This window comes from Furipterus horrens, unplaced genomic scaffold, assembly GCF_987537825.1.
Source record: "Furipterus horrens unplaced genomic scaffold, mFurHor1.1.pri manual_scaffold_11, whole genome shotgun sequence".
Classification (NCBI taxonomy): Eukaryota; Metazoa; Chordata; class Mammalia; order Chiroptera; family Furipteridae; genus Furipterus; species Furipterus horrens.
Genome location: NW_028327181.1, coordinates 82778369 through 83062030, shown reverse-complemented (window position 1 = coordinate 83062030; position 283662 = coordinate 82778369). Strand labels below are relative to the sequence as shown.

The 283662-nt window shown below is 38.3% G+C and overlaps 4 protein-coding genes, 1 non-coding gene and 2 pseudogenes across 5 annotated transcripts; 3 read left to right on the top strand and 4 right to left on the bottom strand.

Annotated features, from left to right (window-relative positions):
• Positions 1-31556: 31556 nt before the first annotated feature.
• LOC149998640 (ribosomal protein eL22-like 1 pseudogene) lies at positions 31557-38061 on the bottom strand (annotated as a pseudogene).
• Positions 38062-40867: 2806 nt separating this feature from the next.
• LOC149998639 (large ribosomal subunit protein eL38 pseudogene) lies at positions 40868-41078 on the bottom strand (annotated as a pseudogene).
• Positions 41079-52389: 11311 nt separating this feature from the next.
• DHX40 (DEAH-box helicase 40) lies at positions 52390-90883 on the top strand. Its single transcript, XM_090292213.1, has 18 exons — positions 52390-52548; positions 53366-53533; positions 55039-55184; positions 57419-57538; positions 57996-58223; positions 58431-58497; positions 59433-59564; positions 69525-69624; positions 71223-71309; positions 71431-71613; positions 75605-75685; positions 76302-76459; positions 83048-83162; positions 83675-83783; positions 84469-84563; positions 88109-88178; positions 88425-88650; positions 89643-90883. Exons 1-18 carry the CDS (start codon positions 52437-52439, stop codon positions 89780-89782), a joined length of 2337 nt encoding a protein of 778 aa, XP_090148339.1. The 5' UTR covers positions 52390-52436; the 3' UTR covers positions 89783-90883.
• A 7912-nt stretch (positions 90884-98795) lies between these two features.
• On the top strand, positions 98796-167641 carry CLTC (clathrin heavy chain). Its single transcript, XM_090292705.1, has 33 exons — positions 98796-99080; positions 121850-122057; positions 125378-125646; positions 126183-126344; positions 129455-129568; positions 129982-130155; positions 133935-134132; positions 135293-135493; positions 138127-138279; positions 138781-138903; positions 141725-141862; positions 142107-142271; positions 142422-142602; positions 143903-144066; positions 149300-149425; positions 150044-150186; positions 151897-152131; positions 154291-154413; positions 155365-155510; positions 155742-155925; positions 156126-156318; positions 156408-156565; positions 156781-156945; positions 157065-157172; positions 157252-157419; positions 157556-157705; positions 157800-157931; positions 158046-158156; positions 159110-159280; positions 159614-159835; positions 161066-161086; positions 164724-164799; positions 166606-167641. Exons 1-33 carry the CDS (start codon positions 99039-99041, stop codon positions 166728-166730), a joined length of 5049 nt encoding a protein of 1682 aa, XP_090148831.1. The 5' UTR covers positions 98796-99038; the 3' UTR covers positions 166731-167641.
• LOC149998637 (small nucleolar RNA SNORA42/SNORA80 family) lies at positions 148003-148137 on the bottom strand. The gene has a single exon (XR_016507323.1). It is a non-coding gene; the product is annotated as a small nucleolar RNA SNORA42/SNORA80 family (small nucleolar RNA).
• A 4493-nt stretch (positions 167642-172134) lies between the features above and the next one.
• Positions 172135-173097, bottom strand: LOC149998635 (peptidyl-tRNA hydrolase 2, mitochondrial). Its single transcript, XM_090292704.1, has one exon. It carries the CDS (start codon positions 172787-172789, stop codon positions 172220-172222), a length of 570 nt encoding a protein of 189 aa, XP_090148830.1. The 5' UTR covers positions 172790-173097; the 3' UTR covers positions 172135-172219.
• Positions 173098-178520: 5423 nt separating this feature from the next.
• LOC149998634 (vacuole membrane protein 1-like) lies at positions 178521-263490 on the top strand. Its single transcript, XM_090257569.1, has 9 exons — positions 178521-178779; positions 188578-188679; positions 190932-191067; positions 192072-192162; positions 193342-193452; positions 223372-223539; positions 231109-231240; positions 262858-262938; positions 263377-263490. Exons 1-9 carry the CDS (start codon positions 178599-178601, stop codon positions 263488-263490), a joined length of 1116 nt encoding a protein of 371 aa, XP_090113695.1. The 5' UTR covers positions 178521-178598.
• Positions 263491-283662: the final 20172 nt, after the last annotated feature.

Sequence of the window (283662 nt, the reverse complement as noted above, 5' to 3'; positions counted from 1 at the left end):
AGCCCTCGGTGTCCAGGTTCCTTTCCGGGGCTTGATCACATACTGCCTGCGCCCAAAGCCCCTGCCCTAAGTCACAGAGTTAGACTGTCCAATGACCGAAGCTCCTAGGCCAACAAGAACACTCCTATCAGGACATTCCAGGTGCCTAGAGATCCCCTCTCCATAGCTGCGGGCAAAAGCCAGACTGCTCTTGGGTCACGTTAGTTCTTCATTACATTTCTCCTGCTTGGCTGTATTCCTGGTCCTCTCTCTCCTGGCCAGTCCAGGGTTGTCACTATCCACAAGTCCACTGCAGTTTGGAAAGAGGCTAAGAAGATACTTGATACAATCATACACTCTATGGTGAGCTTAGCAGATCTTGCTCATTGCAGAGTCAGTCCTGCACGCACCGTTCCTACCATGGTGCTAGGAGATTCCATGTTTGTATCCCCTTGCTGGGAAGGGAATCTGCTTTACAGAAAACTCTCCTTCGTGGCCCTGGAAGAAGAACCCACATTCTCCTTCTTAACACCCTTGTACAAAACAACAGCTGTCACGTGGGGAATCGTGGTGGCCCCATTCGGTCATTCAGGGTGAGCTTGTTCCCTGTTCTACCTTTTCGCTATCACCTACCACATTATACGTCTGCTTCCTCCTCTAGTCTTGGACCTCTCAAAGGCCGGAGATGAGTCTTATTTATCTTATACTTCCAGTGTCTACCATGTGCTGCTGGTCACTCACAGGCATTCCGTAAGTGAAATTCTCTAGTTCACCTGCTCAGGAACACCAATTCGTTTAGTTTCTTTAGGTAAGAGTTCACAGAGATGCCTCCAACTGTAAGTTCTGCCCTGGCCGGGGTGGCTCAGCTGGTTGGAGTGCTGTCCCATACGTGGAAAGGTTGGGAGTTTGATTCCTGGTCAAGGCACATACCTAGGTGGCTGGTTCAATCCCTGGATAGGACATGTACAAAAGGCAACCAATCAATGTTTCTCTCTCTTCTCTCTTTCTCCCTCCCCCTCTCACTCTCTCCCTCCCTCCCTCCCTCCCTCCCTTCCTCTCTAAAAGCAATGAAAAAATGTCCTCAGTTGAGGATTAAAAAACAAAAAAAGAGTAAGTCCTTTCTGAATATTATATATAGGAACAGTACATTTTTGTATATATTATAAATATTCCTCGAGAAACATATTATAATGTGATAGAAGATATCCATAATCATCTTTCACAAATAAATATAGTTTGACATTTAAGATTAACTGATAGCCACAATCAAAACACAAGAAAATGAGTGGAGGAGCTAGGGTACGGAAGCCTACTATTTCAACCATTTTAACTGCTGTCTTCTTTTTTTTTAAAAATAATTTGTTTATTTATTTATTTATTTTTAGAGAGAGGGGAAAGGAGAAAGAGAGGGAGAGAAACATCACTGTGTGGTTGTCTCTCACATGCGCCCCCAACTGGGGACCTGACATGCAACCTAGTTATGTGCCCTGACTGGGAATCGAACCAGCGACATTAACTGCTGTCTTGACTGATGAAACAGGCATCACTTAGGTTAGCAAAACTATGCCAAACATCACTGTTGTAGGGGAAAATAAAAGACATTTTGATTTAAAAAAAAAAGAGTAACTCATATTTATTTGGAAGACTTGCCTTCTTTACAAACATTCTGTCTTTTACCAACCTCATGAATTATGAAGATATTGAGGCAAAGAGAGTAACTTTCCCAAGTCGTGGAACCCCCAGGTGACCCAGCAGGAACGTAATGGGATCTTTTGGATTCCAGAGCTCCAAGCCCTTAGCTGCTATTCCATAGTGGATTGAGCGGTCCAGTGAGATCAATGCAATTGACAGGCCATTTCCAGAGGAGGAAGTAGCTTGATATCAGGTTTAAAGTTAGGAGTGAGATAAAATAAAGCAACTCTAAATAAATAATCTGCAGAGGACTGAAGTGGAAGCTAGTGATTATGATTGAAAGAATGTAGTAGCAGTAGAGAAAAATATATCGCTCCTGTTTTTGTTTTTGTTTCTAAAGCAGAGAAAGCTACTGCAAATGGGCGAAAGAGATCATTGTTAAAGCTAAAGCTGCAGGTACAACATAGGCGGAAACATTTCTGTGTGTTGTTTCTCTGACTTTAAACTTCAATCTTTTTTCTATATTTTTCATATTGCATGGACAATCCATTACTTTATTTTTAGGTTAATTTCTATCTTTATACATGTAATACATGTATTAATAGTATGAAAAGGTAACATTGTCTAAGGATTTCTAACAGCAACAACAAAATCAAGTTTCCTACCGGATCCCTATGTCCCTCCCAGTTTGACTTCTCAGAGGCAATCACTTAAACTCTTTCAGCTCTTTCTGCTAGTATTTATCACCATTTTCTAAATAAAATGCTCTTATTTAACTTTTTGATTGGTTAATTTTAGAGATAATGTACTGACTTCCATCATGGGAGATGAGGGTTTCACATATTTTTAAACTACTTGTTCCATTTCCCCTTCTCCCAGGTTCCCTGCGTAAGCATACCAACACTTTTTTGTTTTATCAAAAGTCAGTGTTTACGATGTTATGGGCAAGCAAATGTTGTTGACAGACAAGCCAAGCAGTAACCTCAACCACAGCTCCTTTCTTAAACAATCTCTGTTTTTCCTGTGTTAAAAAAAAAATGCCACTTTTTTCCCCCATTTGTCTATTTGTCCATAAAACCATCCAGTTTTTTTCCCAAGCATTTCAATACCCTACCATCTACACACCAACAATGTCTCTCAAATATTCATACATGCCAAGAACTCCCCCAGAATCTCCCTTTCTGCTCCTGTCTAAGCGAATGTTCTCTGGGGCTGCCCACAGCTGTCAATCTGGAAATTCCTGGCCTTTTATTTCTGTGTGTCATTAAAATGTAAAAAAGAAAGCAGAAAATCACTAATGCTTATACACTATACCTCCTAAAGTTTATTTTTTCTTGCCTAATAATTCCTACTTGAATTTAAAAAAGTGACTACTAACTCATTATTTTAAAAACTGAAAAATAAAGGGCATGCACCAAGCATGTGTTCTGCAGTTCTCCTTTGCCTATTCAAACTGCACCCTTGGGGAACCAAATGATGGATAAAGAAAAATTTCTCTCTATGGAACTCTTCCAGATACTGGGTTGAAAAAAGAATGAAACAGAATACCATTATTTTCTAATTCTTAACAAACAAATGAATCTAGGCCCTGAGCATCAATGAATGTTGATATCAAAATAAAGAGAGACAACCAGATACCATGTGCCTTCTGACGTGAGAACTCAATACCATTTGAATGAGATTAGGCATCAATATCAAACTACTAATATATAAGAAATATAAATTTTTAAAAAGTGTGCTATAGGGGTACAGTTAGCAAAATCCAGATTATGGAAAATTTTATAGGACAAATAACCCAGTTTATACAACTAGTAAATTTCCAGGAAAAGAAAAATATCCAGCTTGCCCAGCATGCATTGCTAGCCATGTGACTCAGCCACCCTGGCTGTCTGGCCAGTCGTACCCTAAGTGCAGCCTCATGAGAGATTCCCAGATAAAACTGCTCACCAGAGCTCTCCTTCATTCCTGACTCAAAATCACAAGCAAAAGAAAACAGTGGTTAGTTTTTTTTACATCACTAAGTTTGGGGGTAATTTATTATGCAGCAGTAGTCACTGAAACACTGATCAAGTATAAGGACCAAAATTAAGAATATACAAAATACTGAAATTGCTTTTCACTTTCTCAAAACATGAGGATTGTGTCTCAAAAAGTCATTAATCCCCTTTAATATCCATATTTTCCTTTATGAATCGAGATACAGAAACGGACTTAGGTCCCCTCTGAGAATCCTTCTAGTGCTAGCTTTTTCTAATCGCTGACAACAAATAGGAAAATATTTATATCATTTGTCAGTGTTTCATTTATGTGCAAATTACCTTTTATTTAAACAGCATCATGTATTAATTCTTTCAATAAATATTTGACTCAAGCACTGTTGCTAGGTGCTGGGCACTGATCTTATATCATCTGAGAGAACTTGTTGATTCAAATTTAGACATAACATAAGCAGAGCAGACAGTCCTGTACCCCTACTGCCCCCTCTCCCACCCCCTTCACACTTCTGTAGATTTACTGGACTAAGCACTGGAACACTATTCAGTAATTACCATATACAGTACTGCACTCTGTTCATTTGGGTACATAAATATCAAGGAGACTGAGTGGGCACATAAATATTGAGGAGACTGGCATTAAACTCCAGGTTGTTGCATGGCAAAACCACTACAAAAATAAATAAAATTATTATTTTATGTAACACTGGTACTCTAAGGGTACATTTCTAGTCTGACCTTTGGAGTTTGGGCTTTGTTCTCTCAGGCTGGAAATGCATAGAGCTAGATGAAATTCAAAAATTCATGTTTTCTTTGCTTTGGCAAAAGGATAGAAGTTTGGGCCTAAGAGAAATTATATTAAAATTTGAATTAAAAAAAAAAAATGCTCCAGGTAGACCTGGCTTCAGTTAGAAAATTGTTTGCTTATTGTGGTTTCATTAAAAAACACACACACACTCCAATTTTATAATGTTTATCTTGTGTGTGTGTATATGCAAATATATATAAAATGTTTTTCTTTCCTCCATACAAAACACATCTCTAATACTCGACCCATCAATCAGACTTCCCACGCACCTCTCCTTGGGTTCAATAATTTGCTAGAATGGCTCATAGGCTTTGAGGAAACACTTTGTTTTCTTTACTGGTTTATTATAAAGAATATTTTAAAAGATGTGAACGAACAGCCTGGTGCGGAGATACACAGGGCAACGTTCAGAAGAGTCCCAAGCACAGGAGCTTCTATAGAGGGAATGGGTGTGCTACCCTCCCGGCTGGTGATGTGTTCACCCACCCAGAAGCTCTCTGAACCCCGTGTTATTGGGATTTTTACAGTCTTCTTCACATAGGCATGATCAATCGTTAACTCCATTTCCAGCACCCCATCCCTTCTCTGGAGAATTGAAAGGGAAAGCTGAAGCTTCCAAGGTTCTAACCGTGGTTTTGTCTTTCTGGTGACCAGCCTTCCTCCAGGACCGCACCACGAGTCACCTCATTAAAACAAAAGACATTCCAGGCACCCAGGAAATTCCAAAAGATTTAGGAGACCAGTGTCAGACCTTCTCAGGAAATTACAACGATCTGTGTCAGGGTCAAAGACCACATGCTAGAACAAAAGATTCCTTTAAGTACCATTATTTACGTACAAGGGTTTTAGGAGCCTTGTGCCAGGAGCTGGGAGTAGAAACCAAATAATAAGACATACGAGTATATATGAAACACATCTTATTATTTCTTTAAGTTGGTATCTCACTTAAATTTTTTTAAAAATTCAATTTATTTTAACTTAAACAAAAGTTCACCCGTTTCTACCATCCCCCACCCCCACTTCTTGCAACCTCCAATTTATTCTCTGATCTGTGAGCTTGCTTTTTGTTATTTTGTTGTTTTTGCATATAAGTGAGATCATAAGGTATTTGTCTTTCTCTTTCTGACTTACTTCACATAATATCCTCAATGTCCATCCAGCCATGCTGTTGGAAATGGCAAGGTTTCCTGATATTTTTATGGCTGAATAATATTCAAACATACATATTTGAATACATATACAGTAGTCCCTCTCTATATCATAGTTCACTTATCGTGGCCTCACTGTGTCGCGGGATTTTAAAAAATATTATATTTAATTATTTATTGGGGATTTTTTTGCTATATCGTGGGATTTTGTGGTACTGTATATGTATGTTGTTAAAATTACATAGGTTTAAGAGTGAAGAATATGTTTAAGAACATAAGTCGTCGTCGGCAGCCGTCCGTCTCGAGAGACGATGGTGTAGCTTCTTAAGAGTCCATCTGCACCGCCGAGAATGGCTGTGCAGTCCGACTCGGGAGTGACACGGTATCTGTCTCCTCCCGTGTTGAATCGATATCTTGCGATGACGCTGAAGCTACAGAGCCTGGGCAGGGTGATATGGAGGGTCTGCTGTTGCCCATGCAGCAGACCCCCCCTCTCTTCGCAGCTGAAGGGTCCAAGGGAAAGACGGAGTCGATACAGCTTGGGTTCAGAACATAAGTAGTGTTTATAAAAGTGTGGTAAACGTTAATAAGGGAGTGGGAAAGGTTAATAAGGGACCGGAACAGTTTATAAGTGTGTGGGAAGGGTTTATAAAACCTTAAAATATATAAATACTAAAATAAATGTAAGGTTCCTACTTCGCGGATTTTCACCTATCACGGGGCGGGGGGCGGGGGGGAGGGTCTAGAATGTAATACCCGCAATAAGTGAGGGAATGCTGTATCTAAATTAGTGCATATATATTTTCAAATTAGTGTTTTTGTTTTCTTCAGATAAATACCAAAAAGTAGAATTGCTAGCTCATATGGTAGTTCTATTTTTAATTTTTTGAAGAAGATATTTTTTTCCATAGTATTTGCACCAATTTATATTCCCACCAGCATGCACAGTGCTTCCCTTTTCTTCAAATCCTCACCAACACTTGTTATTTCTTGTCTTTTTGATCATAGCCACTCTAACAGGTGTGAGGTGATATCTCATTGTGGTTTGTTAATGTACCTGTTGGCCATCTGTACGTCTTCTTTGGAAAAAATGAGCAGAGGGTCTGAATAGACGTTTAAATCAGATTTTGTATTCTTTTTTTTTGGTTTTGGTTTTGGGGTTTGTTTTTTCCTTTTCTGTTGAGTCGTATGAGTTCTTTGTAGATTTTGGATATTCTCCCCTTATCAGAGATGTGATTTACAAATATTTTCTCCCTTTCAGTAAGCTGCCCTTTCATTTTCGTTTTTTGGTGGCTGCCTTTGACGTGCAGAAGCTCTTTTGTCTGACATAGTTCCACTTGTTTGTTGGTGCTTTTGCTGCTTCTGCTTTTGACATCTGAGCCCAAAAATCGTCACCAAGATCTATGTCCAGGAGCTTACTGCCTGCGTATTCTTTTAGGAGTTTTAGATATCTTACTTTTAACACCATGATTCAGCCTCCAAGATTTTCATTAAAAATAACAGCATTGAATGGTAATAGTTAACATTTATGGCGTGCCGGGCACTGTGTTGAAAGTTTCCTATGCCTCATCTCGTTGAATGCTCACACAGCCTTATGAGGTTAATATTATTATTGGCCCTGTTTCGCACATAAGAAAACTATGGCCTTATTATCAAGTCCATGGAAAGTTCAGGACTCCCACCCAAGTCCAAAGCCTGTGCTTTTAACCTCTAAGCTATCTTTCCTCTGTAATTAAGAAATGAAGTCTGAGCAAGATCATTTATTTATTTATAACATTGCCTTATTCCAGAGAGGATTTCAGGCATTTGGTTAAGTAACTTGGCCAAGATCACCCAGACGCTAAGTGGCAGAGTCAGGAATCAAAGTTCTGTCTCTCACAAATATTATAAACTGAAATAGCACAGATGTAGACCCACATTGTCTATTTCCTCGTAAACACGAGGAAAGGAAATGGGGACATTTTCTTTGGCTGGTTTTCATTTTCATTCTTTTCAAATATGTTCTCAGCATTAAGAGTTCCTTGCTCTGCCTTTTGAGAAGGGAAGAAGGGACCAGGAGAGATTCCGGAATAACAGGACTGGACGGTAGGTACAAGGACTGCCTGTGAGGAGAAGGTGAAAGGAAAAGGCTTGAGACTATCAGATACCAAGCACATATACCCCTGTGCTTGGTATATGGCCAGCAACCTGTAAACACTGCTTAGTGATAAACAGTCTTCAGGAGGCCATGTAAGAAAGAACAAGGAAAGGGTAAAATGAGGAGACAAAGAAAGAACTGGGAGCTCATGTATTAGGAGAAGTGGAGGGAAGGTAAGGGTGGATGGAGACTCTAATATCTGTTCAAGAGGGAGAATAAAAGAGTTTAATTTGGTCGTACAAGGTTTCAGGGCAGAAAAGTGTGGAAGGTAAATAACCAAAATAGCCACTTAAAAACTGCATATACAGCCCTGGCTCATGTGGCTTGGTAGATTGAGTGCAGGCCAGCGAATCAAAAGGTCTGGTTCAATTCCTGGTCAGGGCACACGCCTGGGTTGGGCCAGGTCCCCAGTTGCGGGTGTGTGAGATGCAACTGATCAAGATGTTTCTCCCACACATTGATGTTTCTCTCCCTCTCTTTCTCCTTCCCTTCCCCTAACTCTAAAAATAAATAAATAAAATCTAAAAAAAAACCCAAAACACCGACAACAACCACACATAGCCTACAGTATTTCCAGTTAAGGACAGTCCCTTCAAGTCTGAGCAATTAGCAGTTCTGTTAGCCCCTCTCAGTTGTCTCTCCTTGGGTCTGTGGCATCATTCTTCCTAAGACAAATACTTCAGCCATCTTTGTACTTCTAAGACTCAATCCAAACAGGGTTATGTAAAGAACTGTCTTCTTGGCAATAGGCTGACAAATAAATAGAATGAAATCTATACTCATTTTTTCCATCTGCCTAAAAAGTGGAACATTCATTTGCCTTCAGTTTGAATTATTATAAAAACATTGCAGAACTTGTTCTTAACCCTTTTATTTATTTATTTATTTATTTATTTATTTATTTATTTATTTATTTATTTATTTAATGGAGGAGCCTGTCTCAATTTAGTATCCTTAACCAAACATTCCTCAGTCTCCAGGCAAGAACTGGCTGCAAAGAAAATACAGCTCTTTTAGTAGCAGCTCTTTAGCCCTGGCGGCTCCCTGAAAGCTAATGATCAAGGCAAGATGCATTGGAAACCCTTCTCATTAGGAACCACGATGTTTTACTTAGGCTGGACTTGGCCGCGCTGGATAATGCAGAACAGAAGTCGCTTATTGAGAGTCAGGGATGGGAAGAGGAAATGGCTGACCTGTAACTAGAGTTCCCCAAAGGTGATGGGTACATTTATTAATCTCCTGGGACCTATATTTAGTTAGCAACTTGAGATGACTAGCACGTGTGTTGAGTAATGTTTAAATCGTTAGAGTGCACATGCACGAATTTAAAACACCACAGGAATTTATTTCCTTCCCCATCCCACCTTTGTAGGTATTTCCTTTTTTTTTTTTTTAACCTAAACTACACGAACAACTTTAAAAAAAAAGCAACTTAATTCAGGCTCATTGGATAGAATCCCATGGAATGTTGATATTAGAACATCCCTTTCGCCAGCAGAACTGGACACAGCTCTCTGTTGTAAATAATCTAGGGCAAAGAAATTTCCACATCTTCTGGAGTTTAGTTTGGAATCATTTCTTCTTTCTCTAAAGGTGGCATAATGTATGCACCTATTTTTAAATATGTGTAGTATGGTTTTTAAATGTAAGCAGTGTAATCTTTTTAAAGGATTATAAAAACCTCTCTGAGATAATTGAAGGAGTAGCAAATTCTACAAAGTAAACAGCAATACCATAATGTTCTGCAAATATATAGAAACATGCACAGAGTAGAAAATGTATCATTCTGATAACCAGTGGCTAAAAGCCTGACCTAAATTAAATTTAATCCCTCGTAGACTTCTTTATAAAAACTCAGATCCAAAGCAAACCACAGCCCTGACGCAAATGCAACAGAGGCACAGATGTATTAGACTTAAATGCCCAATAAAATAATCTGAGGCCTAGAAGATCTGTGCCCTGATACTATTTTTAAAAATTATGACTGAGAAGATGTTCTCGGCTCTGAGAAAGTCTGAAAAAAAAAAAATGACTCATTCCATAAAGGCATTTTTATAAGGGAAGTGGATTTAGAATTTAATGGTGACATTTAGTCATTATAAAGCAGATAATTTCATGAAGAGTAATTAGATATTTATAACAGCATCATTGTCGATTAAATTTGTAAAGAGTAAAAGTGAATCAAAGGTCCTTGAGCAAGACAAAGTGGGAGCTCTGTAAGAGGGTAGTTAGCTATTAGGAGAAAGAAGAAAAACAGAGGGGAAGATGTCCTTGTCATAGCTGTTCTTGTTTTTTTAATTCCACTGATCTTTAGATCTGCACGTAACAGAATGAAAGGCCCTTAGTATTAGCTAAATGTATTTAAGTTCAGATTTCTTGGTGACCAAAATCTTCTTGTGAATTTCATTGTCTCCTTTATTATTTTTTTTCCCTTTGGATTACTCATCTAACGTACTAGTTTCTCTTCTGCTTTCTTAAGATTTTGTGTTTTTTCAATTTTTGGTTGGTGACCCATCCTTTTTTAAAAGGCAGTTGTTTATTACATTCTAGAAAAGCCACAGACAAGGAGTGTCTCCATTGTTCCTTGGATACACATTCTAATCTATTCAAACTGTGCACGGGTTTGTTTTTCTGTTGTTTGTAGTATGCAGCCTCGTGTACTCTGTATTACCTTCTGAGGACAATGCAGGGTTTGTAAAGGTCAGAAACATATGTAAGTAATCAGACTCTATTGTGTAACATATTGTGCCAAGAATGTATTTTTCACACATGGTGTGTTAGTGAAGAAATAAAACCTTGAAGCTAAAGTGTTTTTTATTAGGCCACTTAATACAGAAATGGTAAGTGCTTCAGGGCAAAAATTAATTGATGCTTAGGCATAATGTATTGACTTTTAATTGAAACCTTGCTTATTTTACAAGTGTAAATCTATTAGCTAAATCACATTTTGAGTCTCAGGATTTATGACTGGAATGATTTTAATCCTGAATTAGCTCTTATAAAATATGCTTTCTTAGAATAATAACATTTGCTCCAATATGTAAGTTCTTTGGCTGCTTTATTGCAACCAAGACAAAATTATTGAAATTTGGCAATAGCATAAAACATTTTCCTAAATTAATAATAGCACATATTTTAGAATAAAGTATGCTTAATAATTGTTTTTTAAGATCCCAGCATCTGGAAATGCATTCACAACAACACCTGACCAGCAAACAAATATTTCATTGTTAGGACTGAAAGATGAAGCTCTAACCCTTAATTATTAAAGCTATGTTTTACAGAAACTAGATTATATTGTTAGGTTTATTTTCTTTGTGAATGGCTAATTTGAATTTTTATTTAGTCCTTGGAGTTTGAGTCTGGGTAAGATATAAATGGCAAATATATTTATCTAAATACTAAGAAAATTTTTTTTCTCATGACTCTTTTAATTCACCAGTTGGAATTTTGGAAGATCAAAAGGAAAGTGAGCAATAAGTGCTAATTATTTAAAGGATAAAATAACAATGCCTGGCTTATTTACTTCTAATTAAATCCTGCATGAAACCATAAAAATGAAAATGTGTTTATGTAACCCATTTATTTATTTAAATTTATTTTTAGAGAAAGGGGGAAGAGAGGGAGAGAAACATCCATATGTGAGAGAGAAGCATCAATCACCTGCCTTTCCTGCGCCCCCAACTGGGGACCTGGCCAGCAACCCAGGCATGTGCCCTGACCGGGAATCGAACAGTGTGACCGTTCAGTTCTCAGGCCTGCGCTCAATCCACTGAACCACACCAGCCAGGGCTCTGTAACCCATTTAAAATCTAACCAATCCAAAGAAAACATTACCTCTCCCTGGGTGTGTCAGTACACAGTTTTATAATATAAGAAAAAAGAAAAGTGACCAAAAATAAGATCCAGTGGTAATTCTTTTTACAGAACAGTTTTCCCATACCAAATAAAGCTAAGAATCCTTTGCAGAAGCACTCAAATGAACTAAGTTAACATCTGCAAAGGGTGGTTGCCTCCAGGTATGAGGGCAAAACAATGATGAACACTGTGCAGGGGCATTCACTCACCCCCAAAGAGTTAAGTTATTCGGTATCCAGTATGTGCCAAGAACTGTGCCTGGTCTACCCAAGTGCCAAATGCCTAATAACATAGGGTGAATTATTAGATCTTTTTGCAGTGAAATTATAAGTGTATCTGTAGGTTGCCTTTTATTTTCAATCCATTGTTTCGTTGAAATTCATATTCTTTCATTGAGGGCTAAATATGATTTTTTAGGAAAAGGTTAGTTTTAGCTCTTCTACCATATAGATTCAGTTTGAAAAGGTTCTCGTTCACATTGCCCCAAATGAATTACCCCACATTTTCAGGTCTGAGTTCTGAAGCTGTCAGGTCTCTGTCAAAACCCTGTTTAAGCCACTGTCTGTTGAAAGCATCATATCTGTGAGTGTTAAGAGCATATGGGTCAGTGTACTGCTTTAATCAGAGATTTTTGCCCAACCGAGAGGACTGAATTAGACATCTTTTCAAAATCATAGATAATCTGGTGACAATATACATTCTTCTTTCTCGGATATTTGTCTATGTACCTGTCAATGCTAATTTCTCTTTTTGGTCTAAAAATTTAGATTTCTTGGCATTTTTATTTGCATAACTATTCCTATGCTATCCCTTCCCCCCACCAATAGTCTGTTTGTTGGTGTTCAGATTAGACTTTCTAGATGTGTTTCTTTCTTTTTTATTTTTAAGTTTAGAATCAGACCCTCCTTTTAGCTCCTCAGTTTGAATTCTCCAACTCTGGTGAAATAGAACTCCCCAGTATTAAATCAGGGTGTCTCCCGAGTAGTAGAGCAGAGAAGTGGTAGGATACACTAAATAAAGGCTGTGAGCCATTTCAGATATGGGGAAAGCAACCAGGAATAATCCAAGGCACTACAGAATTCCAAAGACGGGTACTCTTTGAATGAAGATAGCCACGTGAATCCTAAACCGACTCTCCTGTCTTGCTCAAATACTAAATTTTCTGCATGCTCTACCTGTATTTGATGCAGGTGCCAGAAAATCCAACCCAAATTGACCTACAGAAAAAATAAAAGTAAAAATAAATTATTGCTTGAGGTAAGCCAAAAAGCCCAGCAATGGATCTTCAGGCACAACTTGATTCAGACATTCAACTAGAAAACACCCTCCCCTCTCCTTTCTCAGTTAGTTTTGTCCTGTAGTTGCCCTGGGCCCCCGGTGGCTTTAGGTTATCAACATCACAACAACCAGTTACAGAAGGAAGACCCGCTTTTCCTCTAATGGCTCCAATAAAAGTCCCAGGATTGAATCTTATGGGTTTTGATGGGCCTGTTTTGAATCATGTGCCCTCCTCCCGACCAATAGAAAGGTACTGTCATTGACTTAGTCTAGGTCCCATGGTCCACCGTAGGGCAGGAGTGAAGTCAGCTTCATCTGAAGCGTTCAGATAGAGAGCAGAGGAAGATTCCCTGTTGTCAGGAAGGGCTGTTCAATGCTGGGAAGTAAAAACACTGAACGTTTACTACACCAGTCCCTCAGAGAGACAGCTCTATTTCACAGGAACTTGACTGTTCACTCCCACCACACACACACCTCAGGTTTGGGGGAGATGACCAAACATGGCTTTTGAAAAGAGATTTGAGATTCCTGAATTAAAATGAGTTTCTCAGCCTGAAAGAGGCTATTCTGAGAACATTTTACTCTTCAAAGCAGGTCAAAAACATTCTTATTCGAATCAAGAAAGAGCAGAAGTTAAAGAAAGTGGTTTACATCCCCCAAACTGAAATTTATGAAACAGTTGATGAGCAGTTTAATAGAACTGTCTTTCTTGAGTAAGACAATAAACCATTTTGTGTGTGTGTTATTGTTTTCTTATAAAAACTGGGTAATTATTTGGGCCTTTTGACCCTCTTTGAATGTGTGTGATTTCTGAACCATGACCATAGCCAGTTTCTAAATAAATAAGTACTCCACAAGGGAAAGACTGAAAGGAGGTATTTTTTCTGGGGCAGGTTCTGCTCTGTTATTCCATGGCTGGCCTCAGTTAGCTTTCTGCCGCCACCACAGATTAGTGAAAATGGCCACGGGCGTACGGAACATGCCCATAGGTCCATGGAAGACTTCCATTTCCTCCTCATTTCTGGCCTCACTGAACACTTGAGTCCGGCACACATAAGCAGTTCAAGTGCACGAATAAAGCTCTACTATATATAGTGTGAGCGAATTCCAGGATGCAAACTATATATAGTTGAGCTAAATAACAAGTTCTGTCTCGTGTCATTCAGCTTGGCAATGTTTAAAACACTGAACAGTTCTTTCCAGTGACTCCGTGCTGAACGCTGGTCCTTACCGCTGCCTCCTTGGTGTGCCCTTCCTTTCACTTGGGCTGTTTTCATGTCTCTTTTGGGGACTTTGGTTTCTGTCTGTTTTGTTTTTGGCTCTTTCTGTCTGACGTCCATGTACAGAGATGGGGCTTGCATTTCTAGGCAGGAAGGGCTCAGAGCAGCAATCTGGTTGGGGAATTGCCTGGAATGTTTTGGGGGGTGTTCCTTGGGGGTGCTGATGGACACTACAGAGGAGAGAGGGCTAAAGCACTCACCCTAGGCCATTGTTTGGTGTGGCCACTACCCACACATACTTTTTTTTAAAAAGAAATAATTTATTTATTTTTATTTATTTGTTTGTTTATTTTATTTTTAGAGAGAGGGGAAAGGAGAAAGAGAGGGAGAGAAACATCACTGTGTGGTTGCCTCTCACTCGCACCCCCTACAGGGGACCTGACATGCAACCTGGTAATGTGTCCTGACTGGGAATCGAACCAGCGACACTTGGCTCGCAGGCCACCCACACATACCTTTTTATTTTCTTGTAAGAGCTCCTCATTCTGGCAGGCACGTGCCCCACCAGTTAAGCCAAGCTCACCCCACAGAAAGCCTTTAATTTTTCTCTGAACTGCCTATTTCCATCGGCAGGATATGAAGGGATCAGACCGACATTGATTGGGACATCGGGGATGCCACACGAACAGCGTCGTTGTCCCCATGCGGTTCATGGTCAAAAGTGGAGTGGGGGCAAAGGGACTCACAAACACAAAAACGAAGTATGTGCAATGACTGGTACTTGAACAGTGCTTCGTAAAAGTAGCCGTGTGGGCACCAGGGAAGGTTCCCACTCAGCTCTGCTTTCCCTATTCATATCCCTCTCTCTAGGCTAGATCCACTGACGCTTCGTGTTTCCCACTTTCAGCTCATTGAACAACCATTTATTGAGGGTTGATTCTGTGTGAAGTCTGAGCCCGCAGGTGTTGGACTTTCACTCCAGTTTGGGAGTCAGATAACAAGCAAGTGTATAAGGTATAAGTTGGTGATAAAACAGGCTAAGGGGTAGACAGGGGCACAGAAGGGCAAAGGTTGCAAAACAGGCACAGAGATCAGAACGCATGTGTGGGGACATGGCCTTTGAGCTGAAACCTGACGGGTAAGATGGAACTAGCCATGGGGAGGTCTGGGGGAAGAGCACTGCTGGCAGGGAGAACTGGGAGGGCAAAGACTGGGAAATGGGAAAAAGTTTACGGTGTTTCAGAAATGAAAAGGTGGCCAATGTGATGAGAGCGAAGGGGGAGAGTGGCAGGAGTTGACATCAGAGAGATCCTCAGGGCCCAGATCGTGAGGGCAGGGAATTTGATTTTCAGTGTAATTTGGAAAAAGAATATACTTTTTTCAGTTATCAGGTATGCATGTTTTTTTCTTATTTTATTTTATTTTTCAATTACAGTTTTACATCCAATATTATTTTGGACTACTTTTAGGTGCAGATACACATGTTTCCTATCCAATGTACTTTCTTCAGCATAGAAAGGAAACAGAATTAGTAACTAAGACATTGGCTGCTTGGTGAGCACAGAATTAGAGCGAAGACGAGTTGAAAGGTCTGGAGAAATATTTTACATATCCTACGGCCGGGTCCACACCACAGGTCTTCCCTTTGGAATGTCTGGATACTTGTGAGCGCCAGATACACTACACTCCCGTGAACAAAATTTCATTGCCCAGGTCTCTATTCTTTATCACCTCATCACCTTTCCTCACTTCCACAACTTTCACTACATCAAGGATCCTCAGTTTAGAGATGATATTTAATCACTTCAAGAACCTGATCCACACTGGCTGGTGTGGCTCAGTGGGTTGAGCACCAGCCTGCAAACCATAAGGTCATCAGTTCGATATGCAGTCAGGGCACATGCCTGGGTTGCGGGCCAGGTCCCCAGTTGGAAGCATATGAGAGGCAACTGATCAATGTATCTCTCGCACATCGATGTCTCTCTCCCTCTCTCTTTCCCTCCCTTCCCTTCTAAAAAATAAAATCTTTAAAAAAATAAATAAATAAATAACCTGATCCAAAGTCTACTATTACAATGAACTCTCATGGGAAATGTGTAGTCATATAATATCCCTTCCATGGCTCATGAATAATCATCAGCAACAACCCCAGAGAGAGAGATTTCCTGACTTAGTCCTTTGGTTTGGAGTGAGTCTTCTTTTCAGACTTGCTACCCCATAATAACTCTCCACAAGATGAATATAATTTTGATGTAAAATAGAATCTTTACCCAAAGGATGTGTTTACCTAGCAACTTCAGAACCCATGTAAAATAAGTAGACTAGTGATTTTTCTTTGGAGACTTCACTTCCTCATTCATTCATGTTCATGGAGCCCCAGGCGCAATGAATAAAACAGATTCATGATGTACTCCTAGCCCCCAAGTCTTATAAGGCTTTCATGTTTATCTCTGGTCTTAAAATCAACACACTGTTCAGTTAAAAAAACTGTGTACTTATAAGTGCCCTGGATTTACAGGGTGTGTTCTCCGTGCAGCCTGCAAATATCTAGCTTTAATTATCTTCCGAAGACTAACAGCCACCACGGCTCTGGTTCCTCCTCCCTCTTCTTTCTACCTCCACAGCTCGTCCTGCTGTTGCCATGACAACTGGGATAAAAAGCCTTGGAACCTTATCTCTTACTATGGGTGCATGTCTCCCCATAAGGACATTAGTGTACATCAGCCAAACTGGACTCCGGGGCTGTTCTTTAAATATACCATTAAGTCATGTGGAAATCGGAATTCTAGAGGCAAGGTTATGATGGCATTTAGTCAGGGACCTAGCAATTCTCAAACCTTGCTTTCAACTAGCCATCTCTTTCTTTGGGGCCTACAAAACAACCACAACAAAAAAAAATGTGTTCTAATGACAAAGCAAGGTACAGGAAAGCCTTTTACTAACTGGGGCTTCACAGGTAAACCCCAGATAGAATTCCAGTGAGTATATGCAAGCCTGGGGGATATTCCTTTCTGCCTAAGCTAGTTTGGCCTGAGAAACCTGCTTGACCACTAATTGACAGGAAGAAAGATCCCCCAGCTCGAATCTGTCCCCTGAGCCCCAGGCTCTGATAGCCATTTGCCTGCTTGACATTTTTCCCTTGGATGACTCAGAGACACCTTCAGCTCATTACACGTTCCATCCCTGTTTTTCCTCTAGCTTTCCTCCTTTCCCATAAAAAGCTCCACCGTCCAGCCAGTGGCCCAAGCCAGGCACCTGGGAGTCATCCTTGGGAATCAGTCCCTTTCCCCTGCCTCCCCCATACCCAGTCCCTTATGGAGTCCTGTCAGCTCTCCCTCCAACATTTCTCTTTATCTCCACTCCCAAAACATGGTCATTTTCTGCCTAGATTATTTTAATAGCATTCCAACTCTTCTGCCTGATTCCACTTGGTTTTCTCTGAAGCCCTTCTCCAGAGAGCAACTAGACTGAGCTTTGGAGAAGATAGCACAAATTATATCACTTTGCTCTTTAAAATTCTTCATGGCTTTCCATTATCGTTGGAATAAAATCCATGTTCTTCTCCCTGACCGGTGTAGCTCAGTTGGTTTGGTGGAGGTGAAGGACCCCCAATTCAATTCCCAGTCGGGGCACAGAACTGAATTGCAGGATGTTGAGATACTAAAGACCAGTGAGAGCAGGGAGCAGTTATATCCCCATGCTGAGGGCCAGGAGGAGCCAATGGGATTCCCAGAGCCCAGTAACAGCTGGAGCTTTGGGGGAGGGGCTACCTAGCTACAGATGTAGCCTGGGAAGGACACAGCCATTGTCAGATGAAGTAATAGCCCATCCTCTCTTTCCTCTTACTTTCCCATCTCTGATCAATGCCAATCCTTGGCTGAAGGCACCTGAACACCAGCCAGCAATGGAATCCAAGTGAATGAATCTGTTCATACGAGGCCATCCTTCCAAGAGCACAGGGCAGGGGATAAATGGAGAATAATCAGCACAGATGTTGACTCCTGACAGCTGGAGCTCAGGCTCCAGTGACTCAGGTCCATCAGATTTGGATTTATGCTTGGACGTTACCATTCTGCCTAAAGAAAAACCATTTGGATTTCTAAGCAACCAACGTGCTTCCTACCCCACACTGTGCAGAAAAAGGGGCAACAAACTTGGGAACACAAGTTGCTAGGGCTGGAGTGAATGAGAGGGTGAGGTGTTTTTATTCCTGATAATCCCAGCATGGCTTACTCTAGAAAAGGAAAACTCCCATGATCTTATTTAGCCACCTCATGAATTGAATTATGCAGCATTTTGATGACATACATAATATTCTCACAAAATATATGAAACCAGTATTTGGAAAATTAGATGACTAGATTTAGTCAGACCAGTTACAGAGAAAACAGAACTAGGATTTTTTGTTTGTTTGTTTTTCTCACTGAGTCAAAGATGCTTCCAGTCTTTGAGTTCAGTATTCAGCCTGCTCTGAACAGTTGCGGAGTGAGAAAGTCCATTTCTGACTCATTTTACTCTACAAACGCAGAATTGCACCCAGTTGATTTCAGGGGTATTGTATTGGTCATCTTGGAGTTTTTGTGAGGTTTTACAGGCATAGGCTGAGGGAAAAATGAGAAGTGAAATACAAGTCTTCCTAGAAGCTGATGCTGAAGCTTGGGGACAAAAGTCATTTCATCTTTGTAACTGGAGCAGGAGGGGGTGGAGCTGTGGTGCATGGCTGGGGAGATAACAGTGTCAATATCCGACTCCTCTGTAAAAACCTCTATTTTAGAATACGCCTTGAATGCTCAGACAACTATATTGAGTATCTCAATGGGAGCAGAGGGGGCTTAAGACAGAGAGGCAGCTGCCCAGCTTATTGTATCTTCGCTAATTAAGTGCTAGATTTGTGAATGGAGCTCCGTTGTAGCAAACAGCAACCTCATTTCCAATTCATCTTTCTCTGTGCTTCAAAGGTTCTAACTATTGGAAACAAGAACTACCAATATTTAATTAGAATGTCCCGTCTTTGTCTACTCTCTGAATTGTGTAATAAGGAAGCATACAATATGTTTATTGTGTTTATTGGTTTATTTATGCTTAGAGAACAATAGAATGACCATTTAAAAGAGAAGCTGGATTTTTAGCCTCCCACTGTGCAGAAAAAGAGGCAAATTGCTCTAAGGCCTCAAGTGTTTGAAACACAGAGGCTTGGAAGGAAAATTCAAACCTGCTTCTGATTTCCCTGTGTTCTGAGATGTCAGACAAAAACTCTCTCCGAAAAGAACTGCATCCCACCTGGCACATATTCCAAGAGAAGCAAAGCAGGTGGATGGTAAAGTGAACTGTAAGCGCAGTGGAAAAATATTTGGAAAGCTCCTTTGTAACAAGAAGGATCTTAATTAAATCACCCAGGACCTTATTCCATAATGATGTGCACCAGGTGTTTCTGCTTTCATTTGATCAGCTTAACGTTACTCCCCTTTTAGAAATGACACATAGCGTTGGGGTGTTACTCAGCGGAAATACACGTCAACGTAACGTGCAATGCGTTTTAAATGGGAGGGGGAGAGGTCAGTGTATATATTTAAATGGCCTCATTTCTTTCACTATCCGTTGACTGACCTTAAAGGGTCGCCCAGGATTAAGGATGAAGTAGAAATAGGCAGTTTCATATTTAGAGACACAAAGTCATAATAGCTGTAGTTTTATAGAAACTGAGATTAGAAAATGCAAAGCCTTTACTGGTTTCTCAGAAACCACTCAGAGTGGGGAGAAATATGTGTGAGATTTGGGCTTTCCTTTATCCAGATATGAGGAATCCGTCTGCTAGAGTCAACCAACAGTGGATAGAAAGGATTAGAGCAGATCCTAGTTGGCAGGCCTCTCAAAAACCCATATGCTCTCTGACATTGATTATAATTATTTTTCCGTCATTCCCAGGTTGCATTCTTAGCAGGAATGTGAGCCAACTCTCTCCCTAGGAAGGTCCCTGCTGTGAAACCGTCTTTGGCAATGAATCTTTAACAAAAGATCAGGAACTTGCCATTTATTTTTAAGCATGAGAAGAAAATGTGTGCAATGTTGAGAGCGAACAAAGGGATAGGAAGAGCTTCTAAACAGTTGCAGAGAGGAGCGATGGACCAGGAAGAAATGTTACATGACATGCCCGTGGCTTTACTTCTGTGAAGTAGCAGCTAATGAGTAGGTATGGGATTTGTAGACTACACAACGTTATGCTTTAATGTCTCTTTAAAGTAGCAGGGTGGGGGCAATGTGTTTAATTATTATTTTGAACCAAGGGTGTCTTATGATTTTATAGTCAACCAATCATCAAGGAACTTATTGAGACAGTGGCTGAAACAGAAAGTTAGGACGTTATTCTAAGAAACAGAAAAGGCCATCATTTTAGTTCTAATTGACAGACAGGCAGAGATTTTTTTAAATAAAGTATTTTTTCCAGAAAAAAACATGTGCATTCAAATTTGTGAATTCATTCATCTGAATTGGGAGGTGAGTTCCTGGTGGAAAAGTTAAATAAAGTCCTCTGGGTGTTTTCATGGGGTGAGAATTGCTCTTCTTCACACTGTCCACTTACAGTAAGGAAGTGTCTTCAAAATTAATTTAAAAAGTTACAAATGCAGAAATGGCACAACTGTCAGAAAATTACCAAATTAAACATAAAAGGATGTCAGCGTCTCTCCTAAACGCTAGTTATTTCAATCTCACAGTTTTGTGCACTGTAATGATTGGTTTCTTCATTAAAATCAAATGCAGAATATAATTAAGTAAATCCTCCAGATTACATGTCTTTTACAATTCCACATGCTGAAGGACTCACCAGAGGAAGTAGTAAGTACTTTAATAAATGTCTTGTACCATAAGTTGAGTTCAGATATGACTTCAGCACAAACCTCATCATAGACTTTTGATAGCCACTGGGCTGCCTTTTTTTTTTTTTTTTTTTTCTGAGTTAGACTCTTCTAACCCTTTGGATAAAGTTCCTAATGGTATTCCACTTTTTTTTTTTCTTTTTTTAAATAAGAGAAAATTAGAAAGTCACAGAGGTAGAAGTGAGCTGTATAAGAAATGGGCTCAGGAAACAAGTTACTGAGGCAAAAGAAGGGCCCTTGGAGCTTAGGAGAAAGAGAGGCGGGGGAAATGCGTCTGGGGGACGGGGTTGGGGCAGAGGCTCAGGCTGCGCCATAGAGAGCTGCACTGGGTCTTCTGTCTTGCAGGTCCCAGGGGAGGATTCCAATCACATATTCATCAGCTTTCCAGGTGTGCCCTTTCAAGGTGTGGTCTCTACTGATTGGCCAGTGCCAGGGCAGGGTCTTGAGCCATGGCAGCTGGTCCTGAGGTCTGCCGCTGGGTCCCTTGTCTGGTTTTGCTGCTTTTCGGGGCCTGGAGCTGAAACACAACTGAGGCTGTTCTGGAGTCTGGGAAGTTCAAGGTGAAGGCACAGACCAGTTCTGTGCCTGGTGAGAGCCTGCTTCCTGGGTCTTAGAAGGCTGTCGTCCTGCTGCGTGCTCACATGGTGGGGGTGGGGGGAGCGCGTTGTATTCCTCTTTCTACTTTTGTGAAAACATCAGCCCAGATAGATGTGTCCATGTTTATGCAGGAGAATGAGATCAAATGAAAAGGTTTGATTTAAAAAGGAAAGCACAAATTATTGAGAACTGAAATGTACCACAGTAATGGACCCGTGAATGCTACCTCGAAATTCATTACAGGAGGATAAATTACTCACCCTTGCAATATTGCAATAGGGTTTTAGATAAGAAAAATGTTTACTGTTTTCCGTGCTTTAACATGTAGATTTACATTCGGTTTCAAAAATCACAATTCAATTTCCATTTCAAATTTTGATTGTAATTATTATATCAATTAAAAATAAATCACCTTTCTAGAAACCATTACTTGTCGTCGTCGTCGGCAGCCGTCCGTCTCGAGAGACGATGGTGTAGCTTCTTAAGAGTCTATCTGCACCGCCGAGAATGGCTGTGCAGTCCGACTCGGGAGTGACACGGTATCTGTCTCCTTCCGTGTTGAATCGACATCTTGTGATGACGCTGGAGTGTCCTCTCCAGTGAAGCTGAAGCTACAGAGCCTGGGCAGGGTGATATGGAGGGTCTGCTGTTGCCCATGCAGCAGACCCCCCCTCTCTTCGCAGCTGAAGGGTCCAAGGGAAAGACGGAGTCAATACAGCTTGGCTTCAGGTGCGCCGCAGGAGTTGCCGGTGTTGACTACAACGTCAAACCGCCTTAGGGACTCCGGCTCCGGATTTTCTGTCGGGGTTTACTCCCTTAGCCTTTCCCCTGAAGAGGTATGCCGCAAGGCAGCGGAGGTTTTTTGGAGTCAGAGTTTTCCTTCTCTGATATGCCCTGACTGGAAGATCGAACCAGCGACACTTAACTCGCAGGCCGACGCTCAATCCACTGAGCCAAACCAGCCAGGGGCAACATTAGGAAGTATATATAATAATAACTGCAATGGACTGAAATACCTCAAATATGTTTAAATTCACACATTTGTTTATAATGATATTAAAATCAAAAACAACCAAACAAACCTCATGGTCACCTCTGTGTAGTATTAGTAAACAACTTGTTATTTTGAAAATTGGTAAAAAAGAGAAATAATCAATAACCTATCTAACATTTTCTCTAGGCACTATTTCTCAGAGAAATCAAAGCGTTGGTAAAAGAGGAACTGTTACATTTTAAAACCCTTGATGAAATAATGGATCTAAGCAATAATTCTGAATGGCTGTTTACCCCACAAATAGAGATAAGATATCATATATGTCCTCATGAAAGTACCCAATGCCGTTTCCAAAATGGTCATTATAAAAATCAAACTACAATCTGACCAAACATGTGGACCTAACTACCAACTGATAGAAAATAAAGAGTCAGAGTAACATGCCAAACAATACCAGCAAAATCAAGACTGTGATGCTCTACAGGACAAATGATCTGCTTTTATCAACAAAAAATTGCAAGGAAAATAATGAAAACGGAAGGGTAAACTACAGATTAAAAGAGATTTAAAAGACTTCTCAACTGGAGGCAATGTTGTAGCTTTTTAAAAATTTTTTTAAAAGATTTTATTTCTTTTTAGAGAAAGGGGAAGGGAGCAAGAAAGAGAGGGAGCGAAACATTAATGTGCAACAGAAACACTGATCCTCAGGTTGCCTCTCCCATGCCCCTAACCAGGGACCTGGCCCACGACCCAGGCACGTGCCCTGACTTAGGATCAAACCCACCCAACACACTGAGCCACACCAATCAGGGCCAATGTCTGAAACTTACATACCAATTTAAACTATAAATACACAAAAGAAATGAAGAAATATAAAAACTGAGAGGATATTTGAAGAACTCATAATACAGGGTATGGCAAAAGTAGGTTTACAGTTGTGCATATGAGAAACACAGAGCTTATTCTTGTGTTATTATTTATTAATTATTGCCCTATTGTCCACAGAACAACTGTAAACCTACTTTTGCCTCACCCTGTACTGAAGGGATTGTTATTTTTCTGCAGAGGTGTAGATCATGTTTAAAGAGTGGGGTTTTCATTTTTTTAGAGATACAAGCCTGCAGATTAAAAAAGCAATTACTAACGTGCACTGATGTAAGAGTGGGTGGCATAATGAAACGAATCTGTATTATATAAAAAGAAGAATTACAAATACAAAAAGACCATGTCAAGCACGAGTGTATCACAGAACTCAGATCAGGTTAATTGTATGTTCAAAGTCACTCTACTTTCAGGAAGGGAGAAAAGCACAGTTTTCAACTTGAAATATTAAGCATTTAACAATAATATATCAGCGAAGGAAATAATTTTTAGTTCTAAAATCTTATGGAAACAAGGCAGACTGTTAAATGTTTTTGATCTGATATTAAAGAAATTAAGAGTATAGCAACTTGGTGGACAATAGCTATGACATGTATTTTTCCACATGGAATTGAAACTAAATATGAAAATAAAAGCCATTTCTCATGCTCTTGGTAGCCTAAGCTTCTCATAGTTCCCTAGGCATACAAGTTCCTTCAATAATTCCCTACACTTGCTATTCTGATTAAATTATTTTTGCATAACAAACTCCTACTCATTCTTCAAGACCTAACTCAAAAGTAATGTCTGTAGTGAAGCTTTCTTAACCATCCCACCATTTCATTAACCGGCCGCTATGCTCACTTATACTGCACTTTATTTGTTTGGGGTTTTCTGAATCTGCTTCCTTAGGGGCTGAGAAAGACCTTCATATTTCTAGCTCCTCATACATGCATCCTCCTAGAGGGTGCTCCATAAATGCTTGCAAAATTAAATTGAACTTATTACTATGGAGTATCTAAAAATGGCTCTAGGAAGGCTTGTTGAGTCTGTATTATTCAGAAAAAGCTTATAAAGAAAAGGTGTATCATCAAATTTGTAATATTGATCCTCCTAGCAAGATGGGAAAACTTTGCTGTGTATTTCTTGTTCTTGCCATTTTGTTTCTTGAAATACTCTAAACACTTCATATAAAGTAGCTGTTCTTTTTTTCTTAATCCTTACTTGATGATATGTTTATTGATTTTAGAGAGGGAGGTGGGGGAGGAGTAAGAGTGGGAAAGGGGGGAGGTAAATAAGTCAGACAAAGAAAGGCAAATACCAGATGATTTCACTGATATGTGGAATCTAAAAAACAAAATAAACAAACAAGCAGAACAGAAATAGACTCATATAGACAGAGAACATTTATAGGGGTGCCAGAAGGGAAGGTCATAGGGGATAGGTAAAAGGGTGAAGGGATTTGGAAGTACCAATTGGTACAGAATAGTCATGGGGATGTAAAGTACAGCAAAGGGGATATAGTCAGTAATATTGTAATAACTATGTATTGTGTCACATGGGTACTAGGTTTTATTAGGTTAATCACTTCGTAAGTTATATAAATGGCTTATCACAGGGTTGTACACTTCAAACTAATATAATCTTGTACGTCAATCGTAATTTTAAAATAAAAAATATTAAAAATAAAATAAAATGAATTAAACTCTCCAATCCCCCCGTGCCTCCCCCCCAAAAGATACACTAATGACTCCTGCAAATTACTCTGTTAGAACATGGAAAACAATATGAATCACATCTGGTACTAACATATGTCAGATGCTAGGACAGAAAAACAAAACAAAGAAACAAAAATACTAATACTGAAACCCGTTCCCCAAACACCTGCCATTACACAATGAAGCTCTTTTATATAAACTTCTTCTTAGCTTAGGTGCCACGGAATCTACGTAACATAACATTACTTGTACTTGGCGTCTATTTCTACCTTCTTGGTTTGGCATAATCAATGCTTCTTTTTTCATTGCAGATGAAGATGTTAGTGGCAATGGGAAGAAAATAATAACGTTTCTCCACTGCTAGGCAAATGAATATATCCACCAGGATGTAAAAAAAGCTGAAGAATTTCCGTTTGTAGCCTACCTTATCTGTTTCATTAGCATAACAGCTAACATTTACCAAATGTGCAAGGGTGTCTGCTAAAAATTTTACATGCAGTCCCTCATGTAATTCTCATAAAAATCTTAACTCTTTTATATACTTTCTAACAACCCAATGACGGGGGCGATAATATCCTCATTTTGTACCGAGAAAACTGAAGCTAAGAGAGTTGAAGTTACTTGTCCAAAGTCACACGGGGAGGAAGTCATCTTTTCTAACCACCTGTGTCAGCTTGTGTCTTCCAGGAAGCAGCACAGAGATGGAGTTAAGGATGCGAGGAGTTGATTTGGGCAAAATACCTGTGCAAGGAAAAGGGGAGCGGAAGCGGGGCTGATCAGAGGCAGCGTGTGGACCGCGGTGAGGCTCCGAGGCTCTGACACCCGCAAAGGCAAGTGGGGAGGAAGGAGGACTGCACAAGGAGGGACTCAGAACACAACGCAGAGCTGACAAAGTTTTGGCAACTCAGTGGAAAGGTCTGGAGCAAAGCTTGCCAATTAGAGATCCGTGTTGGGCAGAAATAGCCTGGCCCTGGTTAAATAACCATGTTCAGTTATTGTCCGGGGGCTATTCAGGAAGTGAGCGGCCTCAGCTCAGACACTGAGGTATGTTCTGAAGGCGCTGCAGCTGGAGGCTGTCAGCTAACTGCTTTCATTGCAGCTGGATGGAAGTTCTTTCTTTTTTCTAGAAAATTTGTATTTATTGATTTGAGAGAGAGAGAGAGAGAGAGAGAGAGAGAGAGAGAAACATCAATTTGTTGTTCCATTTATTTATGCATTCATTGGTTGTTCTTGTATGTGCCCTGACTGGGGATCAAACCTGCAATCTTGGTTTATGAGCTACCCTGCCAGGGCCTATTCCTGGACTTCTTAGTTACAAAAGCCAATGCATTCCTTTTCCTTCTTTGAGGTCATTTGTGCTGGGTTTTTATTTTTTTTTCTTTAATTTATTTTTAGAGAGAGGGGAAGGGAGAGAGAAGGAGAGGGAAAGAAACATCAATGTGTGGCTGCCTCTCGTGTGCCCTCAACTGGGGACCTGGCCTGCAACCCAGGCATGTGTCCTGACTGGAAATCGAACCAGTGACCCTTTGGTTTGCAGGTCGGTGCTCAATCCAATGAGCCACACCCCAGCCAGAGCTGTGCTGGGTTTTCTATCTCTTGAAAATAACTTACTCCTGATAGTCATTCATTCAGTCCAGGCTGAGTACCTTCAGTGTGCCAGACGTTGTTCCAATGCAGGAATACGGCAGTGAGCAAAACAGGCAACTCCCTGTCAGCCTAGAACTTACATCCAGAACTTACATTCTTACGGAAAGAAAAGAAGGAAAGAGTAAACATGTAGACATATACCCATTAATGATAAGTTTTAGGGGGCAGGGGATAAAGCTGGGGGAGGGGGAGGAAAGTTATGGGCTACGCAGGGAGGGCCTCACGGATGCGTGACTTTGAGCAGAGCCCTAAGATATGTTGAGGGAGTGAGCCATGAGGGTTCTGGGAAGAGTAAGCACCAGCCTCCATGGCCCTGAGGTGCACGCAGACTTGCAGAGGAATGAGAGTGAAGTGCTGGGCATGTGGGGAGCCAGGAGGCGGGGTAGAAGAGGAGCTGAGAAAGTAGCAGGTTCAAACCATTCAAGCCCCTGGCAGCCATCAGAGCTTTATGGTTTTCCTTCCTGCTGGATGGGAGCGCCTCGCAGGGTTTTACAGAAAGAAATGGCCTGGGCTAAGGTAAAAGAATTAATCTGGTTGTTGAATGGGAGGGGTGAGGACAGAAGCTGGGGATGCAGATGAAGTCATCAATGAGTTGCAGTAATCCGGATGGAAGGCCATCGAGGCAAGGGCCGGGCGGTAGTAGCGGAAATGGAGAGACGCGCACAGACATGGGATATATTCTGAAGGAAGGGCACACAGAAGTTGCTCATGAATTGGATGTGGGGGTGGGAGAAAGAAAGAAGGCCAGGATGACTCTGAGGATTGTGACATGAGCCATCGGGAGTTTGAGATAAAATTGGTCCTTTTAAAAATTAAATCTGAGATGCCTATTAGATGTCCAAGATCTGACACTAAGACATTCAGGGGAGAGGCCTAGGATAGAGGTGTATGTATTTGTGAGTCATCGGTGCACAGGTGATATTAAAGCTGTGAGAGTGAATGAAACCTGAGTCTAGACAGAGAGAGAAGGGGAGAGCTGAGTCCTGGGAGACAGCCATGTTTAGAGGTCAGAGAGATGAGGAGGAGCCAGTAAAGAAGAGGAAGAAGGCACAGCTAATGAGGTAACTGTTTTTGCATATGGCTGAGAAAATACTTCAAGGAAGACGTGATCAGCTGTGGAAAAGGTGCAAAACATGCTGATTGCTGGGGCAAGAAAAATAAGGGCGGGAATTTATTACTGAATTGAGCAATGTGGACCTTTTAGCACTGTTATCTTACAAAGTATTAATTGGCATTTGTTTATCTTCTGTTTCCTTCCATTTAGATGTAAGCTCTGCAAATTTCTATTTTGTTCATCACTGCATCCCTAGTGCCTAGGATAGTATCTGGTATACGGTAAGTGCTTAATAAATATGAAAAATTGTTCCATTTCAAGGAAGAAAAGTTATTTCTCAATTCCTCTTTGTGCAAAGATACCTTGCAGTTTATATTTTGGTAGGGGAAGGACTAGACTTTGAAATATGTTGAAGATTTGGTAAGGGATCTAACCTCACTAAGCTTTTGTTTCCTTATCTACAAAAGGAGATAGATAATAATGAGATGTCTGAGACTATACCCAGAACCATGTCCAGCACATAGTGGGTACTCAATAAATGCTTTGTAAATCTGAAGGGGTCATATGGACCAGACCACTCAGTGACATGCAAGGTTATTCCAGATAAATAAGTCATTTGACATGGGAAGTTTCATTTACTTGATGAGTCAGAAAAAAAGGAAATGTTGCTAGTAGATAGCATTTCCAACAAAAAGCATTTGAGTGTGTCTCAAGATGGGTTAAGGACCATAATGCATTGAGATTAGGGTGGCTAGTATGGTTGCTTTCTATTAAGATGGAATAGCTCTGAGGCTTTTTAAAAAGGGTGTTGTGTCTTATTATAGATTTTATAGTCCAAGTATCATTATATGGGCAGACTGGTGAGACCACACCCCCTAGACCCACACCTACCCCTGGGTTGCCCGGACCTGCATCTTATAGGCGCAAAGTTGGGTGGAGAAGATACCCGGGCTTAAAAAAATTTGCAAATTCATCGTGATCCAAGTATTAACCTCAAAAGGTTAACTAGGATGTTCCTAAACGATCTTGTAGGTTTAAAGTAGGTAAAGATTATAGTTTAAAGGAGATCATCCTTTAGCTGGGGAAAAATGTGCTGAGAGAGGAGGGGATGGGATAAGCAGTGGGAGTTGAGAGTTATTCTGGATTACCACTAAAGTAGTCTGGGCATACAACCAAATCTCTGGGGTTAATATTTTTTTTCCTTTGTTGTCTAGGATTAGGCAACAACATAACCTTATGTCATTTTGCATTTCTTTGTCTATTAAGCAAAGTTAACAGGCCCTGGCTGGGTGGCTGTTTGGTTGGAGCATCATCTATGCACCAAAATGTGGGTTCGATCCCTGGTTGGAGCACATACAGGAGGCAACCAATAGATGTTTCTCTCTTACATTGATAGATGCCTCTCTCTGTGTGTGTATGCTTCTTCCTCTCTCTCTAAAAAATCAATAACTATATCCCTGAGTAAGGATTAAAAAAGATAAATAAAAGTAAATAAAGTCAACAGGTGATAACCTGAAGTTTCTCTGGAGCCAGACTATTTTGCCATCATCTCACACTTGGTAGAAGGCATTTTGGTACTGATGTATTGATACCAGGCTTCTCGGGGTGAGGGGATAACTGAGCTTCTGGCCCTTTGGAAATCAGTGCTCACGGGCAGGTACTAAACATTGCAAGGTGGTAAGAATTTGAAATCCAAATATTTAGAGAAAACCTCCAAGGACAAATTCCCAAATTGGGGAAAAAAACATGAATTAGCATGCCAATTCTTCTCTTTCTCTTAATAAAACTTTGCCATGAAATGTAGGCTGTTACAGTGATAGGGGAAGGAAGGCTGATTTGGAAAGGATGTTGAAATGTGGCAACAGGAGAAAGGATTTTTAAAGTGTGCCCTTCAAGGAAATGACTGAACACATCACATCATGAATTCCTTTTTTGTACTTTGGCTTCACAAGGGCAATGACATCTCTCAAATTATTAAGTCTGACTGGTCTTTGTCATTGTTATTACCTCATTTATTAGCACTTCCTAATATTAGACATTGTGCTAAGTGTTTTGTATATATTATTGCATTTACTTCTCACACAGAAACCTATGAGATAGACACTGTTAACATTTTCACTTTGTACGGAGAACACTGAGGCTTAATTCCAGCCTCAGTAAGACCTTGGTGCTGTGTAGCATCTGGGTAATGGGAAGTGAGTGACCAGCTGAGGCACTAAGAAGGAAGAAGAAACATAATTAAGGCAACCCATCAAAGCTAAAGTGTAGTAACAGTGGAATAAAAAAATGAAGAAGTCAGAAAAGAAAAAGAAAAAAAAAAAAAAAAAAAAAAGAACTCAGAAAAGTACTTTCCCAGTGTTTCCAGGACTCTTACAGTAAGAAACATACACATTAGACTTTTCACTCATTCATATTTTGCTTCCTTCCATGAATTGGGCACTATGCTGGGGCAGGGAATGCAATAATGAACACATGCAACTTGCAGGCTATTGGAAGACAGGTAATTCAAATACTGGTAACATGAGGAGTGCTATAACATAGAGCAGTGTTTCCTAAACTTTTCTGAAACTGGGAATCTCCTGGGTGACTTGTTAAGTATGCAGATTACCAACCTCCTCCCATGGAAATTCTGAGATCTTGGAATATGCTTGTTTTTTGTTTTTTAATTAATTTTTAAAAAATTGTTGTTCTTTTACAGTTGTCCTAATTATTCCCTCATGGAATATGCTTATTAACAAACAACATAGTTGAGTCTTATATTCAGGTAAGTTGGGGTGTGTATCCAAGTGTCTGCCCAGCCTGGGGAGTTAATATTGATTTCACAGAGGCAGTGACAACTGAAGAGGATTTATGGGGACGAGAGGTATTCCATCCCCCAGCAAGCGGATCCTCGTGTTCCAAAATGGGGAAGTGTGAGCAGCACTGACCTATTCAGGATACTGAGCGCAATCAGACACTGTTGGGGCACAAAAAGGACAAAGAGGAACAGAAAAGGATAAGACTGGAGAGAAAGTTGGGGGCCAGATTATGAAGATCCCGGAATGTCAGGAAATTTAGATTTTAGGAGATGTTTTTAGACTGCCTAGGCCTCTATATGATCTATATATTTATATTATATATAGTATTTATATGTTATTTATATAATACTTGCATGGTATTTATATATGCATATATTAGCATTAAATATCATTAATATACTTATATATCATTATACTATAATATATAATTATATATATACCATTTCTATTTCCTGAAATTAATTCATTAGAACTTTTTTTTTTTTTAACTAGACTTGGGGGTATATTACAGAGGAATAAGAGACTTATGTGTTTGGGCCTCTGTAGAAGTGCGTTGTCCAGGCTGCTGGGAGCCGATGTGGTTGTGTTAGTGAAGGGAGTCCCAGTGAGAGAACCTAGGTATGCAGGCGGGCCTCACAGAGGACGGGCTGGCAGAGATGGGAACAGCCGTCTCCTCCTTCTTGAAAACTTCTCTGTTCAAACCCAAAGAGGATTTAGCTTCTCCTTTGTTTTTATAAGGCTAAATGTAAGTGGCATCATACACTATTTGTCCTGGCCTTGCTCACTTAGCACAGTGCTTTCAAGCTTCACCTAGGTTGTAGCATCAGCAGTTTTGTGTTTTAACGTACAGAGTGCTGTGGTTTTTATTCACTGATAAACTAGAAGTCCATTATTAGATGTTTCCCTTGTATGCTTCATTGTTTACTAGTAAACAAAGCCCTGGTAAAGGTGGGCTCACCTAGTCCTCCGACTGAGATCCATCTTCATCTCGACTAATTTGGAAGTGACGACGTTCCTAAGTCTCCTTGTCAGATGCAACGATGTGAAGCCGAGCACGAAGACTGTTCTCCATAAGGTATTTCTTGGCAAGATATTCCAAATATCTTTTAGAGAATTGTTTCTCAGGAACGACTGCGATTTTATTCTTAAAGCATTCAGTGTGAACAATGTTCCCAAGATTTCCAGTTTTTCCATTGACTTTAGCCTTCTCCCGTGGAAACAGTTCAAAATTTGCGGAACCAAAAATTCCATCTTCTACTGGATGAGGAAGGTCCAAACCCAAGTTCCAGGTTGTCTTCTTAGGCTTCTTGACTTCCGGCACCACCTTGCACGTAGTCCGTGAGCATCAGCAATTTTGAAAGCGCTCCAGTGACTGCAACGTGTAGGCAGAGCTGACACCCACTCATCTTGTTCACCCCCCTCTTTACCCCAGATGAGAATATGGGGGTTCAGAGAGAGGAAGTGACGTTCATTTATCCGCCATTCATGGAGCATGTATTTGCCAGCCACCTACCCTGTTCCAGGGCCCGTGCTGGGTACAGCAAGGTTTGGTCAAGGCCCCATGTATCGGAACTCCGAACTTGTATTTGAACTCCCTGGGAAGCTTCACAGGTTCCCCTGTTACAATACACCCTGTACCTTGTGTTTGAAAAAGTTCAAATTTCAATAGCAGTAAAATAAGATTTTCCATTCTGGGGTGATTTGGAGAACCAATTTTTAATATGCTTTTATTTAGACTTCTATTTAGAATCATTTTATTTTCTCTAATTATAATCAAAGTTGAATATAGTAAACAAGAATCAAGCCAAACTATTAATTTAGTTGGGAATAGCTGATTTACAATAACTTTAATTTACCCTCTATACCAAAAACTACCTGGTAAATTAAAAAAAATTAAAAATGTCAGAAAGTCCTTAAAATGCTATTTCTTTACAAGATGCATGGAAAAATTTCAGCCTTCAATTTCATTTCATCTGGTCATGGGACAAATTCACAAAATTAATGCCTGAGGCCATGAAATTGTAACCTTATTTTAAAGTATATAATAGCAATCTCCCTTACATGTATTCAGTGCGTAATAAAAAGCAGCCAATAAAGTCCAAAAAACATTTTTAAAAAGCAAATAAAAGAAACACTTCATATTTCTTTGAAGATAAAATAATGAATCCATTTCACTGGGTTTTTTTGTGGTAAAATTTTTTATCATGGTAAAGGATACATGACATAAAATTTGCTGTTTTAATGATTTTAAAATATGCAATTCAATAGTATTAAGTACATTCACAATGTTGTGTTCACCATCACCACTATCTATTTTCAGAACTTTTTCATCATTCCAGACAGAAATTTTATGCTGATTAAACAACAACTTCTTATTTCTCCTTCCCTGCAGTTCCTGGTAATCTCTTTTATATTTTCTGTCTTTATGAATTTGTCTTTTCTGAGTACCTCCTATAAATGGAATCATACAATGTATGTCCTTTGTATCTGTCTTACATCACTTAGCATAATGTTCTCAAGGTTCATGCATATTGTAGCATGTGTCCTTATTAAGACTAAATAATATTCTTTTGTATGTATATACCACATTCTGTTTATTCATTTATTTGTGGATGGACATTGTGAGGATATTTCTATTTTTTGGCTATTGTGAATAATGCTGCTATGAATGTGGGTATAGAAATATTATATCTATTTGAATCCCTGCTTTTGATTCTTTTGGGTATATACCTAAATGTGAAATTACTGCATCATATGGTAATTCTATGTTACTTTTTTTTTTTTTTGAGGAACTGCCCTAGTGTTTTCCACAGCAACTGCACCATTTTACATTCCCATCATCAATGCACAAGAGTTCCATTTTTTAACGTCCTCCCCAACTTAAGTAAAATTTTAACCTTTATTTATATAACCCTTGATCTTAAATGTTTTTCTAACCCCCTCATCTTTAAATATTTTGCATTTCTAGGTTGCATGGTCCTTTCTCAGTTCAACATAAATGTTTTAATTTTTATTCTACGTTAAGCATAAACCTCCTTTGCCCTGATTGGTGTGGCTCAGTTGGTTGGGTGTTGTTCTGCAAAGCTAAAGGTCACCACTTTGATTCCTGGTCAGGGCAGATGCGTAGGTTGTAAGTTCGGTCCCCAGTCTCATAGGAGAGGCAACCAATTGATGTTTTTCTCACATCGATGTTTCTCTCCGTCTCTTTCTCCCTCCTTTCCCCTCTGAAAAAAAGCAGTATGTTCTCACTAAAAACTTATGATTCATGTAATTCATATTTCTCCAGGTTACACTAAGTTGAGAGTATTGATGCAGTCACATTAATAGTAATAGCTGAAATTTTACTGCCTCTGGTTGTCTCTTGTTCCCAGGCCAATCTGCCTCCCTCCTGTCCTGCCAGAGGTGTTCGTTCCTGAAAGTTTTCAGTAAGTCTCCGCATGAGCTGTTGTAGTAACCAGGAAAGCCACTCGAGGGCAGTAGATCTCTTTCACCCCTAACCCCAGCCCTGGACAGGATGCTGCCCTGTGTGGCCAAGAACATTTCTGAAGCAGCAAATTCTCCAAGTGCTGCGTGGCAACTATTCAGAAATGGGACTATCCCTCCTCCAAACTTTTGGCCACACTTTGTCACCGGGGCATCGTAGAGTGCCATGCAAAAACTCAATCCCAAGTCTGAATCCAAGATTAATAACTGATTGAGAAAATGAAAAAAAAAGGTCTTGACAGCTAATAGCTGGCCATAGAGTGTGTCTGATTTGGCAGCCTGGTCCATAAATCCATGTAACTGACATGGCTGCTAGGATCCTGTGCAGCGGGAGAGGAATGACTTTCCAAAGGACAGGACAGGAGAAGATTCCTCTATACCTCCCCTCCCCCAAAAGTAACAATGGCCACTTACATGAGATTTTCCCCTAGGAGTCAAATTTTTTCCTTCTATAGGAAACTAAATAAAATCCAATGGTTTTAAGAAGAGCATACTTGAGGAAATTGTCACCTTGAGGTGATGGATGGCTTAATTAGAATTTTAAAAAAGAAAAAACTCAACCCACAGCATTATCCAAATTCCTGGAGGTATAATATTCTTGTTTTCTAGAAGATATTTGTATTTTTAATTTGCAAGGAAATGGTGGCCAGTTTCTAGTATGAAACTGAAGCTATATCTTTATCCAGACAACTTCACATAGAGAGGCACACCTTGGAGATGAATACAGATATCAAATTCTTCTTATACAAACATGCCTAACATTGTACCTATATTCACTAGTCATGATATTCTCACAGCCCTAGGTGCTTCAAATCAGATGTGGGCTCTTCCTCTTTTTAAAAATGTCTCCCTTGGCGTACTTTATTACAACTCCAGGACTTGATCTGACCAAAACACATTCTATTCAGCTTGCTTAGTAAATAATCTTTCTTGTTTCTGTCAGAACTTGCATGACTCCCAACTTCTATATCCTCTGTCTCCCCACAGATACCAACTATCTGCTCTTTTAAATAAGTCTTAGCCTTTGAAAGGCACTCTTGCCTCCTGCCCATCAGCCAAAAACTTGGCACACGAAGTCATACTCCCCGCTAAACCAGCTCTGACCCCCTGCTCCAACAACTGGAGCTTCTGTCTTTTCTCCAAGACCACACTTCCTGGTAATCAAATCTCCTATTTCTCTGTCTGTTCCCTTTGCCTGGATCCCTGACTTAGGAACCTGCTGAGAACCACACTTTCTCTATTGCTAGAGGCGCTGCCTTCTTCTGAGCCTGCCAGCGACTAAAGATATGCCAGCGTAACCTCAGCCCAAATACCTACAGATAGGTGACTCTCAGTATTTGGAAACCTTTGCAGAAAAGCATTCACCGCGTACCATCTGAGATCTTCCAACTTAGTGCTGGGCCCAGGCTTTCTTAGATTGTCGCCTCTTACTGTACCTTCCAGAGATAAACTTAGTTCCAGGAACTGTATCTCTCTCTGTACCCCTCTCTGCCTCATGGGCGGAACCCACTTCTATCCAGTTCTTGCCCTTCTCTACAAGTCTGAGGAGAATAAGATTATTTCCTGTCCTGTGGCATTTTCTTAATATCCTGAGTTTTATTTCATGAAAAGGTACTCTTTAAGAACAATTTTATTGAGAGCTGGGAGAGAAGGGCCAAGCTATATTGTAGTAATTTTTACATTTCTTTTGTGCTGCTCTTGTAAGAATAGTTTAACTTCCCTTACCATTCTGGATTTTGTAGTTTTTGTCTCTCCAGCATCCTTAGTGTTGGGGCACTAACCTTTCCTGTTTATAGGACTTTGAGTCACAGTACTCTGACAGCATTGGCCTGTGTGGTGGGCCCAAGACCAGGATCTGGCCCATTAGATCCCCTCCCCCTGACCAGCATGATTGGTTCCAAGGTTATGACCTAACCAAGCATGGCCAATCAGAAATCTTCCCTAGGATGTGATACATACAAGTTTAGAGAGAGAAATGGGGTGGTTATGCTGTGATGTAGGCCTGGGGCTACTGGAGCTATCCCACCAGGTGGAGAAAGGCTGAAGGCCCCAAGAATGAAGATTTGAGGTCAGAGAATGAAGCCAAGCCAACTAGAGATGAGAAACAAAAGGCAGAAACTTTTAATTTTAACACATGCTCCTGTTCTTCCAAGTATGTGAGTCAAATAAACTGCTTTTTTTCCCCCTTAGACTAGTTTGAGTTGAATTTTTGTCTTTATAATTAAGAGTCCTGACTCATAAAACAGTATTTCAAGATATGCTGATATCTAACCAAAACCCATCTGCTGGAGGTCTGGAGGCTCGTCTCTCCCCTCTTTCCCCCTTCCAATCCGAAGCCATTGGAAAGCAGATCTAGGGAGGGTTTCTTTGAAAACTGTTTGGAGTAATGTGATTTTGGTCTCAGGCTAAATTAGGGCTTCCCTAATTCCTCTCTTCTCTAGTTCTTCCAACCCATCTTTAGAGAGTGCTGGGTCTGTAAGGAAGATGCCCCTGGGGCCAGCAGTGCATAGGGTCAGGACCCGCCTCATGAACCCCATCACCAGCAGGACAGCGTGTCAGCGAGAGTTGGTGGTGTAAGCCTCTGGGCTTCGCTCAGTGCAGTACTCCTGCTTCCCAAGGCTTGTCCTGATGTCACTAATCACAGAAGTCACTCTTCCATGGGGTGCAGAAAACAATGGTGACCTCAGAGAATAAATTTCTACACGTCTTTCTCCTCCCCCTCCTCCCTGGGTTGCTATCTCCTTCCCTCTGGTCTTAGCACCCCACCTTAGTTCCTTCCAGATTTTTCATAGTACCTTACCCAAGGGGTTGGCATACAGCTCAGAATGGACCAATCAGAGCCCATTTCTCAACATCCTGAATGGAACTCAAGCCTTCCATGTCCCCTTCCTCGGGTAATGCCTCTTTGAGGCCTCATACGGCTGCTGCCCAAATGGAATGCTTTTCCATTTTTGACTGGCTTTTTGGCTTTCTTTAGACCTCAAATATGACTTCTTCAACTTTCGGATGAGCTCCGGCAACGTCGTGCCTGCCAGTTCCATTAAGCTGGGACTCCCACCGTGATCTCCATCGCAGCCACTGGTTTCACAACACGCAGGCAGGACCGCTGTGTTTTAAATGGGGACTGATGAGACAAGGAAATGGAATAATACATTTACAGCTAAAAATGGAAGCGAAGGATTACATTGAAATGTCTTTTTAAAATATACTGTAAGAGGCCCCGGCTGCTGTGGCTCAGTGGATTGAGCGTCGGCCTGTGAGCTAAGTGTTGCTTGTTCGATTCCCAGTCAGGGCACATGACTAGGTTGCACATCAGGTCCCCAGTTGGGGGCATGAATGAGAGGCAACCACACAGTGATGTTTCTCTCCCTCTCTTTCTCCTTTCCCCTCTCTCTAAAAATAAATAAATAAACAAATAAATAAATTATAAAAAAGAAAAATATATATATACTGTAAGAGGAAAAGTGTTCCAAACCTGGACTGGGAAGACATTAGCATTCCTAATAAAATGCTTCAGGACTTTTCCAAAATTTAACTGGATTAGGGCTTATTTTAGGAAAGCAGCTTGCCCATCCATTTAACTGACTGAAGTGCCCTTAAACATTCTTTCACATGTGATCAAAAAAGGTTTACTTTTCAATTTTCCTATAAAATATTTTTGTCAAGAGTGAATCTTTGCAATGGTCTTCTAGAAGCCTTTCCCTTGCAGTCAAATTGTAATAAAACTACTATGTGCTTATAATTAAATAGGCTAAAAAGTTTTGCTTTGCCTTTTTTATTCTTTTTTAATGAAAAATAACCTCTTAGTAGCATCTTCACTTGCTATATTTGTTTATAACTTGTTTTGGGTCTTCTCCTTAAAAGTAAACTGCAAGCTATTAAACTATGAGCCCCGACAGGACAAGGACCAGGTTTGCAATGCCGAGGGCGTACCCCAGTAACAATCAGCACAGTACCTGGCGAATAGTGGGAGCTGCCATGATATCTGTTGAATTAATGAGGAGTCACTGAGCAAGTAAAATTTAAACATGTGCACGTTTACAGACTGGACACAAAAACTCGTGTGAATCTCCTCTTTGCTTGTGCTGGAATTCAGGACATGCTACCCCCAAGTGTGTCACCCTGGCATGCTGAATATTTGAAGCTGAAGGAGAGTGAGAAAGAAACAGAAGCAAGAAGGTTACTCTGACCTTCACATCGCCCTTCTGCCCTAAAACAGGTCATAAAACCCTCACCGGAGAGGTGTGTCCTTATCTCGAAGACAAAGGGACACCCGGAAGAACTGGAACAAGCAGGCCTTGCTAAGTTTCCCCTGTTTACTCCCCTTAGCTCATCCACCTTAACTGATCCTAGAGCTATGGGACCGCCCCCTCCTCATCAAAGCTTGTGTAAACACACTCAGGTCTAAGTGTTTCTTCGGGTCTTCTTTTCTTTATGTGGGCGCTCATGTCTCATAAAACATATTTTAGAATTGTATGCTTTTATCCTGTTGACCTGTCTTTGCAAGTTATATTTTCAGACCCAGCCCGGATGCCTAAGGGGGTCCAGGAGAACTCTTCCCTCCCCTACACTGGTAAAAGGTAAACATGAAAGAAACGAGTTCTTTTTTCGCTCTCCGACCTGAAACGTGACCATAACCTGCTTCCCTGGCCCTGTCTGACTCCCCTTGGAGGCCACTCTCAAAAGTCATCACATCCCAATGACCGAAATCCTACTGTAAGAGTGTTGGTGAGTAGCGCTTTCCCTCTCGGGGCGCACCTGCGCTGTCCCTGGACCCCCTGTGCTCCCCCCCCCCGCCCCCCAGTACGTTACCTCTTCCGTTCCTGTCTCCTAAGCTCCAAGGGCCTTCCTTTCTGCTTCTAGAATTTAGTTCCTGAGCCCATTTCTTGTACAGCTCACTTCTACCTCTGTGACTTTCTAATAAACTTTCTCTTCTATAAAAAAGCAGTTGGTAATAATTTTTTAAAAGAGTTTATTTATTTCTAGAGAGAGGGGAAGGGAAGGAGTAAGAGAGAGAGAAACATCCGTGTGTGAGAGTAACGTTGATTGGTTGCCTCTTAGGGATTGAGCCTGTGACCTTTCGCTTTGCAGGATGACTCCCAACCAACCGAGCCACGAGCCACGAGCCACGCAGGCCAGGGCGAGAAGTAGTTTCCTGAAGGTTTCTAGGGAGACAGAGAGGTGGTTGCGTAACACACCACTAGCAGCTTACCTGCTTGAATATTTCTCTCTCCTACAAGGTTTTCCAAGGGCAGCCTCACATTTTGGTCTTTTCTCTTTCTCAGATCTGTCCAGCCTCCCTCCCTGTCTTTGATGCTCTCACTTCCTCCCCTCCTCCTCCTCTTTCTCCCCAAGATCTTCCCCTTCATGTCGCTTTCCCTTTTAAAGTAGGGCAATGGCCCTTTTTGACTCCTCCAGTTTGCACCCCTACCTCCTCAGCAGGTGCTCTGCAGAAGGGCTCCTCTCAGGATACGGCATTAAGAGAAGGTGGAAGAGAGAAAGAAATGGCAAATTAATAATCAGTTTTCTTTTTCTGTTTGAAATTGTATAATGGGGGAGGGGGGTTAGGTGAATGTGCAGTACAGCAGAGGATACACCAAAATATGAAACCTGCAACCAAGCCTTTGTGCCTAGACAGATCGGCTATGAGGGCACTAAAAAGACTGAGCAATTTCCCTTGGCTTTTGTGCCAAAACGACTCGTTAGAAGTCATTGATGACCCAACTTGCTAAGGCTCCTCTGTGTAACTTCTAAAAGAATGCATTGCAAATAGCCTCTGTATGATTTTTAACTCACTTCATGCTCTCTCACTTAAGGTGCGTTTTATTGCCTTCCAGATGCAACCTTTCTGCAATTAAAAAATAAATGTATTGCTGAGTCCTTCACTGAACTAGTAAGTGCTCAGATGCGATAGGCCTCCTGCAGGTCTCCTCCCCTTTGCTGGTGTGGGCTGTCAGTTATATGAATGTAGGTCTAAAGACACGGGGGAAGGAATTTTTAGCATTGCAACATTCAGGCAAATGTTCAGTGTCCAACCAAAGCTAATTCTACATGGGACAAAAATAGATGGAAATGCGTTATTTGTGTTCAGCTTGGCTTGCTTTTTTGACTTAGCCAAGAAATGACTTCATTTTTATATTTTGCTATGTTCTTTACAGTGACTTAAAAAACATAGTATAGAATCTTTAAATAGAATATCTGTTATTCCCCAGCAGCCCCAAATGGATATTTAAAAGAGTTTAAAAGCAGAATATAATGCAATTCACTTGAGTGCTGCTTTCAAGATAATTTGGGTTTTTTTTTAAAGACATACTAATTTTTCACTGATTATAAAAGTAACATATGTCTATTGTCAAAATTGATAAAACACCTAAAATAAAAACCATCATTAATCCCAAAGCCCAAAGATAATCACTATTGATATTTTGGTTTGTATTCTTCTTGTCTTTTTCTATGGTCAGGGACAATTTCAGGGACATGGAACTCATGTTCAGAAGGGCCCTACACTTGGTATTATTGCTGTCTTGGAATTATTAATGATTTTTGAATGAAAGGTACTGCATTTTCATTTTATACAGGCCCTGCAAATTATGTAGCTGGTTCTGTCTACAGATGTTCACACATACATACATACTGATTATATATACATATACATATGTTATATGCATATACACATATTACATACATTTATAATGTATTTATAATCTGTGGCATTAAAATCCTAAATTTCTTTGTAAATGCTTTAAATTTTTTTTTAACATTTTAATATAGATCAGTGTGTCTGGTTCATTTCACTTCCTTCATGGCCAAACCTGGGGGCAGGGACTGCTTGTTTCTCAGCCTTCTCTTTGTCCGTGAAGACCAAGGTGTAAAGGTATCTGCTGCATTGGACTTTAAACTTCACATTGTCCTTATTTTTCTTGATCTTGATGGATTTGGCATCCTTTCATCTGGCTGTGAGCAGGAAGTCCTTGATTCCCTCAATTTTGTGAGGCATGGCTACGAGGCACAGCCGGCATCTCGGATTGACCCCCTTATTCCCTGTGTACCTCTCAAGAAGAAGCTATTTTTAATACTAGTATACTTCATCATATGGAAACATAATCACTTATTTATGTTCCTATTTTTGCAACCTAGACTTTTAAATTATGGATCGTTATAAATAATGATGAGAAATATAGTTTGGTATTATTTTAAAAATGTATTTCCAATTATTTCCTTAAAGTAACACCCCAGAAGTAAAACTGAAGGGATAAAGGGACATAAGCTTTTTTGGACCTTAGTATTTAAATTGCCAAACAACTTTTCAGAAAGATTGCTATTATCAGCAGAGAAAAAGAAACTCCCTCTTCATACCCTCAGCAGCAAAAAATATAATTGAAAAATATTTGTTAATTGAATAAGTTAAAATATCATTCAATTACCTTAATTTCCATTTCTTTGACTGCTAATAAAACAAGTTTTAAAAAATATATTTATTGCTCTTTAAAAAAAACAAAATCCATCCTTCGCTGGTGTGGCTCAGTGGATTGAGCGCTGGTCTGTGAACTAAAGGGTTGCTGGTTTGATTTGCAGTCAGGGCACATGCCTGGGTTGTGGGCCGGGTCCCCAGTTGGTGTTTCTCTCCTCTATCTCCCTCCCTTCCCCTCTCTCTAAAAATAAACAAAATCTTTAAAATAAATAAATAAATAAATAAACAAACAAATAAATAAATAAATAAAATAATATTCAAGGAAAAGAATATTTTATTTTTCTCATGACAGGGAGAAGGTAGCAGCAAACACCTATGAAAGGATTTATGGAGGCTTGACAGCCACAGCAGGGAGGCATCCGGGTTCCCTTCCTCACATTTGCTTTCTTGGTTAGGAGGCATTGGGGGGGTAGAGGCTTCCCTACCTATGATGGAATCCCAGATTCCAAAGCAAAGATGGAGCAAGGGAGAAAGGTGCATGCATATCTTCTGTGGACAGTGTCCCTAAACCCCAGGAACACAGGACATGGGATCTGGGGCAGAGGCAGACCCTGGATAAAATGAAATTCAGATGCCTGGAGAGAGCATGTTGGCTGCTACAGAACAGGAGTCAGGAGGGAAGGATGCAGGAGGGCACACAGGGCAAAGAAGATGTGAGGGGCCCCTGAATCCCAGACACATATCCTCTGAGGACTAGCGTCTGTCTAAACACACTCATAGGCTGTTAAAATAAATAGAGTGAGGGAAGGAGAACAGTGTTGGCTTTTCTCTTGTGATCTTAAAGTCATCTAAGCCTGAACCTCTCCAAATTCCTGTTGGTGGCTGGTTGTGTTTTTTAAATTAATCAACTTAGTGGAAGTTGAAACTACTTCTGCCTTCTTTGATGCGAAATTCTCTCTAATCATATTCTAGATTCAAATTTTGCCTGGTATTATTGCTATTTATTTATGCGTCATGTAATATGGTATATACTTTGACAGGAAAGTCTATATACTTTCAGCATTACATTCCCTGAAATATCTAGCACAGTGCCTGTCAGAAAGGAAGCACATATAATATTTGCTGAATTTAAATTCTTATTTATTTTTTATCACCATAGGTACTTTTTGGGCAAACTTATCTGCCTCCTTGAAATTCCTAAATCATAAATGTGTGTTTAGTTTAGGCTCTTTGAAATTATATTGCTGCATGAACAGTTTTTTTTAAAAATATCTGATCTAGGACAAGTTTGCCTAACCTCTTTTTTTTTAAAGTGTATTTTATTGATTATGTTGTTACAGTAGTCCCAATTTTTTTCCCTTTGCTCCCTTCCACCCAGTAGCCCCCTTCCCTCCGGCAATTCTACCCCCTTAGTTCATGTCCATGGGTCATGCATATAAGTTCTTTGGCTTCACCCTTTCCTATATTATTCTTAACTTCCCCCTGTCTATTTTGTACCAGCAGTTTCTTCCTCTGCCACAACCCCCACTAGTTTTCATAGTCAGAAGCAATGAGGCTTTATTTTCCCTGGCACTAGAACCATGAGCTGTGTGGTCTGGTGTGGGGCTGGGCGTGCTCCCCAGGCATCCTTCCCATCTTTTTAAGTGTGACTGTGCTTTCTGTCAGGCTGCTGCCACCGCCACCGCCACCACCACCACACTGGGTCCTCTCCACCCGGCTCCACCCCTCCTCTCTGTCTGGATGAGTATTTCCTCTTTATATCTTTATTTGTTGCACTTCCATGCAACTTGGTTTTCTGGAACTTCTGGTTGTCTCTAGTTTTGAGGTCGTTGTATTTCTTCTTGGTTGTGGAGGGAGATGCAGCGTGTCTGTCTAGGCCTCCATCTTGACCAAAAGTTGCCTAACCTCTTTGAGCCTCAGTGGATAGCATATAGGAATAAAAATTCTTATTTGACAGTACTTGTTGGTGCAAGAATTTTAAGAAGAACATCCCTGACTAGTGTTGCTCAGTGGGTTGGGCATCATCCTGCAAAAGAAAGGTTGCTGGTTCGATTCCCGGTCAGGGCACATGCCTGGGTTGTGGGTTGGGTCCCTGGTCAGGGCACAGATGAGAGCAACCCATTGATGTTTCTCTCTCACATGATGTTTTTCTCCCTCTCTTTCTTCCACCTTTCCCTTCTCTCTAAAAATAAATTTTAAAAAAATTGTTTTAAAGATAAAAAGAACATAAGTTAGCTAATATAGGACCAGACATGTACTAGTATTTAAGGGATCATTGGTCATTCAATCAAAAACTTAGGAAATTTCAAAGTTAATTTAAAACCAGTTTATTTGATTATGTAAAGAATGTGCTAGTTATTTGTTAACATTTGTTATTAGTTATTTCCTATAACAAAACCATGATATTATAAGATCCTTTCTTTAATCAGCTTTCTTGAGATAATTTACATATAACAAAATGGATCCATTTTCAGTGTACAGTATTTGACAGATACATACAATTGTGTGTGTAATTACCACCACAATTAAGTTGTAGAATATTAACATCACTCTAAAAGTTCTCTTACACCACTTTTTCAAGGAATTCCACCCTTCCACCCCCAGAACTGACAACTGCTGATTTGTTTTCTGCAAAAGATACTTTTTATTTATTAAGCAAATATTCATGAAGGCCTTCTATTTGGAAGTCCATGAGCTAGATACTTCATGGAATACAAAGGTAAGTAAGACAGATTGTTTCGTTAAATACTTAAAATCTAGCCTAGTTTTATGTAATGTTGTGATTACTTGCCTACAAGTAATAGAATGGCAGCCGTCTGTCTCGAGAGACGATGGTGTAGCTTCTTAAGAGTCTATCTGCACCGCCGAGAATGGCTGTGCAGTCCGACTCGGGAGTGACACGGTATCTGTCTCCTCCCGTGTTGAATCGACATCTTGCGATGACGCTGGAGTGTCCTCTCTAGTGAAGCTGAAGCTACAGAGCCTGGGCAGGGTGATACGGAGGGTCTGCTGTTGCCCATGCAGCAGACCCCCCCTCTCTTTGCAGCTGAAGGATCCAAGGGAAAGACAGAGTCAATACAGCTTGGCTTCGGGTGCGCCGCAGGAGTTGCCGGTGTTGACTACAACGTCAAACCGCCTTAGGGACTCCGGCTCCGGATTTTCTGTCGGGGTTTACTCCCTTAGCCTTTCCCCTGAAGAGGTATGCCGCAAGGCAGCGGAGGTTTTTTGGAATCAGAGTTTTCCTTCTCTGATGTGCCCTGACTGGAAGATCGAACCAGCGACACTTAGCTCGCAGGCCGACGCTCAATCCACTGAGCCAAACCAGCCAGGGGAAACAAGTAATAGGGGACTAAATTTTAATATGAGTTTTACCTTCAAAAGAAGAATGGGAAGAAAATATATTGCAAATGCACCCTGCTCAATGGATTGAGCTCCAGCCTGCAAATCAAAAGGTTGCCAGTTAGATTCCTGGTCAGGGCACATACCCAGGTTCTGGGCCAGGTCCCTGGTTGGGGGCGTGCGAGAGGCAACTGATCACACTTCGATGTTTCTCTCTCTCTCTTTCTTTCTCCCTACGAACTCTATCTAAAAATAAATAAGTAAATAAAATCTAAAAAAAAAAATGAGGAAATCAAGAGAATAACTATTAGAAATCACTCTTGCCCTGACCCTGACTGGTGTGGCTCAGCTGGTTGGGTGTAGGTTGCTGGTTTGATTCCCTGTGGGGCTCATCTAAGAGGCAAAGAAAGGCAATTGATGGATGTTTCTCTCACACGTCCATGTTTCTCTCCCTATCTTTCTCCCTCCTTTCCCCTCTCTCTGAGGGTAAATAAATAAAATCTTTTATAATATATATATAGCAAATGCTTCCTTAACTTTATTATACATATATAGCAAATGCTTCCCTAATGTTTAGAACACAGAACAAAATCATGTACCTTCATGAATACAACTAATTACGATTTCTTTAAAAAGGCACAAAGTTGTGATTACTTGATGTTCCAGAGAATTATTAAAAAGTAAACTCTTTTTAAAGTTAAGTAACATACATATAGGAAAAAGTGCAGAAATCATAAGTGCACAGCTTGATCTTTCTAGGTTATTTAATGTCAACCTAGACCAGCTCTTTGACCAATATGGTAAAAAAAAAGAGAAAAAAGCAACATCCTAAAGCCTTTTGGTTTAGAGAGAATAATTACATCATTGAAAGAAAGAGATAAGAGAATAATGTTCTACAAAGGTTCACAGAGAATTGTGGGATAAATCATGAGAAAATGGATGGCACATTAAAATTCATGAGGAAATGTGAATAACAAAGCGATTATTATTCAGAATCAAGGTTTTTTTTAATCATTACAGAAAGACAAAATCATTATCATGATCTGCCATGTGTTCTTCCTTTGTCATTAGATGCGGGGGACAGGACTATTCGATGTTATGTGTTACCCAGGGGAACAGTCACAGTGGTGAGGAATGGTGGTTGCGGTGCATGTGGCTTTCTCCGATTCTAATTGTAAGTGCGTTTAGACCAGCGAAAAGGAGCAAATTAAAAAGAAGGGCAGAACAGCTGGGGGACGGGGTGTATTTTCCTGTGACTACAAAGAACTGAATCTGTTCTTCACCTCACTGCCCCTTGCCTCATGCTTTACACCTGCCAATTCCGAAATAAACAAAACTGGTATTTGCATTTGGAACCTCCTTGGTCAATGCACTGGGGACTGCAGTTACTTTCAAAAGGGGTAATACATGTGAATTTAGAAAGATATTAGCATCAGCAGAAAAAACCAACCTGGAAAAATAATCATATAAACATTTGTGTAGAAGGGTAAAACATTTATCCACACTGTAATTCCAATATACAAAGAAAATACTGTTCTTTATTTTCTTTGATGGATCTAATTTTCCCTGCAAGCATCCATAGTTGGAGGGGGGGGGGGGGGAAAAACAAACCAGACTTGAAGCTTCTCAATTCAAGCTAACAACTTTCTTTTTTTTTCCAGTTTAAACAGTCACTTTTGAATAATAGATTTTCTTTTGGGTAAATGCAAAGTTTTTCACGTTTCTCTTCTATATAATGTCTGGCTGTACAGAGGGATTTATGACCTCATGCTGGCATGGAGAGGAGGGGCCTCGGATCCCCGTGGGGGTCTCAGGATGCAAATTTGTCCCTGTGGCAGAATGACATCTTGGTGGATTGGTGGCCATTGAGGGCCCCTTTGAGATGTAGCAGGTAAATACCTAGCTCTTGGATAGTATGCTGGTATCCTCGCTGGGTCTGTGGTTTAGAGCATTTGTTCTACACACTGTAGCGTCTTAGTTAGCCTTCCTCGTTTCTGTGCTCCCTCACTGGGGCCCTCGCAGGCCACACAGGAGCCAGGGCCCTGCGTCACACTAACCCACCCACCCAGTTCTCTGTCACAGCTGAACAACCACTGGATTGGAAGTTGCACCAAGTCAAATAGGAGCAGGGCATGAGCCCTTCTTACTTTCAGCTTTCTCCTCATGCTACCTAACATGTCTTCTTTTTCTAGTAAGTTCCCCCAGAGAAGAGCACTCAAGACACAGGAGTCTAACGCCTCTTTCCCTTTCAGTGCCAAACTTCATGCTCTTTCCCTCTGAGCAGGCTTTTTCTATATCCTCTTGCTTCACGAGGAGTGGGCAATTTTTCTGCACTGTGAAAGGGACGCTTAGGAGTGGGTCCTGAAAGGGTAAGTTGTCTCCCCTGCAAGGCATCTGGGAACTGGAAGGTTATAAAATACCTACCTATTTTCCCTAAATATTGTTCTAGTTTCTTTTTGAGGGAGGATAGTAAATACTCCATAATTGTATATGACACAATGTTAAAAAATTATGACTGTCAAGAAAAGAAAAATTAGGCCCTGGCCAGGTCACTCAGTTGGTTAGAGCATCATCCCCACATAGCAAGGTTGCGGGTTCAATCCCCAGTCAGGGTACATACAAGAATCAACCAATGAATGCATAAATAAGTGGAACAACAAATCGATGTTTGTTTGTTTTTTTTCTCTCTCTCTCTCCCTTCCTCTCTCTTTAAAATCAATAAACATATTTAAAAAATGACATGTGTAATATAAAATCTGTGCCTTAAATAGGTAATATTAGTTATGAACAGTATTTAATCATTAATAATTTTTAATATTTTTCGCTTTTTGATTTTATGAGTTAAATGTTGAGAAAGTTTGTCTTTTTTCAGAGAAGTATTACTGTTCCATTTTTCTTTCAAATAATGTTGATGCTGAAGTTTCTCAAATAAACCCAGCTTGCCACCTTCAGGCAAGTGAAAGATTTACAGAGACCATCACCAGAGATAGAATATTAATTTTGCAGATTCCTCAATAATCCATAATTAACAATATCTTGATCACTTTATTAGTCCCTTTGTGAGATTTCTTCTATCCACAATCTTTCCCTGGCATTTACTGGAATCTTCCCAACTTTCAATCCTCAGTTCCTTTTTGTTTGTTTTTCTTTTTCTTTTCTTTCTCCTCCCTTTTATTTTTATTTTTCAAAGTTCAGTTCAAATGCCACTAACTCCAAGAAGCCCTCCCTGATCACTCGCTAGTTTTTCCTCCTCTAAATATTTTACCTCTTCAAATACATGTAATGCCATAGAAGGTAGTGATCATGTCTTCCACATATTTTTATGCCTCTGTACGGCTATTAAAAAGGGTGCATATAAGAGTTGTGCATTCTCATATCGAAAGAATACATGAATGAATGAATGAATGAACAGGAAGTTGGAGTAATCATTGAGGCTTCATTTAAAGGGGCCCTATTTTACTAATAAAATAATGGGAATCCCACACTTTCATGCATAAGTATAAAGCACTAATTTTCATTGACAATGGCTAGAAGTGTCTCAATCTTTACTAACCTAATTAAATTGTATCATTAATGAATGAAATGACTGCTTGGTGACTGGTAGTGTGATACCAACTCAACATAATATCTGGATACTTGAAACAAGATTAAAAAGAAAGAGAAGAAAGTGTGGTGACGATGTTGTCTTTTGCTTTTAGACTGAAAGACGGATACTTCTTCAAGTTCTATTATATGACCATCTAATTATTTTCCTCCAGATTTCCAAACTACTAACACCCATGGGCCTGTTAATAGAATATGTAACAGTGGTAGGGGGGTCCACCTCCACTTCATTCAGAAAAATTCCCAATTGTTCTGTCTAATTCTACCTGGTTTAAGGAGTGAAGTTCTTCTTCATGCTCTCATTCCCTTCGGAATGTACAAGCTCCCCTTCCTCTCTTTCCAGGCCTACATGTATACGGGGCTGCTAAATGACACATGGGTCATAGGTTTTGTTTTTTAAAATTTATTTTTAAAGGATGAGTGGTTCACACGTGGGGATGGCCCATCTTCTTGAAACCCTTCCATTAGAACTTTCTGATGAAAAATCCCTTTTCTTCTGTCCACGTTAAGGGCTCTTTGTTCCTTCTATCAGTTCTCCCTTTCTCATTATACTCTCCTTTCTGTCTGTCCTCTCTCTAAGCGCAGTCTTACCCATCTCACGCACAGGAGGGTCTGGGCTTAGCCCTGTGGCCGGCAGCGTCCCTGATGGTCGTTTCTGCTCTGGTGAGGGCTGAGGAAAAACAAAGTCCCTTGGTTTACAAGTGAAATAGAAACGGGAGGGAAATACAGAGAAACAATCAGATTCGTATTTTGAAACACAAATCGCCACAAATGTAGGTTTATAATACCTACGTTGAGCAAAAGTTGGTTCTCTTTCCTCTAGTCCTGCATCCTTTCTCAAAGTGTGTTTCTACTCTCATAAATACACCCTCTGATTGTACCCCAATATCCTCATTGACTAAGTCCTTTAAAACCATCATACACACACTGTAGCAGTGGCATCTTTTTCTGGCTATTCTTTTCCTTCCCTTTCTTTTACCTTAGTTGATTCTAACCAGGCATCTCCAAATGCACTAAATATATTTTTGGTTTGCTCTTTTACTCTCTTCTCATGCAGTTACAATCTGACTTCTATCTGCTGCTCTTTACAAAACACCTATCATTTTAATCAAATTTATTAATTAAAAAATCCACGTACTTCAACACCATTACTCTCTTTCTGTGACTTCCTGTTATAATTAGCTTTCTACATATCCCCACCTGTCTGACTTTTTAACTTTCTGGATTTCGTTGTATTAAAATTCTTTGTTTTCCTTTTGCTCCAGTTATTTCTCTTAAATTCTAACATTGGTTCTATGCTCTCCCTTTTTTCCTGAAGATGATTTAACATTTTGTTTCCAGTTTTGGAAATTTTTAATATTGAGCCCCCTTCCTGTCTTTTGGGTGCTCAGAAACAGAGGCCTTGCACTCAAGGACATCGGGAGAGACAGCTAACGAAGCAATAGCAGCAGGGTGCAACTCATACTTGTCACACTTCTTTAAATATAATTTCAGGTTTTTCTTGTTACCTACAGAAAACAGGAAACAGAGTCAACGTTGTTGGGAACGCTGACCCTTCTTCTCAGAGTCAATCCATCCATATATTTTATATTTTCACTTTATATTTATATCTTGTTCATCTTTTTAATGTGTAAACTCACTGGGCAGGAAATAATTGTTGATCTTTCAGTTTGAATAGCCCCTGGAGCACATGGTTATTAATGGTAACATGTTTTAAATGCCCTTGGTTTTAAAATCAACAATGTTAAATAACATCTACATTTTTCATGTCTACTTTTCTTCATTCTTGGTTAGCAGCTTTTATTCTGGATTCTCTCATTTAGATGGCTCTCAGACAAGAATAATTATTCTATAATAGCTGATTAACAAACATTGGAAGAAAATACTATATTAGGCATCAAGATCTAGACAATTCCATCTCCCATTACAATAAAGTGGTTATTAGTGTGGTCTGAATTCTGGTTTTATTTCCTCTTTGTTTTGTTGTTTTGGACAAGTATGTGAGCCTTGATTTTCACATGTAAAAATTAGGGATAATTGCAACCTACCTCTCTGGGTTTTTGTGAGGAATAAGTGAAAATTTAATATTAAATGTTTCACTACTAAGTGATTGATAAATGATAACTATCATTGGTCTGAAATGATTCTGCCCACTTTCTTAGAAAGTGACTTAATGATGTCACCAACATAGCTGCCCTGTATTCATCAATATCTTGCGTTTACTACTGATGTAGTTTTGCTTTTTTTGGTTTGTTTTTCTGATTTGTAATATTTTGAATTTCTAACGGACTCCAGAAGGTTGGGAGATTCCCTTAATGGATGAGAGAAGTCTGAGATGTTCTCCTATTACCAGATTTGTTCCTGTAGCACAAAGGTTTTGAAGATATCGAGTTGTTAGAAAGTTGTTCTTCATGTGGTGTCATTTAAAATTTGATAAACTTGCATTTTAGAAGATGTTAATTAGTCCCCCTTTTTAACCTCTGTAAATACAGTTTATTGGAACTTACATACATTCATTTATCTATTTTTTGGCAAAGGCATTTTTAAATTTAAAAATTCAATTACAGTTGATGTTCAATATTATATTGTTTTGGGTGCGCTCTCTCCCTCTCGGAGCATGCTCACACCTTCCCCGTCCCCCCTCTTCTTCCTGCCAAGTGCATTACCTCTACCTTTCTCTCTTTCTCAAGCTCCAAGGGCCCTTCTTTTGCTTCCGAGCTTGTTTCCTGAGCCCACTTCTTCTACAGATCACTTCTTCTACCTCTGTGACTTTCTAAATAATTTTGCTTGCATTTGAAAAAAAAATTATATTGTTGTCAGGCGTGCAGCATAGTGGTTACACATTTATTTAACTTATAAAGGTATCTCCTCAGTCTAGTATGCACCTGAAACCATACTAGTTAATACATAATCAGTCCCATTTATGAGGAGTTGGTATAAGCACATTTTTAATGAGCACAGAAACATTTTGGGGTCCAATGACATCTTCTGAAACCTGATCAGATAGTAGCCTTTATAACGGTGAAGGGACCACTTTTGGCTTCTCTTCTCTGGCAGCGCTGGTTAATTGTCACAGCAGAAACAGTTGAAAAGGGCAAGAAACAATCCTCTTCTTGTATTGGTTTTGTTACATTGATACTGTTCACCAAATTGGAAAGGTCTTTCACAGAAAGGTCTGCTCTCCAAAGTACCTTTTTTGAAAAGTAGTCCCATCCGATTATTGTATATGTTTAACATTTCAGATCTTGTGGTTTCGAAAAAAAAAAAAAAAAATCCACACCTATTGAAAGGGAGCTTAATTCCTCCGCCAACCAATCATTCTTCTGCCCAGCAAATCCAATAAATACTGACAACTCACTTTGAGTGGCTTTGCTGGGCTCCGAACGTACCATGGTTTTCTGAAGTTCCCGCCTTTGTGTCTAGTTGAGGGCAAAGGGGAAGCCAATAAACATGTAAATTAAAATGCAGGTTCCGATGAAGGAAACGAACAGCGTCGGGGGCCTAAGTTTTGGACATAACAAAGCTAGACGCTCTGCAGCTCGGTGCCGCGAACAGGTTATTTCAAGACGGGCAAGGCGCGAATGTATTGTGGGCGCCACACTCGAGGAAGGTTCCAGCTCCTGGCAAAGGGTCCAATCCCGTTAGGTGTGCGAAGGCAGAAGAGGCGTGCACTGACCCTAGTGGCTGAGAAGGGGTGTCGCCTGGCCTGTCTACGCACAAGAGGAGACACAGGAAAAACCCCTCGGGGATGCCTTCGCCACTGCGGGACCAGCCCACACGTGCAGAGGGTGGGAAACCCTCGGCTCCCTGCCCAGGCGCGGTCCGCCGGGGGAGGAGCTTTCTTGCCGCCGCGCGACAAGTCATCGAAGAGCTCCGCCTCCCCTCGCGCTCAGTCGCACGCGCGGAAGTAAACACCTCTACGTCATCAGGGCGCGTCTTCGCCTTTCCCCTCCCATCTCCCTGGGTCGGTGGACGTGCTTACCTCCGCTCCGGGCCAGTTCTATGTCCCGGTTTCCCGCCGTCGCGGGCAGGGCGCCAAGGCGACAAGAAGAGGGAGAGCGGTCCAGAGAGCCCCAGGAGGAGCGGCCTTCGGCGGTTTCCGTCGCTAACAGAGGTGCGGTGCGCGGGACGCCACGGAGGCCAGCGAGAGTTCCGGCATGGGGGTGTGGGGGGCGATTAAAGTTAGCCTTTGGCCAGCAGAGCGGAGTGGGGAAGAGGCGCATCGTTCTCCTCGCCCTCCACGCCAGAGGCGAACTTTGCGTCCGATGAGTACTTCGCTCTAGAGGGGGGCGGTCCTAGACCCAAGTTGAATGAAAACCTTGCTGGGGGACAAATAGTGAACCCCAACGCCGACACGCTCTCGGCTGTCAAACAGGCTCATAAAACCTTTGTTTTCTACCCATCTCTTTCCCCCTCCCCCGCCTTTCGTCGGGCCGCCAGCCTGCCTTTGGGTACCGTATAGAGGGAGCCAGTTTCCAGGAGCCAGTTTCCATGGTTACCCACCACTTGGCCTTCTGGGATATGTCACTCTGAACAGGGACCTAACTTGAACCATGAATCAGAAGCAAACACAGGTGGCTTTTAACTCAGCTGAGAGTTTTCTGCTGTGTTCCAGTTTTGGGTCTGTTGAATAAAATTGGGTTTTGTGCTTCTGTATAGGTATGCTTACATATACACCGCCTTGTACTAGGCTTACTTTGTCAAGTACTTTGAGTCATGTATTAGCAACTGCCAAGTTAGATTTCACTAAAAAGTTGTTCTGGGCTTATAAACCCTCACAAATTAGACTTAGGTGATTTAATTGAGAAGTCATAGGTCGATCTTTTCCAACCCTAAAATTTTATTGTCTTGCTCTTTTTAGTTCTGGGAAATTGAGCCAGAGATATCTTTACAGACCTTTTAATTACACAGTTGTTTTCCTCTTTTTACAGAAGAGAAAGGATGCACATCACAGGAGGGAGGAACTACTCAAACTTTTCCTATTCAAAAACAAAGAAAAAAGCTTATTCAAGCTGTGAGGGACAATTCATTCCTTATTGTTACTGGAAATACAGGAAGTGGTAAAACAACTCAACTTCCAAAATATCTATATGAAGCAGGTAATTTTATTCTGGGATAATACTGGGAATATTTAAAAAATATTTTCTTAAAGGCTAATAGGACTTTTGTGTTCCAAAATGCCCACCATTTGTTTACAGTCCCAGTTCTTCTCTTGGCACACCCTCCCTATGTCTTCCCTGCTTCTTTGTGGTTTTATTTCAGATTCAAGAATTAGTTAAGATGGTATGTTTTCTATTTTTAATTACCATAATAATCCCAAATAGAATTTATAGGTAGATACTGATTCTCTGTTATAGAATAATAGAATAAGGTTGTCTTGCAGTAGACTATTAACTGTTGGGTATTAAAATAATTTTGAGGGGAAGGAATATATTAATATCTGTTGCTGACATTGGTATTTATTGGTTCTTTCTCCAGAACATCATCAGGTATGTGTTCAGTCCCTGATTCTGCTAATACCAAGTTAGCTAACAAGTTACCTTTAAAGTATCTTTCACTTCTTCATGGTAAAACTTTCTAGCATCCAGTTGGTGTAGAACAAAATTATATTGGATGTTCATGTAAAAATAACAAATTTCCTAGGTTATATGTTAATTTACTCTTATGCAAACCCTGGCTGGTTTGGCTCAGTGGATTGAGCGTCAGCCTGCGAGCTAAGTGTCGCTGGTTCAATCTTCCAGTCAGGGCACATCAGAGAAGGAAAACTCTGACTCCAAAAAACCTCCGCTGCCTTGCGGCATACCTCTTCAGGGGAAAGGCTAAGGGAGTAAACCCCGACAGAAAATCCGGAGCCGGAGTCCCTAAGGCGGTTTGACGTTGTAGTCAACACCGGCAACTCCTGCGGCGCACCTGAAGCCAAGCTGTATTGACTCCGTCTTTCCCTTGGACCCTTCAGCTGCGAAGAGAGGGGGGGTCTGCTGCATGGGCAACAGCAGACCCTCCATATCACCCTGCCCAGGCTCTGTAGCTTCAGCTTCACTGGAGAGGACACTCCAGCGTCATCGCAAGATGTCGATTCAACACGGAAGGAGACAGATACCATGTCACTCCCGAGTCGGACTGCACAGCCATTCTCGACGGTGCAGATAGACTCTTAAGAAGCTACACCATCGTCTCTCGAGACGGACGGCTGCCGAAGACTCGAAGATTAACTGGTTGCCTTTTGCACACCCCCAACCAGGGACCTGGCCCACAACCCAGGCATGTGCCCAGACTAGAATTGAACTGGTGATCTTTCAGTTCACAGGCCAGCATTCGATCCACTGAGCCACACCAGCCAGGACTTGGCTTACTCTTTAGAGTAAGTCTTTAGATTAGACTTTTAGAAAACCAAGCCTAATTAACATATGTATATTTTGAATGTTTATTAATATGTATTATTTTTAATTCTTAAGTTTTCATGATACAAATGTGATACAGTATGTTGTTAATTTGCAGAGTTTTGGAAATACTTGAACAGATTGTATTGATCATCCAGAAACAATTTAGCTCTAATAGGAAGCAACTGTTAACATTTTTGTGTTTTTACTTCTGGTTTTGATAGGGTTTTCACAACATGGTATGATCGGTGTGACTCAGCCACGCAAAGTAGCTGCCATATCAGTCGCTCAGAGGGTTGCCGAAGAAATGAAATGCACTTTGGGATCCAAAGTAGGATACCAAGTTCGTTTTGATGATTGCAGCTCTAAGGTACAGAAGTTTTGTTGGTATTTATGTAAGTACTGTAAACTTATGGAAAGAGTAGAGAAAATTATGAAAGGTTATAACTTAGAATTCTATTTATATCTTTAATGAAACAAAGCCTCATTAAAATTAATTTTGTTGCCCATTGTTAGTGCTTTAGCTCTGGAATCTCTAATGTTTAACCCATTTTCTGCCTTTTCATTTGGTTTATAAGTGACAGTTATGTTTATTTTCCTTAGGATTTTTTTCTTTTTTAGCTGCAAAGACCCTACATATAACTTATACTTGTGTTCTTTAAAAAAATCTTTATTATGAAATATACATAACATAAAACTTACCATTTTAACTGTTTTTAGGTGTACAATTCAGTGGCATTAAGTACATTCACAGTGTGTGTCACCATCACCACTATTTATTTTCAAAACAGTTTTCATCATTCCAAATAGAAACTGTATCTGTCACATAGTAATTCCCTGTTCCATTCTAACTCCATCCCCTGGTGTCTTCTATTTTACTATCTCTAAGCATTTGCCTGTGTCATGTAAATAGAATCATACAATATTTTGTACTTTGTGTCTGGTTTATTTCACTTAGCATGTTTTTAAGGTTCATCCATGTTATATGTTTATATCTTGAAGTCAATGGAAAACTGGCAACTTTATTAACAAAGTTGGTAAAAAGTATTTTTGTATTGAGCAGCTTCTATAGTCATGGCACTAACACGTTTTAAATTGTTTTCTTTTTAATAGTTAATGGTTACAGTTTACATTCTCTCAGGATTTCTTAATCACATACCAGATACAAAATAATCCCTGATCTACATATGGTCCCTAATGGGAATGGATATCAACTGTTGCACAGAATGACTCTCTAAAATTCAATCTTTGCCTTCCTAGTGGTCACTGCTGTGGATTTTTCTTTTTTCCTTCCATTGTTTTATGCATATCACTACTGTTAACTCCTAGCCTTTGCACCTTATTCTTACCTTGTTTTTTTTTTAAGTATATTTTATTGATTATGTTGTTACAGTAGTTCCAATTTTTTTTCCCCTTTGCTTCCCTCTGCGCAGTACCCCCGCTTCCCCCAGTAATCCCACCCTCCTTAGTTCATGTCCATGGGTCGTGCATACAAGTTCTCTGGCTTCACCCTTTCCTATATTATTCTTAAAAAAAAAAAAAAAAATTAATTGCTTTTTTATAACAATAAAAAATAACAATCCCCCCTCTCTGACTTAAGACCCTTTATAATCTTATAAAGGACAATGTGCAAAGGTCTTGTACTCCTCTAGCTGCCTTCTTATCTTGTTTTAATGCTAGTTGTCTGACACTAATAATTTTTAAATAGGAAAATGAGCAGGAAGGAAATTGGGAGGAAATTACATACCTCACTATTTCCTTTACCTTTTCTCCTTAGTCCTCTGAAATAGTGACTTGAGATGGGAAATTAATCCCATTTCATTGTTTCCCACAACTTGTTCACCTGAAACTATTGCATTATCTTACCACTTTTCACTGCCTTCATTTTATCTTCTTAACTGGTCCCTTTTGTTGCTTTATCCCAGAGCATGCACCTTAGTGACTTACCCCTGTCTCTGTATAGATCGTAAGTTTCATAATTTGCCATCATTGTTATTAGACTCATCGGCAGCCGTCCGTCTCGAGAGACGATGGTGTAGCTTCTTAAGTGTCTATCTGCACCGCCGAGAATGGTTGTGCAGTCCGACTCGGGAGTGACACGGTATCTGTCTCCTCCCGTGTTGAATCGACATCTTACGATGACCCTGGAGTGTCCTCTCCAGTGAAGCTGAAGCTACAGAGCCTGGGCAGGGTGATATGGAGGGTCTGCTGTTGCCCATGCAGCAGACCCCTGTTATTAGACTATTTTTAAAAAATTTTATTTATTTATTTTTAGAGAGAAGGGAAGGGAGAGAGAAAGAGAGGGAGAGAAACATCAATGTGTGGTTGCCTCTTCCCCAGCTGGGGACCTGGTCTGCAGCCCAGGCATGTGTCCTGACTGGGAATTGAACCAGCGATCCTTTGGTTCACAGACTGGCTCTCAGTCCACTGAGCCAGGCTGTTATTAGACTATTTTATGTACTCTTTTATTTAGTTAGATTAGTTTGGTCACTTAATGTATGTACATTTTAGGGGAAAATTTAGTTTGCAAAGCAGAGGTGAATTTCTGTGATCCTATATGTATATATTTATATGTGTTGATATACTTTGTGTTTTAAACATTAGGAAACAGCAATCAAATACATGACTGATGGATGTTTATTGAAACATATTCTGGGAGATCCAAGTCTTACCAAGTTCAGTGTCATTATTTTGGATGAAGCCCATGAGAGAACTCTAACTACAGTGAGTATTTTAATATGTTGGTTATATATTAGACAGTTTACTTTGGAGTAGCTTTTTATTGCATAGAAAATTGCCTCCTCTTACAATTTAATCTGTTGAAAAAAGCTAGTGTAGCTCAGTGGATTGAGTGCTGGCCTGCAGACTGAAAGGTCACCAGTTCGATTCCCGGTTAGCGCGTATGCCTGGGGTTCGGGCCGGGTCCCCCGGTTGGGGGTGTGCAAAAGGCAGTAGCTCTATATTTTTCTTGGATATGTTTCTCTCCCTTTCTTTTTCCCTCCTTTCCCCTGTAAGTAAGTAAATAAATATATAAATAAAATCTTAAAAAGAAAAAAAGATCACCATTATAAAGTGATCTTAAAAAAAAGAAAAAGGAATTTTTTGGTTAGGAAAGCAGAATATTTAAAAAGAGTTGTTTATTAGGAGTTTTCGTGACATTTAAATTTTACTTTTCTTTCAGGACATCTTATTTGGTTTATTAAAGAAACTATTTCAGGAGAAGTCTTCTAACAGGAAGGAACATTTAAAGGTTGTGGTGATGTCAGCAACTATGGAATTAGTCAAGCTCTCTGCATTCTTTGGAAATTGTCCAATATTTGATATACCTGGAAGGCTTTATCCCGTCAGAGAAAAATTCTGCAATTTGATTGGCCCACGAGATCGAGAAAATACTGCATATATTCAAGCGGTATTACATGGCATCCTTTTTTGTCTTTTTATATCTGTGATTCTAGTTGATTGAATAGTTTGATAATTTATTTGTTTCCTATTTTAATGGCAGCTCTTATAGGTTCTAGGACTTTTGAGAACCAAATTTAATTTTTATGTGGAACAGTGGGAGGAGGGAGGGGGCTGTATTTCCACTAGCATATTATGCTCATATTTCTTGCTTTAGATTGTGAAAGTGACCATGGATATCCATTTGAATGAAATGGCTGGAGACATCTTGGTTTTTCTGACGGGTGAGCATTTCAGTATCAGGTTTAAAGTTACTATTTATAAGAGGGGATGTGGCACCACGATAAAGTATTTTTGTTGGGAAATATGGGCAATACTCATGTTGCCCTAGCTTTTTATGATAATCTAAATAATTTTAGATTTTAGATGCTATATAAGATAATTTTATATTGCCATTAAAAATGTTAGTCTTATTAGTAAACATGTAAAACACATTCACTGACCTTTTAGTAGAAAGATTTTAATTGGTAAAGTATTAATAGTTTTATTAGTCTGTCTTATATAGAGGTGTTACCATACTAGTCCTGAATCTGAATTCCTTTATTGCAAGAGACATCCTACCAGCTCTTTTCTTCTTTGAGTGGTTTATGCTACTGGATGATAGCAATACAGCAGGTGTGGAATCCATGTCTCATAGATGAGCCTGTTTCGCAGGTCAAAAATAGAATAGTTAAATCCTAGATTGATGTGATTCTTCAAGTAGCAGCATCCTATGAACAGAAATGAGTCATTTCATCGCTCACCTCCTACTCTGCCTTTTACTGAAGTCAGAAGTGAGACATTGTAACAACCTGCCTTTTTGAGGTTACTTAAGTGTTACACCTAAATGTAGTATATCTTCTGGACTAGATTTCCCCATGTTAATGATGAACTTCACTGAATCTTCCTCAAATACTGTGTTAACAAGATGAAAGGATTGAAGATTATAAACATGTTGATTCCTTTAGAGATTTAAATTTTTTGGAACCTGGTTCTTCTATTTTTTGTTTTATTGTTGAGATTTGGTACAAGTTATGTCTTCACTTCCTTTAGATTACAATGAGAGCTTTAAAATAACTATTATGCAAAACTGATTTTGATGTAGAAGGCCTGTTCTTCCTTCTAAAATTAAATTAATTTTGCTGTTCAGTTGCTGACATTGTTTTCCCCCTTGTTTCAGGTCAGTTTGAAATAGAAAAAAGTTGTGAGCTACTTTTTCAGATGGCAGAATCTGTTGATTATGATTATGATGTTCAAGATACCACTCTAGATGGCTTGTTAATATTGCCGTGTTATGGATCTATGACAACAGGTAATTCCCCACTACCATAAAAATTTGACTGATTTTTAAAAAACATTTTATTGAATAATCACATACATATAGAAAAGTACACAGATCCTAAATGCTTATTTTTAGGTCAGTGAATTTCACACACTGATCTCACTTTTGTAACTAACATCTAGAACATGAAACAGAACTTAAGAGAATCAGCATCCCTTGAGAGATTTTTTAAAAAAAATCTTTTCATGTTTACTTTTTCAAGAGCCTTCAACATGCCCCTTAGTGTTGTTAAGAGTGAACTATGTCCTCCCCCAACAGAACAAAAATGTTGGTAATTTTTTGAAAGAAGCACTGTAATTTTTTGATAGTAGTACCGTAAGTCAAAGCTCATTTGCCATTGCCACACAGTTTCTAGAAATTATAATATCCAGATATATCTGAGACTAAACACAGTGGATTTTCTTTTTTAAGTATCCATACAATAATCTACTTTTCAAGAAGGATGTAAATTCAAAGAGCAAATGCAAACTCCTAATCTGATATTTGTTCAGGATAAATATCGTACCTGAGGTTTAGAGTTCTTGTGTAAAACTGTTTTATTAGGAATTCGATTTGTAGAACTAAAGGGAAATTAACTGTAGCTACCTAGAGTTTGATTGGATTAGCATTTAATGTAAAAGGCATTTATATGTTTTTTTCTTAAGTATTTTATTTATTTATTTTTTGAGTGATGGGGGAAGGGAGGGAGAAAGAGAAGGGGAGAAACGTCAGTGGTGGTTGCCTCTTGTGCGCCCCCAACTTGGGACCTGGCCCGCAAGCCAGGCATGTGCCCTGACTGGGAATCGAACTGGTGACCTTTTAGTTTGCAGGCTGGTGCTCAATCCATTGAGCCACACTAATCAAGGCTATTATATATATATTATGTGTATTTTTGTTGAATAGATGGTTCTTCTAATATTAACAAAAACAATTCAGGAATATATGTGTTGGTAAATAACCACAGACCACATACTTTTATGGAAATTTCTTTTGTGTTGATATTAAGCCCTTGCTCTCAATATTGAAATCTATTTTTAGATTTTTTACATCTTAAAGGGAATTCTCAGGGTCATTAGATATTTAACGTTCTTATTGTTTTCTGGGGATTTGATTTAATGACTCTTAAAATTTATTTTGTAAGTGATAAGGTAATTAAAAACAGTTATGGTTGCTTTATTATTAACCATTAACTAATTAGATGTATTTTTCCATATAAAGTAAAACATTTCTTCTTATTGCCACATTGAAAATAATGTCCTATATATGCTATTGCTTCTTTTTTAACATCCTGAAATCCAGTTTTTATACTGTTAAAAAGTTGCTAGTGACTTATTTCTCACATCTCATGGCTATCATGTATTTTGATTTTGTGATAATAATAAATGTCTTTGAAATGCTTTCTTTTTGGATACTCTTTAATGATCTCGTTTTCCTGACCAATCTTTCTCTTAAGGCTTCTCTGCCTTCCCACCCTCCCCAGCTTTTGTACCCTTCTAAAAGTGACTCTTTTGTAAGGTTTAATTCTTAGAATTCTCTGTTTTGGTGAAGTTGGCTCCTAGGACTCACCTGTCACTTCTCTGTGGATGATTCCTGAAAGCTCTTTCTAGTTCACATCCACTTCTGCAGCATAGACCTCCTGGGTCTCCTCCCTGGGCTTTCTGGTCTGTGCATCAATCATCTAGATCCCCCACGGTCTTCCAGGAAACCGGTCCCTGGTGCCAGAACGGTTGTGGACTGCTGATCTAGGTCACTCAGTCCAAACAAGTGGTGGCAACTGCAGGTTTTCTTTTCCCCTTGTCTTATCCAGATTATTCATTCTTTTTCTTTCTTTCTTTTTTTTTTTTTTTCATTATCATTGTTGGAATTGGGATCCTCAGTCTGCTTTCCTGAGTTGTTAACATAGCCTGCTAACCTGTTTTCCGTGATTTTATTTATCATCCTACGTGCAATGGTAAGCGTAGTCTTCCAGCAGCACAGCTCTGATTGCGTCAGTCTCCTTAGTACCAGCTGAATTAAAATGCCAATTTAATAACTTGGCATGCCGTACCCTTCTAGCATGACTTAAGCCGGCTTTCAGCTTTAATTCCCACTGAGAGTGTAAATGGTAAAGATGTGGGACTGAGTGAGTAGAGCCATTACCGAAGGGGTTTGTTTACTTTAGTTTCCTTTCTGGTTCCAAAGGCACTCTTTAACGGTGAGCTCCTGGCCATCCATTGTGAGCATAATAGTATTTATTACAGCAGGTGATAGCAGTGCAAAGCAGCATGCAGATGGAGCTGATGGGGTCCTCAGTAATGGGTGGGGTGGAGTTAGATGAAGTGGGGATATAAGCTTTCTAAGCCTGCTTAATATAATACAGACTTGTTTTCTTTATTATTGCTACTTTGGGTGGTGGGGAGAGACACCATGTTATTTCCTTTATTTCCTGCTATGCTTCAGGAACAGAAAACTTGGACTTGGGAGTGAGGAGAGAGAAGAAGCATTTCCTGTTTATAAAGGGGGTTGAAAGCCCATGTCTGGGTTTAGTGACTAGGTAAAAATTATGATGTGGATATTTTATATTTGCTTATTTCTGGGCTAGTCATGAGAATGGCTGACTGTTTTGAAGAGCCATCTTAAAATATGTCCTTAATTGGCATAAAAATTTGAACCTCTCAAATGTGAAGAGGTGCTGTGGTACCCTTTCTCCTGCGTAGGTTACACAGTCCTGCTCCCTGGGCGGAACCTGCCCAACCCACACCCTTTGTGATGTTCTCCCAAGCCAGAAGTGGTGCTGATATTTTTTTATTCCTTTCCCTCCCACATCTTTTTTGTGACTGTGTTTGCTATTTCCTTAACTGAAACTCCTCCTTTCTTTTTATTCTCCCCTTTCACTGCCTGAAATCCTGTTATTATGTTTCACCAACTCCTTAAAAAGTGTTTTTGATTTCCCTCCTCACAACTGGCTTTGATCTCTGCTTCATTTGAACCATAGCTTTGCTCTCTTGTGGCACTTCGCACATTCTGCCTCGGGCTGTGGTTGTCTCCTCCTAAGAGACTGAACTTCTTGAAGGCAGGTACAATATGTTGAAAAAGTCCTGGTTAAATATTTGTTAGACTGTGTTCTAGATTTTTTATTTTCTGCGGACATTCTTTGAATGTCTTGCATCGAATGCTCTGTCTAGAACCTTTTTCTTGTTTCTCTCAAACCTTCTTGTTCTTCTGATGTCCTTCTTTAGTTCGAGGTATCACAGTTCCTCAGGTGTGTCATGCATCTAGGGAAAACTGAACCCCACAAAAATGTATGAACTGAAATATACCTGTGTCTCCATAAGTGACAAATATTTGCATGGAGTTACACAATTTTGACACTAAAAGTAATTACCTCATTCAGTGATTCTTGGCCTCTTTTGGAGGGTAGGGCCTCAGATTCTTTTAAAAAGTTAATGAGAGTCATAACTTGTTTCTCTAGAAGAATGTACATATACCCATATATATATATATTGTCGTCGGCAGCTGTCCGTCTCAAGAGACGATGGTGTAGCTTCTTAAGAGTCTATCTGCACCGCCGAGAATGGTTGTTCAGTCCGACTGGGGAGTGACACGGTATCTGTCTCCTCCCGTGTTGAATCGACATCTTGCGATGACGCTGGAGTGTCCTCTCCAGTGAAGCTGAAGCTACAGAGCCTGGGCAGGGTGATATGGAGGGTCTGCTGTTGCCCATGCAGCAGACCCCCCCTCTCTTCGCAGCTGAAGGGTCCAAGGGAAAGACGGAGTCAATACAGCTTGGCTTCAGGTGCGCCGCAGGAGTTGCCGGTGTTGACTACAACGTCAAACCGCCTTAGGGACTCCGGCTCCGGATTTTCTGTCGGGGTTTACTCCCTTAGCCTTTCCCCTGAAGAGGTATGCCGCAAGGCAGCGGAGGTTTTTTGGAGTCAGAGTTTTCCTTCTCTGATGTGCCCTGACTGGAAGATCGAACCAGCGACACAGCTCGCAGGCTGACGCTCAATCCACTGAGCCAAACCAGCCAGGTGGATATATGTTCTTGCATAATCAAACTTCTTTATTTTACAGATAGAGGCTAAGTGATGTTCCTGAGGTCACATAGCACATCTGTATTTGATGACTGGTTATTTATTAAGTAGTGGGTGGTAAAACAGTACGTGTTTCTTGAATACATGCAGAAAAGGAAAGGAGTTTTACCTTGAATTATTGTACATTTGAAATGAGGAAAATCTGCTAACTTAGATTATTGCCTAAGTCCCAGGATAGTTTTCTTTCTTTCTATAAAACAAAGACTTTACCTCAGTGTGGCGGGTACCTAGAATTTGCTTTGTTTACAATGTTAAGATTAAAGGTGTGGGGGAATAAGATTATTGAGCTTCACATAAAAACTTACTCTGTGTGAGCCTCCCCAAATGTTTTTTTTTTTTTTTAATAAAGAAATATATACTTTAAAAAATCAAAGTAAGAAAATAATTAAACTTACTCAGATCCCACCAACATGGTTAAGTAATAATCACTATTAATCTTTTGAGTTATATTGTTCTGGACTTTTCTTTATACAGTTAAATATATTTTTATTGTTTAGTTTTTTTAAACAAAACATGGAAGTATGTTATGTGTTCTTTTATGTTTTTCTTTTTTGTCCTTTGTAGAAATCTTTACAAGTGTAGAAAAGTACAAAAAAATCCATTTCCCTCTGCAGAATTAGCACACTGTTAGTGTCTCAGCGTATTTGCACCAATTTTCTTTAAAGAAAAATTACTCAATTGAGAAAAAATTATAGTTTTATTATAAAGAATTCAGGCGTTGTACAGAATTCTAAAGGTAAAAATAAGAAATCACCTCAAATTCCTCCATCCAGAAATACCCATCTTTAATATTAGGAAAACTATTTTTCAGGGGTGTGCGTATGTGAGTGTGTGGGTGTGTACATATATAGAAGTATAACTGAATAGGTAGGTGGGTTAATAGAAATGATTTTTAAAAGTGAGATTATACTGTTGCTTTTTAATTTTTAATTTAGTGATTTTCCTTAGAGTGAGAGTATAGGAGAGAGAGAGAGAAACATCGATTTGTTGTTCCACTTATTTAGGCATTTGTTGGTCGATTTTTATATATGCCTGACTGGGGATGGAATCTGCAGCGTTGGCGTATTGGGATGATGCTCTGACCAACTGAGCTACCCAGCTAGGGCACTATTGCTTTGTAAAAAGGTATCTAATTTTACTTGAATTTACTTGAATGAGGTGTTAAACTTCAAGTAAATTGTTACCACATGAGATAATATTTTATAAAAGATTGCTTTAAAATGTGAAAAGATGAAAAATACAAAGAAGCTGAAGTTAATATCTTCTTTTTAGACCATATTTGACTGGAGATCTTATCTGATGAGGATTTAAGTACTTTTACTCTCCTAAACCGCCCCCACTTCTAATTTTTGTTAGTTATTTTTACATTATTCAGATGTATTTAGTGTTTACTATCAAATTTTTTTTTTAACCGTGGTTTTTCCATTTATACGTTACTTTTGGTTCATTTTAGATTGGCTGGATTTTGTTAACATTTTTTAAATAGAAAGGATTTTGAGTGTTATTTTTTTGTTGTTCTGTTATGTTTGAGAATGTCTGGCTTTTTGCCTTTATACTTGAACTACACCTTGGCTGGGTTTTATGTTCTTGGGTCACACTTTCTTTTTCTTAGAACTTGGTAGACGTTGTCCAGTTGTCTTCTGGCATTGAATGTTGCTGCGGAGGAGTCTGAGGCCAGCCTGATTTTTTCCCCCCTCCTTGTAAGTGATTTGCTTTTTCTGTCTGATTGCCTGAAAATTTCTACTTTTATTCTTAAAGTTCAGTAATTCTGGGATATATTTCTTTTTTGTTGTTGTTGACTCTTTTATGTTAAAAGTTTTTGGAATTGAAGTGCTATTTTTTGAAAATCAACTCTATTGTGGTGTAATTTACATACAATAAACTGTGTCTGTTTTAAGTATTACAGTTAATGGGGTTGGACAGATGTACATACCTGTGTAACCACAACCACAGAAAAGATGAACTTTTGTGATGTACTCTTTTGATCTGCAAATTCAATCCTTTATTTCAGGGACACATTTTGGCTTATATTTTTGAATACAACTTTTCCTTTCTGGTTTCTCTATGTCAGGAATACCAATTCTTCTTACCTTCCATTGCCTGTCTTCCATATTTTTCAGCTACTTTCTCGTTGATCTCTTTCAACTGCATTTAGGGATTATCTAAACCTTTTCTGGGTCAGAAATTTCACTTCCAGCCGTGTTAGTGAGTTTTGACTACCCCAAAAATGATGCCTGGTGCAGGGGTAGAGCTTGAGTTGAACAGTTTGAACTCTTTGTTCTGCTCCAGAATCCTCATTCATTGTCCTTCTTTGGCTGACAGTTTGTGTTTATTGCTTTATGTCCCTTTTATTCTGTCTCTCTCAGACGTATTTCCGCTTTGGGATCTTTTTAGGGGTAGTTTGGGACAAGATATTTTATGACAAAGTTACAGTTGGCCTTAACATATAATATATCTATATCTATATGTCTATATCTATATGTATCTCTTAGCATTACTAACATCAAGAGTGTTGAACGTTTTCTCCTCGATTTTCATGTTTCTTGGTAGACTTTGGAACATCTTTTTGCCTCTGCTGCTTTACCCATCTGCCCCCTCACTCAGTCAGTAACGTCCAAGTATGTTATTAGGTACTGAGATAGATGGGATAAGGCGTATCGGAATCTTAAGTAGGAAAACCAGGGACTGGACATAGTCAAGAGAATTACTACATCTTAATGAAAGTATTCATCTTCCCCTTTCCTTCTTGGAGAATGAGAACATGCTTTAACATAGACATGTTTAACTTTTTCCGTCACCTTTATACACAAAGTGGCATTTGTTTATGCTTGTGGAATATGGTGTTAAAAGTGTGTGGAAAAAATTGAAATGTGAAACAAATATGAGTTTTGTAAAGAGAGCAGTTTTAGCACTTTTTAATTGATTATAGTGAATAAAATGGTAAAGACACTTAAATCTTGCTGAAGACTAAAACAAATTAGGTACTTTTAGAAATGGGTTGATTGAAAACTAGATTTGATTATAGATAAATACATTGAGAAAGGACATATCTTTTTTAAAAAAGATTTTTTTAAAGTATATTTTATTGATTATATCGTTACAGTAGTTCCAATTTTTCCCCTTTGCTCCCCTCTGCCCAGCACCCCCCCTTTTTTTGTTTTTAAGATTGTATTTATTTATTTTTAGAGAAGGAAAAGGGAGGGAGAAAGGGAGAGAAACATCAATGTGTGGTTGCTTCTCATGCACCCCCAGCTGGGAACCTGGCCCGCAACCCGGGCATGTACCCTGGCTGGGAATCGAACCTGTGACCCTTTGGTTCACAGGCTGGTGTTCAATCTATATCAGCCAGGGCTAGAAGGGACATTTCTAACTTAGGTAAAAGTTTAGGGTAACACGAAGTTTTAAAGGTAGAAGGATCTTAATTATTTATATAATGCATTTTTTAATTTACGAATTCATTCAACTTAACTGAGCACTTCCTATGGTCCAGGCATTGTTCTAGGTGCTAGGCATATGTCTTGTATTAAAAAAATGTTCTTACAGAGCTACATTATAGTAGAGTAAATAGACAATAAATAAATGTATAAACATAATTTGAAGTAAAAGTAGTATTATAATTCCTTTGAATCATCTGGAAGATATAAGCTACTTAAATCTAAGAATGATCAAAAAAGTAATTTTTAACATTTATGTTTTTCATAAGCTTCTTCAAATCTGAAGGAAATAGATTTTTGGGGAATTATTTTAATATTTAAATAAAAACTTCTCTGCAGGTATTAAAACTGCCCTTCTAAGACTTTTTTACTTTTGAAATTAATTTCGGAATGATGTGGAAGGATAGCAACATTTTTCAACTGGTTTTTATTTTGTTATTTATTGATTTGAGAGGGAGAGAGAGGAACATCACTTTGTTGTTCCACTTGTTTATGTATTCATTGGTTGATGATTTTTGTACATTCCCTGACTAGGGATTGAACCCACACCTTGGTGTATGGGGACAGTGCTCTAATCAACCGAGCTACCTGGCCAGGGCTTCAGCTTGGTTTTAAATTGTCCTGTTTGGGTGGTCAAACCACTTGACCCCTGGGCTTTTATAGTGGGATGGTTGGCCTAGTTTCATGATTTTAACACTGCTCATCCTTTTCTTTCTCATAATAGTTCAACTTTTGTCTGTTTTATATATTGGGAATACATGGATCTTTGTAAGATATTATTTGAAACAACCTTTGTACTTTATTGGAAAATAGTTTTTATTAAGATTTTCTTCGCTGCTTAAAAGAAAGAAACTGGAGGTTGCTCAAGCATAAAAAGTGAACTTTGTATGCAAATGAGGGCATTTCTTGTGGAAATCAAATGCAGCCAGGCATGTAAAATGTTTTTCTTTCTATCTTCTAAAGATTTTATTTATTTATTTTTAGAGAGAGGAGAAAGAAGGAAGAAAGAGAGGGAGAGAAACGGCAGGTAGTCGGATGCTTCTTGCACGCCCCCATCTGGGGACCTGTCCTGCAACCCAGGTGTGTGCCCTGACTGGGAGTTGAACCTGCAGCCTTTCAGTTCGCAGGCCGGCACTCAGTCTACTGAGCCACACCAGTCAGGGCTAAAAGAAAAAGTTTTAAAGACTTATGAAATATATATGAGAGATGTTAATAATTACCTTTCATATTCCAATAGATTGACTTGTGTACTCCCTGGAATGATTACTGTAATCCCTTATTTTGGAGATCATTGAAATAGATGATCTACCCAGATCCTCGCTTAGAAGTTCCTTGACCTCTTTAGTGTTAGTGATCTTTATCTTCATCCCACTGCAGCCACCCATTTGAAAGCTTATGTCCTGGACTTTGTCATTACCATCATTTCTGATCTCAGTTTTAAACATCTTTCTGATGGTTACTTCCTGTTTTGCCAACCCACTGACTGTTCCTGAGTCAACAATTTTCAAAATGCATTGAGACTAGTCCTTTATTAGCTTTCAGCTAACTCTTTTTGCCTATACTGTAATCATTTCCTTGCAGAAATTCTTAACTCTTGCCTAGTTCTTTGCAGGAGAGGGAGTCGGGCCAAATCCACCTTTCTACTTAATTTACACCCAGGCCCCTTAAGGCCTGGGAAGTGTCAAGAATCCACAATCACTCTCGTCAACTCTCATGGCTGATTCATTTTTTTTTCTCTCTTGAGACTAGCTTTCTCTCCTTCACGTACCTTAGTCACTCTCCTATGGTTCACAAGTTTATTTTTCCTCTTTGCAAGAGACTGGCCTAATCAAATTGAGCATCTCTTGGACCCTCTTCCAAAATATCAAGATAATCAGGTTGGCCTAGCTTGGGGGAGATGTTCATCCTTGATACAGTAAACTAGGGCCAGAGGAGCAAGGTATACTACGAGCATTGCTGCTGGGCCCACCCTTCAAAATGTGTGGGTAGAGGAAATGGGAATGGTGGTACTTGTTTAGAGAGGTTGTCATGAGTTGGGCAGACACCGAAAAAGTAAAAACCACTGAGCCGATCAATCTTTAAGGCAGAGAGAGGTCCTTAATCTGTCGTCCATGGATGGGAATTGTTTGAAATTTTATGTTTGTGTACATATGTCTTTTAATGAAGAAGAGGTCCACAGTTTTAAAATCTTCTCAAAGGGAACTATGACCTGTATAAAGGAGTCTACTGTAGGGTTTATTTTAGCAATAATAATCTGTGAGTCCATGGATCCTGACGTCTTAACAGTGAAAGGTGAGGGGAAATAGTTTTGCTCTTATATTTGGAATCCAAGATGATTAAAGAAGTGAAAATATAACTTCGAATGGAATGAAATTTGTTTTTCAAAACTTGAGTTTGACAAATGCATGTTATAAATTAGTATTTTCTTTTTACATATATTGTAGATCAACAGAGGAGAATATTTTTGCCACCTCCACCTGGAATTAGAAAATGTGTCATATCTACTAATATTTCTGCAACATCTTTGACAATAGATGGGATCAGGTACAACTTTTAAAACTTCTTTAAAGGCAAGAAAGCCACTTAGCTAATCATAAAACATTGAGTTTGCTTCTCTGTGCCCTTCACTAATTCCCTTCTCACCTGCCTAACTTGTAATCACCTCTCATTTTTTAAATTACTGATTGCAGTGAATAGGAAGTGGAGTGCGAGGTGCACATAATATTTCCATTCGTACTTTTTAACTACTCATACTTGGCAACTTGTAGCTTTCTGTTCCCAAATTTAACATTATGTGTAATACATCATGGGTTTCACTAAATGGGAAGCCAGATCTGTTTCTTTTCTGTGCTCTCATTACCAGCATACGCCTACAGTAAATATTCCTTTCTCACCTGGCAGTTCCACTTGGTAGAGTAAGCTTTGTATGTCCAAGTGTTTATCTGGAGGGACTGTTTCTCACTCCTCACCTTTTTTATGAAATGAACTATGATGTAGGTCTCTTACTTTAATGGAACCAATGATGCCGTGATGTTTTGGGGTAGATAGAATAGAATAGAGCAAATAAGTCTGGATTGAGGGCTAATGTGACTGAAGTTCTTTCAGACTGCTGAACCATATCCCTTTTGGATGTTATCTTTTCCCCAGTGTATTTTATATCCTTAACTAAGTCTATTTACCACAGGAAGGCTGGACCTGAATCCTTAAAATAGTATATATTTCTTTGTGGTAGAGTGATCACCCAGATCTAAGAGAAAGTTTAATTTCTTCTGTTTTTCTCCTGTACTTTTAAAAATAATGGTTTCACTAAGGGCTTAGGGGCGCAGCTCTCCTGATTGCCATTTTCTGTTTTCAGCAAAGGCAAAAATTTTAAATGGTGTGCTTCAGAATATTCCCTTATTAAATGGTAGACTTATTGCTACTCCTAATTTTATATTTTACCTGACTTGTTCTCCATCTAATTGACCTACAGTGGTATTGTTAAAGGCTAGCTGGAATTAGATTCTGAATTTGTTATAATGGTTTAGAACTGACTGTCAACTTTGTTTATTTTTTTTTAGAGAAGAAATTTATATAACAAAATTAACATTTAAAAGTGAACAATTAAGTAGTATGTAATCAATTCACAGCATTGTGCAACCACCTCCTCTATCTAGTTTTAAAACATTGTCATCACCCCAAAATAAAACCCTGTACCCTTTAAGCAGTAACTCAGAATACGGTATAGATTCCATGATATGTATATACCATGATTTGTGCCTCTGTTCATCTCTTAACGGGTCATGGACAACCTTTTGGTTTCTACAGCTAGTGCTACTGTGAACCTACATCTGCAAGTGTTTGTGGGGTACTGTTTTCAGTTCTTGGGGTGCATATTTAGGAATGGCTTCCTGGGTCATATGGTAGTTCTCTGTTTAACGTTTTGAGGAACCTTCAAGCCGTTTTTCACATTGGCTGAACCGTTTTACACTTCCAACAGCAATGCATGAGGGCTCTAGTTTCTTTACTTCCAAGTTTTACAGTTAATGTAGAAGTCATTATGTAGTTACTAGTTTGGTGGAAAAGGAGAATCCAAAGTGGTTGGAAATTAACAGGTCTTTTCTTATTTCCTAGAAACTAAACTTGTCTTTTATTCTCCTTAGATACGTGGTAGATGGCGGCTTTGTGAAGCAGTTAAATCACAACCCCAGATTGGGGCTGGACATCCTGGAGGTGGTTCCAATTTCAAAGTAAGTCTCTATGTCAAAGAATAGTTGATCAGGTAATTTCTAGCTGGCTCAGGGGCGGGAAGTGGATTGGTTAGGAAACCCACAGAACATTTTGGGGACTCCTGTTTTTTTTCTCCTAAAGGAGTGAGGCGTTACAGCGAAGTGGCCGAGCTGGTAGGACTTCCTCAGGAAAATGCTTTCGGATCTATAGTAAAGAGTTCTGGAACCAGTGTATGCCCGACCATGTGATCCCTGAGATCAAGAGAACTAGTCTGACATCTGTAGTTCTGACCTTAAAGTGCCTTGCCATACATGATGTTATAAGGTACGTAGACAGCTTTAAAGACAAGAGGAATGTGTTAGGGTGGAGCCAGGTTATTTCTTGGAAATTCTTTTGAAGTATTTGGCTCAGACATCCCTCCATCTCAAGGTTCAACTAAATCCATATAAAAGGCTTCTTTCCTTGCTTTCCTAGAACCTGATCCCTTGCTCCTATTTTAACCTTGGTTTCATGGTGTGCCTGAAACTGATATTATTTGGGTTGTTTAGTGACCACTGGTATACCTGTTATGAAAGGTATATAATGATCTCAATTCTAGCCAGAAAAGTGTTTTGTTTTGTTTTGTTTTATTGGGAGGGGGGTAGCATCTTTTGTGTGGCCAGCATTGTACCATGCACTGCGAGAGACAGGGTAATACTCTAGTGGTTTTTTTTGCTTTTACTAAGCTTAAGTTGTATTAGAGAAACAAGATTCAGATACGTGAAGCAGTGAAGAGAACTGTTAAATTAGTCATATGTTAAACTATATAATTAATTAGTATATGGCAATATTGTTGTAGAGGCTTGAAATTTCATGTTACATACACATGGTAAAGGGAGAAATGGAGGAAAGTACTGTCTTATTCTTAATTTTGGTCTTGTCTGGGGATGTAAAAATGTCAGGAACTTGGGAGAAGGTGGCCATGCATTCTTCTAATTTTTAAAAATTTATTATTGTTTTTTAGAGAGAGAGGGGTAACATCAACTTGTTGTTCCACTTATTTAGGCGTTCATTGGTTGATTCTTGTATGTGCCCTGGCCAGGGATCGAACGCCAACCTTGACGTATTAGTATGGTGCTCTAACCAATTTGGTATCTGGCCAGGTCTGCATTCTTTAAATTCATAATAAGAGGGGAAGTAATTACTAGATGAATCCAAATAAATCAGTTGAAAAAAGTTTTGGATAGTTACCATAAGACTAGAGATTTTCTGAATGAGAATATAGATCCTAGAAAGAGAAAACTTGTAATATATGAAATTCTAACAGTGAGCATAAATGATATCAGTGAAGAGCTATTTAAATAAATCTACATGGCCAAGCAGAAAGCTTTCAGGCGAACTCAGATTTGAATATAATATTTACAAAAGATAGCAGAGGAACAAATAACCAAGAATAAATATACATTAGAAAAACAGAAACAATAATTAATATCTGTACTGAGTTATTTTTTTCCATCTTACATTTTAAGATCTACACTGTACTAAAAGTTCTCAAACTAGTGGAAAAGAAAAAAAAAAAGATTTCTCTCCTCCTTTTTAAGATGTGTGTAGAATAAGGAGAGCTAGAACCAGTATTTGGGATAGATGGTATACTATTCATAGGTGGCAGAAAGAAAATAGAGCTTTTCAGTTATTTTGCTTTCCCTTTCTCTTCTATCAAGAATGATTTTAAAACTGGAAAGATAAAAACAAGTCTAGTTAAGGAGGAATTGATGACCAAGATGGATTAGAAAATAATGAGATGAACACCTAGCAACCATAAATGAATCTGTCTCGAGGCTTTAGACATTATTTCTATGGTAATAAAAGAACTTGTACATTTAATGTCAAATGTATTGTGAGTTGTCAGTGAGAAATTATGCAGAACAGGTCACCAGAAAATAGTGAGAAATGCAAATGTATTAAGTTTTCCATTTAGGAAAATGGCAGATTGGGGGAACAACTACTCAGTTAGCCTGTCATTGATTCTTAGCAGATTGTGGTATAGTTTATTGGAAAATGGCTTAAGAGAATTTAATGGTGATTTATAATAATCAGTGTGATTCAAAATCATTCCCAAAGACTGTGTCATTGTAAACCATCTCCTTTGCAGTTTGAAGACAACATCATTCACATAATGGGTGTACCACAAGAATTTATTGAATGATAAACTAATGTCTCTTATTTTCAACACAGTATTTAACAACATTACATTTGACATCTTTGTGAAGACAGTGACAGTGCTGCTGAATCGAGTTTAGTTGCCAAATAGCCAAATCCGTATTGATTAATTGCTTAGTGTCGCCTAGGTAGAGGTTTTGCTGTTAGTATGCTGACCTTCGCTCTTTCCTGATAAGCATTTTTAACGAAATTATTAAATATATTGAAGTCTTGATTATCAGATTTCTGGAAAATGTCTTGCTATCTAATCAGTAGCTAATTAAAACCAAGATTTAGAATGACCTCAACAGGTCAGAACCTTGGACAAGAGTCACAAGGTAAAAGCCTGAAAGGCTACATCTTATAGCCTGTGTTTTGGCTGCACATTAAGGAAATTCATGTGAAAAATCTGATATTATCAGATTACCACAAACTTAATATAAGTTTGCAATATTATGCTGTTAAAAAACAATTTTAAAAATCCCACTGGCATAGACTTTGGTTAAGTTAATAGACAGCAATGTCCAAATGACTGGGAATTATAGCATCCCTGTTCTGTGCTGGTCACTCTAACATTTGGAGTTTACTTTTGGATATTGCTGTTTTATGAGAAGTTTAACAAACTAGAGAGTGTTTCTAAAAGTTGGCAATTAGGTATGGTGAGTCTCTTAGAACGAAATAATATAAGGTGTGCTTGGCAGATCAGTAATTGATAGAATCAATGGGAGGAAATTGCAGCTTTTACAAATCTGAAAATGGTCTTATATAGAAGAGGAAGCTGACTGGTTTTACACTGCCCTAAGGTGGGAGTCACACACTGCGATCCCAGCTCACCGTTTTTATAAGTAAGATTTTATTGGAGCACAGCCACGCCCACTCACGCTCTCTGCGCAACAGCAGAGTTGAGTAATTGTGACAGAGACCATATGTCCTGCAAAACCAGAATATTTACTTCTTGGCCTTTTATAGAAAGTGTTGCAGGTTTAGAAAGCTGACTGTAGAAGAGTCTATGAAATTTTTGTTTATTTATTTTGAAATAGAGCTGTCAGTCAATCCTGGAATGGACTTTTGTGTAAGGTATTGGACCTTTTGTCCTTTGTTGGACCTTTTTCAAGATGAGAAATTGGAGTAGATGATTTATCATCTCAAGACTTATGGTGGAAAAAATAATCCAGTACAGAAAATATTAACTAACTAGTGTTCCTGTTTAAAACTCGGTGTGTGTGTGTGTGTGTGTGTGTGTATTTATGCTTGGTTATATGGCACTGTTATCCTTTGTGAGTATTATTAATTGTCCTATGGTATTGTGGTTATGTAAAAGAATCCTTTTTTCAGGGGATGCATGCTGAATATTTTGGGGGTGAATTGATATTGTATTTGTGTCTTGCCTTCAGAGTTCAGGAGAAAATAAGTACATACACAGACATAAAAAAATATGGTAAAATTCATTGAATATACTTGCCTTTTTATCAAAAGCCATTTTGAAGTACTATTAAACAAATTGTAATTTTTGGCCACTTTCAGTGAATTTTTCTCCCTGTTTTATAAAATTGTAATAAAAACCATAGACCAAAGAGCAGAGTTAAGTTGACATTGGCTATAAAGAATGGGGCAGGATTAAGATAAGTAAAGAAGAGTGGCAAGTGTGTTCCAGCTAAGAAGATCAAAAAGAGGTGTTTCTTGAATTAATAGAAGACTGTGAGTCAGAAAAAAATTATTTCGTCCTTTGCTGAATGCTGATCATGATCACAGAATGCCTAAAAAAAAAAAGAGAGAATTAAAAAAACAGAGCTAAAACCTTTTAAAGAAAGTTTCAAATCTGTGTAAAATCTTAGTGTTCAAGAAATGGAATCTTGCCCTGACTGGTGTGGCTCAGTGGATTGAGCCCTGGCCTGCAAACCGAAACGACGCCGGTTTGATTCCCAGTCAGGGCGCGTGCCTGGGTTGTGGGCTGGGTCCCCTTGGCGAGCGTGCGAGGCAACGGGTCAGTGTTTCACACATCAATGTTGTTCTCCCTCTCTTTCTCCCTTCCTTCCCCTGTCTCTAAATAGGTAAAATCTAAAGAAAGAAAAGAAAAAAGAAAAGAAAAAGCAAGAAAGAGATGGAATCTAATTTTATATCTCATGTCAACACACAGGTTTCCCTATTTGGACCCACCTAATGAAAGACTTATTTTGGAAGCCCTTAAACAACTTTACCAGTGTGATGCTATTGACAGGTAACACAGACAGACAGACAAAGCCCCTTCCCCCAGACCTGACCACAACACACGTTAATCTTTTTTTAAAATAGAGTTCTTAACCCTTTCCTTTGTAAGTAGGAGATGACTTGTTGGAATTGAATAGATTGTTTTACCTGAAATTAGAAATTGTCCTCAGTCTTTCTTCATCACAATTCTGAATTTACAAACTGCGCTGTAAAGCTAATTTCGTTTAACATTGGTGCTATTAACAAGTAATTTCAGAGTATTATTTCAGTGCCAGGCATTATGCTGGGTACATCAAAATGGTAAGAGCCCAAGTCCATGTTCTCATGATTGTGTGATGGGGAACGGTTTGGTCATTTGCACTCTCATTACTTCAAGGATATCGTCTGTGTTTCTGTAGCATTTTGTTCTTTATTCTGCATCATTGTTTAGTTTTCTAGATGTATTGGCCCTCGGCAGCGAGGAGTTTATTATCTTTGTTTTTTGTGTATTATGTTTCTTACATTGAATTGTATTTCTGCCGGTAATTTAAGATGATCTAAATTATATCTAATACATTGTGAATGATGGACAGTTCATTTGTACTCTCCCAGGGCAGAAAGACTTAAGAAATTTTTTTTCTATTAAGGAGTGGCCATGTGACCAGATTGGGTTTGTCTATGGTGGAATTTCCTCTCCCTCCACATCTGACATGTGCAGTAATAAAGGCTGCATCTCTGGACTGTGAAGATCTACTACTTCCAATAGCCGCAATGTTGTCTGTGGAAAATGTCTTCATTAGACCTGGTAAGAAGTTTATTAAAGAGGTTTACTTTTTAATTAACAGACTTCATTTTTTAGAACAGTTTTAGGTTTATAGAAAAATTGAGGGAAGGTACAGATATACATAGTTTCCTCTATTGTTCACATCTTTCATTATTGTGGTGCATTTGTTACAGTTGATGAGCCAATATTGATATGTTATTATTAATAAAGGGATCACTGTGTTGTGTATTTTGTGGATTTTGACAAATCTAATGGCATGTATTTACCAGCACAGTATTATACAGTATAGTTTCATGTCCCTGAACATTTCCTGTGCTCCGCCTACTCATCCCTACGACCCTCCCCCAACAAGCCCCTAGAAACAACCATTAATCTTTTTACCTTCTGTAGTTTTGCCTTTTCCAAAAGGCCGTATAGTTGGAATCATAGTGTAGGTAGCCTTTTCAGATTGGCTTCTTTAACTTAGCAATGTACATTTAAGGTTCCTCCATGTCTTTTTGTGGTATAATAGCTCATTTCTTTTTATTGCTGAAAAATATTCCATTGTATGGATTTTGTTTATCTATTCACCTATTGAAGGGCATCTTGATTGCTTTTAACTTTTGCCAGTTATGAATAAAAGAGCTATATACATCTATGTGGAGGTTTTTGTGTAGACATAGGTTTTCAACTCACTGCTGAATAGCATGATAAGAATATGTTTAGAACCCTGACTGCTGTGGCTTAGTGGATTGAGTGCCAGCCTACGAACCAAGTGTCGCTGGTTCGATTCCTGGTCAGGGCACATGCCTGGGTTGCACACCAGGTCCCCAGTTGGGGGCGCGTGAGAGGCAGCCACACTTTGTGTTTCTTTCTCACTCTTTCTCCCTTCCCCTCTCTCTAAAACCAAATAAATAAAATCTTAAAAAAAAAAAAAAAAGAATATGTTTAGTTAGATCTGTAAGAAACCGCCTAACTGTCTTCCAGGCCTTCCAGAGGTCTCTACCACTTTGCATTCCTACCAGCAGTGAGTCTGAGAATTCCTGTGGCCCCACAGCCTCACCAGCATTTGGTGGTACCAGTGTTTGGGATTTTGATCATCCTAGTAGGTGTGTAGTGATAGACCATTGTTGTTTTAATTTGTTGGTCCCTTATAGCATAACATGTTAACCATTTTTTTGTATGCTTATTTGCCATTTACATATCTTTTTTGGTGTCTGTTCAGGTCTTTTTACTGTTGAGTTTTAAGAGTTCTTTGTATATTTTGGATAACTGTCCTTTATCAAATAATATCTTTTGCAAACATTTCTCCCAATCCATGGCCTGTCTTCTCATTTTCTTGACCTTGTCTTTTGCAGAGCAGGAATATTTAGTCGTTATTGTTTTTTAACTATATATTATTGATTATATTGTTACAATAGTTCAAATTTTTCCCCTTTGCTCCCCTCTGCCCAGCACCATCCCTCCCCCAGTAATCCCCCCCCCCCCCGGAATTTTTAGTTTTAATGATGTTCAGCTTATGAATGATTTCTTGCATGGGTCATGCCTTTGGTGTTTTATCTGAAAAGTCATCACCATACCATGGTCATCTAGGTTTTCTCCTATGTTATCTTTTAGGATTTGGATATCTGTTTGCTCCAGTCCCACTTGTTCAAAAGACAGTTCTCCAATGAAATGCTTTTGCTCCTTTGCCAAAGGTCATTTGATTGTATTTGTGTGGATCTGTTTCTATGCCCTGTTTTCTCTTCCATTGGTCGTTTTTTTATTCTGCTGTCAATACCACATTGTCTTTATTATTGGATCTTTATAGTGACTTTTGAGTTGGATAGAGTCAGTTTCCGACTGCTCTCTCTCTGTTTTGGCTATTTTGAGTCTTTCCCTTTTCTATATAAACTTTAGAATCAGTTTGTTGAGATTCACAAAATAACTTGGTGGGACTTTCATTCAATTTATTGGGGTGACATTGGTTAATAAAATTATATAGGTAATTGTACAATTCTACATATCATCTGTTTATTGTGTGTTTACGTCACTGAGCATTTTTTGACTATTGTATACCCAGTCCCATAGGACATGAAAGTGAAGACAAATGATTTTTACATTTTGTTATCCTTTAACTTAGTTGTTTGAAATAGGGAGTGTATAATGTTCCTGGCTGAGAGTTAATTTCCCTTCACTGGTAAAAGAAGATAGTATGGTGAACCTTTGCCCTGTTTCAGTACATTAGTAATATATTAACCTTTTTCCCCTCCAAGACTCAAAAGAAATGGTAGTTTGGCCCTTGTTCCCTTAGAGATTATTTTGAGGTTTTCATGTTTTTAAACTTTTGCTTCTTTCTTTTCTTGGTGTGTCATTATGGGATGCGGCTTAGTTTGTCACATGTCAGCTTTACTTTCTTCCGGTGGGGGTCACAATTTTTCATTTGTAAAAGCAGGGACTTAATCGGATTAAGGTGATCCAATTCTAATAGTCTTGCAGGGCCAGAAAAAGAAGATGTTTTTCCTTGCTGATATACTTAAACATGAAAGCCGTCTGGTGTTAGCTGCAGTTGCCCTCTTCTTCCCCCAGCCCCTCCTTCTTCTTTTTTTGTGACATTCTGAATACAATTAAAAAAATTATTTCTTGATTTTAGAGAGAGAGAGAGAGAAAAACATCAGTTTGTTGTTCTGCTTACTTATGCATTCATTCATTGGTTCTTGTGTGTGCCCTGAGTGGGGATCAAACCTGCAACCTTGGCTTCTCAGGACAACACTCGACTCAGCTGAGCTACCCGGCCAGGGCCTTGAACTTACAGAAATGTTGAAAGAATGTGAAAGGAACTTACTTATACCTTTTATCTAGTTTCAGCAGTTTTTAACATTTTGCTGCATTTGCTTAATTATTTTCTATTTATGTATAAACATACATTTTCTTTTTCTGAATCATTTGAAAATTAATTGGAAACATTGTGCTCCCTTACCACAACATACTTACATGTATATTTACTAAGAACAAGGGTAATCTCTTATATAACCAAAGTTATCAAAATTAGGAAATTTGACATTGATACAATATTATTATCTAGTCCCGAGTCCATATTTAAATTGTTCATTGTCCCTAAAATATACAAAAGTACTTTCAGAATTGCTAAGCTATACCATTGTTAAAGGCAAGCCTATATAACTAGACTTCAATATTTACTTACAGTTTTTTAGGTAAAATTTACATGTAGTGAAATGTATTAATTCTTAGGTGTATAATTCAGTTAATTTTGTGAAAAGCATACACCCATAACCCACACCCCTGTCAAGATATGGAACAGTTTTATCACTCCAGTAAATTTCCTTAGTGCTCCTTCCCAGTCAGATGCCATCCCACATCAGCCACTTTCCTGGTGTTTATCCGGATTGCTTTTGCCTCATCTGGAACATCATATAAATAGAATTATATAGTATATAGTTTTTTGTGTTTGGCTTCTTTTGGTCAACATACTGTATGTGAGATTCATCCATTTTGTTGTATGTATCAGTGCTTTTGTTCTTTTCATTGTTGAGTAGTATTTTATTACTATATGAGTATTCAACAATTAGTTTATTATCATCTTGAACATTTGGATTGTTTTTTTTTAAATCCTACTTGGAGTTCATTAAACTTCTTGATTGTATAGATTGATGTTTTTCATCAAATTTTGGAATTATTTCCTCAAAATTTTTTCTGCTCTTTTCTCTCCTCCCTTTTTGACAGTCCCTGTGCTTAATGGTGTCCCACGTCTCTGAGACTTCATTTTCCTTCATTTTTTCCCTCTGTTCTTTGAATTGCACAATCTCCCTTGTTCTATATTTTGCTGATTTGTTCCTCTGCCAGCGCATGTCTACTGGTGGGCCCCACATAGTGAAGTTCTCGTTTTGCTTATTGTACATTTCAACTCCAGCAGTCAGCCACTGTTGGTTGGAGGTTGTACTTGAGTCCCTTATGCCAGTGATGCTTTCAGTCTTTCCTACTAGATCTGTGTTGTGTGGTTGGGAGACAATCTTCACAGTTCAGGGAGTTTGTGAGTCTGTTCTGTGCTGAGCCAAAGACCAGAGGCTCAGATGGTCCCTCTCCTTTGCTCCTCAGAAGCTGCAGCCTTGAGCGTTTGCAGTCTTCCACAACATTGGGATAACTATGGTTTTAACAGGTTTCTCTGATCTTTCTATTAAGTTTTTGGTTGGTCTGTCTCTGTTATTTCCACACCAAATTGTCAGTCTCCACTGATTGCTCTGTTGTTTTTGACAGTGTCCTGGGGCATAAATTGCTTCATAGTCTGATCCAGATAAAGTTGGGCAGCTTTAAGGTATTACCAGTCTTTGACAGTGTTTGTCCCAACCTACCCCTGGGAAGAATCTCTGTGCTAAGGAGCAGGGGATTGATTGGGTACCTGCTCTTCACTGGCTTCCCTGCCTGTGGACCCTGGCTGGGTCCTCCCTGTAGAGCAGAAGCTTGGGGCAGAGGTGATGGGACCTTCTGACCAGTATACAGCTTCCTCAGCACAAAGCCTGGCAAGATGGCATCTGTGGATATACACTGGCTGCCAAAAATTTTTTTAATTTAAAAATTTAAAAAATACTTGAACAGCTCCAGGAAACTGGGAATAGTGGGAGCTATCACTCAGCCACTGGACTCACTGGACAGATTTCCTACGATACAGAGCTGTAAGGGAATGGGGGCCTGCATTGTCATCAGCTGTCCAACCTTGATCAGAAACGGGGGTGAGAGAAAGGGCACCACCGCGTCATGGTTGCCGAGCCCTCCGATTAGTTCTTCACACAGAGTTGGGGGGGGTTGACTGTATTACCTATTCTAATGCGAGGCTTCCTACTGTTCTCAGTGAACTTCATAGATTCGGTCCATCTCCAGAGATTTTGATAATTTTGAATAGTTTAATAGGTGTCTCTCTGAGAGAGTATTTAACTGTACTATTGTATAGTTAAAAAGTCAAACACTACAAAAGAAAGTAAGTGAAAAATAAGTCTTCCTCTCCTAAATATGTTCCCAGGTCTGATTGTTAGAGGCAACAACCACTACCAGTTTCTTACTCAACTTTGAGAGATAATCTCCCTGTGTATACATGTATGAACTAGACTTAATTTTTAAACCTGGATCATTAAGATCTTCAGCTGCTGCAAAAGGCATCTTCAGTTTTTGAGCATGTGACTTGCTGACTCTTGTTATATCCAAAGTGTGTATTGGCTTTCCAGCTGTTTCTAAGTGTACTTATTTATTTATTTTTAAAGATTTTATTTATTTATTCTTAGAGGGGGTGGGAGGGAGAAGGAGAGGGAGAGAAACATCGATGTGTGGGAGAAACACTGATGGTTGCCTCTTGCATGCACCCTTACTAGGGACTGGGCCCGCAACCCAGGCACGTGCTCTGACTGGGAATCAAACTGATGACCTTTTGCTTTGTGGGATGATGCCCAACCCACTGAGCTACACTGGTCAGGGCTTATAAGTGCATTTATAGGCTTTATAGGTTAAGCAATTCTTTCTGGCTTGGTTCTTAGTCACTGTAGATTACTTAATTTAGTTTATTATATACTTATTGGTAAAACTGGCTAGTATTCTCAGATCTAACATTGAATAAAGATTTTAATATCAAAATTATGATATTGTCAAATTTTTAGTAACTTTTTTTTGCTGCAGTAAACTGTACACTATGTCTGCTCTCTCTCTCTATTGCTTTATACGGCAGTGGATCAAGGACTATTAAATAGTCTTAGGTGGTGAACAGCTTTGCTTAAAATGGAACAAATTTAAAGTAACATTGGGTTGGTTTTAAAGTATTTATTTTAATTATTTTAACTAATATTTATAGAAATAAAGGGTACTTATTTGTATGTGACACTTAAAGCCTTATCCCCCCATTATTGAAACCCTTTTTGTGTGTGTGTAATAGTTTTTTTTTTTTTTTAGTGAAAAGAGAAAGAATTATTTAATGGTTATATAGATTTAGATTATTTGCGGGTTTCTGCCATTAAGCCTTATTTTCCTTAAAACACCCACAAACACATATTTCTGCGTCCCCCTACCAGGCTAGTTTTAGAAAAGTTAGAGAAACCGTTTCCCTACTTCCTAGACACAGGTCAGCTTTACCGGTAGCTGCCAGTCATTCGATTCTGACTGGGGAGGTCTTGTCTGTGTTATGGTGTCCACCAGCTTTTAATCCAGATCCTATTTATGTTAAAATAAATTATTATATACATATCCTTACATATACATAGAAAATATCTTGAAGGACATACACTGAATAATTAGCAGTGGTTAGCCTTGAGGATAGGTTTATGGGTAATGTGACAAAATGGAGAACATAGAAGTTTTATGTAATTTTTTACTGTGAGCAGGGATTACTCTTATGATAAAAATGAATTAAAAAATAAGTATTAAATACTATTGTAAAGGCAGATGGATTGGGAGAAGTACTGTTGCTATTCTGACAAAATCTCCAAAGTGTGGTTAAAAGAAGAAAAGGCACTGTGAGAGTAATTAGAGACCCACTCCAAAAGTTAATATAGTTCCACCTTATTCCTCCCCAGAGGCTGAGGCAAATTTTAATAAGCTTGAATAAACAAAGTGTAAAGTAGAACTAAATTGCCTCTCCAACTGTCGTTGTAGTTGATCCAGAGTACCAGAAGGAAGCAGAACAGAGACATCGAGAATTGGCAGCCAAAGCTGGCGGATTTAATGACTTTGCAACGTTAGCTGTTATTTTTGAGCAGTGCAAATCAAGGTATGTGAGTTGTATGTACTGAAATTGTCAGTTTGAAATATAGCTCCAATATGTACTTATTGTGTGAGTTTAGACAATTGGGTTTGATGGGGATGATATTGAACTTAAAGGTATTTTTGTGAACATTAGTGAGATTTATCTGTGTCAGGTGACTGTTACCTAGAAGGCGTTTATGAAATAATAGTTCTTTTCGTCTCTCCCTAAACTTTTCTGAAAATGACCTTATAGAATTTTGGTTCTATATAGGTAACTTAGATGGGAATATGATTGGATGTTTTGTTAAAGCACATGTGTATAAAAAATCCATTTACAAATAATTTTTTAATTCACTCAGAGGAACCCACATTAATTGTTTTTTCGACTTCCTTGAAGTGCTTTTTCAGTAATAGGACAAGTCTCTTAAAAGAGCTGACAGTTGCTTTTTGGTTTTTAGTTTTGTAATAGAAGTGAGGGTGTTATACTCTTTCACTTACAGAAGACATTTTCCAGATACCAGTATTTTTGTTTTACAGCGGAGCTCCAGCTTCATGGTGCCAAAAGCACTGGATTCATTGGAGGTGCTTATTTTCTGCATTTCGTGTTGAAGCTCAACTTCGAGAACTAATCAGGAAGCTTAAACAGGTGATTGCTATAATTGCTTTTTTCTTGAGTAGCATTTGGGCGAGACCCTCTGAGAACCACAACCATATAAATTATGATATGTTCTAGTCTGGTTTGTAGTCATAGTCGCCATTGCTAACCCTACATGAGCACCAAGCGTCATAATCCCTTACCCTTCTCGGAGGTCCTTTACCTGGCCTTGGGTAGTCTCCTCACGATCATATCCTCGTGTTCATATGCTGATCAGCACTTGGCGGAGTGCAGACCTCTCTGTGCAGTTGTCTTCTTTCCTGAACTCCTGTGGACTCAAGTCCTTTTGCTCTTCCTGGACTCTCAGCTCTGCCTCTAACCCAGGGAGTTCTCTAGATTCCACGTGGGCTTTTCCTTCTCTGCACCTTCATCTGAAATCTCTTTCACGGTTGACTAAGCTGGGGCGGTTGTTGGTTTTATTTCGTTTATTTTCCTTATTTAATTATTCCTTAAAGATCATTATCTCTTATTTCTTGATATACGTACAGTGTTTTGGAAACCATTATTTCATAAGTTTTGTCAGTTTTTTGGTTGTTTCAAGCAGAAGGCTAAATCTGGTTCCTCTTACTCCATGTTGGCCAGAAACAGAATCTTTAGAAATGTGGAGTTTTTAAAATAAAAGGATATTTTTAATTGTCCTGTGAGATTTACCACTGTATATATATTCTTTCTATAGCAAAGTGATTTCCCAAGAGAGACCTTTGAAGGCCCTAAACATGAAGTACTGCGAAGATGTCTTTGTGCAGGCTATTTCAAAAATGTAGCTCGAAGGTAAGCAATACGAGCTTGAGAGATGGATAAAGAAATACTACTATATTTGACTACCATATTGAACTGTTTACTATTAAAGGTTGATGGTTTGCTTAAAGCTCTGTGATGATGATGATGTCTGTCACAGTGATTCTTTTCATAACTGCGACTTGTGCAGGCCTCAGAGTGGGATATTGGAGCTCAAGTGCGGCGGGAGGGGAGTCTAAAGGAAAGCTTTCCAGCATGGGTATCAATGCCTAAGTTGAGTGACAAGGCTTTTCTTGCAGAGTCGGGGGCTCTGTGTGGAATGTGAAGGCCTAAAGGTTGAGGCTGGCATCCCGGAAGGGTAGGTTGGTGTGGAGTGTCAGGGCTTGAGTGGGATGGAGAAAGCTGTCACATGGGAGGCGTTCAGTATTGAGTGTCAGAGTGAGGAGGGTATCTTTGTAAGGAAAGGGGTAATGATTTTGGTGATAGAGATTCATTATATACAGAGGAATTGATCACATAATTAAATATATTAAGGCTAATGGTGAAGGGAGTTGGAAATACTGAAAGGGAGAAAACAAGAATGAGCTCTGTGGTGTTGGATTGGAACTTGAGGGTATCATTGTGAACTGAAGTTTTTTAATAGATGGAAGGATAGATGGACGTGGAAATAAAAGTAGATGTTACTGAATATATATATATATATATATATATGTATATATAAAACGTGTATGTGTATAAATATTCACACACACACACACTCACTCACTCCCTAACTCTGAGATGGACTGGGAACAATGATGATGCCCATATCTTGACTTGGAAAGATCATCTGCTGCATGAAGGACTCACAGTTCTTTGGAGAAATAGGGCTGGAAAAGTACAAGATGGGCCCAGAACATCTTATTTTGCCAGCAAGCAAAGAAGTGATTAGTGAAGGTTGAGGCCATGTCAGCTTGAAATGGCTCCGGCTGATCAAATGTGGGACATTTTGAACATCAAAATAAATGATAGCAATGGATATAACCCACTAAATAAAATGTGAAGTCATGAGGGTCGTCGGTCGTCGTCGGCAGCCGTCCGTCTCGAGAGACGATGGTGTAGCTTCTTAAGAGTCTATCTGCACCGCCGAAAATGGTTGTGCAGTCCGACTCGGGAGTGACATGGTATCTGTCTCCTCCCGTGTTGAATCAAGTGCGATGACGCTGAAGCTACAGAGCCTGGGCAGGGTAATATGGAGGGTCTGCTGTTGCCCATGCAGCAGACCCCCCCTCTCTTCGCAGCTGAAGGGTCCAAGGGAAAGACGGAGTCAATACAGCTTGGCTTCAGGTGCGCCGCAGGAGTTGCCAGTGTTGACTACAACGTCAAACCGCCTTAGGGACTCCGGCTCCGGATTTTCTGTCGGGGTTTACTCCCTTAGCCTTTCCCCTGAAGAGGTATGCCGCAAGGCAGCGGAGGTTTTTTGGAGTCAGAGTTTTCCTTCTCTGATGTGCCGTGACTGGAAGATCGAACCAGCGACACTTAGCTCGCAGGCCGACGCTCAATCCACTGAGCTAAACCAGCCAGGGCCATGAGAGTATAGTCATATAAATTAGTAAATGAGTAAATTAAAAGTTTCATGACAAATGGAATTATTTACATAGTGGAGCATCTCTACAATTTTTTAAATTGAACTTATTGGCGTGACATTGGTTAACGTTATGCACCCAGCCTGTTTTGTCTTCCTTTCCATTTAGCCCCCATATTTGATTTCACTGATAGCTGGCAACCGGAGATCTGTGTAAGGTTGCGATAAAACTGCATGTATATCTTCAGATATATTTCTTGTATGTATTTATCGCAATCTGTACTCTGTATTCTTTTAGAAATGCTTTCTAAATACTTAAGAAAAGTATACTGTCAGTCACCGGTGACTGACGTGGTCCGAATGGAAAGTACAGTGCCAGTCACCGGTGACTGACATGGCGCTTAACGTGTTAATAAAATTATATAGGTTTCAGCCCTGGCTGGTGTGGCTCAATTGGTTGGAGTGTCGTCCTGTAACCAAAGAGGTTGCGGGTTCGATTCCCAGTCAGGACACATACCTAGGTTGCAGGTTTGATCCCAGGCCGAGTGTGTACAGGAGGCACCTGATCGGTGCTTCTCTATCGCATCAGTGTTTCTCTCTCTTCCTTCTCTCTCCAGTGAAAAAATGTCCTCAGGTGAGGATTTTAAAAAATTACATAGGTTTCAGATGTACAATTCTGTAATACATCATCTGTATACTGTATTGTGTGTTCTCCAGGTCAAATCTGCTTCCATTGCCATTTATCCCCCCTACAAAATTCTTGTTAATTATAAAGGGAAAAAAGTATCTTCTCAGTGTAAAGGCTAGGTAGATGCTATCTAAATCAGACAATCAAAGTGAACATTATCATCTATGAAACAAATCACAGTCATGTTTTTCCTGATAGCATATAATGAAAACAGCATCACTTCTGTGATATTCCTGCCAAGGATGCATAACATGAATCTAATCCTGAAACAAACTCACATTCACGGACATCCTACAATATAACTAGCCTATAATCTTTAGAGGTGTCAGGATCATGAAGGGCAAAGAAAGACTGGGGAAGTATTCCAGAATGAAGGAGACTAAGGGAACATGAAAAGTAAAGGCAATGCATGATGTTTGAACTGGATCCTTATGAGGACATTTGATAAAACTTCAGTAGACCTAAGAAATAAATATTAGTAATATCTCAGTGTTAATTCCCTGGTTTTGCTGCATGTATTATGACTAGGTAAAAAATGTCCTTGATCATAGGAAATGCACACTCAGGTATTTGGGAATGATGGGGCATAAGGTCAGCAACTAATGCTCAAATGGTGCAAGTAAAAAATATTTTTGTGCTGTTCAAATATACTCTACAGATACATAAAATAATTATAATGCTGTCTAATCTGGGTTGTAATAGGAATATATATAAAGTACCCTAGGAAATTGATTGTGGTGACAGTTGAACTAGGGCTATTATTTGACAAGTTTTTTGGAATAACATTTATGTAGTGAAGTGTAGAAGAGGATAAGAATTTGAAATTAAGAACATGAATTAGAAAAATTCATAAACTGTTCTAATTGTCATATTTTAGAATAGTGAAAATCATTAATGCCTTTAAAAAAGAGAGAGGAAGTTAGAAAATCTATGATTGGGACTTGCTTTTACTATACGTTAGCTCTGTGACCTTAAGAGGCTAGCCAATTTTTTTGAAATCTCACTTTTCACCTTAACATGTGTAGCTCTCAGAACTCAGGTTGTTTTGAGCCTTTATTATGAAAGTATTTTGGAAACTCTAAAGCCCAAATACTGTATTATTGTTAATGTTACTACTTATTAACCAAAGGTGTTTACGCTTAAGTAAATGACTGTTTAAGTTGTAACATTACTTTGAGATGAATTGGTAGAAGTTATAGTGACAATTGAATAAAGTTGAACCTCTGTTTATAGTGATCTTTGTAGCAGAACATAAAATTGTTTATTGTTTGACTTAGTGCTCTGCTTATTTCTTTGCTTCACAGTAACTGTGCTTTTGGTTTTTAGATCTGTTGGGAGAACATTTTGCACAATGGATGGGCGTGGAAGCCCAGTTCACATTCATCCTTCCTCAGCAGTAAGTACCTTATTTTTCATAAACAGAAGAAATTTGTAACGGTATAATATCCAGATGTCTTCTACTTTTTGTTTTGAGGCTAAGATTATTATATAAACCTGTAGAGGTATTGAGTTGGTCTGTGCTTCCTGTTGGAAGCAAATAAGGGTTAATTCAGAAAAGTTTGGGCAAATAGTATTTGGTTGATCTAATGTGGAATAAGGCAGTTTATCGAGCTATCATCCTTAAATGAATTCTTTTATATAGCTTCATGAACAGGAAACCAAACTTGAATGGATCATTTTTCATGAGGTATTAGTTACCACCAAAGTCTACGCAAGAATTGTGTGTCCAATTCGTTATGAATGGGTGAGAGACTTGTTACCCAAGTTGCATGAATTTAATGCACATGATTTGAGCAGTGTGGTCCGACGTGAAGCAAGAGAAGATGCAAGAAGGAGATGGACAAATAAGGAAAATGTAAAACTAAAAGGTGAGTGTATCACTTGTTCTACTGATAGAAGTCCAGGAAGCGTAAATGTCCAAATTCTCATGTAACTACGGAAATATTGCTATAGGGTTTAGATTCTGGCTCTGTCTATTCAGAAAGCAAAGAATTATGAGCCTCAGACTTAGTTATTTTTAATTCCATCTTTCCTTCCAGTTGATTTTTTTTTTAACCCCTCTGTCCAACAACATCATTAACAAGAACATATATTAAGCTTTGACAATATGCTAAAAACTTGCATTACTCCATTGAATTTTCACAATAACCTTATAAGGTAACTACATATCCCCATTTTGTCTTTGAAGAAGTACCTAGCAGCGTACTGTAATTTGCTGAAAATCCCATAGTTCATAATTGGTGAATCCGGATTCTGAATCCAAAAACCTGATTCTGTGACTTATACTCTTAACATTTTTAGCATACTGCCTCACAGTAGTACTTTATTATTTTGATTTGGTTTATAAAATTTTGTAAATTTATTACCTCAGAACATCTTTTTTTTCATGAAATGTTAAGTCCCTAGTTAGGAGACATAAACAGTCATGGTACTAAACTGGGACAGAAAGCTTAATTCTTAGCTCACATACACATAAAGCTTTTTATTTCAGTAAAGCTTTCTGAGGCTGATTGATGGAGCAGATTATATTATCCTTATTTAACATCACTGAGAAATGAAATGGTGAGGAATTTTTCCCAAGATGAGAGAAGAGTCTTTTTAGTACCATTAGACACTAGGTGTTTTGTTGCAGTGTATAACTGCAGTGTATAAGTGCTTGAATAGGGTCAATTTTTCTAACCACTTAGGCCATCCTTCATTCTCTTATTTTTTAACTGTGGACTACATTGTTTGTTTTGAAAGGGCAGAATTTAATTTCATCTTTTCCCCTAAACATTGAAAGATCAGGGCATCTCTTTTAATATTTCTAGTACTGAATCTCAAAACTAAAGTTTTACTGAATAATTTGCAATGTTTTCAGATGGAATATCAAAAGAAGTCCTGAAGAAAATGCAAAGGAGAAATGACGATAAATCCATATCAGATGCACGTGCTCGTTTCCTTGAGAGAAAGCAGCAGAGGTCCCAGGATCACAGTGACACACTGAAGGAAACAGGCTAAGCATTGAGCCCTCCGATTCAGGAAAAAGGAAAAGCAGCCAAGAAATGTGCTTCTACTTGCCATTTATGTAAGAGCACTGCCAGGAGAAGGTGGTCAGCAGCTGTTACTAGCATACAAGCTAAAAGCACATCAAAGCTTGTTAAGAGCAATGAATGGAATTTTCAAAGAAAAGATTGGGTTGTCATAGGCAATGATATATGAAACCAATGGAAGACAGTACTTGTAATATTTTTCTCACTTCAATATTGCTGGCCTTAACTGGTATCAAATGCTGTCACTGAGATATTTTCAAAGAACATTGAACTTTATGTAATCAGAGTGTATTCCATTTGCATTGAAGCATTAAAAATTATTTTCCTTAAATCTCTTAAAGGCCTTCTTGTTGCTATTAGAATACTATTATATCAGGTTATCTATCAGGTATGTGACGATTCCCTTCAGAAGGCTGAACATAAGAGGTTTTTACTCAGCAATACTTAGATGTCTGTTTAATTGCTAAAGAGTTTTATAGATATTTACAGAAAAGACAATTAGTAAATAAGAAAATTGCCTATGGCAAGATTCTTTGTTGAATTAATATTAATCCTTAAATTGATTTTTTTGGGATTATACAGATTCCTTTTTATATAAAAGTATATTGTTTAAGACAGTAGCTATAGCCATGAACCAAAGGACAGATGATATATATATGTTGTTTTTGTAGCTGTCCCTACATATTTGTATGAGCACCATGTATGTAGGTGTGACTGTTTCAAACAGCCCTTCCACCTGGCCTACTCTTTTGCCTCCAGCTGCTTGGGTAGGACCATTTAAATGAGATTTTCAAAGCAGCCAACATTACATCGCCAGTGTTTCAAATTGTTACCTTGAGGCTAATTAGTATCATGCTCAGGCCACATTCCATACTTGTCCACTCTGTTGTTTACTGCCTTGTATTCTAGTTATGTATTTGTCCTCCCCCACTAGATTATACGCTCCTTGTGGGCAGGGACTGTGTCTTTTTCATCTTTGTATCCTTCATGGCACATAGCACAGTGCTTTGCACATAGTAGTCACTCAGTGTTTGTGAAATAAAGCTATTAGTGTACTTAAAATTCAAAAGGCAGTATAATGTGTGGTTTTAGAATTTTTTGTAAAAACTTAGAATCTATATTTATAGGTGACTAACCATTTTGCAGTTATTTCTTTTAACATCTAAGTAGTTTTCTGTTCAATACTAGAAACTTGAAGTGTTTATTGAAAAATCACATGAGGACTCAAATCCTTGTGTTTGTTCTTGAATTAAGGTGAGTGGTGATGATTTCTCTGAGCATTGTTGATTTGTTCCCTTTAACCTTCTGTGCTTATCAGTTTCTCTTCTCAAGTGTATGTATCAGTGCATTCCTTTGATGTGGTGGGGGTGTATCTGGGTTCTTGGAATGAAAGCTCTTTTATGTCCATGAATTAAGCGCACATTCTGAATCTATAGTCCATATACCAATTTCATTAGTTCTCCTAATAATGTCCTTTATGATGTTTTCCCCAATTCAGCATTTAGTCAAGAATTGTGTTATATTTAATCTCTTTTAATCTGCAAAAGGTCCTTAGTCTGTCTTTGTCTTTTACGCTTAACATTTTGACATTTTAAAATAATACAGCCTAGTTATTTTATAGAATGTTCTCAATTTGTGTTTCTCTTAAGACATCAGATCTGGAGGCACATGGTATTTGACCCTTATTGGTATTAACTTTGATTACTTGAGTAGGGTGTTTTTTATTTCTTCAGTCTAGTTACTCTTATAATTAATAAGTAATTTGGGGGAGGGATACTTTGAAATTTTGTTCCTCATAAATTATCTCCCTCTGGATTTATCATCAACTGATGATTGTTGCTTCAGTCAGTTTTATTCTTATTGTTACAAAATGGTGACCCCCCCCCCTTTTCTGTATTTATTTGTTGTGATATTGTAAGGAAGAGCTTTCCTTGAAGAACTGCCAATAAACAGATGGGTGCTAGGAAGAGCATAGATCAAGACACAGAATTAGAAAGCCCAGGGGATATTTGCAAGAAATGGCAAGCAGTCTTAATTTATTTGGTGTGTAGAGTTTATATAGGCAGAAAATTTTGGTTGCGGACAGATTATGGAAGGCTTTGAAAGCCACAGTATGGAATTTGGACTGTTTTTGGTAATATATAAGCATTTATTGGAGGAGAATGACATCATTACCGCTTTAAGGTGTAATTGTGGCAGTGGTGTCGACAAGACGAATTTATTCCCATTGAGAGGGCTATGAGAGGAGTAGTATAAGAGGAATAATGCTGGGTCTAGTTAAGGTGGAAGGAGCCTTGGAGGAAAGGTGGTAGTTATGAAGAAGTTTGTTCTTAAAAAAATGAGGATTCATCTTTAAATTACAAAGTGAAGCAAAACAAAGAAACAAGTGAAGACAAATGTTATCACAGAAAATTGGGCAAAGGACCTGGTCAGTCATTTCATAAAAGAAGAAACATGAATGGTCAATAAATAAGATATTGAATATTATTAGTAATTAGGGAAATGCAGTTGAAAATAACAATGAAATGCCATTCTTTTCCATCAGTTGACAACAATTAATACACCTGAAAAGTGTTGACATAGAATAAATTGTTCTTATTTTAGAGAACGTTTTTGGCAATATCTAGTAAAGTTGAAGATGTGCATAACCTGTGATCCAGCAAGCCTACCTTTAGATTCGTAGCCTAGGAACTCAGAGATTGTATAAAATATTCTGTTCTTCATAAAATGTGACTCCCATAGATTGTGTCAGTTGATGATTTATGTTAAATACATAAAAATCTTAAATACAGCATTCATAAAATGTGTCATTGTTTCTAATAGTAAAATATTGAAAACAGTGCATATAGCTATCAGTAGGGAAATGATTGAATAAATTGTGATGTTCTTATGGTCAAATTCTTTAGAGCAGTGAAAGTCAGTTTTAGACTCCTGATGCCTGTTCCTAAAGTACCTTGCAGAACAGATGAACCTCTTTTACATTCCTAACAGCGATGTAGTCAAGTGCCTGTCTTATTGCAGCTTTGTAGTTCCTCAAAAACATTTTTAATGATAGACCAAAAAAGGTGCTTCATTATTATGTTAATTTACATATTTAGATACTCAACTCATTCCTTATTTTCAAATTGTGTACTGGAAATAAAATCAGCTCATTTGAATTTGATAAGGCCAGACAGTAAATATTTTAAGCTTTCAGGCTATATATACAGTCTTTGTTGCAGCTACTCTGCTGTTGTAGTATAAAAGCAGTCATGGGTAATACATAAACAAATGGATATGTCTGTGTTCTATAAAACTTTATGGACAAAAATTAATTTCATATAATTTCCATGTCAGGAAGTAGTCTTGATTTCATTTTTTTCCACCTGTACTCTAATCTAGGTAGTGACTTTTCACATAACTATCTTAATTAAAATTATTTCATTTGAAAGAAAAGATTTTTATTTTCATTTTTCAATTACTATTTACAAGAAAATATCTTAATTTTGTGAAATACATGAGAATTTTCTGGTTTTTACTTTTCATAGCAGAGCTGATGAGATTGAGCATAATGTAAATCAGTAAATTAAAATTTTATTCTTTATTCTCCTAAAGTTTAGATTTTCAAAGTAATCTGTATTGCTTGTCAGCTGTTCCTTTAACCTTAAAATATGAACAATACAAAACTCACTTGTGAAGCTATTGAAAAATTTTCAAAGAAAAGAATCACATTACTTGTTCAGATAAAATCTCCATAAGTTTCTTAACCTGATTTTACTTGGTCCTTGGCCAAAACATAGGAAATGCAGTGGGTTAGCCCAAAATATAACTTTGCACCCAGTTTGGTGTTTTTTGTATATTCTGGTATTTATAACTGATTGTTGTGCTAACTCCAGGTGTAATTATTAACAACATAAGTTAGCCTAGGTTCAAAGTAAATAGGTGGTACTGTCAGTAAATGTTATAATAGGTTAAGAAATAAGGTAAATAGATTTCAAACTGAGGTTTTAAGAAAAAGGACGGAACTACAATGAAAAAAGGAGACAATCTGTGTGGTTGGGGAAAGGAGTTGAACAGTGGAAAGATGTATGTCCCTTCGAGAAGGGCTTTTTGGAAGGGTTTCGCAGTTTCTAGTCTGTAACTTGGATTAACACTACGTGAGTCAAATAAAGAATGATTTGAGTGCCACTCGTTCTTGCAAATTGAAACATTTGGAAGTCAGCTTGGCCCGGGGTTTTCCTTTTACAGTGTGCAGCACTTAGAGACGGCCAGTGTGAGCCCATCTGCTGCTCCACTTAGTTCCCTTTCAAGAAATGAACATTTTAAGCCCTCCTCAATAATGTGGAGTGTGATCTTATCTCTAGATCTGATGGTTAGTTGGATAGTCTAGAAAATGGAGAGATGGCAAAGGGCTGTCTTTATCAGGTTTTTATTTTCACCCCATGGAAGGCTTTTTATTTGAGTGGCTGGTATATCTAACCTGAAGAGACCTTTTCTTGGCTTTTGGTGCTAACAGGATTGGCTCAAGAAAGAAAAATAAAATTTAAATCAATAAATATGAGGTAGGCTCACACTAATGGTACATATGAGTGTTTGTTGACCAAGTAAATTTGATTATGCTTCTTGAAACTGTTATTATTGAGTTAACCAAAACTCTACCGAATTTTATTCCCTAACCATTCTGTTCTGAGGAAGTTTACTACTGTAACAAGTCTGCATGTGTGCACTGCCACTGGTACAACTGTCTCTGAAATGTGACAGAATTTTAAGACTACTGAGAGAACATGTTTGTGGGTTAATGCCTTACTTTGGAGACAGTAATAACTCTAGGAAGCAAAAAGAGGCTTCTACATATTTAGAAAGGAGAAAATAACTTAGGCCATAACAATCATTCCCATACTCTGAACCTCTCATTGCCCCTTCAGTCTATAGAACCTCTCAAGGTTCTTTTGACTTTTTTTTTTATATGAAAGGGATGTTGTGCTGTGGCATCTGACTCCCTATTGATCAGAATGGCTATAACTCTTCTGGATTTTTTCTGTCCACAATGCCTTCTGTATCACTATATTTGAACCAACTTTCCTGAGATGACTTTTTAAGGTAATGTTATGAGCCACTTCATTCCTCTGCTGGGATCTGATTTAACCTTTAGAAAACATGGGAGGGAGGGGACTATATAATATGACTAGACTCCAGATTGTGTTCCCACAGGGCTGTTCACTTGGAACATGCTCAATCCTGACAGAGTAAAGATTCACTAGATCTTATTGCCATCCATGATACATTATAAAACTTGTCTGTATAAATAAAGTATATGACAAGCCCGAGTGAATGATTTAAGTTTAGGTGCATATCATCCTAAAAAAAAAAAAAGACTATGAAATTTTTTTCTTGCCTTGTGTTTCTTTTATATTTATTTTTTATTCTATTTTTTCCATTACTATTTATCCCCCTCATCCCCTTTTCTACCCCCACCCACCCCTCTCCCCCTTAGTCACCACACCGTTGTCCGTGTCCATGAGTTCTTTCTCTTTTGCTTGATCCCTCCATCTCTCTGCCTGCCCCCTACCTTCCCCCCACCCCCACCGCAGAGCTGTGGGCCTGCTCTCTATCCATGAGTCTGCCTCTATTTTGCATGTTAGTTTAGTTTGTTCAGTAGATTTCACAGATGAGTTAAATCATATGGAATTTGTCTTTCTCTGACTGGCTTATTTCACTTAAGAGTTAAGATTGTGTTTCTTTTTGGGTGAGCTTTACCTAGAAGCATTGCCTTGTGCAGGCTCAAAATAAAGTGGGCACTGTATGTTGACTAACACCTGAGCCACTTGGCATTTGATGTGTGCTGTTCTTGATCTAATTCTGCTGGGATTCTTATCAGCGGCACTAAGCTGCTGTTTAAATGTCAAAACCACTTCTCCTGCTTGGGTAATGCTAAATTATATCCTGTTTGGTTTCATTAAAATCTGAATTTTAAATATTTGGAAGGTACAGTGGGTTAGGTTTACAGTCAGCTTTAATATTAATCTCAGTGTTTGAGAACTGCCTTTACTTCATGGCTTTTGCAATGAACTAGCTCACGTTGGTTTTTAGAAGATCAAGGTAAAGGTAGGGACCTCAGTTCTGGGGTTGCTTGAAGATGAACAACTACAGAGGAATCTTCTACAACGAAAAGTTGTTCTTTCTTAAGGTATATATATAGCATAGTTACTGGCATAAAATACAAAATAGGAGCACGATAAAAGTTTTCTTGTATAGGTTTTGAGAATCTGGCACTCCTAAAATAGCATACAACCAATGCAGTTTTTGCTAATTACCCTACTATTGAACATTCAACTAAAAATTAGCTTCAAATTAAAAGAACTTGAGCATTTATTTAATAAACACGGCTACCGTACTAAAATGTGTTCTGAAACCAAAAGCCAGGATGATGATACATTTCTAGTAGTAGTTTTTAAAAATTTATTTGGAGGGGAGCTGTAGGGAGAGAAACATTGATTTGTTGTTCCACTTCATACATTCATTGGTTGCTTCTTGTATGTGCACGGACCAGAGATCAAATATACAACCTCGGTGTATCCCACAACACTCTGAGCTACCTGGCCAGGGTAGTCTTATAAAAAGACTCTCTATGGGGGATAGGGGGCTGACCCAGCATTTGTTTCCTGATTTATTAGGTTATCTTCTTCTCTAACTTAAGGTAGTACCTTAAAACAAAGTCATTCAGTTAATGCTCAGGTAACAACAGTGACTCAGCCTTTGGGGCTTCTAAACCAAGGATTGACTTTTTTTCCCTCTCTCCCCCACCTCTACACCATAAGCAAGAACAGCATACTACTATAGAAACCTCTTTTATCACTTCAGCCAAAATGATTGCTCTTTGAAAGCCACAGTTTTGGTTTTAATTTTTATCATCTGGACCAATTTTCTTTTTAATCTTAAAAATTTGAGGTTTATTGATTTAAAGGATACACTTCAAAATGTGATCTATTTTCTTCTCTCCGAATTATTTCTGAAAACAATGTATTCATTAGATTTGTGTGTGATGACACAGCAAGTTATTTTAACACAACCTCAGCACACTTTGTTAGATATTCCACAGCAACTATCCAAGCTAAAATCAATTGCTTTGGGGCTTCTAAATGTACTTAAAATTACAGATCTGTCTGAAACGTGACAGTTAATAAAGAAAATTTCCGTGGCTCACTTATGATTTAACATACCCCAGATTCTGAGACTGGAAATTTAATTAAGCTAGGGCTTTTACTGTAATAAAACCAGTAACTTCTTAAGATTTTTAATTTAAATTTTGGATATTTCCAGAAAGGATTAAAAGCAGCTACTGTTAATCTTGGTATTAGGAAGGTCATTTCACATGTTGCAGAATACAGAATATCTTCAAGTTTTTAGCTTAACAAAATAGGAAATTTTGCCAAACATAAACATTCACTCTTATGACACGGTGGTTCAGCTTTTCTTTGCAGAACATTCTCTCACTGCTTTCTTACCTGCCAAAGATTCTCTCATCCTCAGTATGTGAGTGAGGTATGTTTTGGGGAAAACATTAAAAGCAATTTAAATGATTAAGCAAACTTCTCCAGGAAAAACTGCTTAACAAACAAAATTGCTGTATATCTAACAGGGTTTTATGTTTAACTGGAAAGGGCACTAAAAATAATCGTATACTTGAGTTTTTCCTCAAGACCTTTTTATTTTTGGAAAAATAATCCCATCTCATATAGGTGAAAGGCACAGAACTAAATTGTCTTTTATTGTATTTGCGCTATTATGAAACATTACCTTTTAATTCAGCAATAGTACTGGGAAGGTTGTTAATAATGATTACCATTGATACATTAATGCTGTTAAAGGCACGACAGACAGACACTCCAGCTTTTAAAGGCTTACACGTTCAAACTGCTAATTCACAAGCAATGTGAAGGTGGTCCCGCCAAGTTAAACCCTTTCTCCGAGTGTACATTAGTCACACGGAGGAATTTTAAGGTTTTACAAACTACCCTTAACCTAATTATCTAAATCTTTGACTCATTAATTCCTTGATATGCATCCCCCAATCCTGTTACAATTTTGGTCCAATTCTTTAGGTATTTATGATACACAAATCCTTTAGTATCAGATTTTTTATTAAGCTAGACCGACACACGTATCTGACAAAATGTCTGCAAGAAACGTTAAAAAAAGCTATCACAAGGCCAGCTTGAGGTATCTTAGAAATGGCCTTCAGTCCTGCGAGCCAGTTCTTTAACACCCGAAGAGACTGCTAGTTCTAATTAGAACCCAAGCGTCAGCTTTCCAAGCGTCAGAAGGGCGTTCATAAGGGCAGGGAGGATTTTAAACCCCAATTCATTCCCCCCTCCCTGGGATGTAAGCAAACACCCACTCTAAGAAACTAGGCGGGGGAGGAGTGCTCCAGCCAGCTGCCAGGGGAACGCTCTGCAGGGAGGCCGTTTCCCTGAGTCACAGAGGCCGGGAGCTGGGCCCATCTGGCCACGGTCACGTCCTTTTTCTAAGGGCCTCCGCTTAAATAGCCAGGGCCCCCAGGGAAGGAGCAGCACCGCCATTCCTCAAGGCATCCCAACAGACACCCCATTCCCAGGAGATCCCACATTTCCCTAGAACTCGTTCTGCATTCCAGCAGCATTCTGTCGACCTTCCTGACCAGCATCACGTGCGCCCGGAAGTACGTGGGTGGGACCTAAAGCGCCCACGGAAGTGACGTATACTACTCCTAGTCGCATGATGTGGCAAAATGCAAAAAAAAGTGGGGGGAGGGAAAAGCAGGAGACTGGAGAAAGTGATGAGTCCAAAAAAGTAGTCCCTTCGCTTCCTCTGGTTACCCTCTAGTCGCAGCAATTAGCGAAGCCGTGAACGCACTGCGTCCCGAATTCCTGCGCCCGTTGCACCGCGGCGCTCCGTGGAGGGCTACATAAGACGGAGGGGGTGAGGCGACTTGGGCGGAGTTCTGTCGCCGGAATCCCTCCGCAGGGCTCAGCCGTTTCCGGAGTCTGCGCTGCGCCCGGTTCCGCCATTGCGGCTCTCCCGGACCCTGGAGCCTCCGCCCCCGACCTGAGCTCTTTCGTCTGTCTGCCAGTTTCCTGCGTCCCCGGAGAGTATCCTGCTCAGCCCAGCCTATCCCCTTCCCTTTCTCCTCCTCTCCCTTGGAGAGCCCGGGCAGCCACTGCCCCGCAGCCCCAGTGACAGGAGGAGACCATACCCCCGACAGCGTCATGGCCCAGATTCTGCCAATTCGTTTTCAGGAGCATCTCCAGGTGCGGCTCGGCCAGGGCGAGCGAGGGCGGTGGGGAGGGCGGTAAGAAGGAAAAAGCTGTAGTCTGGGCCCAAGCAGAGAGCAGGCTCGGCGGTGGGGGGGTGTTGGTGTCTGGGGTAGATGGAGGATGGCGGCGCTGTCGTGGAAGGCTTAAAGGGTTAAATCGTGTGGGGTTTGGATGGAAAGGACGAGAGTCGGGGTGCGAAGGGCAGCGAGGCCAGTCCAGTGTTAGAGGGCCTTTCTGTCTTTTCTTACCGGGTGGCAAGAACTGCGCACACTAACTCCACCGCCCCCCCTCCGCGCCCAGTTTTATTCATTCATTTTGGTAGGTCAGGGTTGGGGGGTAATTCTCCCGCGTTTCTTTCGGAGCAAGGATCTCCTGCCCAGGCCATTGTAGGGCTGTCACCTCCCATTGCTCTTCTCTTCCCTGTCGCCACTCGTGTCTGCATCCAGGAGTTGTGGGGCGGGTGGATTGGGGAGGAGCAACCTTTTTTTTTTCCGTCCCTTCGCGGCTCTCAACTGAGAAAGACACCTTTCCCTGGTGGGGGTGCGGGGAACGGCCGTGGCTTGCCTCTTCCCTTCCCCGAGGCAGTAGGAACAGGTCACTGAGGGAACCGCGTGAGGCTAGAAGCGGGGAGCGCGTTTCTCAGGGCGGTGTCAGTCTCAGGGTGCGTGGGGTCAAGGTCCCCAGGAGAGCTCGCTTTCCCCCCCTTTCTTGATTTCTTTGGGGTGGTGTGGGTCTTACCCCTTCTTTGGCTCTAGAAGGTAGGAAAGAGTTACTCGAGGTTTATTTTGGGGCCTGCTGGAGTTGAGCAGTTAGTTGTGGGCTTGAGTACCTCCCTCCGGAATTGAACCGAGCCCTGGGGATAGAGCACACCTGCTCTGAGATACGCTGCAAGGTTATTTGGTCTGTAATTGGTTTCCTTTTAGTAGGTTCTAGAATTCTTCCCCATGGTGCATTATCCTGTCGGCAACACACTGCCTTATCTGGCAGCACGCCCATGGGGGGCCCAGGCAGGTGGTGATTGGAGGGCTTCACTGAGTGAGTCTTTCCTGAGCTTCTGATTTTTCTTGTTCACCAGTCTTCGTTTCACTTTGACTGAAATAACTTATTCATAGTAATTTTATTTCTTCCCAAATACCCCTTAAAAAGGCCTGCCTCAATCTTCTGAAAGGCTAATTTCATGATAAAAAGATGCTGTGGTTTCACATGACACTTAATATTAGTGACCTTTTGGACATTTTACCACTGAAGGCTAATGTTATTCACTTTCTCCCATTGGGATTACATGCATAAAGGATTCCCATTAATAAAAAGGTTTAATATTCCGACTTTCGTTAACATAATTTTATATTTTTACAGGTATTATCACCTTTGCTTACATCATCAGGAAATTCTTTTAAGTCTTGAAATGTAATGAATAATCCTTACTTAAAATGAGTTTCTTTAGTCATCCATCTATGGTTTTCAGATCATTCATCTGAAGTAATGGAACACTTAAAATAGGTTAAAAAACTTATGTGACACAATAGACACAAGTTATTTGTGCTCAATCTAAGTTTTATTTACTATGGCTATTTCTGTTAAAAGTGAGGTATAAACGGATGTGGAGGGTAGGAAAACAGTGGTCCTGGGTGTGGAGGAAAACACAAGCTCCTTTCCCTACAGTGCGTCTGATGCGTAATCTTTCTGCAGACAGGTGTTTGTAAAGTACACAAGGGAAGCAGGTACAGTGGCTGTTCATAAGGCAGACATATAGCACACTAGTAAGTCCCATTTCTTGACTAGCGGTTTGGGCAGTAGCTTTTCATTTTTATTAAAGAGGAACTCAGAATTGCTAAATAATCCCAAAGAGGGGAATCCAACCTTGTCCCTAATTGAAGACAGACTTAATGTGGGTCCGACTTCTGAGGGATTCAGAATTTCTGCAAATACTTGAATGAAGCCATCTTCTCAAATAATTTGAGGATTTGCGTGTAAAGCCGCTTTTCGATTACACTTGAAGAATTCAGTCATCCATTTTTTTGGAGTAACATGCCATACCTAAACCTAAGCTTGCTGTTGTGTTGTGACTGTGTGCTCCAGCTCAGCGATTTTCACCTGGTGTGCAACAAGAATTTTTAAAACATGCCATAAATACCTGACTATTGTCAGGGGCACTGACATCTTTCTTTAGGTTGTCATAGAAAAAAAATGACTATAGCCAACACAACAATACCAGTCCAGTGTGAATAAATCAAAATTATACTTTTTTTTTTTTCTATCAGATCAGCAAAAATGATATGTTTTGGTGTGCTGCGGAATTTTAGTTATTAGTTTATGTGTCCCATGTGATGAAAAAGGTTGAAAATTGCTGCTCCAGTTGATGATAATTATTAATTGTGTAAAGCCCCAGTTACCAACCTTTTCCAGGATATATATCTCCTTATTTTTATCCCTTCCCTTTTTAAAAATTAAGGATTATTTTAATTGTCATTTTTAGGTCTTGGGCCTCTGAGTCCCTGACAGTTAAGTAGCAGAAAACACCCTGAAATACTTAGGATAAAAATTAGGAACAAGAATTGAGGAACTTGAATGTAGAGTTAGCTTGAGAAAGCTTCAAAAAGTGAACTCTGTATGAATTTATTTTTATAACTTGTAGCTACTTTGGCTAGCTGAAGGATCTGTGATTGGGGCTTGGAACTGTACAGCAAATGAATGATAATAGTTTTAACTTATGCAGGCTTTTCATTTATTTTCTCTCTTAGGATGTTTAGGCTGATAGCTAGCAGTTAGTAGATGAGTGCCTACTTGAGCAAGACATTAAGAGTTGCAGATTCTGAGGGAAAAAAATCTTAGGCTATACTTACGTTGCCTATAATTCTCAATTCTTGGCACATTAAGTATTGTATCTTTATGCCAATTGATACATTCCACTGTGTCCCAGATTCCTTGGGTCTGCAATAAAAAAATCTCCCCATACTGGTCTTTTCCCTTTAATCCATGAACACAGGCCTGGAATGTGTCATGAGTTGAGTGGTAGGGGTCCCTGCTATGGTTTTGGTTTGCTAATTATTGCTGGGATATGCGATCGGTATATTTAACTGTGTTGCCCGAAAGAGGAAACTGCCTGGAATTATGCTGTAGTCTGTCCAGGGGACTAGCTTCCAGGTTTAAGATGTATCATGTTTTTCAGAATTTTCCTAATGCTCAATTTTACTCAGCTTAAAGGGATGTGGCTAATTGTAGTGATCCTGCTTTCACTCTCTAGGAAATAATTTAAGACATGGAACTGTGTGTGTGTGTGTGTGTGTAACCTCAGTCATTTTCCTTTCAGTATGCAGTAAGATACATGATTTCAGGAATCTCAGCCTATGTTACCTTAATTATATTTCGTAAGATTTTTTTTTTCGTCACTGTTATCTATGTGGTTTTTGCTTTTTGAGTTACTGTCCGATAAACTTTCTTCCATGATGAAAATTTGTACTAGCTACATAGGAATGTTGAGCACTTGAAATGTGGTTAGTGTGACTGAGGAACTAAGTTTTTACTTTTAGTTCTTTTAAATTTAAATGTAAATAGCCACATGAGTATATTAACTATGACAAATAGGCCCTACTGATGTGCTTTGTGAGAGTGAAGATTTATCTGGTCACCCATATTTATTTGTTCAGAAAATTTTGTTATGTTAGCTAAATTCAAATTGCTTGAAAGTGTTGGTTGAGTACTGTCTCTTGGGGAAGTGGTGACGATGAACAAGGACTGATGAGTGGAGGGAGCAGCAGACTTCTTGTGAGAGAGAGCCTGTTGTATCTTAAGAATGTGGCTGGGTACTTTTCAGGTCATCATTTAATCCCCCAACATCTTTTTCTTTAAATTTTTTTTTTTAAACTGATTTTAGAGAAAGAAACATAGATTTGTTGCTCCACCTATTCATTCATCCATTGGTTGATTCCTGTATGTGCCCTGACCATAGATCAAACCGTCAACGTTGGCATGTCATGATGACGTTCCAGCCAACTGAGCCACCCAGCCAGGGTTCCTGACATCCTTCCTAAAAACAGCGGAAGAAAGTGAGACTTAAAGTGTCAGAATGGAATTTGAAACTAGGTTTTCTGATACAAACTATTTCCAAAAAGAAGAATGGTTGGCCTTAAGAGAAGTTACACAGTATTCTAGTATGCTTTTTTGATTTGGATTTTGTTCCAAGAAGTGATTTCTCTAATGGTTTAACATGTGTTAAATGATGAGGCATAGTAGACAGAATAGGGGCTTGGGGTTGTCAAGCCCAGTGCTGTCCAATAGGAAAATAATAGGAGCCATATATGTAATTAAAAATTTTTCAATGGCTATATGAAAAGCAATAAACAGGTAAAATTAATTTTAATATGTTTATGTAATTCAGTATACCAAAAATGTTACAATTTTGACCTGTAGTTAGTATAAAGTTTTCAAATGAGATATTTTACATCCCTTTTTTGGGAGGGTACTGAATTTTAAAAATCTGAAGTGTGTTTTACACTTAGAGCTCATCTCAATTCAGACCCTATTGTCATTGGAAATATTTTGCCTGTATTTAGCTTTTATAAAATTTATAGTTGGGAAAGCACATTTGCGTACTTAGGTTATTCCAAGCATGCTTAAATTTTCCATAAATAACAGATCATCAGTAACTTTAATTTTAATTAATTTAAATTTTAAAATAAATTCAGTCACAGTAGCCACATTTCAAGTGCCCAGTACCACATATGGCTTGTGAAATGTGGTTACAGAATTGGAGAATGCAGGTTAAGGCTAACCTCTTGTTCTGTGTAAAATAGGTGTAACTGCCTCACAGAGTTACTGTGGGGGTCTGAGATCATATTTGTGAGAAGTGTGTTGGTGCAGCACTTTCAGGGCATAATTGTTAGGTATATATTTTGTGTCCAGTACATTTCATTCAGGTATCTCAGAACTAATGACACAGTGTGTAATTTGCATATCTAGATTTTTATGGTTCATACATATTTGGTATTCATCTAAGATTTGAGTATTTATCATATATAAACAGCTGTATTAGCCTGGAGACAGTGGTGAACAAGGCTGACTACATCTTACATTTGTGCTCACATTGATTAGTTGACAAAGGCTGTCCACATATAGTTATTGAATGTTTGATAGTGTTCAGAATTTAATACAAATGTTAATGATACAGAGCTGATCCTGCTCTGAAACTGTGCCCCAAAGAAAGAGTTTTTAAAATCTTGTGTTACATACATACTATGAGCACTCATGTACCACTGGTGCATTTTAATTAGTGTTTTTTGGTCAGAAGTATTTGAAACACGTAACTATACCTGATAAAATACCCACATGGGATGCCAGTCAGGCTTTTGTTTGTGTTGTTGCGTGTGTCCTTCTATAAGATGGAAGTGCTGACATGAATGTTCTCATTTAGATGGGAAATGAGTTCGTTGCTGATAGATATTTTAGTCCTGTATATTAAAAGGAGACTATTTCTCTTAATTTGTTTACATACATGGCACGATAAAACTACTTAATAAACCAATTTGTAAATCATAGCAAAGATTACAGTTCTAGGTAAACTGAGCCACCAACACCACCCCCCCGCCCCCCCTTGGCCAAGTGCCTGTGGCTAATGCTCTTAACTCCATATGATGGCAGGAGGTTTGGATCTGACTGTATTATGCAGAACCCATCTGTCAGACTGGCATTTTCTGTCTTTTGTATTATGAAAGACATAATTTATGGTATTTTGTCCTGGTTTAGAGGGAATAATATCCATTAAATCTTAATTGCCCTGAAATCTGCAAGATCAAAATAAATACCTTAAAATAAATTGCTGTTTAAACGCCTGCTGTGTGCCAAGAATACTCCTAAATATTTTATGTTTATGATCTCATTTTAATAGCAAAATAGTTCCTTCAGGTAGGTCGAGGTAAACTTATTTTGCAGGCGAGGAAACAAGTTCGTTGCAGTCACACAGCTTGAGTGGGTTGTCAGACTAATACTTGCTCTTTCAGTGCGGCACGTGGCCTCATTGGGTGAATGGTCTGTGTAATTTGAACTGCAAAATACTGCGCAGTTTTTAGCTATACTTTGGTGTTCTTTGATGTACACATTGTACTAGTAGTTTGTTTTTAGGCAACAGTTTTCATATTTGAAAAGTAGGTGTCAGTGAGCCAACATTTGAATTTTTTTTTTAATGCGCTGAGCAGTTATTTAGGTGATGTTTTTAAAGGACTTTATCCAAGTTTCCAGTAGAAAATTGTGCAGAATGATTGGGATCAGATTTACTTGTAACCAGGATTATCTCTATCCCATTCATAGGCTGAACTTCAAATTCTCTGTAGGCGTTTCCTTGATAACAAGGGAATGAATGTGTTCCAGCCACTTGGGAAAGCAGGAAACTTCTGCTTTCTGACTTACTGTATATGCATTCTTTTGTATTTACACTAACGTGAACGTTGACTAGAGCTGTAGGAAGATGATTGTGCTTGGGGAGGAGGAAAGTGGGCGCAGAACATGCTGGCTCAGTCTGACCAGCATAACCATTGAGGGGAAGTGATTACACAACGCAGGGTTGTGCTTGGGAAGCAGAACATCCAAGTATTGTAACATTAGTTCTTCCTGTTCTGAATCATTGGGTAAATAAGGACATTTCTTTTAAGTTCTAATTAAGTAAATCAGATTTTAAAGCTTATAGCTGAAATAATAGGAAATAAGTCCATAAAAATCATTTCATCACGTAAAAATATTTAAATTATGCAGTGTGCTGTTGTGGAAAATGTCTCATATTTAATCCAAGCTCTGTCTTTTTATCTCAACTGCCTCATTTATTAAAGTAATTCTTTCTGTGCTGGAGGGGTGTCTCCCTTTATCCAGCTGAATTGAAATATGTGCCATGCTAAAGGGAAAAACCACCATCTACCTAATTATGGAAGTTTAGATCTCGAAGTTATACCAGGCTTTCCTTCTGATTTTCTGTATCTAGTCAATTTCTGGAGGAGGGAAGGGAAAAACTCTGGTAATGATGCACACTGGAGGTCCTGGGCATTGCAGTTTTTGATGACTCCCATCAGTTGAAACTGGGAATCGTAGTAGATAAAAAATGGGAATTGGGTGGAGAGTTGCTTTCATCTATTTCTGACCAGCTGCTCATTTAAGAAAGGGCTTAAAAACCACCAGGTGTTCCTGGCAGGGTAGCTCAGTTGGTTAGAGCACGGTCCCAATACGCCTATGTTGCGAGTTTGATCTTCCATCAGGGCACATGTAAGAATCATCCAATGAATGCGTAAGTGAGTGGAACAACAAATCACTGTTTCTCTCTTCCCCTTTCCTCTCTCTCTAAAAATCAATAATAATAAAACCCCCACCAGGATGGACAGAGTAAAGCCAAAGACTATTCATATACACTCCCCTTGGCAAAGAGATGACTTTGGATAGATCTCATTTGAAATCATCTGGATTGGCAACACGTAAATTTAACACATCTAGTGATTCCTCTCAGTATGGCCTCACAGTTGTATATTATATGCAAGTATTTTTAATATTCCTCAAAAAACAGTCCCATTATGGGTATGTTTCTAGAGATCATAATCCACACAAGTGAAAACTTTTCATAATTTGCAAATGGAAATTCGAGGGATGTTATAAAATTCCCATGGTTACACCATAATAGATTAAAAAGAAAAACTTTGATGGAATGGAGATGGCTTTCCAGTGCTAATGAAGATACTGATGTAAAAAAACAAAACAAAACCAAACCTGTGAAGAGTTTAAATAAAATGGTTTCCGAAATGTGAAGAGTAGAAAGACATTTCCAAGTTAATTATTTTATAATTTTAAATAATCTATATAAACTAAAATGACTACTTGAATTATATATTAAACATATATAATTCCTAGGAGTTTATACTTTAAGGGGACTAAAAGCCTTTTTAAATTGAGGTACAATTCACATAACTTAAAATTAATAATTTTAAAGTGAACAAATTAGGGGTGTTTAGTACGTTCACACTGTTGTACAACCATCACTTGTATCTGGTTTCAAAACTTTTTCATCTTCCCAGAAAGAAACCTCATATTCTAGCAGTCTTTCCTTCCTCATTCCTCCTGTCTCCTGGCAACTACTAATCTGCTTTCTGTCTGTGGGTTTACCTGTTCCTATAAATGAAATACAATATGTGTGTCTAACTTTTTTCACTAAGCATAATGTTTGAGGTTCAACCATGTTGTACTGTGTATCAGTACCTCATTCCTTTATGGCTGAGTAATAATACTTCATTGAATGGATGTACCACATTTTATTTGTTCTTCCACCAGCTGATGAATATTTGGGTTCTTTCCACCTATTGGCTACTGTGAATAGTGCTGCAATGAATATGAACATACAAGTTTTTGTTTGAGTACCTGTTTTTCAGTTCTTTTGGATATATACCTAGGAGTAAAATTTCTGGGTAATTATATGTTTTAACTTTTGGGGGGACTGCCCCACTGTTTTTCGTAGCAGCTGCATCATTTATGAGTTTCAGTTATTTTTGCATTCTCCAACACGTGTCCAAAGGTTTTTGTGGCTGTCTGGAGAATAGACTACTTGGGAAACAAATACCCTATTTGGGCATATACGGTATTTTTAGTTTCTGTTTGTTCTTTCTCAGGCTTTGTAACCAGCCCCGCCTTTCCTTAAATTGTGTGTCCTGCTCTAGATTGCATTTGATTTCTTTGGAGATACCACACAGACTTCCACATATATCTGGACTAGGCATGCATCCCTGTAACCTCATGGCCCTGTTGTAACTGCTGCATGCCTGTTAATGCAATGAATACAAGAGACCACATTTGCTGTAGAACTCTCTCTATTAACTGTAGTGTGTGCCATACAGTAGCTGCTCAGTAATTGTCTAAACGTGTGATTATTGGGAAAAGTACTACAGAACTAGGAAGAGACTGGAGAAAATACTTTAAAGGTCTGTTTTCCTACTAGAACTGGAAGAAGACGTTAGAAACTGTTGGCATCATTTGTGGCGTGCAAAAAACACTTGATGAAGTACACACAGACCCATGGAGATAAAGGGTTGAAAGAACAGAGCATGGACGGAAACAGCTGGTGCTGAAGGGAATTAGAAGCAGAATTGCCCTTGTGGAACTCTGCAGTGGGAGAGATTAGCTTGATTTTTTTTTTTTTTTTGAAGATTTTAAATTTATAGGGAAATCACAGAATTAAATAGAAAACCAAAATAATTGGAGTGGAGGCTCCTTTGAGAGAGTGGAAGAAAACTTTCCTGATATGAAAAAGGAAAATTGGGTTTCGTGTTTGAGACAGACCTGAGAAGTTTTAGTACCATGTATTAAAAAGAAACTCTGCAAGTGTCCAGGGCATACCCTCTCCCTGATCAGAAAAATCAAGCCAGTCTTACTTAGTTTTTAACACTGAAAGTCACACAGTTAAACAGGACAGGGCTTCGAGATGGTGGAAAACTTTTTTTTTTCTTTTTCAGAGGATGAGCTATAAATTGAGCCCTCAAATTCCTCTGAGTCTAAAACCTATTTTTTCCCCTATAGGTGTCGTTACCTCAGTAGTAATGACAAACATAGTTTAACACAAAGTAAACAAAGGAGACAATTTAACATAAAAGTTGTATTTAAGTAATAGGTTATAAAATACTGAATTTATATTAGCTTACCAAATAATTCTCAACAGGTATTAATAGAATATAAATTGTAGTCATGTAATGATTTTAATGGTTTGAACTCCCTGAATTTGTTAATATAAAGTAATTTTGAGATAGTCTGTAAATGTTTGTGCTGATTGTTACTTCATTTGCTCAATTGAACTTGAAATTTCTGACATTTAGGTTCACAGGAAACATTCCAGTGACTCAAATGTATAATAAAATGGCTCTGGTCTTGTAACTTGTAGCACCTCAATTCTGATCATGCTTTAAATGATTCAACCAACTAGAAAAATGAGTGACGGAGCGTAATGTCTAACTTCCTTGCAGATCTGTCAGTACAGGCTACACAAATAACATGAATATTATTGATGAGGTTGAGCTGAATCACTGGGCGCCCACTTAAAATAACGTTTTGTGGAGTCGGTAAATTGTGTCACAGAATGAAGTTTCTTTGGGACTTGGAGAGTTTTAACAGTAAGGAAACTGACCAGATGTTTTAGTTATTCATACCAGGGAAGCCCATGCTATCAGCCAGGGACATTCAGATCATCCTTTAAAAGATCTTTATGTTGAGTCAGCACTAAGTATTTATTATGATCTTGAACCCTTAAAGTAAGCCTCATTTCTGGTTCTTGGGAAGGAAAGTTTGGCTAAATTCTGCCCTCTACCCGCATCACCTACTCTTAACGCACAGACACACCTGTAAATCACATAGCTTTGGTAGCATTCAGGTGCCGTGTGCCAGCTGAAATGGCTTTTATAGTGGAAAAGGAGTATAAAAAATGTGTGTGTTTAAGTGTGAGGTCAGCAAGGATTAAAAGCGTATTTGTCTGTTGCTTGAAATATGGAGCACACAGAAAACAATGGCTGGTATCCTGTCGATGGCAGAACTGGAGGAATGCTGCATTTTCAGCATTTTGCTTTATTTCCTGTAGAGGACAGCAGTGCAGTTTTTATGTAGCATTCTGGTAGTTCCCTGGAAGGGCTTAATGAAGTAACTGCTGTCAGCATATGTTTTCACTGTGATTGATACTAGTGAACGTAGAGGATATTTGGAAATTTAAAGGAAATTATGCTGAGTGATATTCTTGGGCTAGGAAGGTAACCAAATCTTCAGGCACTTAACTTAAAAATACCTGTATTGGGTGGCATCTAAGTGTCAACAGGTCTTCTTAACTCTGGTGGTAACACCTGTTAAGTCTTTATCAAGACACAAGATTCATTTACATAAATAACTGAAATAGGGCTATACACAGAGCATTTACAGAATAGCTCCATCTGAAATACAGTAGCTTATACATACTTCCTTTTCATCCTAACACTTCAGATGAAGCAAGGAGGAAGCATCTGGAAAGTGTAAAGTCAAGCACTAATTGTGAAATAAGTTCTTAGTAATGCTGGCATAGACACAAGTTTAATGTACGTATTTTGATTTTCAGCTGATACAGCTGGTAAATGAGTTCTCTTCTGAGTTTACTAATCATTCATTTGGAGGCAAACTCTGTGTATGCTTATAAAAAAGCATACATGAACACCCCATGAGTGTTCCTATCAGATCAAATGTAAGAATTGCTGGTTGAGATTAGTAGGCTCAAAGCAAACTTATTACTCCTTTAATCATGTGATCTTTGTAGGCATGAACACAATTGTGATTGTTTGATTAGTTAGAGACTTTGTGTTAATGGAGAGTCTTGTCTTTAGGTAGTCAAAGAATCGGACATTGAAAAATACTGTGGTTTTACGTGGTTGTATTGTTTTATGCTAACACTTTCTGCTTTTTAATAAATTATACTATTTGGATTAAATATACTCATAGTTCATTCAGTCCCTTTAACAATGTTTTTATTGTTAGATGACTAATGTACCTAATGTTCTGACTCACATCACTAGGTTTCCTGATTCCTTGATGTATCAAAGCTTTTCTAACTGTCTTTAGTAACATAAGTTTTGAACAAAGCAAATTGGCCGTCCCTACATTTGACTGTATGTTGTCAGAAGCATGACGTCAGAGCCCATCTGTTTAAGAATAGGACCTGTTGTGATACCATAGCCCCAGAGCTAGACAGTAACTGTAAAAGGACAGAAATTCCTGAAATACAGAATGGTTATGTGTCCCCACTCTGTTCTAAGTGTTTGCTGTTTGTTAAAGGACTTTCATGCAACTTCCAGGTATTCCTTGCTCTTCCTTAGGCAAGGGTGGACTCTTTTCTCTGTTGTGTTTGGCGTATTGTCAATAAAATCAAGTATAGTTTTAAAGCCAAGACAGGAACTACAAAACTTAAAGTGTTTAAAAACTGATGAACCTTTAACTTAGATTTCTAAATCTGATACTGCTGAAGGTAAAATTTTTTTTTACCATATTTGTTTGATCTTAGTACAGGCTTTCATACTAAATAGTTTTGAAATAGGGAAATCATCTTATAGTTGTATATTCTTTCCCCAAAAGGTTTATGATCTGATGAACGCCTTAGAAATTGAGGCAGTTGTTTATTAAGCACAGAATTGGGCCTCTTTTTATGTTCTATGAAGAAATTACATCTTATTACATCTGCATATTCTCAGCCTGGCTCAGTCCCTGAACCTCTGACAATTGAATATTTAATGATTTCTTAAGAGGAAAGAAGCACCCATACTGAGGAGTTTTTCCTTGGGCTAGCATAGAACTTTGCAGATTTTTTTCCCCACAGGCCTTCTGCACATATCTGGATTCTGAAACCCAAAAGTTCTATTTTTTTCCTGTTTCTTCCTGTCTTGTCTGAAATCCTTGTATAAGATGAGTGTGTCTATATCAACTGTTCTTTCTATTTTGCCACAGTTTAATGTTAAAGAAGTTGTTCTTTTCTCCTGGTTGGACTCCCAAGAACACCTTCTGGAAACAGTGTTCTCTCATAGAACTGTGTAGTGATGGGAGCATTCTGTTTTCTGAGCCCTCCGGGATGGTAGTCACAGGTGGCTGTGGAGTACTTGAAATACGACTAGTAACTGAGGAACTGAATTTAAATTTTATTTGCTTAACAAAATTAAATACCTGCATGTAACTACTGGCTACCATATTGGTCAGAGTAGCAAACCTCTCAGTTCTGATAGGGCAGACATCCGGTGTATAGCTCCTTTACACAGCTTGAGTTATTTCACTCTTTGACTGATTTTCATCTTTACCTTTTGAAGTTGTAGGCTTCCTTCCTGCCCTGTAGGTAAATTGCCTAACAAAAATCTGATTCTTAAAATTTAATTTTCAAGTTCTGTAACCTTCAGAAGAGTGGAGGTTAATCTCTTTTTTTAAACTTCTAAAAAGATAAATTTGCCAACGTTCATAACATTGAGGAGAGTCATACCCACTCATCTAGAGTTTTAATAATATTTTGCTATATTTGCCTTTTTTGTTTTACGTAAACATTTAAAAGAAATTCAGGCTATCGTGACATTCACCTCTAAATACTCCAGCATTTATCCTTAGAAATTAAAGAGGACTTCTGGTCAAGAACATGGCATAGGCAGAGCTGGAGAGGACACTGTTCTAAGTGAGCAGAACATCCCAAGACAGCCAGAGCTGCCTGCTTGCCACCTGGCCCTACGCCTTCTTCACACAATCACATCAAAATTACAACTAAAATATACAACAGCCATCACTCCGATCCATCAGAAATCGAGTTGAGTGCACGTCTGACAACTACAGAGATAAAGAAACCGCATCTATCCAGATTGGTAGGAGGGGCACAGACGCGCAACAGGTTGGTCTCACACCCATGTGTGGCGGATAAAAATTCAGGAGGGATGTCTCAGGAACTAGGAATTTCAGCCCCACACCAGGCCCCCCAGCCCAAGGTTCTAGTGCCAGGAAGATAAGTCCCCACAACTTCTGGCTGCAAAAGCCAGCACAGTTTGAGTTGGTGGGAGAAACTGCTGGAATCCCAAGCAATTCCTCTTAAAGAATCCACACATGGACTCACCTACTCAGACTCGCTCCCTCTGAGCTCCATCACTGGGGTAGCAGCTTGAAAGGCACCAGTGGCATAGAGGGAGAAACTGATGTGTCTGGCACCAAGGCGAGGAGAGGCCATTGTCCCTTTTCTGAACCCTTCCCCAACTGAGCCCACAAGGTGGTGCCATACCTGAGTCTCCATCAATCTGGCTAACACTGTTGGACAACCCCCCTCCACCCCCCACCCCTTAGAGATCTCTAGAGACTGCCCCATCCAACTCCACCCAATTTACAGGCCCACCCAAGCTGCTTTTCCATGTGAATGGCTGGCCTTGGCTCATGCTTCACAACTTCCTAAACCCTCTCAAACAAGCAACAGCTGGCCTCAGTGAGCCCCAGGCCCAGCACTACCAGCAGCCAGCCTAGATTCACAGCTTGGCTTGCCTGGGAGCCTCCAAGCCCAGCACAAGCAGCAGCCATCTCAGTTGCTTTATAGATCAGGCAGGGTGGTCCCGGGCAAAACACACAGGTTGGGGTTGACCTTGACTTGCACCACTTAGGAAACTCCAGGGTCAGTGCACCCAGTGGACAGCTACAGACCATGTTGGAGCATCACCACCCTACCCCTGCACAGCCGATCCTCCAAGAGGGCGAAGGTTGGTGGTCAGTGGTCACGGACATTCCCTGCAGCTGACTGGCCTGGGTAAATCCCTCCCATTGATCTGCCAACAGCAACCAAGGCTCAACTACAAGAGGAGGGTGTACTCAGCCCACACGAAGGGCACACCTCGAGTACCGAGCTTGGGTGATAGGGGAGGCTGTGCCACTGGACCCTACAGGACACCTACTACATTAGGCCACACTCCCAAGACAGGGAGTCATAGCAACTCTACCTAATACATAGAAACAAACACAGGGAGGCTGCCAAAATGAGGAGACAAACATTGCCCAAATGAAAGAACAGATCAAAACTCAAAAAGAGCTAAATGAAATGGAGATAAGCAGTTTATCAGATGCAAAATTCAAAACACTGGTTATAAGGATGCTCAGGGAACTTAGTGAGGACTGAAACAGCATAGAAAAGATCCAGTGAAAAACAAAGGATACAGTAATTGAAATAAAGAACAATTTACAGGGAAACAACAGTAGAGTGGATGAAGCCAAGACTCAAATCAGTTATAGGGAACATAAGGAAGCAAAAAACAACCAGTCAGAACCAGAAGAAAATAAAAAAAGATGAGAATAGTGTAAGAAGCGTCTGGGACAAAGAGGTCCAACATTCGCATCATAGGGGTGCCACAGAAAAAGAAGAGAAAGCAAGAAATTGGACATCTTTTTGTAAAAATAATAAAAGAAAAATTCCCTAATTTGGTAAAGGAAGTAGACATGCAGGTCCAGGAAGCACAGAGAGTCCTAAACAAGATGGATGCAAAGAAGTCGACTCCAAGGCACATCATTAAAAAGCCAAAGGTAAAAAATAGAATCTTAAAAACAGCAAGAGGAAAGAAGTTAGTTACCTACAGAGAGTTCCCATAAGACTGTCAGCTGATTATTCAAAAGAAACTGCAGGCTAGAAGGGATTGGCAGGAAGTATTCAAAGTCATGAAAAGCAGGGACCTACAGCCAAGATTGCTCTACCCAGCAAAGCTGTCATTTACAGCAGAGGGCAGATAAAGAGCTTCCCAGAACAATAAGGAGTTCATCATCACCAAACCATTATATGAAATGTTAAAGGGACTTACTTAAGGAAAAGTAGAGGATCAAAGCTATGAACAAGAAAATCGCAAAAAAACACATATTTTTCAACAGTTGGTCTAAACAAAGTGCAAACAAGAACAGAGAGAATCATGGATACTAGAGCGCTTTGATGGTTGTGAGATGGGAGCAGGGTGTAGGGGAATGGGTGAGGAGGTGAGGGGATTACGAAGTACAAATAGGTAGTTACAGAATAGCCATGAGGATGTAAAGTACAGCATAGGAAATGGAGTAGCCAAAGGACTTACACACATGACCCATGGACATGAACAATGGTGTGGGAGTGCTGGGTGGAGGGGGCTAAGGGAGAAAGATCAGGACAACTGTAACAGCATAATCAATAAAATATACTTTTAAAAAAACTTTAATTATATTGTCATATCCTCCTAATATACCTAATATAACAGCCCCTCAATATCTAATAATCAGTCCATATTCAAATGTCCCTAAATGTTACTGGTTTGTTTAAATCAGGATCCAAGGAAAATCTGCTTGTTGCTTTCAGTTATGTCTCTTAAGATTCTTTTGAGAAACATTTTTTACAGAGTTTCAGATTTAGAGAAAAGTTAGAATGGTGCACATTATTCCCATATACACCCTTTACCCAGATTCTTTAGTTCTTAACCTTTTTTTACTATATCTGATGATCCCTTTTGTCTCCATACGTAATTTTTTTTGCTAAACTGTTTGAAAGTAATTTGTAGTTGTGATACCTCTTTACCACTACATACTCTATTTTGTATTTATTAAGAATAACAAAATGGTGTTACATAGCCACACTACAATTATGAAAGTGAGGAAATTGACTTTGACAGAATACTGTTACATAATCTCGGGCTGTGTTCAGATTTCACTTCTTTTGATAATTTTCTTTATATCAAAAGAAAATTTAGAATCTTGAGTTATCCCCATCTTTTTAGTTTCCTTTAATCTGGAACTCTGTATTTGAAGACATATTTTTGAAGAGTACAGCCCATTGATTTTTGTGGAATGTTCCTCAGCTTGGTTGTATCTGATGTGTTGTCGTGATTTGATTCAGGGTAAAACTGTTGGCAGGAATACCACAGAAGCGATATGTCCTTTGTAGTGCGTCAGGAAGCACATGCTGTCAGTTTGTGTGTCAGACAGGTGTCTTCTCTGCAAATCTTTTTCTTTGTAATAAGCATCTTGGGAGATACTTTGAGGCTATGTAAACATCTGTTACTCCTCAGAATTTCATCCATTAATTTTAGTATCCATTGATGATTCTTGCCTTAATCAATTATTGTGATGATTGTAAAATACCTGTAGTGACTTAAAATTGTATCAGTCTTTCAGCATTTTTCGTTAACTTCTGTTGGGAACAACTTTTTTTTTTTTCTTTTTTCTTTTTTAAATTAATGTGGACTCTTAGATTTCATATTTTAATGTGAAATTGTCCTGAAAAATAATTACAATGGTATTCACATAGTAAAGGGAATGTTCTTGTGTGTAAGAAGATTCTGGCCTCAGTAACCTTAGGTATATTAAAGATGGAGGAGGTTTTCATTGTTTAAGAACGTTCTTTGCCTTGAGCTTAAAGTTCAGCTGGACATACTGACCTGGAACTGCGGGCCACGGGCAGATTAGGAAACATTGGGAAACTTTGGTTTTGGAAAGGTGTAGTATAGGAATGTGAGTGTGTGTGTCTTCTGCACATTGAGGGGAGAAATGCTATGTCTGCTCTCCATTTTACCTTCTGTTTGTTTCTCTTTGAGGGTAAAGATAATTTTTTTGTTTGTTTCATAGCTATTCCGGCTCCTATTTATTTACTCACTTAAAGTATATTTTATCGATTATGTTGTTCCAGTTGTCCCACTTTCTTTTCCCTTTGCTCCCCTCTGCCCAGTAACCCCCTTTCCCCAGCAATCCCACCCCCCCTTAGTTCATGTCCATGGGTTGTGCATATAAGTTCTTCAGCTTCACCCTTTCCTATATTATTAACTTCCCCCTGGTTATTTTGTACCAACCGATTATGCTTCTTAATCCCTGCACCATTTCTTCCTCTTCCCCCTCCCAGAGGGTGAAGAGAATTTTTGATGATACTGACCTTATGCCATCTGTTCATCTCAGTTTTCCAGCTTGCTCACTCAGCGAACGTGCAGAGACGTTTGTCAAGTTTGTTAGAAAGCCTTGGCGATACTGTTGTGTTCATGATGCCCCTAAAAATAGGAATGAAGATAAAATAGGGTTACTTAGTATTAACATGTTACATGGTATTGGAGATTCTGGTCTCCACCTCTCCACCTAACTTTAGTTAGGCAAATTAAAGAGCAGAATTAGACATTTTTATGTGTAATTTCCTTTTGTTAAAAAAGCAGGGGACCATTTCAATGAGTAAGTTAAGCACCCAGAGACCACTTATCTATTATCAGTAGTCAAAATAAATTCACACCCAAGAGTTTCAACCAACGTTCAATGTTTAGGACAGCTGAATTAAGCAGATAATAAAATGAAAATACAAAAAAAGCTAATCTTGACCTGTGTTTTATGTACTAATAATATCTATTGAGCCTTTACTATATGTCTGGCATTGTCCTAAGCATTTCACATTAAATCCTCCCAACTGTGGGGCAGGCTCTATCATTTCAGATGTTTCAGATGAGGAAACGTACACAGGGATGACTGACTTGTCTGTGATCTACCAAGTGGCAAAACGGGGACTTAAACCCAGGCGTTGTGGCTCTTACGCAGTCCACAGAACCAGCTAATTCTGGATGGCACTTGTATTTTCTAATCAAAGTTATACATTTATACAGTAATTGTTTACTTGAATGAAGAACCTTTGTTGTCTACATTATGGGGAATCTGAAATGTTTCTCACTAAAAACTAAAAGTAGTGTCAGCCTTTTTCCCCAGGCACGTTAATTCAGGTTGGGGTGAGGAAGGGAGGAGAGGGGAAGGGAAACACTGTGTGTGTCATCTGTAACCTGTAACTCTGGGGCACTTTAGAGTTTTCCTTTGGCTGACCAGTAAATCTGTTACTTGTTTTTTGGAATCTAAACTAGGTATAAGTGGCAAGTCCTAAGTTGTGCCACTTTTAGGCCAGTGTCAAAATCTCGTCTGGAAACCAAATGTTACAAAGTTCGGGTGGTTTTCTTTAACAAGGAAGCAGTTGATAATTTGTTTACTTTTGTGCATGTGCCATCGGTGTTTCCTTTAAAAAAAGAAGGTTGGAAATATGCATAGATGCTGTCTGAGATGGAAAAGTCTGATTGCAGGGAGACGGGGAGGTACTACCGGGACCATGGAGTGGGTGACTTTTCATAGTATATCCTTTTAAACAGTTTGAATACTTTGCTGTATACATGTAATAACTATAAAAAAAATAACCACTTTCTTTGGACCTAAATTTATTGACTTCATATCCTTATTTTATATCCACAAAGTAAAAATTCTTTGACGTTAAACAGTTTTTATCATAGAAACTTCCAAGCATATCTCAAAGTAGAGTATCCCAGCATCAGGAATAGCAGCATTTTACCAGTCGAGAGGATGTAGAATTTGGCCAGCTTTGGTATTATTATTGTCGTCGTCGTCGGCAGCCGTCCGTCTCGAGAGACGATGGTGTAGCTTCTTAAGAGTCTATCTGCACCGCCGAGAATGGCTGTGCAGTCCGACTCGGGAGTGACACGGTATCTGTCTCCTCCCGTGTTGAATCGACATCTTGCGATGACGCTGGAGTGTCCTCTCCAGTGAAGCTGAAGCTACAGAGCCTGGGCAGGGTGATATGGAGGGTCTGCTGTTGCCCATGCAGCAGACCCCCCCTCTCTTCGCAGCTGAAGGGTCCAAGGGAAAGACAGAGTCAATACAGCTTGGCTTTAGGTGCGCCGCAGGAGTTGCCGGTGTTGACTACAACATCAAACCGCCTTAGGGACTCCGGCTCCGGATTTTCTGTCGGGGTTTACTCCCTTAGCCTTTCCCCTGAAGAGGTATGCCGCAAGGCAGCGGAGGTTTTTTGGAGTCAGAGTTTTCCTTCTCTGATGTGCCCTGACTGGAAGATCGAACCAGCGACACTTAGCTCGCAGGCCGACGCTCAATCCACTGAGCTAAACCAGCCAGGGCCCTATTATTATTGTATTCTTTTGAAAATAGCTGCAGCTCTGGAGACTCTTACATGTCCTCTGAATTTATGAGTGGTCTGTTTCCCAGTCTGTGGTAGATAGCTCCATGTACCATCAGACCTCATAGTACCATCAGACTAAAGATACACTGTTTTGAAAACAAAACCTGTTAGAATTATGTTGCAGCCCTGGCCAGTGTGGCTCAGTTGGTTGGGTCCTTGGGCAAACAGAAGGTCGTGTATTCTATTCCCCATTGGGGGCCCCATGCCTAGGTTGCAGGTTCGGTCCCCCATCGGGGCATGTAAAAAAGGCAACAAATCATTGTTTCTCTCCCTGTCTTTCTCCCTCCCTTTCCCTTTCTCTAAAATCAATAACCATGTCCTCTGGTGAGGATTAAAAAAAATCAATTATGTTGCATTTTGAAAGTTTTGATTTAGATGAAGATTACCAGACCTAGTTACCTAGTATGATAAACCTTTTTTATGATCCTATTTTAAGAGTGTACCTAAGCCAGAATTTTGGTTAATGATATATATTACTGTGTGTTTTGGGATATTTCCCTTTGAATATATCATAGGAAAATTTGGGAGGAATTGGTAAGTGCTCTGGGCATTCTCATTGAAAAGTATTGTCAGTACATAAGGGGGAAAAATCTTATTTGAAGAAATAGAAGCAAATGTAACTTTTGATAACTAGTAGGAATAGGCTACTTGAAGTCTAGTCACTTACCCTAACAACTGGGAAAGGATTTTTAGGAAGAAGCACTTTCCTATTTAGCTGTGCAAATGAGCATCACTTAAGTATACTTTTAAAAATGTTTAAGCATGTGGAATTGGGAAGAATTCGCCACTTTCCTCTTGTTTTATTTTGTGTCTTTAAAATAAAGGGTGTATGTCTTATTTCATATGGAGTATTTTTAGCAGTACTAGAACATTCTTGATAGAGAAGATCTACAATATATACATAGCTTTCTTGGTAGAATGTGTTTAAATGAGAAAAGACTGTAATAATTATGTATATTGCAAGCAGTGTGGGAACCCCATCCATTTTGAACTAAACCTTTGCTTTTTCTGCAAGTACAACAGCTCTGAGGCTGAGTCGGTGCTAACCCTTGATAACATGCTTTTCTTAGTGCATTTATCTGGGAATCTAGCTGGGAGTAGGAAACCCGGGTTTCTTGACTTTCCTTTTTCCCTCTTTACTCACAGTGTTTTCTTTTCTTATAGTTGTCTTGCATCTGCCTCTAAAGTGGAGGGGTAAAAAAGGAATCTGTTAGACTCATTTGTGGGTTCAGTTGTAGTGTTTGTGGTTTGCATCCTTGTTTGTTTGCATCCTTGTTTGTTTGCATCCTTGTTTTATTTTAATATTTGACTTAACACTATTTTACCCTTTTCAAACACTGTAGGACTTTGTGACAGTTGAAATTCAAAAGTGCCTTAGGTGAATGGTTGGTAGTGACAGAAGCACATAATTCTTATTTTACAAAGTAGTTTAGAAGATAATATGCTCTCTTACATATGTATTTATAGGAGCTCTCTGAGCCACTGGAATATTTTCTCCAATTATCGGGACAGTAACATAATGTAAACTTACAAGAGTTTGAGGGTGGTTTACTCAGAAGAATAGATGTATACACCTCCCTTGAAACTAGATGGTCGGCTTGGTTTGTATAAGGCCTCCCTGAAGCCCAGCCACACAGTCCCTTTGTATTTTTCAGGTGACCCGCTATGGTTTATTTTCCTCCATTAGTTTTCAAACTAAAAGTTGCTGTAAGACTAGAGTCAGGAAGAAATGAAAATTAATAATTTAAAAAATATTATTGTAGCCAAATTCATTATAAGTTCTATATCTCATAGCTTCGGTACTTGCATTGTATGGTAGCATATAGTTGAGCTTGTAAAGCTAGTTAATCTTTTACTAATATTTGTATTAATAGTTAGCTGCTTGCCTCTGCCCTGGTGCTCAGTGACTTGAGTTGCTGTAACTGCTTTGTGACTGGTTGTGTCTGCAGTCACTGAGGCATAGGAGGGAAGTGAAAGTAAAATGCAGCTCTTAACCTTAGGTTGTATCTTATTCAGATCCTAGCCTGGTTATAATTAAGCAGTATGCGCTATAGAGTTTGATAAAAGGATTTAGACAGAATACAGTTAACTGGGCTCAGCCAAATACTGGCTGTGGTGGTTTCTGGGGAGGGATATTGGATATCTGAGGGATGATGGGAGAAGAAAGACTTGATTTTTTTTCCATGTGAATTTCGTATCTATTAGAAAAATAGTCTGGTTTAATAAAGCCTCTAGGCAGCTTTTTAGTGGGACTTAATCTGTTACCCTCCATTTAGTCACCCAGAGTATAATGACCCCCTGTGGTAGAGCTGTCCTAACGGGTACCTTTTGGTCTTACACACGTCACTGACTTTCCAAGACCTGCCATCCTTAGATCCTCTTTATTTGTTGAGCAAATGCTTGAATATCTTCTGAGTACACACAGCAAATCTGGTTCTATTCTTTTCCTTCATAAAACCCTTAAGTAGTTTCCTTTGCCTAAAAAAATGAATTCAGGATTCTTAGTAGGGTACATTTAGCTTATCAGTCTGGCCCTCGCTAATATTTATAACCTTAACTTACTACCATGTTCATCTCCCAGTGTTACAGAAGTACTTGTAGTTTCCTTAGCAGACCATCCTTTCACGTCCCGGGGTTTTAGGGTTTGTTCTTCCGGTGAGCATCCTCTGGTCTCCCTTGGACACATTTCCCTTAGCTGTGGGTCTTTGAGAAGATTCCTCTCACGTACCTTTGTTTGGCACTTTTTACAAAGTATTGTGACTTTGTTTACTTGTCAGCCTGCTCTTGCCAATCCATGTTCTTTTAGATTAAGAACTTCGTGAAATTAAAAATTTCTATGCTGTGACTTAATTTTCTGATTTCTGGAGTCTAATGCAAGTGAACAAGTAATTACTGAATGTTAAAGGGGGAAAGAGAGGACAGTTGAAAAATCTTAAACATGGATGACCTCCAATTCCTTGAACCGTAAATGTTACCTCTCAGATATTCCTTTCCTTTCCCGTCTCTTTATTCTTCCTCTTAGTTATAACCACAGGTTATCCTTCTCTAGTTAAAAGTACAAAATTATAACAAAACAATTGAATGCCATGTTTGTTGGAAGAACAAAAGGTCCAGTGTTTGGCTCAGTTGCCTCACTTGACTCAACGTAATGGAGTTTTCACTATTGACCTTGAAGCATTAATGATTAAATGAGGATTTGTAGTGACGGTGATACATGAATATCAAGTCTTTCTATTTCTAATTCACTTTGTAACATGGATTATTAATGTATGTTTGTTTGTTTTCCCTCCAGCTCCAGAACCTGGGTATAAACCCAGCAAACATTGGCTTTAGTACCCTGACTATGGAGTCAGACAAATTCATCTGCATTAGAGAGAAAGTGGGAGAGCAGGCTCAAGTGGTAATCATTGATATGAATGACCCAAGTAATCCAATTCGAAGACCAATTTCAGCAGACAGCGCCATCATGAATCCAGCTAGCAAAGTAATTGCACTGAAAGGTATAAAGGATTATGGGTTTCTTTTTCTTATAACTCTTCCTGTGTATAATTTATTCAAATATAATAATTAGGAGCTATCTTGTTTAGTATTTTGATTAAATTTGATTATAGATCTGCATAGTTAAAGCTGTTAGTGAATTTGATTTTAACTACTTTTATGAATTTTACTTGGCATGTTTCTATAAAATATCTTACTTTCTATTTAGCCTAGAGCTACTTGGAAAAAATTTAAGTTTTAAGTTAAATGAATTTAAAATTTATATTCACAGTGTGATAAGATTGTGCTTTAAAAAAAAAGCACCACACGCAGAAGATACAAGAAATTAGAGATTCATACTCTCGAATAAAGTATGCTTTGCTAATATTAGCACCTAAGCATTGCAGGATTTTGTTATGATTAGAAACTTGCTGTTCATGGTGTGCCTTTTTTATACTTCAGTCTTGTATTTCACTCAGGGGGTGGGTATTAAAGCTTTGAAATGGGTGTTAGAGTTTATTCAGACTTTTTGTCATAATAGGGAAACTGTACAACCTATTAGTCCAAACAGACTTCAAAGAACTTCATAATGGCTGGGAGCCCATATTAATTTTTTTTTTTTAACTTTAGAGTGACATCCTAATTGAAAAAATGCATTTTTTTCTTTTCTTTTACTGATTCCAGAGAGAGGAAGAGGGGAGGAGAGGGAGAGAAACACTGATGTGAGAAACATCCATTGGTTGCCTCCTGCATGCACCCTGACTGGGGACCCAGCCTATAACCTTTCAGTCTGTAGGACCACACCCAACCAACTGAGCCCCACCAGTCAGGGCTAAAGTAGAAGTTTTTAAGAGGTCTTGGTGACAAAATGGCTTCCTCTAAAAAAGGCATTTAATTGCCTAATTTTTTCTTTTTTCTTTTTCTTTTTGGACACTTATTACATACCAGAGACTTTTAAGTGTCTGAAGTGTATATGTAAGTTTTATGAAGATTACTTTAACCTTATGGCATAAGTGCAATTAACACCTTTATATGAGGAAATTTGGGCCTTGCTCAAAATCACCCCAGTAAATTCAATAAAATTAAAAAAGAAAATCACATAGCTAATGATTGGTGATGTAAGTCTATACATAAAGCCACTCAGTACTAAATAGTGTTACCTAAATAGCACTGCTTCCAACCTCATCTCTAGCAGGCTGACCTTGGCTAATACATATAAATATGCAGGAAGTCTACTTTTAATTCATTTGTAAAATAAGAGCGTTAGGTTAGATAATTTTCTAGTTCTTTTTAGCTCAAAATCCTAGTAATTTGATATATTTTTTGGGTGAATTGTTGGAAGTGCTGAAGTTTTTTAACAGACTCCTTTTTACTGATTTAACCTTTGTATTTAATAGTGATACCTGTTGGAGATTAAATGGGGGGCAGGGAGTTGGCTAAGCCTATTCAAACAGATGTCACCATTACATACCTGAGATTAGAGTCGATCTCCTCTCAGGGAAGGATGATCCATCCAGCTTCCACCTGAGACCACATGCTATGTGGCAGTAAATTTTTTACTTCTGTTAAACAGTACATGTACTTTAAGCTATTAAGCTCCCTTCAGCCACCTTAAAGAATTTAAATTCAATTGCTTAGCAACTCTAACCTCTATTAAAAGGCCATCGTTTAAATTTTCTCAAATTCTCTTCTATTTTTAATGTTGTTGTTATCTTATCACATTTCTTAATGCTTTCTTATGTGTGCAGATGGTGAGTTTTCTTAAATTAGATTGTATTAGTTATTGTCCTGTTCTATAAAAAGAATAAAATGAAAAGATTTTCAAAGCATTGTACAATAATAGCATTGCAGATGTGTGCTGTAAGTGTACACTGTGGGGTTAAGCTGTCATCCCTCACCCTCCTCCCCAAACCCCCTATATATATACTCCAGCCCTTTCATATAAAGAAAGGAAAAGAATAAAAGTCTAACTGGGGCTTGGGGAAGGCAGCAAAGGAAAGTGAGCAATTTCTAAATACAGCAGGTCCTCAAATAACATCATTTGATTATAAGGTTGATGAGATGTCATAGGAATTTAACTTGTTTATATCAGTTAGCCTGTGGTAAAATTGGTTTTGTTATTTGTCATTTTGCTTAAAGTTACAGAACCTATCGAGGACTTACTATACTAGACTGCTTCCTTTTGAAGCCAGTTTTAAACCCCTTGATTTCTTTTTATAAACAGGACTGTTAACTCTCACAATTGCTGAAGTCTGGTTGTGGTTTACATATTGTGTGGGATGGGAATAACATTCTTTGTTTTATAGAAGAAGTTCTTACACATGTGGTAAGAAGGGTCATAGTACAAAGTTGTATGTTTTGTGTCCTGTCCCATCTCTTCCCTCCTCGCCCTCCATACAATCTTACAATTTTTGTTCTCCAGAAGCCAGATTCTCTGTGGCTCTGGAATGGATGTTCCTTAGTTTCTAAGGACTAATCTTGATTAGATAGCCTGGCCATATCTGTGGCTCTGACCTCTATTAATTTACACCAAATCACTTTTTGGGCCATGATGGAGTTCAGATTACACATACAAACCTTTGCATCTGATTCAGTGAACTCTTAACACTCAAGGCAAATTTCATCCTTTTACTAAATGTTTGCTGTCTTCGTTGGATGAAGCTTGAACTTTGTTCCTGTCTGCAGTGTACTAACAGCGTCTGAAACTGTCCTCCTCTGTCTCGCTCTCCTTTCCTCCAGCGTTCTGCTGTTCTCCCTGTGTATCTTAAACCAGTTAAATGTAGCATGCACTTCTCTTGTGTGCTCTTGGTGCAAGGCAGAGTTGAAGTTTATGCTCTTCCTAATAGCGGTTTCCACAGGATTTAGTGGGATGAGGGGCGACTGCCTTTTGAAAAGTAGACATTTTCCCCGATCGTTTGTGTCAGATCTGCCTTGTTCTGTGTACCTACAGCTGAGATAGTTAATGTGTACATACTCTTAATTACAAGTCATTAGATTGCAACCTTGTTTTCCATTTTTGTTAAACAAGCTGTTCATTAGGCACATTTTTAGTTGGGGTTTAGAACTCTATAGAATATTTTGCTCTATGTTTAAAATGTCTTTAATAGCGGTAATACAGATCTGCTTCAAATGTAGATGTAGACTGTTTGCCCGCGTCGCAGCTGTCTTTTCAGTGGCTGCTGCTCTGTCAGTTTGACCTCTGTAGTTGGTTATTGAATAGTCTCCTGATAGAACCATTTGTTTGGAAGGTAGAGACCTTGCTACAGAGCTAGTTTAGCTAGATACTCGTTTATCCTGAACTTTGTTTTCTTAGTGATTCATAATTCTTAATTTTTGTTTTTAGCTGGGAAAACTCTTCAGATATTTAACATTGAAATGAAAAGTAAAATGAAGGCTCATACCATGACTGATGATGTCACCTTCTGGAAATGGATCTCTTTGAATACGGTTGCTCTTGTCACGGACAACGCAGTTTACCATTGGAGTATGGAAGGAGAGTCTCAGCCAGTGAAAATGTTTGATCGCCATTCTAGCCTTGCAGGTTGCCAGATTATCAATTATCGTACAGATGCAAAGCAGAAGTGGTTACTTTTGACTGGCATATCTGCACAGGTAACGTTTTCTCTAGTTTTAAAGAATAGAGAACTAATATGCCCAGAATGCAGTTTATTTTGAAATTACATCTTCTAGTCTCAGTCATGTTGAATCTGACTTATTTTGGAAGAGCTTTTTCCTCTTTCAAGAAATAAATGCCTTTATGCAACAGAGTTTCAGAGCATGTACTCTTAGCAAGTGTTTTTAGGGCCTTCTTGCAGGTTGAGTGGACATATTGAGTTCCTGTATGAATGATTTGGAATTGTGGATATTTACTGTAGAATGAGTGCTCCTGTGCACATATTTTTTAAAGATAGCATGAAGGATGGTTGTATATGAGACACATTTTAAGCATTCATGTTAAACTTTAATAAGATTATGTTTGGAACTAAATTTTAAATGAGATATCAAATCTACATTGAGAGACTAAATAACAAAGAATTATAAATCCTGTTAAAGATGATAAAGGGATTCTAAATATTTCACTAGTTGATGAATCTGGGAGTTATTGGTTCATTGGGTCCACAAACTTCATTCTCTTTGATCTTTTGTAGCAAAATCGTGTGGTGGGAGCTATGCAGTTGTATTCTGTAGACAGGAAAGTGTCTCAGCCCATTGAAGGACATGCGGCTAGCTTCGCACAATTCAAGATGGAAGGAAATGCAGAAGAGTCAACATTATTTTGTTTTGCAGTACGGGGTCAAGCTGGGGGGAAGGTAAGTTTTGGCTTTTGAAATTATTTTAGAATTTCCTTGTCTTTCTGCTACTAATTAATTATCTAGTCTTCCTTATTTGTTTCTAACACTCAGATTTGTGGTGATTTTGTTTAAATTCTGCTTCTAGTGATACTTTTCTAAAGTGAATAATGTTCTTTAACAACTTTTTTATCAGCTATTTATAGTAAGACTATTTTGGTCTATATTTTTCAAACTTCTGTGCATAAGAATCCGTAGGGTTGCTAACATGTACATTTGTGTGATTCAGTAAGTGGAGCTCCTACTCTGCATTTTAAATACCCTGGGTGATTAGTAGAATGTGGTCTATTATTGGAGTGACATTGCTCTAAGTCAGAGGTTGTTAACCTTGGCTTTATGTTGGAATCGCCTGGACAGATGGAAGTACTTTGTATATATAGTTTTTAGTTGCAGGCAGTAGAGACAGGTCTGGCTGATTGGAGTATAGAGAATTTACTGGAAGGGTAATGGATAGATTACAGTAGCTAGGAATGCTTAAAACCAAGCCTGGAGGATGAGGAATCAGGAGAAATGGGAAGTAGCCAAGGCCCCAGGCGAGAACCCAGCCACGGAGCCCTGAGAACTGCTGCTGCTGTGACTCCCGTGCTGGATCCGCGCTGGATAACACGCCCAGCTGCCTCTGGAAACTCAGTTTGACTGCAGTTCTCACTGCCAGGCTTAACTCTCAAGTCAAAATATTTTTCCATGATAACGGGCTAAAAATTAGACAGCGATTGCTTACAGTATGGTCGCCTGTAGCTTCCCAGCAGGGAGAGAACATGCACAGAGAGTTACAGTTCTGCCTAAAATTTCAGAGTCAGAATCCCTACCAACCTTTCAGCATGACAAGTATTGGAAACACTGATATTTAGATCGGAATTGATGTACTGTAAACAAAAACACATCATAGGTCTTGGGAATTAGGCATTATCCTTAAGATATAAGGCTGAGAAGTTTTTTTTAAAGTTCTCCTGTAAAAACAACTTCAGTATCATTTTTGTCATCTCTGAACACGTTTATAGGTTCTTGAGCCCATTTAATTCATTGTAATATAGCTTTTGTAGTCTGCCGTGGCTTTTGAGAGAAGACATGATTTTTCTCAATATGGCTAGTCATTTTAATTAAGAATGAGAGCCTATAACTTTTATAGGGTATATATCTTGAAAACTGAGTTTTTTTTTTGTCTAAGTCCATTCCTGATATGACTAAGGAAAATCTATAATACTCTTTTATTGACATTATTTACTTTCTCTTGCCTGGCTAATGTGCAGCATCAGGCATTTTAAACCAAAATGTTCTCATCCAGTTTATGAGGTCTGTGTGATTAGAGCGACCACTAAGCTTAGGTACATACTTTACATCTGTGTTAGAGTAGATGTACCAGCAGAATAGAATTTAACAATTTAGGTTAGATATCTATTTGGAAATGCTAAATTATAATGGAAAACCACAAGAAAGCACCTTTGTGGGTAATGTATTACCATTTTATGCCATTAATTTAATGTAGATTGTGGTGTGATTGTTTCAGCTATTCAACTGACTTTTAAAGTTTTTATCTTGAAATAATACACATTCATAGGAAGGTGCAAAGACAGTACAAGTGTCCTTTACCTGGTTTCTCTCAATGGTTACATCTATACATAGATTTATAGTGTATTAAAAAAATAAATTAACATTAATACAATTGTATAATTCCATTTTGATTTTATCACAAGTAGATTCAAGGTACATATTGTTCTGTCACCTCAAAGATTCCCTCATGCTACTCCTTTATAGTCACACCCACCTCTCTACCATCTCTAACTCCTGACAGCCACTAAATTACTTTCCATTTCCATAATTTTGTCACTTCAAGATCAAGAATGCTATATAAATAGAATGATGTAGTATGTGACCTTTTGAGATTGGCCTTTTTCCCCACTCAGCATAATGTCCGTGCAAGTTCTTTTTATTCCTGAGGAGTATTGTAGTGTTGAATATGGTTGGGTACGCTGAGATAATTCCAGCAAGCAGGATGAGTGGCCAGCAACGAACGGAGGGCTGAGGCTCGCTCAGGCCATCAGCGATTGTTCACAGCCCAACCATTCCTTTTATTGAGTTCTAGAAAAAAAAAAATTTTTTTTAAGTAAAACTAAATAGAAACTAAAAAGGCTTACATGGTAACAAACATTCTTCCCACTAAAAGGGATAAACATTAACCTATAGAGCTACAGAACTAAAAGGCTTACGTGATCCCACTAAGAGGGATAAACATTAACCTATAGGGCGACAGAGCAAAGCGGTAAATCACAAAGGTCCAAGGGTCTGTTCCACATCTGATATAGTTGCTAGGGGAGAGGAGATACTTAATTTTCAAGCTTCTTTGTTCTTAGAGACTTGTAAACCGGTCCCCAAGAATCGTGTGTGAGTAAGGGTCCAAGGGTCTGCACCACATCCGATGTTATCACTATGGGAAGGAGGCTTAGGTCTTCAGCCCTCTTTGTTCCCTGGATTCCGTGACTCAGCCACCAGGAGCCGCGTGCGGCCGCTGGCGCCGACGCGCCTACAAGACTCGTTTGCAAGTTCTTGCAAGCTGAGGTCACAGGACACCTGGGGCGGGGGGGGGGGGGGGGGGCGCTTGCAGGCCCCCCGGCAGAGGGCTTGTGACTTTCGCCAAGTTTTAACCTACCATGGAAATAGATACTCTTTTTTTTGTATATTTTATTGATTATGTACAATAGTTCCAATTTTTTCCCCCTTTGTTCCCCTCCGCCCAGTACTAGATATATTTTTTAAGATTTTATTTATTTATATTTAGAGAGAGGGGAAGGGAGGGAGAAAGAGAGCGTGAGTAACATCAGTTGCTTGCTTCTCGTACGCACGCGCCCAACCTAGGACCGAACCCGCAACCCCAGCATGTACCCTGACAGGGAATCGAACCCACCTTTTGATTTGGGGGAGGATGCTCAACGACCTGAGCCACCCCAGTAATGGTGACTATTAAACCTGTTGAGGACATTTTGGTTGTTGCCAGTTTGGGGCTACGAATAAAGCAGCTATGATGATGACTAAAAAGATCTAGGTTTATAGAAGTTTTATTTTCTTTTGAACAGTTACATATCATTGAAGTTGGCACACCACCTACAGGGAACCAGCCCTTTCCAAAAAAGGCGGTGGATGTTTTCTTTCCTCCAGAAGCACAAAATGACTTTCCTGTTGCAATGCAGGTATTTTAAGCAAAACAAAGGAACTTTTGAAATCTCTTCTCTTAAAAAATTAATTCAAAAACTATTATTGCTCATAGTCGATATAAATTAAGTGGGGCTTAAAAGAATACCTTTTATTTTAAAATAAAGTTTATTAGTGAAACTTTATGAAGTAACACTAATATATAAATCAGGTAATGCTAATTGTTCAGAATTGTTTTCTCTTTTATCTTACACATTTTATTCATATCCTTGTCTTTTATGTAAGAGCTTTGGGTATGCCATATTTAATGTGCTATAAAAATGAGGAAACCAAAAAATTTTTCATATAAACCTGTTGTCAAAGTTCTAGGATATTACTATCTCTAAAATGGAATTGGACTAAATTTTTGTGGATTTGTTATTTTACTTCAGTGTTGATTTTCTTTATACAGATCAGTGAAAAGCATGATGTAGTATTCTTGATTACTAAGTATGGTTATATCCACCTCTATGACCTTGAGACTGGTACCTGCATCTACATGAATAGAATCAGTGGAGAAACGATCTTTGTTACTGCACCTCATGAAGCCACAGCTGGAATAATTGGAGTAAACAGAAAGGGACAAGTAAGGAAACCTTGAAACTTAAATGAAACAACAGAGTAACACTTATTACTTTTAGCTTTTTTTTTTTTTTTTTTTTTTAAGAAAATGATAACTTTGGATGTTAGAAAATAATATATACCTAAAAACACAGAATCATGTGATACAAAGTCTCTTTTTAACTGGCTCAGAGGAAGAAACTGTTTGGCATATAACCATCTAGGATTGTGTTTATGTGTCTTTATTGTCAAAGGAAGTGGCTTTTTCAAAGAAACTGTTAGGGTCACATTTGATAGACTGTATATTTTTCATAGGCATTTTCTTCCTATGACCTCTAAGATAGATTATCAACTACAAGGAAAAGAATTTTTCCTATATCTCCTTTCCTAACTCTTTAATACTAAATATTTAATGTTGGAAGGTTAGATGTTCCAGTAGCTACTGTGGGGTATCTGGCAAGTTATCCAATTATGTAGGGAAGATCTGAATTTGTCATGATTGGCAAACCTCTTCACACCATTAACAAATGATTCCTTTTCTCTGTTTTCTTAGTTTTTTAATGTAATTACAATATTCTACCCTAGGGGTGTCTTATTTTCTAAAAAATGGTTAGAACATCAAAAAGAATACTGTTATTGGTTTTGACTTAGTTTTCCTCCAAATTAGTATTTTTTCCCAGATAGTAAGCAGAGGAAATAACTAGTAGGTTTTTTTTCTCCTTAGTTCTCTTAATTTCCAGGAAATGGGGCGTGAAAAGGCAAATACTCTAGAGAAAGTCTTTCCATACCTGTCCATCTCCTACCTCAGCTCTACATGTAGTTAGGTGCTTCTGCTTTATGTCCCTACTAGTTAGGTAGCCCTCTTCATAGCGCTTCCCGCAGTGAATCACAATTGCTTGCTTAAATGCATTAGTTGTTAGTCTTAATTAGGAAAGGGGCTTTTCTTTGTTTAATTGTATCTACACCAGTCCATGTCTGGCACGGAAGCTACTTTAAAAATTCAGTAGCTTTCATTTATTCAGTTGTGTGTGTCTCTCTCTTGGAAAAAAATCAAGAATGAATTGCCTTTTGGTGAACTAGGTCAATTACAATTTAATAATCATGAAGTTGATAAGCCAGAGACCTTTTTATTTCCACTACTGTGCAGATGTTTTTAAGATAATACTTAACCCAAAGTATCTTGAATAATTTTGCTAATATAGTTGATATTCATAGGTCTGATTCTGGGATCTTAATTCTTTTCCTCCCCTTCCCCTACAATTTTCTGTTCCAGCTGCTCTGAGTAAGGAGAGGGGTCTAACTGTAGGCCTCAGGGCTTTTCTCTACCCTTTAAATCATAGCCAAGTATAGCTGGACATATGCCCTAAAGCAGCAGTTCTAAACCTTTTTCATCTCATGGCACATACACTAATTACTAAAATTATGCAGCACACCAAAACATATATTTTTTGCCAATCTGACAGAAAAAAAATATATAATTTTGATTTATTCACACCATATGGCTGTTGTTGGCTACTGTCATTTTTTAATTTAATAATTTTAAGGGAAAAAAGGTCAGTGCCCCTGACTAAATAGTCAAGTATTGCATGTTTTAAAATTCTTGTGGCACAGTGGTTGAAAATAGCTGCCCTAAACGAATGAGTGTGTGGTTTCTAATGGTTGAAAAATCAAAAGTGACCAAATGATATTGTGGCTTAAATTCTGAAATTGGTAGAACTGAGTACTTTAGAAGATACAGAAACCTTCTCTGTCTCCTGTACGTCTTCAGTACTGGGTGCTAGAAATCTCTTAGAACAATTAGCAGACATTTGGCCCCTGCCGAAAGGTGCTTGATATTTGGCCCTTGAAATATGTCATTGCCAGCTAGACTACCAAAGGAAGAGGAATATTATTGGACCAGTAAAACATGATAGTATTTTTTATGTATTAATCCTGTAAACCAAAAGTTTAAAACTCCTGTAAACAAAAATTTATGAAAAACATTATGTGCTATTGGCACCTGGGGACGTTTTCAGAGTGTGGATGTTTTAAGCAGGACCAAATGTCCTGTTAGGGCCAGAACAGTCTCAAAAAGTAGGATGAAGATGAAAATGTGGATCTAGTGTTCGGGGAAGATTAAGGTAGCAAGCAGTAGGAAGATTGAGAAAGTGTAGTGGGAACTGAACTTACTCATTTTCCTTATTTTTCCTAGGAGGTAAGCATAAATTAAAGGTGGAGGTCAGAAATGCAGTGACTTTTAAAGAAAGTAATTCCTTCCTTTAAAAGGCCTGTCTTGACATGGAGTAGAATGGCGGAGCGCAGCTACAGGACGGCTTGTGCTTTGGGGGTCAGGCTCTGACCCGTAGAAATGAAGGAATTTTGGAGCTGAAAATTTCTTCATTTTCCTCCAAAGGAAAAATAGAGCCAGCAGGATTGACCGTTATTTATCTATAGGTTATTGAGTTCTCAAATTGTATTTGATTTTTATTGACTTTGGGACAGAAATTTTCCATTTTCATTTATTTAACAAGTACTAAGTATGTACTTTGTGCTGAACACTGTTCAGTGCTAACAATGCAGTTAAAGATGAGTCCCTTTCCTTATGTGGACTAGTGACTGAGAAGCAGCTAGGCAAGAAGTTATAATGGTATGAGGAGCACTGTTGAGGGTAGTTTACAGGCTGGGGTATATAACCAGCTCTGGTGTTGCAGAGGGGAGTGGATGTGTAGTAAAGTGTTCCTGCTTTCTACGGCAATTATCAGTACAGCTCTTAAGCAAGTAGGGCAGCTTCAGCGGCAGTAACTTTTTAGGAGAACTAAGGGTGGGCATTCTCCAAATAGAAGTAATTAGAAATTGCTCGTTAGTAATGCCGCATTTATTAAACACCTACTATGTACAGTAGTCCCTCTCTATATCATGGCCTCACTGTATTGCGGGATTTTTAAAAATATTATATTTAATTATTTATCGCAGATTTTTTTGCTATATTGCGGGATTTTTATGGTACTGTATACATATGTTGTTAAAGTTACGTAGGTTTAAGAGTGTAGAATATGTTTAAGAACATAAGGAGTGTTTATAAAAGTTTGGAAAAGGTTAGTAAGGGAGTGGGAAAGATTAATAAGGGACTGGGAATGGTTTATAAGTGTGTGGGAAGGGTTTATAAAGCCTTAAAATATATATAAATACTAAAATAAATGTAAGGTTCCTACTTTGCGAATTTTCACCTATCGCAGAGGGGGATCTAGAACGTAATACCCCCGATAAGTGAGGGAATACTGTACCTTGCATTATACAGTAGGATTCAGGGATCTTTTTCCCTCACTGAGTATGTAATCTGGCCTATAGGAATGTAACTCTGATTTTTAAAATTACTGAAAATCCTTATTAAAAAATCCTAGCGTTAAAAGGAATATACCTTAAAATTCTTCCAGGTGAGCCTTAGATTTCCTTTAGATTTTCCAGCTTCTTTAGGCACTTTATGTAGGTTGTCAAGATTGCATTCCTCACATTGCATTGTCTTTCAGAGCTTAAAGAGGAGCCTGATCTTTGATTAACCACGTTAGGAATGAATGAATTGTAGCAAAGCAGTTGGAGTTCAGACAGTAGGGAGCAGGGAGTTCCTTAGATTACAGAATGGCCGCAGTTTAGGCCCTCCCAAATGGCTTAGCACCCCGTAGTTTCCTCTCTTCTGGCCTCTTTAAAAAAGCAGCTGTCATAATTTTAATGCCTTTGTGACTCAGTAGTAATCAGCTCTAAACAGATTTAGTATCATTGATGTCCAAGTGAACACATTGAAACTCTTCATTGATCTTTAAATTGCAGGTTCTGTCAGTGTGTGTAGAAGAAGAAAACATCATTCCTTATATCACCAATGTCCTACAAAATCCTGATTTGGCTCTGAGAATGGCTGTGCGTAACAACCTAGCTGGTGCTGAAGAACTCTTTGCCCGGAAATTTAATGCTCTCTTTGCCCAGGGAAATTATTCAGAGGCAGCAAAGGTGGCTGCTAATGCACCAAAGGTAAATAGTTATGAAAAGTTGCCATGTCTTATTTCTAATACTGTCAGAAATGGAACCAGCTCACCACAGAGAAACTAATGTTTAGGTTGCATTTTCCTATAGTAGAATATGAATTACTTGTCAGTGGCTTTAGATTTGCTTAATTATTTTCCTGTGCTCTAGTTTCGGTTAGGTTTTTAATCTCAGAATGTTAATAAGGGTATGTAGGTCTAGCAAGCTGTGATTTACACAAATGTAATAATACTTAGTTACTTAGTTGTAATACTGTTTGACCTCATCAGTGATGGCTACCAATTCTCTTTTTTCCTGTAAAAAGCTTTGTTTCCATTTGGCTCACAGTTTGGTAGCGGGCTCGTGGAAAAGTGGCCCATGCTCTCCAGAGCCACATTTTTGCAGTTGAAATAGAAGCCCAGAAGAGAGGAAGGTGTAGGAGACTCTCAGATGAAGGTTAACCAGGCGGTTGACAGTGGCTTCTACCTCCAGGGAACAATTTTGACAAATCTTGGAGCTCATGGTTTATCAGCAAGAAGGAGCTAAACTTAAAAAAAAGTGTTGGCTTGTCCCGGAGGCAGAGAATGGCTGAGAAGATGGTGCCAAAGGTTGCGACTGGACAAGAGGTTGGAGGGTGGCGGAGGCTGGAGAAAGGGGTGACCATTGATCTGATCTGTCCAAACACTCTTGAAGCAAGAGACAGATCCTTCCACAGGGTGCACTGTCTGGTAGTACTGACTCTTTCCCCCAAAGTTGAAGATTGAACAGGTCCTGTTAAATTTATGGTAAAAAGAGTTGTCTGAAATTGAGCTGAGTTCTCATCACCTTTGTCCTATGTTAGACTGAATAAACACCTTATATCCTGATTAGTATTATGAAATTTGCACTTAATGAGACCCTGGACTATTAGCTAGCTGTAACTACTTTATTCGCTTACACATTGACATTATAATTAGGTTGGTATATTTCTCATTCTAAATAACCTGTATCACATTGAACCAGGGGTGTGACATGTTGACTGAATCTATTATTCAACATACTGAAGATTTGAAAATTTGTGTTACTAGATGGAATCATGCTTTTAAGATTGACCTTAGAAACTCATGGAGTTATTAGTGTGATGTTGGATCACCTTTAAAAGGAATCTTTATCGTTTCTCTTTCTTAAAGGGAATCCTTCGTACCCCGGACACCATCCGTCGGTTCCAGAGTGTCCCAGCCCAGCCAGGACAAACTTCTCCTCTACTTCAGTATTTTGGAATCCTTTTGGACCAAGGCCAGCTAAACAAATTTGAATCCTTAGAACTGTGCAGGCCTGTACTTCAGCAAGGGCGGAAACAGCTTTTGGAGAAATGGTTAAAAGAAGATAAGGTACGTTAACTTCAGTTAATATCCTTGTGCTTTGATTGCTTTAAATACCATATTAGCTAATTAAAAACATCTAGGTTGTACAAAACATCTATATCTGTTATTTATTGCTTGTAGGAATAGAATAAGAGCAGACATTGCATGAGATGCATAAACTTTTCTTTAGAACATCTTGCGGCAGGATATCTGGTTTTTTTAAATGAGATTTGTGCTGGGTGGTTAGAACTACTAAACTGGAAGCAGCAAATCGCTATCCTCTTGCTTCAGGAAAAGCTTTGTATGACAGTATGCATTCATATTTGTCAACGTGTGTAACACTTATTTGAACATAAGGATATATTCCTATCTCTACATCCCACATTTAATATAATATTCACAGTAGTTTCTTTTTTCTTTTTTTAAAAAATTTTATTTATTTTTAGGGAGAGGAGAAAAGAGGGAGGAAGAGGGAGAGAAACATCAATGTGTGGTTGCCTCTCACATGCCCCCAACCGGGGACCCCTGGCCTGCAACCCAGGCATGTGCCCCAACCGGGAATTGAACCAGCGACCCTTTGGTTCTCAGACCAGTGCTCAGTCCACTGAGCCACACCAGCCAGGGCATGCACAGTAGTTTTAACCATACAAATATATTTTTTCTTTAAGAATTTCTCAAGTAATATCAAAATTGTGGTATTTGCTACTAGTAGCTATGTTTGGATATGAGAGGGGAAGCAAGTTATGTAAAATGTTGAACCATAGATATGTTAAGACAGCAGGGATGTCTAATTAGTAGTGCTATAGGTTCCCAGAGTTATTTCACAGTATGTAAATTAGCATTACATGGGAAAATATTTAACTCAGTTTCTTGAAATTTATTTAAACATGAATGTTTAAAAATACTGTTAACCAACCAGCTTTCTTGACTGTAGAGTTTCTCTGTACCATTCATGTATTTATTTTAGGTTTATTTATTTTTAGAGAAAGGGGGAGAGAGGGAAAAAGAGGGAGAGAAACCTCTGAGTGAGAGAATCGTCGATTGATTGCCTCTCAAATGCCCCCAACTGGGTACCTGGCCAACAACCCAGGCATGTGCCCTGAACAGGAATTGAACCAAAGATGACCTTTCAGTTAGCAGGATGACATCCAACCCACTGAGCCCCACCAGTCTGGGCTCTCTATGCCTTTTATATTCACTAAGTACTTAACTAATTTCTTTTTTCAAAGAGCATCTAATAGTACTTTGTTTTCTAGAGCACATTATGGAAAATGTTGCTTATTTGCAAGGCAATAACAAGTTTGAACAATCAATCCATCAATGTTATTATTCCTTTCATATCACCTTAAAAAAAGCCTTTCTCGATAAAGTGGCGGTAATGAATGGCCATTTCTTATGCCATTGTCAAGAATGAGGTGGTACTGTTTAAAGCACTCTGAGTAGTGAGTAACTTTTAATGTTATTATACCTTTCAGCTTTAGTGCATGTTGGTAATATTGTTACATTATTAATTCTAAGTCCCTGTTTTTTCACCTAGTTTCTCGCAATCTTACAGGATGCTGGAGAATAGTACTTCAGAGTTGGGGTGCTTGGACAGGAGTCTGTGCTGAAGAATAGTTAATAGCCACAATAGCGAGTATTTGAGGTCCATTCTAATTAAGATAAGGGAGAACGGGAACAGCCAAAGTAACTTGAGTTGACCTATATATAACAGTGTGAAAGCGTTTTGGATCTTACTACCCTTTTTTTTGGTGAATGGTCATATGGGATCCATTTGTAGTAAATGGGACCCTGGTCAACCCTTCATTAATTAGCATGTTCATTATAGAGATAGGTACTCCAATAGAACTCAGTACTAAAGACCAATGATAAGAGCTCTTCCCTGACATAACCATTAAAAGTAGAAAATAAACTCTAATGTGTAAACCAGAACTCTTCTAGGGAAGCTGCTTTCCAGATTGGGCAGCTGATGGAGGCAGGTTGAATATATAGAGAAAGTAATCTTCTTATATACCACCTAAAAATTCCAAAATTTTTATATTTCACCTTGTGAAATTAGAGTGTCTTGCAGGTTACATTTACTTTGAGAAAAATTAGGGACCATGTAAGTCTGATATCTGAATATTCTTAACCCTTTTGAGTACCATGTGTAATTCGAAATTTGGATTAACATGAGAAAAAGTTATATCAATATATAATCTGAGGCACACACAAAAAAAGAACAAAGCATAAAATACAAATTATTCCATTGTTATTTACATTTATAGCCATTGGAAAAAAGAGTTGTTGGGAGCGATGCTGGCACTTCTGGGGAAATTTGTCAGCGTCGCTCACAGCGCCGTTGGCACTAAAAGGGTTAACAGAAGTACAAGATTCTGCAAGTGCTTACATTCCTAACAAGGTATTTGGTAATATCTATGTGCGTGAAATCTTGGTGGGCGTTTTATCCTTAGGTAGGATGTATGGAAAATTCTTCTAAGACATTGCTGTGAATACGTGATAAAGAGTTTACTAACCACAACCCCTGAATATTTAGAGTATGTTCTGGGACAACTGAGTAACTTAAGTGCTTATCATATTATTTGTAGTGGAAGCAGTGTCAGCTGCTCATTCATGCAACAGCTTATGGATGACTAAACTATCTTTTTTTCTTTGGATAGCTGGAATGTTCTGAAGAACTGGGTGACCTTGTGAAGTCTGTGGACCCTACATTGGCACTTAGTGTGTACCTAAGGGCTAACGTCCCAAATAAAGTCATTCAGTGCTTTGCAGAAACCGGTCAAGTTCAGAAGATTGTTTTGTATGCTAAAAAAGTGAGTTCCATGAACCAAATTTTCAACAAAAACTTATTAAAACATTAAAGAGAAATTAGCCTATAGAAACTCCTAAGTGACTTTAATAGTGACTAACTTTAAATTTTGAATTACTGGAAAAAGTTTAAAAAGCATATTTTAATTCTGACATAATAGAATTAAACTTACTTAAAAATGGAAGCAGGTATTATATGGTTTATCAGGAAAACTTAAGATGGCAGAGGCATCTTTAAGCTGTTAGAACAAGCTTTTAAAAGCAGTCATTCATCAAAAATGAGTAAGCCAGTTAGAAAAATTTACAGCTACTTATTCAAATATGTTATCACTAAGGTATCTATTTGCCTAATAAAACCAAGGTCAGATTGAACATCTTAGATTAAAACTGAAATTATAACTTTCACCAGAAGTTCTATATTAATAAGATTCTATTTTAGAAAAAAACTTTTAAATGATATAAAAATGAAACTTTGCAGTGGTGTTTAAATTTTTGTCTATTTGTAGGTTGGGTATACTCCAGACTGGATCTTTCTGCTGAGAAATGTCATGCGTATCAGTCCAGATCAGGGACAACAGTTTGCTCAAATGCTAGTTCAGGATGAAGAACCTCTTGCTGATATCACACAGGTAAAGACATTAAAATGTATTCTGTAGAAGTTTTTTTAAATGGAGAATGGGGGGACCTCAGTTTAAACAACTTGAAGAATGGGTTAACCTTTCAATTAGAGCTTTGTCTGTCTACATAGACAAAAAAGCAAGTTGCAGAAGCATGGACAGTAAGATACCATCTATATACAGTTTTAAAATGTACACAATGGACTCCTGTTTAGAGATGTATATGTATTAAAAATATGAAAAGTATAGGAGAATGATAAAACACAAAAGATAGTTGTCACTGGGTGAGGAGGGAAAAGATGAACATAGAGAGTGGGAGTCACAGATTCCATATTTATGCTTTTGTATATTTTAAATAGTTCTTCAAAATTTTATTTTTTAAGTGTATTTTGTTGGTTATACTGTTACAATTGTCCCAGTTTTTCCCCTTTCTCCCCCTTCCATTTGGTACCCCCTTTTCCTCCAGCAGTACTCCCCCTCCTTAGTTCATGTCCATGGGTTGTGCATACAAGTTCTCTGGCTTCTCCCTGTCCTATACTGTTCTTAACATCCCTCTGTCTATGTTGTTCCTACCAATTATGCTTCTTAATCCCTGCAGCATTTCCCCCATTCTTTTTCTTCCCCCTCCCAGCTGATAACCCTCCCAATTATCTCCATACCTATGATTCTGTTCCTATTCTGGTTATTTGCTTCATTTGTTTTTGTTTTCTAGATTCAGTTACTGATAGTTGTGAGATTGTTGTCATTTTAATGTTCATAGTTTTGATCTTTTTGTTTTTTTTAAATAATGTATTTGTTTATTTTTAGGGGGAAGGAAGGAAGAAAGGGTGAGAAACATCAGTGTGTAGTTGCCTCTTGTGCGCCCCCAACTGGGGACCTGGCCTGCAACCCAGACATATGCCAAGATTGGGCATCTAATTGGTGACCATTTGGTTTGCAGGCTGGCGCTCAATCTACTGAGCCACACTGGCCAGGGCTTCTTCTTTTTCTTAAATAAGTTCCTGTAATAATGGCTTGGTGATGATGAATTCCCTTAGCTTTACCTTGTCTGGGTAGTACTTTATCTGCCCTTCTCTTCTAAATGATAGCCTTGCTGGATAGAGTAATCTTGGTTGTGGTCCTTGCTTTTCATCATTTTGAATACTTCTTGCCAGCCCCTTCTTGCCTGCAGAATTTCTTTTGAGAAATCATCTGCTGTATGGGAACTCCTTTGTAGATAACTCTATGCTTTTCTCTTGGTGCTTTTAAGATTCTTTATCTTTAACCTTTGTTATTTAATTATGATGTGTCTTGGTGTGGTCCTCTTTGAGTCCAACTTGTTTGGGACTCTCTATGCTTCCTAGACTTGTATGTCTATTTCCTTCCTCAAATTAGAGAACTTTTCTTTCATTATTTTTTCAGATAAGTTTTCAATTTCTTGCTTTTCCTGTTCTCCTTCTGGCACCCCGGTAATTCGTATGTTGGTAGTTTAAAGGTGTCCTAGAGGTTCCTAAGCCTCTTCTCGTTTTTTTTGCATTCTTGTTTCTTCATTTTGTTCTGGTTGAATGTTTATTGATTTCTTTTGCTCAAAATTGTTGATTTGAATTCCTGCTTCCTTCCCTTCACTGTTGGTTCCCTGTATATTTTTCTTTATTTCACTTTGTGCAACTTTCATATCTTTATTTTTTTTGCTGTACTCTGTGAGTTTTCTGAGCATCCTTATTACCAATGTTTTGAAGTCTTCATCTGATAGGTTGGCATCTCCATTTAGTTTAGTTCTTTTTCTGGAGTTTTGTTCTTTCTTTTGGGCCATATGTCTTTGTCTCCTCAATTTGCAGCCTCTCTGTGTTTGTTCCTGTGTATTAGTTAGAGCTGCTTTTATTCCCTTTGAAGGCACTGGTAAATTGTGTGCGGCAGAACCTTAGGTAATTGCCAGGATGGGGCTACTGCCTTCACTGCTTTGTGGCTCTGTTTGTGGTCGGGGGATTGGAGAGGGGACAGTGCCCCTGCCTGGCTTCTGGCAATTTGCCCAGCTCTCGCTCCATTTCCAGTCACTTCGCCCACTTCCTACATAAGGTTGGTGCCCTTCCAGTTGCTGTCCATATGGGCCCTTTAAAGTCCGGCAGTTTCTCTTGCTGCCCCAACCCCCACTGTTTTTACAGCCAGAGATAATGAGCGTTTATCTTCCCGGTGCTGGAACCTTGGGCTGTGCTGTCTGGCCTGGGGCTGGGATCGCTTGCTCCTAGGTTATCCCTCCTGATTTTTATCCACCACCTGTGAATGTTGGACTGTCTGCTCTGCTCCTGCCCTGCTGTCCCTGCTTCTCTGAGCCTCGCCACCTCCCAGCCTTGTCCCTGCGTCTCTGCCCCTCCTACCTGTCTGGATGAATGTGGCGTTTTCAAATTCTTGGTTGTTGGACTTTCATACAGCTTGATTTTCTGACGATTCTGGTTGTTATTTGTTTTTGAGATCTGGTTGTAATTCTTTCTATGGTTGTGCGAGGGCGCAAAGCATGTCTACTAGACCTCCATCTTGACTTGAAGTTTTAAGTTTATCAGAATTTTAAATCTATCATTTGATTGTATTCTGCTATTATATAGTACCTTGAAATATCTTGTAGGTGTTTTTACTAGAACTCAAAATAACTTCAGAAAGACAAAAGTTTATTCTTAAATTTTGAAGTTATGTTGTCCAAACAATATTTTTTAAGTTGGGGATTTGATCTGGCAATTTTTTATATGTAAAAAAGGAGAGAGATAATGTTTAATTTCTGTTCATTTACATATTATCAACAGTATCATAAAGCAGCTTTTATCAGACATTTTAAAACAATATTCTTTAAATCTGTTTGCAGATTGTGGATGTCTTTATGGAATACAATCTAATTCAGCAGTGCACTGCATTCTTGCTTGATGCCCTGAAGAATAATCGCCCGTCGGAAGGTCCTCTGCAGACGAGGTTGCTTGAGATGAACCTTATGCATGCACCTCAGGTACGTGCGTTCATGCTTTTGAGGCAAGTTTCCAGCACTGTTTTAGTAGTTACTCAGCTTCGTACATTAGGTTACTCGAATCTGATGAGATGACTCTTCTTCATTTAAGAAAGTTTAGCTAACATTCCTTTGTACTTTCTCTTTTTTATCAGTTCGGTATTGAATCTTAATATGTGTACTCTGGATATAGAATTACTGATATATGGACTGATAAAATAACCTCATTCTTTTTGTGGTTTTATAGGTTGCAGATGCCATCCTAGGGAATCAGATGTTCACACATTATGACCGGGCTCATATTGCTCAGCTGTGTGAGAAGGCTGGCCTACTGCAACGGGCGTTAGAGCACTTCACTGACTTGTATGATATTAAGCGTGCAGTTGTTCACACCCATCTTCTTAACCCCGAGGTATTTCTTTTCTTACCTAACAGATGGTCTTAGTTATGATTAGTTGGTGTACTGAAAATGTGTTTGTAATACTGAATAGTAAGAATTTCATGCTGCCATTAGGTTCAGTGTTATTAATTTATTTGCCTATTTATTTATGTTTTTCTCTAGTGGTTAGTGAACTACTTCGGATCCCTATCGGTGGAAGACTCCCTAGAATGCCTCAGGGCCATGCTCTCTGCCAATATTCGTCAGAACCTGCAGATCTGTGTTCAGGTGGCTTCTAAGTATCACGAACAACTGTCAACTCAGTCTCTGATTGAACTTTTTGAATCTTTCAAGAGTTTTGAAGGTAATTAGGAGTTTCTGAGTTGTTCTCTAAGAAAGCCAAAAGGGGTATTGTTATGATAACAGGCTATTAGAAATTCTGTCTCTACAAAGTTAATTTTATGGGGCAGCTTAAGTTTTATTAGGCAATAAATGTCAGGAATCTTTATGTAACATTCTAGGGATATGCAGTGAACAAGATTGCTTAGATATTTTATGGGTGAAATAAAGGCAGAATTTTAAGATATAAATATATAGTGGCTTTGTCATGATTATGTAAGATAAAAGGACTAGGAGTATTCAGGTATAATAAAATTTCATGTTTATGTTGTCTGACTTGTAATGGCAAATGTTTCTTACCAAGGACATTTTGTAGCTTGTCGCTATACGGCAGGTTTTCTCAACCTCAGGACGACAGACATTATGGGCTAGATAACTTGTGTGATTTGGGGGGTGGTGATGGCAGGATTTTTAGCAGCATCCTTGGCTTCTACTCACTAGATGCCAGTGGCGCAGTGCCACCAGTTGTGACCACAAAAGAAATGTCTTCAGACATTGCCCAGTGTCTCTGGGGAAGAAACTCACCCCCAGATGAGAACCGCTGCTGTACTGAGAAGACTGATAAATCACTGTTGGGCGGTTCTTGGGTTCATTAGCTAAACTTCTAGTTCCCAGTCACCTTTTCTGCCATTTGTTTGTAGTATCGCTGTGACAGAAGGAATAAGATACCTACTAGTTTTCTTCATTTTCTCAGTTGCTGTATGTTAACTATGCACTAAATTTATATTATTCAGTACAGTGATCACTAGCCACATGTAGCTATGTAACTTAAAAGTAATTAGAATTGAATACAATGAAACATTTCGTTCTTCAGTCGTGCTAGCCACATGTCAAGTACTTGACAGCTACATGTGGTTAGTGGCTACTACATAAGAGTATACTGTATTAAATTCTTTTCCAACTACTTTCTGTGTTTTCTGTTAACTGCATATGGAAAAACACCTGCTATAAGGGACTTCACTTAACATTTTTCATATGGAATTTGGTGTGATAGTTAGCTTTGGTATTAAGTAGCTGCCTCCTAACTATTTCTCAACTACAAGAAAACATTGAACTGAATTTTCTGTTTTGTAGGGATTAAAGTGCCACTCTACTCATTGAACTGATTATTAGATTAATTAGTATTCCTACAGAGCCTTTTGAGCAACCAGTTTTTGTTTGGGAGTATTCAGTATAACACTGTTCTTTATCTCTTTTTTTGATGTTCAGTTCTTTTATTCTCAAAAGTATACCTGTACTTAATTTCAATTATTTGTTCTTTTAAGGGCTCTTTTATTTTCTGGGATCCATTGTTAACTTCAGTCAGGACCCAGATGTGCACTTTAAATATATTCAGGCCGCTTGTAAGACCGGGCAGATAAAAGAAGTAGAAAGAATCTGCAGAGAAAGCAACTGCTATGATCCTGAGCGAGTCAAGAATTTTCTCAAGGTAAGTGATTTAGAGTAACGCAGTCTCTGGTTGGGTTGAAGATCATCAGAGCCGTGAGGATTTGGTTAGCTTAAAAAAATTTCCCCTTAAATGTGAAATTCTTAGCATTCTGAAATTATGTGCTAAATTATTGTTCCCAAATTTAATACTTTGTGGTTTCTTTTGAAATAGGGAAGGAAATTAGTAAGTAATACTTAAGAATGACCATCTGTTTAAAAGAAGAAAAAAAATAGCCCTATTTCTTTCACTTTGATTTTGGAAGAAAAATTTTGAAAGAGATTTCAGACTCTTAATGTCATTTTAGAGTAATAGTCTCCTTTTGAATATTAAGATTGGTTTTCCCTCTGTCGATTTAAGGAGCCTCTATTGTATGCAGAGGGTTCTGTTTCCAAAGGACATAGGTTTATCTCTGTCATGAAATTAGGCTGACTCTAGAAACTAAATATTAATCTTGTATAATTCATAAATTGAGGGTAAGATCAAACCAAAAAGAAAAAAAAAACTCAGCTTTGTGACAGATGAATATAGTTACAGAGAAGTAAGAACTGCCTTTGTTGCAATGCAGAGTAATGATTTAAAGATTTCTTAGCTCTTTAAAATACACCTAAGGGCAGTTAATTTTGTTTAATGTTTAACTTACCTTGAGCTTTATTCTCATACCTACTAGTTAATTTGTGAGGAAAATAAAACTTTAAAATTGGCAGCTGCAGGTTCTGGCTGGATGCTCCATTGGTTGGAGCGTCATCCCAGTACTAGGGTTGCAGGTTTGATCCCTGGTCAGGGCACATACAAGAATCAGCCAATGAATGCAGAAAGGAGTGAAACAGCAAATCTCTCTCTCTCACTTTCTCTCTCTCTCTGAAAATTAACAAAAAAATAAAAATAAAATAAAATTGGCATTTGCTACTAAAAATCAGGAAAAGTATAGACCATTCAGTTTATCCCCCCAAACATATATTTATTTATATATATAAAACGATTCCAGACACTGAATATAAAGTGCTTAAGCATTTTTTTGTCTTCATTTTTAGTTCATCGATAGTTGTGTTGTTCATCATCTTTTTTAGTTAATCTGTAGTTTTATGAGCTGATTGTTCTTTTGAAGAACTTCCTACCTGGGCAGTAGACTAAATAGCTAAAACCTTAGGGGTTTCAGTGCAATGAGGCGGTCACAGTGCTGAGGTAGCCCTGTATAGATGAAGAGGTGAACTTTCCCCAAAAGTGTAACTTTATATTGTCTGGGCCACTATAAATATTCTGAGCGGCCTGGCGCGTACGATGTGCTTGAACCCAAGACTTTCTGGTGTCAAAAAATCCCTCCAAATGTGAAAGATTGATGCTTTATGCTTGGCTAGTGTACCCCTAATGCCAGTTCAGTTCCTCCTTTGAGTATCAGTACTGTTTCCTTTTTTTAAAAATATCACCAGGTTCTTAAATCGATTTTTAAAAAAATTATTATTAAGCTTGCAGATTTTAGACTTCAGTTGCAATTTCTTTAGCATTGGGTTTTCGTATGTGAATTTTATACACACACACACACACACACACGTAAATCAGGAGTAAATTATTTTTACTTAATTATTATGTTCCTAAGCTTCAAAAAAATTATCTGGATACTGAAATGGTGCAGCTGTTGCTTAGCCAGTGAGCTGTAATTAGATGAGGAATCACCCCTCACACTTGTGAATTGGATGCAAGCCTGATGGAGAAGGGGCATGTATATGGATTATGGGCTTTTCCAGCAGTCAAACCTGGCTCAAAATCCATTTTCTTCTATTATCAGCTATCGTTTGTTCATTCATTTTATGTCTATGTGCTACCTCAAGCAGATGAACTTGGCCTTGGTTTCTTCAATCACAAATTGTGTTTATTGTGTACCCTCGCGCGCCATAGGTGAGCAAGTGACAGCAGGTGTCAGTAAGCTGTGTGGGTGGGCCTTGAAAATAAGGTAGAGTCAGCCTACGTGTGAATTCTTTTTTTCGGGCAAGTTTTGTTTCTTTTTAGTTTTGAGTTATTCTTGATTCCTTGAAGGAATTTTAATTCTAATCTGAGTTAGAGGTAAATCTGGTGTCTTATCTTTAAATAACCTGAGATGGGAGCTCAATACTAAGGTGCTACTATTGTATTCAGCCTTTAACCTCAGTAGTGAGAATGCACATACCAGACCGTTTACTCACTTTCCTCATTGACCTACTATTATTAAACTGAATCTTGGAGGTAGTCGTCGTCGGCAGCCGTCCGTCTCGAGAGACGATGGTGTAGCTTCTTAAGAGTATCTGCACCGCCGAGAATGGCTGTGCAGTCCGACTCGGGAGTGACACGGTATCTGTCTCCTCCCGTGTTGAATCGACATCTTGCGATGACGCTGGAGTGTCCTCTCCAGTGGAGCTGAAGCTACAGAGCCTGGGCAGGGTGATATGGAGGGTCTGCTGTTGCCCATGCAGCAGACCCCCCCTCTCTTCGCAGCTGAAGGGTCCAAGGGAAAGACGGAGTCAATACAGCTTGGCTTCAGGTGCGCCGCAGGAGTTGCCGGTGTTGACTACAACGTCAAACCGCCTTAGGGACTCCGGCTCCGGATTTTCTGTCAGGGTTTACTCCCTTAACCTTTCCCCTGAAGAGGTATGCCGCAAGGCAGCGGAGGTTTTTTGGAATCAGAGTTTTCCTTCTCTGTTGGAGGTAGTAGCTGTATGATAATTGGTGTTTTATGAAAACTCTGTTGATAAGAAAAATACTTCTCTGAATCGGATCTTGAACGTTCCAGTGCCAATTGTATGCTAGCCGCCTGGCAATATGCAGCCTGGTAGAATAGGACTCCTTGTCTGCGGTAACCTGTGAAGCAAGAGGAAAGGATGACATTAGCATCGTCTGCCTCGTGCCCAAAGTTACTGTGGAGTCCTAGCTCTCCATAGAAAGCATGGAACTGTTTTCAGACCCACGATCTGCTTCTCCCTGCATTTATTCTTATTTTCTGTCGTTTTTCCTGTCCTGGTTTTGCTTGAACCACACTGGCCTGCTTGTTACTATTTCTGGAACTCTCCAAACCCCCCAGGCCTTTGCTTGTGCCCCTTTCCACTTTTCCCTCAGACCTTCATAATCTACATCCTTAACCTTCCTTAAGATTTCTCATCAAATATCATGAGAAAGGATATTTCAGATTATGCTGACCTGTCCTTATTCCATCCTGGCTTCCCCCATATTCTGCTTTTTTAAATAACACTTAACACTATGGGACATTGTCTCTTCCCACTGCAATGTAAGTCTCTTGAGGGAAAGTTTACTTTTCCCCTTGCTATATCTTCTGTGCATAAAAACAGTGTCTGGTACGTAGGTGCTCAGTAAATATTAGTTAAATTAACAACTTCATGTTTATGAAAACCTGAATATGTTTATATAATTTTAATTTTGATCTTAAAATTTTAAATCATGTAGTTACAGGGTAACGTTATAAATAATTTAAAATGATAATAGCATAACTTACATGTGTGAAATCATGTGCAAATTTAGGCAATCAATAAAGCATTCTAGATTTTGTCTACTTTTTTCATCTTAAATTTTCTTTGGGAATACAGTATATTTGTCTTTGCCAATAGAAATCTTAAACACCATGCATGAGACTAGAATATGTACCTAAGTAATCTTAGGTTACTTGGAAGTCTGCTGTCCTCTTTAAGTGGTAAAATAAAGTACATAAAATTTTATATGTATATTAGATAGGATAAAGATGACTAGTGTGTTGATCCACTAACTTCGATGTTTAGTTAGTAGGACTGAAATCTTTTACATAGTTAGATCAAACATTCTTTCTAGAGATAATTGTAGCAGCTGTTCAGCACAGCGTTTCCATGGTGCCAGATACTTGCTTTAGACTTGCCTTAATTTGAAAAATCTGTAGCTGGACTTCTACTTCAGATTTATAGCCATTTTGATTTTTCCCCCCACTTTGTAACCCACTTCAGTACCTGCAGCCTGTGGACAAGAGGCCAGGTAGTGGTTTAAGGCCACAGTTTGCTCTGACATGGGGCACTATGAAAGACCCAGGGGGAAGGGCCTGCCATAAATCCAAGCCCAGGCCTGCCATTTTGACTTTTTATTCAGGATTTCAGTATGCTCTGAACATTTCATAGACTATTTATAATTGGGTGACTGATATGTGCTAAACTTAGCTACTGTTTTATTCTAACCTTGTAAATAATGTTCTTAGTGGCTGTCATTGGGGAAAGTCCTGTGCTGCTTAGTTCTGCTTCCTTAGATTGTCATAGATGAATCACTTATTGAGGAATGTTTCACTGTGTAAATGAATTCCTGATGGAAACTGTTGTTTTTTGTGCTTTACCTTATGTCTGTGGAATGTAACAGGACATGTATCAGGTAAATGCCCAGTACAGGTCTTAACCTCCTGTCTAACATCTATGTCAATCTATGAAGTAGGTGTTTGTAATGACAGTAGCAACAGGCAATTTAAAGATGCCTTTTCTCTAAGTGCTTTCTTTTTTCTTAACTTTCTCCTAATTATAGCAACGTGTGGTGTGTTTAATTCATGGCTGTCACCATCACACTGCACCTTGTAGGCTTTGTTATAATAGAGTGAGAGGCTGGCCATATAGAATGCAGTTAGGGAGGGGGGGGAAATCATTAGTTTGAAACAAGTATGAGCAGTATTTTTAAAGAAAAGATTTTATTTATTTATTTTAGAGAGAGGGAGAAAAACATCAATGGGTGGTTGCCTCTCATGTGCCCCTAACTGGGGACCCGGCCCACAACTCAAGCATGTGCCCAGACTGGGAACCGAACCAGCACCCCTTCGGTTCCCAGGCCAGTGCCCAATCCCCTGAGCCACAGCAGCCGGGGCAGTATGAGCAATTTATGCCATCATTGTGACAATGTGACTATTGATCTTAAATCAACTCAACTATTAGAGTGAAAGTCCCACTGTGATGATTTTATATCCTGAATGCCAGCAGTATCTCACAGATCTTAATTTGTTTTTTTTGCGGGGGACAGGGTGTGTTTGGGAAGTGCCTCGTATTTTGCTGTAAATCTAAGTATTGATTATTCAAAATGTAATGAAACTGCAGTGGGCACTCTCCAGCAACTGGAACATTTCTTTCTTTAAAAGAATAGCCACGTCTATACGAGCCTCTCCCACCAATATCAAACAGATTCTCATATTTTACATAGATTTCATACCTCACAGAAGGAGAAAATTAAGGTTTCTTTTTGTTCTTTTTTTCAGGAAGCGAAGCTAACAGATCAGTTACCGCTCATCATTGTATGTGATCGATTTGACTTTGTCCATGATTTGGTGCTCTACTTATATAGAAATAATCTTCAAAAGTATATAGAGATATATGTACAAAAAGTAAGTAATACCTAGATAACTTAATTCTTATTGTAGATTTTACTTCTCACACTCTGGAAATCTTCATCCTCTTAAAACTCTGCGATCTGCTACAGTGGTTTTCAACTTTTTTTTGCCACCGAAGTCCTTTCTTCGATTACAATTTTACATGCATGTCAAGTATATAAAACATCAGAACTGCTGTAGTTGAAAAGGTTGGTTGGCCTATGCCCTACTTACTTCTTAGACCCTACAGTATCTGTGCAGAGGCCATGGACTCCAAAGCATGTTTTAAAGCATCTTAAATATAGATACTGTACCAGAAATGCACCTTCTAACTCCAGAAATAGAAAGGCAGTTTCGCTATAATGGAGACCTTCTTACTAGACAGTCTTCCATAATTATTCTGTGACTTTAGCTTGTTTGGACTTACTAATCCTTTGGAGGAGTGCTGAGGTAATTAATAAACCAGTCCAGACGTCCTGCTAAATTCCTTGGTCTAGTTGCAAATTTAGACTTCAGTTTATTAATGAATTTTAAAACTGAGTGTAAAAGAGGGGGAAATGCTTTATTTTTTAAAACTCCTTTTGCTTTGCTTATTAACAACGTAATGGCATTCTTTTGTTTTTTTAACCTTAGGTGAATCCAAGCCGACTTCCTGTGGTTATTGGAGGATTACTTGATGTTGATTGCTCTGAAGATGTCATTAAAAACTTGATTCTTGTTGTAAGAGGTCAATTTTCTACTGATGAGCTCGTTGCCGAGGTTGAAAAAAGAAACAGGTGTGGTACCGTTTTAACTTTCATAACTTGGGTAATTTAGTCTCTCTGCATGATAAAGGATAAAAATATAACTTGTCGGTTGCCTAAAAGCCACTCCAGAAATAAATGGACCATAATTCCCTGGAAACACCTAATTTAGAAGTGATAAGCTAGCTGTAGTGTTGACTAAAACTGTTTTCTGGAATATTACGGCTGTCATACTGAGCATCTGTTAACCTGGTTGGTCGCTTTTTTGCATATTTATGATTACAGCTACATGAGTTGACTTTGTATATGTTTTTAAGGTAAACTATGTGAATAGGCTTTTTAATTAGGTATGATACACCTATATTTAATTAATTCTTTGATAACTTTTTCTCAAGTATGAGAGAAAAGTTTCCTGTGTAATTGTTAAATTGATTTTTATTTGAATCTTAATATAATATTAATTATGAATTTCCCACAGAGAACATGATAATTTAAGTGCTTCTAATACTTATTATACAATGAAGTCTGATTTTCGCTGGGACATTTTAATGAACTAGTTAGTGTTCCGAACGTGTTGACATAGTAAATGAGGTTTGTGGGTTGATCTAATGGTGGGAAGTTCCTCTAGCTATGAAAAGATATCAAGAAATCCTATGGGGTTTAATTTTAACCTGAGTTGGCATAGGTGTCCTACTAATGGTATTCATAAAATTTGTATTTGAATGATTCAGACACAGAAAAATTCTGCATTTAAGGACAATGAGATAGAATATAATGCTGATTTTTAAAGTTTGAGTCTAGTTTAAAGTGATTATGGAACATAACAACTTAACATTTAGAGAGGTTTCAGCTGAATCTTAAGTCTAACGAATGCCTGAGAACCATCTTGTTTGTGTATTCCAAGAAAAGAGCCAGGTAGTTAAGAGTTAACATTTTAGTCTTTAATTGACAGATTATATTGTGAGAAACTAGATTCACACGTAAGTCACTAGCCATAACGTGCCTTAGCTAATCTGGATTCCGTCAGTTACCCTAGCACGTGCGCTTGGGTTGCAGGTGTTTATAGGAGCTTGAATTTCACCTTTATTAATTTAAAAAGTTGTCTTTACCCTGATGGGAGTGTGTTCATAATAACTACATGAATGATAGCCAAAGTAATGGCCTGCTGCTCTTTCTGGGGTACTTTTGATATTTAAACCATTGAAACACAAACTGGAGGTTAGTGAAACTATGATCCTTGGTGTAGTGATCCCATAACTGCTAGAATTCCAAAGCTACCACATTTTGTTCCCAGTCTGTATTTGGGGTACTGCCTCCTCTGGCTACAGGTAGTGTCGTATGTTAATTGTGTTGAAATGAAAGAAACCTCAGTATGGTCTGTTTTCTCATACCACACCCCCAGCCCACTCTTAAACAAAATTTACCTGAAGTCTAGATATTTTGTCTAGTATAAAAAAGAACAATCTTATGAATCTATAATCTCCTCTTTCTATATCCCATCTATATAATGTAACAGATAGGTCTGGGAGAGTATAAAGCTAGTTTTATATACCTTCTGTGGAATCTTGGACAAATCATTAAACCATCTGTGTCTTAATTTCCCAATTTGTAATAGGGTTGTTGAGAATTCAAAATTATATATAGGAAAGCACATTACAGACTATAAGGTACTTAAGTAGCATGTCAAGAGTGTGCTATTTGTAATACAGTGTGTGTCATGGATTTGTTTGTTTATTTTACTAGATTGAAGCTGCTTCTGCCTTGGCTAGAGGCCAGAATTCACGAGGGCTGTGAGGAGCCTGCTACTCACAATGCATTAGCCAAAATCTACATAGACAGTAATAACAACCCAGAGAGATTTCTTCGTGAAAATCCTTACTATGACAGTCGTGTTGTTGGAAAGTATTGTGAGAAGAGAGATCCACATCTGGCCTGTGTTGCTTATGAACGTGGCCAGTGTGATCTGGAACTTATTAATGTGAGTACTGCTAGCTGAACGTGTAGAGAAGGCTGCCCTGTAAAAACCTTTACATAATGGTAGGTTAGTGGATTTTGAGAGTTACAGAGCGGTTTCAGTTAATACAGAGCACTTTGGGAAGACACGTGCTTTTAAAAAAGTTTTATTTTCCCATAATTGTGAATTTAAAGTGGAAATAGTAGGTCAGGTCTATAGTCACTTATTAATATTTTAACTCCACTAGTTTTATCACTTGTGTTCTCATACATTCTCAAACACAGACACACCATGTATACCTCTTTTAAATATATAAGTTGCATACATCATGGCCTGTACCTACCTCTTCAGTGTGTATTTCCTAAGAATAAGGATATTCTCTTTCATAAAGTTATTAGATACCAACTTCAGTTTGATACTAACAGAATAGTTCTTAAAATTTATTCCAGTGTTGTCAGTTGACCCAGTAATGCAGCTTTTGTATTTTTATGATACTGACATCATTGTAAAAAAATTTTTTTTTCTAATGTTTTAAAATTGCAGTGAAATTCACATAAAATAACATTAAGTAAATAATTCAGTGGCAATTAGTACATTCACAGTGTTGTATAACCATGTCTATCTAGTTGGAAGTTTTCGTCACTACATAAGGAAACTCGGTACTTGTTAAGCAGTTAATTGTTCCACGTCTCTCCCTCCTAGCCCCGACAACCTCCAAACTGCTTTCTGTTCCTTTGGATTTATCTACTTGGTATATTTCATATAAATGAAGTCTCATTTTAAAAAAGAGAATGTTCTGCCCTGGCTGGGTAGCTCAGTTTGTTAGTGTTGTCCCTATACGCCAAGGTTGCAGGTTTGATCCCAAGTCAGGGCACCTATAAGAATCAACCAGTGAATTCATCAGTAAGTGGAACAGCAAATTGATCTCTCTCTCTCTTTCTCTCTCTCTCTCTCTCTCTCTCTCTCTCTCACCCTCCCTCTCTCTCTCACCCTCCCTCTTTTCCTCTCTCTCTAAAATCAATCAGTTAAAGTTAAGAGAATGTTCTTCACTCTGAGTTTTCCTTATGATTCCTCATAATTAGATTTAGATTGTACATTTCCATCCAGAATATTCCTTAAGTGGAGTTTTGTCTTTCTTGTACTATTATATGCAGAACACTTAACATTGTTTTGTCCCTCATTTGTGGAGGCACTTTTTATTATTGTCAGTTTCTTTATAATTATTATATTTCCCCTTACAGATCTTAAGATGTCAGCAAGGAAACACTTTTAAAACATGCAAATATCAGGTGTCTCCTTCCCTGCCAATTTAGAATCTGTTGATTCTTCTTAATGTGTTGTTTGCCAACCCAAAGGGCAATTTTCCAGCTCTAGCACTTTCCCCACATTTGTTAGGCAGCGCAAGTGTATTCATTCACTCAGGAATTCCTGTTTGATTCAATAGGTTATGATGCTCAAATTGTCCCAGTTTTGGCTGATAAAACCCCCTTCAGCCTGCCTCCCGAGGCTTTGTATTATGGTTTCATCATTCTTAGAGCACTTTTTTATTTTTTAGTGTAACAAGTTGCATCATGCTTATTTTGTACCCTGCCAGCCCTGGAATCTGCCATTTTTCCAGGGATTTCTCATTCCATAGAGAGTGGGAAATGCCATTAAAAAGTCAGATCTAAGCTGCTAGGTGTATTTGCTTCTAGGACCTCTCGGTGATCAGAGCCAGGAGATACATACATCTGTGTACATACATACATATAAGCATATAGGTATGCGTATACACATGGAAAAACAAATACAAGACTAGCTTGTAAAACACTGAAGAGAAAACTGGGAAGGTAGACTCGCCCTACTAGTTGTTGAAGCACATTACGAAGCCTCTGTAATTAAAACATGCGGTACTGGCGCATAAATAGACCAGCTGAGTAATGTATGAAGTCCAAATTCAGATCCAGCATCACGGCATTTTTTAAAAAGACTCCAGAAAATAACAACTATGTTGTTACTGTTGATTGAATTTTAATAAGAAAAACTTGCTTGTGACCTATTCAAGATGATATGTAAAAATAGTGGGGTTTTTTTATTCTCTAAAACAAATAGGGTATAAATAATAGGAAAAAGCCTTTAAAAGTTGTCAGTTATGGAAAGTCTTCACTTCTTACCTTGAAATTAATCTTTAATATCTCATTTAGGTTTGCAATGAGAATTCCCTGTTCAAAAGTCTTTCCCGCTATCTGGTACGACGGAAGGATCCAGAATTGTGGGGTAGCGTGCTGTTGGAAAGCAACCCTTACCGGAGACCCCTCATTGACCAGGTAAAACTGGCAAAGGTTTTTAAGGTTTATCTTCTAACGATGAATAAACATTCTTTCTTTTCCCTTATGATATACTGAAATGGATCATGTTTAACTGAGAGAGAAGGCAGTCAAAAGAAAATTTTAGAAGTTTAATTATTAAAATAAAATATGTTGTAAATGCTAACATAAAGAAAATACATCCTAAAAGTATTTAATCATAATGGAAAGGAAAACAGCAAATTAAACATTTAATAAAATAAGAATTATTAATAATTATTATTAATAACTGAGAAGTGACTAAATTGATTGGAAGCATTCGAGGCAATAGTAAATTAGCCAAGGATGAGACTTAATAGAGAAAATACAAAAGGCCAAGCGGGGTAAATGTTAAATCTCCCTAGTAAGCATAGAACTACAAGAGAGATGTGGGCTTTAACTATATAAAATTGAAAACATTTTTAACACCCCCCCCCCCAATTGAAGGTGGTTATAGTGGTTCTTAATTCTCCTTCTAGAAGTATAAATATTGAAGACAGTGAAAGTATTATTTTTTCAATTCTCTTCTAGGAAATATTTCTAAGAAAAACTTCAAAGTAGATACCAAGCTTCCTGGAAAAAATATTGCAGCATCTGGGGACCATGCAAATAGCCAAAAACAGAGGAATTACTGAGTATTATAATGCCACATCTATGTAGTTGAGTTATATGTTGACATTAAAGTGATAATGAGGAGTGGTTATTATGGGTAATTTTTAATCAGGGAAAAGATAGAAATTCTATAATTAGGGTAATTTTTTAGGATAATGGAAGTAGGCATGATATGGGTGTACAAGAATTCATGTACAGACCTTTGGGTGGTAAACGTACAGGTATTTTTCCTTCTTTTTTTTCTACCTATTTCAAGTTTTCTACTGAGAGGCCAACTCATTCTGACTAGATAATAGCTTGTTCCCTGTGTATCCTTCGTAGGTTGTACAGACAGCCTTGTCCGAGACTCAGGACCCTGAAGAAGTGTCAGTAACTGTCAAGGCTTTTATGACTGCAGACCTTCCTAATGAACTCATTGAACTGCTGGAGAAAATTGTCCTTGATAACTCCGTGTTCAGTGAACACAGGTATGCCATGCAGGGGCCCACTGGCTTTGTATGCAGTTCTTAATTACGGCCTTCCCGTTTGGGGAAGGAACAAAGAGACGAAGATTTGAGAATGCTGTCTTGAGTTCGCACTCTTGAATATACCCTCCTTCTCTCCCTACCTCCTGAGACAAAAGACTCTGTAGCCACAGTGTTTATTCTTTATAACTAATGAGCTTTTAAAATAATTGCATTTAAATCTTTTTCTTAAAGGAATCTACAAAACCTCCTCATTCTTACTGCAATCAAGGCTGACCGCACACGTGTTATGGAGTATATTAACCGCCTGGATAATTATGATGCCCCAGATATTGCCAATATCGCCATCAGCAATGAACTGTTTGAAGAAGCATTTGCCATTTTCCGGAAATTTGATGTCAATACTTCAGCAGTGCAGGTAAATAAATTTTCAGCTTACCCAAGTTGCTGTACGAAGTGTAATGATTTCTTGTGATTCAGTGTATATATTGTCCTCTGAGGACGGGCATAACCTATTGCTGTGGCGTAGAAGAACAATAAAATCCTGAAGTGTAAATATGATCGCTATGTAGTAAGATCCATTTTACTGTAACACTAGTTCAAAAATTGGTCGCCTAGGTTTTAATTGAACATATTGGAAACCTGGATCGGGCATATGAGTTTGCTGAACGCTGCAATGAACCCGCAGTCTGGAGTCAACTCGCAAAAGCCCAGTTGCAGAAGGGAATGGTGAAAGAAGCCATCGACTCTTACATCAAAGCGGATGACCCTTCGTCCTACATGGAAGTCGTTCAGGCCGCCAACACCAGTGGTACGACTGCTTACTGTTACGTGTTTGTGTGGGAAGATAAATGTTAAGATGTTAGTGTTTGTATTAATTTTTTCTTTTTCTACACCTAGGAAACTGGGAAGAGTTGGTTAAGTACCTGCAAATGGCCCGTAAGAAGGCTCGTGAGTCCTATGTGGAGACAGAATTGATATTCGCACTGGCTAAAACAAACCGCCTTGCAGAGTTAGAAGAGTTCATCAATGGGCCGAATAATGCTCATATCCAACAAGTAGGTTTCCTGTTGCGATTTCTGTTTTCTTTCTGAAGAGTGTAAAAATAAGTAGTTGAGCAACATCATTAGCTTAGTAGGACAAGACATCACAGCCTAAGCTCTCCAAGGAAAATATCGTAGGGAAGTATATTGTGCTCTGTATTGAATTGAGTTGTGACTTTGGAAAGAGGATTGAGTTTAGGCCCATTGAAAACGGCTTGTCTTTTTCTCAGGTTGGTGACCGTTGTTATGATGAAAAAATGTATGATGCTGCTAAGCTGTTGTACAACAATGTTTCCAATTTTGGACGCTTGGCATCTACCCTGGTTCACCTGGGTGAATATCAGGCTGCTGTGGATGGAGCTAGGAAAGCCAACAGCACCCGAACATGGAAAGAGGTAATCTTGACACTCATTTGAGTGAAGAATTAAGATGCCACTTATAAATACCCTTTAAACTGATGAATTAACTAGCCATGTTTACATTTGAGTTCACGTAATTGAAATTTTTATTGTAGGTCTGCTTTGCCTGTGTAGACGGGAAGGAATTCCGTCTTGCTCAGATGTGTGGGCTCCATATTGTAGTACATGCAGATGAATTAGAGGAACTTATCAATTACTATCAGGTAATGAGCAGGAGTCTTAAATTAATTGATGTTATGCCACAGATATTCCTACCTTTAATTTCATATCTCCCTTATTTAGGATCGTGGATATTTTGAAGAACTGATAACCATGTTGGAAGCGGCACTGGGACTCGAGCGAGCTCATATGGGGATGTTTACCGAATTAGCCATTCTATATTCTAAATTTAAGCCACAGAAAATGAGGGAACACCTGGAGCTGTTCTGGTCCAGAGTGAATATACCTAAGGTGAACAACCTTTAACATTGTAAGGCAGTTCTGTAGCTAAAACTTAATACTTTAAAAAAAATTTTTTTTTTTTTTTTGAGGCTATCAGCTACAATTAAAGACTTACATCTAAAGTAGTTAAATCTTCCGTACACAGGTGCTAAGAGCTGCAGAACAAGCTCATCTTTGGGCAGAATTGGTGTTTTTGTATGACAAGTATGAAGAATATGATAATGCCATAATTACTATGATGAATCATCCCACTGATGCGTGGAAAGAGGGGCAGTTCAAAGACATCATCACCAAGGTTTGTACCTGGTTCAGAAGACAAGATAGAGGCTTCAGGGTGAGTCAGCTCATTGGGAAATACGTGACTTGTGTATGGGTGTTTCCCATTTCAGGTTGCCAATGTGGAACTATACTACAGAGCAATACAGTTCTACTTAGAATTCAAGCCTCTGTTGCTAAATGATTTGCTGATGGTGCTGTCTCCACGGTTGGATCATACTCGTGCAGTCAATTTTTTCAGCAAGGTAATTTTTAAAACTTCAAAACATTATAACAGGGATCTAAGACATACTTGGGTAACTTTTGTCCATGGGACTTGCACCATATGCTGCATTTGTAACAGACTCTTTCTTTTAAAGGTTAAACAGCTACCACTGGTGAAACCGTACCTACGTTCAGTTCAGAACCACAACAACAAATCTGTGAATGAATCCCTTAACAACCTCTTTATTACAGAAGAAGATTATCAGGTAAAAATCTCTTGGTTTTGCGTATATTCTCAAAAGTCAGGTTATAATTAGGTTGTAAAGTTGGTATGTTTTGCAGTAAAAAAAAGGCCATTATATTTAGTATTGTAACCAGTAGGTATTTGTATGCCTAGAATCTAAATTCAATGAGGTTTTCAGGATTGGTAAATCTGACTTCCCCCTAATTAAGAGTTTTGCTTAGATCTTACTTTGCTTTAGAAAAATTTAGGGTTACTTCATCCTCAAATATCTAGATTGTAGATAGGGTGGAAAAGTCTTTGATTTCTTAGGTAGTCCATAAAACTTACTTGGTATTAACTGTATTTATTCCCTGCCTTTCTTGCCCAATACCATATTAGTGTCTATCTTTTCATAAACTTTCTCTTATTGAGGGACTTCACAAAAAAAGAAAAAACAAAATTAGAGTTAGGATTCAGCAGGTTGTCTTTTTCCTTCCTCTTGATGCCAGCATCATTATCTTTTACACTCAGATCCCATGCCCATCTGTAGGACTGAGTATCATGTTGAGTTGTATCATGTTGAATCATGTTGAGTTTCCCTAGAGCATGAAATCATACCTTTTCATATTATAAATTCTCCCAGTTTCATAACCATTCAGGTTAGTCCTTGATACTGAAAACCTTGGAGAAAATTGCACTGTTAGAAATTTTACAGTACCTTTGAGGACTTTATTTGTTATATATAATCAGATTAAAGAACCTTGGTACATGTTAAGATTACAACTTTGTGGTTTGATGCTTGAATCCAGGCTGTCTTATTAACAATAATGACTCATTGATCATCATATTATACATACATATCATACAGTGTATCGATCAAGTCATAGACAATCATTTGTGTATAGTAATGGGTCATTGATCAAGAATGATGCAATATAAACTTAAAACTAGAACAAAACACTGACTTGGCATTTGAATAGTTTTTCTCTTTTTAAGGCTCTACGAACATCAATAGATGCTTACGACAACTTTGACAATATCTCGCTTGCTCAGCGTTTGGAAAAACACGAACTCATCGAGTTCAGAAGAATCGCTGCTTATCTCTTCAAAGGCAACAATCGCTGGAAACAGAGTGTAGAGCTGTGCAAGAAAGATAGTCTGTACAAGGTGGATAAAGTTGGTGGGGGCAGGGCCATGAAACCAACTACTAGCTGATCTGTGTTAACCCTGAAGTGGTATACTACACGTGTTGGTTTTGTGACTATGAGAATTGCCTTTAAGCCCCCATTTGAGGAGATCTTAGCTACATCCATTTCTAGATTCTAGGGACTATCTTATTTTAAACTTTTTTTTAAGTATGTTTTACCTTGTCAATTCCTTTTCTTTCAACAAATCTTTAAATAATAGAACTGGGAGTTTTTTCCCCCCATTGTATTACTTGTTTACCAGTTCAGTATACTTGAGTTTAATGTTTGACCCCTCATCCTTTCCTTTGAATAGGATGCAATGCAGTATGCTTCTGAATCTAAAGATACTGAGTTGGCCGAAGAACTCCTCCAGTGGTTTTTGCAGGAAGAAAAAAGAGAGTGCTTTGGAGCTTGTCTCTTTACCTGTTATGATCTCTTAAGGCCGGATGTTGTCTTGGAAACTGCCTGGAGGCACAATATCATGGATTTTGCCATGCCCTATTTCATCCAGGTCATGAAGGAATACTTGACAAAGGTAATGGCACCTCTGGGTATATTCAGAACTAATTATCTTAAATATGTAAGACTCGATGCAGACATTTTTTTCAAATGTTTTTTCTCCAGTAGAATTAATTTAGTTGATTTGAAAGTATTCTTGTTCTCCACAGATCTTGTACTATTTGATGAATGACATTGTGTGGAAAGATAACTCAAACATAACATGCCAGAATGTGTATCCTCAGTGTATTTCTGAGGATGAATAGTATTACTTATACATTGTATGCTTGCTTTTTTTTAAACATTTGATTAAAAATATATTTTTCTGAGATCAGTTTTTGTAACTCAGATATCTGTAACTTAGTAGTGTAGAGCCCCTTTATTTGGTTGCTTCTTGACTTTAACATGTATGCCTGTTTCCCCTGGGGAAGCTACAGCTATATTTTTAACATCCTGTTAATCTTTTCAATATTTTCATAGTTTAACCCCTCATTTTAAAATATCATAAGAGGTTAATAAGTAATGATACATTTCCTAAAGGTGCATTAAACAAGCTAGGGATATAATCTTATAAGTCATTTATTCATCTTAGTGTCCCTTTTTGACATTAGAATATTTTTTTTATTTACCCTGTCTTCAACAGTTACTAGTTTTCTTGCTGTAAAACATTTAAAAATGGTCCTAAAGGATCCATTCATCAGAGCAGAACATGCTGATTAAAATCGGTCTCACATCTGATCTCAGCATGCCTGTTTAAAGGGGGGAAAATAACACACTACTAACAACCCCCAGGACACTGAATATTTTCTTAGGCAACCATCTCAGTAGATAGCATTGTGTTCAGTAATAATTTTTTAAGAATTAACACTTTCAGTGTGTGAACTGCCTACAGTCCAGTGTAAGACAAGAACAGTTGCCTTATTTTAGCCATAGATGAGAATAGCTTCTTTTCTTATGCATAATGCCAACTTTTGAGACCTGGCTCTAAAGCTGCTGTTAACCGAAGTGCTATAAATTTTACTAGTGATTAAGCTGCTTTCTTTCACACTGACTCTAGCATAAATTCTTCTGCAGTAAGCTCTGAAGTTAAAAAAATATATAAATATTCTAAATTTTGCTTCCAGTATGCCCTTTATTTTCACTTTTCTCATACCTTTTTTAGTGGTTAGATGTTTCTCCCCTAAACCTTTGTTGCTGATTCTACCTTTTTATGCTCAATATGGAATTTGATTTTTTTCTAAGCTGCACCTTCTGAATTCCTTTGCAGGTTGATGCAATAAAGGAAAAGGTGAAAGTTGATTCTTTTCCATCTTTAAGTCTGGAGGACTAAGTCTAAGGAATTTGCATGATTTTTTCCTTCCTTTTCTACACTGCTGCTGCTGCTTTTTCCCCCCAATAAATTTTCACTAAAGCCTCTGCAAGTCCCTTGAAACATAACTATAATAGAGCTGTAGGATGTTAGTAGATGTTTGGTACTAATCAGCTAATAGGCTTTAGGAAGGGCAGGAGGCTAATCAGTAGTTGGTTCACAGTCTCTCTTAATATATTATTAAACACTGAGCATGGTGAGTTCCATATTAATTCCAAAGTTTCAGGAAATTTCTCTTCCCTGTCAGGGTATCTGGACCTTAATAGGATTTCTTAATACTCTTAAGTAAATTTAAACAGCCTCCAGTTTTATTTTGTGAGCTTGCCTGACAGTTGTTGAATTAATATATGTATATACATGCCCTAAAAGGCTTTTTGGGGTTTTTTTTTGGTATTAAAGGACTGTGATCCAGTTTCTGATCTCTTGATTCTTACTAATTTTTTGCTGAAAATAGATACAAGAGATACTAGCTGCTTCCGAAGAGACTTCCCTCATGTTTCTCCAGGTGTCCAGTTCTTATGGTGCTAGTTCATTTGCAAGAGAAATCAAAACTCTTAATCATGAGAGTAGCTTGCTCTTATTGTTGCTAAGCAACATGGATTATGTCTGTATATAATGAAGCAATATTAACTTTTACTTTTTGTAATAAGGCGCACCTCTGAAGCCACCTAAAATTTGCTCTCGTTCGTCTGTTGGCTTGCCCAAGGTAAATTTAGGCACCTTTTGGTTGCTGCTTCCATAATTGGTTTGTCTCCATCCCAGTATAAATGAAACCAATTTACAGACTTACATCTAGTATCAAATTGTGGTAAGAAAAGGGCGGGAAGGTAAAGGAGAGTTGAAACAAATTGAACAGAACTTGGGTGGGGGACAATGCCTTGGAATGACGTTGAACTAAACTGGAGTCACCATTGGAACTTAGGGCAAACCTGAGTAAAATGCATTGTGTGTGAGGCCCTTCAGCAGCTAGTAAGCAAGGCAGTTAGAAAGCGTGTGTGTGAAAAACAGGTAATTGAACTGCAGTGTTATGCATTGTTTTAAATCCAGCATGTACAACAGTCATTGCAATTACATCATACTAGTTTTGAAACTCTTCAAGCATTGCTGTGGGCTGTGTGTGTTTCTTGAGAGCCTGTATAGCAGCAGTCATCTTCCGACCTCACTTCTTGCTTCAGTACTTTTGCCTTTTTTTCATGCACACATACACCGAAGTAACTGACTGCATGTTAACTTTTCCTCTGCAGCATATTGCAGTCCTTGTGGAAAAGCCTTTTACATTATAGCGGGTTTTCAGTAGGACAGGTAGAACTGAACTCAGTGACATGCTTATCTGTAATTTTTCTTTTTAATTCCAAGGATCAGAAACTTTTGTTACAGCTCTTAAAAAAAGCTTGTGTTCAAAACAGCCTTCTCTGCTTTTCTTTTTTGAGCAATTTAATTGGGTCAGTGGAATAAAAAATTGAATGTTCCTTTGCCAGAGGGTGTCCCATTATATAGAAAAATCAAAATATTTTTTTGCTTAGCTTGGTGCAATTCCTTCAGGGTTCTTATTTTTGTTTTTCTCCCTGTGCCCAGCCTGCCTGTGTCTATGCCTGGGCATGGCGATATTGCTAGTTCTTCTAAGTTTTACATGTACCTCTGTAATAGGACTTCTGTCTTCAACATCCGACTCAGACATTATCTTTTAAACATGTGTTCTTTTTGGATTATTTTCCTTGGAAATCTGGAAATGAATTATGCAGTGGTGGTTTTTTTGTTGTTTCAAATTTTTCTTCTTGTTAGAAGTTATTAATGTATACTCACCCATATATTTTTTGGTACAACCTCTTTAGCTCTCTCTTGGACACTGTGTAGGTTAGCCAAACCCCCTCTGACCCTCGATGGCACATACTGTGCTTTTAAAGTATATAGTGATAATAATCTTTTAAGTTTGTGTACCAAACAGTGGATATTTTTTATGGAACTTGTAAGCGATAGTAGTCTTTAATTTGACATTGGGTAATTTACAACAGATGAACACTTAGGTTATAAAACAGGAAATGTATTCAAAAGCAAACTAACCCATCTTTCTAGGATGGGGAAACCACATTTTACCTGAAGGTGTCTAGAGTCTGCCTCGTTTTACTTTTCTCATATTTTGTTCCTTGACATGTTAGGATGGAATAGACCCTTGTTCATGTTATTTAATATGAAATAACTTATATGTATATATAAAATACTGTCCTAACCTTAAAGGTCTACCTGAAGACTCCAACACACTATTTTAAATAGTTTCCAAACAAAAGTAGGGGCTGCTTTTACCTTTTAGGACCCAGTCTTTATATATTTTTCACTGATGTTTGCATGTCTTTTTTTTTTTGTGAGTGCTTTATTTCACTATTTGCCTTTTTGAAGAACATGCAGTGAACATTCACGAAAAGTTTCTTCCTGCACTCTGCCCCGATCTCACTCAGCACACTGATGACTTTGAAACCACTAGTCGTAGTAACCATGAGGTTTGAAGTTGAGTTTCACTTCAAGTATAGTGAAAGTTTATTTTGGTTGAGATATACCACCTTTTAAATATAGTTTAAAAGAAAAATATAGTATAGTTCCAAAGGCAAGTGGAAGTTGTGTGGTGGAGATTCCCTAATCCCTGTAGCCTGATGTCACTTCTTCCTAATTCTTGACAGAATTACAGAATCCAATCTTAGTCCTAGAAGGAAGTTGGCAGGTTATCTCACTCAACTGTCTTGCTATATAGACAAGGAAGTGTTTTGAGGGTTAGTGTGATGGTCACACACCTAGTTAGTGGAAGGACCTATGTATTCTAGCTCCCTCCTTTCACTAACACATTTGAACTCCCCTACAGTCTTATGCTGTCAGAGAGTATCCACTTTTATTTAGAGTAGCTTGCATATAATAGCCATTTACTTGGGTTTAATTAAAAGCAAAAAATTTCTTAAAAGAGGTTGAGGCAAAATCAAGATTCCTGGTTACTTCTTAGAAAGTAGAGCATAAAAACATGCAGCCTGTCTTTATATAAGAATATCAACTATGGAGCCACTTGAGTCTTAAGCTTCAGTCTGTACCTGTCATCAACCTCACTGTGCACACTGGGCAAAAGGGAGCTTATGCTGCACAAATGTCTGTCCAATTATTAGACTCGTTTTACTTTTTTGAATATCATTTCCTTTTGGGAGGACTTTGCCTGGTCATGAGTTCATTATTACTATCTTTGGTAGGGTTTAGTCTTCATCTGCAAAAGTGGTTCCTTTTCATTACCTCCCTCCCTCCCTCAGGCTGGCTGCAACCTAGCATGCCCAGTTTTAGCCTGGTGTGCGCTTTATGGCATTTATAAATCCCTCCTTCCTGAGGGTTTATAATGACAGTGCTAAAAATCACCTTGACTGAAGTATGGACATTGCCATTAAATTTGAGAGAGGGCCTGAGAATGTTTTTTCTAGTCCGTATATTTTGACAAAATTTAACATACTAAGGCTTTTCCACTTTCTGCCATAAACCTAGGTTTATAATACTTTTGAGGTGCTAAGTAACATTACCTGTTTTTCTCCAGGTGGATAAATTAGATGCTTCAGAATCACTGAGAAAAGAAGAAGAACAAGCTACAGAGACGCAACCTATTGTTTATGGTAATCTTTATCTTTTTCACCTCACAGAAATACAGTAGATACATGTTTCATTCTTTAGGGATTCTGCCTCAAAACAGAAGTATAATAATAGCTTCTAAATTGCAAATGGTTCGCAGAGTTAATGAATCTCTCTACTGTCATTTTTCCCCCCGAAATCAGTCTTAAAGCAAGCATTGACATTATTCACTAAGGTATCTTAAATGCAAAGACAATCTCAAAATACTTAAGAGCATAACCTCAGTTTTTCCTGTTGCCTGGTCACTGATTGATTGCTTATCCATAAAGGACTGAGGAAGATGTATTGGTGAATTAAAGTTGTGGAAGTGCCAAGGCTGTCTTTAGTTTGTTTTACTTAAAGAGTATATGCTCTCTTTACATTATAACTGGGACAGAAAGCTTGGGTAGAGTTTCCATTTGAGAACTCCCCAGAGAGATAGGATCTTCAAACTCAGTGAATGTTTAAGGCAATTTAGTTTCTTCTTACACGTGCATATCTGAACTACTTCTTTCCATTTCACTAATGGTGAGCAGATTATCTGAATAATGAATTTGAGGGTATAGGTCAGAGCACTATAACCAGGTGTTCTTTGGAGAGGGATATGAAATTATGGCCATTATATCTCCTCCTGCTAAAGGAAATGATGATATTCGAATCCTTTATGCATCATCTCCTTTATAGTATAAACATAAAAGACTGGCTATTGAGAGGACCAGAGTAGTTTTGATAAAGTTGGAGAAGATTAAGTAGATTGTTAGAGATGGGAGCAAGATATTTCACATATTTGAGATAGGAAATAAAGTAGGAACAAAAACAGGGTGGGTGTGCTGATTTGGAAGCACCTACTAACTTTGGTTTGCCTTTAAGCTGTTTAAATAGACAGGTCCTTGTCAGCAGCTGACAGTGGGGTTGAAGTTCCAGGGCAGATGTCAGTATCAAGGGTTAGAAGTGATTTTTATAAACTGCTAGTTTCCAAAAAGAATGGTCTCACTAAAGACAATTTTGGTGGTGGTTCACAAAAAAGAGACGTGAGGTCACTTGTGTTGGGAGAGATCATGCTCTAGGATTACATTCTAGCGGCAGATTGAGTCCTCGTGTGGGTTGGGACAAGGTGATCCGTGTTTCCTCCCTCCGAATAAGCCAGGTTCTCTCTAGGTCACTTTCTGTATGTGGTCAACAGCTATTCACACTTCCTGAGAATGGTAACAGGATTTGAAAGATGCTGTGTACACTAATGTATTTCATACCTAATGTGTATTTGAATATGTGTTTTTTTGTTTTTTTTTCATTGCTTTCTCTAAATTAGTAGTGGACTGTTTGCTCAAAATGCATTAGGTTCCATTATCACTTAGATGTGTTTACATCAGAAACTTATAACTAAAAGTTATGTTAAAACCATGTTTGTCAAAAAACTGTTCTCCTTTGCTAATTATATTGTCATCATACATGATGTGCAAATACTGTCATGTGGAAATAACATAGTATTTGCAAATAACAGTAAAAGGCTTATTAGCAGATGTCTTGCCTGATCGTGTCAAGCATGCATGTGCATATTGCTGTAGATGATATGAAATAACATAACTACTGTTAGAGTTCTGGCATTTGGCTCTGCACTGTTCATTGGCTTTTTAGGCAGGACCTTTAGGGTGTTGGTCATGCCAAAATTTTAAGTCATAAGTGCCCCCACAAAATTCGGAAGTTGATTATGCTGCTAGAGTAGGGGAGCTTGGCGTTGATGACCCTTCGATACTAACAGTGTTTACTGCCTCCTTGCCCCTGCCCCGCTCCTTTTTGTTTCCCATCTCTAGGTCAGCCCCAGTTGATGCTGACAGCGGGACCCAGTGTTGCAGTCCCTCCCCAGGCGCCTTTTGGCTATGGTTATACTGCGCCACCCTATGGGCAGCCACAGCCTGGCTTTGGGTACAGCATGTGAGACGGAAAGCCGATCCTGTAGTCGCCTATTTTCGTACTGAAACATCGTCTCTGCCCGCTTCTCAGTTTATAACAGAGGAAAACAGGCACATGTTCTTGTAACCTTTTATTTCATGAAGGACTACTTTTTGTTTCTAACTATTAACTTGGATCTCCTATGTTAAAAGCTTATTTCACATTCCGCATCATTTAGAATTTATTTTCAAAGGAGATTAGTTTCAATGTTTTATTCACTTGGGCTTTTTTCTTCCCTTTTGTTCTTTGAAAAACTGCTTAATATTCAATCTGTTGTGAAGAACCTGATTTGCACTCTGTAGTGTTTAAAGACAAACTAATATCGAAGCTCTTAAATTTAGTGTATGTAAACAGCTTACAATCTGTATTGTCTAAATGCATTTAAATCTCTTATTCAAAGACACGCTAGACACGCTAAAGCGAAAATATCGGTGTGTGACCGTGCAAGACTGTCATTGCAACAAAGACAACACTAACAGCACCTGCTACACTGGACTGCAGTGCTCTCCAAATTACCTGAAAAATGCATTAGACAACTTGCCTGACTTTCAAACGAGCATAAAAGGCCCTCTGACCTATGCAGGTTTCCTCGTTCCGCATATAGAAAACGCTAGTGTGTTGTTGCTCACCTCATATGTAACAGGTGCCCTTACGTTGTGCTGTGTCCTGTGCTTTTTCCGTGGGACCATTCCATTCGGGAACAAAGAGCACCATGATTCCAACCTGTGTGTATTTACTAACCCTGCCCTGAGGTTTGTGTATGTGGGATATTGTGGTGTTTTAGATCACTGAGTGTACAGAAGAGGGAATTCAAACAAAATGTTGCTGTTCTTCAGTTTTGTTTGTGGAATTTAAAATTACTCAAATTTAAAATAAATTACTGGACTGTGGAAATAACATGTGGAATGGCAGTTTTAATTAAATACCTCTCAAACATAAACCAAAAGAACCATGGTTTTGGTAGTTTTATATTGGATCCCAAGGGTGCAGGGAGGTCTGAGAGCAGAAGCGGAATCAGGATGGGGACGTGTGAGCCACTGTCTCACATCATATGCAGAACTGCTGTAGTGAATGAGGGACATGCAGGAGTGTGAAGGACCAGTCGTTGCTGTCGTGGGCTACACGCCACCTGTCGCCATCATGTTAACCAAGTGGCGCGTCTAAGTTTTATCTGAGCATTTCACTTAAGTAAAATTATATTAACTTGAAAGTATAGAAACATGAAGTTAATGTGCTGTCCTCGCCATGAAATTGTAAGGGTCCCCAGATTATGGGTCGTTTAAGGTGATTGAAACAGCGTTTGAATCCAACTCTTTGCCAATGGCTAAGAATGTTACATGAAAATTCATTTCAGTATTAATCACAGTAGTATTAGAGGGTCCCCTACCTAGACTTGTATTGCCCCAATAAGGTTTTTTTGTTGTTGTTTTTAATTTAAACTTAAGAACCTCTTTTCTTACCCCATCTTTATTCCCCTCCACACCCATTTTCCTATAGGAAATTAGAGTATTAGCTAGAAAATCCTTTTTTTTGGTTTGTCATATTGACGACATCTTGCTGTTCAGGCCCTGGCTATATTTTTGTTTCTGATGGGTTTGTGCTCTCTTTCTTCATCATTATCAAAATCAGGAGGGAGAATAATAATGGTCCCAGTGAAAAACGCCTTTTCAGAGGCAACATTTCTTCTAGACCTTTCCCGTAGTTTTGAGTAAACCAGTTTTTATCACTGGAGTTATTCTTTTCCTTCCCTTCCCTAATAGAAACAAGTTAAAATACTTCGGTAAAGGTTTTCTTACGGCATACTTAAAAAAAAAAATGTTAAGAACAAACAAAAAAAAAGCCTTGTGTTAATCTGGGCCTGTGATAATGAGTTGCCACTTAAGCCATCTATATAATGGGCCATAGTAGAAGGAGAAACTGCTGTTGAACTGCTTTGACTTAGGTTCAGATCCTGAGCAAGATGAAGTTCTGAGATTGTTCTCTCGTGTGGATAACAGTGTAAGTAGTTTTCAGTATTATTTGCAGGAGTATGTTTAAATCACAAAATGCCTAGGTCATGACTGGATAATAAGTGTTGTACAGTAAATAGTAGAATGAATTGGTAATAAACTGTATTTTAAGGGATCTTTCCTAACATTATTCTGAATAAGATGGTCTAGAAGGAATTAAAAATAGTAAACAAGGGTCCTAAGAGTCCTTGGCACTGTAGATGTAACTGTGAAACAGGAGAGAGGAAGAGGAGACATTACTGGGACACTTTTCAGAAGGTAAACATTCTTTCAATGATCTTTCCTAATATCCAAATACAGCCTTTGTACGTAAAAACGTGTGGTGATTGTTGACACAGAGAAGGAAAACTCTGATTCCAAAAAACCTCCGCTGCCTTGCGGCATACCTCTTCAGGGGAAAGGCTAAGGGAGTAAACCCTGACAGAAAATCCGGAGCCGGAAGTCCCTAAGGCGGTTTGACGTTGTAGTCAATACCGGCAACTCCTGCGGCGCACCTGAAGCCAAGCTGTATTGACTCCGTCTTTCCCTTGGATCCCTCAGCTGCGAAGAGAGGGGGGGTCTGCTGCATGGGCAACAGCAGACCCTCCATATCACCCTGCCCAGGCTCTGTAGCTTCAGCTTCACTGGAGAGGACACTCCAGGGTCATCGTAAGATGTCGATTCAACACGGGAGGAGACAGATACCGTGTCACTCCCGAGTCGGACTGCACAACCATTCTCGGCGGTGCAGATAGACACTTAAGAAGCTACACCATCGTCTCTCGAGATGGACGGCTGCCGATGACGATGATGATGATTGTTGACAGCTATTTCAACATAGACATTCGTATAATAGCAAGAGACTACCTGGTGATTTCCAAGTAGGGCTGCTTAACTTTCCTGTAATTAAGTCGTGTGCAGACATTCCCAGTGTAGTGGTTCTATCTATTGATACTTACTGTATTGGTAGCTAAAGCTTAAAAAAAAATTATTAACCCATTTAAATGTAACAGTAATAGACTCATTCTGTGTTAACAAAGAATTATGAATTAATCATACGTCTCTTCAAAGTTTGTCTTTAACAGAAGACTGTTGGATTCTCATCTCTTTTTATATTCAGTCTGTTGCCTGTTTTTGTTGAAGGATATGAAAAATATGACCTCATATAGATCTATCATTAGGAAAGAATTTTCATAGCCTTTTCAGATAATTGGGGTTAGTTGAAATGTGGAATCTGAAACCATAAAAGTGAACTTTTTATACTGTTACATTAAAATCCATTGGTCTGTCTTTACTTTGAATGGGTCTTTCACCCATGTGTGATTTGTACCCTCATGTATAGATTATGTGGAAAATACTGATTTACTACGTTACATAGTTCATCTAAATGTTGACATGTTATATATTTTAAAGTCATTTTTGAGAAACACTGATCTTATCAGAAAAGTCTTAAGTCTGGGGAACCTTTACAGAGGCAGATACAGGTTTTCCTAAATACTTGTCAATTATTATCTATGAGGCAGTTACAGCCAAACACTCAGATCTGGATAACTCCTTTGTGGGTTGTCCTTGCCAGTACAAGTTGCCATGACAACGGCAGCTAGTTCATCTTGCCACTCAGTCTCACAGGTCCTTTTCTTATACTTTGTTGTGCACCAGAAGTGTTTAATGCTATAGTCAAGGGTCAGATTTAACAATATTGTTATTGCTTCCTCAAGGATATTAAGTGAAACGTTTTTTCTTACGGTGGGTGGAGGGCAGTGAAAACCACTTTGTACAGGTAGGTGCCCTGCCTTCATCTGTGAAGCACACCGGCAGTTTTACCCATCGTTTGTTCTGTGTCAGCGTGATGAAAAAGAAAAACAATGTCTTAATGTTACAAGAATAGTTTTGACCTCCTGAGTCTTAGAGAACTCAAGATTATGAATCCTATAAAGTAATTCTAAGTGCAGGTGAACTGGAAACAAGATGTACTGCCAGAATCACGAGAATCTGTGGACTGTTCATCCTAGTGGATATGCCACAACTCATTACAGTTATTTGAATCAGCCACAGCAGGCCGTTCTATGGGGAATGCACTGTCCTTTGAACATGGAACCATCAGTCTCTGAGGCAGGCCTCAGAAATTACCTGAGCCAGAACCCTGCATTTAGCATTGAGTTCTCATCAATTCCGTTGCAGGCTGTTGCATCACTTTTGAATCTAGTAGCATAAACACTCTTTAGAAGCAGTTGCTACTATGGCATCATTCACAGTTACAATTTCTCCTGTGCTCTCATGTACCAGTGTGAATGGTATAAAACTGAGCAAACATTAGAACCTTTAAGACTGGCTGCAGTAGTCTTTAGAGTTCTGCTTGCAGACTCCACTGACCTCAGACCTTAGATGTGCTGTCATGCTGCTTATGGTGAAGTTAACCGCTAACCAAGTCTAACCATGGAGAGCTGGAGCCATTCAACATGTGCCTGTTACCAAATTCTCCCCGGCATCATCATAGTTTTTAGGGATATACTGTGAGGATCCCCCTAAAAGGCTTTCAGAAGTGGTTCTCTGCAAGGATGGGAGCTATATAGCTTTGGGAGCTGGGAACCTTCTTTATATTCTGGGCAGCTGGTAACACAGTAATTATTGGAATTATGCTAAGTGTAGAAAGATCAAAAGGGAAACAAAGTGGCCCATAAGTAATTGAATTATCTAAGTTCCTGAAGTTCTAGGTAAAGAGTGGGATGTTGAGATGACACTACTTCCACTTTACAATGACCATAAATTCTTACATGTGCCTATTACCACCTTCCAGGTCCATACAAGTCACTTCACAAGTTTCAAGGCCTTCCCTGTGAGGAAAGAGGGAAAGCAAAGCAAATTTTTAGACTGATATAGAACCACTGCTGAGAACCTTTGGCCACTATGAGTCAGGGAAATGAACATGAAACACTGCGCAAGTGGGTTATGTCAATGCTGTTAAACCTCAACTTATAAGACAAATTAAAAACCCAGTGGGTTAGATTCTAAACCCTTTGCGGGTGGCTATACCATCTATTTATAAAGTAGCCTCTGAGTCGCCCGAAATGTTACGGTAGTAAAAACAAACTGCAGTTGCACCCAGTGGGACTACCCTTGCACCACAGGTCTTCTCCAAGGGTGACAGCAGCACAGTCTCAGGGAAGAAGAGCTATTAACACGCAGAGGGACCTAACAATTCATAGGAATTGCTGTCCCTCCCTTGTAACCCATTTTTGTCGTGACCTGTTTCTCTCTTATTCTTTTGTTTCAGGAGTTAAACCACCAGGACAATTTAACCCAATGTTTTGTTTTTTGTTTTTTAGCCCAAGATAACTGTGTAACTGTGCCAAGTACATGACAGAAGAACATGAACAGATTTTCACCTCAAGAATACTTAAATTGGGGGAAGAAGTTCAGCTTTTATTGTTAGAATTTGAGTTTCAAACACTTGTGGTAGGGGGACAGTCATCATACAAAATTCTACCTAGTAAAGTTTTAGGTGACCAGTGACTTTGTCAATTAGGTCTGCTGGTCCTGGGCCGATTCCGAGGACAGTTTGAGAGCCCGGTGCAATCTGAGTACGTCCCGCATCTTGGATTAGACTTACAGTCAGTCCCAGCATCTTCGCGTGGGTCAACAAGGCAATCAGAGTTTCTTCATCAGGGGCTTTGACCACCACTTTGGGCTGGCCACAGTACTCCCACTGTTTGAGCAATTCGGGGTTTCTTCTTTGAATTTGCTTGTAGGCAGAAACGGCAGCATGAGAACACTGGGCAGCCACTTTCCCTTTTCCCATCTTTAAGTCATTTCGAACCACAAGAATCATTTTGTACTCCCCACTGTCTCCTAAGATGCTTGCTTCAGTTTCAGTCTCTGTGTGTGTCTCATTCACTGAGCTTTTGGGGACTGTCCCAAAGCGCACTCGGAGGCCCCAGCCCAGGCACATGCCACATGCTACTCCGGCAGCCAAGCTGAGTGCACCAGGATGAGCCAAATATTCCATAACCAAGGATTTGGAGAGCATCTTAAAGAAAAGGAAAACTGTTATCATCATGTAGCTGTGGAAAGTTAGAGGCTTATCAGATGAAACACCTTGATAGTATATAAGCAACAATATTTAACACTGAGGCCCTGGCCAGTGTGGCTCAGTTGGTTGGGCGTTGTCCGCAAAGCAAAAGGTGGCCAGTTTGATTCCCAGTCAGGGAACATGCCTGGGTTGCAGGTTTGGTCCTCAGTTGGGACATAGGCAAGAGGCAACAGATCCATGTTTCTCTCTAGCATTGATGTTTCTCTCTTTCTCCCTTCCGCTCTCTAGAATCAATAAAAGAAAAAACTATATGAGGTCATCTAGCAAAAAGGCAAAATATATTTTGAATCTTATGAGTGTACCACTTTTTCTCTAGAAAAAATTCAAGAGCACAGAAGAAAGTTTAGTCATTTTGAATCTCAATGTGAGGACTATTTCTCTGTTCTTGGATACAACACAGCTCTGTTCCTCAGTCTTCTCTAACTTGTGGAGCAAGGAAATGCTGTTTCACCAAGATGGGCAAAGGATCTAAAGAGACCAAGAACTCCACCCTTCTTCTGGAATACAGTGCTTATTTAATTGTGTCTTTATAATGAGTGGTTCTCTTGGGGATGGTGCCAGCTTTGTAGAGAAGTTCCTGGTTGTCTACATAATGGACCTGGAGTGAGATGCCTTGCTGACATTAGACCTGAGCATGGAATGATATAAGCCTTACAAGTGAAAATTTGTCCCATTGGGCATTACTGTAGGTGCAAAACTTTAAAAAAATTTATTGAGATTTTATTTATTTTTACAAGGGGGGGGGGAGAGAAACATAGATGTGTGAGAAACAATCAGTTGCCTCTCACATGTACCCAATGGGACCTGACCCGCAAACCCAGGCATGTGCCCTGACCGGGAATGGAACCAGTGACCTTTCAGCTTGCAGGCCAGCACTCAGTCCACTGAGCCACACCAGCCAGGGTGGTGCAAAACTTAATATGTGAGACTAGAACCCAATTTCATTTTACATACAAACACAAAGTATTTTTTGGATAGTTTTAATATACACTGAATTTACCGTAAGTGTATAATATAAAATAAAGGAAGATCATCCTTTAGAAATTCTTGTTACCCCAGCAAAGCTGTTCATGGTATTTGAGTCACCAATAAAATGTACTCTACATCTAAGTGTTGGATTCATGATTCTGTGATACAAGTCCTGGAAATAACATGCTGTATATTATTATAAAGTTTTTATTCTCATTTATGTTAAAATTAGGACAATGTTTTAAAAAATCATGTTAGATTACACAGTAATATCAAATATTTTAATATGAAGATAGTATAAGGGAAGGGATGTTAAACTTTATGAGATATAATTCACATATTATAAAATTGACACTTCTAATGTGTACAGTTCAGAGGTTTTTAATACGTCCACAAGATTGTGCAACAACCACCACCACTATCTAATTCTAGAGCGTTATCCTCGCCCCCCAAAGAAACCTCTGTACTCATTAGCAGTTGCTTCCCACGTCCCCCTCCCCCAGCCTCTGGCAACCAGTAATCTGCTTTGTCTTTATTAATTTGCCTATTCTGGACATTCATGTAAGTTAAACCATACAATATGTGGCCTTTTGTTTCAGACTTCTGTCATTTAGTACGTTTTCAAGGTTCATTCATTTTGTAGCATGTATCACGTTCATTCCTTTTTATTGATGAATAATATTCCGTGGTATGAATATACACAATTTATTTATCCATCAGTTAATGGACATTTGGGATTTTCCCACCTTTTGGCTATGAGTACAAGTTTTCTGTGGATATATATTCTCATTTCTCTTGGTTACATATCTAGGAGTTGAATTGCTGGGTCACGTGACAACTCTGACTTTCAGGAACTGCCAAACTATATTCTAAAGTATCTGAACCATTTTTCATTCATTACAGATGATTCATTATAAAAAAGTATATGTTGGGTTTGATAATGTTGAGAACCACTGCTCTGGTGCCCTATGACTCATCTCTAGTTTAGAAACGAAACAAAATACCTTTGCAAACAGATCTTCAAAGCCTTATCTCCAGATCTCAAAGGATTGGGAGAGTTAAAAATGAGGTAAGCCAGGCCTATAAACCTTAATATTTGTTAGAAAACAATAGATTACACTCTATCTGAAGGAAAAGAAAGATGTCTATAAACTCATATCCAAATTATAAAGTATAATTTAACACATATTGCTGAGTTATATCCTGATTTTTAAAGGCTGCATCTAAATCAAAGGTGCAGCTAGTCAATTTAAAAGTGATCCCAAATGCAAACCTTGCCCTTCCCAGAAAATGCTAATTTTCCTGAAATTGCTATTTAACATTATAAAACCTGTAACTATTTTCACTTCCTGGGATTAAAGTGTCCTTTAATATTTGGACACTTTTTGAAGTACCTGTGCATTTTATAGTAGTTCACTCATTCCTTTCTCTAGTTGTAATCCTTTCTGGAGCTACCTTTTTAAATGCCCAGCTTTTACAGATACAGAAGCAGGAAGACCAGGACAATGTGGTCAGGAACTAATGTGGGGTAGTTGCGGGGGCGAAGCTAGTTTGGGGTGGGATCGAGAAATAGAAAAAAAGTGAAAAAGCGGGTGGGTGGGGGAGCAACAGATAGAAGGGCGCATGGAGAAAAGGAGAGATGCATATATTTAAAGGTTAAGCATATTTAAATGTCAATGAATAGAGCCAGAGGAAAGGTAAGTAAGTAGATGCTCAGGATAGAGAAATTAATACAAAGTAGCAGAAGAGAGAGGACCTAACTTTATTGATTTTTGAGAGGGGGGGAAGGGAGAGAAAGAGAAACATGATTTATTATTCCCTTATTTATGCATTCATGGGTTGACTCTTTGTATGCGCCCTGACCAAGATACTACGCAGTCAGGGGTCAATGTGACAGTTTCAGATGCAAGTAGGTCTGGATTTGGAGGCAGAAAGTTGTTCCCAGGAAGGAGGGAGGTGTACAAACAGAAGTCAAGCTGGAGCTGAGAAGAGGAAGATTGAAATAAAAGTTGCACCAAAACCCAACAGGATTGCAAAGAAATGTAAAAGCAAGGTTAAGATTAATAAAACTGTTTTATAAAGGTATCACACTGAGCAGTTGTGTTAAAATTAATACTCTGCACTAAAAGGTGTTTCAGCATGTCTCCTTTCCTGTATATCTACTATAAACATACCGATAAACCCAGTGCTTGAAACTAAGGTAAAAAGAACTACTCGTAGTCTCAGTTAATCTTGGATAATGACGGCTTCACAGCAAATCCTGTCCCAGGAAACCCTCCTCTGGTGCCTTCTAGTTCCTCTGCCACACTTGACCCCATTACCTCCTGAACATGCTCCACCCGTTAACCCCACCGCACTGGCTACTGCCCCTTGGCATTTTCCAACCTAAAAAGAAAATCTTTCTTTCCTCTTGGACCTGAAACCCATGCCTCACTTTTCCTCTTTCACTGACCTCTAACTTCTTCAATTACTTGCCTCCCTTCCCCACTCAACTGAAATTGCTAAGGAATCAGACACTTGCAAACAGCCAAAGGCAGTCGCCTCCTTTCAAGCCTCATCCTGAGTTTTCTGCACTGCTCACTGATAACGTTTCTTTCAACTTTCGTCCCCTGAATGCTTTAACCCCATTATCACCCCATTATCCTACCTTTCTGAGCGCTTTTCTCCAGTTTCCTCCTCTGCCTCTGTCTTCCCCTGCTGTATGTATTGCATTATCTAAGGTTACACACTTGGCTCTCTTTTCAGTCTCTACCTACATTGTCCAATATAGTGGCCATTAGCCAAATGTAGTTATTTAAATTTAATTAAAATGAAATAAAAATTAAGTTCTTCAGTTGCACTTAGTCCCATTTCAAGTGCTCAGTAGCTCAATAACTTAAAAGTGGCTAATGATCGCTGTATCAGACAAAAATATAGAACATTTCCATGACCACAGAAAGTTCTATTGGACAGTGCTGGCTTAAATACTCTCTTCCCATTCGATCAATGGTTCCTGAGGGCCTCTTGTGCACCAGGCCCTGTTCTGGACTCTGGAGCTGGAGCACTGAACAAAACAAATCCCACTCTTCATGGAACTGACATTCTAGTACAAGGAGGCGGACAATAAAGAGTTTGTCAGATGAACAGTCTCACTTCTTCCCAAATCATCGCATCTGAGGATTCCTAATGCCTCTCTGGGGCTCCAGACTTCAAACCAGCTTCTGCTAGATTTCATCACTTAGAGAGATGTCTATGAAGTACTCTAAACCGGGTCCTAAATGGAACTCAGTTTTGTCCCTTTCCTCTCAGACTTCCTTTTTATGTATCATTGATTCCTGAGTAACCTTACACTTTTCCTGTTTTTGTCACCAAACTTGTTGAATTTATCTGTCTTAAACCATCTCCTTATCTCTGCTAGCAGTGCCCTAATTAACTTCACTGCCTCTAATCTTTCCACATTTGCTTCGCTAAGGCGCTCTACTCATTCCAGTCCATCTGCCATTATCATTATACTTCTATAACACAAATCTGATTCTCTCATTTCCCTGCTCAGAAATCACTGGATAAATGCCTAAAGAATAAAACATAAATCCCTTTCCACGAATTTACACAATCTGGTTACAATCTACTTCATCCTAACCTACTCTCCTGCTACATACTGTGCCGTCCAGCCACAACAAATTAGTAGGTCCTTTCAAGCAGCCATCCTTCCCCGCAATTATTATTTTTATTTTCCTCCACTTAAACACACAACCACAAACAAGAACATCCTCTTCGCCGGCTCAGGCATAGTTCAAATGGCTGATTCTGAAATCTTGACCATCCCTGGCCTTAATTACTTATTCTTCAGAGCTGCCGTGGCACTTACACATAATCACTCTGGGTCAGAGTCTCAGGGTTTAGTACAGTGCCTGGCGTGCGGTAGTGAAGAATTTACTACTTCTCTAGGCATGACCTCGGGCAACAACTTGACACGCTGCGGGTATTCACAGTACTCGGCAGAGTGTGAGGCCTGCTCGGTGTTTTTTCACAATCGGGGCGAGCACATCGATGCTGCCTGAGCGGAGGCTTTGTCTGGGGACTGAAAACGCTGGGTCCTTGCACTCCCCAGCATCTCGGTCCCTTGTTCGAAAGGACGACTGGCAGAACAAGCAGTGGCCCCAGCGACCAGTGCGCGGAAGGCAATTTACAAAGACGAAGGGGTGGCAATGGGGGGTTTTGGAAAGAGGTGGGAAGAAACATTCCAAGTGCAGAGAGAATGGAGAACGACACCCTTCTCCGTCGCCCTGTGAGGGGCACTGGGCCTACTTACCTACAGGACCTCTCCCCACCGCACTCGCGTCTTTAGGGTCTTCACTTTCGAGGAGCGACCACGCTTCCAACGCGCTGGCTACCGCTTCCGTGGTCCCTTGACAAGTTCCGGATAAGGACTTACTAAGAGATCAGTCATTCTTCCTCTCGCCCCACCCACAGGTCCCTAGGCGAAATCCGGCGACCATCAGCTGAGGTTGCCGAAAAGAGGCGGGAACGTTTCTCTTCAGGAGGCAGGCTCCCGGGGGAACGCGGGCCGGAAGTGACGTAACGAGTTCCGGCTGGCTGGAGCCCAGAGGCGGGTGTGAGAGGCGGTCAGGTGCCGCCGCCAGGATCCGGAGATCCGGAGAAGCCGGAGTCACAGCGGGTAGGTAAAAGAGCGCGGGGGATTGCGGGCAGAAACCTGACACTGCCCTCCGAGCTTGGCTTCTTCTTGAGCTCGCCTGCTTAGACCGTGCAGATCTGGGGCACCATGATTTCGACTTCAAGCAGTGTTTTCGGGTGCTGCTGACTCTGGATGTCTCAGTCTGGCGGTAGCCAGGTTATTTGGGACACCTCGCCATGGTTGGCCACCAGGTTACTGAACACGTACACTAGACTCCCGACCTTTTGCTGTGAGCGCCACGCATATGGAACCTGTTCTGAGCTTCTGTGGAGTGCCTGTCTCCTCTTCCCTCCCGGGCGTCTAGGACTTGAGGGTAAATGGAGATCTCCCCTGCTGATGACCTAGCTGTTTCTCAGGAGCTGTCAGTTTGGGTTCTTGGCTTACCCAAGCAGTAGCGCGTGACGCTGAACACACCCGCTTCTGAACACAATTTAGATGTGTAGGTTCCTTCTAAAGCGTTGGTGTTAAAGGGAATGGGGCCTTCGCTGCGAGGATCGCTCGCAGAGGACCTTCACACATCGCCCACTACTTTCATGAAAAGTGGGGTCCTCTACCTTTTCCAAATCCCTTACCCCTCTGACCCCTGTATATTATCACAGTGGAGGTCGGCTTAATCTCTAAAATTCCAAGAAGCCATTTGTGGTCCTGTGTCACACTGCTAAGATAACTTATGACCTCTAGTAGGGTTTACCCTATTTTTTGTTTTCCTGCAAATTCATTGGGAAATCAAATGATGTATAGGCTCTGGCACTGTTTATACCCATTTGGGCAACATAGATCCTTTAATCCTAACTTTAATCTACTGTACTTCAGTTCTCCTTTGGGGCTTGTCAGAAATTTTGCAGACAGAGTGCACTGATCTTTTGGAGAAGCTTGTACAAGTGTTTTTTAGTGTTGTAATGATAATTTAATGTTCTGACTGCTGTCTATTGTATCTTAGTTCTGATTTTGGTTGTATATTAACAGAAATGATGGTAGAGAAACTGTTATTTACTGTGGAACATTTTGTGCGTTCTAGATTGTTTTTATTGACCTTTGGAAGACGGGTGCTGGTATCCAGACAAATGTAGGTGTGAAATGACTCCACACTGGAAATCTTTTATGTCTTATTTGTTTTAAAACATGGGAACATTTTCTTTGAGGATATATCCTATTTGATTAATATGGTATTAATATCCTATTTGATACGTTAGTTTCTGTGGCTCTCATTCCAGAAGAACCAAGTTTCTGAAGTCCTTAATAAATGCCTTTTAACAGTTAACCTATAGCTAGTTTAATCAGTTTGTTTAATTTACATATTTTTATTTAGAAAAAAATTTCACACTTGTCTGAAACGAGGTGACAAGATTTTTGAGATGTGGAATTATATAAATTAGAGGTTATTATTATTTTTAACATCTGGTAAATTTGCTTATTGACTATAATTGCCGAACCTGACCTTATATTTTTGTTCAATTCAGTTATTCAGGAACCGATGATTCAGATTTTCTAACCACTTTTTAGGATTGCAAAAGATCATCAGACTTTAAATCAGAAAACCTAGATTGATGTACAGGTTCAGCATTTATTAAGTGAAGGCTGACAGGTTACCTGACTTTCTGAGCTGGTCTGGATTGTATTGATAAAAATACAGCTCACTTTACTTCATAGGATTGTCACAGTGATTGAGATAGTAAATGTGAAATCATGATATAAATGAAAATATTGTCATTTTACTCTGAAATATGGACATATGTAAGTGCAGAATACTATTGCTTTGCATCGTTTCAGAATTTCATGTTTTATATTGTGTGCTCTTTATCTGAAAATATTATTATACACTTTACCGAGATGATCTTTGCCCTACTTTTGAATGCAATAAAAGCTAGCCAGGAATAGTTTGATACTGTAAAACATTGAGTTAGTCACCTTGATTGATAAGTAGATGACTGGAAAATGAGTATAGCTTTGCATTTGAGAGTTTAAGACTGGTCTTTTCTGGTCGTCATGTATTGCCACATAAGAATTTACAAGTGCAGAGGAAGCTGAAGCTTTTGGTGCTTACATATAGTTAAATAAAGGTTAGAAGTAGCCTTATTTATATTAAGTAAGACACTTTATCATTTCACTGAAAACTACTGAACACAGTATTTAGAAGTAGAAGCAAGCTCTCTGAACATATAGTTAGATTCTTATTTAACAGGAGAAAACTGAGGCCCAGAAACAATCAGTAATTGGCTTGCTTGAAGTCGTATGGCTTAGGTAGTGCCGGTACCTGAACTGGAAATGAGATTCCCAAGTGTTCTTTCTGTTCTGCTAACTTGTCTTCAGGCATCTTTATACGGTTTGGTAATATTTACTGGTTTGCCTTAAAATGGTTTCTCTTATGTATTGCCCCGGCTGGTGTGCCTCAGCGGATTGAATTCCATCCAGTCTGCAAACCAAAAGGTTGCCTGTTCGATTCCCAGTCAGGGCACATGCCTGGGCTGCAGACCAGGTCCCTGGTTTGGGGTGTGCCAGAGGCAACTGAACTATGTTTCTCCCCCTCTCTGCCTCCCCCCCCCCTTAAAAATAAATAAATTAAATTTAAAAAATATTTCTCATATTTTAAAGAAATCTATATGTGTATATACACCCCCCCCCCTTTTTTTTAGCTGATTGAGTTGTAAATTTAATGAAAACAAAAATACTGTGCTTGGCAAGATTTGCAGTGGAATGTTAGAAAGAAAGAAAATTAGTTCTATTCTTCAGAACAGTTATTCTGAGTTGATGCTTAGTTACTATCAGGTATCGAGGTGTCTTCTTTCTGGCAAGTGGAGAAGACAGGATCTTTGTAACATGTCTCAGTGAGTGAAGGTTGTTGCTAATAAGCATGAGGAAGCTGTATTAATTACTTTGCTCCTGCTAAAAAAATTTCTCCAAGCTGTTTGTAATTTCATCATTGTTATATTAATTTTCTCTTAATCTGTGGAGTCACTTCTGTAATTATTTCATTCTGGGTAAATAGACAATGTAGAAGAGTTAGTTCTCTGTCTTCTTGGGAACTCTTTTTGCTTCCATTGATTTTACAAAACCTGTTTAGTCTCTCCCCTTTCTTAGAGCCTGTAGTGCCAGGTACTTACTATCACTGCTGCTTTCCCCACACCCTCTTTGCAGGTCTCTCTCTCTCTCTCTCTCTCTCTCTCTCTGGTATGGAATAAACTCCAGATTAGAGAATCCAGACTAACCTCAGAAACAAACTAGATGAATGGAAGTGATAATTTGTTGTTGAGTTAGTTAATACTGTGCTTTCACAAAGACTTGAAAATATTTGGTGGGGGGGGGGGCTAAACTTTTAAGGAGTTCATTGCTCCAAGAAACTTAATTGTCTGGAAAGCACCTTTGTATAGAGTGAACTGATATTATGTATTGTGTAAACCCTTATTATGAAAAGCTCATTTTAAAATATGCTCTTCAAGGTTTTGGAAATTTGAATAGGTGATACTTTTCTGTATCAGATAAAAGATGTTCTTAAAACTTAAGGCATTTTTAAATTAAGCAAGAGCAACCGATTGAGTAATCCTATCCCAGCTGATGTAACTAATTGCTGTGGAGTTTGTCAGGAGTCTTCCAAAAGTACATATATTTTTTAGTAATGCTTTGTGATGTTTTCTCTTGTTCTTGAGGTTCATTAGTAACAATAACCGGGGTCTTTACACATTTTTCTGAAAGGACTGGGTAGGTAGTGATAAGAGTCAAGAAGGCTATGAAGCGAAATTGCCTTGGTTCAAATTCCAGCTCTACTACTGCGCAACCGTTGGGCTAATTACTTAGCCTCTTGCTGTCTCCATTTCCTCCTTGACAATGTAGTCAGTGTTTTTGTTGTTAGGGTTAAGTGAATAGATTTACATAAAGCATTTAGAATAGTGCCTGGCATACAGCTAACCATGATTACCATCATTGTCGTCATCCTGTGGCCTGCTGAGCAGTTGCTATGAACTCTTTCCCAACCCTGTTTTGAAAGCACATCTTTGTGTTGCTGCTTACTTGGTTATTGTTTGGTATTATTAATGAGATCTCGGTAAATAGATGTATTTATATACACAATTTTATTTTGTGGATTTTTACATGTGGGATTCTTAACAAAATGAGTCATTCTTATAGGTCATTTTCTTAACCTTTTTGTATTATTGTTAATAGTTCACATTATAGGAATCCAGAATGAGTCACCCCAAGGTGTGCCTTTGTGGTATGAAGGTTATTTTGAGCTGAAGTGAACTGAGACCCCTGCAGGATAGAGAAACTCCTGCCTCTCCTCCCCCAACTACCTCTAGAAGAACTTGAATTAGAGGCCTTGCCCACAATAAGAGATTATCAGACATAACCTCCTTTGACCTGTCTATATGGCAGGGCAAACTACTGCTTACGGAACAACTGCTCTAATCGTCTGGCAGTGACACTCAAGCCTCAAGGTGCCTGTCTCATGCTAAGCTCACAATGACGTATATACGGCATTTTCCCTTTCTGTCTCTGGATCCCTCGTGTGTGCGGGAACTCTGTGATGTAGTTGGGCTTCCCGTGCCTGGGGAGTTAAATTTGATTTTCTCTCGTCAATCTGTCTCATTGATTTGATTCCTCAGCCAGCCAAAAGGAACCGGAGGAAGGAAGGATTTTTCCCTTTCTCCACAGCATTATCTGGGTAAGCCATAACACGGAATTTGAGAATTAAAATCTGGGGGTTTGCTTTTTAGGGATGTCTTCTAGTGCTTACGTCTTTGTATGGAAAGATCATTTTGCATTGACATCTGTTCATTCATCCAATCATTGAACAAAATACCTGTGTCCTAGGTTCTGGGGAAAACAGTGGGAAACAAAGACAAACAGATACACTTGTCAGAAGCCTGATAGAAACATAAACACAGAAGTGAAAGAATAAACACAGAAGTGAAAGAATAAACACAGTATAATAAATCTTAAAAAGGAAACAACAAAGGGACTGAGAGAGAATGAATGTGGATATCTGCCTGTTTGAGACTCTGGCACGGTACACCTGTAATACCGTGATACAAGGTTAGGTAGGAAACACATATGTGGTTGAGGTTATGTAGAGTTTTGCAGGCTATGTAAATTAGTTTGAATTTTATCTGAGAGCAATAGGAAGTCATTCTCCAGTTTCAGGTAGGGAGTAATATGATTTATATGAAGTTCACTCTTGCTCATATGTGAAGGATGAATTGAAGGGGCAAGAATAGAAATGGAGACATGAAGATGGCCTGATCCAGATGGTAGCAAAAGTGGAGAGCCGTGAGTGGGTGGATGCTAAATATATTTGGAAGAGTACTGGGGCCTGAATTAGATGTGAGGAGTCAGGGATAGCTGTGCTTCTCTGTGTGGTAACTGGGTGGATGGTTGTGCCAAGCACCGGGAGAGGGAGGGTTTGGGGAGGACTGGGTGTGTTACCAGAAGAGGCATGAGGCTGGGTTAAAAAGAACATGTTAAATTTGAGATACTTGGGAATCGTCCAGGTGGTACTTTATTAGGAATACTAATCTAGAGCTCAGGACCGGAAGTACAAATCCATGCTAGTATTTTAAACTATGGAACCAGATAAGTCACTTGGAGAAACCTGGCAATGGGTCAGGTCAGGTAAATGAGAGCCAGCAAAGGACACTGATAAATGAGTATTTGAAGAAAGAATGATCAGATAATCCAACACTAATAAAAAGTGGTTACAGCTACACAGATGAGGCACAGGGGTGAGCAAGATTTGTCATTTATTTTAGGGGGGTGGGTATCTTTTAAAGCATGTGATTTACTCAGAATTCTTTTAAGAAATGTTCAGCTCTGTCAGATGCTGCTCTGTGGTCTAGAAGACAGAATAAAGTCCAGTAAAGTTGAATTGGTGGATCTGACTGACCTCTTCTTTCCTCATTTTTGAGTCTGTTTCCTTCCACAAACTTTGAAGTCTCCACATTGCAAAAGCTGTGTAATCAGGAGAGCATACAAGGTTCTCCTGCCCCTTGTAAGTTTTTAAGATCTAATTTTTAGGAGATTTTAGCGCTGCTTCTGTGGGTAGAGGAATTTCTTTAGTTTATACTAATTACAGATATCGCTAGAATCTCTGTACCTGCAAAACTCTATAATTTTTATAAATTTAAGTATCTGAATTAATCAGTAACCTTAGTAGCTGTTGGTAGGTGAAACATACCAGCAGGCTCCCACCTCAAAGGCTTTGTACTTCTTTTCCTCTTTCCCTACAGTGCTCTTCCCCGTGTTTTTCCGTGGCTTTTCTCTAATGTCAAGTTCTCAGAGAAAGCTTCTTTTACGCACCTTGTGAAAAATTGTGCACGATCCACACGCATATACACACTCCCAAATTTCCTTACTTTTCACTGTAGCAGTTATCACTATTGAGTATTTTGCTGTGCAACAACTTAGCTCCAAAATTTTGTGATTTAAAAATTCATTTGATATTTCTCGTGATTTTGTGAGTTAGGTTGGGCAGTCCTGGTCCGGGCTAGCGTGGCTCTTTAGCTAGGCCGGTCTTGGCTGGGATGCCTTTGCTCCACATGGTCCGTCCCCTCTGCCTCAGCAGGTTAGCCGGGGCCTTTTTCACACGGGCCGGGGGTTCCAAAGAGCAGTCAGAGAAAACAGACAGGTCCCAGGGCAAGTGCTTTTCAAGCCTGTGCGCACAGAGCTGACTTCAGCGGAAGCTGATCTGCCATCTGTGACCACCCCCCCCTCCCCCCACCGTGCGCACAGGAACTCTGTGCTGTGCTTCTGGCCCCGAAGCTCCGGGGTATGTCTCCTACCGGCTCTGGCGCCAGAGCCTCTCAGCACCTGGTGGTTCCCCTTCCCATAGGTTAGTGTACTTCATGCTTCACTAATATGAGGAACAGTTTAGGCTGGAAATGTATACCCTCATAACCTACTAAGCCATTTTTGGGAGATTTTTTGAGATTTTGAACACTTAAATTCTATCCTAACTTGGAGTTTTAATTTGTTGAATTCCCCAAGACTTAGAAAGTTCAAAAAGATTCAGAGAATTTATCTCATATGTTCTCATTCAAACAATGCATCTTCTGAGAACACATTCTTGAACTGCCACAAGCATGTATTAGATACTGTCTGACTCAGTCAGATGATCTGATAGTCACTCTGATATTGCGCGTGGTGTTTGAGTTTTCTTTGGCTTTATGCTGTATCAAAGCCTCACTAGTCAAGATATGTTACTCTTCACTTATTTATTAAGTTTCCAGGAATAAATTGCAATTTCTTAATCTTAATAATTTTAGGAAAATCTACAGCTATTTTGGAGTAGTCTATGACCAAATTTACTAAATAATCCAGTTAAGGATACACACTTCTGAAAGCAAGAAAGGTGTACTAATCAAGTTGGCTGCCTTATATGCTTTATATGGGAAAATCTGTTTTATTAGTTTTTTTGTATGTGAGAAAGTGGGATCATTTGGATAGATTATTTTCTGAAGTGGGAGTGTGCTCATTTTATTTTGCAACACAGTGGCTAAGAAAATTAGAATCAGTGGTTTCACTCATCTTACTTGCTTTTCCTTTTCATCTTGTTAAATTCCCTAATAGCTCTTATATTACTCAGGGAGTTGCTGTTTTCATTTTCTCCTTAAATGTTCCTGTGTTTCTTTGAAGAACTCACAATAATTTAGTTTCACATTGTTTTTGCATTACAAATGCAGCTAATGTTTAAAATGAATGGATTATTATAGTCTTAGCACCGATGTACAGCCTACAAAGAACCTTTGTGAGCTGATTTTAGCAGTATTTTCTAAGGACTTCTGCCAGAAACAAACAAAAAAACCATATATCTTAAGGTCAACCTTTTATTTTGAATGCTTCAGCTGTGTTTAAAATCTGCAAGTTTACAGCCTTTTAAAGCATTTCTTGTATCTAGATATGTCTTCACAATGAAAATTATATTGGATGTTTGAATTATGCTTTCCTGTTTCTACCTCCTCATCTCATCCACAGACCTATAGAGTTTATTTCAACAACTTAATTCTCAATACATGCTGTTAAAATTGATATTACAACACTTCCACTGCACAGTAAGCTCCGTTGGATATCAGGAAGATATTCTAGGTTCCTGTTTGAGGAGAGTTCAGTCCTTTTGGATTTATTCCCACACACACTATTCCATCACAGATTTCCAAAATTTATGCTTCTGCGTTCCACCGTGAAAAGTGGCTCTCCTTAAAAATTAGTACTTCCTCTTACCCTAACTGCATAGGTAGGCTAGAGCCCTTTACTCCATAATGATTTTTAACAAATTGTCCTTTTAGTACTTTTCAAAATGTTTAGATTGATGATAATTCATTTTTGTTATCCAACATAACAAAGTAAGATTTTTCTGATTCTTTGGCTGCTTCTCTGGAAACCAGTTTTGCAAGTTCATGTGTAGTATGTGGAAAACAAGTGTCTGTAAGTGACTACTCAGGGAAGAATTCACTGTGATTATTTTGGGAAATTGTGACATTCGTGAAATGGGCTTGGAGAAACTAACATTAAGTGCCTGCTGTGTACCTGTCACTGTGCATGACAGTTATATATAATTTTTCTTGAAGTAGAGAAACTAAATTACTGAGAAAACTCCAAACTAACACACACACACAAATTAAAGATGACATGAATATAGAAATGGGGATATTTTACAAATGAACTCAAATGCAAAGGCTTAAATTAGTTACTCAAGTCGTGCAGCTAATAAATACATGATGCTGGAAGGATTCTTTTAGCTCCAATAAATAAAGCAACTTTCAGTTAAGGAGAATAGAATTAGAATAGGGTAGAATGCATTCGGCCTAAGGTGTGGAATACATATAGGTGACATACCTAGTCCAAGGGCTGCTTGCTCTGATATGGCCTGAAATCAATCAAGATGTATTGGCAGCTTTGGGGAACCAAGTTTTTCTGTTGCCCTATAAAATTGGTCCTTTTATGATGTTGAAAATGATAATGAGTAAGATTAACAGGGTATGTTAATGCTAGCTTGAGTACTCAATGTTGTGATTTGAAGACATGGGCTGAAAAATACTTAGGGTATTTCTGGGATAAAAGACAGTCTGGCTTACACAGTTTAGTCCACTCAGGGCATCTGGATCTTGGTATAGATGCCACATTTTAGTGTCTGCTTCTCAGCTTTTTAGCTTGTAAATTTGAAGTAGTAAGTGTATATCTGAATGGACTCCAGAGGATGGAATTATTCTAACCAAGTTCACAAACCAGAATACCAATTTATTACTATTACCAAGAAAAATATTACTGTACTGTGATCTGGTTCCCCTTGTTTATACTAATCAGTGTTGGATTAGTCTGCTAGGGCTACCATAACAATGCCATAAAACAACAGACATTTATTTTCTCCCAGTTTCAGAGTCTGGACATATGAAATTGAGGAGCTGACAGGGTTGGGTTCTGATGAGGGCTCTCTTTCTGGCTTGTAGACAGCTGCTTTCTTGTGTCCTCACATGGACTTTCCTCTATGTGCTTGCAGAGGGAGAGGTGTCTGGTGTCTCTTTTCATCTTCTGGTGACACCGGTTCTATTGGATTAGGGCCCCACCCTTACGATCTCATTTAACCTTAACTACTCCAACTACAAATAAAGTAAACACGTTGTTCAGGTAAAGGTATGATAGTACTGCCATGTTGTGTCTGTATGCAGTTTTATTTAGTCACGAGTGCAAAGCAGAATTATGTACAGTAGTCCCTCTCTATATGGCTGTTCACTTATCGTGGCCTCACTGTATTGCAGGATTTTTAAAATTATTATATTTATCGCAGATTTTTCGCTGTATTGTGGGATTTTGCGGTACTGTATACATATGTTGTTAAAGTTACGTAGGTTTAAGAGTGTAGAATGTGTTTAAGAACATAAGTAGTGTTTATAAAAGTGTGGAAAAGGTTAATAAGGGAGTGGGAAAGGTTAATAAGGGACTGGGAACAGTTTATAAGTGTGTGGGAAGGGTTTATAAAGCCTTAAAATATATATAAATACTAAAATAAATTGTACGGTTCCTATTTCATGGATTTTCGCCTGTCGCGGGGGGATCTAGAATGTAATGCCCGTGATAAGTGAGGGAATACTGTAATGTATCACTGGATTTTATTTTGCTTTATTAGCTCCTCAAGAGTTATTGATCTATGAAATGGCAGAGAATGGAAAAAATTGTGACCAGAGACGTGTAGCAATGAACAAGGAACAATATAATGGAAAATTCACAGGTAAAGTATGGCGGTTTGGAGGGAGAAGATCTATGGGTTTAAATTATATGCTTTTCATTGGAATAAAACAGAAATATATCTATTATTTGTTATTTTTATAGTAAAATAATATTCTATGTAATAATACAAGGTTCTTATATAAGATTAATTATATTTTGTTTACTCTTCAGAGTAAATTAAATTATGAGTCCGGGCCTATAAGGTGATTTTTTTCACAGTGATAGCAGAGGCAGCCTGGCCACTGTCACATTTAGTATTCTAGGAACAAGATTATTTTTGTTAATTTTATGGTATGAAAAGTATTTGGTGCCCAATTTTATCATGCTATTTTATAACTTTAGAGATAGATTATAAATTTACTTATTACAATTACCCTAAAGTATATAGTTATCAAAAAAGTCAGAATGGGATTATTGTGGATTTATTTCAAAATCTTGAGACAAATTTATATTTTAACCAAATTTGAAATTTGTGGGGTAAATTGCGGTATGTTTGACTCTTATTCATACATATACCCTGAAAATTACAGAATTTATTTATATAGATGATTTAACAAAAATCTTTCCTTTGTATATTAAAGGAAAATGAAAGGTTTTCCTTTTCTATTCATTGTAATGGATTTCCTTTTAACTTCTAAATTGTTTAGTATCTCAAACACATCACAAATTATACTCCAGGAGTGTAATATTATTATAGCAGATATTTTCTTCTATTGGAAGAGGTGTAAGCTATCTGAAACAGTTGCCATATGTTTGCTTTGATCACTGAATGGCCTTGCAGAACACATTTTGTAGCACTGATCTGACTTCTGGGTTACTTTGCCAATAAATTTTACATTGTTTCACTAGGCGTTTCAGGATTAAGAGATAGGCATCGTATATGTCACGGTCTCTCCCATTAGTAGCTTTTACATGTTTTTTTGTCTTTTCAACTAGCACATTTATATATGCTTCCCCTACTGCCCCACCCCCAGAAATTTAAAATTAATGTGTGTATGACATACTCTTCTTTACCATAGGTTTTATTTTTTACTAAATATTTCCCAGAGGTTGTGCTATAACTGTACATGAAGACATTGTTCCTTATTCAGGATGCTTAGTACTCCATTGTATGAGTATACCATACTAGAATCATCCCTCTGTCCTCTGTTGGTAACATTTCAGTTGTTTATAATCTTTTGCTAGGACAAATAATGCTTCATTGAATAAGCTTGTACAAAACTTATTTCTCCTTAGGGCTAATCATTCTTAAAAATAGAATTATTGGGGTACAAGGTACAGTAGGTCCCCTTATTTATGGGGGAAACATTCCAAGAGGATGCCTGAAACCATGGATAGTATCAAACCCTAAATATGCTGGTTTTTTTTCATGCATTCATATACTTTATGGCTTCTCTTTGGCGTATCCGAATTATCAGCATCACTAGTCTTGTGCTTTGAAGCTGTTATCAAGTTAAATAAGAATTACTTGAACACCAGCACTGTGGTAACTGCAGTAGTCCATCTGGTGACCGAGACAGCTACGAAGTGACTAATGGGCAGGTAGCAGAGACAGCACGGTCAGCGCCAGATTTCATCGCATTACTCACAACAGTGCGCAATTTAAAACCTATGAATTGTTGATCTCTGGAATCAGACCAAGGCTGACCATGGGTACTGAAAGTGGAACCATGTATTAGGTGGGGCTACTCTATATGTATTGCAATTTTGAAAGATGATGACAGTAATAACTAACCTTAATTGTGCCCTTAACTAAGGGTCAAACTTCTGAGAGCTTTACTATATGAATTAATTTAATCTTTATCATGACCCTATAAAGTAAGTACTATTTTCATCTTCATTTCAGAGAGAGAAAACTGAGGCATAGACAGGTTAACCAACTTGCCCAAGGTCACAGGACTAGTTAAGCGCCAAGACCAGGATTTGGAACGAAGTAATTTGCTTTCACATTTTGAGCTCTAAACCACTTTGCTCTATGATATAATGCTAAATTACACTCCATAGAGGTGGGACAGTGTAGTGTTCCAGTAATGTACAAAAGAGAAACTTGTGTCCTAACAGTAAGATAATTGCATAAAAAATGGTAAGAGGAGGACAGAAGTGCCTACCTAGCCTGTTGTCATAGTGTGAACCACATTGTTTTTTGAGGTTCATATGCCGTCATTCAAATGTGGGATGGGAAAGTAGATGAATTATGAAAGTGATTGGAAAAAGCGAGCATTTTGTTTTAATTTCCGCACTAATGTTTTTCAGATCCCTCTTCAATGAATGAAAAGAAGAAGAGGGATCGGGAAGAAAGGCAGAATATTGTCCTGTGGAGACAGCCACTCATTACCTTGCAGTATTTTTCTCTGGAAATCCTAGTAATCTTGAAGGAATGGACCTCAAAGTAAAGAGTCTTCCATAATCTTTTATATAACTCTTATTTACTAATTTTAGAAATCTTCAGCAAGCTCCTACTCCCTGCCACCTGCTTTATGAAATGGATTGAATTTAGAATGTTATGGGAATATATTTATTTTCCTTTCCTATAGTTTGCAGAAAAATAGGTTAAGGGAACATACTGTTGACAGTTGACCACTATCTCATGTTGAATCTTTTATGCAAAGCAGAATACTGAAAACGAGATTTTTTTTCTGGCTTTGCTTTAAGGAGGAAGACCTGTGTATATTGGATACACTGATTCTTTAGTAGGACAAGGTTCGGGATACGTGGCACTGTTACTGACAGTTTGAGCCAATGAGAAAAGACTCTGCCAAGAAAATGTGTTCTATCTTGAATTTAGTACTTGTAAGCCCTATTTCAGATATCATAAAGAGGAAGTGGAACTTTTACTTGCCTTATCATTTTTGGCTTGCCTTTCCAAGTTATTATCTATAATGTCTTGCGTTTTTATTATACTTATAATTTATAAAACATTTTATAACATTTTTCAGTTCATTTGATTTTTAAAGCAACTCCATAAAGAAGCTAAAACAAGTATATGATTATCATGATTTTTAAATCAAGAAACAGAATCAGACTGGTTAAGTGTCTTACTCAAAGTGCAGTATTTAAGGAACTTGGGATTCTGACCCAAGTCTTCTGACTTGAAGGCCAGTGCTCTCCAGTATATTACAGTGCTTCTCCTAATTAGAAGTTTGGTGTAAATAAGATTAGTCTTTGGATAAGGGAATAAAATTGAGTTCTGTAGCCATGTATCTTCCCTGGACCCCTTCTATACCCCAAGAGACCATAGTGATTAAGGACAAAAGAGCTCATCCCAGAAAGAACTGATTCTGTAGCTGAGCTAAAAAAAAACCAACTGCTTTGACAAGATATTGTTTTTGAGAATGATGAATCCTGAAAATGAAACTGAGATATTTCATTAATTTTTTAAAATATGTTTTTAAGATTATGGCATCGTCAAAACACTGTGGTGTCTTGTTTACTGCTGCTCGCTGTGCTTATAGCTACGTATTATGTCGAAGGAGCACATCAGCAGGTAAGAGGTTCGGTAACTCCGTTTCTGTTCTTTTACCTTTCCGCATCCCAGCTTCAAAATGGGACTCCTGCGGATGTCATAGGGTTTCTACTCTTAATGTTTTTAGGCTTGATTTTGCTTTTTAAATTTATCTCAAGGTTGTTTTCTTAATGTACTTTTAAGGCCAAATATTTAAAATATTCTTGTGGCAGTTCATGGCTGCTCAGCGTTTATATTTGATATATAGCATCCTTTTTAGCTTCAAGGATTTAAATGTAACTTTCCTGGTGGTATTTAGTCAAAGCATCATGAATCCTTTACTCACTACCAAAATCTTCATATTTTCTTTAACACATTTCTGTCATCCATCCAAACAGATGTACTCATCCTAGATTGAAGATTAAGTTTTATATACATATAAAGAGAAGTTCTTTTGCCTATAGTCTTTAAGTAAAACATAAATGAAGGGAAAATAGGACATTTTGTCAATAACTTTTGTTAAAATAGTAAAACATTAATGTATTCTAATGGATATGGTTGTAAAATGGTATCATATTTTAAAGCAGTTTACCTCTAATCTCAGAAAAGTTTTCGTAGTTTTAAATACATTAAAAAAATATTTTACAGAAATCTGTGCTATTAAGAATTTGTAAGGAGCTGGCTTGGTGAAATTTACTTGCCAATGTGAGAATCTAGGCTCTAGTCTGGCATTCTTCCAACAAGTTCATGTCCCGATAGATTTAAATTTGCTCCTGTTTGAAAAGCATCTTGGTCTTATATAAACAAAAAATAATTTTATTCTCATTTTTTACTCAGATAAACAAGAATGTATTCTATTAACAAATATTACGTAAATAGCTGCCCCTCTTACTACTGTATATTATGCTTTCTTAAAGTTTTTGTAACTTTTAAATATATTAACATTTTTTATTTTTAGTTATTTATTAGTAACTAGCATTTTTCCTATAAATGTCATTGCAATAGTATGATTTTTAGGGTCTAGAAATAAGAGCTTTATTCCAATTAGATGAATTTTTTGCCATCTCTTCTGTTCCTTATTAAAGGAATTCATCCCCTTCAAAGGATTTTTAATATTAGAAACTTCTTTAGTTGGTTTATCTTATTTTGATTGTAGTTGATAAATACCACATTTCTGTTTAAAAAATCTGTTTTTTTCCTCTCATCCCTTTTGTTTTCCAGTATGTGCGACGTATAGAGAAACAGTTTCTTTTGTATGCCTACTGGATAGGCTTAGGAGTTTTGTCTTCTGTTGGACTTGGAACAGGGCTGCACACCTTTTTGCTTTATCTGGTAAGAATAACTTTTAAGCAGTATTAAGAGAGATTATATTTTAATTGATATATTTACTTCAGAAGTTAAAATTCTAAGATTTTTATTTAATTACTTTTGTGTTTTATAAGCATTCTAATTTTCAAATTAGTGCTTTGAGTTTGATTTAGAATTCTGCTTTGTTTTTCCTTTTGGGTTGAGGATTTAAAAAGGGGGTGGGACCCCTGAAGCAAATGAGATTGTTTTCTTTTTTTTTTCTTTTAAGTATACTTTGATTATATTGTTACAATAGTTCCAATTTTTTCCCCTTTGCTCCCCTCTGCCCAGCACCCCCCCTCCCCCAATAATACCCCCCAAGTCCATGCCCATGGGTTGGACATACAAGCTCTCCTGCCTCACCCTTTCATATATTCTTCTTTTTTAAATTAATTAATTAATTTAACAATAAAAAAGAACAATCCCTCCTTCTCAGACTTAAGACCCTTTATAATCTTATAAAGGACAATGGGCGAAGGTCTTGAGCTCCTCTAGCCGCTTCAAGCTGGGCATGGTTGTCGTCCTGCCTACCCTTGAGATTGTTTTCTTAAATTAATTCAGCCAGGAAAATTTTTTTTTTCTTTTCAGATTTTGGAGTAATGGTTCTCTTACTTATGCAATTGTTTTAATAATTGAAGTTACTTAAATGCACTAAGTTGCATATAAAGCTTAGAATTAATACGGATAGTTTACTTTCTCTGTTAATCCGCAAATGAGAAACATTGCCTTCCCTCACATCCTCAGACACTTGTACACACCTGAATAGTCATTGTGGCATTCTTACTGAATGTAGTTGACAGAGTATTACATATGTAGAACGAAATGTATTCTTAAACCCGTTTAAACCAAAATATAAAATATACCCCTCCTAAAAAATATGTTTTTACTTAGTTGAAATTAGAGAGATAAAAAATAGGTTTTCCTTTGAATACTGACAAATATACTGGAATAACAATAGAGCTAGGACCAGCGGATGATGAGCAAGACATCTAGGGCCCAGAATTTAAATAAGCACTTCCAGGGTCATGGAAGTGTGGGGTCGGTGAGTGAGTGCCTCGTTGCCTTTTGTGCCCTGGATGACTCTCGTTTCACTCTGTTCCTCTCCTTGGATACATTGACAGCAATTCCACATTTGAAAACAGCCTTATCTTGATTTGGGTAAAAACAAGTGAAAAGTCATCACAGCAGTACTTAGTGCTGAAAAGTTGAATACTAGCAAACAGTTCCAATCTCTGTGCTTCAATTAATTCATTTCTGAAGCAGGTATAAGTATTAAGGCATTACTGTTTTGAAGGCTGCTGAATTAACGATCTGAAGAATGATTTGAGAATGGGAGTTTTAATACCTGGAATTTTAGAATTTTGTTCATGATTGCTTGCTGATACCATCCCAAATAGAGAAAGAAATCCTAGGGAAGCACCACATATGAATGTTTCTTTAACAGCTACATTATTAGAAGTATAAAGCTACACTAGAGGTTAAAACAGAGGAAAAGAAGAAGAAATTATAGGTTACATTTCTATTCTTTTCTAGACTCATCTGTAGCATTGGATTAATTTCAAAGTATCTAAAAAGCAACCCAGATAGCAGATTCTGCTGTACTTTAAAAGGGATTCTAATGAAATTGATAAGTCGTACAACAAGTTAGAATAAAGATATTTGAAGCATGGCAGTTTCATTTTCATATCCAGGAGAAACCTTTATAAAATAACATTTTCCAAATATCTTGATGTGAAAACATTATGAGTTTAATTTCATTGATCCATGTATCCAGGAAAGAATTAAAAATAAATAAATAAGCATTTGTTACAAAATTTATTTGAGTAGAAAATCAAGTCTTTGCTTCCATGAATGAAGTAATTTCTGCCCTTGATCAGAGTTCAGAAGGAATTCTTTAAGAGCTATTTGAAGGAAGGTACCACTCTGTCATTATAATCAGTAATATATATATATATATATATACATATATATATATATATATATATACACACACACACACACAAGTATATTATACTTGTTCAGGAAGTATGAAGATATAATCAAGGAACATCTGAAACTGTTGCAGTTAAAGTTATATAAAAAGCTTTGTGGCATTATCACTGCTGGTAATAAACTGGAGTCCAGGTTTGATCTGGCCACTTTTTTCAGCATTAGGTAAATTTGATTTTTATTTGTTTGTGAGTAAATAACATTTAGAATTATCTTAAATGCCCTAGAATTAAATACAAGTAAAATAAGCAGGTCTGTTATTTATGACTATGTAATTCTGGCTATTGAATGGGACATAGATTGAAGGTAGGAGAGAAATGTGTAGTCACAAGAATCCTTCTGAGAGACCCAGGCTTCCATGGCACTGGCAGGAAGTATGTCCAAGAAGGGTTATTTCCAAAAAAGAATTTGTGAAAGAAGTCAAGCAGAGTGAACAAAAAATAACATAAATCTTGACTATTTCTGAAGAGTAGTTGGAGTGACAGTGGCATTGTAATGAAACAGGTCAAATCTTAAAGAAATTTTATTGGTACACAAAGATGTCTTGGTTTGGTATGGGAGAAGAAGGAGCCAAAGAGAACTTTGTTTTTGGCTTGAATGAGTAGATGTTGATATCATAAGTTGAATTCATTAAACACATATTATAAGTATCTGAAAAGTGAAATTGAAAGTGATACTCTAATTATGTTGCAAGGTGGACTAAATCTTCACCTGATCCAGACGGGTGCTGGTGCTGGTGCTGGTGCTGGTGGTTGGATAGAACAGAAAGGAAAATTTGTAAAGGACTAAGACCACTTTTTTTTTTTTTTTAATGAATAGGTTTTATTGTTTTAGACCAGTTTTAGGTTTAGAGAGAGACGGAGCAGAAAGGATAGAGCATTTCCGTGTGCCTTGACACAGACACAAACACACAAGTTTTCACTATTTTTTAATTTGCTTTTTTTAAAATCCTCACTCGAGGACATGCTTATTGGTTTTTGAGAAAGAGATAAAGAGAGAAATTGATGTGAGAGAGAAACACTCATCAGCTGCTTCCCCTGTGTGCCCCAATTGAGAATCAAACCTACATCCTTTTGGTGTAGGGGACAATGCTCTCGCCAATGAAGCCACCAAGCCAGGGCTACACTGCTGTTTTTTGAATTGCGATTTAATTGACATATAACATTATATTAGTTTCATATGTACAACATAATGATAATTTTCCCTGTTATTAACATCTTGCTTTAGAGTGGTACATTTGTTACAGTTGAGGAACAAATATTGGTACATTATTAACTAAAGGTGATTGTTTACATTGGAGTTTATTCTTTGTGTTTTACAGTACCATGGGTATTGACAAATGCATAATGTTATATATTGACATTATATTAACATTATATAATGTTATATATATTGGCAATAGTTTCATTGCCTTAAAAATAGCCTGTGCTCCATGTACTTATTCCTACCCTCTTCCTGCCCTCCACCCACGAACCCTTAGCAATGGCTGATCCTTTTAATGGATAAGTTATGGCTTTTCCAGAACGTCATATAGTTGGAATTATACAGTATGTATCTTTTTCTGCCTGATTTCTCCCACTTAATATGCATTTAAAGCTCCTCTATTTCTTTTTTTGGCTTGATGCCCGATTTTTTTATTGCTAAAAAAATCTATTTTCTGGGTGCGCCACCACAGTTTGTTTATCCATGCACTTATGAAGGACATCATGGTTGTTTTCAGGTTATGATAATTAATAAAGCTGCTATAAACATTTGTGTACAAGTTTTTGTATGTGTATAGTTTTCAATTTTTTGGGGGGGGGAGATACTTTAGGGACATGATTTGTGGATTGTGAATATTAATTTCTAATATTGTATCTAGGAAGGCAGTTGACATCTATGTATTACTCTTATGTCCTGCAACCTTGCTATACATAATCACTTAATAGTTGCAGGACTTTTTTTTTTTTTTTTTGGTCAGTTCTTTAGAATTGTCTACATAGATAAATCATCTTACGTGTAAATAAAGATGGTTTTATTTCTTTTTTTCTCACTCTGTATACCCTTTCATTTCCTTTTCTTGTCTTACTGCCTTCGCTAGCTCTTCCAGTAGGATGTTGAGTAGGAGCGGTGAGAGGGCCATCCTGCCTTGTTCCCTGTCTTAGTGGGGAAGCTTGTAGTTTCTCACCATTAAGTATTGTGTTAACTGTAAGTTTCTTTGCAGATCATCTTTATCAAATTGACTAAGCTCACCTCTCTTCCAAGTTTGCTGAAAGTTTCTATTATGAATAGTGTTGATTTTGTCATAAAAACACTTTTTTAGACAATGGCAATCAGAAATGGATGAAAGGCCAGCATAGCAAACAAAGGCTTGGAGAGAGGTGTGTTAATGTCAGAAAGTTATACAGAGACCCGGCATATGCTTCTTTGATTTGACCAGATTATCTTTAGTCCTTCGATCTTCTTTATTTAGGCACGGGCTTTCCTTCCAGGATTCCCTAGGTGGAACAGGGAGAATGGAAAAAAAATGAGCATTTACAAAAAAAACATTCAGAAAAGTCAAGCAAAAGGAAAATAAAAGATGTCACTGATCTTTATTTATCTTTAAATTGCCTGGTTACAATGGAAGTTAGATTGCAGGAAATTACTACTATTACTTCTACTAACCACAACAAACGTTATCATTGTCATTGTCATCAGAGTAATACTAACCGAAATCAATTATGTTATTTTTTACTCCTATTTGGTGTTTGTTTTTGTGGTATACTTACCTGTGGGGCAATTTTGCATCCTAATTGTATTGAACTCCAGCCATATGATGTGCCTTGACCAACAAAGTGTGAGCATAAGTGATAGGTGTTGCTTCCTGGCAAAGACTTCGGGGTTTGTCATACTCTCTTTTACCTACATATTGTGTCAAGATGGAGCCTGGGTCTCTGACTATGATGAGCAGATTCCCTTTGCTGGCCTGTGATGGATATGTAGAGTAAGCTACTGAGATTTTGGGGTTTGTTATTGTCACCTATCCTTACCGATAGACCGGTTAACATTTACTGAATTTGCTAGGCCGTCTGCTCAGCACTTTACATGAATTATCTTATGTAGCTCTCCCAAGAGCCAAGACAGTCAACCAAAAGTGTCGCAAATGTGTAGTAAAAAATGTCATCAATAAATATAGACTATCAAATTGTGAACTTTGGCAATTATAGAATAGAGGAAAATAGCCAGAAAACCGGAGGCAAAGCAGAATCAAAGGTTTAAAAAGTTGATCTGTGTTGAGAAGTTATTCTAAATTATCTCTGGTTGAATAGTAAAAGCTTAACACTTTCTTGATGATAGATGGTTGACAGTTTTATCCTTATAGATCACTGCTGCTTTCATTTTATACTTGTGAAATGTGATTGTGTTTGGCAAGTCCTAATTATACCTTCTTTCATTTATGAGGCATTACGTAATCCTCACTTAGGGATATGTGACGTTAATAGTCTCATGTCATGCACTTTGGGGCTGATGAAGCTGGCACCTTTTCCATGTGCTTGTATAACTTCTAGTCAAGAAAACAAGTGACCATGTTAGGAGAGGACAACTGGACACTGATCTGAAAGTGTTATTTTATTTCCTAAAGTATTAGATACCTATATGTCTACCTTTGAAATGAAAAATTTGTCTTCTTTTTTAAGTTTATCAATAAATAATTTTATTTATATTTTTAGATATAATCAGAAAGTTATATAACTTACTTCAAATGTCCTGGAGGTCCTCACCACTTATTTACACCCTAGAAGTAAGAGTAGGTGTTTGAGCTTACTCAGCACAGATAAATGACTAGTTTGGGCTACCATCAAATTTTGTGAATTGATTTGAGAACAGTGGACATCCAGTAGTTTACAGAGAACATGTATTAGCCACAGAGGAAGAGTTAGGCACTGTTTATGAAGGAATAGTGATTGCTAACCAGAGAACAGACCAGGGAAAAGTGGCATTGTTGACCCGTCATGAAAAAACTAGTGTTTTCAAGCCCAAATGTTGTTGACTGATTACAAGTTAACTTGTGTTTGCACTTGCGTTAGCTTATACAATTTTTAAAACTGAGAGTAATATAGGATTTTCTAGAAAGATTTTGTAAATTGTTTCATTTGTATATTCAATTACAAAGAAATAGCCGGTGGTGTGGGATAGCTTTTGTATAAAATGGCCAGTCAACAACGTATTAAAGGCTCAAGGGGGGTAAGCTGGGCCTCTCGATTAGTTGGTTTGTTCCATTAACTTTTTACTTATTTTTCAGTGAGCATTTTACATTCAATATTATTCTGTATTAGTTTCAGGTATACAGTATAGTCATTGGACAGCCATACCTTGTACAAAGTGGTATACCCAATATTTCAAGTACCCACCTGACCCCATACGCAGTTATGACAGTATTACTGACTATATTTCCTATGCTGTAATTTATATCTCTGTGACTATTCTGTAACCACCAATTTGTACTTCTTATTCCCTTCACCTTTTGCACCCAGACCCCCCATCCCCATCCCCTCTGGCAATTATCGATCTGTTCTCTGTATCTATGAGTCTGTGTCTGTTTTGTTCATTCTGTTCTTTAGATTCCACATATAAGTGAAATCATATGCTATTTGTCTTTATCTGACTGGCTTATTTCACTTAGCATAATATCCATGTTGTAGTAAAAGATAAGATTTCTTTATTTTATTTATTTTTTTTTGGCTGAGTAGTAAGTATATCGTTGTTTATATGTACCACAATTTTTTTATCTACTTGTCTGTTGATGGATACTTGGGTTGCTTCCATATTTTAGCTATTGTAAATAATGCTATAATGAACATGGAGGTGCATATATTCTTTCAAATCAGTTTTAATAGTCAGCAAATGGGCTTCATGAGGTCTGTTAATTCCATAGAATACTATACATGTTGCTATGTGTCTTTGTAAATATGGATCTTTGTAGCAAAAAGGACCTGTAGTTTTAGATTCTCCAAAGACTATAACCCATAAAAGGTTAAGAACCAACTACTCTTCTAGAACTTTTTTTCTAACTTGTCTGTCTTGAGTCTGCCACTAGATGGCAATGCTAACACAACCAATATACTGTACTAGTCTTGCAGGTTCTATTCCGAAGATGAAACCCTCAAATAACTTTACTTAAATTAGAGGGATAGTTTATTATTTATGTACATTTATGCCTACATAATACCAGTTAATGCATTTGAGTGAAAATAATTTTAATAGTTTTCAATATTCCTTAATTCAGCAGTCGGCCTTTCTTTCCATTTTGACATGTTTATTTACATGTAGGACATACTCTTAATAGCATACCCAGTTTCAGATATAATGGCATAATTTTGTTTTTTCTTTAATATTCAAGAAGATACAAGTTATTGAAGGTGACTTTGTTATGAGACTAAAATCTTTCATTCTATCATGGGAGGTGAAATAATAAGGCATATTCAGAGTCAAACTGCTGAGTTTGAATGCCCAGCCAAATATTACCTACTGTGATATTTGGTGAATTTTTAATTTTTAAACCTCTGTTTATTCAACTTTAAATAGGACAATAATATCTATCATAGGCTGTTTTGAGGATTAAATGAAATAACAGAAGTACACACTTTTCAGCTCAGTGGCTAGGGTATATAAGATGTTCGATAAATGATAGCAGCTATTATGATTATCATAATCTTACTCTGATTTCATTTTTAAAAAGCAACCATTTATAATTTATATGCTTTAGCTATTATTCTTAAAAAATTATAAGCAACATTTCTCACCATTGATTTTAATGTAGCAATATGTTATAATATAGTTGAAAATCACTGATCATGTCCATTTCCAGTGATAATAGATTAGGCAATTTGGATCAACTCTCTCATGAAAGTATCATAAAAAGGTTGATAAAAATTAAAAACATCTATTTAAAGGAATCAGAGATTTTTTAAAAGAACAAGAATTACCAAGTTAACATCTATCTATAAGAGGAAACCCAGAGAGGTGAGATCGGCCAAGGTTATACCCTGGTAACCCTGCAAGCTTTGGATTAGAACCTTTAGGTGCCACACTGTAAACATAAGGATGAACTATATATGAGGACTGGAGCTCAGGCTTAAGTCTTAAGTCTGGAGGGAAATAAAATCATCCTAGGTGTCACAATAACTATATTTTTTCATATGTAAGTCCAACATACAATAAAAAATAATCAGATATCTGAGAAGACAAGATAATTTGATCAAAACAAAGAAATAATAAAGTATGAAAAGGGTAAATTTAAATTTAAATTGACATTAAAAAGTTATGATATTTAAAATGTGTAGAGAGAATTAAAACATGATCTACAAATCAGATGTGGGTTAATTGAAATTAGAAATTATTTTTTAGTGTGCCATTTATAACAGTATCTTTTTTTAAAAAGCAAAAATATAGGAATAAATTAATAAAAGATGTATTTGGCCTCTACATGAAGTTTTAAAATATTGAAAGCAAAAAGATCAGCTAAAAGAAGGGATATATCACTTTCGTGGATTAGAAGGCGCAATATTGTAAGGGTGTTTGTTAGTTCTTTCCAGTTTTATCTACAGAATCAATGCCGTATTAGTCAAAACTTGACTAGGTATTTCTGTTGAAATTGACAAATTGACAGAAACTTTTATTCATTACAGCAGCTTTAGAGCTGACAACCATTAGGATATGTCCCTCTGCTGTGTGTTTCTATTTCTTGATCTGGATAGAGGATACCTGTGTCTGCAATAACTTGTTAAGATGTATGCATCTTTGCTGTATGTGCTATACTTAGTCTGTTTTAGTACACCTCTTTTGTTTTAGAATTTTATAGTCATTTTTGCCTAAGTTCATTTGGTTATTATCTGCTGTAGTTATTTTACATTGGCATCTACCTACTTCCTAAAATCAGAATTGTTACTTTTAGATAACATTCATTTTTATGAGACTTTTTCAAACTAGGGCCAAGAACAAGTGGGCTGTCTTACATATCCTCAGAAACTTGAATTTTTAATAAAATCCTCACTGTAATTCACTTAAGTTCACTTCAGAAATCTTGACCATGTATTCTGTGTAACACACTCTGAAACACTATGTGAATTACAAACAGAATGGGACGTGTAGGGCAGAAGATACACATTACATAAGTAAGTACTCTGCAGGACATCGTGATAAATGCCATCGTAATGATATAAATAAATTATTATGGGACTATTAAAATAGGAATTCCTTTGAAGGAAAAAGAAATAAGAAAAGTTCATGAAGATGGATTTGTTGAGGGAAAAGGCAGTCAGTTGATGCAGAGTTAGGGAATTAGGGTACCTTGGAAATGGAAAGAGGACCCATCCGAGAAAATAGTTGGGTGCCAAATTGTGGAAAGCTTTGAAAGTCGTGCGTAGGGAGTTTAGGTTTTATATGTCACCAAGTTATTCAAGCATTAACATATGTGATTTAGGAACGTAATCGACAGCATTGTAGACAGCAGATTTGGTGGGGAAGCGACTGAAAGTAAGGAGGGCAGTTGGAAGGCAGGAGTCCCCGTGAGATGTAGTGATTACGTGATTTAAGCAGTAACAGTAGAAGGGATTTCAAATTTGGGGGACTGGGTAGTGTGTGGCAGTGCTAATAGCTAAATAAGAAAAACTATTTAAATATGAGCTTCACTTCTCTTTGAAGGCAGGGATCTTGTTCTTCCTTGCTTTATGCTGTATTATAAGTATCTAGAACAGTATCTGGTGCTTGCTAGGTACACAGTAGATGTACTTGTATATTGAATAAATAGATGTAAAATAAAATCTTTGAAAAGCCCTATGGGAGGTTGGGGAAGGCAGAATAATTGGACTTTCATTGACAAAATAGTCTGTTCCTAACATCTGAGTATTATTTGTGACTCTTGATGAAGAATGACCTAATCCATGTGTAGTTTTTTCTTATTTTGTGTAATACTGACCCTTGAACGGCATGGGTTTAAACTGAGAGTCTACTTCTATGTGGATTTTTCCAATAGATACTGTAAATATATTTTCCTTATGATTTTCTTAACATTTTCTTTAGTTTTATTGTAAGAATACAATTATATTTTTCACACAAACAACTTACAATAATAAACAATAATACAAGAATAAACTTTTGCATACTCACAACTGTGAACCTACTTTTGCTCCACCCTTTATATTACATATAGCATACAAAATACATGTTCATTGACTATTTATGTAATCAGTAAGGTTTCTGGTCAACAGTAGGCTATTAGTAGTTAAGTTTTGAGGGAATCAAAGGTTAGATGTAGATTTTTTACTACAAGGGGGTCTGCACCCCGACCACTGTATTGAGTTTCATATTGAACATCTTTTTAATTTCCCCAGCAATTGAAACCGCATCTACTCCTGGCTTTATAAACAATATTTTAATATGCTTTTTGCTTTAATTTAGATAAACAGCAAACACAATGAATGATTAAAAATGTGATTTGTATTTTTTTTATTTAATATATGCCAACTGCTTATGATCTGTAGTAGATCTGTAAAGTATATTTTGATATAAGGAAAGAATCCTTATCAAATAACAAATTAGAGGTAAAATAGCATTTGTAAACTGCTTTCCTTCTGATTTTTTTATATGCAGGCATCTTGTTGTTCCTTTGATGTCTTTTTCATGAGCAAATTTTGCCTCGCCAGAAGTACAGTTACTGATTTATTTCATTTACGTTATTCATTTTTTTAATAAGTTGATCAGATGCAAAAAAAGGCTTCCGTGGCTGGTGGATTTTTCTAAGATTTGTACCTTCTAAGCACTCTTGGATATCATTTCCAGAAATCTATTAACAAATTTATTTTAATTTTAGCAACGATGGTGGCAGGTTTCCTCTCAGAAGATTCAGAACATAAGTGACCAAGGAATGCGTATTAACTAGAGGAAATTAGGCTCAGAGTAAAAACAGTAAGTTAATAAAGGGAACATGACTGCTGTTTTCCTCTTTTTAAATTTATTTTTAGTTTTAGTTTTTTACTGACTAGAGAGAGAGTAAGGGAAGGAAAGAATCATTAATGTAAGAGAGCAACATCAATCTGTTGCCTCCTGCACATGCCCTGACCAGGAATCGAACCCACAACCCCTCGGTTTGCCCAGTCACCTGAGCCACACCCACCAGAGTTCCTGTTTTCCTCTTTGATGCATCTCTGTGTTTGAATGAGTCAGAATTTCCATCTGCTCCAGAGCTAGATAGACCAGGGATCAGTACTTTTTCTGTAGAAGGCCAGAGAGTAAATATTTTAGGCTTTGCAGGCCACAGAGTCTGTCTCTCTTGCAGCTCCTCAGGTCTGTCACTGTAGTGAGAAAGCATCCAAGAGCAGTGTGTAAAGGAAGGATGTGACCATTTTCAGGTCAGCCTTTATAGTCACAAACGCAGGCGGCAGACTGGCTTTGGTCTGCAGCCTGTGGCTGGCTATTCGTTGCTCCCGCGTGTGGGAAGAAGTTGCAGGACACCGGAAGCAGCATATTGAGCTCGGGAGCCTTAAAAAACTAGCTACTTTCTGGGGACGTTCATGTGACACGTGCATTTGATTTGTTCACTTACCGAGAAAGGATGATCTCTCTTTTCTGGGTCTTAATATTAGACTTAACACGATGTTTTAGAAGAGATTGTAGTTGTGCAAGTACTTGAATGGTCTAGCCCTTTGAGTGCCAACATCGCTGGGGGCCACGCTGACAAATTTTCCCCAAAGTGCCAGCGTAGCTCCCAGAGACTCTTTTCAATGGCTATAAGTGTAAATAACAATGGAATAATTCGTATTTTATGTTTTGTTCTCTTTTTTTGTACCTCAGGTTATATATTGATATAACTTTTTCTCGTGTTGATCCAAATTTCGAATTTTTACGCTTGTTCAAATACTGACATATTAATTCTGTTATAGTTTTTGCTTACATTTTAAATGGTCCTTTTAATTTCATTTATATTTGCAGTAATCATCAAAACTATGCAGTGTGCATGATAAGGAAGCTTTTGCTAATGGACATTTTCATTGCTTCACAGTAGAGTGGTAGCATTTTTTCCAGTGTCTCAGCACAGTAGGTTTATTGCTCTCATGATGGAAATGCAGAGAGTCCTTGAGACATTTGACCACCTTATATGGAGAGATAGGAACCTGAATATGGGTATAATATAGAGTGGGGGACCTTATATCGTCTTACAATGAGTCAGCCTTTACGATGAGGGGACATTGTTTACTGAGGACATGCGAAGTGCTGCATCTTAGGTCCATTTCACCAGCGATGGAATCATGGAGCGTTATGAAGTTTTCTTTCTTTCTTTTTTTTTTTTTCCAAAATTTATGCAATATTTGACATACTTCTTGTTTGTTATCCATGTTGCTCTGTGTTTTTTAAAATTATAATCATGGGTTTTATATTATACCATATATTATACTTCAAAAGCCATATTGAAGGAGAGAATTTATTTTTTCTAAAATAATTGTTATAATAAAATAATTTTAATGCAATAATTTTTTTGCTAAATTGCATCAAAGAACACTGCTTACGAAAGAAGTGTGTATTTACTGTATTTCGTGAAATTTTCAGCAAATTGTTATGAATAATAATTTTTTATAGACATTTTCGTAAACTCTGCATTTCTTAGCAAATTGGCCTGGCATTTCTCACATGAATTTTAGCAATTACGTGTGGCATTCAAAGGGCCAGAAAACCATCAAAGGAAAGAAACACTTTTCATGAAGAATAAACTGGAAAAAATTTTCCAGATGAGCTGCCTGATGGCAGCAAGATTAACTCTAATCTTATGTTTTAACCAGTGGTATGTGTAGTTATTAAATACAGTTTTTACAACATTACGGTCCTTTTGAGAAATAATTTATGGATTAAATTTAGATTGTTATAAACAATTGGAAGAAGTTATGGGATTATTTCGGTAGCCACCTTAGAATTCTTTTCAGTACTAGAAAAAACATGATTCGTAATTCTGTAAACAACCAGGTTATCAAAAACCAGAGCTTCAGTGCTTGATAATGGGACGTGCATCTCAGATGCATCTCAGACATGCTTCTTGTAGGCGTGTACATTATTATGCATCAAGTTACAAGATAAGCAGAAACTTAAAGAGTCATTGTAAACTATATGTTCCACTAATGATTTATAGTTTGTTCTATTTAACAGTAACAGAGAGAATGAGTCCCACAAGAATTTTCAAGTCCCAAATAATGTGATGCGTGACTAGCGTTTGACACAAGGTGGAGCAGTTTCCTGGGGAAAGGCTTAACTGGCTCTGTTAACACATTCCTTTCGCGGAAGCCCAGCTCCTAGACAAAGAGCTCTGAGAACAAAAACTGTCAACAGTCATTTTATAATTTTAAAAGGCACCCAAATATTAAACTCTAACTAGAAGGCTGGATATATTTTACAGAGAACTTTTGCCTTTGGCATGTGTTTTTCCATCATCTTGGGAATCAAAAAGGAGGGACTTTAAAGCATTAAAGTTGTCCTATCTGCATTCATTTGGGGTGTAGAAAAGTTTTAGAACTATTTAATTACATTGTAGACTAGATCGGGTTTTATTAGAAGCTATCGTCGTCGGCAGCCGTCCGTCTCGAGAGACGATGGCGTAGCTTCCTGAGAGTCTATCTGCACCGCCGAGAATGGTTGTGCAGTCCGACTCGGGAGTGACAATCCCTGCCGCACTTGGTACAGGTGAAGGCAGATGGCCGTTGTTGCTGCTGTTGACGCTGCTTCCGCCTCGATCTTTTCTGGACCGCCTCCTCGTTGCGCGCAGCCTCTGCCCGTGACGTACCTTGCCTGACCGCGAGCCTCCAGGCTAGGCGGTCGTCTGCTTGAACTTCCCATGTGTTGAGATTGATGGAGCATTGTGTCATGTCCTTTTTGCAGATGTCTTTGAACCGCAATTTTGGGCGCCCTGTCATCCTCTTGCCTTCTGCTAGCTCGCCGTAGAGGAGGTCTTTGGGGATACGGCCTGCATCCATTCTTTTGACATGGCCGAGCCACCTGAGGCGTCTCTCGCTAAGAACTGCATGCAAACTGCTCATATTGGCTCGCTTCAGCACCTCGGTGTTGGGGACCTTATCCTGCCAGGCGACATGCAGGACGCGTCGCAGGCACCTCATGTGGAAGCTGTTGAGTTTCCTTTCGTGCCTTGCGTAGGTGGTCCACGTCTCGCTGCCATAGAGGAGAGTGCTGAGTACGCAGGCTTGGTAGATGCGCAGTCTGGTTTTCTCAGTGAGGCTGGAATTGTTCCACGCTCGCCGGTTCAGTCTGGCCAGAACTGTGGCTGCCCTGGCGATTCTCCGGTTGACCTCCAAGTCGACTGACAGAGAGCTCGAGATGGTGGACCCGAGGTAAGTGAAGTCGTTGACAACCTCCAGGGTGTATCCGTCGATGGTGATGCATGGGGGAGTCCCCGTGCCTTGAGCCATAACATTCGTCTTTGTCAGGCTGATGGCTAGTCCGAACTCCTTGCATGCGTGGGAAAGGCAAGTGACTAGCTGCTGGAGTCCCTCTTCGGAGTGCGATGTCAAAGCTGCGTCGTCGGCGAAGAGCATCTCACGGATGAGCACCTCTTTGACTTTGGTCTTGGCTCGTAGGCGGGCCAGGTTGTAGAGCTTGCCATCGGATCTGTTGTGAATGAAGACACCCTCGCTGCAGTCCTTAAAGGCGTATTGGAGGAGCATGGAGAAGAAGATTCCGAACAGCGTAGGCGCGAGGACGCAGCCCTGCTTTACTCCGCTGCTGACTGGGAAGGCCTCAGAGGTTGCGCCGTTGTAGGACACCGTGCTGTGCATGTTGTCGTGAAAGGACATGACCACAGCAAGCAGATGTGGTGGACAGCCAATCTTCCGTAGCAAGCTGAAGAGTCCGCTTCGACTGACCAGATCAAACGCCTTCGTGAGGTCAATAAAGGCGAGGTAGAGTGGTTTATGCTGCTCGTGACACTTCTCCTGCAGCTGGCGTAGGGAGAAGATCATGTCCACTGTTGATCGGCCAGCTCTGAAGCCACACTGGGACTCTGGGTAGACGCGGGAAGCAAGGGTCTGCAGGCGGGCAAGAGCGACCCGGGCGAATACTTTGCCGACGACGCTGAGGAGAGAGATGCCCCGGTAGTTGTTGCAGTCGCTGCGGTCTCCTTTGTTCTTGTACATGGTGATAATGTTGGCGTCTCTCATATCCTGGGGGATGTAACCCTCCTTCCAGCAGAGACAGAGTAGATGGTGGAGCGGCTGTAGCAGGACTGGTTTCCCGCTCTTTAGGATTTCTGGAGGGATTCCGTCGCTTCCTGGTGCTTTCCCGCAAGCAAGGCGGTCGATGGCTTTGCCGAGCTCTGCCGCAGTAGGTGGGGTGTCTAGCTCCTCCATGACTGGTAGGTCTGGGATGGCTTTAAGAGCAGCGTCTGTTACGGTGTTCTTCGTTGCGTACAGCTCGAGGTAGTGCTCGGTCCACCGCCGCATTTGCTGTTCCTGGTCAGTGATGACCTCACCTGTCTTGGACTTAAGGGGGGCGATCTTGGAGGGGATTGGGCCTGTTGCCTTCTTGATACCCTCATACATTCCTCGTGCGTTGCCTATATCGGCGGCTTCCTGAATGCTTCTGCACAGGTTTAGCCAATAGGTGTTGGCACAGTGGCGGGCGGTCTTCTGGACTTTGTTCCTGGCAGCCCGTAGAGCTTGAAGTGTACTGGGAGTGGGCGTGACCTTGTAAGCCAGTAGGGCCTTCCTCTTAGCCTCGATCACGGCTTCCATTTCTTCCCAGTGAGCCTCGTACCAGTCAGCGTTCTTCCGCTCTTTCTTCCCGTAAGCAATAATGGCGGAGTTGTATATGGCGTCGCGGAGACATGGCCAATTGGATCCGATAATGTCATCTGCCGCCACTCCCTCGCCGAGTGCATCTTCCATCTTGTTGATGAATTGCTGGGTCTTAACTGGGTTGCTGGCACAACTGGTGTTGATGCATGGGCGACCCTTCATCTTAGAGTGGTGCAACCTCTTCGGCATTATGCGCACCTTGCTTACCACGAGGGCATGGTCCGTGTCGCAGTCTGCACTGTGGTAGCTGCGGGTGAGGAGGGTGCTGCCAATATCCGTTCTTCTGGTGATGATGAGGTCAAGCTGGTGCCAATGGCGGGAGCGGGGGTGCCTCCATGACACCTGGTGGATCTCTTTGCACTTGAAGAATGTGTTTGTCACGCACAGGCCGTGGTGACACAAAAGCTCAAGCAGTCGCTGACCATTCTCATTGATCTTTCCTCTCCCAAAGTTTCCAAGGCAGGTGGGCCAGGCCATGTGGTCGGCTCCTACTCTTGCGTTGAAGTCTCCAAGGAGATAGAGAGCGTTACTTCTGGGAATCTTGGATAACGCTTCGTCCAGTGCATGGTAGAACTGTTCTTTCTCTTCGGTGGTGGCGCAGAGGGTTGGGGCATACGCGCTAAGAATGCTGACTGGGCCGAAAGTTGTTGACAATCGGAGGGTAAGTAATCTCTCTGTGCCTCCTGTGGGTGGCTCTATGGAGTTAACAAGCGTGTTCTTCACAGCGAACCCAACACCGTGCTGTCTTGGTTGGTCCGGAGACTTCCCTTGCCAGTAGAAGGTGTAGTTGGTTTCTCTGATAGTTCCGTTGTCGGCCAACCGGGTCTCCTGTAGAGCCGCAATGTCGATGTTTAGTCGTGCCAGTTCCCTATCGATGACAGCGGTTTTCCTGGCACCCTTGATCCACGGAAGGTCTGCAGTAAGTCCGGGGCACATGGTCCTGATGTTCCAGCTAGCGAGGCGAAGAGCCGGAGGCTTCTTTCTTGTTGTTTGCTTGGAATTAACTGGTGCGGGTGTTTTGTGGCCCACTTTTCGAGAGGCGCCTCTCTGATCCCCACGCACCCAGTGGGGCAGGCGAGCCATGGCGAGACGGTAGCTGTCCAGTGAGGTGCGATGACCTCTCCCACCGTCAGAGGAGACCCCTGGCGCTCGTTTCCTTCGCCAATCGGATGAGCTGATAACCGGTATCTGTCTCCTCCCGTGTTGAGTCGACATCTTGCGATGACGCTGGAGTGTCCTCTCAAGTGAAACTGAAGCTACAGAGCCTGGGCAGGGTGATATGGAGGGTCTGCTGTTGCCCATGCAGCAGACCCCCCCTCTCTTCGCAGCTGAAGGGTCCAAGGGAAAGACAAAGTCAATACAGCTTGGCTTCAGGTGCGCCGCAGGAGTTGCCGGTGTTGACTACAACGTCAAACCGCCTTAGGGACTCCGGCTCCGGATTTTCTGTCGGGGTTTACTCCCTTAGCCTTTCCCCTGAAGAGGTATGCCGCAAGGCAGCGGAGGTTTTTTTGGAGTCAGAGTTTTCCTTCTCTGATTTTAGAGATGTCCTTCCTCTTTCCTCCTTTACAGTCTTGAGGGCAGCATTTACAGGCTAAAATAGAAAACTGGCAGTGTAACCTTCTAAGCAGATACTACCAATACCCTGCTTGGGTATACTCACCCAACAATAAACATCTCTTAAATGTCCTCCAAGTGCCATGCCTCGAATTAGTAAATGGCAGTGCAATGGCAGCCAAACATTTGGATCAGTTTCACTAAGTAAACCACCAACACAAGTAGGTTTTTAAAACAATAGAATAGTGTCTCATTTTATTAAAAATAATAACTATTTTTAAGCAACTTACCAGCAACACTGAATAAAAACCTGGCTGTGTTTCCCACTGTTTCAACTGCTCCTCAGCTGGCTTTAACACAGCAGTATCCTGACTGGTGGCCTGAGTTAAGACTTGAAGAACAACAGTGCTGGCACTATTGAGATCCATGGAAACCAATTGGCTCAGTCCGAATAGCCCGGCTCTCCAGCTTCCACTGTCCAACACGAAGTGGCGTCGGTTGGTCCCGCGCCCCACGCTTGCAAGTCCACGCGCCGCCGCCCACTGATGCCGAAAGCGGCTTCTAGGAACGCGCCATGTTCTGAGTCGCAGCTCTAAACGATGCGGACGCTAGAATATCGCGTCACAGACATCCACAGCAATAAAAAAGATCAAAATACTGATACACAAAACAACACAAATGAATCTCAAAAAGCATTATGCTAAGTGAAAGAAGCAAAGCATAAAAGTCTACATGAAGTTCTAGAAAATGTAAAATTATAGAGACAGAAAGTAAATCACTGGTTGCCTTGGGCTATGGGGCTAGAGGAAAGGATGATACAACAAGACACAGGATAATTTTTAGGGAGATGGAAATTCTTTAATCTTGATTCAATAGTAGTTATGCTACCGAAAAGCAATTTGGGGTCCTGCTGCCTGCCGCCACCCTCTAGGCAAAATTCCAGAAGCAAAGGTTTGGTGATAAAGAAAGTCTATCCAGTCACAGCTTCAATTACTTAAGCCTATCAATTAAGGCTAAACTCTAACACCTGGGCCCTGCTATCATTTCCCCCTGTTTTAATCACCTTATTTCTATAGGGCTAGTTACAAACTAAAACAGCATAAAATACAAAAACTACACAACTTTGGAAGAATGACAGGCTTCTGCCTCATAGCCTGTTCCCTCTAGAACACCCAAAGAATAAACCAGAGACCCTCTGCCAGGCCAGCCCAATCCTTTAGAAAAATAGGAAGCCCCACACTTTGTTCTTCCACAGAGAAGAATGACCTTATGGAATAAGGTCATTTTAGTAGAAAAGAAATATTGGGCTCTTTGTTATAAAATAAATACAAAGAAACTTGTCAGATATTTGCTCCTGTGTAAGATTCAGGTGCAGTTTCTGTTTTAAAGTTTAGGATTATTTCATTACTAAATTATGTGGTAAAAATTGTACATTTAAAAAGTCTGACCTCTTGATTGCTAATGAATATTTATAGAATACCTCTGTGTATAGCACCCAATTTCCTTCTTTATAGTATGTATATAGTACTTTATAGACGATCATAAAGCTGGTTTTTCCTTAGGTATAGACATTTATTATACTTTTTTACTTGTAGCTATTTATTGCCTAAAGTAATTGTTGTTTTATTTTTTAAACTGCATGTATGTGGATTCAAATGAAACAGAGCAGTAGTTTCAGTAAGAAATAGTACAGTTAACTATTTAATGCCACTAAGTGGAATAAACTCTGAAAAAATTGTGAGCCAACCTCTTTACTTTTTTTTCTGCCTGACCTCTGATGATTGCTTCATTGCTCACCTGTCTGTGTCTCTGTAAGACACAAAGGGAAGAGATTGCCCAAAGTGACATTCTGGTGTGACTTGATATTGCTCTCTGTAGGTAAAATGACTCTGGCTGTAAGCATGCAGTGACTCAGGGCCCTTCCGGGAAAGCCAGCAGGCCCTTCTTAGAAAAGGTCTGCTTGCCCTTTTTTGATGAATGCATGATCTGCTCTTCGCCCTGTCTTCCCCAAAGGAATGACTCATGCATGAACCCTTCTGAGCCATCACCACATCAAAGAAGGAACCCAGGTCTCCATGACATGGGGTGGGTTTTCACCAAACAAAAGGGCAACGCACAGACTGGATAGCTTCCTGCCCTTAAGTTACTATTTATTAATGTGTGCTTAAAGTAAAGCTGAGAAGATACAGTTTAGCTGAAATCTGTTCTATTGGATATATGTTTGAAACAATTTATAACCTTTAAAAAACTCTCTGTATGTGGTTAATTTCTCCTGAACACTTAAATTAACTTTTTGATCAAAAGTTGCTTAGGTTTAGAAAAGAAAAGTGAAATATGTTTTTATTTATGGATTGATTCAATATAATAAAAATAACTCCAAAGAAGGGTCCTTATAACTTGGAGCATGAATGATAGTTTATACATTTTGTTTTGTTTTGTTTAGCAATTTTATACTTATTATAATACTTTTACTATATGATCTCATATATTCTTGCCCTATTATATAGATTGTACAGACATTATCATAGTTATTATTACTAAACTTTTCATCAAATGAGGAATATGCGATAGAAGTCTGATTACATCTAGTAAGTTACTAACAGCTTCAGAAAACGAAAACCCACATTAACCAATGCCCAGATTATTGCATTTTATAGAGAGTGACTAGAGAAAAGCAGTGATTAAAAGAATTTGAGGAGTAGAATTCCTGTTTGCAAAAGCATTTCTAAAATTGGAATTAAAGAAAACAAAGTCAAGCACACAGCCATTTGTCATCTTTCATTTATTTATCACCAAGATATTCCTAATGAATCACATTCCAGACTAACCACTGACTCCTTTTGTTCCTTCAGTGAAGGAGTGTGGCAAACAAATGTTTTCCCAGTGAATCAGCACAGGATTCTTGATTTTATTACCTTTGCCCTAAACTTCCCAGACAAAACTAATTGGAAATGTTGCCTTTGGGATCTCACTGGACTTCTGTTTATGGATGATGGATTAGGCTATGAATTGACATTACAGATGTTATGCAAACAACTCCAGTCTTGAGGAATGTTTTATCAGTTCTGAGGGAGCTGCCTAGGGTGGAGGAATGTCTGTCTGTCTGCTCATCTTCCTCACAAACTCATACGGACTCATAATGTGGTATCATATTCTTCGTCTTGGTTGATAGAAGAGACTTGGCTAAATTAGGCTCATAATTAACTAACGTGACCATTTTAGGTTTTTACTTTTTAGGAAATCTAATGAACAAACTGAACTAACAAGCAAAATAGAGACAGGCTCAGTCAGAGATAGAGAGCAGGAAGACAGCCGGGGGACGGTTAGGACGTGAAGGGACTGAGGAAAAGGACGCGTGCCCACGGACAGCAGTGCGGTGATTGTGCGGGAGGAGCGGGTGTAAGGGGGATAATACATGGTGATGGGGAAGAAATACAGTAAAAATCAATCAATCAAAAAAAAAAAATGGCTCTGGGAGAAGGGGCCCTAAAATAAGCCCAACAATAAAGTTCAAAAGACAGAAAACATTTTATTTCATGAAGCAGCAGTGCACATTACTAGTTTGCCATTTTACTGATATAATTTTTTTTTCTGGGATTAAGGGAGGAGTATCCCACAGCTTCCTTATAAAGACCCTAATTTGTGTTTGTGGCCCCAGGACTTCCTGGTACCTAAACAGGAACTACTGCATTATCAGGGCACTAGCTAAAGCTTCTCTTAACTACCAGATTAGAATATTTTTGTGTAGTACAATTTTAGGAATGATAATTTTATCTCTTTAGGATAATTTTTAATTTAAATTTCATTGGGCAGAACTAGTAATATATTACTATTCCTGAAGCTAGAGTAAAAATTAATCCCACATAATTATCTCTGTTAAGTTTTTTAAAACTTCCTCTTTTATATTGCTCATGAAAGAATATAAATTGTAGAACTGTAACCTAAAATTTATCTTAAAAGAATATTTTAGAAGTTAAAACACTCTTTCCACCGATACCTATATCTGCTCTTACTGGAAGTCTTACCCCTGGTTTAACTATGGATTTGCTCTCACCCAGACATTGTCTTGCCTGGCCAAGCACTACATCTTTGCCTCTGGACAGGCAGAATTATTCCATTATGAAAACTTTGGAAAATATAATGTAATACAGCTCATGAGACTAGATACACGAGGCTTTGAACTGAAGCAAAACCAGATGTTCGATATGTCACAAGTAACTGAGCTATCTTGTTGAGCTGACTTCACTTAGAGTGACTAGACTGAGTTACTCCCCACCCCCCAATTAAGGACCCTAAAACCTGTCACTCTGAGGAGGGTATAACATTGAATCACAATCATAAAATTCAAACTCCTCCTTGTCACTAAAGAGAACTTCCATTGACAGTAATTAGGAACTCTCAGGGGCCAGGTGGGCAATGAGTGGGTGTTACTTGTGACCTGGTTGCTAACTAGGGGATTTATAGTTTCCTGTGCTGGGGAATAACAGTCTGGGCTGCAGAGAGCTGTTTGACTTCCTTTTATTACCACCACAAAGATTAAAGGACACTGTCCTGAGCTGGAGAAATTAATCTTTGAGGACCTTTATTTGCCTTTTTTCCTTAAGAAGTACTCCTTGTATGACTGTTTACCTTGATACATGACGCATTCTTCTAAAATGAGCTGAGGCTCATGTTACACCCCAGCATACGGTCTGTCTTGGTGACTCTCCCATGGGTACTTGGAAAGAATGTGTATTTGGCTATTCCTGGATGGAGTGTTCTGTATTGTTCAAGTCTTCTCTGTCCGCACGGCTTGTCAGTTTACTTGTTCTATCAACTAATAAGGGGGCTGAAATTTCCAACTATAATTGCAAATTTGTTTATTACTCCTTTCAGTTTTGTCAGTTTTTGCTTTGTATATGTTTGACAGTCTGTTAATAAGGTGCATGCACATTAGGAATTGGTTTGCTTTCCTGAGAAGTAGCCCTTTCATCATTATGAAATGCCCTTATTCATCTCTAGTAATTCCCTATCCTGAAGTCTACTTTATCTGATATTAATGTAGCCGCTCCATCTTTTCGTGGTTATTTTAAAGTAGCTTATCTTTTTCATTTGTTTACTGTTATTTTGGGTCCTAATGTTTAAAATGACCTCCACGCAGCATGTCCTGGGGTCTTGCGTTTTAATCCAGTCTGACACTGCTTTTTATTTTTACATTTGGTACACTTACAATTAATGTAGTTAGCGATGTGATTGGGTTTAAGTCTACCCTCAAAATATTTTTCCCATTTATTTTTTATTCTTCTTTTCCTAGTTCTTTTGGATTGAGCGTTTTTTAAGCATATATACTGTAACCACCTTACAATAGGATGCTCCGTTTTGTCCTCCCGTACTTTATGCTGCTGTAGTCATATCCACATTTTACTTGCACATATGTCATCTCCTTTGCTCTAAACAACTAGTTATTTTTTAAAGAGTTTTAAAATGAGGAAGGGTCTTCTATGTTTCCAGTGCCATTCACTCCTTTGTGTACATTGAAGTTTTCATCTGGTATCGTTTTTCTTCGGAGAATTTCCTTTAACATTTATTACAGTGCAGATCTGCTGGAACAAATTCTTTTGGCTTTTGCTTATCTGAAAATGTTTTTATTTCATCTTGATTTTTCAGATATATTTTCCACGGATTCTGGATTGACAGATGTTTTTTCCTTTAAACACTTTAGCCCTGGCTGGTATGGCTCAGTGGGTTGAGCCTGAGAAATGAAAAGTTGCTGGTTCAATTCCCAGTCAGAGCACATACCTGGGTTGTGGGCAAGGTCCCCGACTCATGCACATTGATGTTTCTCTTCCTCTGTTTCTCTCTTCCTTTCTTCCTCTCTCCCTTCCTCTCTCACTCAAAATTAATTAAAAAAAACATTTTTGAGAAGTTATTCCATTGTATTTTGGTCTGCATTATGTCTGATAAGAACTCTTATCTATATTTTCCTGTAGATAATGTGTTCCTTTTATCCTCTCTGATTGCTTTCAAGATTTTCTTGTTATTACTGAGTTATAACAATTTGATTATGATTATGATTTTTAGCAGTTTGATATGTTTTCTTTTCTTTGTCTTGATCCTGACTGAGATTTATTGAGTTTCTTAGGTTTGTGAGATGATGGCCTGAAGTTTTTAATCAAATCTTGAGGATATCTGGCTGCTCTTCAAGTTTATTTGTTTGTTTGTTTGTTTTTGCACACAACCTTCCCCCCACATATACACCTTTTCCTATCTTTCCAGGATTCCAACCACATGCCTATTAGACTGATGGGTGTTATTTCACGGTTACGGAAGTTCATTTCTTTTCTTTTCTTTTAAGATTTTATTTTTATTTCATTTTAGAGCGAGGGGAAGGAAAGGAGAAAGAGAGGGATAGAAACATTGATTGGTTGCCTTTCATACATCCCCAGCTGGGGACCTGGCCTGCAACCCAGGCATGTGCCCTGACTGGGAATCGAACTGGTGACCTTTCAGTTGACAGTCCCTCACTCAATCCACTGATCCACACCAGCCAAGGGTGGAGGTTCATTTCTTTCATAGCCTTCACTCTCTGTTTGAATATTTTCTATTGCCCTCTTTTCGAGTTCTTTAATATTATTTTCTGCAGTATTTAATCTGTTGATCATCTATCTAAAGAATTTTTCTACTCAGATATTATATTTTTAGCTCTGGAAGTTTCATTATTTTTCACACTTTCTGTTTCTTCATTGGATTTATGTTTTCCTTTAAATCAGGGATCAGCAAACTTCCATAAAAGGCCAACAATAAATATTTTAGACCTTGTAGCCCATAGAGTCTCTGTCATAGCTGCTCAGTTTTGCCATCATCACACAGACTTAGCCAGAGACAACATGTACATGAATGCACATGGTTGTATTCTTTGAAACTTTATTTATGGCCCATGGGGCCGAAATTGCCAAGTGCTGCTTTAAATCCTTGAACATATTTATAGTCACTGTTTTTACGTTCTTGTCTGCTAATCATATTATCTCCGACTTTTCTTGGTGTGTTTCTTTTGACCAGTACTTCTTCTGGTTATGGGTGACCTTTTCCTGCTTCACATATCTACTTTCTTGTTTTGTTTTTTTTTAAGCCATACTATATTAATTAATTTATTTATTTAAGTATATTTTATTGATTATATTGTTATAATAGTTTGAATTTTTTCCCTTTTGCTCCCCACCCTCTGCCCAGCACCACCCCTCCCCCAGAAACTCCCACCCCCAGTCCATGCCCATGGGTCATACATACAAGTTCTCTGGCTTCACCCTTTCCTATATATTTTTTTTAATTAATTAATTAATTTTTTTTGACAATAAAAAATAACAATCCCTCCCCCTATCAGACTTAAGACCCTTTATAATCTTATAAAGGACAATGGGCAAAGGTCTCGTGTTCCTCTAGCTGCTTCAAGCTGGACATGGTCGTCGTCCTACCTACCCCTGGGTCCAGAAATCCCTAATAAGAATGGGGGTGTCTACTTATTTATTGGATGCTGAGTATGTGGTGTTAAATATTTGAGTGTATGGATTTTGTTTTCTTCCTTTATAGAGCATTCATTTTTGTTTGGGTGAGCAGTTAACTTACCCGTGGATCAGCTTGATCTATTTAAGGGTTTTTAAAAATCCTGTCATGGCCTGTCTGGAGTAGGTTTTACTCTAGGCTCTTTCCAAGGTCTTCCTGTAGTGCTGAGTCTCTCTTCTCTCCAGCTGATTGGAGCTCATGTGTTTCTCAGCCCTGTACGAACTGTAAGGAATTGTTCAGCTTACAATTCCCTGTTAGTTCTTTTCCCATTAGTTGTACTTTGCCTGGCCTCTTAGAATCTCACCCCAGCATGCAACGCAGCTTCGGCTGCCACAGTCTCAAGGGGACCATCATAGTTCCCTCTTCGCTAGTATTCTGCCCCACGTATTTCAAGTATTCAGCCTCCCTGAACAGATTTCCTTCTCATCTCAGCAAGACCACCGTGCTGTGCTTGGGCTCCTCCTCTTTGGACCATGGACTTCGCTGTAGACACAGAGCATGTCTACAAACCAGGAGCCAGAGTCATCCTTGGGTTTCCTCATCTGTATCCCTTCTCTCCGCAGTCAGGCCCTGCACTGCCTGTGGTGCACTGTCTGGGAAGACACTGTCCAGTTTTCTAGGTGTTTGCTGTAGGAATGGAAGTCTTTACCAGTTAATTCATGATCTGAGGCGGAAAACCCTCAGCCACGGGCCGGGATATCTCTAGCCAGTACGTACCAGTACCTGCGTGCTCCCGTGAGCGCTGGAACACTGTGTGGTTTGTATGTTTCATGGTGGTTCTGTCCAGGTAGTCTTTTCTGCTTTAACTATAGCTGTTTGTCTTTTTCCCATGTTTCTTCATTTAGTGTGATTAAAAGGGAGTCTTTCATATTCGATACATAGTAATAGGAGTTGTAGGTTTTAGAAAATGCACTTAAAAAGTACTTTGAATATGTATAACTTTAAAAATTCTTGTAATAAAAGTGATTTTTTTAAAGTTTTGTTTGCTTTTTTCATGTAAACTAATATTTATTTCAGTTAGGTCAATTATATTTAGGAACCATTAACCTGTAATGTTGAAAAGTATTCGTGAGGTTTCCCATCAGTTAACGTAGTTTAAACTGAAATGTCAAGGTACAGGCTAAATGAGCTCTTGAGAATGAACAGAGGACAAGAAGCTGAGTTATTCATGTTCACTTTGTCTGGGAACCACCACATCTGCCTCTCAGGCTGAGTAATCACGACTGGTTAGTGTGGTTACGGAGAGTATGTGCCAGTTTCATTGTATGAATGAACTGTCCTTTCTTTAGGGAAAATATTCTCATCAGATGGCTGAAAATTTCCCTTTTTAGAGTCACTTAAAATTAAAACTACGAATGTCTTCTATCTTTTTGGATAATGTGTTTAATCTGATAAGTTGCATATTTTATCTATATTTCTATAATAGAAATGTAGTTTGTTCCTTTTTATGTATCCCAGAAATCTTGTTGTTTTATCTTTCAGGATAGTTCAGCTTTTGTTCTAGAGTTGAGGGGTAGACTGTTCCTACAGTCTACAGGGGACGGTTGTCTGGCGATATTATGGACAAACTCTTAAATTGTTTTTTTTTTGTTTGTTTTACTCATATCACATTTCTCTTTTGTGTTTTCAAATAATAAAGTGAAAGTTACAATTTTTAAAAAAATTGCATCTGATGCTTAGGTATGCTAAGTGTAAAGTGAGAAGTTTTTCACTGTTTATTCAGTTATTCTGAATTCCCCAAACTTTAAATGTGGGAGTTTTATTTACAATTACAAAATAATCCTTTTTACCCCATTTGTGAAATCTCTTATGCATGTAGTATTCAAAAAAACAGTTGTAGATTTAATGGCTTATAACTTTTTTTAAACCTGAATTCTCAAAAGCATTCTTTTAAAAAACATACTATAATTACTTTTTTTAAATTTATTTTTATTGTTTTTCTATTTCAGCTGTCCCACTTTTTCTCCCATCCCCCCACCCCCCCACCCCTTCTCCCACAGTCAGTCCCCACCCCGTTGTCCATGTCCATGGGTTATTTATACTGGTTCCTTTACTAAACCCTTCCCCTACTTACCCCCCTCCTCTCCCTCCCTCCTGATAACTGTTAGTTTGTTCCTTGTCTACATGCCTCTGGTTCGATTTTGCTCATTTGTTTGCGTTGTTCATTAGTCTCCTGTATTAGGTGATATGGTATTTGTCTTTTGTTGCCTGGCTTATTTCACTAAGCATAATTCTCTCTAGGTCCATCTATGTTATCACAAGGCAGGAGTTCCTTCTTATAATTATTTTTAAAACTTAAATATTACCATTTATGGATTATTATTAATTAAAACTCAAGAAAAAGAGGAACCAACTAAAAATTCACATAGATATTTTTCGGTTCAGAAAAATCTAATAACTAATTATTTAGTGCTAAGTGTAGAACTTTATTTTTTAGATAATATTTGAACAAAAATACGTATTGCATTTAGAGAGAAATGTAAAATTTATGAATATCTTTTTTCATATTAACATGCGACAAAAATTTTTGTTTTATATTGCCTTTTATCTTGACAGTGGTAGGAGTTCTTCAGCGTCTTATTTTTATCAATGTATCTTATGTACCGTCTTTGAACCACAAATTCTTTCATTATGTCATTTTAAAAGGCTTTCTTACATATAGAGACCACTTACTGTATATGTGTATGTGTGTGTATATATACATATATATATACACATATGTATGTGTGTATGTGCATATATAATTCTACAGATAACAGTATTTTTCTTCATAACAGCTAACTGCTGGTACTTTTTGAGGGCTTACTATATGCCAAGCACTGTTCTAAGATTCGTCGGCAGCCGTCCGTCTCGAGAGACGATGGTGTAGCTTCTTAAGAGTCTATCTGCACCGCCGAGAATGGTTGTGCAGTCCGACTCGGGAGTGACATGGTATCTGTCTCCTCCCGTGTTGAATTGACATCTTGCGATGACGCTGAAGCTACAGAGCCTGGGCAGGGTAATATGGAGGGTCTGCTGTTGCCCATGCAGCAGACCCCCACTCTCTTCGCAGCTGAAGGGTCCAAGGGAAAGACGGAGTCGATACAGCTTGGCTTCAGGTGCGCCGCAGGAGTTGCCGGTGTTGACCACAACATCAAACCGCCTTAGGGACTCCGGCTCCGGATTTTCTGTCGGGGTTTACTCCCTTAGCCTTTCCCCTGAAGAGGTATGCCGCAAGGCAGCGGAGGTTTTTGGGGGTCAGAGTTTTCCTTCTCTGATGTACCCTGACTGGAAGATCGAACCAGCGACACCTAGCTCGCAGGCCGACGCTCAATCCACTGAGCTAAACCAGCCAGGGCTTTGTTCTAAGATTAACACTATATGAATTGACCAATTTAAACCTTACAACATCTTCAGAATGTAGATCTTGAAGGTATTTTATTACCCATTTTATAGATAAGTAAAAAGCAAGACTCAGAAGGTAAATGGTAGAGGCGACAACCTAAACCAGAACGTCTGGCTCTGGAAGTTATACTTATGACTATTATGCTATAAACTTTGTCTGTAGTATGCTTTAAAGTGAATAATTATACCACATGTGTTAAAGCAGCATGTTAAGAGTGACCAGCTTTTAGATCTCACACTTCATGGGGACTTTGGAAATTAACATTGGATTTTATTGACATATTTGATTATATTTTGGAGTTTTTGGATTTTGGAGCCGGGTAGACCATAAAATGAGTAATTCTCTTGCCTTACAGAAGAGTAAACTGAGGCCCATAAATTTAAGTGACTTGTCCAAGGTTGCTTATTTTCTGACCCTTAATTTACTATTTTCACAGTGATTCCTAAATTTAGCCTGTTAGAACCTAACATATTTGAAACTCTGAAGGAGCTTGTTTATGACATATAGGTTCCTACTCCTACCTGTTGAATCAATCTATGCTTAGGAGACCCAGGAATTTATATTTTTAACAAAGTCCTTAGTTGATTCTTATTCAGAAACCTCTCCTTGGCATACATGTGTATTTGGGAACTCTTGTGTTTAAACCTTTATTTCATTATCAACCCATTTTAATCTATTTGATATTATTGATTTGTTACATTTCAAAATAAAGGCACAAAGTAGCAGAAAAGCTTTCATATAAAAAATCACTTTAAAAGAAAAACTCACTGATAATGGGTCCAGTGTTTTTTTTATTTAAAGATCTCAGTGAGAAAGATAAGTGAGGTAGTTACTTCACCAATGTATGTAAGGACAAACAGTGATATTCTGAAGTTATGCCTAAAAGAATAGCAGCACAGGAAGTTTTTATCAAAGGGATATAATCTTCTTACAAATGAGAAATATGGATACATAAAATCAGGATCAAGGGAGGAATCATATGGTTTCCAGGAGCTAGTATTGGGGGAGGGAGATTGAGTACAAAAGAACACAAGGGAACTTTGGGCAGTGATGGAAGTGTTTTATATCATGATTCGTTTTTGTTATACAGTTAAATATACTTGTCAAAACTCATGTAATTTAGACCTAAAATAGCGATTCTTATTATATATAAAGTATCAATAAATCTGAATTTTTAAAAAAGCAAACCAGGAGGAAATTCTGGAAAGAGTTTTTCAAATTACCAACTGTATCTTAAAATATTTAGTTCGTTCTGGCTTGTGTGGCTCACTGGATTGAGTGCCTGCCTGAGAACAGAAAGGTCACCGGCTGGTTCAGTTCCCAGTCAGGGCACCTGCCTAGGTTACAGGCCAGGCCCCCAGCTGGGGGCATGCTAGAGGCAACCACAACCGATCGTGTACCTCTCTCACATCGATGTTCCTCTCCCTCCCTCTCTCCCTCCCTTCCCTTCTCTCTAAAAATAAATAAAATCTTTAAAAGATTTTAGTTAAATAGATTCTTGTTCTTTAAAAGCTACGCTTTTTCTATTAATATATAGTGATTTAAGGTACCATTAAAATAGCATGTATATTAACGATTCCCTTTTCATTAATATTTCTAATCATGTTTCTCCTCTTTGTTTTATAGGGTCCACATATAGCTTCAGTTACATTAGCTGCTTATGAATGCAATTCAGTTAATTTCCCTGAGCCACCCTATCCTGATCAGATTATTTGCCCAGATGAAGAGGGCATTGAAGGATCCATTTCTTTGTGGAGCATCATCTCAAAAGTTAGGATTGAGGCCTGCATGTGGGTAAGATATCCATTCTCATATTTGTCTAAAGTCAACCTGTCTGTATACTTTGTTGTACCAAGTCAGTAGATGATTAATTCATGAAATCATCAGTTGCCTACTTCCAAGTAAAACAAACCCTCTAGAAAGGCTGCAGGTTTGATCCCTGGTCCGGGCGTGTACAAGAATTAGAAAATGAATGTGTAAATAAGTGGAACAACAAATCGATGTTCTTGCTCTCCCTCCCTCCCTCTCTAAAGTCAATAAATTAAAAAAAAATTTTTTTTAAGTCAGTTGGCTGTATTTTAAAAAACATTAAAACCCTTTTAGAGCTTTTTCTGTTCATTAATGACATTCAGTGGGAAGGCATGAAGCAATTGATGCCAAGGAGACAGCAGGTGGGAACAGGGGTCTGGGTGATGTGGCTGCACCGCTTTGTAAAATCTCACTTGTGTGCAGGTACTTGACAGACACGTAGCAGGTGCTTACATATCCGTCTCAGACTGCTCAATGTGATGTCTCTCTCCGAGATTTAAGTATTCAGTGTTTATTCTAAGAGGACTCATTTTCTTTTCTGAGTTGTTACCATATTAAAGTACAGTGAGACAGTTCTTTGTAAACCAAGCTTTACTGTAGTGGGGTATCTGGTTGTATATTGTGATTTCCCTTTTAGTCGTACCAGTTACCTTTTTCTGATACGCTTAAGTGTATCTTGGGAAGTTTTTGGACTACATGCTTAATGGCAAATATATTTTAACCCATACAAAACATTCTTTTTTTATATATATACTTAAATTCATTCAGGTATCTATCATTAAAGAATAGTTCATTTGCTCAAGACTTCCGATTACCTTTTGCATTATTTTTTAATTCATAATTTGCATTTATTAAGTTACACGTTACTTGTAACTTATTCCCTAAGAGTTTCTTATAAAATAAAAAATGTTGAACAGATCGTTTAAAAATCTTAACTAAAGTGAATATGAATGTGAATACTCTGCCCACAGAAGAGGTAGAGTTTTCAAAGATATTTAAGTGGTAGCAATTATGTTGTGTTTTAAAAGAATTATAAGGGAAATGCCATACATTGAACTTGTTAAATATGAAAGACAGGAAAAATTGTCATGTTTCCTGTTACTCTTTTATAAACACTGGAAACAGAGTCATTGTACTGGTTGCCTCTGTTTTTAAAATTTGACCATATTAGTCTTGATGAAAGATTTTATTAAAGTCACAGGAGATACTTGGAACATGCTAGAAAGGAACTGTGTATATGCACTTTGATTTTTCTGTTTTTCTTTTACCCTTTCAAAAATGATTTACGTAGCTGGATTAACACCAACGCCAATAAAGAAAAACTTCCATCCCAGCTGGCGGTGGTGGCTGCTCATCCAAACCTCCATAGTCCACTTCTTTTCTTTTCTTTTTTTACTCAAAGGCACTTATATTTTTGTTTTGTTTTTCTTTTTTTGCTTTTTTTTTTTATTGTTGTTCTTTTACAATTGTCCCAGTTTTTCCCTCATTGCTCTTCCCTGCCCCACCCACCACCCCGCTCCCCATAGCACACATTTGACCTGGGTTCATGCACGCCTTAAATTAGTCAACTTCGCTGGTGTTTTAAACTCAAAAAATACGGACTGTACATTATATTTATTACCCCTACAGCACTCAGCATCAGACTTTGCACACAGTACAAGATGGCAGTCAATACTAATTGGCTGAATTTTTGCTTTTCATATTTCCTTTTTTGATAACTGTCTTGTCATGTAGCACATATCAAGTTATGTTTCAGTTTGTTCCCATTGCTCTCAACATTTATAAGGACAGTCCTTTCAACAAAGAGTGCTAGGAAAACAGGATATCCACCTGAAAAAGAATGAAGCTGGACCATTACCTCACACCATATACAAAAACTAACTCAAAATGCATCATATACATAAACTTAAAAGCTAAAGCTAGAAAACTCTTAGAAGAAAATATAGAGAAAGATCTACACGATGTTGAATTTGGCAGTTGTTTCTCAAGTATAACACCAAAATTTTAGGCAACAAAAGAGAAAAATTGATCTTTACTAACAGAAAACCTTGTGCATCAAGGGCACTCAAGAGAGTGAAAAGACAACCCACAGAATGAGAGAAAATGTTTATAAATCGTATGTCTGATAAGGGTTTAATAACCAGAATGTTTAAAGAACTCCTCCACCTCAACAATAAAACCCCATTAAAAAATGGGCAAAGGACTTGAGTGGACATTTCTCCAAAGATGGTAATACAAATGGCCAATAAGCACATGGAAAGATTCTCAACATCATTAATCATTGGGAAAATGCAAGTCAAAACTGTAAGGAAGTACCCCTTTACACACATGAGGGTGGCTATTTTTTTTTAAAGGAAAATAACAAGTATTGGTGAGTATGTGGAGAAACTGGAACCCTTATAGGTTGCTGGTGGGAACGTAAAGTGATTCAGCTGCTGTGGAAAAGAGTTTGGTGGTGTCTCAAAAACTTAAACATAGAATTACCTTGTGACCCTTCTCTAATTTCACTCACATAAATGTCCAGCAGAACTGAAAACTGTGACTCAAATATAAGTACAGATATGTGTACTTCACTTTTCAGCAACATTATTCATATTATCAGAAAGGTAGAAACAACAGGTACATGGATAAATGAAATACAGCATATACATATAATGTGATATTATTCAGTCATAAAAGGAATGAGGTGCTGATACATGCAACAATACGATAAATTTTGTGAAAACATTAAGTGAAATAAGCCAGACATAGAAACACAAATATTGTATGATTCCACTTATGTGAATTGTCTAGAAGAGTCCAATTCATAGAGACAAAAGGTAGATTAGAGGTTAGCATGCGTGTGGGACATGAGAAGTTAGTGTGTAATGGATATAGAGTTTCCTTTTGGGTGATGAAAATATTAGAAATAGATAGTGATTGTGGTTGTTCAACATTGGGAAAGCAGTTAATGCCCCCGAATTTTATATTTAAAGTGGTTAAATGGGACAGCATCGGACAGCATCATAACAAGTCAGTACTACTGAGGTTGAGAAAACTGATCAAGAGCGTGTTGGACTTGCTCCTTAGAGTTTATCCTTTCATAAATTTGATTCCATATTTTTTCTCCGAGGGAATGTCTTGCTTGATGAAAAACTGATAACTTGTTTAAAGTTTTCATTTAATGTGTACTTCGTAAACTAAAATATCTTTACAGACTTCCCTCTCATAAATCTATTGAGTCAGTGAAATTATTAAAATACATTGTACTTCTCACTGTAAGATAAAGACCAGGGGAAGCCTCAGTTTCAGCTTGTTCATGCAGGTGTTGGGAGCACGTTGAAATGAGTTATTTTATGTTGTTCATCAGGAGGTTACCTTTTTTTGAGTTTGCATCTTTTTGATCTTCCACATTTTGGCTATATCACCATAGCAGGGCTTCATAAATTTTCTTTTCATTCAGAATCCCAGTAATAGGTGTATATATCCAAGTACTGGGGAGTCAGAGTGAGCAATGCCTGTCTCCACCCTCATGAAGCTTTACATTCTTGTGAGGGGAGTAATTATCATGGGAAAATGTACATGTACGTATTGAGAATTATATATGTATGTAAATATTTAAATAAAATGTGGTGAGTGCTATGAAGGAGAAATCTACTGTGTAACCCAGATGTTTCCTCACCTGCGATTCAGTTAAAATCTAAGGAAAGCCAGGAGTGACCAGGGTTAGAGGGAGTGACAGCAGGGCCGCGCATTGTGTGATGACTTTCAGATAGAGAGCGTCTCCTTAAAAGGGCCTTTGTTAAGTTCATGGTTTTGTTTTTGGTTTTCTTCCATTGTACTAAAATATACATGACCTAAAGTTTACCATTTTAGCCATTTTTAAGTGCACAACTTTCTCACATCCATGATGTTGCATAACCATCATCAGTATCGACTTCCAGAACTTTTTTGTCACCCCATACAGAAACCCTGTACCCTTTGAACAATAACTCCTCACTCCCTCCTCTCTCCAGCGCTTGATAACCTCTGTTCTATTTTCTGTTTATGAATTTGCCTATTAGATATGCATATAAATGAACTCATATAATCTTTCTGTTTCTGGCTTATTTTACTTAGCATATGTTTTCAAGTTTCATCCATGTGGTAGCATGTATCAGAACTTCATTCTTTCTAGGGCTGTTTTAAAATTGACCTCAAGGAGCCCTGACCAGTGTGGCTCAGTTGGTTGGGCATTGTCCCACAAAGCGAAAGGTTGCTGGTTCAATCCCCAGTCACGGCACATGCCTTGGTTGTGGGTTCGGTCCCTGGCCCGGGTGCGTGCAAGAGGCAGTTGATGTTTCTCTCCCTCTCTTCCACCCTCCCTTACCCTGTCTTAAATAAATCAATAAATAAATATAATTTTATTTTAAAAATTGACCTTAAGGAAAACTAGAAGCAAATTTTCTCTCTTTTGTTTGTGATACAAACTGATGATTTTACTAGAATTGCTGTGATTGTTTTATAAACATTGCTGTAAGAGCCCTTGAGTTTCTCAGTGGTTTTATGTATGTCTTTCAAACTTAAGCCTTTAACCTCCAATTCATGTTTGTCATTTCAATATTTAATTAAAAAAACATTTTTTTTTAAAAGGTTATTAGCACACTGATAATACAGAACTCAGAGAAGGAAAACTCTGACTCCAAAAAACCTCCGCTGCCTTGCGGCATACCTCTTCAGGGGAAAGGCTAAGGGAGTAAACCCCGACAGAAAATCCGGAGCCGGAGTCCCTAAGGCGGTTTGACGTTGTAGTCAACACCGGCAACTCCTGCGGCGCACCTGAAGCCAAGCTGTATTGACTCCGTCTTTCCCTTGGACCCTTCAGCTGTGAAGAGAGGGGGGGTCTGCTGCATGGGCAAGAGCAGACCCTCCATATCACCCTGCCCAGGCTCTGTAGCTTCAGCTTCACTGGAGAGGACACTCCAGCGTCATCGCAAGATGTCGATTCAACACGGGAGGAGACAGATACCGTGTCACTCCCGAGTCGGACTGCACAGCCATTCTCGGCGGTGCAGATAGACTCTTAAGAAGCTACACCATCGTCTCTCGAGACGGACGGCTGCCGACGACGAATACAGAACTATCATAATTTCTCAGTAGTCAGCATTTATGTATAAAAGTTTCTACTCTCCAGATTTTTCCCATTAAAATTATGATTCCTTACATAGAAAAGTAAGATGCTGCTGATTTGCTTGTGAACCCACTTGACAAAACTTTTTAAAAACACAAAAAATTCAGAATTTTTCTGCTCCCCAAAACCTTTGAATAAAATGCACAGCCCAGGAAGATGTTTTGTCTCTCTCTTGGTGTTGCACATTTTGTGCGTATTAAAAACTCCAGTCAAGAAGCAGGGACCTCAGGGTGATAACGTGATAGGTAGCAGATGGTTTTTAGAAGGGCTTTCTGAGTTCTTGCTGGACTAAAGGCCGCGTGTCTTCCTTTTGCAGTGAGGGAGCCAGTCGTTCCTTTCCCTTAATTAAGCCTAGGCTGACAGTTTTTAGTGTTCTGCAGTTATGTTTCATTTTTTTGTTTTGATTGTGTAGGAATTTTAAAATTGCCTTCTAAGAACCATGAAATTATGATGGTACTTTAGTATCTAATTTGAGGTAACTGGCTAAATAAACTTCTGTGTCTGGAATATAATGTGTTTTGGGGGACCTGCCTGGATGACTCATTTCCTTTTTATTTATTTGCATAAAAAATAGAATATTGACTTATGATTGCCATTCTTGTTCCTTGCTAATGTGGGAAAACGTGAGCAGAATTAAAATATGATAATGTGTCAATTAAGTATAAGACATTATGTAGCTCTTGATTTCAATTCATTATTACTTCCTTTTTAACTTTTAAGGAAACTTGTCATAAGTTTGAATCATATGATTGCTTCTAGAACTAGCGAACATGTGACTTGACTTAAACCTTAGGTTTTAGGAGAAGTTCATGTTTTAAATAAAATGTTGTTACTAACTTTTCTTCCTACTTTCTGTTACGAAAAAAAGTTAAGTACAAAGAATTACATAGTTAACTGAATACATGGTTACCCAACTTCGGCAGATGTTACCTCCTGGTTACCACTGTTTTGTGTGTACCCTGCCTCGGTCTGCTCTCAGGTACCCTGATGCGTACCCAAGCTAACATGCCGCACTTCACCTGTGAACATACCAACCGTAGGACTTTAACCACATTATCACACCTATCAGGGATTAGGAATAGTCTCTTCAAATCAGTTAACCCAGTTAGTGTTCTAATTTTCTTGGTTGTATTTATTTCTTTATTCTTCTTTTAAAATTTGTTATTGAAACTGGATTGCTTGTCAAGTTTAGTTTCCCACAGCCTGGATTTTACTGATTGTATTCCAGTTGGTGTAATTTAGATATGTTTCTATGTTCCCTGCATTTTCTGTGAGTCTTGTGTATTTCTATCATAGGGTGCAGTAGTGTCTGATTGTCTTTTGTGTGTGTGATATTAGCACCATTATTACATAAGTTCATTACTTTATTAGGGGTTATAAAATGGGGTATTCCAATTACATCATTTTTTCCTTTAGTTATTGACTATCACCAAGCTTTCTTGGTTAGCAAAGTATGGTTTGTGTTTTATTCCTTTATCAGTCTCTGTACATGTCTCTTCTCCTGCCCTTCTCTCTGTGTTTGACTGACTACAGCAGTTCACTTGGAGATCCCTGATTCCACACATAACACAATGTTTGAATTTGATAATGTTCCTTGGGAATTCTTGTCAAGGCATTTCTAGGCGCAGCCATAGGACAGAGCAAACAGAAAAGCCTAAAGTCGCTTGAGAACTAGCAAATGCCTTTTTCATTCACTGTGACTCAGGACAGAGAAGAACGGCTCAAAAATGAGAATTACCCTAGAGACTCTGTGTCTCTTGCACTATTACCTAAGCTGTATTTGAGCCATGTAAGTTTAAACCAAATTTCTGATTATTTTACCTTTGTTTTCACCCTTATATCCTAAGTTGGTCGAAAAAATTTTCTCTTCAAAAACAAGAATCCAGAAAGAGACTAAAACATGAGTCACTCAATGTCCTGAGGAAATACAAACATTTTTCCTGTGGTGAAAATTTATCCATCCCAGTGTTGAGTTTTCAAGGGGCTTCCTGACCACAATTTGTTAAAAGTTTTAACTCAGCACAAAAAAAGTTCTGCTGGCATTAAAGCAACATCCTAAATACCAGGAGATTTCCTAGAAAATATTTGTCTCATTATTATACTAATGAATGCCCATTACCAAATTACTTGAATATTTGAAAGGGGGGGCGGCTGACAAAAATAATAGGCTATCAGCAGAAACGCTGCAGTACACCAGGGATGGACAGTTTTATGTCTATTATCTTGCCCAGCATGACATAGGTTGGTATTAGGGCCAGGATTCAAACTCACATTCCCCTGATTATGTATTAGTATATGCTCTTCTCCCTAATGTTTTTGGTAATATAGAAAATACATGGATTTGATGTGTTTAGTGCAACTGTGTTGAGAACCATCTCACGTGAGTATTTTGGTTTTTCACACAGGGAGTTGGCACAGCAATCGGGGAGCTGCCTCCGTATTTTATGGCCAGAGCAGCCCGGCTCTCAGGTGCTGACCCAGATGATGAGGAGTATCAGGAATTCGAAGAGATGCTGGAACATGCAGAGAATGCACAAGTAAGAACAGTGGGAAAAAAAGAATAATTATTCCTAAAGGGCTTATGATCAAGGTGGAATTGTTATAAGTTACTGTGAAGAGGAAAACTGCCAATGTCCAGACACAATGATACATGGTTTGGGGTAGAATACGCAGAATTCTAAGGTGAAATGTAAAGTGTTTACAGTCTTGATCTTAGAATAGAGAAATATAGATTCCACAAGACAACTCGGATTCAGCTAAAACACCTGGCCAGAAAACCACGGTAAATTCATGTTGCCAGTGAGGTGAAGGAGCTGAAACGTTCTTTGTTCTTCATGTGTCTGTAAGTACAGTAAGTCCTCATTGACCGTTGTCAGGAGGTTCTGCGACTTTAAACAAAATGACTCACGATGAAACGATGTTGTTCGAGGCCCTGCTGTGGTACCAAGCAGACCACCGAATAAATAAGGGGGACAAATAGGCCGAGAGTCCCAAACAGGAGGACTTCCAAATTAATATTTTTGAAATAACATCAACACAGTTTACCGTGTTTAGATGAAATTATTTGGCAACTCCCAATTAAGAAAGAACAATTAAGAGAGGTACCCTTTATCAGTGAGGGGGAAAGGGCTTTTTACATTTGAGCAGAAACTGTATATCAACCTGTATTTTAATGTTACAAAACAGGTGTTTTAGTGTCTGCAGGAAAATTCCTAAGAATATTATTAACTGAGACTCCAGATTTGTTCATTAATCTGTGGTGTTTGAAAAACAGTTTCATTGTCATGTTTGTAAGTACGTATGGCCACGTAAGTGTGCACACATTTTTTTGAGAAATGAGTTCATACTTTTTTTCCCAGTGGAATCTGAGACCCAAAAACCATTACCATGGTGGGGGGATAGGGGGTTGGAAACCCATTTCAATGATAGATGAACTTTTTAAAAAAGTTAACCAAGAATAGTTACAGTTTTTTATTGAAAACAATATGACTTTAGAACATCTAACTATAAAGCAAGGAACCAAAGCGTTACGGACATCTGCTCTGCATGGCAAGTTGTCCGTGTATCTGCTTTGCCTGCCTTACCTGTCAGCGGCACCGTCCACCTCTCTCACATCATAACGCTTATATTAAGGGTAAAAAGTATTTCTAATAGAGACAACTTTTAATTATTTTTAATGCTTTTTAAATTCCAGTATCCAATTTGACCCTGTGTGCACTCTGAGATGGTGTGGAAAATGTACCTTTCCTTAAATTTTATAGAAAACTGCAGATCAGGAAGTCGTTACCTCCCTAATTTTACAGGCCTAGAAGCAGAGCTCAAAGCAGAGCTCCGAATGCCAGCTCCATGCAAGCCAAGCCCATCCGTAGGCACAGATGGCTGAGCAGCCCCACTTCTGACAACTGACACCTCTGTCATGTGCGGCACTAATTACTGTATGTCATTGAACACCTTAAAAACTCCTTTTTGCACCTGTGTACGGTCAGCAAGTTGAAGTAGAAAAAGTCTAGCATGGCTTGTAGCTTTAAAGTTTTATGCTGTGGCTTGGGTGCCAAACAGGTATAAGTCCTGTTCTCTGTTAAGCCAACCAAGGAACTATGATTATTTTCCATGTTTAAAGCTATTTGCTTTGAAATTAGCGCTCTTTTCGTTTGCATAGTGTCTTCAATCTCTTCCCTCCCTTCCACCAGCTCTGTAAAGCTCCTGTCAATATCACCTTCCGCTTGGTAACAACTATGAAATACCTAATATCAGTTACATATTTTTCTCTTGGCCTCCTCACTTGAGTCCCCCTGCTCCCACTCCAGTCTGCACGCGGGTTTCTCTTGGCCTCTGCACCATTGCTTGTCTCTTCGTTTGGGTCCCTTGTCTCAGTCTTTGATGACTTACTCTTGGATGAGTAGATGGAAAATTCTGAAAATGGTGTTTTCATCATTCATACCTAATCAGTTAACTCAATATAGAGTTCTAAATTGAAAATTGTTTTTCTAACTTAGCTTGGAAGGCATCGCTCAGTCATCTTCAGGCTTCTAGTGTTGAAGCTGATGGGGCAAATGCCCTGCTGAGCTCTCTTGGTAGGGTTTTTTCCCTCTAGAAGCTTTTTTAGATTCATTATTTGAGGTAGGGGTTGTTCGTTTTTTTGTTTGTTTTGTTTTGTTATTTTTAATTCTGCTAGGCACTCAGGAAATTTGCCAGTCCACAGTCCATCAGTTCTTATATATTTTTTTTATGTGTCAATCTGTCCTCTTTAGTCTCTAGTCTTATTTTTTGGAATTCTTATTATTTTGATGTTGGACCTCCCAACACCCACCATTTTAATTTTTTTAAATCATATTGCTCCTAATATTTATCTCTTTTTCCTTTGTATGGAATTTCTTCAACTTTTTCTTCTAACTCTAATATTAAAATGTTTTTCCACTCTCAAATATTTTATTTCAAAAAGCAATTGGCATTATATTTCCAAGAAATGGTTTATCTTCTCTTTTTGAAGGTATTTCATTTCTTTAAGTTTTCTATTGCTCCAGGTATTGGTTTTTTTCCTTTGCCTGTTTAATTTCTGGTTGAAAGCTTCCGCAAAGCCTGCTGATTCTTGAATAAGACACATAAAGCCGAATGGAAGCTGTATGTGGGGAGGCAAGTGTGGGAGTGGCAGCCTTTTTTATTTATTGAAACCTCCATGTGTCAGTTCCTGCAGATCTTTCTTTTGGGATAGTTCAGTTTCAGTGGTCATGGATACTCAGTTTATTGCCCGGAGAATATAAAGCTTGCAGCAGACATTCTAAAGTGAGGCTGTGGAAGGAGAGTTAAGAGTTCTCCATTTAACATGTCAGTTTTCATTTAACCTGCTTTGTGATCATTCTGTGGATACCTGCACAAACATGTCCTAAGCCCAGAACCTCTGGTTCCGTTTGTCTAGAGACTATATATTTGATATCTTCTCTGGGGCTAAGGAAGGAGGATATCTGGCCACGCTAAAGCAGGAGTGGGCCCTGGGAGTCCACTTTTTATACACCCTCCTGGTTCCAGCCCTAACTCGGTCTCTTCTGCAGTTCCGCTGAAGATCATTTCTGGAATTCAGTAGCGCAAAGCTTGGCTTCTCTTCCATCTCTTCCACTGCAGGCTCTCATGTAGAATCTTTTCTTCCATTGACCCTGTCTTCATTTATTAATGCTAGTTTCACCAAAGAGAGAGTTCATGTTTCTATTTTCTATATTTTAGAGTTATTATTAAGATAGGGGGTGGGGATGTTACAGTTCTTTGGTAACAAACAACCCCAGTATTAAGCAGTAAAACAGCAAAGGTCATTTATATTGCACACAGATATGCAATTTGGACAAATGGCATGGCTGTAAATTGGAGGATCTACATCCAGGGTGGTTTACTCCCATGACTGACAAGTTGATTCTGGCTGGTAGCTTGAAGTTTGGCTGCGCTATTATTTTTGGACCCCAAGTTACTATGTACGGGGCTTCTTGGACTTTCTCATATTGTGACACCGGCGTTCCCAGAACACGTGCTCTGAAAGAACCTAGGTGGAGCTGCGAGGTTTCTTTGTAACATAACCTCCTAAATCCCAGTTCTTTGCCACTTTGTGTTGGCTGAGGAGATCACTAAAGCCAGCTCAGATTCAGAGAGTGGAATTAAACTACACCTCTCAATGAGAGGACTACGCAAGAATTTGCAACCATCTTTAATCTACAATAGGGCAAAGGTCTTACTTATTCCATCATCTGGAAATGGGAAACTTTCTGCCCTGGCTGGTGTGGCTCAGTGAATTGAGTGCCGGTCTGCGAACCAAAGGGTCACAGGTTTGATTCCCAGTCAGGGCACACGCCTGGGTCGTGGGTGTATGTGAGAGGCAACCATACATTGATAGTTCTCTCCCTCTTTTTCTCCCTCTTTTCCCCTCTAAAAAAAAAAAATAATAATAAAATAAATCTTTTAAAAAAAGAAACGGGAAACTTTCTGTAGTATCATTTTTAATAGGATAAAACATTGACAAACCAGAACTTCTCTATAGGAGTGGACTGAGGTGATAAATGATCTTAAAATCATGTAATTTGAGAAACTCTTGGAAAGAATTTAGACAGTTCCTTAAAAAGATGATGTGATAAGCATGTGAAATAGGCAGAAAGCTGTCTTTCCTGTGGTGAGAGGATGCACTCATACTGAAAACTACAGAGGTTTTGTCTTAGAATTGATGGATAAACGTTGTCCGAGGTCCACATTGACTCAATATAAAAAAGAAACTTTCTATTGATTTTAATTGTATACAAATAATATTGCTATTTTAAAAAGAATGAGTGCTTGTCTCTCTAGGTGCTTTTTCATGGACTCATGCATAGCACTCCTTGTACTGGATAGAACATCTGCTGGGTGACTCATTTCATTATTTGCAATTTTTTGGTTCTGGGATTATAAACAATACATTCTATAAACTAGTTTCCATCCCAAAGCTCTACTTCCAGAAACTAAGATATTCTAGAATTTTATGAAGTAAATTATACTTCATTTTATACATATAATTTGAGCTCTTAAAGATTTTAGAGTCTTAGAGACTCTTAATCTATATCTACTGTTGGGGTAATAATCTTTTTTGTTCATCTGTATGACTCTCATAATTTTAGTTACTTTTTGGCTAGATCTTTTCTAATTCTGCTATTTTTTGAGTTGTGGAAACAAGACTGCACAGAAAACTTCTGAAGATTATGAGGTTTGGCTCTTTTCATCCTCTAAAGCCAATAATTATAATCACTATTTTCGGTTAAACTAATATTTCTTACTCTCTAATTTCATATTTATTTATTGAAAAATTAAGTAGCAAAGTATGCCCATTCTGTTTCATGTTATTTAGTCAGAAACTATATACTCTTTATGAACATTTTATTTAAAATCTTCATTTAGTTCTTGTTGGTGTGGCTCAGTGGATTGAGCACTGGCCTGCAAACTGAAAGGTCACCAGTTCGATTCCCTGTCAGGGAACCTGTGGGGTTGTGGGCAGGTCCCTGGTTTGGGGCATGGATCTCTGCATTAATGGTTCTCTTGCTCATCAGTGTTTCTTTCCTTCTTTTTCTCCCTCCCTTCCCCTCTCTCTAGAAATAAATAAATGCAATCTTTAGAAAAAAAAAACCAAACTTAAAAATCTTCATCCAAAATTGCAACTATATGTTTTGTCAGCTGATTATGCAAACTAGAAAATAACTAACTGAAATAATATATTAAAATAGTAACTCGTCCCTAACAATTTTGTGATCTTCCCCATTAATTTTCTTTCTAAGATTAAAAAAGAAAAATCTATGTATGAGGCACTTTAACAAAGTGCCGTAGAACAACCATGAAAGAGAAGATATTTTTCCAGTTGTAAATAGGAAACACACTCAGGAACACACACCTCGTGCATTTCAGAGCCAACACTCAACCCCAATCAATTTTCTGACTTCAGGATTAGTGCTCTGCTTACCATACCAAAACGTAGCAATATTTTCATCCAGGTAAATGCAGTAAAAAATAAAGAACTGATTTAAAATGTTTCCTTTCTCCTATATTTGATTTGAATTTTCCTTTTTTATTGCCTTTTATGCATTTTTACCACTTTCTACCCATTTTGTGGCTTGCATAGATTTCAGTATATGTGCGTATGATTATCCCTACATTCTTTCTCCAGGTTTAGAAAAGGGGTTAGCTTCAATTATTTTACAGTTGGAGGGGGTAGAGGAACAATAGTCGGGGAAGGGACTGTTGCCCTGTTTTCCACATTATAAATTATCTCGGAGAGCACTAATGTTTTAATTCCTTATTCAAATTAGAGTTCTTTGCTGTGGCTTGGCAAAATTTAAGTTTGTTTGCTCTAGCTAACACTATCTACTATTACTGTACCCAAACAAGATCTATTATATCTCAGTTGTTTTGATACACTGTTGTGATACAGTATATAGGCTTTGATTTTAAAGGTTTTTCACAATGGAAATAAATTTAACAATTTAAGAAGAATTTTTGTAATTTTATTTTTAAATCAGCTATCTTAAAAACATTTTTTGTGTTTTCAGTAACAAATTTGTCTTAGACTCTCTGCTTCTGTTACATTTTCTAGATTTGCATATTTTTTAATTACACAAGTGCTTCTAGTAATAAGATTGAAACATTCTGGAAATGTTAAAAGTAAGAAGTAAAAACCCACACATTTCCTCCCCAAAGCAGGATAATAATTCCCTAATTCTAAGCTTTCTTTGCATATATAACTTTTTAAATTAAAAACTAGGATCATACCATACATATTAGGCTCAAGTTCTTTTTTCCACATATAATAGACATTTGATACTGATTTTAAGGTTATGCTCTTATTATGAAGTGACACAGCTCACTGTAAACGACTGGTAAATATATGTATACTTAAAAATAATCTCTCCATCCTTCGGTCTTTTTCTCTGTAAATATTTATAAGAGTGAGTCATATTCTATTTATTGTTTTGTGACTTGTTTTGAATATAAAATCATCCTGTGAACATTTTTTCAGGGTCATCAAATATTTTCTACATGATTGCTTTCTATAACAACTTTCTGATTACAAAAGTATGCTTCTTGTAATGTTGAAAACACAGATAAACAAAGACTTTAACTGGTTCATTTACCAATTTTTTGTTTAATATAGTTTTATTTATTTTTTATTGATTCACAATTTTAAGGAGATCCCTTTTGTCATATGCTATCAGTATTTTTTTTTCATATTGTTTATTGTATGTTTTATTTTGCTTTTTGAATAAAGTTTACTTTTTTTTTCTTTTTTATATCAATATCTAGACTTTTTTTTTTGGAGTAGTCCCTAAAATTATCTTCCTGAACCCTTACAATTATCTAGTAAATATTCACCTGTATTTTCTTTTAGTATTTTTATGACTTTGCTCTTTTACTGTTAAATCTGTAATCTCTTACAATATTTTACCTATCATATAATGCAGGAATCTAACTTTCTGTTTTTGGGGTAATTAGCTATTTTCCTGGTGATTTTAATGTTAGTTTGACTAACATTTTATTGTTATAAATTGCATATTATATTTTTGTAAATAGTTTTTAACGGTATTTTAAAAGGTATTGGGTTTTTATTTATTTGAAAACTACAACTTTACTGACACCATTTTTTTTTTTTAGAGAGAGAGGAAAGGAGAAAGAGAGGGAGAGAAAGATCACTGTGTGGTTGCCTCTCACTCGTGCCCCTAACTGGGGACCTGACGTGCAACCTAGTAATGTGCCCTGACTGGGAATCGAACCAGCGACACTTGGCTCGCAGGCCGATGCTCAATCCACTGAGCCACGCAGCCAGGGCAACTGACACCTTTTTAGTTAGATGTTACTGATGGTGATTTAAAAGTTCTTACAGTAATCAGTTTTTCACAAGGATCCAAAACTTTATGACTTTGGTGTTAGAACTTCCTCATTGATACACATATTCTGTAAAACCCATCGATTTGAGTTTTACAGAAAAGTTGGGTCAACAGTAGCTAAAACATCAAATTAAGTAAAGTGAGTAATTATGTTGGATATTTGAATTTTAAGATTGGCCTAAGACTCAGGTAGAAAAATGTGTTTTTTTATCCCTTTTGGTAGAATAAGTTTATCAGCAGGAAAACTGAAAAAATACTTGGCTCTCATTGCTTTACCATGTGCTCTCCAACTAGGTTAAAGGGTGTATATGCTTTTACTAGGAAGTGAGTACTAGGTAACAATTTTAAAGCTAAGTATTTGTTTCAGTTCCAGTTTTGACTGGCGGTTGAATTGCATACTATAGATTTTTTTGGGGGGGGGGGGGTGATTATTAACACATTTATTTGAATTCTGATTCCTATGGTACCTAATTTATTTTCAGGAGTCCAGTGTTGAGATCAGGCAGTATTTTTCCACCCAAGCTGACTTCCTTTTGCTCTTGGCTTTGTATCATGTTTTCACTTTATGTCTGTGGGAGATAGACATAAGTGAATGTAGCTTCCTATGACCTTGAGCAATTCTAGTATCGTTTGTAAAAGTTAGGTCATCTCACTCCCGCCTGCCTCCCTTATCTAGTCATTCTTCAAGGCCTATTGATTCTATGTTCACAGTGTCTTCATATCTGCCCTCTCCTTTCTCTTCCCACTACTAGTTCAGACTTTATCACTAGTTCTCTAAACATTTCCAGTGACTTCTAATAGGGCTCCTCTTTACTAGTCTTTTTTTCCTATCTATTCCCACACAGAGGAAATAAAAACTTTAAAAACAATTTTTTTTTTCTGAAAAACACCTCTGATCATAGAACTTTGCTGCTCAAAAATAGTCCCAATCCCTGGAAATTGTCTCTTGCTTTATCTTTCTTGTGTACGTACCATTTTCTATCTCTTAAAACTTTATGGACTTTTCTTATCTCTCCCAGGATTCTGTAAGCCCCTTAAGGGGAGGCCACAAAAATGTGTGCATTTTCAACAGTGTCTGCCTGGTCTTGCACATTCTACTCATGAGGTGTAGATATTTGAATAAACTAAGAAATATCAAGTAAGAGAGAAAATGTAGTATTACGTGGAACATATTCACCCAATATTACTCCACTGCAAAGTAAAACGTGGAAGTGCAGTGAACACAAGTTAATTTACGTAAGAAAGATTGAACAACTTTGCATTTTTTAGTTTAATAGTCATCTGAGAGCAACATAGAAGATAACATAGAAGCCCTGGCTGGTATGGCTCAGTGGTTTGAGCACCGGGCTGTGAACTGAAGGGTTTCCGGTTCGATTCTCAGTCAGGGCACGTGCTTGGGTTGTGGGCCAGGTCCCCAGTTGGGGGCGTGTTAGAGGCAACCAATCTCTCTCACAACAGTATTTCTCTCACTGCAATTGTGTTTCTCTCCCTCTCTGTCTCCCTCCTTTCCCCTCTCTCTAAAAGTAAATAAAATCTTAAAAAAAAAAAAAAGATAACATAGAAGACTTCGTATGGAGTGACTTACTTTTTAATTCACATTAAGTAAAACAGCATTTGTAAAATTCTATACTTTAGAAACAGATGAAGGTTATTGTGGTAACTTGATTATTCTTTAAGCTGCATAACCAGAGAAAAAGGAAAATTAAAGACACTAGGAATAAAAGTTTGAAAAATAAAGAAACTTATTTGCCTGATGTACCCTAAAAGATTAGGGCAGCCAGTATTATTGAAGTAATGGAGAGTGGGATCATGGGGGTGACTTTGGTTTTTGGTGTTTAAAGCCAACACAATGAAGTTGAAATGTTGTACATATTTACTTGGAAGAGTGTGGTTTGAATAAATGTGCTTTCCTAAGTGACACCTGTCCAGATGACTGAGCTCCTTGGATCCATTTTTACAAAATGTTGGGTTGCTGACTGTGTGAAACTGTTTCTTATTATTCCTATCAATATAGGAAATTGAGAATGAAGTCACATAAGAAGTTGAAAAAGATTTTAAACTTCAGCTTTTAAAAAATGCACACTTTTTCCCTCCATATTTATATTGACTAGCTTCCTTTCTGTTGACTATAATTCATAAGTCTTTTAGGTTAAGTATTCCCTCAAAGGCTTTTTTATAGTTTCCTCATTTTTTAATTGAATATATTGTGGTGACATTGGTTAATAAAATTATGTAGGTTTCAGGCATACAGTTCTATAACACATCATCTGTGTATAGTATTGTGCGTCTACCACCCCAGCTTTTCTCCTGCCGTCACCATTTTTCTTCCTTTACCCTCTTAACCTCCCACACCCTACTTTCCCTCTAGTAATCACCATACTGTTCTCTGTATCTGTGAGTCTGCTTCTATTTTGTTAGTTTATTTTGTTCATTAGACTCCACATAGAAGTGAAATCATATGGTACTTGTCTTTCTCTGACTGGCTTATTTCACTTAGCTCACTACTCTCCAGGTCCATCCGTGCTGTCACAAAGGGTAAGATTTCCTTCTTGTTTATGGCCAAGTAGTATTCCGTTGTGTAAATGGACTACAGCTTTTATATCAGCTCATCTCCTGATGGGCACTTGGACTGCTTCCAAATCTTGGCTCTTGTAAATAGTGCAGCAATGAACATAGGGATGCATATATTCTTTGTCTTTTTTTTTTTAAAGATTTTACTTATTAATTTTTATAAGAAGGGAGGGAAAAAGAGAGAGAGAAACATCAATGTGTGGTTGCAACTGGGGACCTGACCTGCAACCCAGGCATGTGCCCTGACTGGGAATCGAACCAGCAACGCTTTGGTTCACAGGCTGGTGCACAATCCACTGAGCCACAGCAGCCAGGGCTGGATGCATAGTTAGTGTTTTGGGTATCTTCGGATATATTCCTAAAAGTGGAATTGCTGGGTCTCTAGGCAATTCCACTTTTAAGTTTTTGAGGTAACTCCATACTGCTTTCCATAGTGGTCGCACCAGTCTGCATTCCCACCAACAGTGCACAAAGATTTCCTTTTCTCCACATCCTCGCCAAAACCTGTTTGTTGATTTATTGATAATAACCATTCAGACAGGTGTGAGGTGATAGCTCACTGTGGTTATTTGCATTTCTCTGATAATTAGTGACACTGAACATCTTTTCATATGTTGGCCATCTGTATGTCCTCTTTGGAGAACTGTGTTATTTAGGTCTTTTGCCTATTTTTATTTACTTATTTTTTTAAACTGATTTTTTTTTTTTTTTTTTTTAGATTTTATTTATTTATTTTTAGAGAGAGGGGAAAGGAGAGAGCAAGACAGGGAGAGAAACATCAATGTGTGATTGCCTCTCGTGCACCCCCTACTGGGGACCTGACCTGCAACCCAGCCATGTGCCCTGAATGGGAATCTAACCTGCGACACTTTGGTTCTCAGGCCAGTGCTCACTCAGTTCACTGAGCCACACAAGCCAGGGCCTTTTGCCTGTTTTTAAATTGGATTGTTTGAGGGGAGCGGGGCTTCTTTTGGGGGGGTATTGAGTTTTATGTTTTTAATAAATTTTAGATATTAACTCCTTATCAGATATGTCATTGATAAATATGTTCTCCCATTCAGCAGGTTGTCCTTTCATTTTGTTGATTACGTTTTTCTGTACAAAAGCTTTTTAGTTTGATGTAGTCCCATTTGTTTTTTTTTCTTTTGTTTTCCTTCCTCAAGGAGATACTGTATATCAGAAAAAATATTGCTACAAGATAAGTCCTAGATTTTACTGCCTATGTTTTCTTCTCTGATATCTGTGGTTTTAAGTCCAACATTTAAGTCTTTAATCTATTTTGAGTCTATTGTATATGGGTGAAAGAAGGTGGTCTGGTTTCTTTTTTTTCCCCCATGAATCTGTCCAGTTTTCCCAACACCATTTATTGAATAGACTTTCTTTACCCCATCATATGCTGTTGCCTCTTTTGTCAAATATTAATTGACTATAAAGGTGTGAATTTATTTCTGGGCTCTAAATTCTCTTCCATTTATCTAACTGTCTACTTTTATGCCAATATCATGCTGCTTTGATTAATATTATTCCTATCAGTATAGGAAATTGAGAATTAAGTCAGAAATAAGAAACTGAAATTTCTTAAAACTTCATGTGAAAGAATGCAATTTTTTTCCTCCATACTTATATTGACTAACTTGTCTTTCTCTTGAGTATAATTCATGGGTCTGTTGGTTAAATATAGCCTCAACGACTGTTTTATAGTTCCTGGATTTAATCTTATATTAAAGGAGTATTTTTTAGCTTCTGTGTAGGGCTGTGGTATATGATTTATTGAAGCTAAATCCCCAAATTAAATTTAAATACTAATATCTTTTAGCTTACTAGTCTGTATTTAAGGCTGCAGAATGTTTTATGCTTAATAGAATTTTTATCCTGTTTAGAAGTTTCAAGTCATTTACATTATTTTATTAGTGAAAACACACAATACCACAAAAAACTTGTCCATTGTAATGGCAGTTCTCATTCTTATGGCTAGTGTTTTCTTTTCATGCTTCACCCAGTGAACATCCTCCTAGTACAAGGGGATAATTAAAGGTTCTTTTGCCTTTCTTTTGATGATAGAATGTGTGTTTGATCCTTTGCGTTTAGAGACTATGGGAAAGCATTTAATAATGATTATTTATACACTCACTTAAGTGCTTCAACGTTTCTTTGATGCTATTCTCTGTTAAGCACATTTTCCTATGAAGTGTTTGTAGCTGCCCACACCGTATCAATGCCTGCTGGTTTTTCCCCTTGTGAAGTATCTCCCTTTACATATGGAGATTTGTGAAAGAGTTCATGGTGTGGATGATCTGAAACCCAACAGGGCTCATTTTCATATAATTTGGTGCCATGTGAAGACTCTGGGTGTCAGTTGTTTCTGGGACCTGTTTTTGACTCTGTCGAACCTTTACTGGCTGTGGTTTGTCTGGCCATCACATGACTTCTCTGAAAATTCCCCCTCCCCTTCATTTCCAGTAAACTGCTTGAGTAGGAGTGAGTCAGAGTGAAACCAGCTTCCCTGTAACCACAGGGCTTGTTAAAGAATTTGTCAACGTGGACTCTGGAGGGTTTGCGTTAGGCTTTGCTGTAGCTGCTATGGTTTGTGTGGCGTCAGGAGTCCCACAGAAAAGCTTCCTGCTCTCCTGGTCTCTTGCTTGTTTGCAAAGGGTTAAACTGATAAACTTTGCCAGTGAACGTTAGAGACACATGTTAAACACATTTCTTTATCATTTAAAGGCCATGTCAGAGCTACCGAGGCTTATTGTAGTTTCTCTTTTCGGAATCAACCAACCACACCAAACAACAGTTAGTTTTTTGAAAAGGCAGGCTTTTTCTTCTTTCAGTGCCGGCTCATGGTTTTACCAAAAAGTACCATCAAGATTAAGCCATTTTAATTGGTCTCTTTTCAAGGATTCTGTTTCAGAATATTGAATAACTAGCAGAGTTCACTTTGGTACATAAAGGTCACCTACTTGCATTTAGTCTGCAGTGCAGTCCATGAACGAAGCCACGGGCCCGGGTCGGCAGGAGCTGAGCCGGGCGGTTGAGGACGGGACATTGTGGACGTCACTCACTCGCAGGGTCTCCAGGAGTCCGCGGCAGCTGAATCGCACATAACACACAGTTGTCATCTCTACACATACTTAGCATGATTTACGGTGGAATTCTTAATGCCTCATTTTATTTGCTTTCTTGGGAAGCTTTATTTTAAACTCTTCTCACCACCCCACGTCAAGACTTTTCATCTTTCCCTGTTTTGTGACTCTTCTTTATTTTGAACCCATTCTTATAATAGTTCATTACCTAACGGAGCAGGAAGGAGGGCTCTAACCTGATGCAAGCTGCTGGCTCAGTGGCGTCTACTGTTGTGCATTACTGAGGCCGGTTGTTCTTACCTGGGCATTTCTGTATTTACCATGTCATCCAAGCAGTCTTTTATTTAAGTTCAATGAATACTTTTAAATCCAGCCTCCTAAAAATCATTTTTATTCTGCTTAATTTTTTTTGTAACAAAATAAATGTAGAGGAAATAATATAGGAAAGAATACAGGAAAGAATACAGAGTAGTGGAAGCTTAAAATTGTTTATATTCTAGCCATGCTCACCTACTCTCATGACCAAATTAAAATAGAAAAAAGTTATTTTGATGAAGAAGCAATTCTAATTGAAATGATTTTTAAACGAAAACAAAAAAGAGGGTGATATAGCCTGATCATTAACAACGCACAGTAAATAATAAATGTTTGTTTTTCTTCTCAGTTTACTTTGGCACTGGAACAGAATATAGTTTTGGTTTATGTCTGCTTTTTCTTTCCATTTGCACACCTGCTTTCAGGTGGTAAGGATTAGGCTACCTTTGTTAAACTAATTTAAAGATTTTTTTTTCAGGTTTATGTTTCGAACACCTTTTGTAAAAAAAAAAAAAATGCCTTTAGAAAGGCCCCTTTCATTGAAACTTGGACCAACAAAGTATGTATGCTGTGATTTTGCTCATGAGTTTGCAAATCAGTTAACACACTAAATACCAACCCACATTCTCTTATAAGTGCTGAGTGCTCCCAGGGGTCCTGGCCCAAGATCAGAGTTTCATGGATGGCAAGATTACTGTCACGCTCATTTCATACTACAAAAGGCGTCTTTGTTTCTAATTAGCCTCGGTGTGTGTTTTGTCGTATTAGGTCTGTAGTTTTCTCTTGCTGAATATTTAAGGAAATTTCCCTTGGTAGAGCGTCCCTCCCATTCCCGTGTGTTGTCCTTACAACGTAAAAACACGAGCTGCTGTGCTTTTAAACTAAAGGGCTATGCAGAGAGGTGAGGAAGTGGACATGCTAATTAATCCAGTGCTCCTCTCAAAAGTAGGCGTGTGCGCTAGATCTTGGGTCCCTTTTCCTGATATGAATCTGTCTCAGTTAATTTATCAAGACTTGTAAAAATTTGTATTTTTACTGTTTCTTGAGGTAATGACTTTAGAAAATTCATAGCATATTATTTAAAACAGTGCTTCCATTTGTTTAAATTTGCCTCTCACTCTAGTACTGCAAGATTTTTTAACACTTCCCCTTCACTCTTTTGATAACTTCATAGATTTCAGCCTTTCTAGAGAAGGTAACCATTTACTTTTTATTTCTATCAGCCTCCAAACACTTGGAGCACGTCAATATTTTTTTCGGAAATTGTATATAATTATATTTTTCTTAGTTATATCTTTTGAAGTTATCAAAATCCAGGGCCAGGCTATACTCACATTTTTCAGATTTTTACAACTACAGTCCTGTTTGGCAATGAGTTTTGTTAATGTTTTTTAATAAATTGTTTACTTCAATAAACTGTTTACTTGGGAGACTACTTCCATTTCCCTTTTCTTTGTATCTTAAAACTTTTATAACTCATCATTTTATATTTAAATAAGTTTTCTCTAAATGTTATTTTATTCTTGTCCACACTGAAATTTACCTGCCATTTTCTTCTTACTTAAGTTTACATGATTTTTCAATTTATTTCCGTAACTTTGGCACTTATTTCAAGTGTAGATTTGGAACTTAAACTCTCTGCTCCTTTTTCTAGAGCTATTTATAAATTTATTAAGTAGAATTGGTTCTTTCCTGGGAAAGGAGCCCACTATTTACATTTATCATAACAGAGAAGATTCCATTCATCGTTATCCTTTGTTTTCAGTCTCTTAAGTTTCCCGTCTCTGATAGTTTTATAAATTCCATACTGACTTAGTTTTTATAGCTTTGGACATTTAAGTCAAATCCATCTAAACCATTTTTTCTTTTTTCTTTTTTTATTCACCCACAGAATAGTATTATTATTTTACATACATAGCAGATTATCATGTGCTTTTTGTTTTTTAGATTCCAGTCTGAATCTGGAAATAAATGTTATTCACGACTTACTTGAAACCAAAATACAGTAAGTTATAAAGTGCTAAAAATGAGAGATGATTCCTCCCTTCCCTCCCAGCATCAACTGAGATTTGGTAAATACCCTTTCTGGTGAGACAGGAGGAGATCACATGAGGAGATAGCTGGCTTCAGACCGGAAAAAGAGAAGAAAAGAAAATTTCATTACTTGTGTGTGTCATTTCTAATAAATCTTGGATACTCAGACTTTTTCCCTGAGTGTCTAGAGCACTGTTGTTCTTGGGCTGCAGAGTCCATTCTTATTTTCAAGGAGAGGCTAGGCAGGAACCAATAGGAGTAGATGCCTACTGCCCAGGAGTTACCTACCACTGGGCTTCTTTTCCAAAGGGAGAGAGAGACACACAGAGGAAAAGGAAGCAGCAGGTACTAGTCAGTTTTAATGCTAGTGACTTGGACTTTAATTTCATTTTATATTTTATTGATTTTTAGAGAGAGACATCAATTTGTTGTTCTACTTAATTTATGCATTTATTGGTTGATTCTTATATGTGCCCCAACTGGGAATTGAACCCACAACCTTGGCGTATTGGGTCAATGCTCTAACCAACTGAACTATCTGGCCAGGGCTTTATTTTTAATTTGATTGGACTATGAAGAGGAGGAAAGTACTATATGCTTATCCAAACTTCCAGAAATACCTCTCTATTTTTTTATCTGAAAATGTTAACAAATATTGATGATCAGCCCTGAGAAAGCCTCCTAAAACCTTACTTTTTCCATATCTTCTTTCCTTCTAGAGTACCCAAAAGATATTTTATATTCAATAGATTATTTATGAGTTTTAAGATTATAGTGAGATGACCATTACTGGCATAAATAACTAAAATTTTCCTCTTTTTTTTCCTGGAGACAAGAATATGTTGATTAAGAACAAGAATTTAGGAACACTTTGCAAAGTATGTGACTATCTGACCATTATGCTGTATACCTGAATCTAATACAAAATAATACGGAATGTAAACTATAATTGAAAAATAAAAATTTTAAATACAGAACTGGCTTTCAGGAATAATAATCCCATCCATTTCTACCCTCTTGTGATGGAAGGTTTAGTAAACTAATTGGTGGCACTGCAAGGCAGATTTGATAAACTATCAATTCTTAAAGCATATCCTTTCCTTCCTTCCTTCCTTCCTTTTTTTCTTCCTTCCTTCTTTCCTTCCTTCCTTCCTTCCTTCTTTCCTTCCTTCCTTCCTTCTTTATAACTTACTTCCTCCCTTGATATTACATGTTGCTTTTCTCCTTTTGATATTAAAAACAAACCCTGGCTGGTTAGCTCAGTTGGTTGGAGTGTTTCTGTACACTGAAAGATTGAGGGTTCAATCCTGGGGCAGGGCACATACCTAGGTTGCAGATTCAGTCCTGGTTGGGGTGCATATGGGAGGCAATTGATCTATGTTTCTCCCTCTCTGCCTCTCTCTCCCTCTCTCTCAAATCAGGTAAGGATTAAAAGAAAATTCATATTAAAAAATAAAATTCTGGCCCTGGCTGGTGTGGCTCAGTGGGTTGAGTGCCGGCCTGCAAACTGAAAGGTCGCTGGTTTGATTCCCGGTCAGGGCACATGCCTGGGTTGCCGGGCCTGCAAGAGGCGGCCAGTTGTTTCTCTCTCACATGCATGGATGTTTCTCTCCCTCTCTTTCTTTCTCCTTTCCCCTCTTTCTGAAAATAAATAAATAAAATCTTTTTAAAAAAATTCTGACAAGGTATTTTATTTTATTTGCTCTCAGGCTTTTTAATCTTTTGACAGTAGGTACTATAACTTCACTCTAAACGATTTTGTCCCATAATCAGTTTTGTCTCTTACTTATCATGGTGATAGGTATTAGCACCGTTTTATAGAAAAGATGGAGAAAGTGGCTTGGAGAAGTTTGAAGACAGTGTAATCTGTGCTCTGTCATAATTTTGATGTCACAGGGGTTCTGTACAATTGGTGTTTGTGTTGTATCTGTGAGCACGTTCCTTTTTTTGTTTGTTTGTTTTTCATGCTCTCCCTTGCCTTGTAGGTTTCCTGAGCTCTTCCTCATCCCTCACCCCTTCTCCCTACCAGCGCAGTCCACCGCCCGCGCGCACACACTAGGTTATTTATTTCTCTCTCAAGGGAAAAAACTGGTTGTAACCCTCTTTCACTAAATTCTTAGCCCGGCTTATTCCCTCACCTCCTTTAGGATTTTAATCAAATGTCACCTTTTCTGTCAGGCCTTCTCTGACCATCCTATTTAAAAACTATGCCTTCCCAGCCACCCCATTTTACAGTTTTTCTCTCCTCTGCATGAGTGTCTAGGTTGTTACCAGTTTGATTCGCTGTTGTATCCCCTGCTCCTGCGATCGTATTTGGCGTGTAATAAACACATGATAAATGGTTGATGAATGAGTGGTTGTGTAACAGAACCCCTGGGCTGCTCCGATTGAAACAGAACCCACGGGCTGTTTAGTTAGGGGCCCGATTGCCCGCCGCCAGAATCATAACTCTGAATACCAGAGTTTGGTGAAAAGAAAAAGAATTGTTTATTTACACAAAGTCCTGCCTCTCCCTCCCAGACCTGGCCAGTCTTAGGAAAGTCAGAAGCACCGTTTCCTTACTTCCTAGGCACAGTTCAGCTTTACCAGTAGCTGCCAATCACTCAGTCCTGATTGGGGAGGTCCTTTCTGTGCTGCGGTGCCCTCCAGCTCTCAATGCAGGACCGCCTGGATTCTCAGCCTCCTTGTAACCTGCCTTCTTCCTGCAAACCACATCGATCTCCTCTCCTTCTGAAAACCGCATGGCGAGAGCCTCTTCTTAAAGCCGCCTGGAGATCCCTTCTCCAAGCCAGATGGAGGGAGCCCACAAGAGCCAGAGAGTGAGGGGGTGAGGGCCAGAGAGAGCCTGAGAGAGAGCCTCCTAGAGCCAGAGCCAGCCCAAAATGTCCGCAGCTGCTTCCCTCTTCCTCCCTGCCTCCTCTCTCCCCCTGTGTCCTCTCACGCAGTGGGTGTTGCAAACAGTTCTGACCATTCACAGAACCCTATGTAGGCTCTGTCTGCTTCTTCTGTACCAGCCCACAGTCCAAGATCCCTCCCATCTTCCTGAGTCTTGGAAGTGAAGCAGATCTTTGCAACAATGTATCCAGCCACAAGCTCCAGGCATGCAAGGGCATCCTGAAAGCTGCTTCCTGCTCCCTATCTCCCAGCCGCAAACTCTGGGGTTTGTTTTTCAACTCCCCTGTTTCTGTAACAGTTGGACCACGGTGTCCTCATCTTTGTATTTTTATTACCTTGCATATAGTAGTTACCAGCTTTATCTGGTTGAATTTAATAGCTCTTAAATAAGAATTCTGGTTTTCAGAAAAGATTATGCCTTCTACAATTCTGTGAACAAAAAAATACATATAAATTGTTTTTTTATAACTTGGTATTTAAAATAGTTAAAGCTTTTCTTTTCCTCTTGTTTGCATGTTTGAATTTTCTTAATTTTCATGTGTTTTGAGTTATCAAAGTTACCCGTGAATACCATCTGTTGCAGAGGAAATTCCTTTAGATTTTTTCAGTTGAAATTTATTATTAATTGGCAACATGGAAGCAATATTAAGAGTTATCTATGTCACAATCACTTTTGAAAAATGTTTGGCACTATCTACTAAAGTTAAACATACAGATACTCTATGATACAGCACGTCCATGTGAAAATGTATGCCTAACAGAAAGATGTGCCAAAAGACTTGGATGAGAATGTTCATAGCAGCACTATGCATAATAGCCCCAAACTGGAAGCAACCCTAATGTTCACCAACAGTAGAGTAAGTAAATTGTGGCATATTCATACAGTGGAATACTATACAGCAACAGCAAGAAATTCATAATTGCTACGTGCCATAAGCACGGATGAATCACGTGGACATAACGTGGAGCCACAGAATCCAGACATAAAAGAGGACCTGCTGTTTAATTCCATTTATGTAAAGTTCAAAAATAGGCACGCTACATCTGTGGCAATGCAAGTCAATGACAGTGTGCATTTTGGGGGAAGGAGTAATTACTGGGAGTGCCCCCAGTGGGGCTTCTGGGGCTCTGGTAATGTTCTATGTCTGGGTCTTGGTGGTAGTTACATGGGTGTGTTCCTCGTAAAGTTTCATCAAGACGTATATTTTAGATTTGTATACCTTACTGTGTATTTGTTGTGCCTTAGTTAAAAGAATGTTTTTACTGCCCTCCCCCAGAGTATATTTGATAACAAATACATCATTAAATGCAGACATCCATTTAATCCTGATTTTGACCCAGATACAACTGATAGTCTCTTATTTTGAGCACAACTCTCTGAAATGTGTGTAGTTTACAGATTATATATTCCTTACGTGTACTTTTATGTGGAAAATCTTACCATTATTATGTAATTTTTGAAAGGTTTTATGTGGAGGAAATGCTGTAGAGCCTACTACAGGCACAACTGCTTTTACGTCAGTGACTTTGAGGTCTTTATTTTTACTGTATTCCATAATACAAAATACATTGATTATATTTAACAATGCGGAGTTCATGCATGTGTGACTAAAAAAAAATGTTTCATGAAAGAGTATTTACTTTTATCACATATATTGATCGCACATTTTTATTCTACTTATTAAAAAACATACCATTTGTAACATACTATATTTTCACAATATGCAGCCTAATAAAACTGCACTAAATAATAGAAATATATGAATATGAACAGGAACAAAATCTGAAGTTTTCTGTCCGGATTTCTAGATGGATCTGGTTTCTTTAGTACTTGTTAAATTTAGCTAGCTGCCAAAATAAGTGTTTCTTACATTTCAGGGAATTTGCAAGATCTTTCCTTGTGTTTATTTTTAAACATGCCTTACTGATTTTGATTGATGTATGATCAGATTTTTATATTTTTATATAGAATCTTTTCCCTTTTTAGAAAGAGAAAAGACAGTCTTTATTTTATGTTCTATTTAATTTATTTTTTAAATTTTTTATTGAGGTAACTTTGGTTAATAACATTATGTAATTTTCAGGCGTACAACATAATTTACTATCTGTATACACGGTAGCATGCTTACCAGCAAAAAGTCTAGTTTTCCTCTATCACCATATATTTAAACCTCTTTATCCATTTTGCCCTACGCCCTTCCCCTCTGGCAATCACAATCTGTTGTCTATATCTGTGAATTTGTTTTTGTTTGTTTTGTTTGTTCATGTGTTACTTTTTTGTTTTGTATTCCACGTGAGTGAAATCACATTTTTTGTCCTTTTTCTTATGACTTATTTCACATAGCCTATTACTACCTCAAGATCTGTCCATGTTATTGCAAATGGCAATATTTTATCTTTTTTATGGCTGAGTACCAGTCCATTGTGTATATATGCCATATCTTCTTTATTCTTTTATCCATCGCTGGACAGTTCAGTTGTTTTCATATCTTTGCTATTGTAAATAGTGTTGCACTAAACATAGGAGTACATACACCTTTTTGAATTAGCATTTTCATATTTTTTGGATAAATACTCAGAAAAAGAATTGTGGGACCGTATGGTAGATCTATTAAGCTCTGAGGCACTTCCATATTGTTTTTTCCATAGTGGCTGCATCAATTTACATTTTAATCAATAGTGTACAAGGGTTCCTTTTTCTCCACATCTTCTCCAACATTTATTTTTTAATATATTTTATTGATTATGCTATTACAGTTGTCCCAGTTTTCTCCTCTTTGCCCCAGTCTTCCGAGTTCCCCAATTCCCTGCAGCAACAACCCCTCACCCCCACGCCCTGGCCGCTTAGCTCATGTCCATAGTTTGCGCATATAAGTTCTTCGGTTTCACATTTCCTATACAATTCTTAACTTCCTCTTGTCTATTTTGTACCTACCAATTTATACTTCTTAACCCACTACCTTTCCCCCATTCTCCCTCTCCCCCTCCCAGTTGATCTCCATATCTATGATTCTGTTCCTGTTCTGGTCATTTGCTTGGTTTGTTTTTTGTAGATTCAGTTGTTGATAGTTGTGAGTTTGTTGCCATTTTAATGTTCATAGTTCTTTTTCTTAAATAAGTCCCTTTAACATTTCATGTAATAAGGGCTTGGTGATGATGAACTTCTTTAGCTTTACCTTGTCTGGGAAGCACTTTACCTGCTCTTCCATTCTAAATGATAGCTTTGCTGGATAGAGTAGTCTTGGTTGTAGGTCCTTGCCTTTCATTACTTTGAATACTTCTTCCCAGTCCCTTCTAGCCTGCAAAGTTTCTTTTGAGAAATCAGCTGATAGTCTTATGGGAACTTCTTTGCAGGTAACTCTCTTCTTTTCTCTTGCTGCCTTTAAGAGTCTCTCTTTATCTTTAACCTTTGGCATTTTAACTATGATGTGTCTTGGTGTGGTCTCTTTGGGTCCAACTTGTTTGTCATTCTCTGTGCTTCCTGGCCTTATATGTCTGTTTCCCTCACCAAATTAGGGAAGTTTTCTTTCATTATTTTTTCAAATAAGTTTTCAATTTCTTGCTCTTACTCTTCTTCTAACATCTGTATGATTCGGATATTGGTATGTTTGGAGATGTCTCAGACGCTTCTTATTCTATCCTCATTTTTTAAAATTCTTTTTTCTTCTTTCTTTTCAGACTGAATGCTTTTTTTCTTCCTTATGTTCCAAATCATTTATTTGATTCACAGTTTCATCCTCTCTACTGTTGGTTCCCTGTAGATTTTTTTGTTTGTTTCACTTAATGTAATCTTCATTTCTGTCTGCGTCTTTTTTATGCTGTTGCCATGCTTCATGGGTTCTTTGAGCATCCTGATAACCAGTGTTTTGAACTCTGCATCTGATAGGTTGGCTGTCTCCATTTTGTTTAATTCTTTTTCTGGTGTTTTGTTCTGTTCTTTCTTTTGGGCCATATTTCTTCGTCTTCTCAATTTGGCAGCCTCACTGTGCTTTTTTCTGTGTATTAGGTAGAGCTGCTTTAACTCCCTGTCTTAGTAGCATGGCCTATTATAGAAGAGCAGATCTGTAAATTGTATGGGGTGGAGCCTTAGGTGATCACCAGGGTGGGGCAACCCATTTCACTACTTTGTGGCTCTGTGTGGAGGGAGGGCTTGGAGAGGGGACAGTGCCACTGTCTGGCTTCTGGAGGTTTGCGTGGGAGGAAGCTGTCTCCCAGTGCTCACCCTGTTTACAGTCACTTAACTTTCTCCCTGTATGTCACTGGTGTCCTTCCAGCTGTTGCCCTGGTGCTGAATCCCAGAGCGGGTAGGTCGGTATAAGTCCTAAGTCTGTGCGGGGCCTTTAAGAGTAGTCTCCTGCTAATCTAGCAGTTTCTTCCACTGCCCCAACCCCCACTGGTTTTTACAGCCAGAAATCATGGGAATTTATCTTCCTCGCACTGGAACCCTGGGCTGCTGGCTGGTCTGGTTTGGGACTGGGTTCCCTTGGTCCCAAGGTGTCCCTCCCTATTTTTATCTACCACACATGAATGTGGGACTGTCTGTTCCGCTGCTTCTCCATGCCACTCCCATGGCTCCACCTCTATCTGCGTCTCTGCATCTCCTACCCATCTGGGTGAATGTGGCTTCTTTAAATCCTTGGTTGTCAGACTACCATAATGTTCAATTTCCTGTAGGTTCTGGGTGGTTTTTGTTTTGTAGGCTAGTTGTAATTTTCTCTGTAGTTGTGCAGGAAGCCAACGTTTGTTTACCTTTGCCTGCACCTTGACTGGAATTTTCCAACACTTATTATTTCTTGTCTTTTTTTGTAATAGCTATTCAAACTGGTGTGAGGTGATATCTCTTTGGTGTTTTGATTTCCCTGATAATTAGTGATGTTGGACATCTTCTCATGTGCTTATTTGCTGTCTATATGTTTTCCTTGGAAAAACGTCTATTCAGACCCTCCACCCGTTTTTTAATCAGGTTGTTTGGGTTTTGCTGTTGTTGTTGAGTCGTAGAAGTTCTTTATATAGTTTGGATATTAACCCCTTGTGGGAAATATCATTTGCAAATATCTTCTCCCATTTCTTTGGTTGCTTTTTCATTCTATTTTATTTTTAATGTGCCAGAGAAAAGAAAACCATAGTCCCATTTTTAGAAGGTGACAAAGGCAAACAATAGACTCTTCTACCCAGAGAACCCCAATACTCTTTTTATAATCATTGTCTTTAACTCTCTAAGAAGTTAATATACTGGCCAGGATATGAAGAAGTAAGACAACTGTTTGCTTATTACACATTGGAGTACATAGATTTCTCATTTTTGTCATTTACAGTCGTGATTTAGCCACATCTGTGAACTAGTTTGTACCATTAGTTCCTTGTTATTTTTAACTGCTATTTTTTTGAAATTGAGATATAATTGACATATAACATTGCATGAGTTTTAGATATACAACATAATGATTTGACCTACATATATATTGAAAAATGATTACCATGATTTTTTGTTAATGTCTATCACCACACAGTTGTAATTTTGTTTTCTTGTGATGGGAGCTATTAAGATCTTCTCCCTTAGCAACTTTCAAATATACAATACAGTATTGTTAACTACAGTCAATATACTATACATCACACCCCTAAAGCTTACTTGTCTTATAACTGGAAATTTGTACCTTTTGACCACCTTTGCCCATTTTGCCCACCCCCCATTTCCCTGCCACTTGCAACCAACAATCTGTTCTCCATATCTATTACTTTGGGCTTTTATTTCCCCAAGATTCTATATAGCTTATCTTTATAACGGTCTCTTAAGTTTATAGCAACTTATGTTCAGATACATTCTAAAGCTCTACATTGTTATGTTCTTTTAAAATTATTTGTTTATTTTTAAGAGAGAGGGGAAAGGAGAAAGAGAGGGAGAGAAACATCACTGTGTGGTTGCCTCTCAGTCATGCCCCCAACGGGGGACCTGACGTGGAACCTAGTCATGTGCCCTGACTGGGAATCGAACCAGCGACACTTGGTTCTCAGGTCGACGCTCAATCCACTGAGCCACAGCAGCCAGGGCTTACATTGTTATGTTTTTGATGTCATAGTTTACATCTTTTTATTTTGTCTACCCATTAACAAATTATTGTAGTTATAATTATTTTTACTTCTTTTGTCTTTTACACTTCATACTGACTTCATAAATGATTAACGCACCACCTTCACAGCATTAGCTTATTCTGAAATTAACTATACATTTATCTTCAGCAATGAGGTTTATACTTTCAGATGTTTTTGTATTACTAGTTAGTGCCCTTTTGTTTCAGCTTAAACATTTCTTGTGAGGCTGGTGAGGGCTAAACTCCTTCAGATTTTGCTTATCTGGAAAACTATTTCTCCTTTGATTCTGAAGCACAACTTTGCTAGATAGAGTATTTTTGGTTGGCTGTTATTTTCTTTCGGTACTTTAAATATATTTCTGCCACTCCCTCCTGGCCTTCAATACTTCTGTTGAAAAATTCACTTGTCATCTTATGGGCATCCCTTGTATGTAGCATCATAACATGTTTTTTTCTTGCTGCCTTTAAGATTCTCTCCTTGTCTTTAACTTTTAACAATCTGATTATAATGTGGCCTGCTGTGGGTCTCTTGAGATTTATCTTTTTTGGAATTCTGGGCTTCCTGAATCTGGATGACTCTTTTCAGCCATTATTTCTGCAAATAACGTTTCTTCCCCGTCTCCTTTTCCCTGGGATTCCTATAATGTAGATATATGTTCCCTTAATGTTGTCCCATAAGCCAGCCGATGAGGGACCTAAGGAAAGATGCACTCCATCCCCCTCCCTTCCAGGGAAGCACCCCACCTCCACAGTTGGTCAGACAGACGTACAGACAAGCATAGCTTCAGTAGTTTTAATTCTTTTTTCTTTCTGCTCCTTTAATGGGAGGATTTTTACTGCCCTGCCTTCACGTTTGCTGATTCTTTATTCTGCTTTATCAAGTCTGTTGTTGAACCCCTCTGTTGAGTTTTCCAGCTCAGTTATTGTCATCTTCACCTCTGTGACTCCTGTATGGGACGTCCTTCTATTTTCTGGCTCTCTTGAAATCCTTACTTTGTTCATGCTGTTCTCCTGACCTCAGTGAGCATGTTTATGACCATTATTTTGAACTGTCAAGTACATCACTTATCTTTATTTCATTAAGGTCTTTTTCTGAGGCCTTCTCTCTCTCTCTCTTTTTTTTTTCCCCTTTGAAATGTATTCCTTTGTTTCTTCATTTTCTGTCACTCTCTGTGTTGGCTTCCTTACATTAGAAAAAGAGCTACCTCTCCCACTCTTAAGGAGTGGCCTCCCGGAGGAGATGAACCTTATCATTCGCCCCTGCCCTAGCTCTTGGTTGTCCCTCAGTCCTTTGTGATTATCTGTTGTCTGTTGCCTTTGCTCTTAGTGTCTCTCCAATAGTTAAGGGCGAGCTGAGACCTGTCAGTGTCCCAAAGGGACTGACTCAGCACCTAGATGCAGTCTGATGGGAACATCGATCTTCAGGCACCAAATTTTAAAAAAATGCAAATATACTCATTTCAGGGGAAGACTGGAACATGGCCATTTCTGTTTACTCTCTCTGCACTAAACCCTGGGGGAATAGCCAGCTAAGACTTACTCTGTTTGAAGCCATGAACCCAAGCCCCACTGGCCACCAGAGCCAGGCTGTCAAGGGATATGTCCTCTGGGTGGCAGCCACCAAAATCCAGAACATCATACTAGGAATCACTCAGCTAGTTTCTGGATTTCTTTCAGAGGTAATTGTTCAATATGCAGCTGTAGATTTGGTTTGTTCGTGGGAAGAAGTGACTTCTTAATCCTCCTGATTCAGAATTTTGTAATCTCTTTTTAAAACTTCTAAATTTCCAAGTTATTTTCAGAATAAAATTCCTTTGCTCTGCTTTTTGTAAATGTGTTTATGTGATGTATTCTATTTACACTATTACAGAATTTGCCCTAATTTTTAATTTATTTAAGTTCTATTAATGATCTCTGATTTAATAATATAAAAGCCGTAAGTTGGATTAAAAACAGTTCATTTCAGACAGAGTTGCACCACCCTGTCCTGATTACTACTTTCTGGTAAATGTTTGTGCATTTGTAATCCAGCATCCTTTCAGTACTAAATTAAAAATTTTTAATAATCACTTAATTTTATCAAGTTAATATCCCTACTTTTCTTTGTTATTATCCTAGAGTTTATTTCCTAATAATCTTCATCTCATAAGTGTGTTTGAGTTCATAATAATTCAAGAACAGAATAGGTGATGTAGAACTCTTTTGAAAACATGCTTCATTTCGGAAAGCATTCAAATAAGCAATATTTAAACATAGTTAAATAAATGATACTGTTGAGAAGGTCAACAATAAAAGTATTTTGATCACTTTGAATTGAATCAATTAATGTTCTATATTTTTATATGAAAATAATTCATAAATAGCCCTGAAAATGGGCAGAAAATTATAATTAAGACACATTTTAGTCTGTTTTAAGGGGAGAAATATTTAAAATTTATGAGTTATGTTTCATTGCACTTTCCATGAAGATGAGAAATAATTGTACCCTGTAATTTACTATGTGGAATATGATTTCATCTTAGAAAATCATTATGTGGTTATTGGGATCTTAATAGCATTAATGTTTCAGAGTGATTGTTCACAATGCTGAAACAGCTTATAACATTAAGTCATTCTTACTATTTAGCTCCATTTCTAGTTAAAAGAGTTTTACTTGCTTGACACAACATAATTGACTAGGACACACTAACAAGTTATTTTAGATGGCAAAAGAACTTCACAAATACAATGTATTTTAACATAAATTTCCCTTATACACAAGGAATTACTACTGCAACAGTTTCTCTGTGGTTTTTAATAATGGCTGTGGAGCCACTGTTAATAGCAACCCCAAGAAGAGTATTTCAACAGTTTTAACATATAATGGGTTAAGAAGGCAGATAACTTATAAAATTGTTGAACAGTTACCATTACATTGATAGTAAAAGGTTAACTCCAACAAACATGAGCTGTTAACCAAATAGGAATTTTCTGCTTCCTTTAAAAAGATCTTGAAATTTCATGTGGTCACTTATGAAAATGAAACCCTTTACTATTGCCATTTGAAAGTAAATGTTATTTCATATATTTAGATCCAAGTTGACATCTTTAGATTCAAAGATTGATATTTTGCAAGCCGATTATAATTGGTAATACAGTTTCTCTTCTCCCTTAATCATAAATATATAGTATTGCTTAGGAAAAAGAAATGTGAAGCAAAAGTAGTGCAGAATATTCATAGTTAAAGGCTTTGTGAGAATGATGATGATGATGATGATGATGATGATGATGATGATGATGATTCCTTGAAATCTCAGTGATAAGGACTTAGCTTTTCTTCATGTGTCTTCTTGTAGTCATTGGGAAATATTCCTAGTGTCTCTCATTCTTAGTTTCAGAAACATGATTGGCTGTATACACAATCACTGTCAGTGGAAATAAGAAGGATCACTTTATTTACTTGTGTTTTGTTTGTTTTTAAAAAGTGGAAAATGATATGTGATAGCCCATTGTAAATGTGCGCTATTTATTTAAGTAGAGCTAGAGAACAAAACTTTCCTCTCAGGCCCTTAAATTGTGAAATAGGTAAATGTTGTGAAATGAGAATCCAGAGAAATGAAACTATTAAAAGGAATTTGGTTTTAGTTGCACAGATTTTTTTTTTTAAATGAAGAATAACAACTGAGGAAGTAATCAAGTTAAACTTACTACATTGTTCCCACAAATACACCAAAACCGTTTAAATGAAATATTCATTTTCTTTTATATTTTATTTGAATATTGAATACCTAGCATACTAATTTGTTAAACTTTCCCTCTAAAATATTGTTTTTTATTATTGGTGCATACTTTTTCTTGGCTCATTTGTTTTATTTGATGGCCTAAAAAGAATAGCAAGTTTTGTTTGAAATGGCTCTTTTAAACTTTAGTAAAAGAGGAGTGTTTTGCTGGTTTTGGGTATTTGTATACAGTGTTTATTTGGGGTTATTGTCAAGTAATATACCCACAGTACAATTCTCTCTATTTTAAAGCTAGTGGAAATATAAATATTTCAATGCCCAGAATGTCATTTTAAAATCAACATAAGAAAAAGTTGTCAAATTATGCAAATAATGAAAAAGGTACCAAGTTATTTACAAAAAAAACAAGTTTTAAAACTACAAAGCAGCAAACAAGGAAAGCACAACTACATGCAAAATATTTTAGATAAATACACAAGAATGTTTCAGCAAAAGTATAGTAAGAAAGCTTCTAAAGCCATATCAGTAAATTTTAAATATGACTTTAAAGTGAAATAAGTTTAAAATAAAAACAAAATATGGTTGTGTTTATGAAATCTAAACATGAACTCTTTTACTATTGCAAATTATTTTAGATTTGGTGTAAATACTAATGCAGTGATTCCCTGAGTTTGTTTTAATTAACTAACAAGGAAAAAACATCAAGAAAATACTTCCTTGAGCTGCATATTCTGCTGTTAGTTTCTTGTAATGAAAAGTTATATAGACTTCATATTAGTTTAATCTGAATAAATGTTCATGGGTGGTTTAATGTATAAGTGTAATTTCAATTCTAAGAATATTGTGAAAGACGTGGAAAATAAATTATAGGAACCGAAAGTAGCATGGTCACTGTGTGCGTGTGTGTTAAACACATAATAAGATTTATGAAATCCATTTTCAGTATGTGATGTTCAGGCCTTTTTCAAAAGTAAAACCTCCCCACTAAAAGGCACTTAACTTGTGTTCCTTGTAAGATATGGCAGCTAAAACATAATTTAAAAAATGAGGTTAAGGGAAGTTTTCACTTATTTGGATAGAGTAACTCTTTTTCCCTCAAATAAAAAATCTTGAACCATTGTTAAGAATAATTGATGTTGGGCACCCAGGTATCTGAAAAAACAAGGAGTCTATATTCCTTTGTTCTTGTATGATTTCTGTTAAGTAAAGAAATTCTGCCCCAAAGGAGTAAAATGGCTCCTTACTTTGAACTTCTATAGGCTTAAATACATTTATCATTTTGTATATTAGGTGATCTGCATAATGTTTAATTATTTTTTGTATAAGCTCATTGGTATAATTATACCTATTTTCCAATTTAAGTGTATGTCTATCTCTAATAGAACAAATACCATCAATTTAAAATGATGGCACTAACATAGTCACCTGGTTTAAATAAATAAAAGATTCTGAAGTCTTGAAATTAAGATAAAAAGAAACAGGTCACCTATAATATTATATGTCAGCTGTAATTGAATTAAAGAAAAAAGAAAACAGAACACCAAACCTTCTAAATACTGTTTATTTTGTTTATACTATTTCATGCAACAATCTAATTTTCTATAATTTCATATATTGAAGAATACATAAATCCTGTGATAGAAAAATGTTCCCACATATGTCTGACTTGGAAAATACATTTATAAAAAATGTATTGTCTTTAAAATAAAATTTGTTTAGTTTTTATTTCTTTTTTTTATAGCAATTGAGTACTTTGTTGCCTCTTATTAGAGTGAATTTGCCTTGAAGATATTAAATGCTATAAAGGAAGGGTTTTCCTGAATTTATATTTTTAACTCTTAGGCTATAGTAATGAAAATTTCATAACTAGTTCATAATCGAATAGTATTGTTTGATATTTTTAAATCTCAAAATATCTTTTCATTATGGCTTACCAGTTTTTGTTTAGTGCTTCTTATAAATTACAAATTTAGTAATTTGGATTGTGTAAATTATTCAAAATAAGAGTATAATTTCTTTTAATATATGTTATTTTGGAAAACTAAATTTTATTATATATTCTTAAACAGTTTTTAAATCAATAAAAGCAGTATTTTACCCTTAATGCACAGTTGTTAATTTAAGAAGAAAAATTAAATCTTCAGTTAGAAATCTCAATGAAAATGGAAAGTGGACTTGACTGCAGGAGTTCAGTTGTTTAAAAATCTTAAATCCAAAATAATGACTTACTGAAAAAATAAGGCTAATTCCCAAAAGAAAAATTCTCTCTTTGGAAACAAATGGTAAAATTACAAAATTGCACTGTAGAATTAATTAATAATTAATTTTGGGAGCCTATATACTTAAACTTGAAAGTGTTTAAATTGACTGTTAATATCTTTTGGTTTAATTCTTTTCACTTTCTCACCATCCTCAACAAATAAGTAGGAGGAAGGTATTATTATTTTTAATACTTATAATGTTGTAGTAACTTACAGGGTTATTCTACATATTATTTGTTAAAGGTCTTTTGTTTGTTTTTTCAAGTAGGAATACACAGCTTCCATTGTGGTGTATAGGAGTGCTTTAAATCCTCTTCCTATTCTATGAAGGAACTTTCTTTATATATATATTTTTAATATTCTGACCTTTCTGTAGAATTGTTGCCTATTAGAGTACTAAACTGAGGAGAGAGGAAGAGATTCTATGATGTGAACACTTTTTAAAAAGACATTTACACAGTAGCTAACATTTTAAAATTTTGATTGAAATATATACCATTTCAAAGTCAGAAAAGAAATATAGTCAAATTTCAAATCGGTACTTTTAAGAAAAATAAATACATATATATACTTGTAGCATCGGCATGTGAAGGAAGAAAATAGTGGAATAAACTGACCAGCCAAATGCATGTTTCAGCATCAGAAATGGCAACAGAGAAATAAAAACAACACTGATTTCAGAGTCTGAAGAATCTGCTCTGTCTACACCCTAGGATTCTTTAAAAGTCTTGAGTGAAGTATTTGTGAAAACATTTTATAAAAACTAGCACAAGCTGTGCAAATGTAGGAAGTTATTTTGCTTTTGAGTATAATGAACGCTTAGTTATTACCACATAACTTTTCCATCTTCTGGCTAGTAATCAGCACAGGTGTCTTCATCGGCTGTCTTGAAAAATCATATGATTTCTTACCCTGATATTAATCAGGGAGTGAGTCTGGCAAGTTGTAAAAGGGAAGAGAAACAGATGTGGTAGGCCAATATTTTGAAAAGAATGAGTTGGTTCATGGTTAGTTTATAGCATTTTGTTCATCCCTAGATAATCCAGAGAGGATCCAAAAAATAAAATAACAGTGTTTTGGCTTATTCTTGAAATCTGGTACAAGTTTATCAAGGATGTAATTAATAGTCTATCAAGATTTTATTTGCATGTTTTCCAGGGCAACCTGTAATTTTAAAAAATAACTCATCTTACTCATTAATTGAATCAGTGCTTTTAGATGGTGAGACATTTAATATTATAAACTATGAGCAATCATCTTTCCTTCTTCCTTGTACTTTTCATTAATGTTTTGATATCCTTTTTTATAGGACTTTGCCTCTCGGGCTAAGCTGGCAGTTCAGAATCTAGTACAGAAGGTTGGATTTTTTGGAATTTTGGCCTGTGCTTTAGTAAGTAAATTGTATTAAAAGTGAGAAATTCCAATAAATGGTAGATTTACATTTTGTTTCAATTTATTTTTAAAGATACATGCCTGAATGAACAACAATGCTGTCACTTTTAAGGGGTATGTAATTTTATTAATCATTCATCTTACTCATCAGATGAGCTTTCTTCTGTTAGATAAGTTCATATTTCCTGTATTAACTTTTAAGCATTTCATCAGGCCATGATGACTTCAGGCCTAAGTGGCTTGATTCAGTTAAAAACAAAAGAGACAAAATCCATCCTGCCCATGAAGAATTTATAATGAAGTGCATTTAACCAGATAACAATGACTCCATTCTTTCCAGAGTTATAGATAAGTAGACTTCTTCTTCCCAAGTTTCAGGCATTAGTTGTAAAGAAGAATTTGTATAAAACTTGTCTTAAATGACATTAACACCTAGTTGGATAATTGGAACATCAGTGGCAAAGTTAAGGACATCTTTGATTACAGTGGACTAAGAAGCCCTTTATGTCAGAAGCTTAGTTATAATGTCTTCACTATGCTGTACACCTGAAGCTAATGCGAAATAATATTGGAAATAAACTGTAGTTGAAAAAAAATTTTTAACTTAGTTAATGTCTCAAATTGCAGTTTTGTGAAATTGATGTTCTCTGATGAGTTAGTATTTATCCCAGTCATTTTCTAATATAATAAAAACAATTACATTTGAAATGGAGCATTCTGATTGAAGTTTTCTTTGGTTGCCTATACACAATTGTTGGTAGTTCACTGATGGGTTTGGCCAGAATAACTAGAGCACCTAGTTCATATGATAAAAGCTGGCATTATAAGTAAAATACACAAAATTATTGTCTACTAACACAGCTATTTTCTCCATTACATACTAGAACATTAATACATCTTTGAGTATCCTCTTCCCACCCTTAGCAAAGCAAATGGCCAAAAAGGAGATCATTGGGTGCCAAAATACTCACCTGATATCAACATCCTAGAGATATTCTAAAATACACATGTGCTTTTATCACAGTATTGATCTTAACTGAGTGATTTACAGGTCTGTTGTAGTGTGTTATAGTGGAAAGAATTGGCTTTGGAGTCAGGCTTACTTGAGTTCCTAAACCAGTTTTGACTCTTAGTTAGCTATGTAACTTCCGTCAGGTTACTCTGTTTGAACTCTAGGTTTTTAATTTTCAAAATGGAGCTATAAGGCATTCATTACAAAGGCTGATGTGAAGATTAAGATTATATATGTGGGTCCTTTTCTAGTTCGTAAGTGTGATGATTAGGTGTTCACGCTTTTGTGTGAGGTGGAGCCTGATAAAAATTGTAATTCACAGAGTTGTAAGGGTCACATGAAAATATATAAGAAATGACAGTTATAAGGCTGTGAGATGATACTGTTACTATGTGGTTGTAAGACAAATGAAATTGCATAAAGGCTTTGAATTTGGATGGGAAAAACAAAACTGAGTTATTGAATCCAAGTGTTACTGATAAAATACTTGAATTCTAATTTAGTATGATCCTGTTTTTAAAAGGACATATGTGACAAATATTTTTTTAAGTAACTAGGCCTTTCTTTGAAAGTTCAAAAATGACATTATATGAATTAATTGACTTATAAATGGTTTGGCCAACAGCCACAGGGACAGAGTACTTCTATGGGAGAAAAATGGATGAAGCACTCAAAAAGAGCTTGTGGTTTCTTTACATTTTTACATGAAATTGTCTTTTAGCAGTCTTGAAATGTGGAAATATTTGGAAAAGGTATTTGTTGTGAATCACTTCTTTGTCTGGGACTGAATATTCAAAACATCTGAATCAGTGCTCTTGTATTTCCACATTTTTTCTTTCTAAAATGTATCACACAGCCCCACGACCTTGGGCTGTCATAAAATACAAATAATGAGTTATTTTTTTATGTTGAGAAGTAAAAGTACATCCACCCATAAATATATTTGTGAATTTACAAGAATGTTGGCCCTGTGTAGATGAGAGCACTTTCTAGATAATATTATCTGCGTTCCACCGTGAAAAGTGGCTCTCCTTAAAAATTAGTACTTCCTCTTACCCTACCTAGCTGCATAGGTAGGCTAGAGCCCTTTACTCCATAATGATTTTTAACAAATTGTCCTTTTAGTACTTTTCAAAATGTTTAGATTGATGATAATTCATTTTTGTTATCCAACATAACAAAGTAAGATTTTTCTGATTCTTTGGCTGCTTCTCTGGAAACCAGTTTTGCAAGTTCATGTGTAGTATGTGGAAAACAAGTGTCTGTAAGTGACTACTCAGGGAAGAATTCACTATGATTATTTTGGGAAATTGTGACATTCGTGAAATGGGCTTGGAGAAACTAACATTAAGTGCCTGCTGTGTACCTGTCACTGTGCATGACAGTTATCTATAATTTCTCTTGAAGTAGAGAGACTAAATTACTGAGAATACTCCAAACCAACACACACACAAAAATTAAAGATGACATGAATATAGAAATGGGGATATTTTACAAATGAACTCAAATGCAAAGGCTTAAATTAGTTACTCAAGTCGTGCAGCTAATAAATACATGATGCTGGAAGGATTCTTTTAGCTCCAGTAAATAAAGCAACTTTCAGTTAAGGAGAATAGAATTAGAATAGGGTAGAATGCATTCGGCCTAGGGTGTGGAATACAGACAGGTGACATACCAAGTCCACGGGCTGCTTGCTCTGATATGACCTGAAGTCCATCAAGATGTATTGGCAGCTTTGGGGAACCAAGTTTTTCTGTTCCCCTATAAAATTGGTCCTTTTATGATGTTGAAAATGATAATGAGTAAGATTAACAGGGTATGTTAATGCTAGCCTGAGTAGTCACTGTTGTGATTTGAAGACACGGGCTGCAAAATACTTAGGGTATATCTGGGATAAAAGACGGTCTGGCTTACGCAGTTTAGTCCACTCAGGGCATCTGGATCTTGGTATAGATGCCACATTTTAGTGTCTGCTTCTCAGCTTTTTAGCTTGTAAATTTGAAGTAGTAAGTGTATATCTGAATGGACACCAGAGGATGGAATTATTCTAACCAAGTTCACAAACCAGAATACCAATTTATTACTATTACCAAGAAAAATATTACTGTACTGTGATCTGGTTCCCCTTGTTTATACTAATCAGTGTTGGATTAGTCTGCTAGGGCTACCATAACAATGCCATAGACTAGTTGACTTAAACAACAGACATTTATTTTCTCCCCGTTTCAGAGTCTGGACATATGAAATTGAGGAGCTGACAGGGTTGGGTTCTGATGAGGCCTCTCTTTCTGGCTTGCAGACAGCTGCTTTCTTGTGTCCTCACATGGACTTTCCTCTATGTGCTTGCAGAGAGAGAGGTGTCTGGTGTCTCTTTTCATCTTCTGGTGACACTGGTTCTATTGGATTAGGGCCCCACCCTTACGATCTCATTTAACCTTAACTACTCCAACTACAAATAAAGTAAACACATTGTTCAGGTAAAGATATGGTAGTACTGCCATGTTGTGTCTGTATGCAGTTTTATTTAGTCACGGGTGCAAAGCAGAATTATGTACAGTAGTCCCTCTCTATATGGCTGTTCACTTATCGTGGCCTCACTGTATTGCAGGATTTTTAAAAATATTATATTTATCGTGGATTTTTCACTGTATTGTGGGATTTTGCGGTACTGTATACATATGTTGTTAAAGTTATGTAGGTTTAAGAGTATAGAATGTGTTTAAGAACATAAGTAGTGTTTATAAAAGTGTGGAAAAGGTTAATAAGGGAGTGGGAAAGGTTAATAAGGGACTGGGAAAGCTTTATAGTGTGTGGGAAGGGTTTATAAAGCCTTAAAATATATATAAATACTAAAATAAGTGTAAGGTTCCTACTTCGTGGATTTTCACCTGTCCCGGGGGGATCTAGAATGTAATGCCCGTGATAAGTGAGGGAATACTGTAATGTATCACTGGATTTTATTTTGCTTTATTAGCTCCTCAAGAGTTATTGATCTATGAAATGGCAGAGAATGGAAAAAATTGTGACCAGAGACGTGTAGCAATGAACAAGGAACAATATAATGGAAAATTCACAGGTAAAGTATGGCAGTTTGGAGGGAGAAGATCTATGGGTTTAAATTATATGCTTTTCACTGGAATAAAATAGAAATATATCTATTATTTGTTATTTTTATAGTAAAGTAATATTCTATGTAATAATACAAGGTTCTTATATAAGATTAATTATATTTTGTTTACTCTTCAGAGTAAATTAAATTATGAGTCCGGGCCTATAAGGTGATTTTTTTTCACAGTGATAGTCGAGGCAGCCTGGCCACCGTCACATTTAGTATTCTAGGTACAAGATTATTATTGTTAATTTTATTGTATGAAAAGTATTTGGTGCCCAATTTCATGATGCTATTTTGTAACTTTAGAGATAGATTATAAATTTACTTATTACAGGAACCCTAAATTATATAATTATCAAAAAAGTCAGAATATGATTATTGTGGATTTATTTCAAAATCTTGAGACAAATTTATATTTTAACCAAATTTGAAATTTGTGGGGTAAATTGCAGTATGTTTGACTCTTATTCATACATATACCCTGAAAATTACAGAATTTATTTATATAGATGATTTAACAAAAATCTTTCCTTTGTATATTAAAGGAAAATGAAAGGTTTTCCTTTTCTGTTCATTGTAATGGATTTCCTTTTAACTTCTAGATTGTTTAGCATCTCAAACACATCACAAATTACACTCCAGTATGGTAATATTATTATAGCAGATATTTTCTTCTATTGGAAGAGGTGTAAGCTATCTGAAACAGTTGCCATATGTTTGCTTTGATCACTGAATGGCCTTGCAGAACACATTTTGTAGCACTGATCTGCCTTCTGGGTTACTTTGCCAATAAATTTTACATTGTTTCACTAGGCGTTTCAGGATTAAGAGATAGGCATCGTATATGTCACGGTCTCTCCCATTAGTAGCTTTTACATGTTTTTTTGTCTTTTCAACTAGCACATTTATATATGCTCCCCCTACTGCCTCACCCCCAGAAATTTAAAATTAATGTTTCTATGACATACTCTTCTTCTTTACCACAGGTTTTATTTTTTACTAAATATTTGCCAGAGGTTGTGCTATAACTGTACATGAAGACCTTGTTCTTTATTCAGGATGCTTAGTACTCCATTGTATGAGTATACCATACTAGAATCATCCCTCTGTCCTCTGTTGATAACATTTCAGTTGTTTATAATCTTTTGCTAGGACAAATAATGCCTCATTGAATAAGCTTGTACAAAACTTATTTCTCCTTACACCTAATCATTCTTAAAAATAGAATTATTGGATTACAGGGTACAGTAGGTCCCCTTATTTATGGGGGAAACATTCCAAGAGGATGCCTGAAACCATGGATAGTACCAAACCCTAAATATGCTGTTTTTCTTTCATGCATTCATATGCTTTATGGCTTCTCTTTGGCGTATCCGAATTATCAGCATCACTAATCTTGTGCTTTGAAGCTATTATCAAGTTAAATAAGAATTACTTGAACACCAGCACTGTGGTAACTGCAGTAGTCCATCTGGTGACCGAGACAGCTACGAAGTGACTAGTGAGCAGGTAGCAGAGACAGCACGGTCAGCGCCAGATTTCATCGCATTACTCACAACAGTGCGCAATTTAAAACCTATGAATTGCTGATCTCTGGAATCAGACCAAGGCTGACCATGGGTACTGAAAGTGGAACCATGTATAAGGTGGGGCTACTCTATGTGTATTGCAATTTTGATAGATGATGACAATAATAACTAACCTTAATTGTGCCCTTAACTAAGGGTCAAACTTCTGAGAGCTTTACTATATGAATTAATTTAATCTTTATCATGACCCTATAAAGTAAGTACTATTTTCGTCTTCATTTCAGAGAGAGATAACTGAGGCATAGACAGGTTAACCAACTTGCCCAAGGTCACAGGACTAGTTAAGCGCCAAGACCAGGATTTGGAACGAAGTAATTTGCCTTCACATTTTGAGCTCTAAATCACTTTGCTCTACGATATAAGCTAAATTGCACTCCGTAGAGGTGGGATAATGTAGTATTCCAGTAATGTACAAAAGAGAAACTTGTGTCCTAACAGTAAGATAATTGCATAAAAAATGTTAAGAGTTGTCCTAGTGTGAACCACATTGTTTTTTTGAGGTTCATATGCCGTCATTCAAATGTGGGATGGGAAAGTAGACGAATTATGAAAGTGATCGGAAAAAGCGAGCATTTTGTTTTAATTTCCGCACTAATGTTTTTCAGATCCCTCTTCAATGAATGAAAAGAAGAAGAGGGATCGGGAAGAAAGGCAGAATATTGTCCTGTGGAGACAGCCACTCATTACCTTGCAGTATTTTTCTCTGGAAATCCTAGTAATCTTGAAGGATGGACCTCAAAGTAAAGAGTCTTCCATAATCTTTTATATAACTCTTATTTACTAATTTTAGAAATCTTCAGCAAGCTCCTACTCCCTGCCACCTGCTTTATGAAATGGATTGAATTTAAAATGTTATGGGAATATATTTATTTTCCTTTCCCATAGTTTGCAGAAAAATAGGTTAAGGGAACATACTATTGACAGTTGACCGCTATCTCATGTTGAATCTTTTATGCAAAACAGAATACTGAAAACGAGATTTTTTTTCTGGCTTTGCTTTAAGGAGGAAGACCTGTGTATATTGAATACACTGATTCTTTAGTAGGACAAGGTTCGGGATACGTGGCACTGTTACTGACAGTTTGAGCCAATGAGAAAAGACTGCCAAGAAAATGTGTTCTATCTTGAATTTAGTACTTGTAAGCCCTATTTCAGACATCATAAAGAGGAAGTGGAACTTTTACTTGCCTTATCATTTTTGGCTTGCCTTTCCAAGTTATTATCTATAATATCTTGCATTTTTATTATACTTACAATTAATAAAACATTTTGTAACATTTTTCAGTTCATTTGATCTTTAAAGCAACTCCATAAAGAAGCTAAAACAAGTATATGATTATCATGATTTTTAAAACAAGAAACAGAATCAGACTGGTTAAGTGTCTTACTCCAAGTGCAGTATTTAAGGAACTTGGGATTCTGACCCAAGTCTTCTGACTTGAAGGCCAGTGCTCTCCAGTGTATTACAGTGCTTCTCCTAATTAGAAGTTTGGTGTAAATAAGATTAGTCTTTGGATAAGGGAATAAAATTGAGTTCTGTAGCCATGTATCTTCCCTGGACCCCTTCTATACCCCAAGAGACCATAGTGATTAAGGACAAAAGAGCTCATCCCAGAAAGAACTGATCCTGTAACTGAGCTAAAAAAACCGAACTGCTTTGACAGGATATTGTTTTTGAGAATGATGAATCCTGAAAATGAAACTGAGCTATTTCATTAATTTTTTAAAATATGTTTTTAAGATTATGGCATCGTCAAAACACTGTGGTGTCTTGTTTACTGCTGCTCGCTGTGCTTATAGCTACGTATTATGTCGAAGGAGCACATCAGCAGGTAAGAGGTTCGGTAACTGCGTTTCTGTTCTTTTACCTTTCCGCATCCCAGCTTCAAAATGGGACTCCTGCGGATGTCATAGGGTTTCTACTCTTAATGTTTTTAGGCTTGATTTTGCTTTTTAAATTTATCTGAAAGTATTATTCCATAGATGTACTGAACGTTCCACATTAGCACACATTGGCACACAACCTGCCAAGTCTCTTAACCCACCTGCATTCCAGGTGCCTGCCTAAATTTAAGCACAGAGCAAGAATTATTTTTCTGTATAGGGCCTTTTGTTCTGGGGGCGGGGATGTGTGGAAGCAGTGACCAAGCTAATGCTTTGGTGGGTAAGTGGAGAAGGGCATGTCCCGATGAAGACCTGTTAGCCGTGGGTTTTAGTCACGCTCACCTGTGATGGTAGCAAGACCACGAGCACACAAAGAGGTAGAGAGGGGGACTTCCGGCCAAGATGGAGGCTTAGACGCACATGCTCGGCTTCCCTCTACAACTAGAGAGGAATACAACTACTTTAAAACAAAAGATAACTAGAAATTCCAGAAAATAAAACTACACGGAAGCCCAACGTATGAAGTTATAAACCAGCGGCGCTCTTTGGGCAGGTGAGAGCAAAAGTGGGCGGTGCTGTTTGCGGCCGCACCAGGGACAGCGGGAGGGAGAGCAATCCCAGCGGCAGGGAGGACAATCCCGGCTGCAGTCAAACCCCGGCGGCTCGCGACCCCAACGCTGGAAGAAGCAGCCACCACATCGCCTCGAACAGTGAGGCCCAGGGGGCAGGAGGACAGATCCCCGGTCTCCTAGCGGAATAACTGTGTGAATCCATCTTGGACCCCCGCCCCCACACAAACCGCCACAGGGCTGCGAAATAGGTTGCGGATCGCCAGTGGACGCTGGGCAGTGACGACAAAGCGCCGGCGAGAAAGGTTGCGGATCGGCGCAGGTCGCTGGGTTGTGACGAGTACGCAGGCACTGCCCCCTATAGCCGGCCCAAGAAAACAAAACGCATCTGTCAAAACGAGGCAGACTACTATAGAAATCCCGGTGGCGCAGCTCACCAGGCAACAGATGAGGAATCTGACAGATGAACAAATAAGAAACCTGTCAGCGGCTCAGTTCAGGGCCATTGTTATCAGGTGGCTTACAGAATTCACAAAAGATCTGGAAAAAGATGAGAAAGAATCGAAAAACACGCATACTGAAAGGAACAAAACCACATACGAGACAGATGGTGAGGAAATAAAATCCAGAGTTCAAATCAACAAACCAGAACACAAAGAAGGAACAAACAGTCAACCAGTGCAGAGAGAAAAAACGGGAAGCAAGGAAAGTGATGAGAGGATCAGAAACCTCTGGGACAGCTATAAAAGGCCCAACATAAGAATCATTGGTTTGCCAGAGGGCGAAGAAGATGAACTAGAAATTGAAAAATTAAGTGAAAATATAATAAAGCAGAACTTCCCTAACTTGGGGAAGGAAACAGACTTACAGGTCCAGGAAGCACAGAGAGTTCCAAAACAACTGGACCCAGGGAGAACCACTCCAAGACACATTATAATCAAAATGTCAAAAGTTAAAGAGAGAATCTTAAAAGCAGCAAGAGAGAAGAAAAGAATCATGTACAAAGGGGTCCCAATTAGACTATCAGCTGACTTCTCAAGGGAGACCCTGCAGACAAGAAGGGACTGGCAAGAAATATTCAAAGTAATGAAAATCCAAAACCTACAACCACGAATACTCTATCCAGCGAAATTGTCATTCAGAATAGAAGGGCAGAGAAGGTGTTTCCAGGGCAAAATAAAACTGAAAGAGCTCATTAGATCCAAACCACTGTTATATGAGATGTTAAAGGGACTGGTTTAGAAAAAGGAGGATCAAAACTATGAATACTAAAATGAAAACTGCATCACAAGAAACAACAACAGAAGCTAGGGAATTGAAACAAAGGCAAACTAAACAGGCAACAAGAGTGGATAAAGAACTATAGGTATGGGGAGCATATTGGGGGGAGGTCAGCAGGGAGGGGGAAGGGGGAGAGGGAGGGAGATGATATAGGAATTAAGGAGCATGGTAGGAGGGAATGGAATAGACAGAGGTTGAGAAGAACTATATGCACAACTAATGGACATGGTCTAAAAGGGGGGGGACAACTGGAGGGAGGGGGGCCACCGGGTGGAGGGGAGAAGAGGGAAGGGAAATTGGGACAAATGTAACATTATAATAAAAAAAACACATTAAAAAAAAAAATAGAGAGGGGAAGCCTCGTGCTCCCTCTGCATCTGAGCAGGACATGGTGGGGACCATGAACGTGAGGAATCGCAGTAGATCTGCAGCGAGTGTAACTGAGTGGGGTCTTCCAGCCTTGGTTTTTCTTCAGTACCTGGCAACTGGCCCTTGGGGATCAAGGGAATCATCCTAAACATAGTTACTCTATTTCACGCTGTGGAATGTCCTGAGTCAATAACGCCCTTTAAAAACATACCTTTTCTCCTTTTGTTGTGTTGCCAATCAGGTTTAAGTTGGGGTTTATTTTTCTCCTCTCTGAACAACATTCCGATATTTGCTGGTTCCCAACTTATTTGACTGGCATGTAGGGCTTTGGACTGACAAAAAGCTGTCCCATGAGTCCTTCATAATCAAAAATGGTCTCTTCTTTTTTGACAGATGTAGTATATTTAACAAATGCAGAAGGCTCTTTCATGAGAGCATTACAAGAGCATTTAAAGAGTGAACCCAAAGGGGAGAAAATTGGAACTGTTGTAACAATATAATCAATAAAAAACATTTAAAAAATAAAATAAAAAAAAGAGGAGAGAAAAAAAAAAAAAAGGAGAGAAAAGAGAAAATAAAATAAAATAAAGAGTGAACCCTAAGGGATTAGTAAATGAGAACTGTTAAAAAATACAGTTCCAGAAATTTCATATTAAGATTTTTATAATGTAGTTTTTGTTGAACTAAAATGAATATAATGAAGTGTAAGGTCACCATAACGATAAAATTTATTTAGGAAGCCTAATGTATTGTCACTTGTTTCTCTTATGTGTATTTAGTCAAGGTTCGGTGTTTGGGTTTTTGTTTGTTTGTTTTGTTTTTCCTTCTTATTTCCAAAATATTATTTAGAGAAATTTGGGGGTTAGAAGCTTAAGAATGCAAAATAAATTTGACTCTCCATTGTGTGTGTGAAATTATTAGTGACTTACATTTTCCAGGAGAAAACCAGAGGCTGAAAGAAATCCTCCTGTGCTATATCACAACAGCCACGCTCGACCCACTGGTGCCTGTAACTGTGGAAGGAAACAAGCACCTCGAGATGATCCCTCTGATATCAAGGCAGCTAACTTTTATCAGGTGGACTGGATTTTTTTCTTGTTTCTTTTTTTTTTCCTTTTTTTCCTGTTAACTACCAATTGAGTAAAATCATATTTTCAGAAGTAAAATATCTAGAAAAATAAATGTGACTGCTGTGTGGTATGTAAACAAGGGAAAGTTATTGACATGTACTTATTTGCTTACTCATTAATTGTTGATCTTTTCTGAATGAAGACTTTTTTTGTGTTATATTAAATGAAAAACTCTATAGCCCCCACCCAACCCCGCCCCGCTCACTTCTTCCTTTATAGCTTCTGGAAGAAAAAGGTTATGGAAAATTGGATTGTATCAATTTCCCAATATTTGCACTAATGCTAGTGTGGCATCAAGATGTTTAATAGACCCTGAAACAGACTGGTCACTGTGCCCTGTGTACTGGTACTTGTAATCTGTTATTGTCAACTGTAATCCGAGTGCCTAAAAGCTATTGATGATTCATAAATTTTGACCTTGTATCTCCCATGCATACCCTTCTCAATGAAAAACATGAAGGACAGAGGTCTTGTGCTATCCTCCACCAGAGGGAACAGCCGCCTCCCTTATCCCCCAGACAAAATACAGTGTCCTGGATAGATTTGTTCCGCCGTGGTTGTGAGACCTCTGCTGGACAGAATAGTTTCCATCCAAGCCTAGGGCGTTGGAGGCAACTCTGCCTTATGCACCAAATAAAGCTATTCCTGGAAAGAGAAGTGCAGTTATAATGGGAAGAGGAGGACGGGGAGATGACACAGCTCAAGCATCTGTTGGCTTTGAATATGAAGACTCTTGAGGTCAGAGGTTTATGTGCTCAGGGCCTGACAAAGTAGTGAAAGTACTAGGAAGTGGACCAAAGGAATCAGCTGTAAAAGCCCTGAATAGTGATATGCCCTTATATATGCTGTCATTGTCTCAGGGCGGAGGGCTAAAACCACATTATGCTCAACTTACGGGGCTTTTTGTTGTGGTTCCTGATGCTCCTTTGCAGATATTACTAATGCCTCAGGTGAGAAATTGGCCCTTTCCGTATTCAGAAACAAAAATGCTGTTGCCAGTGTTTGGGTTACTTTTTTTCCTTAATTTTATTTATTGATTTTAGAGGAGGAGGAATGTTGATTTGTTGTTCCACTTATTTGTGTATTAATTGATTATTTGCCTCTTGTGTGTCCTGACCGGAGATCAAACCTGCAACCTTGGCACATTGGGACAACACTAACTGAGCCACCTGGCCAGGGCCTGATGCTTGTTTTGATTGTTTTTAAAAAGTACAGGATAATGGCAAAGTAATTATTTAATTGAGCAGGCCTTAATTTTAAATACTTTTTATACCTAATATTCTTTTTCTTGAAAAATAAATTATGTGTTAATCAGTTCATGCCATCAATTCACATCAATTGGCTGAGGCAGAACTTGAAGTTAAAATTTGTAGAAAAGCAGGGTAATATTTGAGCCTAAATAATGACGTATTAGATATGATTAAAATTAGGAGTGTACCCATTACCTACAAATCTATTGTTTGTTTAGGCGTTTACCTTTCAGGTGTTTCTTATTGAAAAATGAAAAAAATAATTCTATTATCTGTTTTTCGGGTATAACCAGGCCCACCACCATGTCCAGTATTCTACCCAGGAAAACAAGAAATCACTTTCCCACCAGATGGCCTCTGGGTTTTGAGATTTCCTTAAACATATGTGACAGAGAGAGAGCCATGTTTGCCCCCGAAGGAAAGCGTGCAGTTAATGAGTTACAGGGTGCTCCGTGGGATTCTTAAAGCAGTAACACAGTAAGTGTGTTCCAGCCAGTTCATTTCTAGACTTGAGCTGGTTTTTGTTTTTGGTGTATACGGAGTTATTGATTTGGTATGTGTATACAGTGTTTTCTTGAACCCACAGCGGGTTTTGTTTACAGAAGCTCAGTATTCGGACAATAATTGTTCTACTGTTCCGTGATAACATTGATATTTATTGTCAGTGGGGCTACAACTCTCTAATAAACATCGGTCATTCTAGAAAAGGACTTAAAATATATGGTTGATACCTCTGTTTTCTCTTGTGTCTGTGTCACTGTCCATAATAAAACATGTTTCTATCAAAACTAAATGTTGCATAATCATGTTGAGCCAAAACTTTGTTACTGCTAAAATTATGTTTTATCTGGGATTTTCCTTAAGATGCTGTTCCTGAAATTATCTTTTTTATTTATTTATTTATTTATTTTTTATTTTGGTTTTTCAATTACAGTTGTCCCCTTTCCCCCTAATTTCTCTCCCCCACCCAACCCACCCCCTCTCCCGCAAACATATCCCTCCCCGTTGTCCATGTCCATGAGTCTTTTATACGGGTTCTTTGACTAATCCCTTCCCTTACTTCTTCCCCTTCTCTCCCTCTCCCCTCCCCCCTATTGACTGCTATTCTGCTCTTTGTTCTATTTAGTTCCTTTGTTTGTGTTGTTCTTCAGTTTCCTGTATTAGGTGATATCATATGGTATTTTTCTTTCTTTGCCTGGCTTATTTCACTAAGCATAATTCTCTCTAGTTCCATCCATGTTGTTGCAAATGGCAGGAGTTCCTTCTTTCTTTCTGCTGCATAGGACTCCATTGTGTAAATGTACCACAGTTTTTTGATCCACTCATCTACAGATGGGCACTTAGGTTGTTTCCAGCACTTAGCTATTGTAAACAGTGCTGCAATGAACATAGGAGTGCATAAGTTCTTTTGAATTGGTGTTTCAAGATTCTTCGGGTATAATCCTAGCAGTGGAGTCGCTGGTTCAAAAGGCAGTTCCATTTTTAACCTTTTGAGGTAATTTCATACTGTTCTCCATAGTGGCTGCACCAGTCTGCATTCCCACCAACAGTGCAGTAGGGTTCCCGTTTCTCCACATCCTCGCCAGCACTTGTTGCTTGTTGATTTGTTGACGATGGCCATTCTGACTGGTGTAAAATGGTATCTCATTGTGGTTTTTATTTGCATCTCCCTGATGGCTAATGATGTTGAGCATTTTTTCATGTGTCTATGGACCTTCTGTATGTCCTCTTCGGAGAAGTGTTTGTTCAGGTCCCTTGCCCATTTTTTAATTGGGTTGTTTGTTTTCTTGATGTTGAGTCGTATCAGCTCTTTATATATTTTGGAAATCAGTCCCCTGTCTGTGATGTCATTGGCAAATATGTTTTCCCATATGGTTGGTTTCCTTTTCATCTTGCTGATGTTGAAATTATCTTGAAACAAGCCCTGTTGTTTGGTTTACAATTTTGTTACCTGAGTTAGATTCTTTATTCTTTTTACCATTTTATTCTTGGACTGCTGAAATACCTTATTTTAAATGAGTGCTATCTGAGTTAAATCTTTTCAATCCAAAATATTACACACTTTATTCTTTAAAAATTTCAATACCGTGAAACAATTTTTAAGTGATACAGATCTTATTAATCTATGATGACTCACGAGCATCAACCTGGTAACACTGGTATATCACCAGTTAGATAAATGTGCAAAATGAGTTAACATACCAAAGTTTTAGTGTAATTGTTTATATTTTCCTAAACACATTGATTCTGAAATGCTGGGCAAATAAAATTAGAGATTTTAGTCTTAAAATATATGAAATATAACATTCGCATAATGTCTTACTAATAGTTTAAGGCAGTTATGTAAGTTTTGATTAATAAGTGCAAATTAGCCCTGGCTGGTGTGGCTCAGTGGATTGAGTGCCAGCCTGTGAACCAAAGGGTTGTCAGTTCGATTTGCAGTCAGGGCATATGCCTGGGTTGCAGGCCAGGTGCACAGTTGTGGGTGTACGAGAGGCAACCACACTTTGATGTTTCTCTCTCTTTCTTCCTCTCTTCCTCTCTCCCTAAAAATCAATCAATCAATTAATAAATAAATAATCGTTTAAAAAGTGCAAATTGGCAGTTATAAAAATAGTCATGATGTTATAAAGTACAGTATAGGGAATATAGTTTTTTTGGGGGGTCCCCCTCCTCTGTTCTTGTCTCACTCTCAAGAATTCAGGCGAGAGACAACGTGTGTAGTGGAAATAGCAAGTTTATTTATGAAATACACTTGAGCACAAAGCTGCAAGTGGGCACCCAGCTAGTCTGAGTGTACTGCCTATTGGGGTTTTAGGGGTTTTCTGCTCGTAGCCAGTTTCTAGGTTTCCCCTCCTCCCATCTTCAGACCTTGGGATTAATATACAGTTTAAAAGCCTTTTCCAGATAGTGGAAATGATACAGAAAGAATTTCAAGGGCTCCCCTCCTGCGCTCTCATGTTTTTTTCCTTGTGATTTCTGGAACACCTGGCAGTCTTACTGCACCAGACTCAGAACTGCTGAGTTAATGGGTGAGACATGTCTCCCTCCCACTCCCTGCCTTGATTGGCTATCCTGCCAAACAGATCCCTAGAAAATAATTGATTTGATTAATTGCATCATTTTTGCATTTGTGGTATATGATATGTAATAAATTTTATTTATGTTTTAAAATTAACTGACCTCATCCGGGGCTCTTCAAATTCCTCCTCTCTGGTGGTTTGTGGATCATCTACCGATAGCACAACTCCCTGGGGGCATGGTTCAAAATATGCAGATTCTGTTCTGCCAGCTCCAAACTGTGAGTTAATTGTGGGCTCTGGCTGAGAAATTTTTATTTGTAAAGGTAGTAAGTAATCCTTTCATCTGCTAAAGATTAAGAAAAGTTCCAAAGTATATACCATTTTCGGTTAACTTTCTTTTAAGTTTCTCAGTCGTTTATTATTATTTCAAAGCAATTTTAATTATGCTATTAGAGTTGTCCCAATTTTTTCCCTTTGCCCCCCTCCACCTGGTACACCCCTTCCCTCAAGCAATCACCCCGCTTAGTGCATGTCCATAGGTCATGCACTTATGTTCTTCAGCCTCTCCATTTCTTTAATATTCTTAACATCCCACTGTCTATTTTGTATCTACCAATTATGCTTCTTAATCCCTGCGCCTTTTCCCCCATTCTCCCTCTTCCCCTTCCCTGCTGATAACCCTCCATATGAACCACATATCTATGATTCTATTCATGTTCTAGTTGCTTGCTTAGTTTGTTTTTGTTTTTCTCTTTTTAGATTCAGTTGTTGATAGTTGTGAGTTTGTTGTCATTTTACTGTTCATAGTTTTGATCTTTTTCTTAAATAAGTCCCTTTAACATTTTATATAATAAGGGCTTGGTGATGATGAACTCCTTTGACTTTACCTTCTCTGGGGAGCACTTCATCTGCCTTTCCATTCTAAATGATAGCTTTGCTGGATAGAGGAATCTTGGTTGTAGGCCCTTGCTTTTCATCACTTTGAATACTTCTTACCAGTCTCTTCTTGCCTGCAAAGTTTCTTTTGAGAGGGCAGCTGATAGTCTTATGGGAACTACTTTGTAGGGAACTCTCATCTTCTCTTTTGCTGCTTTTAAGATTCTTTATCTTTCACCTTTGGCATTTTAATTATGATGTGTCTTGGTGTTGTCCTCTCTGGGTCCAACTTGTTTGGGACTCTATTGGCTGTTTATTTCTTCCTTATGTTCCAAATCATTGATTTGAACCCTGGCTTCCTTCCCTTCACTGTTGGTCCCCTGTAGGTTTTTCTTTATTTCACTTAGTGTAGCCTTCATTTATTTCCTTATTTATTTGCCATGCTCAATGAATTCTCTGAGCATCCTTATCACCAGTGTTTTGAATTCTGCATCTGATAGGTTGGCTATCTTTGTTTCACTTTGTTCTTTTCGTGGAGTTTTGTTCTGTTTTTTCATTTGGGCCATATTTCTTTGTTTACTCAACTTGGCAGCCTCCCTGTGTTTTTTTCTGTGTATTAGGTAGAGCTGCTTTAATTCCCTGTCTTGGAGCACCTGTTACATTGTAAGGGGCAGAGTGTTAGGTATTGACCAGGGCGGGGCAACCTGTTCCACTGCTTTGTGGCGTTGTATGTTGGGCAGGGGTCTGAGATGGAACAATGCTACTTGCTCAGCACTCGCCCTGTTTCCAGTCACTTCACTCACTTTCCATATATGACTGGTGCCCCTCTAGCTGTTGCCCTGGTGATGGTTCCCTGAGCAGGTGGGTTTGAGTGCTTTCTAGGACTGTGGTGGCCCTCTGAACAGACAGACATGGGTGATTTCTTCTCCCTCACACCCCCAAACTCACTGGTTTCCACAGCCAGAAGCTATGAGGCTTTATTTTCCCAGCACTGGGAACCTGCACTTCAGGGTCTGGCCTGGGGCTGGGATCACTCCCCAGGTGTCCCTCCCAGCTTCTATCCACCACGTGTGAGTGTGGGACCACCCGTTCCACCAGCCGCCACCACTGCCTTGCTGCTCCCTTGCCACTGCCACACCGTGTCCTCTTCACCCCACCTTCCCATTTCTGCCGCTCCTACCGAGCTGGATGAATATTTACTCTTTAAATTCTTAGTTGTTAGACTTCCATACAGTCTGATTTTCTGGCAGTTCTGGTTGTTCTTTGTTTTGAGGTTAGTTGTGATCCTTCTTATGGTTGTGCAAGGAGGTGAAGCGTGTCTACCTATGCCTCCATTTTGGCCAGACATGTGAGCTAACTTTTTATCAATCGAGAGATGAGAGAAGATTTCTCATGTGCACTCATCACTGGAGTTCAAAACCATTCCTGAGGGGTAGTTGGAGTCTATTAATTTCCTCAAACTGCTGTAACAAAGTACCATAAACTTGGCTTAAACAACAGAAATTTATCCTCTCACAGTTTTGGCGTATAGAAGTCCAAAATTGAAATGTTGCAGTCCAGTGTTTGTGTCCCTCTCCCTCAAATTCATATGTTGAAACCTGACCACCCAATGCAATAGTATTATTTCTTTTGGCAAGTAATTAGGGTTAGACGAGATCATGAGTGTGAAGCTAACATTAACTTCCCTTTGAAGGTCTAGCAAATAATATTTAGGACTGTTAGCTGTGCATATACTGAGATTACAATTTGTGGTTGGGTTTACTTTAAAAAGCACACATGACATTTTATTTTTCTTAACGACATTCAGTCTACCTTGTATATACCTTGTCCTATCTTTACATGAAATTAAGGGTTCTACATCCTTATGTTAATTTATGTCCCCTACATTTTTAGCAAAATGTTTTGCATGTAGCAGTAGCAGGTGCTCATCAAAGACTGGTTGGATAAATGATTGTTAGTAGGTGATAACTAATAGATGAAGTTTTGATCATTCTTCTGTGAGTGCCATAATTCTAAATATTTTGGATTTGGGAAACTAAAACTTTATCTAATTAGATTTTATAGGCAATTCGACCAGTGAATGTTTTGAGTAGCAGACTTAATATACTTTGAGTTGCTATTTCATGTTGCTTGCCAGGCATTTTTGTTCATTGGATGTGGTGTTAACTTGTTGGATGTCTACCTTTGTGAGACATAGTATTCCTCAAGATTAAAATAAAGGGATAATACACTTCGTGTTCTCAACTTTTAGAATATGTCCACTTGCCAAATTGAGTAACAGTGCATGACAGTGAGTTGTCTAGGCTAAACAGCAGTTTCATTAGTTTTTTGTTTTTGTTTTTTTTTGTGACGTGTATTTCCAGACAATAAAGGCTGGGAAGAAGGCTGTCAGGCAAATGTGCATATGTGTGTATGCTTTGTAAGTAAAAACATTCTAGGGCTGGTTTAAGATACTCCAAAAGCACATAAACAAATGTGGTTGGTGGATTGGAATCTTGCTATGGTGTCAAGGCTAAAAGACTAATATCCTTTATTGGTACTTTATATTCATTCTATAGACTAGAATGATGGTTTAAGTACTAACATACTAAATTCCTAGTATAAGAAATAACTCATTCCTCTAGTCATCTATTGAGTACTTTGTAGCTAATATAGCTGTTGATGGTGCAAAGACATTGGCTGATGTCACTAGCTTAATTTTCTAAAATTATATATTTAAAAAGCTTATTCACTGGAGATTAAGTGTTTTCCTTTTTTGGAGAAAACTTTAAATGGGTATGTAAAGTACTCCGATGACATTACTGTATGGCTGCCACCTTGTTAATACAAAATCAGAGTCATCTTGCTTTGCATAAGCTAGAGGTACTTGACTGAATAAGGCTTTTATTTATTTTTCTTGTTAAAATTCAAAGTTATTTCAGCCTATAGGTTTTATGACCTATTTTTCCAGTACCTTGAGAAGGCTGGTCTAGAAAACCTATTTAGAATAGCTATTTAGTCTGAAATCAAGCATTTGCTAATTAAAGAAAAATTAACTCATAGTTGAAATAGAATAGTTCTTGCATTTCACTTGTGTGAGCCTGCTGAGAATACTTATGTGGACTTTTGAATTTGGAACCTCTGATGGCTACAGAAACAAAAGCTCTGTTGTCGTCCTGTCCTGGGCTTGAAGAAGCCTGTCTTCCTTTGAATTATGTGAGGAAGGGATTCCATACTGATGCTAAATTTTCAGAAACCTAATTCTAGCAAGAGAGTCATCGCTGCATGAGGCCAATCCTGGAATCAGTTTCCTTTAGAAACCAGTACTATGTGCTAGACACTGGGAATAAGATGCAGCTCTTCTCTCTTGGAGTTTATGGGCCAGACGTTGTGCCAGACAGTAATTTATAAAATAAAATATAAAAAGGCTGTGAGGGAAACTGGGAAAATTGGTTTTTGGAATCTGGATGCATCGCTCCTCGCACAAAGCCTGGGTTCTGTTAGTGAGGAAGAAGGAGAGCTGTGCAGGCTACAGGAACATAGTCCACATTATAACTGAGACCCCTCTTTTTTGTTCATAGCTGGCTCACCCTAGAAGCCCAACTCAAATTCTGCCCCTTTCTACAAGCAGCTTTGATGAACAAAACTGATGCCAACGCTGTCCGACTCCCTGTGATCATCCGTAAAATATGCTGATAAAAATCACCTCACTCCTTTTTAAGAAATGTAGTACGTGTAATTATTCTAATATATAATTCCATTTAAAGAATTACAGTATGTATGGAGCCCATGTATACTGTGGTATAAAGTGGGTGTTTGGATATTTTCTAGTTTGCATGATCAGGAAGAGAACAGAATGGAAAATACAATCTCCAAAGCAGTGTTTATCCTGGAACTACTCAATTGAGGATAGAGAGGTTGTTCAAATTTAACTATAATTCTAATTTGTATTCTGTAGGTGCAGTTATAACCTTCAGATAATAAGCTAGTTCTCATTCATCTTGGGTATTTTTACCCTGTAAAGCCTGTAAAGCTCATGCATTCATTAAGTACTATGAACTTGATCAATTAAAAAGACCTGCTGGATTTGATTTCTGTTCATTATAAACAGTTAAGAGGTGAGACCATCCTCCATCGAAACCCAACTATTTTCCAGGAGATTTGGAAGCAAAAGATCTAATGTGACCTTAAAAATTAGAATGTGTAACTTTTAGTATATTAGATAGGTAGTGATATCTGACTCACTGAATTCTGAGATATTTGTTATTTTGATGTCTGCTGTCCACATTCATACAGCTAAATATAAATTTCATGAAGACTCAACACGAACCTTGTATTTTCCACAGTACCCCGTGAAGGATTCTTCAAGTCCTATAGAAGGTTCACTGTAAGGCCTGATACCCTGTCCTCAATACCCTGTTGTTTCAATAACAGTAGTAATGCATACCTAACTGTATTTGTTTTCTTTCCTGCCAGTCCAGGGTTGCCAGATTTAGTAAACACAAAAATGTAACACCCAATCAAATTTGAAATTTAGATAAATAACAATGAATTTTGAATATAATATGTTCCATTAAACAATGAACAAACCGTTTTTTTTTTTTGTATAATTGTGTCCCAAATATTACATGGGACATGTAACAAAATG

Coding starts and splice junctions, on each gene's coding strand:
- DHX40 (XM_090292213.1), top strand. CDS start 52,437: ATGTCCCGGTTTCCCGCCGTCGCGGGCAGGGCGCCAAGGCGACAAGAA. Junction 53,534..55,038: donor AAAATATCTATATGAAGCAG/GTAATTTTATTC, acceptor TGGTTTTGATAG/GGTTTTCACAACATGGTATG. Junction 76,460..83,047: donor AAATGTCTTCATTAGACCTG/GTAAGAAGTTTA, acceptor CTGTCGTTGTAG/TTGATCCAGAGTACCAGAAG.
- CLTC (XM_090292705.1), top strand. CDS start 99,039: ATGGCCCAGATTCTGCCAATTCGTTTTCAGGAGCATCTCCAG. Junction 129,569..129,981: donor ACTTTCCTGTTGCAATGCAG/GTATTTTAAGCA, acceptor TTCTTTATACAG/ATCAGTGAAAAGCATGATGT. Junction 161,087..164,723: donor TTGATGCAATAAAGGAAAAG/GTGAAAGTTGAT, acceptor GTTTTTCTCCAG/GTGGATAAATTAGATGCTTC.
- LOC149998635 (XM_090292704.1), bottom strand. CDS start 172,789: ATGATGATAACAGTTTTCCTTTTCTTTAAGATGCTCTCCAAATCCTTG.
- LOC149998634 (XM_090257569.1), top strand. CDS start 178,599: ATGTCTCAGTCTGGCGGTAGCCAGGTTATTTGGGACACCTCGCCATGG. Junction 193,453..223,371: donor ACACCTTTTTGCTTTATCTG/GTAAGAATAACT, acceptor TTTGTTTTATAG/GGTCCACATATAGCTTCAGT. Junction 223,540..231,108: donor GGATTGAGGCCTGCATGTGG/GTAAGATATCCA, acceptor TTTTTCACACAG/GGAGTTGGCACAGCAATCGG.